This window comes from Symphalangus syndactylus, chromosome 3 (assembly GCF_028878055.3).
Source record: "Symphalangus syndactylus isolate Jambi chromosome 3, NHGRI_mSymSyn1-v2.1_pri, whole genome shotgun sequence".
Lineage (NCBI taxonomy): Eukaryota > Metazoa > Chordata > Mammalia > Primates > Hylobatidae > Symphalangus > Symphalangus syndactylus.
The window spans coordinates 106,650,663-106,930,784 of record NC_072425.2 but is presented as its reverse complement, the minus strand read 5'-3'; the positions used below and the strand labels follow the sequence as shown (position 1 = coordinate 106,930,784).

The 280,122-nt window shown below is 37.2% G+C and overlaps 1 protein-coding gene and 2 long non-coding RNA genes across 5 annotated transcripts; 1 reads left to right on the top strand and 2 right to left on the bottom strand.

Annotated features, from left to right (window-relative positions):
- Window positions 1–2,830: 2,830 nt before the first annotated feature.
- On the bottom strand, window positions 2,831–16,121 carry BET1 (Bet1 golgi vesicular membrane trafficking protein). The gene is made up of 4 exons (XM_055272682.2): window positions 15,533–16,121; window positions 10,510–10,634; window positions 5,823–5,879; window positions 2,831–3,976 (listed from the first exon to the last, which is right to left on the bottom strand). The coding sequence occupies exons 1-4, from the start codon at window positions 15,549–15,551 to the stop codon at window positions 3,821–3,823; spliced, it is 357 nt and encodes a 118-aa protein (XP_055128657.1). The 5' UTR covers window positions 15,552–16,121; the 3' UTR covers window positions 2,831–3,820.
- Window positions 16,122–39,970: 23,849 nt separating this feature from the next.
- Window positions 39,971–256,045, bottom strand: LOC129479487 (uncharacterized). 3 transcript variants are annotated; one of them, XR_008656696.2, is made up of 5 exons: window positions 255,269–255,806; window positions 254,211–254,298; window positions 237,998–238,119; window positions 105,745–105,871; window positions 39,971–40,011 (listed from the first exon to the last, which is right to left on the bottom strand). It is a non-coding gene; the product is annotated as an uncharacterized lncRNA (long non-coding RNA). The 3 variants fall into 3 exon arrangements; XR_010119642.1 differs by lacking the exons at window positions 39,971–40,011; window positions 105,745–105,871 and adding exons at window positions 127,500–127,574; window positions 130,171–130,215; XR_008656695.2 differs by lacking the exons at window positions 39,971–40,011; window positions 105,745–105,871; window positions 237,998–238,119 and adding an exon at window positions 244,933–245,680 and having other exon boundaries at window positions 255,269–256,045.
- Window positions 74,422–120,740, top strand: LOC134736009 (uncharacterized). Its single transcript, XR_010119644.1, has 4 exons — window positions 74,422–74,521; window positions 76,362–76,413; window positions 114,693–114,814; window positions 116,941–120,740. It is a non-coding gene; the product is annotated as an uncharacterized lncRNA (long non-coding RNA).
- Window positions 256,046–280,122: the final 24,077 nt, after the last annotated feature.

The window sequence follows — 280,122 nt, the reverse complement described above, 5'->3', positions numbered from 1 at the left end:
AAATGTAAATTGATGACCTGACAAGGTTTTTCATTATAAATATATTAATATCTGTTGTATATAGACATTTTTATGCTGTGTTTCATTTTCTCCTGCTCATTTCTAAATTAATTACAGACATTAGAGAAGCTATAAATACTAAAAGTCAGATTCAGTAATCACACCACAATCATCGATCTTTGAGAAAACATAGTAGAAACAATTCTTTACATAATTGTATAATTATAACCCATGTTGAAATTAGCAAAGTTAGTCAAAAGAAAACATGAAAGTTTTTCTTTTCTAAATGTCATAAAGACTTTGTAGAATACTTATATTTATAATGGATAATGTGGTTACATTTTGCATTGTACTTTAGCTACTAAAGTTATAAATGATTAAGCTTGAATGAATTTTGGAGTCTCACATCTAGTATATGCTTGTTTTTTTTTTGGTCAGAAGCATTTTATGTTTATTTCTTTCTCTTCATTTTGAAGATTAAGGAAAGATTACTTTAAGACTTGAACTTGGCACTTTGCGTATCTCTTTGGTTCATGCAATAGTCTTTCCAAGGCTTGTGAAAAATTCTTCTAAAAGGACAAGGTGAATTACTTGGCTAAGATATAGATGCCAATATATATACAAAGAGAACAAAGCTATATGAAATGTACGGAAGGATCCTGCTCTCCTGCTTGAACATTTAACTGAAAGGAAAAGAATGGAGAAAGCCAGAGTAACAATAACCATGTGCCTTTTTCATATATGATTCTTGCACAGGATTTCAAATACCAGAAGATGGAAGGTCAATAAATGTAGGAAGATTTTATCCATACAAGTTGAGAAAAAGTTAACATATGCAAAATATGTAAATGATCTTCTAACTGTCTATTGCCTTTGAAAGGTATCATTCTCAAGTTAATTCATCAGTTAATTTCATGTCATCTGAAGTTTCTCTACTAAAATTTAAGTAAGAGATTCTCATTTGGGAAACAAATAACTTCTAAATATTTCAGAAGAACACTTACCAACATAACCACAGAGTACTGAATTTAGCTTGTACCAACTCAAGAGAGCTAATTGTGCATGTATATTCACAACTCTTGTGTTTCAGTGCTGTCACAATAGTGCTTGGAATCGAGTGTGGTGGGAGATTTTACACCACAGAAATAAAAAATCAATATTTTTAAATATTTTATTTAATTATTCCTATCAGCCTATGAGCGTATTTCTATATTTTTATACACTTTTTATTCCTGCTTTACAAACAGAGAAACTGAGATGGAGAGGTCATCAGCCCAAAGTCATAGTGTGAATGGTGGAGCCAGGATTTATGCTCAGGCAGTGTAACTTCATAGCCTTTGGTCTTAGCCACGATGCTACTCTGCTTCCCAATAAATATTTAGTCAAAGTTTACTCATCAGTATAGAATGATGACATTATTTATTGACTGCATAAACCCAAATTATCAGGCACTTTTCCAACATTCTCTCAAAGAAGTAAATTCAATATATCTAACTTGAAATTTAGGAGCATTAAAAAATTAGGAAAACTATTTTATAGAACCAGAGCTTTTCATGGGGACAGGTGCTAGGGTTCTCTGCTCCAGAATTCTGATGCTTAAAATGTTGCACATTTGTTTTAGATGGAAAAAGATGGTGCTGGCAGAAGGATCCCTGGTTGGGCAGGGACATGCCAGTGTGTCCAGAGGAGTTCCCTGCCTGCCAAGAATCTCAGCAGACACAGTCATGTGAAGGAGCAAGACAAAATGCCAGGTAGAGACCTACTTTAAATAGTACTTAGAAATAAAAATCATAAGAAATGTTGATCCATGCAGTGATGAGAATCACTTTTGTACCACCCAAAATCCCTCTTCCTGAAATCTCTATCTGCTTGATGATACTGTCCACATTTAAAATTTTTAAATATTTTACAAAGTACTTTCATAAAATAGCCAAACGATCCTGAAATCCATCCTTCTCTTGCCATCATTGGTTTTCCTAAGGCTTTGATATCCTCTGCTTCCATTGTTGATTCTCCTGTTTTCGTTTTTAAGTCATTTTCTTTGGCCTTCTGCTCTTCCTGTTTTTCACAACTTTAATTATTGACAATGATTTCTGAGTCTCCTCTGAGCTCTGGTGTCACATACTTGACACAAAGTACAGTTAAAAACTTCTTGAATGAATGAGTCACTCTCCAATTGCCTGATGAAAATATCTACTTGGAGGTATTTCATCACCTTGAAGCCTGAAAACAACCTATTGTCTTGTCTTTAAAATAACTACCTTTTCTGAGAATTTCTATTAATGATAGTGAGAACCAACATTTATTGAGTGATTATCACATGCCAGGCACTTTACAATATATTATCTACTTCTCACAACTATCCTATGAAATAGATGGTGTAATGAAGAAATCAAGGACAAAAGCAGTGAGCAAGTTAAGGAATAGAGATATGAACCCAGGTCATCTAACTCAAACCAGTGCCTCTCCCATCACACGTCAGGCTTATCTGTTTAAGTCCCTTAACCACACTCAGTTCCGGTGGTTTTAACCTGTCAGGTAGAGGCCCAAATAATGATGAATGAAGCCAGAAAAAATAGGACCCAAACTGACAGGTTATTAGGGATGAACAAAAAGAATTGAAAACTCGGTAAAATCCAAGAAAATAGATTCATAACCAAAAATATAAAGAATTAAAGAGATTTTTGAAATAGAGTCAAGATTTGCTTATTTGTTTGAAGCAAGTTCCAACAATACAAATATTAACTTTGCTTGATTTGGGTTGGAATCTGAGTTGTCAGGACCATTTCTCAGATTCTATTAAGAACGTAAAAGAGACTTAAAGAAGTAACACAGTCGACTAATATATTTTATTTAAAAATTTACTTTTGAAGCCTATAAATGGATAAATTCCAAAATACAGAATATTTAACAATATTTAATATTTTCTACTCAACAATCTGCCTTTGTGTTTTTCTTTCCATAAACAAATACACTGGATTAAAGCAACAATACTCTTATCTTCAAGTTCAATGCCTGAGTTTCTTGCGTACTATTTCCATTTAGAGTTCAGTAATTACTTAACTTCACATTATTCTGTCACAAATGATAATCAAATGTCCTACCTATGTAGTAAAAATCATAAAACTATTATAAGCCAAGTCAAGAGAATTTATAAAGTTAATATGAAATAATAACTATACTGATACACATGTGCAATGATCCCTACCAGAAATATGCCAAAATAACAAGCTTTATTTAAAGAATGAAGTCTTTGGGCAGAAAGAAATGAGAAGTCATTATCATCAAAAATTACTAGGAAGATTGCAGGTAAAAAGAAATCACCCTACGATTTTAACTAAATAAAGGAGGAGAAAGGAGTATATCATTACAGTTGATAACAGTTAGGAAAATTCAATTACCATTCTACCACAAACTGGTTGACTACTTCAAGAGCTCAGAGTCAGGCTCTCCAGGCATTCTGTTACTCTCCCACTAAGTTTCCTTACATGGGACATAAACCTGCATTTATGATTACAACAAAATATTATAATGCTATTTAATCTGACAGTTGGCAAACAATAGAAAAACAAACTGGAAATTAGTGGAGCCACACCCTCTCGCTACCCCTGAAAATAGGGGGCTAAAATGAGTCATTAAGAAACAGTATTCAAAGACCACTGTATTAACTAATGTGATTTATAAAATAAGCAAAATTCAGCAATTTTCAATGGAAAATGCCACAGTATTTGAACACTAGGAATGTTTTGATGCTGATTTTTATCAAAGTGGTACTCCAAGCCATTAAGTTGGAACAAATTCCAATTCACAATTACATGCATCACCTCAGTTTAATAATCCAATAAATGATAAAAAAGACAAATAAAGAAAACAGCATCATATAGCACAGCAGCTTTGTTTGGCTCCCTCTGGATAAAATCTTCACTTTGCCCATAGTTTTACCTAGAAATCCAGTTGTGGAATCAAATTGTGAATCCTATCAGAGATAAAGGCAAATAAAATATAACAGTTAGATTCTACTAGTCTACATATGCATATCCAAGTAATTGAATAACTGTTACCACAGTACATTTGTAATGACAGTTTTGTGTTTAATCAATTCAGGAGCCTGTTGATAACCTTGAATTATCAGCCTGATTTCTCCATGCAAAATACAGTAATACTCTCAGTGAATAAAAAGCTCTTTCATTGTCCAATAAACACTTCTTTCAGCTCTACAGAGTAATTCAACAACTCAAAACTATTTAGGTGTTATTCCAATTATGGGGATTAAAAAACATTAACAATAAATGTAAGTACTTTGTGCATTATCGCACAGATTTTTTTCCCCACTTTTTATTGTGCCATTGCTCTCCAAGGTCAAATGGCTGACTGCTACCCAAGTAGAGAATTCATCCAAAATGTAATATGGTTAGCAGTTAAATGTACCTTTATTTACTTATTTATTTATTTAGAGATGGAGTCTCGCTCTGTTGCCCAGGCTGGAGTGCAGTGGTGCAATCTCAGCTCACTACAACCTCTGCCTCCCAGGTTCAAGTGATTCTGCTGCCTCAGCCTCCCAAGTAGCTGGGACCACAGGCACACGCCACCACGCCCAGCTAATTTTTTTGTATTTTTAGTAGAGATGGGGTTTCACCATGTTGGCCAGGCTGGTCTTGAACTACTGACCTCAGGTAATCCACCCACCTCATCCTCCCAAAATGTTGGGAGTATAGGCGTGAGCTACCGCGCCCGGCCTTGGACCTTTACTTTTAATATCCTTTTGTTTAGACAGCTGACTTTGAAGTAGAGTCTATTAAGTTAAGAGAATATCATATAGAGGTAGTAAAATGTGATAACGACTATAAATATGGATGGAGAAAAACTACCATATTAAAACATAGCTGGAAAATCCTAAAGGTGAGAGAGGCTTAGGTATGGACTAGAAATATTACACACACTTTCACAGAAATTTTAATATCCTGAGATGTAAAGGCCCTGGCATAATAATATCCCTTGTATAGCTCAGTGTCTATGTGGCTCATACACTTTAGATCTATGGTTCTTCACCATGGTTATGCATCAGAATCACTGGAGATGCTTTTTTCAAAATATTTACATCTAGATCCCTCCTCACAAAATGCTAAATCAGTATATTTAAAGACAGAATCAGGCATATACATTTTTAAAGAGGTCCCTAGCTGATTATAGTGTACAAGCTTAGCAAGAACATTGCTTTTGATGCCAAATTCATTTTTGAATAGCACAATTTTAAAAGCACATGGAACCAGAGAAGGTTCAGAGAAGCTTGACATTCAAGATAAACGTTAACAAATGGAAGGGGACCCTAACAAGAAAAGGTATATGTTGTTAGAACGAAAAGGCTCCGGGCTGTTCAAATCTATGAGCACTTTTTTCAGAAGTGATCCTTAGGAAATCAAGCAAAAGAGTAAGTATCCATTAAGTGAATGACATTTGGTTGGCTGGATATCAAGTGCCTTTTGATTGCTTGGTTAATAAATTACTAGTAGTCTCTACTATTGAGATTTCTAAGACTACTCAAAATAGTCATTTGTCTTGAGTTTTTAACAATCTTTCTAAAAACAGGATTAAAGATATATTGGCTTCCACTTGTTCCTCCCACTTACAGTGTGAGACGAGATGAAAAATGCAAAACCATGGCAAAAATAAACCTTATAGTTATTCCAAACACATTAGATACAAATGGATGGGAATCAAGGACTTAGGATCTCTGTATCTATTTCAAAATGAATAAAAGTTGAAATTCTATTATTTGCGAATATTAGATCAAATTTCTTAAAGTTAAAATCATAACCACTTACCATTTCAGCTAATAATTTATTCTGGGTTTTAACTTCATGGCCTATTTCAATGGAAAGCTATAAAGAAGAAGGTATACACAGGATTACTCACATAAAAGTATTCAAGTGTTATAAAGTAAAAATAATGTCATCCCAAGCATATACATTTTCTGAAATGAAACAGTCTTCTAGACACATAAACTCTCTTCTTCTGATACTTTTTCCACCAAGATCAATAAAAAATAAATTTGGAATTTCTACTCCTCCCAATTATGGACATTTCCTCTTTCCTCTTTATTTTAATTTCATCTTAATATTCAATTCCATCTTTTAATTTGGTATGTACTACTTCTCTCTGATTCTCTTAACCTTGCATGCTTTTATATCTTTATTATATTCCCACAAAAGCTACAAATTCCTACACATATCTGTATATTTCCTTCTTACATTTTATTTATTTATTTATTATATTTTATAAATTATATATATTTTTATTTATTTTTTAACTTATTTTAGGTTTGGGGGTACAGGTGAAGGTTTGTTATACAGGTAAACTCATGTCACATGGATTTGTTGTGCAGGTTATTTCATCAACCAAGAATTAAGCCTAGTACCCAACCTTATCACATTTTGAAAGATCTACAAGTACCCATACAACCAATTCAAATCTGGACAAAAGTATTTCATATTTTCCTAATGAAATGTTACATTACTTTAAATATGTCTAAATTGATTATTTCCTTACATTTTAAACGTTTTTGCTTTAAAATATGATAATAAATTAAAAATATATATATTAGTGTTACTTCCTGAAGCTCTGAAGAAAAGAGCCATAGCTTACAAAACACAATACTATAGGTAATTATGACAACTATTCAAACCAAAATCTATCTAATACTTTATAGGACAGATTCATCAAAGGCTTCACTTTCAATATATTTAAATAAATAGAATCATCTACTGAAAATCTTGGTAAACCACTGCAAATATTGTTCTTCATCTGTGTGAAAGCACATGGGATAATACTGATACAAAACCACACTAGAATTCTATAGATCAGAACATGAGCTTTCCTCCCAGATTTAACAATTCGGAGATAATAAAGTAACCATGAAGCTAGACTGCCCACATTACTCAACTTCTTTCTATCACTGTCATTCATGCCAAGGAAAAATATTTCTAGGACATCACAACTTTCTTCTAACAAGTAATCTAAATTATCTACATGGGGGGGGGGTTTAAAGGCATTTAATTCTGAAGTCCTTCCAAGTGTTGTATTTTAAAAATTAACATTATACAATATTACTTAGTTCATAAATCAACTTTAGTTTAATATGACTTTGAAAACAATCCTGTTTCAAAATCTAAAGGTCTCCAGACTGAATGTAATTCGATTTTCCAAAGACTATAATGAAATACCAATTAAGTTTTATCAACATGGGCTTCTACTGAATGCTTTATAAGTGAACGTCACATTCATTATAACGCAGTATCAATCACATATATTATTAAAATCATCTTTGTGTAATTCCTTTGTTCAATACAAATTTACTCAACACCACTGATAAGGAATTATGCTAAGTGCTATACAGAATACAAAGTAAGTACAATAAAAAACCTGCATTCTGGTAAATTCCTTTTACATACAAATAATGCCAATGCAACTCACTATGATTTGTGAATGAGTGCTACAGAAAAGGCACAAATGTGGGATAAGGATTCCCTATTTAATAAATGGTGCTGGGAAAACTGGCTAGCCATATGTAGAAAGCTGAAACTGGATCCCATCCTTACACCTTATAGAAAAATTAATTCAAGATGGATTAAAGACTTACATGTTAGATCTAAAACCATTAAAATCCTACAAGAAAACCTAGGCAATACCATTCAGGACATAGGCGTGGGCAAGGACTTCATGACTAAAACACCAAAAGCAATGGCAACAAAAGCCAAAATTCACAAATGGGATCTAATTAAACTAAAGAGCTTCTGCACAGCAAAAGAAACTACCATCAGAGTGAACAGGCAACCTACAAAATGGGAGAAAATTTTTGCAACCTACTCATCTGACAAAGGGCTAATATCCAGAATCTACAATGAACTCAAACAAATTTACAAGAAAAAACAAACAACCCCATCAAAAAGTGGGCGAAGGACATGAACAGACACTTCTCAAAGGAAGACATTTATGCAGCCAAAAAACACATGAAAAAATGCTCATCATCACTGGCCATCAGAGAAATGCAAATCAAAACCACAATGAGATACCATCTCAAACCAGTTAGAATGGCGATCATTAAAAAGTCAGGAAACAACAGGTTCTGGAGAGGATGTGGAGAAATAGGAACACTTTTACAGTGTTGGTGGGAGTGTAAACTAGTTCAACCATTGTGGAAGTCAGTGTGGCGATTCCTCAGGGATCTAGAACTAGAAATACCATTTGACCCAGCCATCTCATTACTGGGTATAGACCCAAAGGACTATAAATCATGCTGCTATAAAGACACATGCACATGTATGTTTATTGCGGCACTATTCACAATAGCAAAGACTTGGAACCAACCCACATGTCCAACAATGATAGACTGGATTAAGAAAATGTGGCACATATACACCATGGAATACTATGCAGCCATAAAAAATGATGAGTTCATGTCCTTTGTAGGGACATAGATGAAACTGGAAACCATCATTCTCAGTAAACTATCACAAGGACAAAAAACCAAACACCGCATGTTCTCATTCATAGGTGAGAATTGAACAATGAGAACTCATGGACATAGGAAGGGGAACATCACACTCCGGGGACTGTTGTGGGGTGGGGGGAGGGGGGAGAGATAGCATTAGGAGATATACCTAATGCTAAATGAGGAGTTAATGGGTGCAGCACACCAATATGGCACATGTATACATATGTAACAAACCTGCACATTGTGCACATGTACCCTAAAAGTATAGTAATAATAAAATTTAAAAAAAGAATGGGGAAAAATAAAAATAAATAAAAATAAATAAAAGAAAATGTGGTACATATATATGTAGAATACTATGCAGCCATGAAAAGAACAAGACCATGTTCTTCGCAGCAATATGGATGCAGCTGGAGGCCATAATCCTTTTTTCTTTTAAAAAATGGAACACAAGGACTTAGCCATAATCCTAAGCACATTAATGCAGGAACAGAAAACCAAATACCACATGCTCTCTCTTATAAGTGGGAGCTAAACTTTAGGTACTTTTGGACATAAAGATGGCAAGAATAGACACTGGAGACAACTAGATGGGGGAGGTAGGGAGGAGGGTAAGGGTTGAAAAATTGTTGCATACTATGCTTACTACCTAAGTGACAAGATCATGCATATCTCAGCATCATGCAATATACCCATGTAACAAATTTGCACATGTACTCCCTGAATCTAGAATAAAAGCTGAAATTATTAAAAAAAAAAGAAAAAGAAATGGCACAAATGGTCTTATGTTCATAAGAAGAAAAGTTACTTTTGGATGTGGTAATCAGGTAAAAATTTGGAGGGGGGATGCAATGAAGTGGGGCCCATGTGGATAAGCAGCACTTCAGTTGATCTAAGAAGGAAGTGGAGGCTTAAGGCAAAGGGATAGTGTGATATGGGGGTGGGAAAGTGACAGCATACACAGGACACAAAGTGTAATTTGTCTAGCAGGAAGCACATACAGATTCTGGAAGTGTGAGAGATAAGATCTCAAAAGCTAAGGCTAATTTTTGAAAGATCTATCTGATTTAATCAAGCTACGAAGCATGAACTTTATTAAATCGTGGAAAGACACTGAAGACTTCTGGGAGTGCAGGATGTAAGTTTTAAAACATTCTAAAAGAGGACTGTGGCAATGATTATATAGCTCAGATCATAATGTGCAAAAAAACAGGAACAAATAGGTTAAGAGGTTCTTCCAGTAGTTCACTAAGAAAACCAGGGGATAGGCCAGGTGCTGTGGCTCACACGTATAATCCCAGCACTTTGGGAGGCCAAGGCGGGCGGATCACCTGAGATAAGGAGTTCAAGACCAGCCTGGCCAACATGGTAAAACCCTGTCTCTACTAAAAATACAAAAATTAGCCAGGTGTGGTGGTGGGCGCCTGTAATCGCAGCTACTTGAGAGGCTGAGACAGGGGGATTGCTTCAACCCAAGAGGCAGAGGTTGCAGTGAGCCAAAACTGCAGCATTGCACTCCAGCCTGGGCAACAAGAGCAAAACTCCATCTCAAAAAGAAAAGAAAAGAAAACCAGGGGATAGTATTAGAAATAGAAAGGCAAAGATAGAAACATCAGAAAGACATTGTAAGACTCAGTGACTGAAATGAAGTACAAAGGTAGAAATAAGAAAGACCAAGATTTATAGCTTAGAGGACTGGATTAAAAAAAGCAGAAGAGCTACTTGGGGGTGGAAGATGGACAGCTCTGTTTTGAGACATTATAGCAGACAGCATACAGTATACAAAAAACAGCTGGAGATTTTTCTTAAGTATTAAAAAAAAAACTATCTTTTGATGTGCCACATTTTTTAACTTACTCAAAGCACAGTCTAAATTTTGAGTGTACTTTGACCTAACAAAACCACAGTATCTGAGTAAATGAATTCCTTAGGATGACGTCAATAAGAATATATAGTTTATAATTATATGTATAGAAATCTATGAATTAAAACACATATAATATTTGTTATATACTTACAGATTTTATAGCAGTTACTTTGCTTCTCAGACTTTCAGTGAGCCTCTCATTTTCTTCTTCACAGGCACTATACCCACTATTAGCATAGCCATAGTTTCCATAGTTGCCAGGAGGTACTCCTTCACCTGCAAGGATCAGAGTCACAAAGGTAGTTCTAGAGAAGTCACTTCTGAAACACTGATAGTTAGGAAAGAACTGAAAAAGACCCCTGGAGGACCTTGCAAACCACATGTGTCTCTAATATTCATACTCCAAATGAATTTAAAAAATAACCAAACAGAGACCAGACCAATTCTTTCCATTACCCTCTGTTAACCAAACAATATTCAGTTCAGTTCATTTTGATATACATTTCTGGATTGCTTATTGATTGTCCAGAAGATACAAAAATAGGTACTAATACACAAGAATATTCAGGATACATTCCCTGCTCAAGAGAAACATATATTTTAATAAAAGTTCTAAAAGCAGTAACATCATCTACCCATTGAAGAAGCATGGCTGTGAAGAGGAACGGAAAAGTGGTTAATACAGAAGGATGGGAGCTCATAGCAGCGAGGGTCCTTTACTGACATCTCTTTCTCTTAAATAGACAGTTGGACAGGAAAGAGCCAAAGCAGGGAGGGGGCAAACTGAAGCTCTAGGAAAGAGATGCAATAACTTATGCAGAATGTTAGCTGAGAGTCAAGAGGGAAATTCACTTATTCTTCAACATGTATTTGAAGAATTACCATGTATCAGATCCATTGTTCTTTCTAGGTGCTACTTTTATGGAACTCTAAGGGATAAGAATGTACACCTCCCTGTCTAATATAGTACTTCATAGTCATCAGGCTATCAAACAACAGATGGAGTGGGCCTTAGACAGTGAATACATATATAAATATGTTGGGCGATTAAGAGGAAACGGCATAGTTCAGGGTGTTAGTTAACTATACTTTTTTTTTTTTTTTGAGATGGAGTCTCACTCTGTCGCCCAGGCTGGAGTGCAGTGGCGCAATCTCGGCTCACTGCAAGCTCCGCCTCCCGGGTTCATGCCATTCTCCTGCCTCAGCCTCCTGAGTAGCTGGGACTACAGGCGCCTGCCACCACGCCCGGCTAATTTTTTTTTTTTTTTTTTTTTTTTTTTTTGTATTTTTTAGCAGAGACAGGGTTTCACCGTGTTAGCCAGGATGGTCTCTATCTCCTGACCTCATGATCTGCCCGCCTCGGCCCCTCAGAGTGCTGGGATTACAGGCGTGAACTCTTTTTTAACATAATTATTGCCATCAATTTTCTCAGTAAAGGGAGAAAACGGGCTATCTGCTGAAGAATGGGTGATCATTCAGAATATACTGTAAGGAAAATGATGGAGGAAAGGGACCGGGACTGCACAGGATTACTAAAGATAAAATAAACTTGTTTGAGGCAATATACTACGGTGGCTTCAATCGTCCCAGGTGTGTGGTTTTTTTCTACAGAAGAGTTCATTGGCCTGAGTTAGTCCAGGAGAAGCTGGATGGTTGGACTAATCTATAGTTGGAAGTTTATAATATTGGGGTTGCAGAAAAACAGAGCCCCAAGAGGTTGAGACTGCATGCCAAAAGAGCGGTTGAAGATCTGGATTATGGGGATTAGATTGGACAGATATTAAAGTAGATTCAACAGTGGCTTGAGAATGTGGGGAAAGGAATGATATCAAAACTAGAAGTCCCAGAGCCTGCTGGGCACGGTAGCTCGCACCTATAATCCCAGCTACTCGGGAAGCTGAGGGAGGCAGGATCACTTAAGGCCAGGAATTTGAGACCAGCCTGGGCAACATGGCAAGACCTCATCTATTAAAAACAAACAAAACTAGAGGTCTCCGTATGCCCAATGAGCAGATGCAGCAGCAGTGACAGGAGGTAACAGCACTGATCACTGAAGGACAGTCAAGGTGTGAATAGGAAGTTCTTTCAAGGCACAACACAAATTTCATTTTCCCTATGAAGCAAAACTCTCACTGATTTCTTACAGCTCTGATTGTATGTAACATTAATATTGCACTCTGTACAGTACTATAAGGGAAGAGACTAAGTTTGTTTGACTCAACACTGTATGTCCCCCCATAAATCTACAAACACATACACACTGTAAGTCACACTCAATGAACACATGATGTGAACTAATTAATGAAAAGAATCTGAGTTCACTGTTATTGAACTTTTAATGTGCATACCTTTGTCCAGAATGGAATCATATGCTTCTCTGAAGGCAAAGACAGTATCTCATGCTTCCATATCCTCTCTGTACCTAATGAGTACTTTATATGCAGCAGATACCTATGCAATCTTCACCACCACAAAAACCACAACAAAATATTGAAGAAGTATTTTCCAAACAGAAGAGAGTTGTACTATCTGAATTTTCCTGCTGACACACTATCCATGACACACTATCCATGAAGCTCTCCACATGTTTTATTATAAAAGAACTCAAGGAGTGGGCATATTTTTCCGCTCAGCCAAATATTAAAATCACCATTTAAAAATGCATTCTTACTCTATTAATCAATGATACTCTGTGCAAACTGTAGTTTAATAAGGGCCAAGATACTTAAAGAAAGAATAATGTCTTCTTATTTTGTATGGCTGAGGTTCTGAGTATATAACATTTACCCAATAAGTAATTACTGACTGGTTGAATTCAAACATTTGACAACTTCACCAAGGAATTTATTATAAATTAATTGCTATTTTTTCTTTCCTTTGTTTAGTTGCTTTTGCCTATCTTAATTTTAATTTTAGAGTTCTTCCATGCTGTTCCATTTATTCAAAGTGAAATTCTTGTATTTATTGTCCAGATATATATCAATGCACATTCCTATTAAAGAGTTGATCTTCCCTCAAACTATGACCCATCCCAAATACAATGAAAAAAGTAAAAACCAAATAAAATGCTAGAATTGCTATTCCAAACAAAGCCACTTCTCTTCTGGTGGTGTACTGCTATGAAAAGTTGTAAGAAAGTTAGTGACTACTGAAGATCATCCTCAGCCTTTGTTTATTTAGATAAACGCTACTTTTTTTGCATAGGTTCTATCAGTAAGCTAACAAAACCATTTAGAGATTCATGTGAAGTGTGGCAGCTTCTGCCTATGGATATGTATCAGATTCACTATGATCCCAAATTTAAAATTTCAGGTCAATATGCATTCATACTTTAAAAAAAAGAAAAGAAAAAATGTGTAACAAAAGCCCTTGTCACTTCACACCAATGTAAATTATAGCAATAGTAGTTACCTAGGTAATCACCTCTCCTCTCAATCACAGAAAAGCTTTTTTAAAAAAAAGAAAAAAGAAAGAAAAAAAGGAGAAGGTAGTGGGCTCTAAATTGGTGAGATTCTAATTTAACTGGCTGAGCTGAGGTCCAGGTAACAATACTTTAAAAACTTCCCAAGGGATTCTAATGTACAGTCAGGGCTGAGAACCATTACTCAAGTCACTTTCCTGCAATTTAACGTGGCACACTGCAGCAGGAAAATACTCAAAAGGGCCTAGAGGCCTACTGATGAAATACAAACTCTTTAGCCTCGAATGCAAAGATCTCCACAGTGTGATCCCGCATCCCCTACTTCACCCAAACTGGCTTAATCATAATCCCTTACTTCTTTTGAGTTCCTCCTTTCTGGAACTCACTTCCCCCACTCTCCATTATTCAAGGTCTACTTCAAATTCCTATGTCTCCACAAAATACACAAGGATCTTCCCCACAAAGTACACAGTGATCTGTCTCTGAAACCTCTGAGACCATCCCTTATATGTAGAACTTACCTGGTATTTGGATGTATAGCGACACTTTGTACTACAATTTATCTTTGCACATATTCCTACTCCCCACCTAGACTGGAAGCTTTGGGGATCACAAACAGGGCAACAAACAACTGTATACCTACAGCTTACTCAAGCACACAATAAATCTTTTTTTCTGTTATTAATGATGATGAACAAGAAAAACATTTAGACATATAAAACTAAACTTTCTCAAAATTATTTCTTTTTTTCTCTTCAATTTACCTGGCCCCATTTTCTATGATCCCAGTATTCATAAAAACTTCATTAAAAAAAAAAACAAAAAACTTTCTCATACTACAATTTATTGATCAATAAACAAGTCTATGGTTATTGGGAACTTTCACTGACTTTAAATATCTGACACTTTGGGGAATTTTTTTTTCTTTTTTCAAACTTATAATGACTGAGAAAGGTAACATCTTTTTTCAAATGTTTCATTTATTTTCTGAAGTATATTGCACTCTAATTTAGCGGGGTCTTCTTTTAAAAAAAAATCGTGTCCTAAGAGAAAGCTTCAGAACCAGAAAATGCCTTCTAGTAGCTGTGCGTTACTATAAGGGCCCACTAAAATTCCTTTTGTCTAACTTATTCTTGCTGATGAGCCAGTTTCCTAACCCCAAAGGTAAAGATCAAATGTTAAGTCGCCATACCGTACCACGTTCTACTGCCTTAACCGTGGCACAAGGTTCAGATTAAGAAATCGCCTTTGACCCAGAAGTTACAGTTCCAGGACCTTTAACAATAATGACACATACGTTTACCTTTGTAACTCACTGTTACCAGATTAACGACCATTACTAGCGTGCTTTGCGTGCAACCACCCACTTTTCAAATTCCGCTTCTGAAGAAACTAAGAACCAGGGCCAGTAGAGAAACAGAAACCAGAGTCGGGCTTTGGAAAACATAGCATTGTCCATAACCACGCTCGGTCAATAACACTAAAACACTCGACCACTGAGATGCCACCTGTACACACCCACCCCTAGTCCACTACTTTCTCTAGCCTACCATCCAAACTTGAATCTGACTCAAGGAAATTCCAAAGATCTGGGACAAATGGTGTGTTTCCACTCGACATGGACCCCAAAGATCCCCTCTAGACATCCTATTTTTTGGACCAAATGCCAGAAACAGAAGACAGGTTCGATTTCCTCCCGCGCCCCAGCGCTCCCGGTTCTAGGGCCCCGAACTTCGAACCTCAGCCCTCTTACCCAGGCCTGCACGCCTCATCCTGCCAGAGGAGAGAGAGAAAAGGCGGGCGCGGGGGTTTGGGTGAGTAGGAAACAGCTAGGGGTGACCCGTACCGCGTCTTCAGTACCAGGGCCCCGCAAAACACCAACTTCTTCCCCTAAAGCGCCACGACATCAGTGGAGTCTAAACACCGCGCCCGCTGATGGCGTCATCACGGCGCTCATTGGAGCCCTGGGAAGAAGGTTGAATGGTATTCTGGGAAATGTAGTTCACCGACGCTTAACGTGTTGCTGAAGGCGTGATGTGAAACCGGTCCCAGGAGCGGGCGGGGCGTCCGGAAAAGGGGGCGGCTTCGACTGCGGCTCTGATTCTGGGTTTCTGATCCAACGTTCCCGCTGTTCCGCTCGCGGCCCGTGGGTCGCTGCTTTCAGTTTGTTGACCACCAAGTTTAACACAGCAGATCTGCGCCTCCCGACCCACAAGAGGATGGTTGGGGTATCCTTCCTGATTCAGCCTCGAACCCCCTCTCACCTCCAGAGGCGATTCAGGGAAAGTTAGAGAAAACTTTGTCCAGGTTTCTCAGTTTACAAACAAGTAATCCGACACCCACAGAAGTAACCGATTTGTGCCTCGTAGTATCCAGTAAAGGAGAGAAAACCAGGTTCCTTTGAGTAGGACTCCTGCTCAGATGAGAGCAGACTAGGAAAGGCCGCGGGGTCTCGTCGGAGGCACTGAATAGTTAGTTCCCTGTTACTGCATCTGTTGTACTTCCTAGAAGGAACCAAGACTTTTAGTTGTTATGGGGACCAAAGGACCCCTAAACTCCCTCCCACTTTTTTTAACTTACGCAAAGGTTATTGAAATACTGCTTACACAAGGCAGTGTGCCAGTTAGGGGTTTAAAACTTGTTGGCGAGTTGGAGGTGTTACTGGTATCGAGGCTAATCCTAGAATTTCATTTTATCTCACAGGATTTATCGTGAGAATACGACGAAATCGTGGTTTTTGAAGGGAAAACAAAAAAACCTGATACACAGTAGGTGATCAAAATTCAGTGTGGCGATTCCTCAGGGATCTAGAACTACAAATGCCATTTGACCCAGCCATCCCATTACTGGGTATATACCCAAAGGACTATAAATCATGCTGCTATAAAGACACATGCACACATATGTTTATTGCGGCACTATTCACAATAGCAAAGACTTGGAACCAACCCACATGTCCAACAACGATAGACTGGATTAAGAAAATGTGGCACATATACACCATGGAATACTATGCAGCCATAAAAAATGATGAGTTCATGTCCTTTGTAGGGACATAGATGAAACTGGAAAACATTATTCTCAGTAAACTATCGCAAGGACAAAAAACCAAACACCGCATGTTCTCACTCATAGGTAGGAATTGAACAATGAGAACTCATGGACACAGGAAGGGGAACATCACACTCCGGGGACTGTTGTGGGGTGGGGGGAGGGGGAAGGGACAGCATTAGGAGATATACCTAATGCTAAATGATGAGTTAATGGGTGCAGCAAAACAACATGGCACATGGATACATATGTAACAAACCTGCACATTGTGCACATGTACCCTAAAACCTAAAGTATAATAAAAAATAAATAAATTAATTAATTAATTAATAAATTAATTCACTGCATGTCTGCGGTTTTGTTGTTTCTGCTGTATATATGGCAGTGGAAACGTCTCCACACTACAGATTTCCGAATATGTGATCTCTGATCATTTAGCGTTTCCTCATAGTTTCCCAGGACATTATTAACATTGACTATAATACTGGCATAAGTCTCTGCGTTAAGTTGCTTTTGTAAAAAACACATGAAAACAATTTTTAATAAGAGTTATTAAGCTGGGAAGGAAGCTTTATCCAATAGTGTTTTGATAGAAAAAAATCATTAAAATAAAACCGCCATTTTCTAAAAGCAATGAAATTAAATGAGCATAATATCAGGGACAATTATTACAAATAAAAGATGGAGATTCAATAAAAGAAATGATAGCTAGGTATCCCTCTATGAGTTAAAATCTGTGACAGTCCTTTGGTTAAAAAAATGCATGTTCTATATTTAAAACATGTTTAAAAATTGTCTTACAGAAGGCTTGCTGATAGAAATGTAGAAATCGTTATTTTTGAAAATATGGTAATATTTACCAGAACTAATCATTTAGATTACATAAAATATACTGCTTCCTTTACATGGTAGGAAGACATAAGAATGAAATGTAGTTAAAAGGAAAACATATATAATGAACTAAGAATATAACTGAAGTAAGGCAAAGCCAGTTCATATTGAAGTTGTTACCTAAAAAATCCAATTATTGTTTTTAGCTAGCATTGCTAGTATCGAATTAGGATAATGTTATCTGAAAAAAAATTGCACTCAAAAGAGGAGGCAGGAAAAATGAACTTAATGTGCAGAAAAAGAATTTTTAAATGTGACCATAGTTGACATTAGCGATCAGAGGGGATCATTTTCACTTTTCTCGTTGCGCTTTTTCCCTTTTAAATTAAAATCCTTAACTTTTCTTACTGATTGAAAGCAAATAAACTTCGCAGAGATGAATAGCATTTAGAACCTCTATTCTCATAGGATAGTCTCACAGAAAACATCTAATGTTTGTAGGTCTCTAGGAGATAAAGGACTAAAAATTACTTAAAATAATATTAAGTATTCCTTCTAGTAATTACAAAAGCAAGAATATAAGCAGGAAATGTCTGAATCGAGGTGCAAAATTGGAACTTTTCTTTCTCCTATCTGTCTGCTTCCTGCCTGCCCATTTGTCCTACCTCTTCCTGACCAAATTTCAAGTCCAATCCAAGGGAAAAGAGCATACCAAGCTCTCAAAACTGGTTCAATAAACATTAACACATTTTTCAATCATGAAGCAAATTCAGTATCTCGGGTATCATATTTGAACTGTCACAAAATGTAAACTAGAAACAAAAAGCTATTGATTCACAAACAAGCTATGGGACAAAGTTTGTTTCTAAGTTTGTTATTGGGTATTTAAAGCACATTTTCCCTGAAGACTGAAATGATGGTCAGGTTCCCAACTCAGCCCAGAAAACACATGGCTGTTAGCATTACTGGGCTGGCCAATCAAAGTCTGTGTAACCCATAGGACAGCAGAAATACCGTGTGTTTTCAAGAACAATAGAAGAAAAATAATGTTGTAATACTTGTGATAAAATAAAGCAATGCCATTAAAGAAGAAATAGAGTGTTTAAAAATTATTTTGGTTATTCATGTTTGAGAAAGAATGAGTTGTACTTAAAAGTTTTAAGAATGCGAAGAATATTTTCAAGGAGTTTGCAAGAAGTCACCAATTTGATCTTTCTTTTCCATAATTTGGGAATATTAGTAGCACTGATGGCAAGCTTCTCAGCCATAGTTAGTAAAAATTAGACACACAATTCCAACCTTAAAGTCCTCAGCAGAGCCAGACACATAATTTGTGGGGCTCAGGGCAAAGTGAAAATGTTGTGCCTCTAGTTCAGAAAATGGGAAAAGTTCAGTTAAAGGTATTAAGATATAAAACTTCTCTTTCTTCTGTTTTCTTCTGTAATCTCCTTACCATCCTTCCTCCCCTCCCTACACCAACTTGTCATGGTGTTTTTATTTGCTATTTAATATTCTTCTGAGTAAAGAAAAAAATAAATTATCAGCATTAATTTTACCCTTGATCTTTATATTGTGCAATGACAGTTTTAAATGCAAACATAAGAGCACGCTACTCGTGAAATCACTAAAATTACACATTTTGTATTTTGTATTTTGTACTTTGATATGGTTTGGATATTTGTCCCAACTAAACGTCATGTTGAAATGTAATCCCCAGTGTTGGAAGTAAGTCCTGGTGGGAAATGTTTGGATCATGGAGGCAGATCCCACATGAATAATTTAGCACCATCCCCTTGAGTGAGTTCACATGAGATCTGATGTCTAAAATATGTGGCACCACCTCCTGTCTCTCTTGGTCCCACTCTCACCAAGCAAACTGCCCTCTCCCGCTTCACCTTCTGCTATGAGTAAGAGCTCCCTGAGGCATTGCCAGAAGCTGAGCAGATGCTGGCACTATGCTTCCTGTACCACCTGCAGAAACTTGTCAATTAAACCTCTTTTCTTTATAAATTACCCAGTCTCAGGTATGTCTTTATAAAAATGCAAGAATGGTCTAAATAGATACCTCACACATGAATCTGTATTGCATTCTTACCATGGCAGAGCAGTCAAAACACTGCATCAAAACTAAGTCAACTGATTTTATTTCATGTCTTGACAGGCACATATTCTACCAACATTCTACCTTCAGCCTACTGATGAGTTAGGAGGGACTTGAAAGAGAGCAAGGGGTTGCCTTATCTATTCTTTTCCTTTTATGCCATCATTTTTAATACAATTGGCTAATACAACAATGTAAGATAAAAAAGCATGTGATAGGGTTCCTTGGTCATTTTCTTCTTTCTGTGGAAGAAGTTCTGGTTCAAGCAGAACACGTGACCTTTTGGGGCTGCCAGTGTCCATACTTATTCTGACACAAACTTAACACACCTTGTACTCTCTTTGAGTGTTTCTGAACTCCCATGCATCATGGGTCCACTGGCATTCTGTGTTCCTGGGTCACTGCAAATGTAATATTCAAATGAAGTGGCAAAGAACAAGGAAAATGCATGTTGTATATATCTCCTGCAATTGTGGGCACTCTCTCTTGTTCCATAAGACTTTATGTACAAAACTTAAGGCCAAAGGTAAAATTATTAAGAATTTCAAGACAGTGACCACAGAGCATTAAACCAAGTTTGGGGGCCTTCTGATTAAGGAACCTTATGCAACTGCAAAGGTTGCAGGCCCCTGAACCTGGCCCTGGTCCTCAGAAAGAAATTTTCAAAGGAAATAGGGCCATAATTGGTAGAGAAAAAGAAGGGAATGAGTGAATACAGAGGACATATATATCCACAGATAGAATTAAAGTGAAACATTTAAATTGAGCAGTGAAATTCACAGGGAAGCAAGAGAGTAGAGTATACAGGTATTGCCCCAAGGGAAAGGAAAGAAGAAAGGGAAGAGGTGGTAAGTTGCACACATCTCTCAAACCACTGACCAAGCCAGTTTCTGTCTGAAGTAAATTATTATTGTGGTTGATGAGCCATAGATGAGTAAAACTCTAGTGTGTATAAGCAGTAAGAAAAACTGTCCTCAAGGTGGGCATGATGCCAGCAAACATGAGTGATGGGGCATGACTTCAGGGATGAGGCTTTTTCTGTGTTTCATGGCAAGATGTTTCACACTTTCAGCAATTCTAATGTATTACTAAGTTCTCATTCTGGGAAAAGATTCCTTCCTTAATATCAGTTAATCAGTAGCTGTGATTTTTTTTTGTCTGAATATCCGGCCCCACAGCAGAACAGTACTATAAAGCTAAATTTTAAAATGAGTACTTTGCATAGGCTGCCCTTTTAATATTCCAATTTTGAAGACATCTTTGACATTTCTAAAACATAATTTTAGATTAAAGAAGATAGGTTTAATTTTCATTGCCTAGAATATGTCAGTGTTGTATATTTTAAAATTCTCTGCATTATCTATCATTCAAGACTAATTTAGTCAAGTTGATAGTCATTTTATTTTAATAGCATTTATTATTCAATAAGTATATTGAATTATCATAGTGATACATTTAAACCACAAAATGAAAAATGAAGTATACAACTTAGTTTTATTCCTACAGCACTGTTAGACACTTTGACAGACATGTTATTACTCCACTACTGACTTGTTTTTGTTCCCAGTGGTGATTAGTTGAGTTTATATCATAGACAAAACACTTCAATATGTTATTCAGATATTAAAATATGCTATCCATTTTTATGTAGTAGACATTCACTTCACCTAATTTTCCTGTTTTACTAGAGCTAATGATCTCATGACTTTTGATTTCTAGAATTAGGCCAAGACTGTGTCACAGATGTATGCAAGTCATCTCATTTCAATTTGCCTTGGCTATTGACACAGAAGCACTTCTTGGAGCCTAAATGATCCAGTTTTCTCACCTTGTCTGTTAACCACGATCCCACACTTAGTTGAAATGATCCAATTTTTTATCTTTAATACTTTGTTTTTTTTTTCTTATAGGTTGAATTTAACTGCTTTGGAATATCAGATAGCATTAAAATGATTTAGTTATTGTACCAAGAATCATTCTTATTTTACATCCCCATTCCAGGAGGATGGAATCTGGTATATCCTTTAAAACACATTTGTGCTTGAGTAAAGTTTTCCTATAACTAATTTGTACTGACTTCCTCTTCTTGATTTACTTTATGGTACATCTATATCAGGATATATAGATTGCATTGCTTTGCTCACTCATTATGGGCAGTAATTCTGAAATCAGATATATGCTTTAGATTTTAATGTAATGGAGCATTTTCTTAATTTAAAATTCTTCTCTAGCAAGGTTTTGCTTTTTTCTTTTCCACAGGGAAACCATTCCTGATGGCACAAAACTTGAGTCATAATTTATAATCTTTGCAGTTATGAAATAAATGCCATCTTTGTTTTATGGTTTACTCACCTGTAAAAGCTGTTTATTGCCAAATAGGAGACACTATGAATCGAATTTCTTCTCTTGCTGAAGTGCTTCCCCCACTAAAAACCTCTATTAATAGGGCCCCCCAAGATCAAAAAGGTAGTTTGATCACTGTTAGCAAGGAGTTATGTGGAAATAAGAATTGTTACAGGGAGAATTAGAAAACTGGTTTTATAGGAGCAGAGGGGAGAGAATTTGCCACTACTGCTCCGGCTGCTCAACCTTTATTAAAGTATTAATATGGCACTTTTGGGCACTTAGCTTGGATGCCTTATTCTAGGCCATTGTGAATTTTATGGCTCAGTTAGAAAACTTTGCAAACAGAAAAAAAAAAGTTTTTAAATAATATGTGACATTAATATTCGTGCTTATACAATCCTATGAAATCTGGGTTTGATTTCTTTTCTTTCCTTCCTTTTTTCTTCCAGGTGCCACCCACAGAATATTTATCTAGTGCCTTAACCCTGTACTATAAAGAATTAAAAAAAAAAAAAAAACGAGTTGGGATGATACTTTCTCTACCAGATCATGAATGTCCTCCCTTATCCCAAGTGAAGGACTTAAGTAGATGGGTCGTCAAGTATGTCATCATAGTACTCTAATAGTCTAATGGGTGAGGGTTAACTTTACTGATGAAACAAACAACCTGACAACACTCTAATGCTAGCGAAATAATGGAGTAGCTTGTCAGAGTATATTGAGACATCTCTTTATCCAGAAGGCCTTAAGACAACGTTAGTTCAATTTTGCTCAGTATTCTGTTTGACTTAAGAGGTACAGGCATGCCTCAGCAGATGTCACTCTCTATTAATGTCAACACTTGGCCCTTCTCCTTCATTGCAATGCCAGCTTAGTGAACTGCTAAGAAGATGGCACCACGATCATAATGCAATGAATAGATTTGGGAGAAATGAGACAGTGAGTAGCCACGTGTCATTTATCTGCAGCTGCTACTGACATCTTGTTTATCACTCTAGGCCTGCCTCCTTTTGTGTCCGGAATTGGTGGGTTCTTGATTTTACTAACTTCAAGAATTAAGCCATGGACCCTCGCAGTGAGAGCTACAGTTCTTACAGGCTGCATGTCCGGGTGATGTTCGGATGTGTTCGGAGTTTCTTCCTTCTGGTGTGTTCGTGGTCTACGCTGGCTTCAGGAGTGAAGCTGCAGACCTTGGCGGTGAGTGTTACAGCTTTTAAGGTGGCACGTCTGGAGTTGTTCGTTCCTCCCAGTGGGCTCGTGGTCTCCCTGGCTTCAGGAGTGAAGCTGCAGACCTTCCCCGTGAGTGTTACAGCTCATAAAAGCAGTGTGGACCCAAAGAGTGAGCAGCAACAAAATTTATTGCAAACAGCAAAAGACCACAGCTTCCACACTGTGGAACAGAACCCCAGCGGGTTGCCACCACAGGCTCAGGCAGCCTGCTTTTATTCCCTTATCTGGCCCCACCCACATCCTGCTGATTGGTCCATTTTACAGAGAGCCGATTGGTCCATTTTGACAGAGTGCTGATTGGTGTGTTTGCAATCCCTGAGCTAGACACAAAAGTTCTCCAAGTCTCCACTAGATTAGCTAGATACAGAGTGCTGATTGGTGCATCCACAAACCTTGAGCTAGACACAGAGCACTGATTGGTGCATTTACAAACCTTGAGCTAGACACAGAGTGCTGATTGGTGTATTCACAATCCCTTTGCTAGACATAAAGGTTCTCCAAGTCCCCACTAGACTCAGGAGCCCAGATGGCTTCACCTAGTGGATACTGCACTGGGGCCACAGGTGGAGCTGCCTGCCAGTCCTGCCGTGTGCCCGCACTCCTCAGCCCTTGGGTGGTTGATGGGAGAGGGCTGCAGAGCAGGGGGCGGTGCTCGTCGGGGAGGCTCCGCCTACGCAGGAGCTCATGGCAGCAGCGGGAGGCTCAGGCATGGTGGGCTGCAGGTCCCCATCCCTGCCCCACAGGGAGGCAGCTGAGGCCTGGCGAGAATTTGGGTGCAGCACCAGCAGGCTGGCACTGCTGGGGGACCCGGCGCACCCTCCACAGCTGCTGGCCCAGTTACTAAGCACCTCACTCCCTGAGGCCTGCGGCACCCAGGGGCCACTCCGAGCGTGGGACCGCTGAATCCACGCCCACCCGGAACTCGCGCTGGCCTACAAGCACAGTGCAGCCCCGGTTCCCGCCCACGCCTCTCCCTCCACACCTCCCTGCAAGCTGAGGGAGCCGGCTCTGGCCTCCGCCAGCCCAGAAAGCAGATCCCACAGTGCAGCGGCGGGCTGAAGGGCTCCTCAAGCGCGGCCAGAGTGGGCGCTGAGGCCGAGGAGGCGCCAAGAGCGAGGGCTGCCAGCACGCTGTCACCTCTCACTTTCTTCACGTCCAATTAACTTATTTCTACCATTTCTTTGGACATTCCTGTTTAGATATGTCACAATAATTTCAAACTCAATAATTTTCACTCCTAAACCAGCTTGCCTTCGTGGGTTTTCTTGTCCCTGTTAAAAATACCATTAAGGCCCAAAGCTTCTGGGTTTTTTTGGGTTTTTTCTACTTTGCCTATTACAACAACCCACCTGCAAAGCCCTACTGAGACTCCATTTGAAGTTATCATTTTTGTCCTCTTTCTTTCCATTCCAAAACTAACAGTAGTAATACAAATTTCAGATACCTCAAATCTTACCAGAGCTTCTTAACTTCCTTGTTCTCCGGTCCATTTTCCCCAAACACACCAGATTAAAATTTCAAGAACTCTAATCTCATCTCATTACTATTTAAAGGCATTTAATGAATTCTCCATGACCTGTGTGGGGAAGCATAAAGAGGTATGTTTCAGTTTCCCTAAAGATACCACAGAAGTGGTGGTTGTGTTGGGTACAGACTGTAGGCCGGCAGTTGGCCAGGGAGTGCCTCCTATAGGCCAAAGGAGGCACAAAAGGCAGCAGCAATTGGATTGGAAGCCCATGACTATAACTTTACATTTAATCAGGATCCTCTGGATAGGATCATGGTTCTATAGGGTGCAGTCAACCACTCTCTTCCACAAGCTTTCTCCAGTTTCTGTCCTAATAGGATCCTACACTCTTTAATTTAGACACATTAATCTACATGTTGTTTCTCGCACATTTCAGAGAGGATACCAGTAGGTTAGCAGTGGAAAAGAACAAAAAAGTTTCTTTCCTCTATTTTTTTCAACCATCATTATTCTTTCCCTTGCTGCAATTATTCACTTCACTTCTTCCTTTTTCTTCTCACTCTTCCTCTCACATCTCTCCATGTCTCATAATCTACAAAAAGCCCCTAAGTCTTTACCATGTAATCATTTCAATTAAAAAGTATCAAACCGCTGAACAGTGTTCTTAAATTTCTTTAGACTTTACCATAGATATTGTCCATAGCAATGACCTGAAAATATTAACATGTTATGAATGACTTCTCCTTTCTTCATTCTCAATATTTTTTAATTCACATATCCTTATTTAACTTTGTATTAAACAAGAAGTTTATCTTGATCTTCCAATTATAGTCATTGAAAGCCTCTCTTCTTCTTTGACTTCTACAGCACAAAGAAAGTATGCAATAAATATCTACTGATTGGCTGTTCACAAATCAAGTCTCCTCATTGTGAGTTGTTGATATTGTCACTCCTCCTTGAGCAAACACACGGTTGTCTTTTAATATATTTTTAATGAGGTAAGTACATGGAATTTACGTAGGGCTTAGAGAGGCAAATCTAGGGTCACTGAGCTTTCTTAGAGAGAGGGAGATAGATCTGTAACAAAAAGGCAACTATAGGGATGGAAAGAGTGGCATAGCTTAAGGATTAAAAAAAAGATAATGAATAGAAAGGTACAGATAAAAGAAATAAAAAAGAAGGGAAACAAACACAGAAAGGCTTTATCTAGGAGAAAGTGAAAGAAAGTGTGGAAGAATGGTTGGCGGTATGAGTTGTTAAATAAATCAAAATATTTTGTTTCCTGTCACAGGACCATTGTGTTTGGTCTTCTACTGGTTTATGGTGCATGATAGGAGTTTAGTATTCTTTGTTTCTGCCAGAATTTGAGAATGTCCTTAAGGCTAAGTTGTGGGAAAAGTAAGTTTGAGACAGCAGAGTTACTGTAGACCTCGATTTGGAACCTTGTAATAGTCTTGGCCTCCTCCACTCTCTGTAATGATACTGCTAGTCTCTAGACCTTAAGTGAACAGCCTAAACAGCCATTCCGCCATTCCTGTTTTTCATACCTTCTCACATTGGTGGTGCAAAGTGCTCCATTCTGAAATGTTCTAGAAGGACCATGCTCTAAGTTGTCTTTGTTCTACAACTTTTATTAATCAGCTAATCTCGAAATTATCCTTCCTTTTTTTTTTTTTTTTTTGGTGACTTCAAAACAAAATTTCTTTTTTTTTTCTTCTTCTTCTTTTTTTTTTTTTTTAGATGGAGTTTCACTCTTGTGGCCCAGGCTGGAGTGCAATGGCACGATCTCGGCTCACTGCAACCTCCGCCTCCCGGGTTCAAGCGATTCTCCTGTCTCAGCCCCCCCCCGGTAGCTGGGATTACGGGCACCCACCACCACACCCAGCTAATTTTGTATTTTTAGTAGAGATGGGGTTTCACTATGTTGGCCAGGGTGGTCTTGAACTGCTAACGTCAGGTGATACACCCGCCTCTGCCTCCCAAAGTGCTGGGATTACAGACGTGAGCCACTGCACCCTGCCCAAAACCAAATTTCTATTAACCGATGAACAGGTAAATAAAATGTGGTATTTCCATACAATGTCAACCTGCTGATAATGGAGATCTAATGCCAGTCTTATTTTACTATGCCAGAGATATCACTGAGAATTTTCCCTTTGATTTTAGAAACATGAGTATGACCTTTACTTGTCACACTTTCAAGGAACTGAGGACTAGATACCTGAATTTCTTCAGCACTCTCTTTAATTTCAGAGATGTTCTCCTCATTTCATGTGCCCCTGACTGGATTGTCAATCAAGTCACTCCATTTATGTCCTATCTACAGGAGATACCCATACATTTAGCACAGTGATTACTGTAAAGCATGAGCACATAACACAAGCAAGTCCAGAGATCTTCCATAAGAGTGCTGTATGGACACTGGGAAAGAGTTGATCTATTCCTTTTATCTCACAAGCTGTAAAGGTATAATCTGAAGACTGCTAGAAGACATTTTTCCTAACTCAAGAAGAAAAGGTATCCATAGTAGGATAGAGGCCAACACAGAGAAGCCTTGACACACAGAACTGATTATGATGGAGATAAAAACAGAGGTGGAGATGGAGATGGAAATAGAGAAATGAGATAGAGGATTATAATGATATTGTTTGGACTCTGAATCCAGCCATGCCTAACCTCAGATTTGTACTAAGTTATGTGTCAGTAAACTCCTATAGTTTTGTTTGTTTTGTTTTTGCTTCAATTGCCATTAAATTAGATTTTTAACATTTAAAACCAAAAGAGTGTTCAATATTCAATCAGGTTGAGGAAATTTTGCTGATAGTACTTGTTTCTAGGCGTTTATCTACCCTGTTAAGTGTAATTTCCTGATTGTTGGCAAAAAAAAAAATCTCTTTTATAGTTCATGGATAAAATAAACATGACATGGATGCATAAATGGTCATGGATAGTTTAATATATAAGAATGATGTAATAGGCTGAAATTTAAAGTTGGTACTTTTTTTTTTTTTTTTGAGAAGGAGTCTCGCTCTTTCACCCAGGCTGGAGTGCAGTGGCGCGATCTCGGCTCACTGCAGGCTCCGCCTCCTGGGGTTCACGCCATTCTCCTGCCTCAGCCTCCCGAGTAGCTGGGACTACAGGTGCCCGCCACCACACCTGGCTAATTTTTTGTATTTTTAGTAGAGACGGGGTTTCACCACGTTAGCCAGCATGGTCTTGATCTCCTGACCTCGTGATCCTCCCGCCTCGGCCTCCCAAAGTGCTGGGATTACAGGCGTGAGCCACCGTGCCCGGCGGTTCTTTAGAAGTAAAAGGCTGCTCCCATATCTAATGCATCAATTCTGACATCTAAAACAAAAACTCTTAAGTAATGCAATGCACTATTCATTAATTTGAAGGACATTTTTGCAGTCATCATTTGAAATATTTCTTAAGAACAAAGGATGAAAGATAAAATATGGAAGAAAATATTATTTTTTGTGTGTACAATCCACCATTTTCCTTCTTATGGAAAATTATTTACTGTGATTCTTTATTTCAAAAGAAATTATTACTTCCATTTCAAAAGGAATTATACATAAAGAAAAAAGTCACATGCTCCAAACCTAGTCAAACACATAATATAAACAATCAGTATAACTTGGGAAAGAGATGTATTTATTTTTGGATTAACTACATGGAATAATGTATTTCCTAGTATTTTTATTTGATATGCTCATTGATCACAATAATATTCTCCAGCTAAAAGTGACTGATAAACGTGCATACTTACTTTAAAATTAGAAATAACTTTTTTCTGAACTTTTTTTTTTTTTTTTTTGAGACAGAGTCTCACTCTGTCGCCCAGGCTGGAGTGCAGTGGCATGATCTCAGCTCACTGCAAGCTCCACCTCCCGGGTTCACGCCATTCTCCTGCCTCAGCCTCCCGAGTAGCTGGGACTACAGGCGCCCGCCACCACGCCAGGCTAATTCTTTGTATTTTTAGTAGAGATGGGGTGTTAGCCAGGATGGTCTTGATCTCCTGACCTCGTGATCCGCCCACCTCAGCCTCCCAAAGTGCTGGGATTACAGGCATGAGCCACCGCCCCCTGCCTGAACTCTTAAAATTAGCCATAATTGCCCTGTAAGGCTCAGGTTAAATTGTCTTTATCCCATAGAATTTATCTTTATCACTGTAAATAAGAGTAATCAATCTTCCTCTAAACTTCTAGCCACTTAAGACATATTCAAGAGGCATTTACTAAATGTCTCCTATAAGCTTATCATTCTGGTGGATACAAAGAAATATAAGCCATGGTTCCTACTGTTAAAGATTTTACAAACCTATTAGTGAGATTAGGAGTCCCCATATAAAGAAAGTTAAACATTATCCAAGAGATTAATGCAATTCTGTATTGCAAGGCGATTGATAACCTCCAAATTCCAAAGTAATAGTTCACATGCAGTGAAGTCTTAAAGCATGTATCCACAACTGAGCTTTATGCTTATTTACTCAAGGGTAACAATGAGTTGTAAAACCAGAATATAGTTGGATCATGCAAATTATACCTATTGGAATGTACTGGAAAGTTTCAGAAAAAAAAGAACATGAAAATCAACATAGTTTATAGTTTCTCAAAGTATGTAGTGGGAAACTAGAAATAAAGCAAGTGTGCATCGTTAATGAAAAAAGCTAAATTATGTCATATTCATGCTATTGAATATATAAACCCATTAAATAAAATATATGTTTATATGAGTTCATTTGGAGGGATTTCTACAATGTGTTTTAAGTAAGAAAAGAATGATGCCTAAATTTAAAAATTGCCAGCCATCAGAATCAGGACAATTTGGCTGTCAATTTAAGTCATTAAATTTTGGGACAGCTATATGAAAATGGTAGCTGATGTTTTTATTAGAAAAAACTATATTACTTATTATACCATTGTTTCAGAAAGATTTCTGTGAATATATTAATATAACTTTCAGAAAATACATAGATGAGTTAAATAACTGTCACAAGCAAAAAAAAATGTAGGAATTTATTTAGTGGTGAAAGGAGTCTCATCCCTCTTTCATATGATAATAAATCAGTTTGTATAAACCCATTATTGTAAAATACTACATATATAAAGAAAGTGCATATAACTCAGATATATGGCATAGCAAATTCTTATAAAGCAAACACCTGGGTAATAAAAACAGAATATTATCAACACCCCTTGTAGTGCTCTCATGTTAGAACTTTTACTTGTCCCTTTTAAATATAGCTTTATGATGGATTTTTCCTTCTTAAACATGATAGTTTTTTTCTTAAACGTGATAGTTTTGTTTGTATTCTGTGACTGATTTTTTTTGCTCAATGGTATGTTCTTAAAAATTCAACATTGGTATATATAGCTATATTTCATTATTTTTATTGCTGTATCACAGTTATGAATCTATTCTTTAATTATTAGACATCTGATTTGTTTCCAGTTTGGAATTGTTGCAAATAACTTGACTTTGAACAGTCTTGTCATTTTCACATTATATAGTTTCATGTATTTCCCTAGTGTATAAAATACAGGAGTGGAATTATTGGGTCATTGTATAGTTGTATTCTAAATGTATAAGATGATGCCAAACTCTTTATGAAATGAACAAATAATGGTACATCTTTAATTGATTTTGCACTCCTATTATTACTAATGAGATTGAACACATTTTCATGTTTTTGAGCCATTTGAATGTCCTCTTTTATTAAATGCCTGTTTAAGTTTTCTGCCCCCTTTTTATTGTATCTGTTGTTATTTATTATTTGTTTGTAGGAGGTCTTCATATATTCCCTTTCCAAGGCCTATGTTTGCCATATGCGTTGCAAATAACTCTTTCCACTCTTTGTATTACCTTATTTTGCTACTAAATAATGCCCTTTGACGAACAGAAATTCTATTATTTTATAGTTAGAATATTCTATATTCTGTTTGAGAAAAGTTTTTCCACCTTGAGGTCATAAAGATATTCTCCTGTAATTCTAAATAATTAGTTTTTTGTCCTTCACATTTATACCTATATTTTAACTGTAATTGGTTTTATGTAGGAGATGAAGTAGGAATCAAGTTGTATTTTTTTTTCAGTACGGATACCCAATATTTTCATTATCATTCTTACTGAAAATACTGTCCTTTCCCCCAATCCTGTGTGATGGTAATTTTCGCATAAAGCAAGTACCACATTATATGTGGCTTTTGTATGAACTCTCTACCTATTCCATTGGTCTATTCTTTTATACTTGCAGTAGCAATGCACTATCTTAAATAGCTTTATAATATAACTTAACACTCAGTAAAGGGAGTCTCCCTACCATATATCTCTTCTTAAAAAATATCTCAGCTCTTCTTGCCCCTTTGTATTTCCATATAACTTTTAGAAACAGGTGTCAAGTTTCACTTCAAAAATTTAGTATTTTGACTGGGATTGTATTGCATTAAAGCAGCAATAATATACTTAACAACATAGAGTTTTCCAATTCTTAAACACTATGTATCCATCCTAATTATGTTGAGATTGCTTACATACTGTTCTACAGTATTCTGTATAGAGATCTGGCAAAATTTTTACTACATGCATCCCTATGTATTGATATTTTTTATGTGATTGTAAATTATATCTTTCTTAAGTATTTCATTTTCCAACTGTTGATGTTACATAAAAATGAAATAAAAGATTATCCACTGATTAAAGTAAGTTGTCTCTAAAAAACAAACAGTTTTACAAACCACTGTTCAACAAAATAAAAGAGGACACAAACAAATGGAAGAACATTCCATGCTCATGGATAGGAAGAATCAATATCATGAAAATGGCCATACTGCCCAAGGTAATTTATAGATTCAATGCCATCCGCATCAAGCTACCAATGACTTTCTTCACAGAATTGGAAAAAACCACTTTAAAGTCCATATGGAACCAAAAAAGAGCCCGCATTGCCAAGAAAATCCTAAGCCGAAAGAACAAAGCTGGAGGCATCATGCTACCTGACTTCAAACTATACTACAAGGTTACAGTAACCAAAACAGCATGGTACTGGTACCAAAACAGAGATATAGACAAATAGAACAGAACAGAGCCCTGAGAAATAATACCACATATCTACAACCATCTGATCTTTGACAAGCCTGACAAAAACAAGAAATGGGGAAAGTATTCCCTATTTAATAGATGGTGCTGGGAAAACTGGCTAGCCATATGTGGAGGGCTGAAACTGGATCCCTTCCTTACACATTATACAAAAATTAATTCAAGATGGATTAAAGACTTAAACATTAGACCTAAAACTGTAAAAACACTAGAAGAAAACCTAGACAATACCATTCAGGACATAGGCATGGGCAAGGACTTCATGACTAAAACACCAAAAGCAATGGCAACAAAAGCCAAAATTCACAAATGGGATCTAATTAAACTAAAGAGCTTCTTTACAGCAAAAGAAACTATCATCAGAGTGAACAGGCAACCTACAGAATGGGAGAAAATTTTTACAATCTACCCATCTGACAAAGAGCTAATACCCAGAATCTACAAAGAACTTAAGCAGGTTTACAAGAAAAAATCAAACAACCCCATCAAAAAGTGGGTGGAGGATATGAACAGACAATTCTCAAAAGAAGACATTTATGCAGCCAAAAAACACATGAAAAAATGCTCATCATCACTGGCCATCAGAGAAATGCAAATTAAAACCACAGTGAGATACCATCTCACACCATTTAGAATGGCGGTCATTAAAAAGTCAGGAAACAACAGGTGCTGGAGAGGATGTGGAGAAATAGGAACACTTTTACACTGTTGGTGGGACTGTAAACTAGTTCAACCATTGTGAAAGTCAGTGTGGCGATTCCTCAGGGATCTTGAACTAGAAATACCATTTGACCCAGCAATCCCATTACTGGGTATATACCCAAAGGATTATAAATCATGCTGCTATAAAGACACATGCACACTATGTTTATTGCGGCACTATTCACAATAGCAAGGACTTGGAACCAACCCACATGTCCAACAGTGATAGACTGGATTAAGAAAATGTGGCACATATACATCGTGGAATACTATGCAGCCATAAAAAAGGATGAGTTCATGTCCTTTGTGGGGACATGGATGAAGCCAGAAACCATCATTCTGAGCAAACTTTTGCAAGGAAAGAAAACCAAACACCACGTGTTCTCACTCATAGGTGGGAATTGAACAATGAGAACACTTGGACACAGGGTGGGGAACATCACACACCGGGGCCTGTCGTGGGGTTAGGGGAGGGGGAGGGATAGCATTAGGAGAAATATCTAATGTAAATGATGAGTTAATGGGTGCAGCACACCCACATGGCACATGTATACATGCGTAACAAAACTGCACATTGTGCACATGTACCCTAGAAGTTAAAGTATAATAAAAAAAAGAGAGAGAGAAAAAAAATAAAGGGAGATAAATTATTCTAAAAAAAAAGTAAACAGTTTTATTTCTTCATTTATAATCCCTAGATCTTTTGTTTGTTTTCCTTTTTTTCCTTTATTTCACTGGCTATGACCTCCACTATAATGTTGAACAATGGTGATCTCATTTTCAAATTCAACGTGAAAGTTTTGACTATTAAAACATTAAGTATAACATTTTCTTTATTTTTTAATAAACACTGTCAGATTAAAAAAGTTTATATTTCTAGCTTGCCAAGTGGTTGTTGAATTTTATCACATTCTGTTCTGAAGCAAATGAGATAATCAACTTGTAAAATCTTCTTTTAATTTGCTGAATTACATTGATCTTCAAATGTTGAAACAACTCTGCATTCCCAGGTTAAACTTAACTTGTCAGAATCTAGTACAGTAGTGGTTTTTATATATTGTTGAATTTGATTTGAAAAATTGTTAAAGATTTATATATATTTATTAATGAGAGAAACTCATCTGTAATTTTCTTTTTCTGTAATAATGTCAGATGTTATAGTCAAGGTTAGGTGGCCTAATTCCTTATGTATATGGAAGAATTTACTGGTGAAGCTGTCTGATCCTCATGATTTTTCACCTATTTTAAAACATATTTGTTATGATTGTTTTAATGAGTAGGTTTAATATCTGAGTCACTTGTGAGCCTATTTATATTACCTTTTTTCATCTGTTTTCAGTCTTGGTTCTTAGCATCTCTGCTAACTCTTTATGGGATTGTAGAGTTTTTGTAATGCCAATTCATAAAATTTGAAAAGTTTTTGATTAAAAAAAAAAGCATAAAATCTCAGCTTTTGCAATCTCAGCACATACTATGTTGCATTGTCTGTTTTTTCCAATGCTTTTAAAGTTCAACATGAGATTTTCTTGAAATATGCATGGCCTGAAGCATCAAATATTTAGGTAAACAGGCAAAAGTAAAAATTAAAATAGGAACACATTAGTAAAAAGAGAATATCTATACATTTCAAAAGTAAAATACCCATAAAATTGAAATCCGTGCAGGTAAAATGAAATTATTTTGTAACTGATTTACCACACATTTGTGAACTGGTGCTGTTACAAAAAGAATAGAGTAGAATTAGCAAACTGTGCTTAAACTTTTAAAATTGAAATATGGCAGAAATACAGAATTAAAATTGTATTTATGTTCTCTGATGAGCCCAACTGTTCTTTTAGGAATATCTTATAAAGTATTTCAAATAACTACAAAATAAGAAAGCCCTTTCAGAAAAATCCTTAAACCAAAAGGATAGAACAAAAATACTTTCTCTCCAAATACCTCATGAGATCTATTCTACTTTTATATAAATTTTTTATGTTTATATAAATACCTTGTTATTTTAATCTGTATTTGACATGCATGGATACTTTCATTTCTCTGAGTGTATCGGGAGCAAGGGGGTCGCAACAGGATTCCGTGTTAGACCAGAGACTTGTTTTGATGCCACTAAGGAGACTAAATTTTAAATTGCGCTCTTATTTTCTACACACTCCCCACAATCCTGATATGGTTCAGCTGTGTCCCCACCCAAGTCTCATCTTCAATTGTAGTTCCAATAATCCCCACGTGTGGTGGGAGGGACCAGGTGGAGATAAATGAATCATGAGGGCGGTTCCCCCATCCTGTTCTCGTGATAGTGAGTAAGCTCTCATGAGATCTGATGGTTTTATAAGGGGCTTTCCTCTTCTCTGGGAACTCATTCTTCTCTCTCCTGCTACCACGTGAAGAAGGATGTATTTGCTTCCCCTTCTGCCATGTTTGTAAGTTTCCTGAGGCCTCCACAGCCATTCGGAACTGTGAGTCAATTAAACCTCTTTCCTATATAAATTACCCAGTCTCCAGTATATCTTTATTAGCAGCATGAGAATGAACTGATACATTTCCCCACCAGAATAATAGAAAGGGCTTATGCTCTTTCTGTTGCAAGCTTCATTTCCAGAATCTCACATTATATTTCTTAAAAATCCATTTTGCTCAAGTAATAAAATATACTTACTAAGACATACCTAGAATTTTTTTTTTCAGAACAACACCTTCTACAGACAAATTCTCTTTATTTGTTGGAAACATGAAAAGTTCTGGCTTCTATGACTCTTTTTCTCTATACATATTTTTCATAGAAAATCAAAATGAAAAGTATTTTCAGATTAACAAAAATAATTTTTAAAGTTAGAAATGTGATTTCAAAACAAGAAAGTTGGTACACCCCACAGAAGCTGCTTAACTCATGGAAGATTAAGCAAATCATATTCTGTGGGAGGGAAAAATGAAAAAAAAAAAAAAAAAGCCAACCTGACAATTCCAAGGCAGTTCACCAGCATTATTTCAAAGGAAAAGCAAAGTTAAAAAAATAAAGTAAAATCAAGATAAAGGGAGGAGAGGGGGAAAATATTGAATCATTCTGGGTTCCCTGTAAATAGTTTGTCTCTCTATTTATAAGCAGACACAGAGAGCTTTTAGTGGAATTGCCAGATACTAATTTTTTTAAGAGATTTAATATTATTCTGGGAGGGAGTTATATCCAGTTGTATAGTTCTATTTTTTATTTGCCCCTACTCCTAGAGCATAGCTCCTTCAGGTTCTGAACAGGAAGCATGGGACATTCTTCTTTGGTTGGCCATGAACTTAAATTCTGTTTTCCTGGTAACATCTAATTACAGTGTTCTCTGCTTAAAGGGTCAACCTTTTAGAAGCTACTTTCTGCTTGCTTTGTCAGACTTTCTCACCACACTTAAACCTGCTAGGAGTTAACAAATATATTGAGGGCAGATTACAAGCAGAAAATCAGGCTCACTTCTCTGCAGTCCTCTTTTTTTCTGGGATCTTGGTCCTTCAAGTCCTGAATGGTTGTTTTGGGAGCTCTGAACTCCAATTTCTGTCTCCCCAGCCCAAAGAGAAAAGTGCTGCAAGTTCTAGGCTGCTGCTTCATGTCCCTATTCAGCGAATCAGGAAATATTTTGAGAGGAGAAAGAATGATTAACTTCAAAAAACATAATAGTGTTGGCTTGCCAAAAACATCAGAAACAAGGTATGTCAGAAATGGTATCTCTACCTTAAATTTTGTTCATCATTTCTATAGTGTACAGTTGTAGATGGAAGTAACAGCTCAGCTGGGGACTAAATTTCCTTATCCCATTTGCCACGAGATGTGGCCATATGACTTGTTGCCAATGAAATATGAATGAAAGTAATTCATGCCACCTTCTAGGTCATGGCTTATAAAAGGCTAGTGTGTCTCTTCCATACTCCCTTCCTGCCCCTACCTGGGTGTGGACAATGATAAGGCCTGAGGGGAGAGTGAAGTCACAAGATCAAAGGCATCTGGGCCCTAAAACCTCTTCATCAAATCATGCTATTATAAATGTAGTGCTCTTGTTGTTATAGTAATGTACTAATACACAAGGCTCAAAAATTACAAATTGAAAATATAGTCAGAATATATGAATTATAATCTGAAAAGTTTCAAAATCAATTGATAAAAGAGGAATATTTTAATAATTATTAGGATAAAGGCAATTCTCAAAAGAATGTATTATTAAGGATGATGTTAAGAAAAGAATGGTGTTCAAAATAACTACTGATGTTCAAAGTAGCTACTGATTTAATATTACACATTAACAATGGTATATGATATATAACCTATGAGATTAGTAATAAAAAATTTTAATGGACATGTCCAGGGTTGATTGATGAGAGAAATGAACTGCTAATGGAACTCTAAGTCAATAAAACCTGTATGACAGTTTGGCAATATGTATCAGAATTTTAAGTAATTATATACTTTGAGGCAGAGTATACTTTTCCCAAGCGGATACTTTTCCCAAGAAGAGAATGAGTCCAAAAGGATGTAAACATCAGAATATTTATTTCATAATTTTTAAAGAACCCAAAACAAAAACATAATGAGAATAACCAGTGTACAAATTGTGTTCGTATCATAAAATTATGTTTATAACATTTTAAGTATTCTTTTTATGAATATTTATTCATATGTAAATATATACATTTAACTTATAAATACATGCAGTGTGTGTGTGTGTAGAAAGAGAGAGAGAGAGAGACACGCACACACACGCACACACAGAAGAATCAAGACAGATACTTACCAAATGGAAACAGTAATGATCAGTGATGATGGTATTCCTGCTTTCACGCTTATACCTCTTTGAACCAATTGATGTTTTTAAGAATTTTACAACAGGCCCGTATTAGCATTTTCATGGGGGAAAAGGGGAAAATAAAAATGGTTGTTTCTTCAAAATACGCAGATACAATTTGGTTGGAAAAATAGTTAGCAAGAGCAACTAATTCTCTGAAAGGATGGGGTACCCAAGACTCAACATTTTATCTTATCCACTTCCATTGGCTCATTCATTCAGTCATCAAAAATTGCATTTTGGGGACTCCCTATGTGCCAGGAACAATATCCTTAGGAATCCTGTTATATACCTAAACTTGAGACTCACTGAGGGGGATTCTGGCTATCGCGTGCCCAGAGGATATTCTTGAACAATTAGGGGACACTTCAAAAAGTGTAATAATGTGGCATGGAATCTAAATGTGTGCTCCTCAATCCACTTCCATCAGCAATGCAGTGAGTAGATGTACTATCCAGAACTTTCACCTGTGGTTTTCTCTTCTCTTTAACATCCACTACTACTGATAGTTTCATCAAATCATTTTAGTCTCTATAGCTATTTTAAAATGTGAAAAAAGGACTTAATGCATATTTTATCTTCTAGTCATTTTAACTTAAAGATTTTGAATTCACTTTCATGGCTTTACTGAAAATTAATTTGTTCAATCAGTCCCCATTGGAAGAGTTGAGAGAGAAAATGGAGATGGTTTCCCTATGGTGGTCACTTTTATGCTTTTTAGAGGCAGATAATTCTTTGATTAAAGCAATGGTCCCCTTTTCCCAAAAAAAAAATGAGTATGGAAAATGGACCTACCTGGAAACCTTTGCAAGTAACATCAGGAGTTCCAGGCTACCTAAGAACACCTTCGCTAGCACAGAGAATTGTGTTTAGACTCAGGGCAGCACTCCCTCATAGACACTTTCCAAGGGCAAAATAGACTAATTATCTTACGTACTAATGATGCTCATGGGTGTCTCTCAGGACATTTAGATGCCAGAAAGAAAAAAATTACTTCCATGTAACATTTGCTGATAATGATAAATTATCCTTTAAGAATTATCACATCAAATAGATAAAACTAGTTTGCCTGGGTAAGAAAAATAATGTGGAAGCCTTTATGTCTCCTACTAAAGCTTTCCATCTATTATTGTATCCTTCAGGAGCAGTGACCTTCCTTCTATTGACAGTTCTGGCAGAAATCTAGGAAACTTGAATATAACTTTAAGCATGCCCAGAAGTACATGAATTGTTATTACAAAGCAAAATAGTCACTTTAAAATTGAGGGTTGAATATGTATGCACATTACTTAGATGAAAAGTTTGGAGTATATTTGCTTTAATAATTCCAGAATTTTTTATTTTAAGTTCTGGGATACATGTGCTGAACGTGCAGGTTTGTCACATGGGTATACATGTGCCATGGTTATTTGCTGCACCTGTCAACCGGTCATCTAGGTTTTGGGCCTACATGCATTAGATATTTGTCCTAATGCTCTCCCTCCCCTTTCCCCTCACCTTCTCCCCCTCCACAGGCCCTTGTGTGTGATGTTCCCCTCCCTGTGTCCATGTGTTCTCATGTTCATTTCCCACTTATGAGTGAGAACATGCAGTTTTTGGTTTTCTGTTTCTGTGTTAGTTTGCTAAGAGTGATGGTTTCCAGTTTCATCCATGTCCCTAAAAAGGACATGAACTCATTCCTTTTTGTGGCTGCATAGTATTCCATGGTGTATATGTGCCACATTTTCTGTATCCAGTCTATCATTGATGGGCATTAAGGTTGGTTCCAAGTCTTTGCTATTGTTAATTGTGCTGGAATAAACATACCTGTGCGTATGTCTTTATAGTAGAATGATTTATAATCCTTTTGGTATATATCCAGTAATGGGCTTGCTGGGTCAAATGGTATTTCTGGTTCTACATCCTTAAGGAATCGCTACACTGTCTTCCACAATGGTTGAGCTAATTTACACTTCCACCAACAGTGTAAAAGCGTCCCTATTTCTTCTCATCCTCACCAGCATTTGTTGTTTCCAGACATTTTAATGATCGCCATTCTAACTGATGTGAGATGGTATCTCATTGTGGTTTTGATTTGCATTTCTCTAATGACCAGTGATGAGTTTTTTTTTCATGTTTGTTGGCTTCGTAAATGTCTTCTTTTGGGAAGTGTCTGTTCATATCCTTTGCCCACTTTTTGATGGTTTTTTTTATTTTGTCTTGTAAAATTGTTTAAGTTCCTTGTAGATTCTGGATATTAAACCATTGTCAGATGGATAGATTGCAAAAACTTTGGTGGCTTTTTTTCCCATTCATCTCTTCTGCCAAAATTATGACCTCATTTAATTTGTTTGTACATTTATTTCCTCTAGAGATCCCATCTCCAAATCACCATCCTCATCTTTTCTCAAACCTCAGGGAATACTGGCCTCTGTACGTCTTTTTAATTGCCTTGCTCTTGTCATTCCCTGGGTCTCTATGTATGTTGTTCATGGAACAGCACATGCTTGGAATATTCTTTCCCTTCTTTATACTCTGTTAAATTCATAACCTCTGTAGTAGGCAGAATACTCCAATGATGTTCACATCTTAGTCTCCAGAGCCTGTGGAAGTGTACATGGTAAAAGATAATTACGGTTGCAGATAGTATTACAGTTGCCAATCAACTCACCTTAAAATAGGCAAAGTAGGCTGGATTATACAGCTGGGCCCAATTTAATCAGAAGGGTCCTTACAAATAGAAGAGGGAGGTAGAAGAGGAGAGTCACAGGATGGTGTGACTATGGGAACAAGGCACAGAGAGAGATAATGTTGCTGGTGTTGAAGACAGAGGAAAAGGACCATGAGCCAAGGAATGAGGGCAGCTCCCAGAAGCTAGAAAAGACAGGGAAACAGATTCTCACCTAGAACCTCTAGGAAGGAAGGCAGTCCTGCTGACACCTTGATTTTAGTCCAGGCACGTCAATGTCAGAATTCAGTGCAGTGATCTTGATGTCAGAATTTGATGCTATGGAATTGTAAACTAAAACATTTGTGTTCTCAAGACCACTAAGTGTGTGCTCTTCACACAGCCACGATAGAAAACTATTACATCATCCTTCAGATTGCAAGTTAAAAATAACTTATTAATTTCTCCAGAAATCCATGTTTGGAGACCTTTCAGCACAATACTTACTTTAAAAACTTTAAAGTATGTAAAATAGCCATAACTAATATTTAACTTAGGTGTTTATGGCTGTTTTTCCCTGCTAGTCTGTAAACTCCAAGAGTATAGTTCTTGTCTGTCTGTGCTTTCCACAGTGTCAATAAATGTTTATTCAGGGATTGACTCTCCCCTTTCTTTTCCTTACATACATATGCTTCCAAAGGAAATCAGAGAAAATCGCCCAAACAAAATCCTCATAGGGCAAAAATCATCAGATTCCATATAGTAACCCATTTAATTCTCATAGTGCTTAGCTTTCCTAGGTCATTAATTCTCAAGTGTAACTCCCTGACCAACAGCATTAGTATCACCTGGGAACTACTAAATTAGGGGTGGATCCTAGGATTTGTATTTTAATAAGCTGTCTCTGTGGTCTGATGATGCACGCTGAAGTTCGAGAATTACTGCTTTAGTCCGGATTGTTGGGCCCCACGCACAGTATTTCTTAATTAGTAGGTGTGGAGTAGGGCCTAAGAATTTGCATTTCTAAAAATTCTAAGTGATTCTGATGCTGCTGTTCCTGGGACTTTACTTGGAGAATAACTGACCTAAACAACGTGTAGGCCAGGGGTCTTCTAGTGGAATTTTGTCAACAAAATCTCACAGCTTACAAGTTTTTTATGACTTAGCACTTTGTGGTTTATGTGTCATCCTAAACCCGAAGTCTATATTTATTTTTAGAGCAAGATTATTATGGCCCTTTATGAAATCCAGCTTACATCTGTATAACAGCAAATGGCAGTTAGATTGAGCAATCCAATTAATGTATCTAAGACTACCTAGTTTTTAATCGTACATATTTAAGATTGCATGATTTTCTGAAACAACAACAGTCTTTGCAAAAATGGATTAAAAGTGATTGTAAACCAGTTTGCTTTGCTCTACAACCTATTGTATGATCATTTTCCTAAAAAATGAATGTAAAATTCCCCAATGTTATTATATTTCTGACAAAGTGACAACAATTGCTTATAAAATATTTAATAGCGTGCTTTAAAAACTAGGAAATATAACATGCAGAACATAAATTACATTTTAAATAATGATTTGGTTTAATGCAAGATTGATGATGTATGGAGTTTATAAATCGTTTTGAAATCAGCCTTCACTCGACTGTTTCTGTAACTAAGAATGATTATGGCACCACTCTTGTGCAGGGAGGGTTCTCATGGAAAGTTAAGTTATTGTCTTAAATCAATATGCCCGGTGCTTGTGATGCTGATAAGGCAACATATTTCAACACACACAGTGACAAATGGTGGCCTCTTAAGCTGATTTCAAGGTGCGAATAGAATCTGCTTTTTATCCATTTGCCTTCTGTAGAGAACAAATCCTTACATTTCACAGTTGAGGGATACAACACTTGAAGTATCAATGACCTGGGACAGGTATCACATTGCTTTCCATTCTCTTATAATAGATTCCATTATTAAAAGAAGAAAAGGATGAGAGCCAAAGAGGGGAACACACCTCCAGGGGAAGCTGAAAGCCAGAAGACAGAAAGCAGATGGAGGGAGAATAAAAACATAAGGAGGCATGAAAATGCTGGGGAGTGAGAGGACTTAGTTGACAAATTTGAGCATTTTGAAACAACTAGCAGTTGGTTTATGGTGACTGTAATGAGGTAATTAAGAAGGGAAATTAAGAATAGGTTTATTTAAAACCATGTAAGTTAAAATGGGGCAATTATTAACGTGAGAAAATATAAACACAATAAAACATCTGTCTCTAATGAACAATATATTTAACAAGTTACATTAATGTATAATGTGATTTTCTATAACTGAAATGATGATATAATTAGACTGGGTAGGAAGAGACAGGGAAATGGTCATGTGCAATGAGGCTGCATCTACCATAACAGGAAGTACACAGTTAGTATCCAAAAATTACAAATTTAGAAATAGCAGCATAAACCATTTATTTAGAAATATGAAAATAAGTACAATGACATAACCAAGAACAACTACACAGCTAAACATATTAAAAGTGATTTCTTTGCAAAGCAGAAATAGTGTGGGAATGGGGCAGAGTTGAGATGCTTTTTATAATAACCCCTTTTAACTATGTTCACGTATTACTGATAAAATGAAACAGGTAACACCTAAAAAGAAAGACTATGGTGATTTTTTTGACAACTTAAAAAGTGATTTACAAATTTATTCCATTTTCATTTTGAAGAAGAATTTCATCTGTAATTTAAAATATATATATCATCGCAAGAAGACTCAATCAGATATCTTTAACATTTGGGTGTTGAGTTCTAGTTCTGCCTCACAGAGTTGCATGAGCTTGGGCAGGTCATCTCATCTTCTGTGAACTTTAGTCTCCCCATCTATAAGAGTTACTGTGAGAACTTAATGAGATTATATCTTAAACCACTTGGGAGGTGCTTGCCACATTATTTCTTACACGACTTCTCAGCAACATTAGCCCCAACTTTATTCTTTTATTCATGTTTATAGTGTCTGTTTTATCCAATCTTTGGCACTGGTTTCTATCACTATGACCACATCTTCTCAGTCTCTTTTGATGGTTTCTCCTCCTAGAAGCACTTTCCTAGAGACTCATCATTCTACAGCTTCACACCAGATGACTACAATTATTTTCCTGGTGTGAAGAGCCACAGCCAAACAACTCCACATTTGTATTTCCAGCACAGATCATGCCTGTGACTTCCAGACCTGTATGTCTAACTGCCTTTTTGACATCTTTTTTGGGATTATTCAGGTGTGCTTCAAACTCAACCTATCTAAACCCAAACTCATAATCTATTTCCCCCACATTTTTTCTTCCACTGTTTCTTAATTTCATGAATAGCATCTTCATCCTTCCAGTTGCACACCCAGAAATCTAAGAGTTCCTTGACATCTCCTGCATTGACAGTTAAATCCTGCTCACATCCAAAATGCAATCCATCAACATAGACTGTGGATTTTACATACTAAATATCTCTCAAATTGGCCTCTCCTCTCTTCCTCCACCACCACTACAAACATAGTCTAATTCATGCCATAATCATTTCACACCTACGCCATAAAAGCTTTTCAACTATTCTTCGCCTATCCATTCTCACATCCTATAATCCATTTTCCATACAGAATCCTGAACTGTTGGCCTTTTATCACTGTCCCTTCCTCTGGCATATTACGAATTTTCAATGCATTTTTTAAAATAAATGCCTACTTGCCTGAGGTCTATTTAAGTAATTTTGAATGTCAAATAAACTAATGTAAGCACTGTAAATGAAATACTGTAAATGAAATATTGTGAAGCAGGATTTACAATGTCTGGGAATATTGACTTTGATACCTTAGAAGTAAATTCCATTAAGTGTAAAAAGCTCTACCACCTTTTAAGGGAAAATAAATTAGATTCAAACAGATAGAAAAGCAGGGAGAAAGATAAGATGTTTGAATAGAAGAAGGTCAACGTTTTGACCCTTGCTATTTGTATCAGTGTGTTTGTTTTTTGCTTTCTGTGGCATCTGTTTTTTCCTCTATTTCTATGGATTTCTGGGATAGCTAGTGATTTAAGACATTTGATGTCAAGGTAAAAAATTATCCTCTGTGATAAAAGAGAGAACATGTTTATTAGTTTCACTCTGGGGAAGATTACAATTCAACCACACATTAATGAGTTAGCAAAATGGTCAGAATACATAGTGTAAGGACCAATTTGAAAGCATAAGAAAAGAGAGAGACGCCACATATGAGAGAGGTCAGGGGGTGAGAACTGGCCATGTGAGACAAGGGCAAGGAAGAATCTCAGAGCCTGGTTGTACCATGTGACTGCAAACCACTGCACCATGTGGGGGAAGAGTCTGGGGGACCTACTTGAAAGCAGAGTTGTGGGGACTGTGAAACAATTATTTTGTTATGCTTTACACTGAGCAGACCTGGAATATTCTACTTTTCAAGGAAAGCAGGATGTGGGAAATGTGTGTGGAAGTTTGAAGGAAAGCCACAAACATGAGTAAATGCTGAGAACATTAAATCTGTGTGGACTATTTTCATACAAAAATCCTGAGGAAGTGTAGAAAAAAGAAGACCAAGTCTCTTGTAGCTAAACCTCCCTTTTGGTCGAAATGTAGAATTTCGGTTAGATTTCACAAGGAATGTCTAAAATCACATCTAAAATCCCTAAAGAAGCATTGCTTCCAAGTCATAGTCTGGCAGATTATATGGGTTGGTTCAGGCCTGTGGCTTTGCTGAGGGATTTCATGGAAGGATTGAACACTGCAACCCCTCACTGTGAATGAAGAGCTTCTATTACAGGTATAAGGCAGTTGTTCAGCATGGCACCTGTATATGAAGGGTCAGGAAGTTGATAATACAGAATGTGAGATTATCATTGTTCATTTTGCTAGTACAATTTGAAAGGCATGGCTAAGAAACTTAGTGTTTTGGTTAGTCATTCTGTGGATCCAGAGAACTCAAGAAAATATATTAGTTACAGAAAAAAGTTTTGGCCAGAATCTGACTTTTTATGATATCTCTCTTCATGTTAGTATATTATAGGGTGGGCTAGAGGGTGGAAAAGCTGAGACTTCCTTTGCAGGGCTACACAGGGAGCTTCTGAGCAGAGACATGGGATAACATGAAATAGATGAGAGACGGCATGATGTGTAATGCATGGTTGGTTATTCTATGAGATGAGGCTCCTCATTTTTTTTAATTTTTAATCTCTACCTCAATAGTACTTTTCAATTTTTTACACTATGGCAGAATAAAATATGACTTCTTATTCAGATTTTGCAGCAATTCCTCTGTCTTCTCAGTTTTATTATTCTATTAAATTTCTGGTAAGTACAATCCAACCCATACCCCATCTGCAGGACATTGTGATCCGTGATGTTACAGTAGGAATTTGAGAAAGCTATGCTATAACGGAAGGCCATGCTGTCCCGTAGGATATGTGGGGCAGAGAGCAAGAAGTATGACCCATCCCTGGGACCCAGATACTATTCTATGCTTTTTGGACCCCCCGTTTTCTTTCTTAGTAAAAGAAATGTCACGAAAGCTTTTCTTACTAAACACATACTCATGTAGTATCTGTGAAATTAAAAGTTGACTAAGGTGTTAATTCATAGAGGTCTTCACAGTGCCCTAGATTTTGTTTGTTCCAGCTCATATTTCACATTTTGTCTTTCATTATACTTTGCAGAGGTTCTGTGTTATTCTTTTAGACATCTTGTAAGGAAGAGACTTACTGGATCTCTAATTACTATTTTGCGACCTAGAACTGCTACTTGAGAAGGAATGATCCTATATCATTCCTCTTGTAGCTTAAATGTAGTTTTCATTGACTTATAGCTTTTAAAAGTCTTCAGTGCAGGCTGTGTTCATTACAGACTTAACCTTTCTACCATTTTGTTTCCTGACCCTCAGATAGGTCATTTGGCTATAGTATTGCCAACCTACGGTTCTCCAGGACTGGTTCAACTGGAAGGCCAATTATTCTAATCCTTTTTCATGGCTCTGTGTGATGCTCCCCAAAGCTGTCCATTTGGCCAACAAGGAAAATCTACCTATACAACAGACACCCTTTAGTATATAAGTAGAACCATCGATATATTATTTAACATAGACACACAGTCTGTATTAGTCAGGGTTCTCTTGGTTACAATTCAAATGAATTTAAGCAAAAAAGTAATTTATTGGTTCACTTAACTGGGAAGCCCAGAAATGATGCCTTCAGGCATGACTGAATCTGCATTCATATTCTCTCTTTAACAGTATCTCTTACTCCCCATGTTGTTTGTCTGTCTCTTTTCTCTGCATGATGGTCTTCTTGCTGCTGGCAGCTTTTTCCATGTGGCCAGAGAAGATGGCCACTTGTAACCCCAACTATACAACGTCTTACCTTGACAACAAGCAGAAAGAAAGCAGCACTCTTCTCTGTAGCTCTGTATCAATCTGAGACAAGACTCTTATTGACATTACATGCAGCATGTGCTTATGTTTGCTCTATTCAGTATATTCAGGGGAATGGAGTACTGTGACTGACTAGGCCTAGGACATCTGCTCAGCCCAGTTACAGAGATAAAGAAGCAAAACTGATACCCCATCAAAAGCATATAGAATGGAGGAAGTATTTTCTTTAAAAAATCCAGAGGATAGGAGAAGGGAAGTGTGCTACATAATAGAAATTACAATTGCTAGTTTGGCACATAAGTTGTTTCCTGTTAGTAACTCTTCTGAGGTTGAATACTGCTGTGGTCTAAATGTTTTTGTCCTCCCAAAATTCGTATGTTGAAATGTAATCCCCAATGTGATGTGTTAGAGTGCAGGGCCTTTGAGAGGTGATTAAGTCATCGGAGAAGAACCCTCATGAACAATATTAGCGCCATTATGAAAGAGGCTGCAGAGAGCTAGCTAGCTCCTTTCATTATGGGTTATAATGGTTATAATGGAAAGGTTTTCATCTATGAAGAAGCAGGTCCTCTCTAGACACTGAATCAGCTGGTGCCTTGATCTTGGACTTCCCAGCCTCCAGAACTGTGAGAAATAAATTTCTGTTATTTATAAGCTACTCAGCCTAAGGTATTTTGTAATAGCAGCCCAAATGAACCAAGACAAATGCTAAAATCTCATAAGCTATCTGACAACAATTATCCTATTGTAGTTTGATTGGGGATATTTGGATGGCAGAGAAGAGAAAGTGTATCTGGACTATAAAATCAAAGTTGATGTCTTATCATTTAGCTTCAGTTTTCTGTCACGGGATATTTTTTTCTGACCTTCAAATTTCAAAAGTTACTACGCTGTTATACTGTTACCTGCCGTAAGATGATTATTAAATATCAAAGTGAGAGATTTTTGTTTTGTAAATTCATGCCTTCCAAATGTAATTTTAGATATTATACCAGGCAAAAGAATAAACTCCATCAAATAACATAAAATCTTAAAAAATTTTCATACATTTTATATGTTATGTTCTGATTAAAATTCATATTTCCTTTCATAAGAACTCAAGATAAACCCAGAGGAGAAAAATTCAGTGCATTAATATTCCATGAATACTGGGGATCAGTAAATCTAGCAATTTTCTTTCAACTACGTGCTAGGATTGGAATAATATCATGTAGAAAAGACAATTCTGGTTTATACTTATAACTCATGAAAATATGTACATTACAAGCTTGGCAAACTACATTTTCCAATTTATCAAAAATATGTTTTGAAATGAATTCAAAAGGGCATCAGTGGAAAAATAGAGGAAATACTCTTACCTTGTGAAAAACAGGAGATAAATGACAATTCTAAAATGTCATAGTGCCATATTACCAAAATCTCTTTCATGCCTTTTATTCACATGCCCCAATGAATTCATCTATATAAAGTTTCTTGGAAGCTGGAGATTTGAGGATCAGATATAATGTCATTCTAAAATAATCCAGGAGCTGGCTGAGTCTGCTTAAATTTTGTTTTATTTTAGTTTGTTTTTCAGAGAGGATGACTTAATTTTTTTTTTATTGCCTCCCTTTTAGGAGATAAAAACCAAGCATGCTTTTTGGAGCAGCAATAAGAAAATTAACCATATATCAGAAACATTAGGGTCTTAGATTTTCTGTTCCAATTCTTAGAACATGGCTGTGCAATGTAATAATTGTGATTTTAGTTCCTCACACTAATTACAATTTTTAGGTGTACGTTACATTGCAGTTCTAATTGATAGAATACTGGGTAGAACAGTTTTTAACCATACTAACTTTGGTCGTCACAGGAAGGGGAACATCACACACCAGGGCCTGTTGTGGGGTGGGGGGATAGCATTAGGAGATACACCTAATGTTAATGATGAGTTAATGGGTGCAGCACACCAACATGGCACATGTAGACATATGTAACTAACCTGCACATTGTGCACATGTACCCTAAAACTTAAAGTATTTAAAAAAGAGAGAGAAAAGGAAACAGGCAAACAAACTTCCTGAATGGTTATAGAAAGTGATATCTGAGTAATAAATGTCAGGTCAGGCTCTATTAGACCAAACAAATACATAAATTGGAGAATTATCTAAAAAATTCAAACTGGACTTTAATTATATAAATGGAATTTGGGGTTGGAATTTCTCAAATCAAAGTTGCACTCTAATCTGTACCACCTGACCTCATCAGATTGAGTTCATTCCACCCTGTGTTCTGTGGCCCTGACAGAAAGGGCACTCTGAGGGCACATATTCTCATTCAGTATTTCACACTCCATGATGATGGCCTCATCACTGTAAAAAGCTTAATGGTAGCTGCAAGAAAAGGCACCATAAAATGCATGCCAGCCCGTTGGGTTGCTAAATTTACTGAATTTGGAATATAGAAAAAGGTTCTTCCCACTTCCATATAGGGAAAAAAAAAAACAGAATTCCCAAATAAAAAAAGAAAAATAATAAGGTCAGGGAATATAAAAAGGGGAAAGTTCCTCCAGAATTATCTAAGACGAAAGCTGCCCTGACTGACTGAAGGATCCTGTGGTTGGGAAAGCGAGAATGGCATTCCACATGTTCAAGACCCAGCACAATAGTGATTGGTCTTCCATCAGTTGATAGAGATCTTGAGCCCAAGACATCAAATCTATTAGACCAGGAATTCTATACTTCTCAAATGACTGTCTGCCGTTCTTTTCCCTCCTGCTACTTTACCAAATTTTGCAGTCCTATGTCAAAGATTAAATTCCCTTGGATCAACATGGAATAATCAGCTAACATTTTTTCAAGCAATTACTAAGATCATCAACTTTTTTAAAAGCATCAATTTTGCAAGAAAATTTTGGAAAAAGTTAAGTAAGTACATAATATACAACATAATATATTGTGTGAATCTGTAAAGTTCAACCTTGAGGCTGGAAACATGGTTTCCATCTATAGGTGTGTTACTTCTGCTAAACCTCAGCATGCTCTGGAGTGCACCTTAATTCTCTGACCATAAGAGATATATTAATGAATAAATTGAGAAGCACTGGGAAAAAGACACCTAAAATCCTTCAGCTCTACTTTTACAGATAGTTACACACTTTTGTCTCTAATTCTCATAACAAAGGGGGCATTTCAGGTTTGAAAGACCCACTGGAAATCTATACTTGCATATCCTCACTTAGAAATAGATAAATCCTAATAATGCCTTATCTATCTGGCCAATTTCAGACATCCTTATTTGAGATATTTCACATACATACTAAGATAAGATAAAAGCAAAGTAGTTTTCAACAATAACTAGGGATGGCTTATTCTTCAGTAGTTTTGTTTTGAAAGGATTTTAAATTTACATAAGAATTGCAAAAATAGAGCAGAGAGTTCCCATATACTCTTTTTGTCTGATTTCCCTAATGTTAGCATTTTCATATTCATGGTACATTTATCAAAACTAAGAAATTAACATTGCTATAATACTATTAAATTACAGACTTCATTCAGATTTCCCAAGTTATTTCAACCTTTTTTCTGTTCCTGGATCTAACTGCATTCTTGCATTTTTACTTTCCTCTTATTCTCTTCAAATACTACAATAGATATAGCATTACTATTTTGAAGAGTTTTGCTCTTTCAAGATCATCAAAGGCAACTAATAGCTTCATAGTTTTTTTAAAAAAAATAGTGTTAAACTTCTGCATTAAATCTGCTGGCTGCTTTAAAGCAATAAGAAATGTACTGTGCGGAATTTTAAGCTTGAGCATCAGGAAAATGGGTTAAAAACTACAACCATTTCTAGACACCTACCATCTCCTTCCTTCTAGCAAAATCCTTTTCAGCTAGGAACTGATTTTCTGATAGGCTAGATTTGATTGATTTCAGAAAAGCTCAGATTTGTTAGGAATTTTCCGGCTTACTTACAGCTCAAACTCCCACTCTCTTATGGCACAGATAAATTTTGAGTTGCTTTGAGGCAAGGACCTGTTCTTACTCACTTTTGTATCCTGAACATTGCCTTAAACTTGATAAATATTTGTTGAATTAATGAACATATGAAATTTCCTAGAATCTTCAAGCTGGAGTAAATTTGAGAAAACTTGACACTTCCAGGTTAATTAGACTCTGGAGCCTTCACCTCTGACTGCCTTTGGGATGTTTTGGTGTAGATAGTGTCAAAGAGGTTGATAGGTGATGTGTTACAGACGACTTCATGGAAATGTCATGAACCTGTGTAGAATATTGCCAGAAAACTCGCCAACTTTTAAATATCTAATGTTTCTTTTCTAAGAGAACTAACAAAAGCCCTTTTCTTCTCATAAATACGCAATCAACAGATTATACAGAAATATGTCCATAGCACAATGACAACCATCAAAGGAAGTATTGGTCATATCCTGCTTGGGTATAAGCAATTTTCTAATAATAAAGCTATCATTCAAAGAGCAATAATTCTAGGGCTCTAAATACTGACATGTGAAGTGGACCAGGGCAGGAATGTGCTCAGTGATTACGCTACTGGTCTCAACATATTACTGTTTTGCCACAATTCAAATTTAAATCTCGATGGCCTGGGTTTTTTTGTCATCTTTCTGTCTGAGTTCTTGAACCCTTACTGATAGACTGGAATAAATGATAAAAGATCCTGAACTGCCTTCAGGATCTTTTCCCTCAGAATGAGATGCAAGTCAGGTATTTGTAGATGGTCTTCTGACATACAAAAGCATACTGAATTTGAGAAAGGGGTCTATTTTGGCTCAGGACATAAGTAACTCCATAGCAATTATTTCCATTATAGACAGTTGATTTATGGTAATGATTAACTCAAATAATCTCATTTTATTTAAAAATTCACTTGGAAACTGTGAAAAGTCAAACTTCAATTTAGCTAAAAACTGAATATGAGAAATTGGCTTCTACTATATAAAATTTTTGCTAAATATGGGGTTAATCAGATACCCATTTATGTCTCATTTCTCACCTGTCTTAGTGAAATGCACCTTAGTTTGACTCAGAAAGCACAATCAAGTCAGCCTGTTGCACTCTTTGCCTACTTGCATTTCATTTCTTTCTTGCTTCAACATTTATTAGATGCCTATTTGAGGAGGAGGAAGAGGAGGTTAAAACTATGAAGCATATGCAAATCAGCCACCTTTAAGTGCAGTAATTAAAGATGATAGTTTATATATATATTAATATAGTCACTGGCCCTGTTCTTTCAAGTGCTGTGAAATGCGTGGGTTGGATAGAGTTGAGACTTCCTCACATAGGTTCCAGCACCTTTCAGGCAACTGCTATTAGTAGGCAATTACTTGACGTTTCTGTTAATCAATCAGGTCAGGTTTAACTTGAAGTCGCTTGCTCTTATGCTGTGTCTCATAACAGTCGGCATTTGGTATCAATTGCTAAAACGTCTTGTCTTCCTCTGGCAGCAGTTGAAATTAATTTGGTGTTCTTCCTGCTGGCTTATCCTTGTGAAACATTATTTCTTCTTAGTTCTTGACATGTTGGTTGCTTGATGCATAACTTGCACTTAAAGACTTCCTCTAGCAGGGCAGCCACCCTAATCCCCATGAAGAAAATGGCGCAGCAGGCAACCCAGGCTGTCACAGCAGCAGACACTGAACCCAAACCCAGGTTGGCTGCTCCTTTGCCCCCTTTCTCCTTCTTTATCTGCATTTTCAGAGTGAGACTCTAAAGAGGCTTTTGTGCAAACTTCAACTTATATTAAGAGGATATACAGTGTGGTAGGAAAACGAGAGGCTTTGGATTTAGATAGCCCCCTTTTTACACTTTGATTCCACTCCTTACTTGTGTGACCCAGGACAAGCCATTTAATCTCTCGGTACCTAGTGACTTCATCTGTAAAACAAGAAACTCATTTCAACCCCATATATACATACATACATATGTATTACCCATCATATGCCAGACACGTAGTAAGTTAGTAAGTGCTTCAAAAATTCCTACTTGGAAGGAAATGTCCTTTCTACAGCCTTAACCCAAAATGAATGGTTGTGATTTTTTGGAGGTAAGTCTTTTTAAAGCTCCCCTGACTCAAATAGCCTAGCTGAGTGAAGGGACAGCCTTCTCAGGCTGTGGGCCTGTCACAAGCAATGATTTATGGCTTGTGACAGCAGGCGCTCATGTTTGAAACCACAGCTTGCTGAGGCTAGAGTGGGTTTCTGAGGCTTTTGTGTAATGGGCTTTGTTTCATGCTAATAAACACAAAAAGTTCTTCTCTATAAACATGTTCCTTATGGACCCCGGAGGCTATAGTGCTGATGAGTTTATTTTTTTAATGAAAAATAAGATGAACTGCAACCACCCAATTAGACTCAGTCGGATCACTAGAAGCTTTCAGTCCTGGACACAATAGAAGAAGTTTTAAGGGGCTCATGCAGGAGAAACCATAATGAGAAAAACATGGAATTTGCTTTTATTCTTAGAAGCAGCTTTGTCTTCTCTCTAGGCTCAGAGCTGTGCTGCTGGGACTGAACTCATTTCCCAACAAACTATTTTTGTTTCTCACTTGTTATGTGAATAACCTCAGAAATGCAGGCATCTTAGTCCCTGCAAGTGCAAAGGGTTTGCCGACACAATGAGTAGCTGTGGACAATTTCCAACTCTCACCCAGAAGCCTGTACCTATTGGAAGAGACTCACCAAATCCTCGGATGGTTCTGATCCAGGAGCCTCCCTAGGGGAATGTTAACAAAGAGGATGAAACTCAAGAAGTAATTCTCTAGGTACTGCTTTTACCCATGGGCTATTGCCCAGACACTGCCACGTGTGCATTTTTTAAGATTATTTGTGGATGATGAGATCATGGGCAGCTGATGAAGAAAAACATCAGAATAAAAGTTCTAAAGCATAGTAAGCCTCCCACCTGCGGAGCCACCCTGATGTGCAGATATATTCTAAAGTTTGAGTCCAAGCTGTTCTGGATCAATGCCATTAAGACTATGGCTGCATCTCTTCACTGAGCTAGCCAGCTCTGAGATACCACAGCAGAGTTCTGATTACATACATCCCTTCCTTGTCTTCCTCTAATTTTTTTTCCTCTGTTGATGCCCCCATTGTTGGCATATCTCATCAAGGTTTGTTTTTCTTTAGGTCTTTATTAAAAATAAGAGAGAAAGATGTATTTGCCTACTCTTAAAGTGGATCTTAAAGCAGATGTGTTTGTTCCATCAACTCATCCTCCATTCACAGTAGCATATTCAGTACAGATACATTTATTAAACACTAATACCAGCCATATCCTGTATCATGCACTAGTATTCAATAGTGAGCAAAACAGACAGAAACTTAAAACCATAACCAAAAAATCAAACAAATATAACACTATAAACTTTAATCAGTGGCACAGAGGAGAAGTACAAGCTACAACAAGAACTTGTAGCTGGGGAGCTGATAAAGGCTGATGAGTCACAGAAGCTTTCCTGAAGGATGTTTTTTTTGGATCAAGACCTGATGAATAAGTAAAAGCAAAAGCAAGATAATTCTGGGCCACAGAAGCAGCAGGTGCAAAGGTCCTGAACCAAAAGGAATTTGGCATATTGGTGGAACTGAAAGCAAGAGAGTGGCCAGAAAGCCAAAGATGAGTGGAAGATGACAAAGGCAGGGATGGGAAGCAGTGGCCACATCAAGTAGGACCAAAGACATTGGGTTTTTAATCTACAAACCAATGAAACACATTTAATGTTTAATAAAAAGAGATATATGATCAGATTTGTTTATAAAATATTAAAATAACTGCAGCATGTAGAAATGATTAAAGACAGGGTGTGGTGGTTTTAAAGTATGATCACAAATTCTTTTATATTCTTTGTTTCAATAGTTGGAGTATAATTCTTCTTCTCTTGAGTGTGGATGGGTTCAGTGATTTACTCCTAATAAAAACAGACAATGCAGCCTCTACCACATTCTCTTTAATCATTTGTTCTGAAGGAAGCTAGCTGCCCTGTGATGAGAAACTAAAAACTTCTAGCAAGAAGCTTGGAACTCCAACAGCCATGTGATCCAACTAGGGAGCAAATCCTCTAGCCACAGTCAAGCCTTCAGATGATGGTAGCCTCTGCCAACATCTTGACAGATTCCAAGTTAGAACAAACCAGCTTAATGGCTCCTTGCCTCCCGATGCTCAGAAACTTTGTGAGAATATAATTATTTGTTATTTTAAGCAGCTAAATGTTGGGATGATTTGTTGCGCAGCAATAGATAATAAATATAGAAGGTAAAAACAGATATTAGTAGGATGTTTCCACAGCAGCCCAAACAGATAACGATGCCTTAACCTAAAGTGATTGCTACTCAAGTACATCTTCACTTCATCTTTCTAAGGACACACTATGGGTATCAGATATGACCACTGGAAAGCAGTAGAGATAGCTTTGAATCCAGGGTTTGCTATTTAATTATTGATGATCTTGTAACACCTCTCTATAGCAAGGGTTGTTTTATTCAAGTGATGGAGCCACTAATATTACTTCCCTCTTAGATTACATGAGAGATGCATGTAAAGTCCATAGTAAAGGTGTTAGAGCATAGTAACTGCCAGTTTTTATTATTATTATTATTTAGTGTATATCCATATAGATGATAATTTCTCTCTCTGAATCCTGTTCTTTGCTATGAGAATAATCGCCATTAAACACTACAGTATCACTTTCCTTATCAAATTACATTCGCGGATTCCCATTACTTTCAAAATACACTTGCAATTTTGGGGCCATACATTAGGGGTTTCTACCTTGAAGTGTCACCTTGCTACCTATGTGAACCTCTGCTCCCTGCAAATTCTTCTTCTCCTTAATTTCTTTTTTCATGGCTTGTGATGTTTGGTTGAGTCACTTAATTTCTGTTATCCTTAGTTTTTGCACCAATATATTGTACATATTAATAAATTCCTACTCCTTCCCACTGTGCAGGGAAAGCATAAAAAAAGTTCAGTTGTTCATTGTGACAAACTCACCCTATTTACAAGAAGCCTGAGCCATGTACGTTGCACCTCCTGCATACACATACATAAAAATCAAAGATCCACCAAAGAGCATTACTCTGGAGGTTTTACTAACTTTGAGGAGGCACTTCAGGCCTCAGGCCTCAGGTCTCAACTGGTTTTAACTCACTTTCAGCATACTGAGCCCATCTTCCTCATCTCTAGTTTCCCAACAGAAGTTTGAGATGTTGATTAATCACTGCTGATTCATTCTCAGTCATGTTACATTGCTTAATTAACTTCAGGCAGCCTCTTGCCATCCTCAGAACAATCCAAAGCCCTATTGCTCTACATTTAGATACAGAGGATGAAGAAGAAGATTCCTTCATAGGCCCAGGCAATAGCACGTCTACTGACAGCTACTGAGACGACCTCGAATCTCCAAACTAGTCTGACCTCACTAACCAGAGGAGCTGGAGAAATGCAGATGTTTGACCCACTTTAAATGCATCTGTCATTTTAAATAGTGCATATTTTTGGTGACTTCTCATTTGTATAGCCCACAGATTGGCTCAAAAGTAGGAATGCATAATTTTTTACTCTCTATGTTCCCAACCGAGATTATTACTCCTGGTAGAATGCCCTTCAGAGACCAGTGGTAGTACTTGAAAATTGTTTATGGGTCTCTTCCTCCCCTCTTCAAGCCTCCTTTAAAACAGAGAGAAGCTGCCCAATAGAGAGACTCTTTAATTTGCCAAGGACCAACCCAACCCAAAGTGTCTTGATCTTTTAATTTTTCTTGTTTGAAGTAGCATCAACACAAAGTCATTTTTATTAATCTAAAGTATGGCAGTGATTTTGCAATACAGTATATAATGAGGATTTTGTAGAAATCTTTGCAACTTTTTTAAATGTTCATGTTTCCAGTAGCCACACCCTAGATTTCTCAGCATGATTTTGCATATAAAACATAACTACCATTACCAAGAGAGTAATTTAATAATTTCATTGCTCTTTTGCATGATCTATAGCCTTCTTATATCTACCCAAATATGTTTTCCAAGTTTCCTATATAATATTTTAGATATAGTTGATATTTAAGTGGCCCCGAACAAAGATCTTATTTATCAACAAACTGAGATGCAGTCTCAGTTCCAACACTTAGAAATATTTTTAAATTTTTTATTGAATGAGACAAACAGAAAAGTACACAAATCTTAAGTATACATCTCCTTTGAATCATTATAAAATTAACATACCCACATTCAATTAATTGGTTATTTCTTTGTGAATCATCGAAAAAGCACCCAATATTAGCTTTCCCTGAAAAGGGTAGCTATATAAATTTTAAAATGCTAATCATGCCATTATGTATTACTTTTCTTCTTAATTGGATTTTTAATTTCCTTATTAATACACTATAATCTAGTCATTATTATTACTGATATAGATGTTTAATTTTAGCATGCATATGTGCATGTTTGGGGGTGCTGTATGTGCACATTTGTGTTAGGGCCAGGATGGGACTGATTTAATTTGGCCTGTAGAATCACCAACTCTATTAAATAAGATATTTTTAGATATTTATGATGAAAAAACTCAAAATATTAGGCCTTTGTTCTTAGTCCTTGACATAGTATCTGAAAAATTTAATTCCTTCAGAACTTATATATTGAATAGACAGATTCTAGTTTTGAATATAAAAAGTTACAGCTGGAAGGAACCTAAAAGACCTCATTTTACATGTGAAGAAACTAAGTCTATGTATTTGAGTGAGTAGCCCAAGGTCACACACTAATTAGAGGCTCACCCAGGACTTTCCCATGCCCTACTTGATTATTCTTAACAACTCATGCAACCCAGATGTGCTATTATGACTGCTGTTTCTGCAACAAACAGTAAGGATCAGCACTAGTGTGTTACAGAGAGCAGTCAAAAGAAAAAAAGATAAAAGACATAATGCCCACTAACAAGAGAACATCTCAGAAATTTCCCCTCTTCCAGCAAACCAATACTGACACCACTTTTAGGAACCTGACTGGGTTGCCCTTTATCTAAGTATATGTTGTAGGGAAAATGCCAGAAGAAATACTACAAAAACAAGGCAAAGAACTGTTGTTTTGACTGTATTTTGAAAAATAGCTTGAAAACTATCTTGGTGTGATATACAATATGATAATTTTGAATTCAGGTTGAAACAAAATTGGTTTTCTTTCTTGGTTATCAGTGGGGGGCAGAAAACTCTGATTGTAGGTACTGTTTATGCACTGGACATAGGTGTAATGTGTGATCACAGGTCATTTGTTTCTAACCTCAGTTTAGAAACTCCAAGGCTTGGTCTCCACGAGGGAAATACATAACCGGGATATTCTGCCCCACTCCATATGAGGTTCCACCCATCTGGTTATGATGTTTACATAGATATACACTTGTACACACAGTTTCCTGGAAGGAACAGGAAAGTAATGGATTCTTTCAGATCAGTTCTCATGTGCACAAGCATACAACCAATTGGGAGGATTTAAAGTTAGGTAATAATTAAAAGCTGAAGTAGGTGTCTCTGGAAGCAACTAACCAAGTCTGAGTCATCAGCACCATGATGGAAGTGCCACGTGTTACCATATTCCTGAGCAATTTCCTCATTTAAGGGCTTCAACAGTACAAGTCAGGGTCATTTGCTAAAATAATATTTGTATTTCCTGACAAATAAATTCTACCAGTGATGTTTCTAAAAACATCTTCTTATTCATATCTAAATGGCTATCTTGCATTTGTGCCTTTATTTTGAGATGCCTAAGATTGTTTTCAGAAGTAGGTGAAATAAAGAAGAGGGGAGAAAGATTTCTGTATAAATTGCTAAGGTGAGGGGATAATCCCTTCTATTATTGGGTGGATAAGTGTGTACATGAGTTAGGCAATGTGAAAATTTTGTCTCAGTGATTTAAATCTGGTTGGGGAGAGGGTAGAGATCAAGAATCTTTTATGGAAGTTCTTAATTTCTAGTTGGCACATTAGACATTATTTTCTCAAAGAAATTACAGTGATATATCCTAAAAGTAGTCTATTAAATCTAAGTTAACTTTTTGGTAAAATAAGCTAGTCAAGGTCAATGTTGTTTATATAGGACAACGGATTCTGAATTTCTAAAAACTCAATTACATGGAAGCTTTTGGGAATAATGATCACCTAGGCTTATTTTGGTCTGTTAGTTTTTCTTTTGTAATAATCATTCTCTGTGATGATTGAAGTCAGTTGACTGTTCTCAAATAAGATTTTAATTAAATTGATAAATCCACAGGAAAATCTATGAAATGTTTATAAAGTTGCCCCTGAAATTTTTTTCTTTCAAAAGTCTGGAAATTAATGGTAATTAAAAATATAACTATCAAAATTTGACTTGTGTTGCTCAAAGACCATGTGAGCAAATTTATGGTTTCAGACATAATGAATAGCTAGTATTGTACTTACTTTCCCACCTTAAACTTTAAAACCTACAGAAAACATATAAAATCACTATTTGCAGTTATGAGACTGGAGCCCAGGCAGAGCTACAATCCTTAAGAGAAAGGGGGTACAGAAGGTGACCCTCACATTCACTAAGGTTTTGTTTTTTGTTTTTTTTTCTGGAAACAATTTCTGGGCTGTGGTGCAGGAAAATGGAACCCATGCAGACAGTGACAGATAAAAATGCCATGACCTTTTTGTAATTTTGACACATATTTTTATAAAACGATATGCTCTTCATTAAAAAAATAAAGTTCTACTTGGAAATTGAGGCCTGACAACTCACAAGCAAACTAAAACATTTGCTTTTTCTCTGTTGGAATAATATCTTACTACACGTTTTAGAAGAAAAAAATCTTTTCCTCTTCCACTTTTTTACCTTTGACTTCAGGTAATTCTAACGCTAATTTCCAGGTGGATACGTTATAGTATATACCTTTTATTGTCTAATAAAATCAAACTTTTCCTAATTTCAGTCTCCATGGAGAACGAATTGCTTTGGGCTTCAAATCAAGTTAACTGAAGGGGCAACATCTGAGAGTAACAGCAGACAAAGTACATTCAAAGATAGCTGAATGAACTAACCAGTTGAATGGGATGCTGAGCATGTCGACCAAAGTGAAGACTTTAGGTTGACGCAACTGAGGTGGCATTGTTTTTCTCTTTACTCATTGGCTCAAAGTTTCAGCTCCAATTTGAGGTCACTTTTAGACTGGGATTATAAATTTTCACTACATGTTAAAATGTAGTCAATCAGCAGCACAAGATGCAAGCTTCACCCCTGGATGACACACATCCCTAATCTACTAGAGGTCATCAATGCCAAGGGGCAGCCATGTTCATCTTCTGGGCTGCCATCTTACTTGAAGTTTGGAAGAAATAAGATTCCTTTTAGCTTCTGTCCCACACAGACATACTGTGAAGATGCAAAAGGATACATGAACTTAAAGATAAAATCAGAAACTTAAGAAAGGGAGCCCCTTTGGTGCATATTTCTGACATCCCACGGGGTCTGTGTTTATTCTTCCCTGACACTGGAGAGAAATAGTTTGAGAAGGAAGAGCACATGCTGTCACATCAGCCTGGGATTCAGACTCATCTCAGCCTCTCATTGACAGTGTCACTTGGGGGAAGTTGCCTAAACTCTCTGAGATTTACTCATATTTAAAAGGAGGAAACTAATATTTACCTCAAATATTGCCATAAATTAAAAAAGTGTGGTGGCAAAAACCTTCCTCTCCATGCCTGGCTAGATGTTACCCTCTCTTCATTGTTCCTATCACCCAAAATTCTGTCATAATCACTTAGACATAAGTTTAAAAAAGGAGGAGGAATAGGAGATACGCTCTCAGGTTTGCTGCTCAAGAGCTAACTTTTCCTCTAGTTCTTTCACAATGATGCTGTCATACAGGCTGGGAAGAAGTCTACACTGACAACACAGAGTACATCTCATATGTGGCTCTTGCCTGATGTACCAGACCTGGAAAGTGCCTTAGATTGCTTCTGTTTTCTCTGCTGGGTGAAGCTGAGTAAAAAGTGTTAAATAAAAGTGCTATCCCAAAGTGCTAACTTGAGTAACTCTACAAAGAGTAGGGCAGGAGGGTGCATGAGGGGTCCAGTCAGGGGCTCCCAGGCGTTGTGGTGGAGTAAAGCATTAAGGGACAAATAGGATGACTGCAGAAGAATCTCTGGAAATATGTGGAGACAACTGGGGCCAGGGACTTCATTGCTATCTTGTCATCTGTGTCTGTCTGGTATCTGAGGGTAATTGTAGCGTGGAAGTGAAACAGGACAAAATGGTGGTGACAGGGAAGTGATCTCAAGAGCAGTGGTAATGGAAACTTCTTCCACTCAGGTGCTTCATAGATAAGGGCTTTTTGCAAGCTGGGAGTTTGTAATGTGGGGACTACTTAAAGAGCAATTTTTCAATGATATTTAAATTATTTGAAATTAATTTAAATTATTTGTGCAAATATGAAATTTAAATTATTTGTGCAAATATGAAATTCTTCTATTAATGATTTTGTCCTGAGTGCCAAGCAAACCAAGAACACCAAAACAAGGCAAGACTCTAAAATTATCATTTATCTATTCCTCATTCTTTCAGCAATACTTAATATGTCCCAGGCACTGAGAATATAAAATGAAAAGCCCAGTGTCTGCCCCCAGGAATATGTATTCTGCTTAATACAGTATAAGGCATAGTCATTCACTTTTTAAAAGTATGTTTGAATAGGCAATGTTTGACTTTCTGTGCCTGGATTATTTCACTTAATATAATGAGGACATAGAGAGTAGAAGGATGGTGAGCAGAGGCTAGGAAGAGTAGTCGAGGGCTGAGGGGAGAAGAGGGCATCATTAATGGGTACAATAAAATAGAGAGCAAGAATGAATAAGACATACTATTTGATCTCACAACATGGTGACTATAGTCAATAATAATTGTACATTTTAAAATAAAAGAGTATAATTTGGATTGTTTGTAACACAAAGGATAAATGCTTGAGGGGGTGAATACCCCATTCTTCATGATGTGATTATTTCACCTCGAATGCGTGTATCAAAACATCTCATGTGCCCCACAAATGTATACACCTACTATGTACTCACAAAAAATTAAAAATAAGAAAGAATATGTGAAATTTATGTTCTAAGTATTCTTTCTCATTAATGTAAAAGCATATGTCACCCATTATTTTTCATCTTCTGATTTCTCAAAGCCCGAGGACATCTCTGGCAGTATTTTTAAGAAATTAATAATAATAATAAATATTTGGCTCAATTCTAAACTTATAGAACAAGAATTTCTGCTTTTGAGGCCCAGAAATTTGCTTTTTCAGCAGACTCCCAATGTGATCTTTTGTAATTAAAATTGAGAACTATAGCTGACTTTCTCTTTCTTAACATTGCCCCTTATCGTAAGATAGACACTGAGAACTTCAAAAGCAGAAACAGAAAAGATCACATCTGCCATGAAATTTCCAAATACAGTCTTTCCTAAGTATGTGTTGATGCATAAACTGATTTGTTTTGACTGATTTTATCTGTGAGGCCAATCCACAAAACAGTCATGTCAATCAAAAAGCCATTTCCTTTTGTTTGCGTTTTAACATTCACCAGCCTGGGGCTTGTCACAGACAAAGGTTACCTGATTACATTACCATGGCAGGCAGGTGGGTGACTTCTGTAGGAGCCACACTGGAGACATCCATCAAAGGAGAACTTTTCACTGGGCAGGTCAGTACTTAATGAAAGTGTCAATGGCTTTCACAGACAAGTTTATCTGGACTCCGCTTAACTCTCTTGATAATAAACATCACATCTTCTCTCAATAAATAGTCTTCCTTAATTTCTAAGTAGGCAAAGGTAATCAGGTCTAAGAGGACCAAGCACATTTTTTGAGGGGTGGGAAGGGAGAGATACAGAAGCTTTGTTCCCTGGCATTTGAAAGGAGGAACAGGGAGGCTGGCAAGCACTGGGGCTTCCTATGTGGCTCCCAGAACTATGCAGGTGCAGATTCGACTCTCTTGCTTACCATGCCACCTGGGGCATTCAGTGTAGCCAAGCCACAATTTCCTCATTCTGAAATTGAGGAAGTAAAAATAACTAACATTTATTGAGTGCCTGTCATGTGTTAGGTCCCCTCCTACTGAGTCCTCCCAATACCTCTGCAATGGAGAGGACAGTATGCCCGTTTAACAGACGATGAAATTGGGGGACAGAGAACCACTTCAGAAAGATTTTGACAGCACTAACTATGATAATGTTTGCAGTGCTTAACACAGACCTTAATACTTATAAATGCTGAAGACTCCTATTATGAATTTATTAAATTAGCCTTATTTTTCCTTTTTAAGCCCTTTCCAATAATCATTTCAAAATTCACAGCCTCTTTGGTGTGGGCCCTTGGGCCAGCTAATTCATTAAGATACATTGTCTGGGCACAGTGGCTCATACCTGTAATCCCAGCACTTTGGGAGGCCAAGGCAGGTGGATTATTTGAGGCCAGGAGTTCAAGACCAGCCTCGGCAACATGATGAAACCCCATCTCTACTACAAATACAAAAATTAGCCAGGCACGGTGGCACACGCCTGTAATCCCAGCTACTCGGGAGGCTGAAGCATGAGAATTACTTGAACCTGGGAGGGTGAGGTTGCAGTGAGCCAAGATCTTGCCATTGCCCTCCAGCCTGGACAACACAGCGAGACTCTATCTCAAAAAAAAAAAGTGCATTGTCCAAATGCAAACTGGGCTCACTCTTCATACTTCAAAGGAAGAATGCATGGAGCTTCTAAAGTTAGTTCCAGGAGGTAGAACCTATTATCTCCACAGTATATGACTCTCATTACACTGGGCAGGACCAGAAAGCACCACAACCAAGAAGAAGTTTTTTTCTGAAAACAGTACTAATCAGTCATTTTGACTACTTCCAAGGGACACATAGTGGGTGCTTTGGTTGGTTTTGAGGTGCTTTGGGTAACTGATCCAAATATGAGTTCCATTGGTTGGTTGCTCCCAGAGAGGTAGAGCAAGAAGCGGTGTGGCATAGGAAAAGAGCCAAAGCTCTTTTAGGTGCTTGGGAGAGGAAACAGAGCTGGAACTGAATCCTGATCTCTTTCCCTCCACTGAAGAGTTGAGTGATCCTGGGAAAGCTACTTCAAGTGTTGAAGCTAGAAGTACTGCATATGGTTATTTTGGAAAACAAGAGGACCTATAGAAAGGTTCCAGCACACTGTCTGCCACACAACAGTTGCTCAGTAAATAAAAATGAATTATGATGATAGTTTTATTATTAAGACTAGCTACCAATGAACATTGTAAACACCCTAGATAGGATAGTGTAATCCTACGACTCAGTGGCCAGCAGGGAGAGAGGTTATAAAGGTATGAACTCTGGTCCGGCTACTGTGTAAGTGAGTAGCATATAGAGCCAACTGGTTTGGGTGACCATAATCATTTATTTTTTCTTTCATTGAACCAAAAAGTGTTGAGGCTTTTGGAAAGTACAAAGCAGGGGCTGCCTCTAAAGACAACCCTATTCCAGTTTTCTTTGAAAGCTTGGGCCCACAGATGTAGTTCCTATTAGGGGAGACTGTTTCTCTGGGCACCTACACAGAGAAAGAAATCCTTCTGAGTGAGAAGAGGATGGAAACTGTGATCCCCAAAATCCTGAAACCTGTTCTCAGCCTCCTGAAATCTCCTAAGGGTATTGGCAAGACCTCAATAAGCATACCTGCCTGGTATTTCTAGAGGAGACAGACTGTAGGAACAAAGGACCCTAATCTCAGCAATGGTATTGCATCCCAAGTCTGCCATAAAATAGTAAAATTGCCAGACCTAAATGAGCCCTGTTGGCTTACACAGTGGATTTCTCAGTGGTAACCAGTGTGAACTGAAAACCTAAGATGACTTTCTGATACCCCCAAGCTTTGTAGACTTAACTTTCCCCTACAATCAAGGACCCACTTAAAACAGTGGGGAGGGGAGGCTCCATGATAGCCAATGATTGGATTCCTTGACAACTTGATGGGATGTGGAATGAACAAAAGATATATAATAATATTCTTTGCACACCGAAGTCTAGAGTAAGACTTATATTTGCAACATATGTTAACCAGACAGTCATTGAAATTGCTTGTTGAATCAGACATTTAAGATAAATCAAAAGCTGCACTATTTGGGATTCCCTCTACCTTCCTGAGAAGCCCCACTGGGTCTCATCTAAGGGCAAGGAGTTTTGTGCTTCAACCATAAATCTAAGAAATGGAACTCAGTTTGTATCTCTAGCACAGTGCTTCTCACACTTGAGCATGCATCAGAGTCACCTGGAGGCTTTGTGAAAGCACAGATTGCTGGGGTTTACTCCCGGCGTTTTTCTGGTCTAGTGAGTCTAGTGTTGCCAGAAAATTTGCGTTTCTGATTAGTTTCCAGGTGATGCTGATGCTGTTGGTACAGGAATTCCACTTTGATAACAAGAGCTGTAGAAGACAATTTTACAGAGACTTGGTATGAATTTTCATTCAATCTAATTTTTAGTGAAAATTTCTTACCCATGTGGCATGAATTTACATTCTTGTTTCAGAACTTTTGTCCCCTATACCCACCCTCCACATTCTCCTCTAAGCACAATTGTGCAAGCGGGTTTCAATAAAGTTCTCTTTTTATCACCCAATATTCACAATAGAAGTTGTGACATCACTAGATAACAATTTGGCACTTTTGTTTCACTTTTTAATGCTAAATGTTTTTTATTTGTGTTTTTCTATTTTTACTGTTAAAGAGAACACTGAACTTGTCTCTCTAGTAGCCGTTAAGTATTATACAGTGAACTTGAGAGTTCTGCATTACTGATCAGGTTAAGAAAGCAGAGATTGGAATCTCTGAGATACATATTCCAATCATTTTATTTTCTTCAAATACAACCTACCGAAGTGTCTTATCTGAGTCGACTTTAGAAAGCTATTCTGTGTGACAAATTGTATCCAATTTCTTTCTTGTGCCTTGTAGATACTCTTTCATGGGCTGATAAACAGAGTATAAAATCTGTTTCAGAATAGTACAGTGGTTAAAAGCATGGGCTTTGCTGACAGAGATACCTCTGTTCAAATTTCAGCCCTGTCCCTTCATAAATTAAGGGTAACTTCAGACAAGTTAATTTTTCCTTTATGAGTCTCAGTTTCTTCACCCGAATAACAGAGATAATGCCTTCCTTTAAGTTGTTGCAAGGGCTGATTTAGAAGACATGAGTAATAATAAGCATTATAAAAGAAGTATTACTGTTTCTTAAAGATTATCTTTTTTTCTAAAAGTTTTAGCACTCTCTGCAACCTCTTAATTTTTATAGTGGAAAATAAAAGCATCCATGGAAAGTTAGAGAAAATTTTCATACACTCAACATTAGGAGAAAGTGCTGTTATTGAAACAGGATTTTCACTTTTTACAATAAAGTAGGTGTGTTTGCTTAGTGTTTACTCTTATTTCAGTGGTGTTTGTTTGAACCAGCATTAGCTAACAGAATTCACATAGTTCAAATAAATATCAGTGGACTGGAAAGGACTTTTCTTCAGCCAAGTAGGTCATGCTGGAATGCTAGGTTAACATCAATACACAAAAACCAATTTGGATAACATCTCTTGCTACTAACACAAAATATTCATGATATAAAAGTATTTGCAACTTAGATGAGGCAAACATGGAGATTATATATGTATATACACACACATACACATACAAACACCATATATATTCACTATATTATAGTGAAATTATTTGTAACAATTTTTATCTGCTTTTATCTTTTAAATGCAGTTCATAATGTTATACATACCCTCAGATCTTAGTTTCATATTCACGTGAACCCAAATGAATTTGTTCAGATGGGGTATTGAAAACAAAAGGAAGTGATTCTGGTTAACAACATAAAACCAGGTGTGTGTATGTGTTTGGAGGAGCAAAAAACAAAAACGAAGTTGATTGGCAAGGGTATGGGGAAGTCACCAAACTAAAAAAGGTAGGTGACCAGAACAGGAGGGAACAAGAAGTGGAATTGCTCAGGCATCCTGACCAGCAGTCGGACTATTCCCAGAGCTCCAATTGCTTTTCCATCTGTGAATCATTCTGCTAAAGAAGGAAGAGTCTAGCCATCTGGTCTAGAGTAGGTCAAGTGCTCACCTTTTGTTAAGGAGGTGAACTTTGATTGAAAGCTCCACGTAAGCCACTGCATATAATGTCTGGTAGTGGGTGGAAGAGAGCAGGAGTGGAAAATGACTTCTCAAAAGCTCAAAGAGAAAAAGCCTGCTGTTACCACACACAGAGAGAATGTATGCTTTAAAAAAAAAAAAAAAGTGTAACCTACTGGTAAAAATAGCATATACATGTATTTGAACTAGTTCATTTCACTTGGAAAAAAAGATGCCATTGTCTTAGAACAAGAGCAAAGAACATCTTTAAAATACAACCCCAGTCCTCATATTATCCAAGTTCATAGGCCACCATGCTATGCACATTGAGTTAGCTAAAAGTTAATATTTAATGCAAATATTCAAGATGGCAAGATAAAACTCATTAAATGGAATAATATTCATTCAAAAGGTTAATTATTCATACTCAATGCAATGGCTATTTTGGTGTCTACTTTTAATAGCTGCAGCAGCAATAAAAACTTTGGCAATATTGTTAATTTATTAAAGGCTATAGCTAGTAAATATTTAATACAGCCCCAAATATTTTAATATTCTTTCCATTTGTATTTTACCTAATAGTTTTTTCTGATATAATCAATTTAATATTTTAATCCTTAATATTTTAATTGATCTTCAATTTGGAGAGATAGAACAGGAATTTAAGTTAAATATAAAATTATCTCTACAAGCAAAAGAAAAAGTTAAAAATATGTAACCCCCTCAGGATATGGAAAATTACTCTATTCTAAAACATATGCCATAAATTTTATATTAAATGAACACTGAATCACAGATGTTTCTTCTTTCAAATTTTTAATATTCACCAATTATGTCTCTCCTTAATATCTTTTGACATTAAACTTAATTGACCCTGGTTCTGTCAATTAGAAGTACTTGTATTATTTATGGGTTTTATATGAATTGTCTTTATCAGGTCTTTAGAGCTTCAGGCCACTTGCTTATTCATCATCTTCCTTATCAAATCTGCAGTTTAAAATATTGGGATTTTTGAAATAATTTTTAATATAATAAAACATCTATTCTTGCGGGATGTTGATAATGGGGGAGACTATGCATATAGGGGGCAGGGGACATATGAGACATCTTTGCACCTTTCTCAATTTTGCTGTGTTTTTACTTATATGTATGTATTTACATGTATTGTAAAGACCATTGATACTATGAAGAAACTGCATCAACTAATGGGCAAAATAACCAGCTAGCATCATGACAGGATCAAATTCACAAATAACAATATTACCCTTAAATGTAAACAGGCTAAATGCCCCAAAAAAGACGCAGACTGGCACATTTGACAGACTCAAGACCCATCGGTGTGCTGTATTCAGGAGACCCATCTCACATGCAAAGAAAGACACACATAGGCTCAAAATAAAGGGATAGAGGAAGATTTGCCAAGCAAATGGAAAGCAAAGAAAAGCAGGGGTTCCAATCTTAGTCTCTGATAAAAAAGACTTTAAGCCAACAAAGATCAAGAAAAGACAAATAAGGGCATTACCTAATGGTAAAGGGATCAATGCAACAAGAAGAGCTAACTATCCTAAATATATGTAGGCACCCAATACGGGAGTGCCATTTATGGCCACAGAGCTGGATCAACTCTCTGAGGAAAAGAGGAGAAGAAAGTAGATGAAGAAAAGTTGAGGACTCAGAAGCAATCTCCCTGAAGTAATTTAACAACTAGAAGCTTAACAGAAGAAGAAGGGTCACACAGACAAATGGGCAAAACATGCTGAGTCATGTTTACATAAAAACTCAGAGAGGTGTGGGATCTTGGTGACTCACAGAAGAAAGGAAAGAGTGGTCAACTAAGGAGACCAGAAAGAAATAATCATCAACCAACATTTAAAGAAAAAAAAAAAAACTCCACAGAGTTTCAGCAAGCTGAACACATTGGCTTTGGCAAGTGCCCTTGATGACACTGATAATAGCTATTGTAGTGAAATGGTAATGATAACGGCCAAAAACCTGGTTGAAATAAGCTGAGAAAAATAGCAAATACACCCTTCACAGGAGTTTTCAGTGAAGGAAGCAGAGAAATAAGGTGATAGCTAACAGAGATTTTCTTCAAAATCAGTAAAATATTCAGTGAGCTTGAATATACTTCAAAAACAAAAAGACTCCTAGAAATGTCCTAGTGATATCACCCTAACTCTGTATCAGCTATCCAAGGCTGCATAACAAATTACTCTAAAACTAACTTGTATAAAACAAGCATTTATTATGCTATTAGATTTTCAGAAATTTAGATGGGCACAGTGAGGAGAATGTGTCTACACTCTACAGCAGTTATTGGCAAACTTGTACAGGCCCAGATAGCAAGTATTCTTAGGCTTTGCAGGGCCAATGGTCACTGTCAAATTATTCAAATAGTCGATTATAGCACACCACCATAGACCACGCATACAAGAAAAGAGCATGGCTGTGTTCCAGTAAAACTTTATTTACAAAAATAGGCAGTGAACCGGATTTGGCCTGCAGGCTGCAGTTTGCAAACTCCAGCTGGAGTTGCTGGAATGTCTGAGGCCTCATCTGGGAGACGTGAACACTGGGGAGACATGACAGCTAGAGGCTGGAATTCTGCAGCTCCTCAGGTATTTCTTTCTATTTCAATGGGATCTCTCCACATGATCACTCATGCACAGCAGCTTCGAGTTAGTCACCCTTTTAAAATGGTAGCTGAGGTCTTGAAAGTGAATTACCCAAGAGGAAATGACAAAATCTTCATGGCCTTTTGTAACCTACGTTTTGAAATCATTTGGCATCACATGTACCATATTCTATTTGTTGAAATCATCACAAATGTCCACCCAGATGCAAGGGGAGGGATAGGAAGAAAAGTTTGCCTCTTTCTTGGGGGGAAATGTTAAACAATTTATGAACATGTTCTAAAGCTACCATACTCTCTAAGAAATGAGCAAAAAGTCAAGAGACCATTTGTTGCAGTAAGGGATTTTTAAGTTTTATAAGAATTTGAGTGATTCCAAAAGTTTGGTCGAAAAAGAAAATAGTAGTCACACAATAATTTTTAAAAGTGTTTTGGGATGGTGCTGAAGAGAGAGAATGGCTCCTTATAAAATTCAATTATGACTGTGCTTAATTGCATTCAGACTGTTTTACTAAAAAGAAACATATTTGATATTTTGTGTTTTTGGTTTGTCTGACGAACATAAAAATGATTATCTGATTCTTAGAAATACTGTATAAATAAATGTCTTTGAGCATCTAGGTATGCTGAAGAATGGCCCCCAAAAATGTTCATATCCTGGAACCTGTGGATGTTATGTTAGTCTGGGTTCTCCAGAAAACAAGAACAAAGAGCAGATACAATCCACCGCCCACCCCCCCACCCCCCACCCCCCGCCACACACACACCACATATAGAAAGAGATTTTTTAGAAGGAATTGGTTTCCACGGTTATGGAGCCATGGAGCCCTGCACTCTGTGTTTGGCAAGCTAGAAAGCTAGGAATGCTGATGGTATTGTTCCAGTCCAAATGCAAAGGCCTGAGAGAGGAGAGTCAATGGTGTAAGTTCCAATCTGAGTCTGAAGGTAGGAAAAGACCAATGTCCCAGCTTGAAGACAGTCAGGCAAAGAGAGTGAATTCTCCCTTACTGCACCTTTTATTCTATTCAGGCTCTCAAGGGATTGGTTGAGACCCACCCACACTGGAGAGGGCAGTCTGCTTTACTTGGTCTACCAATTCATATGTTATTCTCATCTTGAGAAACCCTCATAGACATACCCAGGATAATGTTTAGCCAGATATCTTGGCAATCCATGGCCCAGTCAAGTTGACACAAAAACTAACCATTACAATTGCCTTATATGGCAAAAGAGACTTCGAAGTTCTGCTTAAGTTAAGGATCTTGATGGGGTGTTAGCCTGAATTAGCCAGGTGGGCCCTAAAAGTAATCACAAGTTTCCTTAAAACATGGAGGCAGAAGAAGATTTTACCACAGAAGAGGAAGGAGGGGATGTGACTATAAAAGCAAGATATATATTAAACAATAAAAGAGTGGTGAAAACAGAAGATTTAACAAGAAGGAAAAGGCATAAAGAAGTAGGGCTGAAGTAGAAAAGTCCCAAGGGAACAGAGAATGGAATCTCTTCAGGGAGACTAAGGAATGTATCTCAACGTCCACTGAAGGCGGGAAGGAGAAAATGTCTTCTCTCAGCACTTGAGTCAAGACCCCATCACCAGAAGGCAGGATAAGGTTTGGCATTCATTCGTTCAACCTTGAAGGCCCACCATAACCCCAGCACATGCTACTCCTGGATACACATGAGCAAGCAATGGGCTGCCTCCATCCTCCAGTGCACAGTGAAGTAGAGTTGGTCCCAGCAAGTACACATGGAGGGTCGAGTCCTCTAAGGCATCCTCACTAATTGAAAATTGTTTCCATTTCTTTTTAAATAAGTGTAATGTTAGATGTCAAACTCCTAACTTTAATGCTTTAAAGATATTTTTACATGGGAAGCCAATAAAAACCTAAAAACCAAAGGAGAAAATATTCAGGTTCATACTACTTAGTATCCACTTTACTGAATTTTTGTTTACATCACATCTACACCAACTGTCTTCTGGAAGCAGTATAGCAGAATGCTCAAGAGCATGGAGTTTAGAGCAGAAATACCTGGATTTGAATCCTAGATTTGCCATGAATTGTATTTGTGACTTTGGGCAAAAATTACTAAATCTCTGTATGCCTCACCTCTGTCATCTACAAAATAGAGATGATAATAGTATTTTCCCCATCAAGTTTTCATGAAAATTGGATGAGTTAATAATTGTTAAGCACTAACACTGTCAGCCCATAGTAAGGGCTATATAAGTGTTTGTTGAGTAAAAGTATTAAACACTTCTTTAAGACCCGGGAGTTCTTAAGAAAGCACATTCATACTCTGTAAATTGCGTAACTTTTTCAGGTGACAACATTTTCCTGCATGATATTTTCCTTGCTCACTTTCCAAGGGTCCCCATGACAAATTTCCACCTACCAGTCAACAAATGCAGCCAGAGCTCCATCAGTGAAAGCCCAGTGAACCCATATGTTGCAAATGAGTGTCAGTAATGACAGCAGCAGTAAGGGTTTCACAATCTGTGCGTGAGAAGAAAGTTCACAAATGCAATCGGAAATGAGGTACTCCTTCTTCCACTTCTAAATCACTTAAAACCCTTTCAGACTAAAATAAGTACTAGGGATGTGATTCACAGCTATCACCTCAGGATGGAGAAGTGAAAAACTTACTGGCTTTGCCAGTTTGACTGTCAGAGAGAGCTGCATTCAAATTCTGACCCCAATCCTTGCTATCTGCATAACAGACATGTTAATTAAACTTTCTTAATCTGACAGAGAAAACGTTGCCACTTTGGCTGGTTTTAAGTATATAATTTAGCAAATCATACTTATCTTTGACTAAGTAGCAGACTGTAGGTTGGGTATTTAGAAATTAGAGCACCTACGGATCAGGTACGCCCATTTATATTTTTAGTGGGGAAAGACATGCAGTGGGATCCCAAGCCTGTCTTTTGTGAGCCTTTATTGAGTAAGCTTTCTGCCTTTTCCTTTCTAAAACCTTTTAGAAATTAAGAACATCCAGGCACTTCCTTTGGCAAGTCTGACACATACACAAGGGAGAGGACTTAAATAGTTTCCATACTCTTCAATGAAAGTGGATGTGTAACATATAAAAGAATGGGCCGGGCGTGGTGGCTCACGCCTGTAATCACAGCACTTTGGGAAGCCGAAACAGGTGGATCACGAGGTTAGGAGTTTGAGACCAGCCTGGCCAGCATAGTGAGACCCCGTCTCTACTAAAAATACAAAAATTAGCCGGGCACAATGGTGGGCACCTGTAATCCCAGCAACTCGGGAGGCTGAGGCAGGAGAATTGCTTTAACCTGGGAGATGGAGGTTGCAGTGTGCTGGGACTGCACCACTGCACTCCAGCCTGGGTAACAGAGCAAGACTCCATCTCCGGGGGGGCGGGGGGGAAAGAATCGTGGCTAGTCAAAGAGTCCTTTCCAGTAACAAGGTCTCAGGCACCCATCTCAGAAGATTTATTACATGCTGCCCCCACCATTGACCCCAAAGGAGAGACTGACTCTGCAAACAGCTCAAATCATAGTCATCCTCTTCATTTCCTGTGTGTCCTTCCCACTCCTCTCACTAACACGTAATACCATATCAGTCAGTGGTTAGGATGCTGGGTTAATTTTACTCCCAAGGAAAGTGATGCCTGAGAGAAAGAGCCATTTGTTTGTCTTTTTAATTTCAGCTTCTTCCTAAATAAGACAGCCTTTTAGAAAGACTTTCGCAGTGTCAGGTTAGTTACCTAAATCTTAGGTAACTTTAGGTTAGTTATCTAAAGTCACTTTGTGACTTCATCCTGATACAAAGGAACAAGGAAGAGAGTTGGATTAGGATAACTCACTATGGTACATCTTATTTTTTATTTAGTTTACATATTTTGTGTTTTTAGACTAATTTTGCAGGTAGAGTGGGGCATAACTCATCATATTTTTTTCCTCACAAGCTGGATTAATTATTTTAGTAACATGAGCTGTATTAAAGTGGTCATAGAAGTCAGGTTAGGGCAAGCACTATTATTTATGTTTTACAGATGGGGTAACACATAGAAAAGGCACGGAGAAGTTAAGTGATTTGCCTATGATCACAAAGCCTGTTAGCAGCAAACCCAGAACAAGAACCTAAGATTTACGACTGCCAGTTCCAGCTGTTTTTCTTTGTCATGCATCCTCAGCAATCACCATAATCAAAATCTGTTTGGAGGTAACTGGGTATGACAAATTATTGTTCCTTTTGTTGGGTGAATTCAGTTTGACCTGGACATTAAATTTGCACAAGTCTCACTGTCTCATTTAGTTATGTCTGCTCTTTTATTTTTTAAACTATGCTTATGACTTTCAGACTATTGATTTGTATAAAGGATGATAACATTGATCAACCAAACAGGAAGTAATCCAGTGAATCTGAGACAGTGGTGGAATTCAGAAGGAAGGCCAGGTAAGCCCTTCAAATATGCGAAAAGAAAATGAGAGAGCTGAAGGGAGACCAAGCAATTTGATTTGCTCTTGGTTTACTCTGGAGGAAAAGGAATCCTTCTGAATTCTGAATTCCCAGAGCCAAGCCACTATATTCTTCCATTTCTTCTGAATGTCTTCCAGGGAAAGTGTGTCCTTGTCAGCACCACAATGACACTTTCCATCCTGTGACAGAAACTAAGTCTTGAAAGACAACATTGTTACACTGTTTGGGGAGATCATGCCTAGTGGTTGTTTCGTTTTGAAGTCAGTGGGGATGGTGAGGAGGGGTTTAGTGAAGGAGTAAATGTGAATGATAATGTCATAAATCCCCCTATGATTCTGATTATGAGAACTCTCCTCAGAGAATCTGAATTCCCTAGAGAACTTTGTCCAGGATCTCCCAATTCTTTTGAGACCTCATCCAAAAATGGTTACTTGGATAAAGAGAACTCAGGAACTGCATGCCACTCTTCATTTAACTCTGCATGCAGCTATGTTCACATTCTGCTAACTCTGGCTGATGTTCAAAAACTCAGCCCAATGATAAGGGTTTTAAAAGTGTATGATTTTCACTATTGATATAGATCTTGTGGAATAATCATTTCATAAACAGCCAGATCTTAACTAGTAGCAGACTACTCTAGTGTCTGCTACTAGTCAGACACACTCTAGTTTGTGGTTGGTGAAGCCAGAGAATGATGTCATTTCCTAAGAAACAGTCAAGAAGAGAGAAAGCAATTGAAAGGTGAGGAGCAGAGAACTATGAAGATGATTCAGGAAGAGGCACATGGAGACCAGAGGTATAACAGACGTTCTGGGCAGTGAACGAAGACATCTAATACAAGGAAAAGGGGGCCAGGGACTGAGGAGGAAGGAGTAGTTTAGATTTGATCTTATTTGCACCCACAGACCAGTTGCTAAGTGTCCAACTTTCTCAGGGATTAGATTTAACGAGATAGAAAGTTAGTTTTTGAAATCTTATTTATTGGCTAAATTATGTCCAGTTTAATTATGTAATGAAGATGATGAGTATTTGTAACTCATTTATTTGAGTATATATTTTATAGATAACAATGTACCCGAGTGTAATAGAAAGTACCTTACAGTATAAACTGTAGTGATTTGAATGTCTTGTCTGAGAAGGATGTGGAAAAAGGTCCCATATCTCTCAATAGTAGTACCCAAGTCAGCCTAAAAAGAAACAGAACATTGTAAATCTCTTGGTTCCTAGTAACAGAAGAGATTTTAAACACAGAGTCACCTAACTGAGTGGAATATTTTTAATTTAGTATCAGCACCCTTTCCTAAAGATGCTATAAATTAAGAACTCTCTGATGTTTTTTAAGCCATGAGTGTTAAAGAGTAATCTGTTACAAATCAAGTGCAGTCCCACTCTTGATAACATCGTGTTTTTAGACTACTTTTGCAGGTAGAGTGGGGCATAACTCACCATAGTTTTTTCCTCACAAGCTGGATTAATTATTTTAAAAATAGCAAAGATCATGAAAAATAGCCCAGCCAAATATTCATTTCTTTGCTTAATGTCTCATTGCTTGGCAATTTTCTTCACTGTCATTTTCAATGGAAAAATACCTGAAATTCATCTACTGAAATTCAACTGAACAGAGTGGTTTAAAAAGAATCAATAGACATGCTAATAATAAGGAAAGCATTCAAATGCAATATAGCATATGTTTCTAATTACCACTTCATCAAGTCCCAGTTACAAATTAAGTCTCTTTTATTTCAATTAACAGTCTAATGGTGCTTCAGAGAGATAAAGAATGTTTTAAAAAGAAACCAAACCTCTAATTAAGAGCACCCAATTTTCTCTCCAAGGAAACATGATAAAGGTTTTAAGCTATGAGAAAAGTCTGGGATAGGTGATTTGGGAACTGTACTGTCCATCACAGCTAAGAGATGTAGATGATGTTTTTGGTTTTTGGGTTTTGTGCTCCCCTTCCTGGGACCTTCTCAGCCATTCTACTGCCCACTTCTCTTCTGATATCCTATCATGGGAGAGAAGTCACCCAGCTGGCCATGCATCTATACAACAAATATTTACTAAGCACTTGCTTTGTACCAGCATTTAAGTACTTGGTCATGAGGATTCAGTGGGATATAAGATCTAGTCCCTTCTCTCACAAAGATTGTTGTTTAGTGAGATAGACAGACATATAAGCTAATAGTTCTAGTGTAATGTGTCTACAACAATAACAGAATGAAAACACCTATAATAAAGATTGATAAGTTAATTTACTCTAATGTGCTACCTCATTTTACCCAGAAGTTTTTAAATGAACAGAAGAATATATGTGTGTGCATATATATATATATATATGTATATATATATATATATATGTATATATATATGTATATATATATACATATATATATATACATATATATCTTTCTTTCTCTCTGTGTCTCTTCTATGTACGGGTGAAATTTCTGGTATTTGTGATTAGGATGATGAGATGTCTGATACCCACAGAGGTGACCACAAACTCTATCCATAAAGCTGAGCTTGTTATAAATTTTAATTTTATAATTAAAATTATATTATCAGGGCTGGATAAATTCATAGAATGTTAAGAGTTCAAGGAATTTCACAGTGTATCTTATGGATTCATTTTACAGATGAGGACCCTAAGACCTAGCGAAACTAAGTCATTTGCTCAAGAAGACAAAGGTAATCATTAGAAATCAACATGAGATTTCAGCTCTCCTGATCCTTAGTACAACATGTGAAAGAAGATATGTTGTCTTTACTCACAGTGGAGGCATTTTTCTGTCTGTGTTTAATTTGGCCTCCCTATGGATTCAGGACCCATAACTCTTATTCTCACTCATCTGCTATGCTGCTGATAAGGACTTCGAAGTCAATAGCTGTAACTGCTAAATGAAGTTAATACTCTGGAAAAAAAAAAAAAAAAAAAACAGAAGGAACAGAAACCAAAAGATTGAAAGCCATTTGGAAATTTCTTGAGTGGTGTCTGGCAGGTCTTTTATGAAGCTTATCATAAACCAGGGGAAAAAAAAAAAAAAAAAAACGCCTGCTGACTGTGTTATCTGTAGTGCCTATTGCCTATTTTGGCTGATTCATTGATGGTGTAATGTAACAGATAACAGAATGAAAGGAAATGGTTTGGTTTCTATAGAGGAAAAAGAATGGTTTGTATAAGGAAACCATTAGTTTCCTGAGATTGCTATACCAAATTATCAAAACTTGGTGTCTTAAAACAATAGAAATTTTTTCTCCCACAGTTCTGGAGGCCAGAAACTCAAAATCAATATTTGGCGGCTGAAATCAAAGTGTTGGCAGCACTCTCTGGAGGCTCTCGGACAGAATCTGTCCCTTGTGTCTAACAGATTCTGGTGGCTGCTGGCATCCCTTGACTTGTGGTCGTATCATTCCCATCTCCTCCTCCATAGTCATATCGCTTTCTCCTCTTCTCTGGCATTTGCATCCCTTTTATAAGACACGTAGGACTGCATTTAGGGCTCACCAGGATAATGCAGGATAATCTTCCTATTTCAGGATCCTTTGCCACATCTTCAAAGTCCTTTTTGGCCAATAACGTAATATTCACAGGCTCCAGGTTTTAGGATGTGGTTATTGGTGTTGGGGTGGGGGACGGATTTGGAGGTGAACAACCAGCCTGCTACTGGCAGGTGACTCGTTATCCATCATTCTTAAGTCAGAAACGATGACCCAAAATCTCTTTTTGCTTTTGCTTCACTCATTTTGCATTTAATTACTGGCTCTGCTTCTTCAGACACTGTTATTACATTTTCGTTTTTGCCACATCTCTCAAAAATGTCTTATTATTTTCACGGCCTGTCATTTAGTTATGTTTTCTTCTAAGTGTTTGGCTGTCTTGGTCAGTGCTCTAAAGGAATTAAAATCACTTGGTCAGTGCTCTGAAGTAATTGGTCATTGCTCTGAAGTAATTAAAATCACTGTGAAGCTGAATGAAAAATCAGAAGAAGACCTATGTTTTGCTTGTTAGGAGAACTGTGTATCCTTTATGTCTATTTTTGGAGTTGGTGGTAATTTCTGGTCAAGGAATCAAATGTTCTTATTCCTAACCATATAGTCAGATAAGATGGCTAAGGTGCTTTCATAATCACCATTGATTCACTGTCAGATGGGCCCGTGCTCTGTGACAACTTTTCAATATTATAGACTTTACCAAATAAAAAGGTATCTCTTCATTCTGTGCACAGAAAGAGAAAATGATGGATGAGTATATTAGCCAGAACCCTGTGGCAGAAAAATAAGCATGAGTGTGCCCTTTCATGCCTCCTGAGAACTCCTGTGCTAGACAGAGCCTGTTCAAGATGTCTTTTCTGACTTTCTGATTCCAGTTGACATCTAAGCACATAAGGCAACTTTGTAATGGGGCCAGAGAGCACCACACATTGTTATGTATGAAATGCTCTGTTTAGCAAACAAGCCATGCAGCAACAAGAACTAGTGTGGTCAAGGATGGTGGACTAAAAACCACTGTGAGAGCAGAGATGTAGCCACCTCTGAGAATGGTTTTCTAAGCAGGATGACTTGGTTCCGTCCTTACAGGCATCGTCTGGTCCAGTTCAGCACAGAGCTAGCTGCAAGTGACAACCTAAGAGAAAAGTCAGCGAGAACAGAGACCCATCTCTTTGTTGACTGCCTTAATCCCTAGAGCTGTGTTCTTCAATTTGCTATTATTTGCGACAATTTTTCTGCCTAATAAGCAAGTTCTACCCTGCCTAGGAGAGAAACTTTTAGTAAATTCATCTTCATTCACTACCATTCAGCTCATGCTTTAAAAACTTAGATAATGCGTCTGAAATACTTAACTCCTGGTCAAATGGAGCTGCTATTTCATTCAGTATAATCAAAGAATAGCCAAGGACTTTAGTTAATATTTCTTCAGATGATAGAGAATAAACAAATTATTTTGGATATATCTACCATGCCCTCCAAACATGATTGTTGATATCTTTTCTATATAAATTACTTTCCTACATAAATGGTACTTAGCTTTTTCTTGAAAGATATTCTCTTCTCTCCAGCTCAAAGATAAACCTCTTTCCCTCAAATCATAAGTAATTCATACTTAATAATCTTTCATACGAATTTTTAAAATTACAAATGGTAAGGTACCACTATTTTTTATTTTGTAACACCACAAACCATCAAATCTGAAGAGAAGAAAGGTTGAGTATGATCTCTGAAAAATGAACTCTAGTAGTGTGTATAGCAAAAATCATCTTAGAATGAATAGAAGCCCTGAATAACTGAATGACCACCAGGCTTATCTGCATCCACATTCTACTTGGTTAACTGTTAAATAATATCTAACTTGTTGCATTGTGAAAACAACGTGTCTGTAAACTAAAAAATAGATGTTATTATCCACCTGGTTTAGTTATAATGGAGAAATGTCCTTCAGTTGCATGATGCTCTTCCTATGAATGAGGAAACCAGATCAACATTTCCGTTCAAGTTCTAGCTCGCCTATAACATTTCTTAGCTCCTTTTGCAAACCAAAAGTGGCAGCAGTTGTAACTGAATTAGTCTAACTGCTCAGACACATGTATTTCTGTTTGGTTGCTCTGGTCTGTTCTTGAAGGCCAAGTGCTGTGATCATTTATCGTCATCAGAATTGGCTGTCATAACTCAGTGTTCCCCGGACCTGCAGCGGGCAGAGCACCAGCACAACCTGTAGAAAGCAGCTCCAAGGTCAGCACCCTCTCATAAACCTACCCAGCCAGGAACATCTTCCAGGCCCTCCACTCTCAGGAATTTCAAGGAGAAAACAAAATGCTGAGGACTGGGAATGAGGGGCTTCAGCCTTGCACAATCTCTACATTTTGCTTTACTCCCAAGAGGGACGAATGAAGAATGTTGTTATTGATGCTATGACCACTTCTCTCCCATATTGTGCCCAGTAAACATGGCCTTACTCATTATTGAAATACTAGCATTCTTCTATAATGGTTCATACATAGCTGCTGCCCAGAGCACTGAATAACATATACTACCAGGTGTCAAACCCAGACTTCCCCAGTCTCTCCTTAATTTCCAGCAATAAAAAGATTAGCATGGCACAGCAGGTCTTCAGACCCTTTCTGATTTTGAATAGTGATTTGAACACCTCTCCTAGCTGTGTCCCCTTTGGGTTTAAGAATAAGATAGAAGATATATTGCTTTCCATTTTAAAATGTTTAACTTCTATTCAAGAATAAATATTGATGAAGGGCGTCTAGGTACTAGTGATTTTTCCTGATGTCCATTTTGTGAACTTCACAGAAGACTTTGATTTCACCTTAAACCAAAGAAAATATTCACAGATATCTTATAAATCGACTATTTTTCATGATTATAATAACCTGTCATCATGACAAGCCATGTTCATTAACAAAAGAAATCATAAGGGCAGCTTCTATTGGGCACTTAACTCCTTCATCCATGAAATTATACTTTATGTGAATTTATTTTTGGAAAGTTCAGGTAGTTTAAATTTTAAATATATGGACTAGAAAGAAATTGAGACCTTAAAAACCATTTTACAGGAAAAATGTTTCGCCTGTCCTCATATTTCCCTTTTTTTTTTAACAGTGTTAGATTTCTGCAGAACTAATACTCTTTAATACTCTTGTCACACTTCAGAGGACACTATGTGAATTCTCAGATGCCACACAATTTCCAGGTATATTGTGAGGCCTCTGATAAGATTTATATACTGTTGACACATACTCAATATATGGATAAATAAATCTCCAGTAAAATACAAAATAAATAGGATTTCTATCCACAAACAACAAGGTTGCAAGCACAAAAGTGAAATCTGCACAGACAGAAAAAGAGCTCTGTCATGTTGAGTATTTGTTGACCTCACAGTGAATCATAGATTTTCTTTTTGTTCTAAGATTGGAAAAACACCAGGAAAAGAAACATTTTGGAAAACTATAGAAAACAACTGGATCCAAGCTCAAGTCCTCAGAGATAACATCCTGTACTTAAAATCTTTAAGTTGTTATAGAGGGGAGTATGTGTATGTGTGTGTGTGTATGTGTGTGTGTGTGTGAGAGAGAGAGAGAGAGAGAGAGAGAAAGGAGGAGGAGGAGGAGATGGGAGTGGAAGGTAAACAGCAGCAGAAAGAAAACATGTGCACTCATGTTTTCTTCAGATGCTTCTTCAGATGAGTCCATCAGGAGGAGGAGGAGGAGATGGAGATGATGATGGGAGGGGAAGGTAAACAGTGGCAGAAAGAAAACATGTGCACTCAGTGATGCTTCTTCAGATGAGTCCATCTTCCTAAGTGTTGGTGGGAACACTGATCATAGATTTAAAAAAACAGTTTGTGTTTCCACTTGCACTTTCATCAAGAAGTTACAAAACATCTTGGAATATTTGCATTTCTTTCTATTTGACTGCTCAGGATGTGTCTTCATGACGTAAGTCATTTTCAGCCATGTTTACCGGATGTTCCTCTTCTCACAGAGAACACCATTCTTTTGCTTTACAGTTAACACAGTGTTTTCCCACCTCCTATTGCATATGCTCCCACCCCCTATTGCATACTGCTCATAGTAACCAGCAGATCTGTTTGGGCTGATGATGAAATTGCCAGGAGGCACAGGTGGCTTTTGGGCTCTGATCCTAATGGGACTGTGGAGCTCATCCTGGAGCTCAAGGCTAGAGCAAGACACAGCGGAAAAACATTCGAGGGTTTTGATAACCACAGCATCCTGGGTTGATTGGCCTGTTACTATAGTAGGAGCCTGCTGATTCAGACACATAACATCACTGTCCAAAGCCTCTCGAAGTGGGATATGACATCAAGTTTTTGCTTGAGAGCTAGGGCATGGCTATCATAGTAGAATTAAGGAATAGATACATTTATTACCTCAAAGTGCCATTCCAGAGGGACCCAGAAATGTTATTATAAAATTGAGTTATGCCATAGGCTGTTCCCAAATACTCTATGCATCCAAGGCTTAGTTACCTCCATTATAAGCAGTGTGACTGCTCTCCTCACAGAGGACTATAAAAATTAAAGAATCATCAAGAATTTGCAAACACAAGCTCATGACAAACATCTAGCAGTTATGTTAGACATAAATGATCTTTTTCTGGTAGACAAATGGAAAAGAAGTATACTTTATTGGATTCTTATGACTACAGGTTGTGATTGTCTGGCTTCCATTCACTGAATCACAAATTCTCACAACTGGCAGTAGGTGCCTCAGAGAGCATCTGGTTCAAATATCTTACATGGTGGATGAGAAAATGGAGGTTCCAATATATTAACTTACTTGCCTGGGGTAATACAGCTTGTTTATGGCAGTGTCAGGACTAGATGCCCAGGTTTTATGATGCCATAACTAGTTTCTTTCCCAGAAGTCCAGATGAACCTATAACCTAAAATTGGTATCTAGGAGAAGGATGGTAAAGATGTCACTCTGAGTCCTGACTGATTGGTAGGAAACCCTAGGTGACTGGCAGAAAATCCTGATGCATGTGTTAAGAAGGATTTTGGAGTCATACTCAGGCTTATCAGAAAAGGGTACTCAGGGTCAAGTACAATTTCTATAAGGGGAAAAAGAACAAAGGAAGAGAGGCCAGGTTTCACAGGTTCCTGATCTTAGAGCATACAATTATTTTACAGCCACGATCTGATGTGTTTGAACAATAGATTATAGTAGTAGGAATTGATTTTGTAAGATTCATGAGACAGTACCAAAAAATAAGTAAATTTACATATGGTGATCAAATATTGCCAAGTCAATAAGCTCCTTCTATTTGCATAGGCTGGGAACCAAAAGTAGAAGACAGACACTTATTTCTCAGTAACCCATACTGTAGCAATGGGACAATTATTTAGCCATCCCTATGTGATCATGGTCATTTTATAGGAGCATACTGCTTTAACTTTTTGAAGTGCTTTTGAAATGGGAAAGGTTCCCTTGTCCCCCTCACAGGGTGTGTGACAGGGGGAATGGCTCGCTTCTTCAGTGCCCCATTGCTCAAACCTCTAGGGGAGCCATATAGATGCCAGCTTGTGGGGTTCCAACCCCAGGGCAGTGTCTAGGGGTGGATGTTTACAGCTGCTGAAGTCCCACTGAGTGTGTGCTACTGTGTGCTCTTTTAGTTTTGCCATCTATAGGTGGCTTTTTGTTAACCAGCTCAATTAGACCCTCTACCTTGTCACAAAGACAGAGGGCTTTCTGTATCCCGAGCTCTTGCCTTGGTGTACCGGAAGAATCAAATCACACCTCGGCCTGGAGAATGAGTACAAAATTTTATTGAGTGGAGGTATCTCTGAGTAGATGGGGGAAGCCAGACGGGGATGGAGCGGGAAGGTTTTCCTCTGGAGTCAGGACACTGAGCGGCCTGGGTTCTCCTCCAACTGTCCCTGCCCAACTCTGCCTCCTCTGCCAGGTCGATGGCCTGCAGACCTGCTGGTGCCTGTGGGTACATTCCTCTCGGCATCCAGCCACCCGTGTGTTCCTCCCCTGTTGCGCTCCTCTCAAAGTGTGTCTGCCTGTTAGGGTCTCAGGATTTTTATAGGCACAGGATGGGGGCATGGCAGGCCACGGTGGTCTTGGGAGATGCAATATTTGGGCAGGAAAATAAAAATGCCTGTCCTCACCTAGGTCCGTGGGCACAGGCCCGGGGTGGAGTCCTAGCCAGGGACCACACCCTTCTCTCCTTCTGTATCACTCTCAATGCTTTTTCTTATTTGATATCTAGAGAGCAAAGAAATACACTACCAAGTGCGAAATTTCATGGCACCCACTGTAGGTTAAAAAAAAAAAAAAAAAAAAAAAACCCCAGCCCTTGAAGGAGAGAAATGGAGGAAGGGAATTTTGTTTAATTAGAAACTCTCTAGAAGTAAAGGCAATAAATACATAGTACTTCAAAAGATCTATTAATGAATGTTTCATTCAGATATTCAGATGGAAACTTCTCTATCAATAAGAAGTGACTAAATGGAATAGATAAGTTTTTGTTCACATTTCATTTTTCAAGAAAACCTGCTTTGAGATTCTCTTCATAATTCATGATTAGTTGCTCGGCAGTCCAAGCTATGGAGTGGTACAATGGCTTTAGAGTTGACAGCGGGCCTAAATGAGAAACCAAAGTTCAAATCAAGACGTCTAAGTATTATCTGAATCATTACAAACGTCTGCAATTAATTCTCTGCACTGCTGATGTCTGTCTTTCATCTAGTGAACAGAGAAAAAGGAAATTCAATAGGATCTACTCTTTATGTCAATTGGATGAGAAAATTTCCCACTGCCTGAAAAGCATGCTGATACTAAAATGTACCACAGAATACATTTCATTAAGAGTTATTATCACTGTGATCACAATGACCAAGAACTCCACAAAGAATTAACGTCATTTGGCCGATACCTCCTCAAATGGGTCCACTGGATTCATGTTTTTCAAGGTATTGTTCCCAAGCATCTCTAGCAGAATGACCTGAAGTGCTTTTCCTGCTGAAAATGACAAAATTAAATTCACTGAATCGAACATCTGAAGGTGGTTTCCGGGAATTTAATATACTCCTAGGTGATTCATATGTTCACTGAAGTCTGAGAACCATTATACTAATTTCTCCATGAATCAAACTGATATAGTTTGAGATGCCAAAGATACAAGCCGGGATTCTTGTCTTTAATAATATGGTAAATCAGAAAAAAAAAAAGGCCCAGTTTTCTGTGTGTTTCAAGCATATGGATGGGAGGATGGACATCAGCTAACAGAACTAGAGATGTCATTTTTTTCTTTCCCAAGACCATCTCTTCAGGTGAGAAGAAGCTGGTCTTTACCCTGCAGCAAGTCACGATTAGCAAATTATGGTCTCTTACAACACCTGAAATCACAACTTTCTCTCTTTTCTTTGAACTCCTGGCTTCTAAACTATTTATTTATTTATTTATTGACAGAATCTTATTCTGTAGTGATCATAGCTCACTGCAGCCTCAAACTCCTGGACTCAAGCAATCCTTCTGCCTTAGCCTCTTGAATAGCTGGGACTACAGGTGCACATCATCATGCTTGGGTAATTTTTTAAAAAATTTTTTGGGCCAGGTGGCATAGCTCATACCTGTAATTCCAGCACTTTGGGAGGCCAAGGTGGGTGGATCACTTGAGCCTAGATGAGTTTGAGACCAACACAGCAAAACCCTGTCTCTGCAAAAACTGAAGTAAAATTTTCAAAATTGCTTTAGCTTGGGAGGTGGAGGCTGCAGTAAGCCATGATCGCACTACTATACTCCAGCCTGCGTGATGGAGCAAGACCCCCTCTCAAAAAAATAAAAATTTTTTTACGGAGTCTTGCTCTGTTACCCAGGCTGGTAAACTTTCTTGAAACAATAGATATAGATAGATTAGATGATAGATAGATAGATATAGATAGATAGATAGATAGATAGATAGATAGATAGATGATAGATAGATGATAGATAGACAGACAGACAGATAGATACCGCACGAACACCAGCAATAATAAAACTTACTTAGCAACCCAAAAGCTTTTCATTAGCTTTGTTTTACGGGGTTCATTTAAATTGCCCACAATGTTAAAAGGGAAGCAGTCACATCCTGAATACCCTCAATTGTAGAGTGGCTGCTTTCCTCAATTCTTTCTTCATTCTTCATTTTCATTGCTTTACTTTCACTTTTTATGAACTCCTGTGCTCCTGAATACAATGGATCTCTCTAAAATCTCTTGGTCTCTTAGAAAATATCTCCTTCCCCTCTCATTAAAAAAAAAAAAAAAAATCAGAAGTCTTGATTTTGTCTTGCTGACAAAAAATAAGCAATCTCTGCTCTTGATTCCACCAGCTATGGGTACATGGTTGGCTACTGTCAGACCCACTAAATCGTAACATCAAGCAAGCCCAGGAGAAAGCAATTGTAAGTTAGAAGTGGTACCTACTGAATTAGGCATGAGCTGGGCCAGAGGACACAGCATGCTTGTATCTCACCAGGAAGTAGCCCAGATCCCCAAAGTTCACCAGTATTGCACCCACACTTTTTTCCCCTCAGCTTACATAGAGCTTTAGCCACATAAAGGATTCTTTTCTTTTCTTTTCCTTTCTTTTCTTGTTTTCTTTCTTTTTTTTTTTTTTTTTTTTTTTTTTTTTTTTTTTTTGAGACTGAGTCTTGGTGTGTCACCCAGGCTGGAGTGCAGTGGCACAATCTCTGCTCACTGTAACCTTCGCCTCCTGGGTTCAATTGAGTCTCCTGCCTCAGTCTCCCACGTAGCTGGGATTACAAGCGTGCACCACCACACCCAGCTAATTTTTGTATCTTTACTACAGATGGGGTTTCACTGTGTTGGCCAGGCTGATCTCGAACTCCTGACCTGAGGTGATCCTGAGTGCTGAGATTACAGGCATAAGCCACCACACCCAGTCCACATAAAGGATTATTTATGACCACAAAAAATAGGATAAATCTTCAGTTTGGTTCATAGATGGGTCAGCTCAATATCTTTGTGAAAGATGACAATAAACTGCTGTTACACTACTGCTTCACTCATATGACACTTACAACCATGGTGAAAGGAAATCCTACCTAGGGGCAAAACTTTGAGTGGTACACCTGGTCATCCACTTTATGTAGAAAGAAAAATGACCCATGATAAGAATATGTGTGGACTGAAGAGCAGTGGCAAATGGCTTGCCTGATTGGTCAGGGCCCAGGAGAGAGATTAGAGGACTGTAGAGACAAGGCAGTCTGGAGGAGAGGCCAGCAGACAGACTTATGGGATTAGGCACCAAGCGTGAAGGTCTGTGTATTGAATGATAATGCCTATTACAGGGCATCCTACATCGAGGAAACACTAAAAACAAAGTAGACAGAGTACTCGGGCTGACAAAGCCAGGCTGCCACTGGCTACCCCAGGGCTGACACAAAGAGCACATGAACAGAGTAGTTATGGTGGCAGACACAGAGGCTATGCATACGTCCGACAGCATGAATGCATATTCACCAAGGCATGTGTAGCTACTGCTGAATGCCCAACCTGCCAATAACAGAGACCAACACTGAATTCCCAATATAGTACCATGCTTTGAAGAGAACTATTAGCTATTGATAGCAAATTGATTACACTGGACCCTTTTCATCTAGGAAAGAGATTGGTTCATCTTACCTGTAATCGATTAATAATATTGATATGAGATTGTCTTTTCTGCTTGTATGGCCTCAGGCAGTACTATCACTATATAAGATTCTGAATAACATGGCTTCGAACCAAGAAGCTCACTTTGTAGCAAGGAGATGTACTTGTTACGGTTCTCCACAGAAACAGAATCAATAGGATATGTGTGTGTGTGTGTGTGTGTGTGTGTGTGTGTGTGTGTGTGTGTGTGTGATTTATTATAACGAATTGGTTCATGCAATTATGATGACTAGCAAGTCCAAAATCTGCAGAGCCAGTGTCTAGCTTGAGTCCAAAGGCCAAAAGCTTCTGTAGAACCAGGAAGAGCTGATGTTCCAGTTTGAAGACTATCAGGCAGGGGAATTATCTCTTACTCAGGGGAGGGACATCCTTTTGTTCTCTTCATGCTTTCAACTGACTGGATAAGGCCCATCTACATAAGGGAGGGCAATATGCTTTACTCAGTCTACCAATTTAAATGTTAATCTCATCGAAAACACCTTCACAGAAACACCCAGAATAAAGTTTGACCAAACATCTAGGTACCCGGTGGCCCATTTAAGTTGACATATAAAATTAACAATCACAGAGGGTGTAGCAGTCATAGCAGTGGGCATGTGGTTATGCAAGTCACCTGCACACAGAAACTGCCAGTTGGATAGAGTAACAGATGGCCTTTTTAACAGCATAGATGAGGCACCAGCTTGAAACTGATACTCTGAGGTATACCTCAAATCAATGAAGTTTATATGGTGCTGTGTTTCCAATAGGTAAACTATGTGGGTGCAGAAACAAGTGGTAGAAGAGAGTGGCTCTGCTTCTACATACCCACTTGAAGAGGTTATGCTTCCCATATCTGCAATTCTGGGCATTTTTGGTTTAAAGGTCCTGATTCCTATAGGGGTAATGTGTCCACCAGGGACACAGGAATTTCTTTTTTTTTTTTTTTTATTATACTTTAGGTTTTCGGGTACATGTGCACAATGTGCAGGTTTGTTACATATGTATCCATGTGCCATGTTGATTTCCTGCACCCATTAACTCGTCATTTAGCATTAGGTGTATCTCCTCATGCTGTCCCTCCCCCCTCCCACCACCCCACAACAGTCCCCGGAGTGTGATGTTCCCCTTCCTGTGTCCATGAGTTCTCATTGTTCAATTCCCACCTATGAGTGAGAACATGTGGTGTTTGGTTTTTTGTCCTTGCGATAGTTTACTGAGAATGATGTTTTCCAGTTTCATCCATGTCCCTACAAACGACGTGAACTCATCATTTTTTATGGCTGCATAGTATTCCATGGTGTATATGTGCCTCATTTTCCTAATCCAGTCTATCGTTGTTGGACATTTGGGTTGGTTCCAAGTCTTTGCTATTGTGAATAGTGCCGCAATAAACATACGTGTGCATGTGTCTTTATAGCAGCATGATTTATAGTCCTTTGGGTATATACCCAGTAATGGGATGGCTGGGTCAAATGGTATTTCTAGTTCTAGATCCCTGAGGAATCGCCACACTGACTTCCACAATGGTTGAACTAGTTTACAGTCCCACCAACAGTGTAAAAGTGTTCCTATTTCTCCACATCCTCTCCAGCACCTGTTGTTTCCTGCTTTTTAAATGATGGCCATTCTAACTGGTGTGAGATGGTATCTCACTGTTGTTTTGATTTGCATTTCTCTGATGGCCAGTGATGATGAACATTTCTTCATGTGTTTTTTGGCTGCATAAATGTCTTCTTTTGAGAAGTGTCTGTTCATGTCCTTTGCCCACTTTTTAATGCGGTTGTTTGTTTTTTTCTTGTAAATTTGTTTGAGTTCATTGTAGATTCTGGATATTAGCCCTTTGTCAGATGAGTAGGTTGCAAAAATTTTCTCCCATTCTGTAGGTTGCCTGTTTACTCTGATGGTAGTTTCTTTTGCTGTGCAGAAGCTCTTTAGTTTAATTAGATCCCATTTGTCAATTTTGGCTTTTGTTGCCATTGCTTTTGGTGTTTTAGACATGAAGTCCTTGCCCACGCCTATGTCCAGAATGGTATTGCCTAGGTTTTCTTGTAGGATTTTAATGGTTTTAGGTCTAACATTTAAGTCTTTAATCCATCTTGAATTAATTTTTGTATAAGGTGTAAGGAAGGGATCCAGTTTCAGCTTTCTACATATGGCTAGTCAGTTTTCCCAGCACCATTTATTAAATAGGGAATCCTTTCCCCATTTCTTGTTTTTGTCAGGTTTGTCAAAGATCAGATAGTTGTAGCTATGCGGCATCATTTCTGAGGGCTCTGTTCTGTTCCATTGATCTATGTCTGTGTTGTGGTACCAGTACCATGCTGTTTTGGTTACTGTAGCCTTGTAGTATAGTTTGAAGTCAGGTAGCGTGATGCCTCCAGCTTTGTTCTTTTGGCTTAGGATTGACTTGGCGATGCGGGCTCTTTTTTGGTTCCATATGAACTTTAAAGTAGTTTTTTCCAATTCTGTGAAGAAAGTCATTGGTAGCTTGATGGGGATGGCATTGAATCTATAAATTACCGTGGGCAGTATGGCCATTTTCACCATATTGATTCTTCCAATCCATGAGCATGGAATGTTCTTCCGTTTGTTTGTATCCTCTTTTATTTCATTGAGCAGTGGTTTGTAGTTCTCCTTGGAGAGGTCCTTCACATCCCTTGTAAGTTGGACTCCTAGGTATTTTTTTCTCTTTGAAGCAATTGTGAATGGGAGTTCACTCATGATTTGGCTCTCTGTTTGTCTGTGATTGGTGTAGAAGAATGCTTGTGATTTTTGTACATTGATTTTGTATCCTGAGACTTTGCTGAAGTTGCTAATCAGCTTAAGGAGATTTTGGGCTGAGACAATGGGGTTTTCTAGATATACAATCATGTCATCTGCAAACAGGGACAGTTTGACTTCCTCTTTTCCTAATTGGATACCCTTTATTTCCTTCTCCTGCCTGATTGCTCTGGCCAGAACTTCCAGCACTATGTTGAATAGGATTGGTGAGAGAGGGCATCCCTGTCTTGTGCCAGTTTTCAGAGGGAATGCTTCCAGTTTTTGCCCATTCAGTATGATATTGGCTGTGGATTTGTCATAGATAGCTCATATTATTTTGAGATACGTCCCATCAATACCTAATTTATTGAGAGTTTTTAGCATGAAGGGTTGTTGAATTTTGTCAAAGGCCTTTTCTGCATCTATTGAGATATTCATGTGGTTTTTGTCTTTGGTTCTGTTTATGTGCTGGATTACATTTATTGATTTGTGTATGTTGAACCAGCCTTGCATCCCAGGGATGAAGCCCACTTGATTATGGTGGATAAGCTTTTTGATGTGCTGCTGGATTCGGTTTGCCAGTATGAGTTGTGGCTGCCATCTGGTCATTTCAGACTTCTTTTTACTTTTATGATAGAGTCTCGCTCTGTCACCAGGCTGGATCTTGCAGTGGCGAGATCTTGGCTCACTGCAACCTCCGCCTCTCAGGTTCAAGCAATTCTCCCGCCTCAGCCTCTGGATTATCTGGGACTACAGGCACGTGCAACCATGCCCGGCTAATTTTTGTATTTTTAGTAGAGACAGGGTTTCACCATGTTGGCCAGGATGGTCTTGGTCTCTTGACCTCATAATCCACCTGCCTCAGCCTCCCAAAGTGCTGGGATTACAGGCATGAGCCACCGTGCCAGGCCCTATTTCAGACTTCTTATACCAAAAGATTGGCAAGCTACAGAAGGAATTACTATCCTGGCAGAAGTAATTGACCCTAGTGATCAGGCAGAAGCAGGTCTTCCATTGGGACAGGAAGCCTTACATGGAGGCAGGGAAGAATACATTTGACCACCTGGCAATCCATTGGGACATCTCTTGGTACTACCCTGTCCAAATTGGCAGTAAATTGATAAGTGCAACAGCCATCATCTGAAAAGGCACAGTGGCCAGGGGATCAGACGCTTTATGGATAAGTGTCTGAGTTGCCCCAATATTTAAGCCATCTAAACCAGAAAAGGTGGTAACTAAGGGTGAGTTGGTGGAGGCGAGAAGTGATGAATGTCAGTTGAGCTCCTTACGCTAAGTACAGAAACAGGGATAGAGCTTATCTTAGTAATACTCTTATTTTAAATTTTCCCAGGGAAAGGGACTAACTAGAATCCTGAAGCAGCTCTCTTTGATGGGGTAAACCTTTTTTATATGAGTAAGTGGATTTGAGCAGCCCAAGGGGTTGACTATAGTGGATGCTGTGGTTTGAGGACCATATTCTCCCTTTAAGAATGGGATATCTATTTCCCTATGTCAGGACTGTAGCCTACTGTCAGCTCATAGCTGAATTGCTTTCCAGAAATTTCCCTTGCCAAGAGTTCTCTCTCATTCAAATATATGTTCCCCTCTCCCCAAGAACAGCCCTCCTCCAATGACTGCTCACCTGAGGGGAAAGGAAGTACAAAGGCCTGGGGCCCTTACCTTAATTCAGGACAAATCTGAAAGGCAATCACAGCTTCATAGCTGAGACCATAGTTGTGACTATATCACAGTTTAGTTTCTCCCTCTGCTTAATTTTGCTTCCTTCCAGTAAACTTTCTGTTCACAAATAACTGTCCCAGAATCTGTTTCCAAGGAACTTAACCTAAGACAAAAGGACATATTAGTGACCATCCAAAGAGGCCCTAATTTACTTTCACATAAAGTCATTTAAAAGCAAAAAAAAAAAAAATCCACTTCAATTATGGCACAACTTACTATGGTACATCTTTTCAGATATATGTGGGCCTCCCTGGCAGCATAAGCTGATGAAATAAATGAAACAGCTCTGTCAGTACCTGTAATTCACAGAGTTCTTGATGCAAATGTCATTTAAAATAACCAGCCTCTAAGTGGATTCCGCATGATTCAGATATTTAAGTTTTCTCTCTAGGCCATTCTGAACTAAGAATTATCTTAGGTTCATCCAAAAGATGGATTTGGGAACTGTTGCTGGGTTCATTTTATGGGTCCAAAGTAGAGCAAGTTCCGTTGTCAGAGCATTTAGAAATACGGATATGGTTTGCTTCTTTTCTACCTCATTACCAAAATATATAGGATTATTTGTAGCTTCAAAAAGCGAGATAGGTAAATCCCACTGTGTTCTAAGTTTAACAGGTATCTCAAACTGTTTTTCACATTGACTTGAAATATTAAGTCACAAAGCCTCAAGACAAATGTAAGCTGAATCTTGCTGACTCTTTTTAAAATGTCCAGATACTGCTATTTTTTAAAATGTCCCGAACAACTGGTGATATTTCAAGAGGAGAAAATTGGAAATATTTTTTTTCTTTAGGCAGAAGCGAATTATTTCAAGCTCCAAGTGGTTCCAAAGTCCATTGAGCTCCAGAGGCTGGGTTTCCTGAGATTTCTAGCGGGCACAGTACTTGGCATAATAAACTTCTTCTCCTGCTCCATTCCCTCCACCTCAAATAGCCACGTGCCCTCTAACCAGCCCTGGAGACAGACCTCAGTGTTGAATGATGGATAATGGTCATTTTCACCAATTCGCTTTAAGAACTATGTTTAGTTTCCAAATACTAAAGGAACAGGAACCGCTCCCTTAGGAGAACAGTGAAAATAAAATCAAAACAGTTTAAATTTCGAAGTTCAAATTCATAATTCTATGCTGCAGTCTAGTTTCCTCCCCACAGGAAATGTGGTATTACATACAGTACAAAGGGCTGCACTCACGTGGAAGGGTTAGTCCCAGGCTGTCAGAGCTGAGAATGACCTTGGAGATTACCCATTTCTATGCCTTTCATTTATAGATGAGACAAAAGGCTCCAGGGAAGTGATAGCAGAATGGAGAGGAAAAGAGACACAAAGTTAGACACATAAAGTTCTTAATTTTGTTCTTAGTTACTTTGTGACCAGCCTAGATATTAAGAGCATTCCCTTATCCAGAGATTTCTTTAATTTCTTTCACTTGAGGTCTGCCTCTCAGCCACAGTTCCACTCCACTCTGCCTGCCCTCAACCTTGTCACCCCTCTTAGCAAGCTGACCTCATTGTTAAGGCTTCATATGTTAAAGAATATCTCTCAGAGAAGCTACCACATGTGTTACGGTCTTTTATGTAAGCCTCTTTTAGGTAACATGGATGAGAGTAAGGCCTGGCTGATGCTGATGGGGCATCATGCAGAAGCAGAAAGCTGTGTCACCTCTTTGTTAATCTTGTATGCAGGGCCCAGCAACCAATGCCCTCCTTCTCTTGAACAGGACGGAAAGGTCCTGTCTTTGTTTTCTTACCTAAACCAGCCCTAGAGACAGACCTCAGTGTCTCAAACACTGTGATGCCTTGGTTTACTTACTCTAACATGTCATGCACTATGTCATGGCCTTCCAAAGGCTTCCTAAGATTTCAGTCTCTATTTCAATCCCCATCCCCTCTCTTTCTCTACTTTTTCAACTATACTCTTTTTTTCCATGACAAAGGTCATGTTTCTTTTCTTAATTCAGTAAAGTTTTATACAAAATTCTCTTGTAATCCTACATCTATCTATATATAATATATATGTTATTTTATGTAATGCCTGGTCTATGATAATGTAAAGTCAATAAATGATAGCAATTATTTTTAATTATCAAAATAAATTGTTAGAGATTCAAGTTAGCACACAAAATGGAAATACATTGACAATCTAAAAACTATGCTAAAACATAAACTCAAGACTTTATTCCTCTTCCTGTTCTATCAAAATTGTGCCAAGTAAAAAAATAAAAATTGTTCTTTTTATTTCCACATTTTCTGCTGAAATACCTCTTATGGGTAAACAGTTTGGAAGAGAAGAGCTGAAGTCCAGAAAACTGATACATTAGATAATTAGGCAGTGAATAATTGAGAGGCAACTGAAATGAGTATGAATTTTTAAAATAGCATCACAGGCTAAGATCATCTCTCTCAATCAGATAACATTGTTAATTAAGACATCTGATTTCCACTAAAGTTTGAAAAATCTGCAGGCAGATGTTCTCATTCATTTTATAGATGATAAACCTGAGGCTCAACGAGACTGTATGATTTGTCCAAAGTAAAAAAACAAAACAAAACAAAAGCATGTTGATAACACGGCAAGATAGTAACAGGGTAGGAATTCACATTTTTTTCAGTATTTTTTTTGAGCTAAATTATATCTGTGAAGAAGTGAGCAGATTTTAAGTGTACAGCTCAATAGGCTTTCACAAATTGAACATTCACATATATACCACCTAGATCAAGATGTAGAATATTAAGAGCAGCCAGAAGTTCCCTAATAAGGTGTATATAAAAGAAGCCAGATCTTTTGACTCTGGGCTCAATCTATAGAGGTCCTTAGCATGATTGGACTTTTTTTCCTGATATACACAGCAATGGAATGACAAGATCAGAGTGACAAGATCAGAGCAATGGAATGACAAGATCAGAGAAAAAACAGACTGAAAATCTTTATATGCTATTGGTGTGAAGCAGTATTGTACTATAAGTGCTATGGAAGACCACTCAACAGAGGTCCTGGAAACCTATTTAAAATACTGATCTGTTGTTTATTAGATGTGTCATCTTCCACAAGGCTTAGTGCCTTTTCAATTTTTATTCCCTTTCCACATTGCTCCTCCCCCTTTTTTTTGTCCTGAGTAACTAACTCCTACCCATCTTTCAGGACTGAGCTTAATCCTCATGTCAGTGAAAGCCTTTCTAACATCCCCAATTCAGATTCCATTTTGCCATTACTTGTCTCACAGAAACTGGCACTTCTCCTTAAAAAAATTGCTTATCTAATTTTTCCATTTATAAGTGATTATTTTGTAAGTATTGTTTGTTGATAATAATATCTGCATTCTCAGCTGGTAAGTTCTGCAAGGGTAGAGTCATGTCTGTTTTGCTTGCTACACCTGTTTGGGGTTGCTGAGACTACCCTCAAGTTTGATAATTTGCTAAGAGGACTCCTAGGACTCAGCAGATATTTGTGCTTACAGTTGTGATTGTTGGAGTGAAAGGATACTGTGCACAATCAGCAAAGGGAAATAGCACATGGGTGACGCTCAGGGAAATCGAGCGTCAACTTCCAAGCATCCTTTCCCAGTGGGAGTCACACAGAATGCACTTAATCTCTCCAGCAATGAGTTGTGACATGTAAAACGTTGCCAACCAGAGAAACTCAGAGACCCATTGCCCAGTGTTTATACTGGGGCTAATCACATAGGGACCCTCTGCCAAGCACTTACCTAAATCCCAGACTCCCAGAAGGAAAGCAGGTGTTGAGCACACACCATATTGTCTATATAAATAGTTTTGGCACCATGAGCCACTCTTACTGGTTCTGGGAATGGAAGGAACCGTCCTAAAATTTCTGTTCACAGATGCGAGGACACCAATTCCATGAATGGTTCTCAAAATAAGGATTTAGTTTGGGAAACTATCAGGAGATATTGGTTAACAGGCTTAAATAATTTGCTGGTCTTTCTTTAATTGCAGGAGTTTCAGACATTTCAGTTTATATAAATCTCCAAGGTGGTAAGGGAAGGTAGAATATGCAGTGTTTCCTAGAATATGTTTTTACCCTCTCATTTTAAGAGATTAGTGTTCTGGGAGAACATGTTGACAAATGTTGCTCTAATTCCAGCCCCTTTTTTCAGACCAGTCACCTTCCCACCTCAGCATGTTGTGCTGTCAAGGTTTAGGATAGAACAGTTCAATGAACACATTTCAGGTTGCATAGAACATGTTAGAACTACAATTGCTTAGTCTATTAATTCTTTTACTTCCTTCTAAGCCACTTGCAGTCATGATCATAACCCCATAACACATAGCAGTGACCTGAATCACAGATAATGGGAGAGTAGAGGGGTTAAGCATATATTTTCACTGATAGCAAGAGACTATTTATTCAATATCCCACCTTATATGACCCAATTTCTGTTTCTTGGCAGAATTTTGCAAAGGCAATTCAGTTTTGCAAAGGTAACTTAATTGAAACTCATTAGCATGTTACTGACCATACAGCACAAATAGTGTAGAACAGAAGTAATTAACCACCGTTCCAGTTGAAAACCTACATTCAGCTCCTTTTCTATTTTCTTCATGGATTCTGGGGTTGAGACTACTGAGGTGAAAGCTGTGTCAAGGAGGTCATAAATAAAACCATTGCTTTGGATAATTAATATATAGTACTATGATTTTTTTCGAGTCAAAACTATTAATTTTTGACAAAATACTACGTATATTCATACAGAAACTCATTTGGAATAATGGTTTTTATATAAACACTAGAGGAACACCTTATTTTTCTTCCTGGGTTTAATTGAACAATTTTAATACAAAGCAAATTAAGTAAAATAGGATCCAAGCTTCTCTGCAAAGTAATAGTTTACTAAGTTTAGCTAGATGTGTGCTTAATGAAAAACCATAATTTTTTCCACGGTTGGAGGAACTGAGACAATGGTTGTTTGTCAAATAATTCAGACCATATATTTAGACTCCTCAGCCACCTATGAAGGTATTGGTAAATTAGCTGGCATCAAGTCTCAACTATGGGCAATTAATGGAAACAATTACAGCCTCAAAGAGTGACAAATTTTCTTCTAATTCTAAAGACAGGGACCAAGGCTTTATATTTTCATAATGAGAATTTTTAAAACTATCCCAAAAATGATGCTTGGCTTCTGCAGTTGAATAGAGAATGTCCTATGATCATTAGGTCTGATCTGTTCTAGAGACAGAGCTATTAGCAACTCCCAGCCAGGAAGTGCAGATAACTCAGCGGACGGCTCCCTCCACATCAGAGGAAAAACATCTCAGAGTGCCTTTGCTGCACCATCATTCTATGCCAAGGAAATACTGCTTGAGGGTTAATAATAAACTTCTATTCCTTGGTAGAAATATAATAAACTCAGTGCAGTAATACAAATGAGATAAATCAAAATAAAGTCCTTGAATTCCAGTACTTTGTGGTTTTCTGTCCTTTGTGCAGCATCACAGGGGTGTATCGATTTATTTCAAGGGTGTTAAATTCTATCATTCACTGCCACCATCTCATAAGAAAAAGCAACACTCTTAAGGCAACAAAATTGAAAGGCATCACAACAAGCTATTTAGCAAAGGTCTGGAATGTCCTCAAGAAAGTCAATGTCGAGTGTACAGTGTTTCCTCAAGGAGGTGGAGCTATTCCTCATGGCACCGTCTGCAGAGGGTTTGCTGAAAAATCATACAGAGACCCAGCAGCTGTGCCATACATCACATATCAGAGTCTTAGGAAAAGGAGATGCACTTTGGAATGAAGATGCTGGGATTAATGCATAGTTAAGAGGCATTTGGACTTTATCATTTTACTGACCAGTAGTAGCTGGTCATTTTTTTAAAATGGGGTCTGTTATAGAGGCAAATTTTTTAAGTAAAGATGTTTAAAAATACAGTCATTTAGTATTACTATTTCATGTGGAAAATTTAAAAAAGCATTTAATAGCAACAAAAAGGAAAAACGTAGTTCCCAAACAAAACACCATATTTAAATTTAAAAAGAAAAGTAAGAGCTTTGTGAAAAATGTATCCTATTGCCCTATTGCTTTTCTAGATAGAGTGGTGAAAATTTTATCAAGGGTCAAGACCACTCAGTGGACATGGATAAGAACAACCGATGTGCGTGATATTACTTAATGTTGTCCTTTTCCCCTAGTAGATACCTTTACGGTAGGATTTGAGAATCTTTGATTTTGAAAAGATTACTACTTCAGCTGCCTGCTACTGTTCACAGAGCAAATGATGGTTGAACTCCTGGCAGGCGAAATTTCATTTATTTGTTCTGAAAATATTTAATGATGTCATTTTATCTCTTAAGATCCAAATCAAATAGAAAATGTAAAACAATAAACACAAGGTGTCAGGTGTCTGGCTTATACAATCCTTTTAAGAAATGGTCCACAAACAGTGCATCCAAATTAGCTGGTGATACTTTTAAAAACAATGAAGGTTATGGAGCCACACCCAAGATCTGTATAAATCGGAAACATTAGGAGTAAAGCCTAGGAATCTACATTTGTAATATGCTCTACAAGTGATTCTTATACACACCAAACTTTGAAAATAACTTTTTTGGATGACCCCAGATAGACAAGATCATATCCTGTTCTGGGGGCCAAATTCAGTCATTTTTAGCTGCATTTTGAAGGATGGGTAGGACTTGAGGATTAGAATTGGAAGGAAGGGGCGTTCTTTTTGGAAATAATGACATGAATGGAAACATAGAGGCAGGAGAACAAATTGTATTTAGCGAATGGTGAGAAGACCAGTGTTGGAGACAAGCTATAATGTAGGGGAAGAGCAAAAAGAAAAATGAAGAAGCACATAGGAGTGACATTGTGATTGACTGTCCCACTAGAAAGCATCTGCTTCCCATACAACAAATAAATAGAAGGTCCTCCGAGTATAGGTGACCTAAGCAAATATAGTAAACGTTACAGGTTCAAAGATGGTGGAGAGGTGAGAATGGGAGGTTCTGTAGAGCAGGCACTCCTCTATTTTCAATTATCTGTTTACTTATTAATATTCAGCTTTAATCCAAAAATTTAGGAACAAGCTCTGACAATCTAATTTCATTAACAGAATTAATAAATGAGCTTTGTTGATGTGTCTGCATTGTAATATCCTCAGATAAAGCAGTGCAAATCAACTGCTGTGGTGGATAAAGATAAGCACACAAAGACTGTGATGTAGTTTCCCTCCCCTTTTATAATTAACTTTTGAATCTGTCATGCTTTTCAAGGTCTAAAATAAAATAGTAGGCAGTGAAAGTTTGATCATCAATTGCATTTAATAACACCAATGGATATTAGATCTTACTGTTCTATTTAATATTTTACTTACTTTTTATTTAAACTTCAGATTCTATCGGATTCTATATTTTCATGCTGTTTCATTCTTAAACTGCTTTCATTCCCAATTCCGGGATATTTGTAGATTCTTACTATTTGAGTGCATGAGTTAAACCTTCCATCTACTGGCTCACTAGGAGGCCTGTCCACCATGAGACCAGTCCAGTGCTGAGCCACAAGCTGCAGCAACTGTCATGGTGGAAGAACCCTATGGCCACATTTTGATGTTTTTTTCTTCTTGGCCACTTCGTTCATCAGATATTATTCTACAGCTGCCAAAGTCCACACTGCCACCACTGTTCATGGCACACAACTCTAGACCAGTTTGAAATTAGGTGTTCATGATCAAATTCTGACCTGATCACAGGTCATGGGCCTAGTGTGGAAGAATAATTCAATGTCATGTGGTACAGAACATGGCCAGCTATATAAGCAATCACCTATAAATAACTCTTGAACCCCTTTGGAAAGGAGTTGTGGTCATGACAGATTACATCACTAACCTTTCCACTACAGCATACTATTCAGTACAGGGACCTTTTGACACAGGCAACCAGTTTATAAAACCAACATACAATGTGCTTAAAAAGATATTCAATTCATCCATCCTCAAATGATGAAGGCTTGATTCTGGAAGCTTGACCATGAGTGACTGAACTCTGTTGTAGAGAAGTAGCACCTTTCTGATCTGAGTCATAAATAGTGGCATAGGATATGATTTCAAGTTCAAATTTTGCAGCATTGAATTCAAACTTATCAATAAAATATATAAACTCTTCAAGATGAAAAATCTGTGTGAAGTTCAACCAGTAGACCATAGCGAACACAAATTGAATATCCAAGCCTGAATGCAAAAGTGATTTCATAGCTCCAGAGCTTTATCCTGCAAACCAATAATAACAATAATAAAAACTATGCAGCTGGAGTGGTCAGGTCCTCTTCATCACTGCCAGGGATTCCTAGATGGTCAAATTGCAATGCTGGGTTCTCATAACCACTGCCACTAAGAGTGGAGCTGGAGGCATAAGCAAAGGACAGACCAGTGTCTCCAACTTTCTTATACCTGGGCACTGAGCCTCCACAGCACCCATAAACAACCCAGTAGCCCCATGGGATAGGGCCAATGCCACAGCCCACAGGCTATGTGCTTTTTATGTTTTCTGTTTGCAATCACACTGCAAATTACAGAGTCTTTGTTAATGTTGTCATGACTGAAACACTGATGAATGATTTGAAGCCATTTCCCAAGAAGCATGAAGAAGCTTGTCATTCTGGCTTAACACCCAAACTTGTTTGCAAAAACTACTTTAACCTTCTAGTTTTCTCTAGATTTTCTCTGTCCAGAACCCAACAATCAACTGCAGCAATCTCTCTCTATGTCTCCCAACATATTTTTGTAATATTCCCCCACAAGGCATGTAACTTCTCCATTTCCACCCTCTTATTTTAGGGAAATGTGAGTTTAGAGAGTTGATAGAAGCCTCTCCAAAAGAGTGGTTTCTTCTTTGGTTCTGGTATATTTTCTTGTCCAAGAATGTCCTTGCCAGGCAGATCATTTCTCCCCCTTTCTCTATACAGAAGGAAGGCTAAATGGCTCGAGAGAAGGGTCATAGCATTTAAAGTCTGGCAGATGGTTGTGAGTGGTATGACTGGGGAAATGTTATTCAACTTCATTGTACTTCAGTTTTCTCTGTAAGACTAAAAATGGGGATGAGAAATAGCTAATGTAGTGTTTGCCATGGAGCAGGTATTCCAGTGATGGATATATATTGATTAATATATATCAGTAATGAGGAGTTAATATATTGAATATATATATATATAGTCTAGTGATCGGTCTATCTGGTTAAAGCCATGCCATTGGATACCTCTTCTTGGATTCCTATGATAAACTAGATAGATAGGTAGATAGATGATAGATAGATAGATGATAGATAGATAGATAGATAGATAGATAGATAGATAGATAGATAGATGATAGAGTAGATAGATGGGTTCAAGAAAGAAAAAGTTATTTTTAGAACAGATGGGAAACACCTGGAAGTCACTGAACCCCTGCCTTCCATGGGTCTATAAAATAAGCCATCTTAAGCCAGCTGCGGGATGGATAGAGCCATTGATTTGATCTGGCCCCTGAAGCTACCCAGAAATCAGAGTTGAGCTAAAAGAGATACTGAAGAGTTAGCAAACATTCCTTCTCCATCTTAAAATTTGACTGACTGTGGTCTGGCCAGCTAGAACCCAGCTGGAAAATGGAAATATCTCCTAGTAGATGAGGGAAATATTCTGCTTCTCCCTGCAATGACATATATTATAGATGATATATAGGCATCATATATATTATACCCCACCACACACGTTTACACATAGTTGAACAATAGTCGGAGTTTTTGTCATTTCTTTGCCAAACTATCTTCAAAGTGCCTTAGAAACTGAAAAATCACTGAAATGTAGTATTGGGAATCTGAACAGCTAGATTCTAACAGTAGCATACTGGTAAACCTACTCTCTTGAAAAAAAGAAAAAATGGTTTGTAGTGTTTGCTGATTTCTGTGGTATAAATATTCCCACAGTGGCTGATTTCAAGCTATCAACCTGACATCATCAAACACAGAATTGGGAAGAGAAGAGCATAGCTCGCTCTTGTGAGCTGGTACAAGTCAATTCTAACACAGTAGTGGTTCTAAAATAAGATATGTGTTTTGTGAACCAAACCTTACTGTCTGGGTTTCTGTTTTCTCATACGTACATCAAAGAAGTTAAACAAATGTGCCACATATACACCATGGAATACTATGCAGCCATAAAAAATGATGAGTTCGTGTCCTTTGTAGGGACATGGATGAAACTGGAAAACATCATTCTCAGTAAACTATCGCAAGGACAAAAAACCAAACACCGCATGTTCTCACTCATAGGTGGGAATTGAACAATGAGAACTCATGGACACAGGAAGGGGAACATCACACTCCAGGGACTGTTGTGGGGTGCGGGGAGGGGGGAGGGACAGCAGTAGGAGATATACCTAATGCTAAATGACGAGTTAATGGGTGCAGGAAATCAACATGGCACATGGATACATATGTAACAAACCTGCACATTGTGCACATGTACCCTAAAACCTAAAGTATAATAAAAAAAAAAAGAAAAAAAAAAGAAATTAAACAAGACTAAAGTTTTTCAATTTGGATGTTAATAATAATTATACACATATATATATAAAAATATATTACACATGTATATGCACACAAATGTGTGTATGTGTGTGTATATACACACATATATATTCACATATGTTCTTTGCTCAGAGAAACTTGAGAAACTGTAGATTAAAGAAAATTAAGTAGATTTCTTTATAGCGGGACCTCTTAGAGACTTTAATACAGTGATTATGTAAGAGGAAGCTATAGTATTTAGCTTTTCCTAAACATTTTTTTATGCCATAGCTGTTAACAACAACCAGACCTCTGTGTTTGATATTTTTGCAGCTTTGAAATCCAATTTAAAAAAAAAACAGAAAGAAAGAGGCCTCAGAAAGTTACCACCCTCTTCCCCATGCACACTTTCCAACTCCATTCCTTGCTTTTAAGTTAGGGGAGCTAACTTTTGTTGCGTACCTACTAAGTGCTGCATCTGAAACTCAGCTATACCAAGGTTTTCTACCCTGAAAGATAGAAATTATCTCCTAACCAATTTCTATATTAGAAATCTGAGCTTCACTAGATAATTTAGCCAAAGCCATAGTTTGTTTAGAGTGAAGGAGGCAGCGAACACTGCCAGTCAAAAAGTACCTCTCCCAGGGAGCCTATTTAGAAACAAAAGTGAAATCTAATTCACATTCACATAACCGCAATCGATCCTGTAGGTGGAGAGCGATTTTAGCAATAGTGACACCTTGTGGCTTTATCTGCCATGGCTTATTAGCCAGGAAGGCTTAAAGAGATTCCTTTCCAGACAAGTCACCCACTGAGAGCAGTGGAACCAAAGTGAAAAGAGTGCTGAGAATTTTGCAGGGTTATCATTTTGTTTTTTTCTGAAATAACCTGAGATAAAAGCAGCAGAGCTGTCTTTTGTTCCTCCTTTTCTCTTATCCTTAGTTCTTTTCTTGGATTCCTATGATAAACTAAGAAGCAAGTAAGTATACATTTATATCCTACTCCACCTATATCCAAAACAAAATAGTCCATTTTAAATGCAAAGGTGACTCTTTATTATACAAAACACTAATGGCCTTAATTTCCATGGGACTTGCAGTTTCTGGGAGGCTCTCTGTATATTGTTTTCTTGTGTTTTCAGAGAGGCTTCAGATGCTACCTAATAAGATGAAAAAACATATTTTTCTAAAGCAGCCAAAGTGCTTTTAGGTTCTTAGAAGATAACAGGACTGCTGTCAAGTCATTTGAAGAGACATCTGGAAGGCAATTTTACAAAGATGAGGGAAAATAGGAAAGCCAAAACTGGACAATAGAGTAGAGAAAGAGGAAGTTAAAAAAAAAAAAAAAAAAGGACTTTTACCAGCCTTTTATTATAAGACCAAGGACATACACAGGATTCTCAGATTTCACAAGAAGCCAGCCGGGCGCTGTGGCTCACGCCTGTAATCCCAGCACTTTAGGAGGCCGAGGTGGGAGGATCACGAGGTGAGGAGATCGAGACCACCGTGAAACCCCGTTTCTACTAAAAATACAAAAAATGAGTTGGGCATAGTGGCGGGCGCCTGTAGTCCCAGCTACTCATGAGGCTGAGGCAGGAGAATGGCGTGAACCCGGCAGGCGGAGCTTGCAGTGAGCCGAGATTGCTCCACTGCGCTCCAGCCTGGGCGACAGAGCGAGACTCCATCTCAAAAGAAAAAAAAAAAAAAGAAGGCAAAACATTGTTTAAAACTTTCATTTGGAATTCTGGAGTGGAGAATTAAGGATGCATGTGAACTTGTTGTAGATTTTCAGGGGTTCAGGCAGTGAGGAGAGAAAAGGTTTAAATTATGCAAAGGCACCATGACTCAGAAGGCAAAATAAAGAAGTGGAAAATGAATGTTTGTGACTTCCGTTTATGTCATGCTGCAGGCACATCAACTCTCTGAGCTTCTGTTATGCTACCCACAGAAAAGAGATAAATACCTAGAGGGAGGCAGGACAGTCACACGAAAGACCAACTCTAAAGCCCTTTGTTTAGCTTGGTGACCTGGTAACTGCACCTGTGCCCTGTCTCCTTGGTTGACGGGGGATAAAGATGGTGATGGGAGCTCAGAACAAGGGAAAAAGAAAATAGGACCTAAGGGAGATGTAGAAAGTTTCGGAATGAAAGAATGGGATTAAGGGAAGGAAGCAAAAAAGCAAGGAGGGTTTGTGAGTACTGTCAGAAAGAGACTAACGAAACTATTTTCTCCAAGTAAGTCTTGCTTCCAATTATCTGTAGAGAAATCTGTCCTCAACATCCCTGGATGAAGGGGCCAGGGGCAGTGAGCAGAGGAAGTTGAGCAGGGATTCCATGTTTCTGAACTGTTTCTCATATTCTTTTTTTCCACTAGAATATTCTTCCAACTCTCATCTCTGATTCAAAACCTTAACTTTTCTCTCTAGTAGCACCTCACATGACTAGTAAGCCCCTTCAAAGGGGTATGCACACCATTAGATACCCCTTCTCAATAACGGCTTGGCAAACACTGCAGAGCACCCACTGTGCACCAGACACACCAGCAGTACCTGGATGCAGAGGATGAAGTCACAATCCCCTCAGGCCTCCAATTAGCAGCTCACTCAAGAATGCTCTGAATCTCCTTCCCATTCTACATCATTGCATCTCTCTTGCTGTGCTTACTATTGTTATTGCAAACAATTGCTTTCTTCCCAAGACGGGTCCTAAACTACACGGGGGTAGAGACAATGTTTCCATCTTTGCATCTCTCTCTGTACTGTCCCAAAGCCATTGCACACAGCAGATGCCTCCTGAATAAATGATCACGTATTTGAGTTGAATGCCTGACTGACTGTGAGGTTAGGACTTGCTGTTGCTTCCATTCCCAAAGTGCTACGCTCCAACCTAGTGAGATAGAGGTAGTGATTTTCTGATTGGCTTCTGGCTAGGGAAGGCTAAGGTTCAGCCAGCAAAGAGATTTAGCAGGAGGGCCAGCCAAAAGAGTGCACCAGGGAAATGGAGGTCTGTGGGTAGATAACATCAGATTGTTTAGGAGGCAAGAAAGAAAGCAAAGTGGACCCAACCATCTCACCACAAGTGTCCCGCCTGCCCTCGAGCTAGATCTGAACATTCCTTTATTCTTCCTATTCTTTCTGTCTCCAAACCTATTCCTCATGCCCTAGCCCCTCTGGGTAGCTCTTCTTGGTAGAGTTACAACAGCTGCTATTCTAAGTACAGGAAGCTGTCTTGTAAACAGTAATTTGTTCATATCAAATGTGTAGGACTAGAAACAAGGTAATACATGATAACTTTAATTAACACATTCTCAGATAAGACAGCCCTATTTTGAAACAACAAAAAGAAAAAAAAATCTTCATAATTCATCCTGAGGAAATAAAGCTCCTTATAACAAAACAATCAAGTTATCTATCAGAAGCTGCCAGGACACTGCCCCTCAATCAGCAGGAATGGGTGACCAAATGCCCTGTGTGGATGGACAGCAGCAGCCAGACCGGCTAATCAGTAGATCCCCCACATCGCCTCACAATGCAACGTCTACTCACTGATGCTTCTCTGACCTCAATTCCCAATCTGGTCTCCTCACTTCTCTTTTCTGTCATTAGAAAAATCCAAGCCAATAAAGATATTTCATTTTCTTTTTTTAAAAGAAAGGCATTTCAGAGACTGATAGTAGAGAGACAGCAAACAGCAAAAGACCCTGATCTCCTGCTACACTTTCTGCTGTGCTTCTCTGAGCTATGAAGGCCAAACTCATTTAGTCGCTTTCAGGCAGGCCATTTCCCTCAGGATAGCGAATCTGGTATAAACGGGTCTGGAAGGCCAGTGTTCAGTGATCTCCAAGTACCTGAAGCAGTCCGAGTCGCCTCCAGTGGTCATCTCCGCCCTGTGCTGACTTGTCCAGCTGTTTCCTCCATGACTGAGTGCAGATGCATTGTTCCCTTTCCCCATTCCAAGGTTCTTAGAGGCATTGCCTGTGGTTGACAGAACATTTTGTACCATTTTAATTGGTATTTAAGGATATTTTCAAGCTAGAGTTACATAGTTTTCCCTTTCTTTGCAGATGTCCTATAAGGCTATTTGTATGCATCTTATTCATTTTTTGTTTGTAAATTATTAATATGAATGATAAATGCCCACTTTAGAAAAATGTGAATCCTAAAAAATAATATAAACTGGTAATAAAACTCCCAAAATCTCACCATTAATTACTAAGCTACTAATGTTTCTGTAATCCTACTTTGAGGCATCCATTCTGTCTCCCTTTCTCTCTCTTCCTGAATATAGCAAAATGGACCAATCTATTCAATCTCTATCTCATACGGATTTTCTCAACTGCATTGTATGGAGACAGAGGAATACAGAATTGAGCACCAGGAAAGTTTTAGGTCCCTTTTATTCCTAAGGCCTCCACCATGAACTGGGTTTATGGAGAAGCCACTCCTCAACACAAGTACCATTTAGGAACTTCTTTCCCTATTTAGGTCACCTTCCTACTGGCCTCTTGATATCAATATACAAGTTGTCAGAAAACAAAACTACCATGGCAGAAGAAAGTGACAGGTGCATAAAGTACCAAAATATCTCAAAGTTTATCAAAAATCCTGCCTCAAGTATGGAAAGTGCAATCCATTTTCCTTCCCAGGGAATATGTGGCAAAAGGATTTTCTTCTCAAATATTCATTTTAAGATAAGATAAGGAGCAGGGAGACAGAGATCTATATGCATTTGATTTGGGATGGTTTCTTTGAAGGTTATTTTGGTGGAATTGTGACTTTAAAACTATGACGTCCTTTTATCAGAGCACAATGAATGAATGTAAATGGCAGGTAGTCATTGGCAGAGAAAAATTTCCAATTGTCAGAAAAGGAAAAAATGTGCAGAGATACACCAGAAGAGCAAGTTGGGTAATAGTGGAGATGCTTCTCTTCTGGTTATCTCTAAAAGGAAGTTCGGTATAGTAAGGATTTGAATTTGTTCAGCCCTTTTTTATCAGAGTTTTTCACATTATCAAGGAGGAAAAGTGATAGAATAAGTCCTCTCCTGGCAGCCTTCCTATCCTGTGGCTTATTAGTGTGTATGTTTCACTAGTAGGGCACAGAATAAAGATTCTAGGGAGGGGACACAGGAATAAAGTGAAGGAAATATGCTTTCGGCATGTCTGCCTAGGGTTGAAGCCAGCTTCCCTGTATACTTTTTGAGTGACTTCACCAAGTTGACTGGTCTGGTCTCATCTGTATAAAGATAATAAAATGAATTCTTACCTTATAGGGACACTATAAAGATAAAGCAATGTACTAAATATCTTGAACTGAGTGTGTACTAAAAATTTAGTTATATTCTAGAAGCTTTGCCAAAAAGTGAAGGCAGAAACTTAGGTGGTTTGACCTCTCCCCGATCTTCTTCAGCCCAAGGTATTGCTTTTAAGGCCAAGAACTCTCATGTATTTAGCAGGTACAAATTTTGGTCCACAAACTTGAGTGTGCATGAACTCTTCACCTTGTATCATCCTTCAGAGCAGTAGGAGTTTTTTTATCAGTTCTGACAGGTTCTTTCCCCTTGGTTATGGCAGAATCGCAAAGATTTCTGTGGTATCTGGAGGGGATGAGCTGCTGATGTCCAGTATATCCCGGCTGCTACTGATTCCTGATGGCTGTTGCCTACTCTGGTCCTTTTGAAGTTCCCTGACTTGCTGTGTCCCTACCCATGTACGTAAGAGAATCTTAAGCGAATGCTCTGAACCAAGGTGCCAAGATCTCCCTCCTGAGAGGTCCCTTGGCTCAGAGGAATGAGCCGTGTCTCGTACCCTTTGCCCCCTCAAAACCCCTCAAAGGCTTTCTCTCTCATCACCCTCCTAGCAAAATCTCAACTGATAAAACTTTTCCAACAATGTGCTTTGGGATTCTTCTGTCTTTCATCCTACTCAAATTCTGGCTGCAAGGACTACACGAACCACAAAGCCTGGTAACTTGCTTCAAAAAAAAAAATGAAGGCAGGAAAATCTTAGGGCTAACAAGAACAAAGTAATATTTCAATTAATTATTCTGCCACAGACACAGGATACCATCAGTTTTCTTTAACGCCAGGGTAGTCAAATGGAAATTTTTTTCCTGCTGCATTCAGCCTTGAAAAAATATATTTTAAGAAATGCAGTATGAGAATTACTTGTAAGTGTAATTATTTAGCCACATTTCTGCCTTATGGGGCTCTTCTATCCATGAAATCCCCACATTCAGGGGCCATTCTTGGCCTCTGCTCACTCCTCCCTCAGCCACAAGTGCATTTGCCTCCACCTTCTAAGAGCTGTTTCTTAGCTCTCAACACCTGGAACAAATGCTTTCTCCTCCATGAAGTCCTTTGTGATTCTTCACACCCTCCTCTTTAATTCTAATGAATCACTTCTTTCTCTCACAGCACCATATTTATACCACTACTCAACAATTACTTCTTCTGCATTTTGGACTGGTATTTTCTGTTTCTGCTTTCACAGGATGATAAGCATCTTGAAAACAAGTTAGGGTACTGACAAATAACTTATTCCTAAAAAGAATTTGAGTCAATTTTAATTAAAGTAACGATGTAAGAGAGAGACTAGGTTGCAATGAAAGTCTAGTAAGTTTCTTTATGTTTAAAGGAGAGAACACACGGGATTTTTTGTTTGTTTGCTTTGTTTATGTTTTCAGGGGGTTTTTGTATAAGACAATCATTCTTAATTCTTGTTGCATATTAGTATAAACTACATGATTTTTTTTTTTAAGTAGCAGTGCCCAGGCCCCACCCTCAGAATTCTGATATAGCTGCTCTGAGGTGGGGTTCAGGCATTGAAATTTTTTAAAAGCTTCCTATGTGATCCCAATGTAAAGCCAAGGCTGAGAAACTTTAGTATAGAGATGAACTCCGTTGTCCTGCAATTTATGAAGGGTTTTTAATTGACGTTTCTTATTCTCCTGTCTCCTCAATTTCCTAATTTATTTATCATCCTTTTGTGTTACATATATTTTTGTGAACCACCTCAGATTCTTTTGAGAGTAGGCAGAGTTTAAATAAGCCACTAAAACGGTGAGCCAGCAATTCCCAATAATCTCTTCCCAGTATACTAAGATGTTCCCATCAAGTCTATAAAACTTATTTTAATAAGTTTTTATTCTATAAAACATATTTTTAAAGAACATTTATTGCATCCTCTCCCCACAACTCATACCTCAAATGCTTCCTTTAGCTAAAGAAAACAGCAAAAGAGATTTTATTTTTTTTAAAAAGACATATATCAAAACTTCAAAAACTTTGGGTATCTTATAAAACTTGCTTAGGTTTCCCAATGTTCTATTAGTCTAAAATTCTGAATGTAGAGCTGATTAAGAAAAAATAGTTCCTTAAGAAAAAAGAGATTTTTACATCAGGATTGGATTATTGAAATAATAGAGCCACAATTCTTTTAGGACCTGAAATTGTGAGATTGAACCAAATAAAACTGAATCATGTGTTTTCAACTATATATTTGGTCAGAACTCTCTTTAGTGTAGCCAAGTCCTTTGTTCATAATTAAATATTATGATAGAATCTACTATAGTTTTATCTTAGTTGAATATGAGCAGTTCTATTAAGCAATTTGGGCACTGAAATTTTTCTAAAATAAGTAGAAAAATTACATAAAATCTTCCATAATTGATCTGATTTAATTCCATAGTACCAAAATTTACCACAATAATTGTATCAGGTCATAGATGAAGAGACTGCCTTTTAATCATTTCAAAACAATAGTAAATATCCAAGATCAATATCCTGACATAGCAAAAGCAAAAACTGCTTTCACTGAAATTTCGAAGGGCACAAATACTCCACTTATTCCAGCTTATTTATAGAAATTTATTCTCTTCTCTACTTAGGTTTCACAGAACTTCTAATACCTGATTTTTTGGCTTCCTTCTGGTTTCACCCTAAAAACCTACCAGAAAATAAATCTTTTATAAATTTAACAAATTATGTTTTTCAGGACAAAAAAATATAATGAGAAAAAAGGGAACCATTTTCCCACCAAATAGCTCTGAGGGATGTAGGAGCCAACTCGCTCATATTTCAGGCATGCTGGCAAATTATTAGGTTACATGAGCTGTTACAGTATCTTCGTGTTATGGTCTCTCCATTAATAAAATAGAAATGAGAGCATCTCCTACTTTCCTCTAGCCAAGACGGAAGTTATGAGATATTAAATTCTATTCTTTCTGTGAAGAGAAAAGGAAGAGCTGTCTATACCCATTAATCTATACAGTAGGAACTTCACAAATACCTAAATTATATATGTTAGAAATTAATAGAGATTTTTAAAGCTCATTAAAAGCTTCCTGAAGTATGGGCCAATTTTTTACATATGTAAGACATTATTTGTTAAATTAAAGTAGCAAACTCAAAGATGAATTCATTTTCCCTCCTGCGTTCTATCTCATAACCTCTGGGATAAAACACATTTTTATTTCCCTGAATTGCTTTTTTTTTTTCTTAATTGGCCTCTCTGGGTAATTCCACGGGATAAAACAGAAAATAGTCTTTGGGATTAGTAACACTGAACAGGTGCAAAATGTACCATTGAAAAGCTAGTTAAACCTCAAAGGTGGCTGCTCCAACTATAATTTCAATGAGAGACACACAGCCTCATCAGTGCCCATATGTTGGCCAACTGGGGATGCTCTTATCAGAGCAATCGTTATAAATGTAACAAGCCTGTTTCAATGCTACCCACAGCATGAGGCTGCTTTCTATTTTGCATTGTAATAGATTATACAGCTTCAATTTTCAATGGACATGCCCTAACATATTGGGTCTCTCAGGAGACATAGCAGCAGCATTGACAAGGAGGGGCAGAGGGCTAAGCAACACCATGCAATATTTAAAATGGTTTTTTTTTTGACAACTAGCAAACTGTGATTACCAAATAGGATGATTCACCACTTCCTGCTGTCAGATATAATAGCATCTTCTATTGTAGAAACCTGTTACAGAATGACCAACTAAATATCTTCTGAAAGATATGTGTGTTCACATATTGATCATAAGATACAATGTTTAACTTGTTATATATGAAAAAATATTACCGTATAGCTTTTCTTTTTAAAGAGTGGAATAGGGTAAGGGAGAATGTGGAACCAAGGGAACAAGGCCAGCACTGTACCACAGATCACACTAATACCTGCTGAGGTTATGTCACCTTTGTCAGAATGGTCTCCAGGTAGTTACTGAACTAAGTGAGAAACTACAGTGATCAACAATTCGAGTTTGTCCTGGGACTCAGGACTTTCAGTGCTAAGATTGAGAAAGCCCCAGGCAAAGCAAGGCCATTTGGCAAACCTCCTGGAAACTTGTTTTTCACTTACCATCAGTGCACACTTTGATCTGAAATAGCATAAAGCCATGTATTAACTACCCAAACACTGACAACTTTGCTGGGACACACGTGATGGTATTTAAAAGAAGACAGAATAACGATAGACTTTCCAAGATTACCTACACACACACACACACTTATGTATATTTTGGTAGATGGAGTCTGGCTCTGTTACCAAGGCTGGAGCACAGTGGTGCGATCTTGGCTTACTGCAACCTTCCACCTCCCAGGTTCAAGCGATTCTCCTGCCTCAGCCTCCTGAGTAACTGAGACTACAGGCACGCACTGCCATGCCCGGCTAATTTCTGTATTTTTAGTAGAGACAGGGATTTCGCCATGTTGGCCAGGCTGGTCTTGAACTCCTGACCTCAGGTGATCCACCCGCCTCGGCCTCCCAAAGTTCTGGGATTACAGGCATGTGCCATCACACCCAGCCCCTAACCATTACACCTCGGCAAATAATTTCTTGACCGTTTTCTAAATGTTTGTATGAGAATTGGGCACTACGATCTTCAAGATGACTGGGAGGTCTTGCCAATATGATCTCATACCAGACGGAAGGAAAATCAAAACTGTATTGGGTTGGGTTTTACTAATCTCAGTCTTGATGGAATTGTTGATGTTACAATCTTAGCAGAATGTAAGACTAGATATCACAGATTTGAAAATTGTGCTGCATTGGACTAGGGTATTCCAATAGGATTTTCCTTTTGAGGCCATGAGGCAAGGTTACCCATTGTGAGTATCCAGTATCCTGAAGGAAGGGGGGATTCCCAGGGTCAGTCACCCTGAAAAGCAGCAGCTCCAGACAGAAAAGGAAGCAGGCAGGGAAACAGGTTGTGAGGCACCCTAAGGGCAGACATGATCTGAGTGAGACCACATTTAGCACTAATCCAGGATGCTCACCTTCTAAACCCCCAGAATCTTTAGTAAAATTTGTAAAACACCTACAGGTTAGTCTAAGCCAGACTACACAAAGTTAGGGGAAGGGGCTAGCACTGTTTCCACACTTGGAATCAAGGGTTAAAACAGTGTTTCTCAACTTTTTTTTTGTTACCAACCCTCTAAGAAGCCTTGTTAGGCAATTTTCCCCTAATTGCCTCCCTTTATGAAATTTTAATATTGCAGATAGACCGTATATCTCTGTTTACATATCCATATGCACTTCTGTGCTTTATACATAAAAAGAGTAAGATATTGTCACTCCCCAAGAACCAATTTTCACCCCTGTGGATTTGCTGTCACCCCTATTGAGAATGCATGGGTTGGGGGAAAGGATAATTGCTCCAGAGACATTGCATTCTAAGAATATCAAGAGGTGACCTGCAGTGGAACAACTAACAACTCACTGGGCAGAGTAGAAAACAGAAGACTGATAAAACCCCAGAAGACAGCCCTGAGTTGTAAAGTACTTAAGCATTCCCAGGCAGAACTTGGTGAGAGACTGCATTCCCTGTAGTCAAACTTGATGACAGTTCTAAGTTATCAATAATATGGTTATTAAAAGTAATGTATTTTCATTTTGTCTTTACAGGCTGGTAAGCCTGGGGAACATTTGGCTTACAAATGTAGATGGGATATATTTTTGGCAAAAATGGATGAAACTGGGACTCAAAGCTCTCAATGAAAATGAAACATCATATAAACTCAACTGTACCAACAAAAAGGCATATATGTAGAAAGGAATGAAATAATGGCATTCACAGCAACCTGGGTGGAATTGGAGATCATTATTCTAAGTAAAGTAACTCAGGAGTTGAAAACCAAACATCATGTGTTCATACTCATAAGTGGGAGCTAAGCTATGAGTATGCAAAGGTATAAGAGTTATACAATGAACTTTGGAAACTCAGGGAAAAGGGTGGGAGGGAAGTGAGGGATAAAAGACTACAAATTCAGTACAGTGTATACTGCTTAAGTGATGGGTGCACCAAAATCTCAGAAATCACCACAAAAGAACTTATTCATGTAATCAAACACCACCTGTTCCTCCCAAAACCTATGGAAATAAAGAGCAAAACAAAACCAAAAAAAGGCATATATGATGAAATGTAAACAGAACATAGTGATTAAGTGATTAATTAGTACTTCTGAAAACAAAGCAAAAGTTGTCATAATTGACCAAGAGCAATCCTGTAGAGTGTTTCCAGTGCTGGGCTTGACTAATGTCATGGTAAAGATAGTCAGAAATAATAATATAAGAGTCAAAATGCCACAGCTAACATTTGTGTATTACAAACTCTATCCACCTTCAGTCTTTTGCATCAGAAATTGTGTTGTCTGCTCCGTGGGAAATAGCCTGTTGCATAGTGGGAAATGAATTGTGCTGAGGAGATCTGAGTTCTCTTTCCAGCTGTGCGACTCTGGGCTCCTGGTTCTTCACTTGCTAGCTGTCAATTTGCTAATCTGTAAAGTGAGGGGACTAAAATAGATGGTCTCTAATATACTCTCCCACTTCTAACATTATTTAAAGATAGGAAATTACATACTTTGCTTTCCTTTCTTAAGCAGCTAATATTTGATGAGCCTTTAAGTAGTTACTAAGCATCTCCCACTTTCCACATTGTAGTAAGTACTGAGTCAGGGTTGGATTAACATAATTTATTCAATGTTATCTCCTTTTTCTACTAAAAAATATCACAATTTATTGTATTCAAAATAAAAGGTAAGACCTTAAAAGCAAGTAACCCAGAGAGAAGCATGCAGTAGTGTAAATTTACACTAAAAAATATCAGATTTTTTCCTACTAGTAGGGTTGGCAAAGAGAAAGCTAAAAGACCAGGAGGCTCAGGACACCTAATCTGGAAGAAGGACGTGTGAGTAAGAGAGCAACTCCCTGGGAAGCCAAGGCTGTTACTGATGGTACCCTTAACACACTTGGATATATCCTGAGCACCCCAATAGGCTAGTGTGACTTAATGCTTTGGCATGGGTTTTATGATATCAAATTACCTAAAGATAGAGTCAAACCCTTAGCCACTGTCTCAGTATGAAAAAAAAATGACAGGAATTGGCTTCAATTGTTTAAAACATGGGGCACCGAGTCTATGATTGACATGACCTTCAGGAAAATAAAATACATCCACAAGTTTTGTCACTTCAAGCTTTGCTTGTTCTTAAATAACACTAGTGAAAAATTTCTTATCTAACACTAGTGAAAGTTATGTAGTTAGAGGAAAAACATTTTCTATTGGAAACCGGAAGTTCCAAGTAATAGAGATATTATTTTTTGATTTTGAGTATTTTTATTGGTAAATAACACCACTGGTCAGATTTGAGTTAAAAACAAAAACAAAAACTTGATTTATTTGGTTACAATAAAAGCAGCAAAAAAGTACTATAACTACTATCCTGCTTTTGTATAACTCTAGCAAATGTAACTGAAGAAAATATTTTCACTTTATTTTTTCTCTAAGGAATGAAGTCTGCAGCCCACCATTACAGCCCATGTTCTGAAACAACCTGCCACTGAGCTCTGTGACCTCCAGCCACACAGAGCTGCTTGCTGGTCCCTCCATCTATGGCCTATGTTCACATGGTACAGTACGCACCTCTTTGCACTTTATGCTGCCACTAGTCACTTAACTGTCTGTTCTCCCTTTGGACTGTGAACTCCCAAAGGCAGAAGCCATAATTATTCATCTTAGTCTTCCTAGCATCTGGCACAACATCTGCATAATATATGTGCTTGATTAGTGTTAATTGAATGAAAGTAAACTACTTTTATTTTCAGTGGCCTTCTAATTATGTAAAGCAGTATAATTCTAATGAATGCTAGTCCTAAATGTAACATAACAGTGTATCTCTGTGTTTTAGACATTTTTAAAAAAGAAGTGAATTTTAGTGAAGTACGTATTTTCTAATTATGTAAACATAAAATGTCTTCAAATTACTCCAATTTTCTCATGCTCTCTTTTATGTGAGAATGTAGGAAAATGGGGCCTCCTGTTATTATCTGTCCTGTTTGGTTTTAATTAGCGTTGTTAACATATAATAAAACATCTAAACATAGGAATATCTAGATGACTATAGCATTCATTTTTTATTCCCATATTTGGAGGCACATAGATGTAGTCACTTGGTACTTAAATATTTCTTTACAAAATATCAACAGACAGGAAAAAAATGTAAATAGAAATGCTAGTAATTTTAATCAGAGCTAGCTCTAAAAATCCAAGATTAACTCCATCTCAAATACCATAAATAAATACTTATTTTTCTAGACCAATGCTTATCTGGAGCCAGCATCAAACGCAGAGCTATGACAAATGTCTTAGGACATTTTCCTGAGTAATAAATAAAAAATATATATAATGAAGGACAAATACTAACCCTATGATTCCTCTCTTCTGCCCTTCACTTGACCAGTTCTATGTAATATGTTATCTTCTGTAATATCCATGCACAGATTACACATGCTATTGAGAGGTGACAGGGTGCTGGCAGCCCTTGCTCACTCTGGGCACCTCCTCAGGCCACGGCACCACTCTGGCTGCGCTTGAGGAGCCCTTCAGCCCGCTGCTGCACTTGGGAGCCCCTCTCTGGGCTGGCCTAGGCCAGAGCTGGCTCCCTCTGCTTATGGGGAGGTGCGGAGCCAGAGGCACAGTCAGGAATCGGGGCTGTGCATGTGCTCACAGCCCAGTGTGAGTTCCGGGTGGGCATGGGCTTGGTGGGCCCCACACTCAGAGTGGCCAGCTGGCGCCACCGGCCTGGGCAGTGAGGGGCTTAGCACTTGGGCCAGCAGCTGCAGAGGGGCTGCTGGGTCCCCCAGCACTGCCAGCCCACCCGCTCCACACTCGAATTCTCATGGGGCCTCAGCTGCCCCCTGCAATGGGCTCCCGCCAGGCCCCAGCCTCCCTGACGGGTGCCACTCCCTGCTCCACCAGCACCCAGTCCCGTCCACCGCCCAATGGCTGAGGAGTGTGGGCACGTGGCACGGGACTGTTGGGCAGCTCCGCCCGTGGCCCCGGCACAGAATCCACTAGGCGAAGCCAGCTGGGCTCCTCAGTCAGGTGGAGACTCGGAGATCTTTTATATCTAGCTGGAAGATTGTATATGCATCAATCAGCACTCTGTGTCTAGCTCAAGGTTTGTAAATGCACCAATCAGTGCTCTGTGTCTAGCTAATCTAGTGGGGACTTGGAGAACTTTTGTGTCTAGCTAAACGATTGTAAACACACCAATCAGCCCTCTGTGTCTAGCCCAGGGATTGTGAATACACCAATCAACACCCTGTGTCTAGCTCAAGGTTTGTAAACACACCAATCAGCACCCTGTGTCTAGCTGAAGGTTTGTAAATGCACCAATCAGTTCTCTGTTCTAGTTAATCTAGTGGGCACATGGAGAACTTTTACGTATAGCTAGAGGATTGTAAATACACCAATCAGCACTCTGTGTCTAGCTCAGGGATTGTAAACGCACCAATCAGCACCCTGTCAAAATGGACCAATCAGCTCTCTGTAAAACGGACCAATCAGCTCTCTGTAAAATGGACCAATCAGCTCTCTGTAAAATGGGCCAATCAGCAGATTGTGGGTGGGGTCAGATACGGGAATAAAAGCAGGCTGGAGCCAGCGGTGGCAACCCCCTTGAGTCCCTTTCCACATGGTGGGCGGTTTATTCTTTTGCTCTTTGCAATAAATATTGTTGCTGCTAATGCTTTAGGTCTGCACTGCTTTTGTGAGCTGTAACACTCAGCACGAAAGTCTGCAGCTTCATTCTTGAGGCCAGCGAGACCACGAGCCTACCGGGAGGAATGAGTTGAATGAGCAACTCCAGACGTGATGCCTTAAAAGGTGTAGCACCGTGAAGGTCTGCAGCTTCATTCCTGAAGCCAGCGAGACCACGAACCCACCAGAAGGAAAAAACTCTGACCACGTCCAAACATCAGAAGGAACAAACTCCGAACACACCATCTTTAAAAATTGTAACACTCGCCGCGAGGGTCCGCGGCTTCATTCTTCAAGTCAGTGAGACCAAGAACCCACCAATTCTGGACGTGCCATCATGTACTAAAGAACTATGATACATTTTTGAAGTATTGTTGATAATCCTAGCTAAATTTTTAGACAAGAAAACAAGCTCAGGATGGCAAGCAATTTCACAGATCTCAAAAACGTCATGTTGAAGTGAAAAACTATTATTTTGGAATCTGTTGATTATTATATAAAGTCTCAGTCCATTTCTGAATATTAATGAATTTTTAATAGTTATAATTGTCTTTGTTCCAATATGTTTATAATTTACATCTCTACTTGTATTAATGCTCATAGTAGTTTACAATTAAAATATTGATGTGAGACTGTTAACTATAAAGTGAGTGAGGAGAGATAATCATGTAATTCAGTGGTTCTCAACTTGGAGCAATTTTGCTATCCAGGGGACATTTGACAATGTCTAAAGACGTTTTTGGTTGTCACAGCTGGAGTTAAGGGAGCTGGATGGGTGAATTGTTACTGGTGTATAGTGGATAGAGGCCAGGGTTGCTTGTAAATGTCCTACAATGCACAGGACAGCCATTCCTCCTACTTCAACGAAGAATAATGATGTAGAAAAAGGAACAATAATTCAACCAGAAACCAGGTGTAATTAACATTACTAAACATTAAAATTATCTTTTGGTTTATTGCCTGGCAAATCACAATAAATAGAAGATACCTAATAATAATTTTGCAAAGATTATTGAAGTTTTCTGTTTGTTTTGTTATGTTTTGGGATCCTCTGCAAAACCAAAAACTCAAAAGTAGTTTGTCAGTTGTGACAATACTAGGGAGCCAAACTAAGATATTTTAAGAGTAGAACTTAGAAGGGTATAGTGATAGTTCTCAAACTTTAATGTAAACAAGATTCTCCCAGGAAGCTTGCTTAAGATACAGTTCTAGGAATTCTTGTTAAGAGATTACTATTTAATAGACATCAGCTCAATTGATCACATTTTGAGAAATATTAATTTAGTAGGACAAATGATTAAGTAAGCCTTGCATCAGCATTTCTCAAACCTGGACCATCAGAATTACCTGGGGAATGTCTCCAGAATAGAATGTATATAACTATTCCCAGACATTCCCAGAAATTGTGATTCAACAGGTCTTGACATGGGGCCCACACAACCATGTATACTTTAAATCCCCCAGTTGATTATATTGATGAACCAGGGTTTAGATTAGCTACCATAGATTATTACTATAAAATATCATTTGTCCTAAATTCATTTTTGCTGGAAGCTAGATGAAAGTCTTTTCAAAGCTGGATTTTCTGGACAGGTTTTGGGCTAAGTGTAGGGCAGATTTTATGTTTAGGTTTTAGCCCCAATTACCCAGCTTACTAGCTACGTAATCCTGAGTACTTGACATCAGCTCTCTGAGTTTCTTCTTTGGTTAAATGAGAATACTGCCCACTATGCAAAGGAATTTTACAGGTTGGTTAGAAAGTGCCTGGCATAGTGTAAACACTCAATTAACAATTGTAAACTTTAAAGCGAGATAGATATCTATACACTTATAGCTTGTCAGCTATTCCAGAATCAATATTAATACTATGCATAAAAATTAAAGAGCTTAGAATTATATCCTTGCCTAGAGAGTTATGCCCCTCTATTAAATAAGCTGGCTATCAGAAGCACTCCACAGAAATACTCCAATATATTTACAAGTCAATTTGTATACTTCAACTTCAGCAGACACTGTGGAGAAATAAGCAACAGGTAGGCTCTAAAATGGCCTTTATCCCTACCTCTTGGTCATCACAACCTTTTTATTATCTCCTCCCCTTGAGTGTTGGCTGAACTTATTGACTCACGTCATATGAATAGACTATGAAACAAGTGATAGGATGTCACCTCTGCAATTGGGTTACAAAAAGATTGTGGCTTCTGTCTCTAGTGCCCTCTCTTGCTCCCTCACTCACTTGCTCCAACAAAAGATAGCTGTCCTGTGGAGAGGCCCATGTGGCAAGGAACTGATGCCCCTGACCAAAAGGCAAAGAGAATCTGAGGCCTGCTAATAGCCACATGAGTGAACCTGTAAGTAGATCATCCCCTAAGTTAGCCATTAGATGAAGGCAAACCACACTGACCATTTGATTGCAGGCTTATGAATCTGAGGTGAGGCACTTAGCTAAGCTGTGCTTGAGTCCTGGCCCACAGAAATTGAGAAACAATGTTTGTTGTTTTAAGTTGCTAAGTATTAGGAAAATTTGTTACATAGCAATAAATAACCAAAACAAATGACATCAACATTCTGCTTATAAATTCAAGGATGTGATAAACATTTGAAAAAAGAAAGGTCACTATGAAAGAGAATGTATTTCAAAATATACTTGGATAAAGTCAAGGAACCATCATGGTAATTCATATCATTTGGCATATAAACTTTATTATTCACAAGCAAAAGGGCCTGTACTGTATTCAGCAGGTCTAGGCACAGCTGCAGATATAGCTAACATGGAAGTTTTCTGCAACAATGCTTGTGAGTGGCCACAACACAAGAAAAGGGTTGGTTCTAAAAGTGGCATATAATTGGTTAAAATCACAGTGATTTCTTAGGAAGTGAATGGCCAAGTTGACATTAATATGAAAGTTTTGAGACCTTGTGATCACAGAAATTCTGAGGTCACGTAGTTTCAACAAATATCCTAAATCACAGAGGAACTGGCAATTTAAATAGGAAATTAGTTCACAACATTCAGAAATGGCTTCTATGAAATCCTTGACTAGGAATTCCTTTCACTATCCTAGAATTGGTTTTGTTAAGACCATAAAGACATGTGTCACTTATCAGGCCAGTTAGCATACTCTTTCAAATTGGGTCCTTTCCTTGGAAAAGCATACATTTTCCAGTGGTAATTTGACCCATATGGGCTACCATCCCCGAAAGTAAATTTGCACTTGCTTACAAGAATTTTAACTAGGCTATCCTTGAGAATGCCTCATTACCTTTATAGCAATAACCAACTGAAAGGATGATGGAGGCTGACCAAAAAGATCTGGCTGATTTGCTCCTGGGACTTTATCTTCCACAGAGAGGCCAATGTCAAGTGCTCAACTATAATTTCAAAATTAGACAAAGTCTTAAAAGACAGCAGGCACATACTCTGAACACTGCAGGACCACATGGATCATTTTACCCAATTTTAACATAAAATGTCTTTTTTTTTTAAACTACAGGTGGTTTCTTCCAGAAAGTAGGAGTAGAGGTTTAAAAAAGTCAGATTAATCAATCTACCCTTATGTGTTTCCCGACTCCATTATATAATTTCTATTTCCATTTCAATATTACCTCACTTCTCTAAGTGTTTGTTTTTCAACTATAAAATTGGATAACTAACAATATCTACTTTGTGTCATTGTAAACAATAAATGAAATAACCTAATGTATTTATTATAATTTTTCTAACAGAGAAACTGCTCTATAAATGCATGTTATGATAATAAAAGTAATAATTACTCTATGTCATCTCAGATCAAATAATATGTGGAGTTTAGTGTCCTTTCCTTTTTGACCAATTGTGATATTGTTGTCAGAACATTGATGGAAAATCATTTGAAACCTAGAACTTCATGAGCTAAAGGATCATTCAACTGAGAAGGTGATGAAAGGCTTATTAGACATACAAAGACACTCAAAGTTAACATTGAAAGTCTCTTTCTGAAAGATATACTAGGTGATATACTCCAGTTAGAGAAAAATGAATTCAGGAGAAGAAGAGGAATGAAACGATGACATGCAAAAGCTAGTAAAACTTAATTCTAAATAAGTATTAGTTTTTAATCAGTGTGCTTAACAAGTGGATTCCCTGTCTCTTTTATTGTAATTTGATTATCTCATGCATGAAGATCAAAGATACAAGCCAATATAATTCATGAAGAAAAATTGAGTATTGATATTTTGGGGGATGTTTGAAACACAAAAACATAAAAAGGAAAGTTAACCAGAACCCCTGCCAATGATAGCCTTTAATATTTGTGACCATCTTTTTATGTTTTGTGTATTATTTTAAATAACTGGGATTTATTTCATACATTCTATGTAAAAATGAATTTCAGTAGCCTCTTGGGAAAAAAATAATCCAAAGAATATCTGGCATGAGAGGTAGGAGGAAGAGATGAAGGAAAGGAGAAGGAAATAAAAGCATATCAATCTCCTGTTGAGAAAGATGACTTAGGTGCTGGTTAAATATTGACATTGAATATAAAGTACAAATTAAATTTTGTGTTCTTAAAAGTTAGATTTTCTACTATAAGAAAGATAGTAATCATCTATGATATAACTACACAAAAGATAGAGGCTTAAAAAGTAAAGATCATATGTGTAACATTAAACCAATAAAGTTAAAATGAAATGCACGATATACTGAGAAAGTTTAAATGATAAAAACTGTCACAACATAAGTAGAATACCTGAGTAGACCATAATCAATCAAATATATTTAATATATTGTGATTTCAAATATATTGAAATCACAACTTAAAACTATGTCCTGGCCCTCAAAACTTACTAAGACTTAATTATTTCACAAATGATATGTACCAAACCTTCAAGGAACATGGAATTCCCAACTTATACAAATCATTACAGAGTATAGGAAAACATAGCAAGCTACTAAATTTGTGTTATAATTCACATAAAACACTGGAGTCATATATAGCTAATGATAGCACATAATCATCTCAGATAGCAAACTATAAGATAAAATCATTTATGTATAAACATTGATAGCTTGTCTAGAGACTTGCATAATTAATTATAATATAATAAGAAAGCCAATTATAATACAATAAGTATAATAAGAAAAAATATGTCATTTCTGATAAATACAAAACTGACAAAATAGCTAGAAATATAACCAGTTAATTTTTTTAATCCATGGGAAAATATAGAATGTTACTGAAGAACCTTTAAAAACCCTTTAACCCTTTAATATGTGAAAAGATATTCCATATTTATAGATGCATAAACTCAGTATTTTGGCTGTCAATTCTTATCATATTAATATATCAATTCAATGAATTCCAGACAAAATCCCAATACAATTTTTCATGGGAGTTGAAAACATAATTCCAAAATTCACATATAGGAGTAAATGCATAATGATAGACAAGACAATATTTAAAAATAATATAAGATGGCTTTTCCCTGTTTGATATTAAAGTATATCATAAGGTATTGTGATTGAAACTGTGTGGAATTGGCTAAAGCATAAACAAATACATCAGAGGGATTAAAAAGATAATTCAGAAATTGACCCATACATATTTGGGAAATTAGACCATGATAGATGTAGCATTTCATATTAATGTTGAAATGACAGATTATTCAATAAGTACTTCTCAGATGATTGCTTAGTTATTTCAAAAAAAAGCAGTTATATTATTCCATAGCAATTATAATATTAAGTTCTGAATGGATTAAAAATACCTAAATATAAAAGACAATATAATAAAATAATGGAAGAAGGTATAAATAATTATGTTTATGTCTTTGAAACAGGAAAGATCCTGGGACAAGACACTAAAAATTGATAAATTTGGCTGTATCAAGTGTTAGGATTTCTGATTGATAAAATACAATACTAATCAAATAAATAGATGTGGACATTCTAGGAGAAAATAGTTGCAAGGTAATGACAAAAGATTTTCATCGATAATATATAAAGAATTCCTACAAATCAACAAGGAAAGGACAAATAGTGCAATAAAAAATTAGCAAAAGAAAGGAATGATCAATTCATAGAAGAGAAAATACATATGGCCAAGGCAGGTACAGAAATGTATTCAACTTCACTAATATTCGGGGAAGGAAAAATTCAAACAACATATTTGTCTACCAGATTGTCAAAATATTAAAACATTTAATGCTATCAATTGTTTGTGAGGGTGTAAGGAATGTGATAGTCTCATATGGTTTAAAATTTAAAATGTGCGTAGCACATTTCTAGTAGCAATTGAGCATGTACCCTAAAAAGGTACTGTGCCTGGGAATAAGGTGGCTTGAGTAAAAATGCTTGTTGCAAAAGATGGAAACAACCTATTTCTTAGGATTACCAGTATTATATCAATATAAGTATAAAGTATCAACTATTCATATATCAATATTAAGCATTCAGTATTAGGAAGCAGTTAAAAAGGAGGATTTGGACTAACAGTTAAATGTGTAAAAACCCTTCACTGAGTTTTAAATGCATGTTTTAGAATGGTATATATATCAATACAATTTATATTTTGCAAAATCACTGAGCAACAGTATTTATTTTTCATAGATACCTGTGTCTATGAGTACTTAAAATGGTCTGATGCAAGGAGAAGCAAACTATGGCTTGCCTGGTTTTGTGAGGTCTGCGTCCTAAGAATGGTTTTTACAATGTCAGTGTCCTAAGAATGGTTTTTACAATGTCAAATGGTTGGGGGAATAATCAGAGGAAGAGAATATTTTGAAGCACATGTATAAAATTCCAATTTTGTTGTGCATAAATAAAGTTTTACTAGAATACATCCACAATCATTTGTTTACATTTTGCTGATGGCTGCTTTCAGTCTCCAACGGAGGAGTTGACTAGTAGGTAACAGAGACTATAAATATACTTGTAAATATTTAATTAATTAATTAAATTAGAATTTCATTAACACTACATATATGCCTAAAATATTTACTCTCTGGCCCCTTACAGAAAATGTTTGCTGAACCTGAGGGACAAGCACAAATTATAGCAGCCAAAGAGAGCTTTACCTTAGCAGTCGGTTTTAAAATAGAATGAATTCAGCCTTGGTGACAAAGCAAGACCCTATGCAGAAGAAGAAGAGGAAAGAAGAAGAAGAAAAGGAGAAGAAGAAGATGAAGAAGAATAAGAGGAAGAGGAGGAGAAGGAGGAAGAGGAGGAGGAGGAGTAAGAAGAAGGAGGAGGAGGAGCAGGAGGAGGAGGAGGGGGAGGAGCAGGAGGAGGAGGAGGGGGAGGAGCAGGAGGAGGAGGAGGGGGAGGAGCAGGAGGAGGAGGAGGGGGAGGAGCAGGAGGAGGAGGAGAATGATGTTTTCTCATTTATTGGTTGGATTTCTGAAATAAACCAGTCTTTAAAAAGAGGGAAATCACTCAGATAAGCTGAAAATGTATAGGCCCAACGAAACTTTATTTGTGGCTTGATTCAAGTTATATTATCAACAAGATCACATCTGGGCTCCACTTCCCTGGGCTTTTTCTTTCTCCACTAACAGGTCTACATTTTTTCACAAGAGAACTGCCAACAATTCCTAGGGCCTTGGCTCCTCCATTTGAATCCAGACAAAGAAGCTAGCATCTTCATCCCAATAATCGTACCCAGCACATTCCAAGTTGGGGAAAGACACAGATAGATTGGTAGGGAGGGGTATTTTCTCATTACCCTTGTTTAGAATTGCCAGCAGGTGGTGATTTAAAAAACAAAACAAAACAAAAACAAAAATGTGTAGTTTCATTATTGCTTTTAAATTCTCCGCAAACAAAGCACTTCTTTGTTGTCTGCACCTGGGCTGACCTCTGCTGGCCTGTCTTTGGTGAGCCACTGATCCTAGAAGAAGCTTGAGACTCACTCTAGAGTACTGAGTAGTTAGGATCCCACAGGTCAACCAATGATTGAGGTGGGAAGATAGCAACACACCATCTTAGGCTTTGACCCCTGTAAGGCACCTGGACCGTGAAGCTAAAGCAGTCTTTTGTTACCAGAATAGGCAGCGAATACTCCTGCGGATTTCTACTTATGTAATTAAACACTCATATTAAAAATAAAGAAAAGCATGTGCTTGAGTTTCAGATAACTCTGGATTTAAATCCTATTACTTATTAGGGGTGTTTTCTTTGGTAAGTTCCCCTATGCCTTCATTTTTTCTCTTTTAATAAGTTTGACATCAGAGAGTCATTTTAAAGATTAAATGAGATTAGTAATATAGTCTAGTACTTAGTAAATAATAGGTGCTTAATAAATGTTACCTAGTGTTATTTGTTATTGTGCTAGAAGTATGGCATAAAGCCAACAACATGGAAAGCTTCTGGTAATTATTAGATAATGCTAGTTAAAAGGAACGAGTAATGAAGGACAGGCTGTTCTGTGGTTCAGTGTTCGCTTTTCTTTCTCTGCTGGGTTTTTTTTCTTTTTCTTTTTTTCCCAGCACAGGTCATTTTGTGGGGCAATGGTTTCGATGTTGCTAGCCTATAATAATTTGTCTGCAATAAAGTCTTGTTTCCCTTAAAGCTGCTTATCTCCTGTGAGAGAAACTGACTACATTGATGGCCCACATAATGGTCTCTCAAATGGCCCTTTGAAAACGTGACTTTGAAACTCTCCCCATCAAGAGATGGAGTCAATTTCCCCACCTCTTTTTTTTTTTTTTTTTTTTTTTTTTTTTGAGGAGTCTCACTCTGTCGCCCAGTCTGGAGTGCAGTGGCGCGATCTCGGCTCACTGCAAGCTCCGCCTCCCAGGTTCACACCATTCTCCTGCCTCAGCCTCCTGAGTAGCTGGGACCACAGGCGCCCGCCGCCACGCCCAGCTAATTTTTTGTATTTTTAGTAGAGACGGGGTTTCACCGTGTTAGCCAGGATGGTCTCCATCTCCTGACCTTGTGATCCACCCGCCTCAGGCGCCCAAAGTGCTGGGATTACAGGCGTGAGCCATCGTGCCCGGCCTCCCCACCTCTTGAATATAGGATGCCATTCTGATCTGTTTGACCAACAGAATATGGGGAAAGCCACAGCACACCAATTCCAAACCTAGGTTTTTAAGACAGCTCACTTACCTCCACTGTCTCAACCCACTGCATTTGCCATTAAGAACAAGCCTGGGCTAGTCCGCTGCACAGTGAAGGACAATGTGGAGAAGAGCTGAAGCACCCCAGTCTCCAAGTGGGCTGGTGCCCGATTTTGCTAGAGAGCCCTACCTACATAGGCAGAGCTGCTACTCGACCTACAGCTGACCAGAAATACAGGAGTCCAGCTGAAACTAGAAGAATGCTCTTGATGCCACAGACATCTGAGCAATAAACAGTTTGCTATGCAAACCAATTCACCTTATCTATGTGCTTTTTCTTAAAATAACATGTTTAGTTTTCACATTTCTCTCTTATAAGTCCTTAGTTAACAAGAAGTATTTGATTTCAGTGAGTATAGAAAAAGTCTAACACAAAGCAGGTGAATAAATAGTCATCTCTAATTTTTGATAAAACTAGGCTCACCACTTTGGACCTATTTTTGGTTGGCCTTTTTGTATTCCTTAGAAAAGGTTTGTGCCTTTCTCTTGTGTGTTTTTTGTTGTTATTTTTGTTGTTCAGGGAGAATAGAAATGTACAAATAGCCAGACAAAATATGTATAATTTTTTTCTAATGTCAACCGTCAAAAAAACAAAAAGACAGAAAATAAATAACGCTTTTACTTACTCTTGTTCCTTTAGGAATTATTTTGTTTTCCACCTGGGATGTTCTCGACAATTTCAATTGGAATTGGTTTTAGTTCTATTCTCAGAACTGTTAACTCTTAGACCAGTATGTGACTGAGCATCTTCCACTTTAATTGATCTAATTTGCACGCATAATTTTGATGGAATTATTCATTGTAAAGTGCACCTTTGGGCCTTACAAAAGCCCCCCTTTTTTTTCTGTGAATCCATTGCATTAATTTACCTGCAAATTCCTCCTTTCTCTAGGCGCTTCCCTTGGTTATGTAAATACTTTTATACAGATTTCCCATTACAAACTGTTTGGAAACACTGTGTTCTCTCATTTCTTTCCTGTTTAGATTGGGAATAGGTCTTGGAAACTTCAAAGTTGCAATTTTTAATGATTTTTTTCTGATAAATTGGAGATTTTTGTCATATCTCTGATTCATTAATAACATAAATGTAATAAACACTAAAATGATGATTACAGCATCCTAGTCCTGAAGATTCTAGTTTCATTTCCAACACAATTTAATCATAGTTTCCAGGGTGCATTAGTAATAAGATACAAGGTTTTAAATATCATTTAACGATTATTTATTCTACAATCCACTAATTGGAGTAGCAATTGAAGAGTGTCAATATAGGAAACAGTCGTGATGGCAATAAATTTCTTTATTCTAATTCTGTATGGCATCAGTATCCTGAGGTCACTAGTAGTGTTTCTAAGATGCTTGAATTGAGACCTAACAGCCTCTCAAATAGGCTAAGGTTTGTGGAGATCATCAAACGTATTCAACCACTCAGTCAATATAGCTCATTATACTATTGCATTATTCTTTAATTATTTGTTCCCATGCTTCTGTTCCTCCTAGACTGTGTGCTCCCAGAGGTCATGGATCTGCCTGAAATACAATAGATATTTAATTAATGTTTGAGAGAGGGAGAGAGGGAAGGAGAAAGAGGGAGGGAGGGAGAGAGGGAGGAGGAAGAAAGGAAGGAAGAAGAAAGGAAGGAAAGAAGGAAGGAAGGAAGGAAGGAAGGAAGGAAGGAAGGAAGGAAGGAAGGAAGGAAGGAAGGAAGGATTTAGCACATATGCATGTATATAATTGTGACTATAAGACTTACAAAACAGAGTAATCACACTGCAGATATTGCAGCTAGACTCAAGTACATAAGCAGATATATATTCAGTGCGGACCAGTCTTTGCTTTAGCACATCAAAGCAGCCAATCTGAGTTTTGTGCTGAGTCTTATAGGCTGACCCAGGCAAGAAGAAAGTAACGGGGTGGGAGAGAGGAGAGAAAACTTGTTGCTTTTAGCTGATACCAGCTACCTAGTAATATTAGCCTTACTCAGACCTCAGTCTACCTTTTTGACCCTTGAGGTTTAACTCCTTTCTCCTTTTCTCCTGGCTGGTAGGGAAAGAACGGTGAAGTTAATTCAATTGTTTCCTTCCTTCCTTCCTTCCTTCCTTCCTTCCTTCCTTCCTTCCTTCCTTTTTTTCCTGCCTTCATTCCTATCTTCTTTCCTCTCTCCCTCATCTTTTTCCTTTCTTCCTTCCTACCTTTTTCTACAAAGACAAAACATCTTGAAAAAGGCTCAGGATATATAGTTCTACCATGAATGTTAAATATATTACTACATGGTCAAAAATCTGGTAATTTTGTTCATATTACAGAATTACCCTGATTTTATATACAACTAATCAGACTTAAAGATTTACAACTGATTGATTCCAACAATTTCTTATCTAAGAAAACAACATCATGAGGCATTAGCTACACTTATTACAATGCACCTGTACTGAATAAATAGGAAACTGTAAATTGTTGAATTGACCTCATAGTGCCTTCTGATCTATATCAGATTATATCTTGAAATATTAAGATTCTGGCTGACAATGTGGTATGACTCCTATAGGCTGAATTGAATACAGATGAGCTTTATTAAGGAGCTGAATGATTTACAGCAAATAAACAGCATCATAAATATTGGTGCTTATTCCTGAGATAGATGTAATCTTCAGGAAGAGATTAAGCCAATGTATGTATTAGGAAGATGGTAGATTGAAGTATTGCTGGGTAGTGGCTATATTTAACTTAATGCTATAACATCATACTCTAAAATAAGGACAAATATATAAAAGAAAATCTTCATGACTCTAATCTTTACTGGTCTGAACATAACCTGCATGTTAAAATGTGTTATCTTACTGTCAGTCATAAGGAAAACTCAAGATAATTCTTCCCATATGGTGCTGTGTGTTTAATTCTCTTTAACACAGCCACCTGAGTATGTACAAAGTCAGTGATGGAAACAGAAGCTATTTACTTCGATGGCATTAGTCTTGAATCATTTATCACTGCCAATACTCAACAAAACTGCTGGGTCCAGATCCTGTTGATACATCATTGCATTCTGAACCTGTCATCTTATTTCTTGTATGCAATAAAAATGAATTCAGTATCATGACTTTTATACCAACTTTCTTCTTTTTTGGTAAATGGTCATCCTTAATTTTGATTATGTAGAAGGATGATTGCAATGAGCTTGAGGCAATTGTTTTTCTTCCACCCCAAACTTTTTATCACCCATATGCCTTTGCTGCCCTTCAGCCCTGCTCCTTCATCTGAGTACCTCAAAAATGCCAGAAGAGCATCTTCACTTTCTCAGATGTCAGCTTGCTTCCATCTTCATTCACACCCCAGACTGCCTCCCCTACCTCCTCTAGTAATCTAGCCAGAGTCTCGGTCTACCTTGACCACCTTCATCTATAACAATTACAACATAGATCCGATGGGAATAAGGCCAGTGGTCATACTCCCATGGTTTATTATTGGAATGAATGATTTACATAGTGTTGTCTCAGATTATAATGCTAGTCCTAACCAAACATGTCATGAAAACTTGGTTTTGTCAACCTGTTTTTGATTTTTTTATTCCTATACTCTGTTGTCCTCTCCTCTTTTCTTCTATTTTTGACATATAAAACGGAGAAATACTCCATTAAAAGAGTAATTTTTAATCCCCTCTTTCTTTAGCATCAAGTTGTTTCTCCAATTTAACATTCATAATTCTCTTAGCACTTAATTGTCCCTACAAGCCTGCCAGCAGTGAAAAAGCAGGTAATTAAGAAGGGTGAAAATTTAAGCCACAGAAAATATGCAAAAGGATTCTATTTCTGATAAGTAGGAGTCAGTGGGGTAGTTACTGTTGCCTGTAATTTAGTAATATAAGATGTCTATTTAAGTCATTAATTCTGACACAATATCCTGAATTTGAGGGAATGTTTTATTTTTGTTGAAGGTTAAAAATGCTGCCTAGTGGCATGCTAGGGCCTATAAGTTGTATATTGGATTTAAGCTATAATTTATTCCTTTAGGAGCTAACAAAATTTTAAAAATAGGAGTCTGCTGCAACTGCTGCACATTTTAAACACATGCTAATGGAAGCTGATGGTTACTAACTATCACAGAAAAATTTACTGCGTTTACCTACTTGTGAGAGTGCTGAGGGCAGCAAGCTGAGAATAAACTCTTAAGTCTGAAAGAAAGAGAAATAATTACTTGTTTGCCTCAAAAGTATATGAAATAAATAGGCATGGAGTTATTATACTGTGTGTAAGTAATTTGGTTTTCTGATTGGCAGGTGTATGATGAAGAAAGAATTAAAATCCAAGGGAGAACAGAAGACAAGTATACAGAAAAATTCTATTTCCCCAGGCTCACTACAGTGTGTTGTAAGGAAAGATGGATCCAGCTGCCAGCAACAATCATGAAAATGAAAATCATCAAACAAGTGGGACTAAGGAAATGGCCTTCTCTCATAGACGCAAGGCTCTTAGATAATATGGGATGACTCAGGTAATGATTATGATGAATGCTCACTCCACACCAGGCACTACTAACTCACGCCATCCTCACAATAATTCTATTGAATGAGTTTATACTCACATTTGTTTATTGTGCAGAAATTGAGGTATATAGAATTGATCTAGGCCACTTGGAACTAGTATTTGAACCAGTCATTCTTAAGTCCAGGCCCATACTCTTCAATATTTGATACATTACATCTATAGAAAGTAGTAACAAAAGTAACACACACACACACACACACACACAACTTTACATAAACAGGTAAATGAACTGCATTTTCTCATTGAAATTAATATTCCTGACCTTAATCAACCACTTTATTTGGAGTGATTTTCAAAATCCAGATTCAATTTTTCACAATTAAGCATATCCTCAAAGAAGTTATGTAATCACTGAAGGAAATTCTGAAGGAGCAGTTCCAAAGGCGTTTTAAACATTTGTAGATATAACAGGTACCCCAACATGACAACTTTAGAGACAAATGTGCTGAGTTGAGTGTTTATACCTAATATATTGGTTTTTTAATTAGCTATATTATCTTAGAGTCATAATTTTTAGAGAAATTGTATTTACAAACACCAATGAAAAGTTATACAACATATTTAAAAGTAAACTCTAAATGTACTAAAATTGTAAGCATGAAAAGAGAAAGCTAAAAGAAAAAATATAGGTTAAAAGCTAATAGAATAAAACCTTTGAAATCTTTGTTTAGAGAATCATTGCTTTTAAAAGATTAAATTAAAAAAACACAAACATATGAAGGCTGAGAATTGATAAGATGAATTATATCAAAATTAATTAAATAGTACATGGACATCCTTAGATAATGTGGACAGACAAGTGACAGACTAGCAAAAGATATCTGCAATGCCTAAAACTTTCAAGGATTTCATATCTAGGATATTTAAGGAAGTCCTGCAAATCTAATAAAACACAAACAATCTAAAGAAAAAAGTATATAAAAAGGACATAAATAGGCCTTTGAAAGTAGGGGAAATCCAGATGGTTATCACATATTTGAAGAGATTTTTTTCTTTTCTTTTTTGAGAGGGAGTCTAGCTCTGTCGCCCAGGCTGGAGTACAGTGGTGCGATCTCAGTTCACTGCAACCTCCACCTCCCGGGTTCACATCATTCTCCTGCCTCAGCCTCCTGAGTAGCTGGGACCACAGGCACCCACCATCACGCCCAGCTAATTTTTGTATTTTTAGTAGAGACAGGGTTTCACCGTGTTAGCCAGGATGGTCTCGATCTCCTGACCTCATGATCCGCCTGCCTTGGCCTCCCAAGATGCTGGGATTACAGGCGTGAGCCACCATGCCCGGCATGAAGAGATTTTTTTGTAAGAAATTCAAAATGAAATAAGCTACGACATCACATTAAGAAAACTTAGAAAATGTGATAATATGACCAATGCTGTAGACAAGGATAAGAGGAAGAAAGAGCCCTTGTCCAGACCTATTGGAAGGATAAACTAGCACAGCCATTCTGGAAAGCAGTCCAGGTGTGCTTATCTCTATCAATCAGCCATGGGTGCATTGTAATTCACTACAGAACCCCAGGGGCCTACAACAGTAGACACTTATTCCTCATGCCACTGTGTGTCTGTGGGAGCAGTTTGCTGATCTCCATCAGGCTCTTTTTAATCTGCTGCTGCCAGTCAGCTCATTAAGGCTGGACAGGGCTTGGAGACTGCATCAAGCTGCAGGTTTGTCTAGTCTGGGCTCCTCACTATTGGTTGAGTTGATGTCTTCCCCAGATGTTTCTCATCCTTCTTGACTAGCAGGCCAGCTGTAGCATGTTCTCATCATGGCAATGGCAAGGGCACAAAAGGGCAAGTGGAAACATGGGAAGGGTCTTCAAACCTAGGCTTGGAACTGGCACACTGTTTCTTCTGCCTACACTCTATTGGCAAAGCAAGTTATGTGATGGGAAGCACACCCCACTTTAAGTAAGCAGAACTTTCAAGTTACTTGAAAAAGGGTGTGGACACAGGGAAAAGTGAATAATTGGAGTGATTTTTCCATTTATCATAATTTCTTATGACTTAACCACCCCATTTCTTCATATATACTTGAGAGAAACTCCCCCACATGTCTACAAGGAAATAAGTATAAAAATACTGATTGCAGCACTGTTTGTAATAGTAAAGGTGGGGCAGCTCAAGAGAGGCTTACAAAAAAAATGAACACTGATACTAAATATGGTATCTAATATGATACTAAAATATGATATCTGCCAGCAATAGAATACAATGCAGCAGTCAGAACTAATTCATTAGATATTCATATAGCATTATGAATAGATCTTCATAACTAAATGTTGATTTTGAAAAGCAATAAAGAGTATGAAAGCCATTGTACAATGTCAGGTATATATCACCATCCTAACACTGTATATTTTTCAAAGGTACACATACCTGTCAAAGGCCCTTCATTAAATAAATAAGAATGGTTTCCAAAGAGCAAGCAAAAAATAGGATTGGGGATAGGAAATTAAGGCAGAAGAATAAAATAATAAAAACAGGAGCTTTGCAATACAGTGAGAATTTAATCATATGAATTTTTGCCCCTGTGATTTTTAAACATAAAAATTTTTATAACAAACCCTAAAGAAAGAAGGGACTAAAATGAGCAAATTACATTCAGAACACTTTGTAAGGCAACAAACTTTTAAGCACAGCTTTGGAGTCACAGAGACTGGTTTGAGAAAAGATGAACTAGGAAAGAACACATCATGGCCAAGGCTTAGAAGCAGGGACAGGAGAAGGATGTGTAAGAATTATATAGGGCTTATTGTGACTGAAATTTAATGAAAGCCTGACAGGGTGTGACAATAGATGAAAGAATAAGGCAGAGTCTCTTGTAGTCTCTGATTGGGGCTTTTATTAGGATCTTTCTATAGTTTGGGAGTCCTTTAAGTCTTGCTGGAGACATTTGAACAGAGTGTAAAATGAGTTCTGTGGAAGAGGAGCTGTTGAATGCCCATGTGTTGATCCACTGTCCTTCAGAAATCACACTGATCACAGTTTCTGTGACACTTTATTGATCTGAGAAACTAATATAAGTTTACTGAGAGTATTAGGAATTATTCTTCCTCTAAAGTACAAAACAAACAAATGCCAAAAACTAAAGAAGAAAAGGAAAGAAAGAACAAACGAATGAAAGAGAAGAGAGAGAAAGAGAAAGAAAGAAAGAACAAACGAATGAAAGAGAAGAGAGAGAAAGAGAAAGAAAGAAAGAAGAAAGAAAGAAAGAAAGAAAGAAAGAAAGAAAGAAAGAAAGAAAGAAAGAAAAAGAAAGAAAAAAAGAAAGCAATAAAAACAACTTTTGTTGGTGTTGCAGCTCATACTGAGAGAAATTACTGAAGGGGAAGGAATTGGAAATGGACTATACATGGTTTTCTGTTTTATCATCTCAGTGCCACTTATCACAGCCTCTGAAATTATTAACTCCTTTCTTTAACATCTTAAACACCTTTTATTTAAATCAAAAACTCTCTTTATTAGAAGAGCTGATTTATCCTGGTTAAAAAAAACACATATTTTAATCACTGTTGAAGAAACTGTAAATTTTCAGGGCAAATTACAAAGGGCAATTTGACAGTGTATATGGTTTTAAAATGTTAATATTTTAATGCAATAATTTAACCCTCAGGAATTTTTCTAATTCGAATTTCTAAAGGAATAATCAAATATGCACAAAAACACTCACCATAATGTGACTGTAACAGCAAAACATGAGAAATAGCTAAATGAGTAATAACAAAGCATTAAAGAAATTATGGCAATTTTCTTTAATAGAATGTCATTTAGTCACAAAAGCACATGCTTAAAAATATTTAGTAACATGGGAGAAACACTACAAATATGTGAGGAAGCAAGTTATACAAATATACCAATATTGGGAAATGTATTGAAATATAAACAGTTTTTATCACTGAGTGTGAAACTACATCAAAATAACTTCTGTTTCTTTCTCTTCCAATTTATCCTAAGTGATCATGTGCTGCTATTATAAAACAAAATAAATAATATATGTACTATATATAGTATTATAGAACTATAATACCATAATGAATAAATAAGTTAAATGTTGTTGAAACTAGCAATTTAAATAACTCATAATCACTCCTTTTATCTGTTAAAATGTATGTTTCGATTGCTCTAAGCAATCTTCAAGAATGGAAAATTTTGATATACATTCAACCATATTTTGGAAATTCTCCAGCAGTGTTTGAGGTACACATCCTACCTGGATATAGGGGATTTGATGAACAGAAACTAGGCAAATTAATAGAGGATTTCACACCCTGAGAGAATTAAAGGATATTGAAAAGGCAACAAAAGCTATGTTTCTGCAAAACAAAGTCAAGTACCTTGTTCAAAAGGGCGTTTACTCTAATTCATACACCAAGCCTCAGGATGGATTCACATTCTCAAGAATTCACTGCTCCCAGTATCTAGGGCACTTTCCAAGCACCAGGGGTGCCATGGTGGTGTGTGTAATAATAGATAGCGAAACGAAGATGCAGCTCACTCTGGAAATTATGAGGGGAATTCAGCAAAATAAATAAAGGCTATGAAGGTAATGGCCATAACCTATTAAATGCTGGTCACCTTCTGTTTTTTCTTCCTATCTCTCCCCTGAGGTTCTTAACAAAGTACTCCCAACAACAGGTAATATTACATTCAGCTATGTAACCACCTGCAGAATTTCTGATTAGCAGGGATCACAGTATATTTTCATTTGCAAGAACCAATGCTTTAATCCTCAACACAGAAAATGAGCCACACACTATGACAGACCCAGAACACAGAGTGTCAACTTTTCTTGCTTATAAATAAATAGCGGGGAAATCTAGCTTGATTTCAAAGGATCGTGCTTTGAGGCTCAACATTGCAACTGGACCATGAAGGTGCTGAGAAGAATGAACTCTGAATTCTTTCCCTCGCTTTCAAGAGTGTTTCCCGGGTGAAATGTGTGGATTCCTGGTTGCTCAAAGAGTGTATGAATGAAAGAGAAAGTATTCCCCATTGTTTGCTCCATCAGAACCATGGGCTTGCCTCTCCCAGGACTAGGATTAATCACTGTGCCCCTTTATAAGAAGCATGCTTCAGGAAATGAGCAGAGCATGAAATGGAGTAGCTGGAAAATGATCTAACCTCAAGGTACCAACAGATAAAATAAATATTCTCTGTCCCCAAACAAAAGGAACAATATTTTCCCTCACTCTTTCTTGGCCATTACCAGTCAGAAATCATGGGACTGGGGTTGGATTGCTTCGTGATCTGTTGAAAGAAACTAAATATAAAATCATTCCACATTACGGGAACACTTGAGTTGCATTTTCATACAACTTTCCCAAATTGCAAGACTTCTGCCATGGAAGAAACACTTACTAATTTACCAAGGCCTCAGAGGCCTGGAATGCATAATGGCCCATTCAAATCAGAAGTCAACATTTAGATTGGTAGTTCAAGTAAGTGCCAACTCAGACTAGAAGGCATAATATTTTCCATCATAAAGGCCATAAAAAGTCATATACATTGCTCATAAATACGAGATGGATCAAGATTGACTCTGAAGTCTAAAAGCTATGATCTCTTGCAATTTGTTTTTCACTTTTAGTAAATAAAAATACAATGTATACTAGGTGAACAGAGTATACATCCTCTAAAATGCCATCTTTATTTTTTTCAACATTGTCTTGGCATACTTTTATAGTTCAGTTGGAACATCATCCAGTGTACAGAAACTGAAATGGATTAAAGTTTGACAAATAGGAAGCTAGAGGGGGAATAAAAGAATCGCCCTGAACAAGAAAAATAATCAAAGACACAGAGGGTGGGAAAAGGATCTGTTTTCTATCTCCAGTGGAATCAGATAAAGAGAAAAGAGTTTAACTGGCAAAAGAAAAGTTCAATTTAGACATCTTGAAGATCTTCCTGTTCTGTCAGCTGCCAATAATATCCAACTTTTAATAAGAGCTAAATGCTTTAGATGCAACACAGGTATGAATTTCACCATCACAAATTTGTGTCAGCAGAAAATGTGATTTTCTTTGTTGCCGTAATTGTCAGATCTCTGATCCGAGCTCCCAACCTACTTCAGGCAAGCAACTTAATAGTGTCATTTCTGATTACTTTTCATTCTAATGCAGTGATTTGTTGGTCAGTTCACGCCTAGAGGGTCAGAAATCCTGTGGTTCAGTCTTCCTTTCAGGGTTTCTCTCTCTCTCCTGCCATCCAAAAGCCTACAGGGACAAGAGCAGATGAAGTATCTCACATACTCTGCACCTTTCCTTTGGTCCAGACAACACCTCCGCTCCTTCCTCTGGGTCCTGGCTTGGTCTTCAGCCTCCTAGAATTTCTCCCTATCCACCTACAGTCCTCCCCTGAGCTCTCCACCCCACGGCCCATCTACAATGTCCCCTGATCCAGAAAACAGCTGAAACACTGCTGAACTTTGAACATTCACTAACTTTTCTGAGTTCATGCCTTTTTTATTTCCAGCTATTTCCTACATCTAATATTTATTCAAACTCCATCCATTCCTCAAAGCCTCAAATACTTTCCTCTGATCCCTTTAATCACAAGGAACTTTTCTGAATTCACAGTGTCTCTCTCCCACAGCCTTTGTCAGTTTCTGTGGGTGCAAACATCCAGCAGGCATATGACTGTGCAGGTAGAATCCCTGCTGACTGCTGGCATCCATATCTTTAGTACTGTATTTGTCCCAGTTGCCTCTTGGCTTTATCCCACTGGTTGTTTTACATTTTTAGTACCACCTCTGCCTTCTGCCCTAGGTTATAAGGATATAACCTTATATATAAGATAGATGCCTATCTCTCCTACTGTAAACTCCTTGAAGAAAGGCCAGTGCTTCTATTCGGTAGCTTTTTCAGTGCCCTGCACATAGTAGACAGTCAAAAATGTTATTAAATGAAGCTTCTGGTAAAACTAGGCAAAGGCCACAGCATTTCTAATGGTATGAGAATGAAATAGACAGGTTGTATCTTCATCGTGGGCATAGAAATACAACTATACTACAAGGCTACAGTAACCAAAACAGCCTGGTACTGGTACCACAACAGAGACATAGATCAATGGAACAGAACAGAGCCCTCAGAAATAACGCTGCATATCTACAACTATCTGATCTTTGACAAACCTGACAAAAACAAGAAATGGGGAAAGGATTCCCTATTTAATAAATGGTGCTGGGAAAACTGGCTAGCCATATGTAGAAAGCTGCAACTGGATCCCTTCCTTACACCTTATACAAAAATTAATTAGAGATAGATTAAAGACTTACATGTTAGACCTAAAATCATAAAAACCCTAGAAGAAAACCTAGGCAATACCATTCAGGACATACGTGTGGGCAAGGACTTCATGTCTAAAACACCAAAAGCAATGGCAACAAAAGCCAAAATTGACGAATGGGATCTAATTAAACTAAAGAGCTTCTGCACAGCAAAAGAAACTACCATCAGAGTGAACAGGCAATCTACAGAATGGGAGAAAATTTTTGCAACCTACTCATCTGACAAAGGGCTAATATCCAGAATCTACAATGAACTCAAACAAATTTACAAGAAAAAAACAAACAATCCCATCAAAAAGTGGGCAAAGGACATGAACAGACACTTCTCAAAAGAAGACATTTATGCAGCCAAAAAACACATCAAAAAATGCTCATCATCACTGGCCATCAGAGAAATGCAAATCAAAACCACAATGAGATACCATCTCACACCAGTTAGAATGGCCATCATTAAAAAGTCAGGAAACAACAGGTGCTGGAGAGGATGTGGAGAAATAGGAACACTTTTACACTGTTGGTGGGACTGTAAACTAGTTCAACCATTGTGGAAGTCAGTGTGGCGATTCCTCAGGGATCTAGAACTAGAAATACCATTTGACCCAGCCATCCCATTACTGGGTATATATCCAAAGGACTATAAATCATGCTGCTATAAAGACACATGCACACGTATGTTTATTGCGGCACTATTCACAATAGCAAAGACTTGGAACCAACCCAAATGTCCAACAACGATAGATTGGATTAGGAAAATGAGGCACATATACACCATGGAATACTATGCAGCCATAAAAAATGATGAGTTCACGTCGTTTGTAGGGACATGGATGAAACTGGAAAACATCATTCTCAGTAAACTATCGCAAGGACAAAAAACCAAACACCGCATGTTCTCACTCATAGGTGGGAATTGAACAATGAGAACTCATGGACACAGGAAGGGGAACATCACACTCCGGGGACTGTTGTGGGGTGGGGGGAGGGGGGAGGGACAGCATTAGGAGATATACCTAATGCTAAATGACAAGTTAATGGGTGCAGCAAAACAACATGGCACATGGATACATATGTAACAATCCTGCACATTGTGCACATGTACCCTAAAACCTAAATAAAAAAAAAAAAAAAAAAAGAAATACAACTGACTTGCAAGCATAACTCTGTTCTGTCTACTCCCTAATGCCCGCTCAAAGTCTCATAATTTTTAATTTGAAAAGAGAACCAGTGGGGTATTGTGGCTTTAATTTGTGGGGAAAAAGGAAAATAAAATTATTCAAATTTCGCTCTTCTGCCACTGACAGTTAATAATATCACTGTCATCATGCAGTGCATATTTAAAAGACAGTTGAGCGATTCTATTCATCTTTTCCCCGATTTAACAATCCATTTTAATTTCTGTTCCCTCTCAGGAGGATTCTAACTCAGCAGCCACTTTGCCACTTTTGTGCTCCTCTGCTGCCCTGATATAAAAGTAGAAATAATAAATACAGTATAAAAATAATGTAATTCACAAGGACCAAATCTGAAGAACTTCATAAAATCCGTTGCACAGCATGGTTATACAAAGAATTGACCTTTGTTTCAGAACCATTCCATGAAAACAAAATAAATGAAAAAATGAGCCACTCTCACCTTATTGTAGATACTGAAAAACCAAATTTTTATCCGTGTAGAAGACTGAGCTCGTGAAAATAGAGAACAGCAAAGTTTTTGAGATGTGGAAGTTGGTTGGTGGGCTTTTCTCCCCTCCTAGCTAAGAGACTGGTGCTTACACACTAGCTTCTCAGGTCATGGATTCAGTATCCTGTCTTCACAAAGTAACAAATATTTGAAGTACTCATGAGATCATTGGCAGACTGCTGAAACCATGAATGTTAAACTCACAAATGCCAGATGACTGCTGTTCAGGCAGTCACCAATTTAACACTTAACTTTGGGGTTATCCATGTTTAAGTGGCTGTTCTGCTACTATCACCTGCATTCAAAGCTCCTAAAAGAGCTGCAACCCCCATGTCATCCTCAGTCTCCTGGATACTTAGGGCTCAGAGGAGTTTAGGGTTTGATAAGGTTCAGAAAGCTCAGTGTCTGGAAGAGACTGGATTCTGGATTCAAGTTTGTAGCCATGATTCTCGGAATACGGGCCACAATCCCTGTGCATTGGAATCTCCTGGGTGCCTAATGAAAATGCAGATTCTTGTTAACAACACCTGACCTACTGAACTAGACTCTCTGGTGGGTCAACTCAGGAATCAGCATTTTTAACTCACTACTCATGAATCATTTTAATTTTTTTAAAAAATACCGCATTAGAGATATCATGTAAATTTCAGATTACCTGAGATGCCTTACAATCCCAGAAAAATTAGCTTTCAGCATAAATAGTTCTACTGACAATTTCAGTCAAAAAACCAAGGCACTATTCCCAAGTAGTGCCTCAACCTGCGTAAAAGCTCATGACATTTTAAATCTGCAGAAAAATATTGAATTGAGTTAGATACACTAAAATTAAATTTCCAATGATCTCAATACAATTCGCTGATGTTTTTAAAGAATATTTGAATGACTCCTTTGTTTCCCAAAAATCCCAAGCAAGAAGCCCATTCAGCTATTGTTAAACTAGAAGCCCCCAAACCAGAGTAACCCAGGTGACAATTCAGTCATGATGAGGTCTGAGAAGGGGTTGGCTATCTCTGACTCTGACAGAACAATATTATTCAAGTAACTTTTATACAATTCACACGTCTGTAGTGACCATTCCAGACTTATTTTCAGAAGCCATGCATGGCAATTGCAATACAAAAATATACTCCCATCCAAAACTAAATAGAAGAAAGAGGCTACTGTTTTATTTAGAGCTGAAGGGTTCTATTTTAGAGAAGAATTGAATTTTTTTGTTTTTCAAATGGCACATTATAAACATCACTTAGAGCATTTCCTTATTCAGTTTTGGGCAACTAATAGTTTCTTCAAGTTAGTTAGGTGATTGCTAGCAATTAATTAGTAGGGTTAACATTGTTTTTATTGATCAGCCTGGCAGTAGTGATTGACAACATTAATATAATTGCTTTACTTCTCAGAAAACCTTTGTGTGAGAACCTAATAGTACTGAGGAAACAGTTGTGAGATAAAGAAAAATAGATTGTATGCTTTAGAGTAGGCCAATTGCGTTAACATGCTGCCAGGGCTTTGATAACTGAATTAACAGCTAAGGCTCCCTTTCCTTAAGTAGCTAAGAGCTTATTTTTCTGTTCTTCCCCTATACCTAGCCTGACCATGAATCTTCACAGACACCAGAAGAGAAGTGGTTTTGTGAATTTAGGTACAACCCCTACCTCACTGTTTCAATTATACTCATGATCAGCCCATAAGGAAATCGTTTATAACCAAATTTGAAAATCCAAAGTTCAGTGGATAAGTTTAACATCTTTTGTGAGAAATCAGAGACCAAAAGGAAAGGGAGGACAGCCTACTCTGCTTTCTACCTCTCTAAAGTTCCAAGGAAATTGCATCTGTTCTCCTCTATTTGTCAGATGTGGAACTAATACTGGTGATGTCCCAGAACAATTCTGGGTCTGCCTACAGTGTTATTCCCAAAGATATCCCAAAGAGCTCTAGGAAATAAAGATAAAGCCTAAGGATCAGATACATCTTGAGACTGATAAGGAGTTCCAGAAGTTTCTCTCCTTCAGTACTTTATTGTAGTGGACCTATGCCTGCAAAATGACTTGTCCTTTGTTGTACCTAACCTATTCCTTCTAAATGACTAAGTTAACTCTTTAATAATTACCAAAGCTGGTGAAGTTTTTAAAACTAGCTTTTCTTCTAGTTCAAATAACAAGGGAAAAAGTACAAGTTTTGTTTGAATATTTGCTCAAGATGATTTATAACTATTCTAATGTTCAAATAAATATTTCAAGCTACTTATAACAAACATATAATTGCAGATCACTTTCCAGTAAGGATAAGCATCATCACTTACTGAGTTCCAGATAATTTTCAAGGTAGATTGAATATATTATCATCAATTCTTACAACAACTTGGGAAATTGTAGCCCAGTTTAATGGATGAGGAAACTAATCGATAGGATAAATTACTAGTACAAGATCACGCTGGTAATAAGAGGCAAAACTCAGATCTCTCTTGTTCCAAATCCTGTGTCCTTTGTGCTACAGCAGACTTCCTCTTTGCAGAATTCCCCAGATTCCATTTAATCTTCCTGCTCAAAGGTGTCATTGTTCCCTTTACTATGATAACTGTTAGGGATTTGGGGTTGCTGCTGGTGGTAGTGCTATCAAACAGAAAAGTAGTAAGGTGGTGAAGATCACAGATACCATGTCAGCCTCTCTGGGTCTGAATCTTGGCTCCACCCTTTGCTGACTGAGTGTCCTTATGTATGTAACTCAACTTAGTGCCTTTATTTCCCCCACTTTAAAATGGAAATAATAATAGCACTACCTCAAATGGCTGTTGCAAGAATTAAATGAATGAATTCAGTGCTTCTCAAACATCAGTATGCATCCGAATGGCCTGGGAATCTGGTAAACCTGTGGATCCTGACTCCAAGAGCTAGAGTGGAGCCTGAGATTCTGCATGCAGGATACTTAGGACAGTGGCTGACATGGAATGAGTTTTCAATAAATGTCATGTATGATCATTTAATGATCAGATAAGGGAAGGTCTGTTGGAGAAAATATTAATTTCACACATTCAAATAAATTTTTGAGATAACGATGATTTAAAAGATCCTGTGCTGTGCAAGCCAGCCCACCATGCCAGACCTTCTACAGGGTTTTACCTTTGCATGACTGAGGAGTCAAGTACAGGTCACTTTTTTTTACTGGAAATGGTATAATTTTCAAAATGCAGTTAGAAGGAATGTGGCTAACAGTGATGTAGCCCCCTAAAGAGCATTTTTTTAATTGAACAAATATTTATGGAGTATGTGTCAGGTATCAAACCAGGCACTGGGAATACTTGGCCATGCCATCATTTTAAGCTTTTCCTCCATAGAAAATGTAGCATATATCCCCTAAGACTAATTGGAAACTAACTAGTTGCAAAGTGAGTGTTACAGGGAATATCAGTCTTTCCCCCTAAATCTGTGTTCCTTTTCACTTATCTATCATTTTCTATTTATATCCCCACTTTCAATCTGTTTAAGTACAGCCCTCCTCTGGACAATTCTTGAGCATATTCACTGTCTTATCCACCGCACACATTTTACAGTATTGAGTTCATATATAATATACAGCTTTTAGCATTGTGTACTGGAAAAAATAATTAACAATTAACTATAATTTATTTACATGTTCTACATTGTTTTCAAAATTTTCCTACACTGCTACAAAAGAAAATTTTTCTTGTCCATGTAACCTACATATTTGTGAGGAGGACTTGTAGACACAATAATCTAAATTCAACCTTTAAAAAAGAGGACTATTTTATAACCATATTTAATTCTATGATATAAAGGCGGCGTCAGAATCTCAGCTGAAAGCAAAATCCCAGGACGCTTGGCTTGACAGATGCCTTTTTTATGAAACATATCTATATTAACATAATTTGCACACTTGTACATGTCTATCTTATATCAGCTTAATCCTTATGGACATCATTCTCATATTATCCCTTAGGAGGTAGTAATAATGGTTTCACATGTTAGAAAACAACTTGCTAACAGCATTCCTAGGATTTTCCATTTTGCCGTAAAGCTACAGATTTTTGGCATTTGTTCTGCTAAATGCTCAAAAGAATAAAACAGAAAGCAGTTGTTCCTAATTAAACCTATTTGAGTCACAGATCCCTTTGAGCATCTGATGAGTTTATGGATCCTTTCTCCAGAAAAATAACCACATGCACATACTTGGAGATTCCAGGTATAATTTCAGTAGTTTTATAGACTCCCCAAAGTACATCCACCCAATGACCTTAGGTTGAGAGCACCTATTGTAAGAGCTCTCCAGCCTGTCTATAAACATCAGCGTACATTACAGCAGAACCCTTTCCTCTGAGCCATTTACATTGAGAAGGTGGGAAGCAGTTAGGCACCCAGGTACTTTTGAATGAAGATGGAGTCTCATGTTACCTATCAAACACAAGCCCCAAAGCCATAATTGACATAAGAACCTAACTTATATGATCTGACATCATGGTGCTGTGACCCATGGAACAGTTCTCAAGGAAAAAAACATAAGAGTGAGCCGGGCGCAGTGGCTCATGCCTGTAATCCCAGCACTTTGGGAGGCCGAGGTGGGCGGATCACCTGAAGTTGGGAGTTCGAGACCAGCCTGAGCAACGTGGAGAAACCCTGTCTCTACTAAAAATACAAAATTAGCCAGGCATAGTGGCATATGCCTGTAATCCAGCTACTCAGGAGGCTGAAGCAGGAGAATTGCTTGAACCTAGGAGGCGGAGGTTGCGGTGAGCAGAGGTCGCACCATGGCACTCCAGCCTGGGCAACGAGAGTGAAACTCCATCTCAAAAAAAAAAAAAAAAAAAAAACAAAAACAAACATTAGAGTGAATAGTCAATGCTTATCAGGCTTCTACAAGGAAAGGCTCTGGGCACATGAGGATTTATTTATGCATGCGCATAGGCTTATGGAGGTGACTTCCACCTTGATGCCACTAGCACATTCCTCTTCAGAGATGGAGATGTATGTACAGCTGTGATGGTAGATGATAGAAAAACACCTGTTTGTTATTACAGAAAGGATTCTGACTCAGAGCCAGGAAAGTCAGTTGTCTAATCCCAATTGCCATTAAATACGTGATCTTAAGCAAGTCATTTTATTTCCCTTGGCCTAAGTTTATTAATCTGTTAAAATTGTGCAATGGCATGTGACTTTCATACCTCAGAGTCTTCTCTGAGTATAAAATCAAATAACTTGTGGAAGGTATTTTGGAAAAAAACATATCTACAAATTCGCACAAAAGCACTATACATTATGAACATTTTCAAAAATACCATCAAAGATGTTGGAAGACCCTTTTCAAGTCTTACTATTGACTCGTTTTGCTATTACTACTCTTATCATTACTACCCCAATAGTATAGAGGCAGGAAATTTTCTTTATTTGCTTTGATGTTCCAATTTTTTTTTTTAAACAAGAGCAACTGATGGAACTCCTCTTACATGTATGTGGAGCCATAAAGTCATTGCAAGGAAGTCCCTGTGTTTTTAATCTCAATAATTCACTTTCTTACTAAAGCCCTAAAAGGCTTTCCAAATAGGCTAAACTAATTTAGAGAGAGTCTGAAGAAAATGTTGAATGTATAATTCATTCTGATTAACAAATAATCTTTAACCATAGTTAAAGAAAATTTCCTCTTTGATGAGAACCTTTGATTACTAAGAGTTTCAATCTTTGAATGCAAGTTTATCACTCTTTTTAGAAAAAGAAATATAGCAGAAACTTTTGCTTTTACTTCAAAGTAATACTACACTAATGGACAAATAAGTTTTACATTGTTCATTATCATGTATTTTTATTGGACCTTAATGGATGTAGAAAATTCTGATTGTGTTACCTTAATCTAACGAAAGACTCTTAAAAGGTAATGACTGTCACAGACCCTGTTTCTCCAATTGGGTCTTCTCTGATAATTCATCTAGTTGGAATTCTCTGTAATTATATAGCATGTAGATTCTCTTCTCAATGTACTCATTGTTTTTATGTCAATTGCCAGAATTCTTCAGGGCAGAAGAAGCTGGGCCTTTATTTCCCTCTACTGCTTCCTTGGCAATTGTTTGAAGAGTACTATGAAGTCTCTTTTTTAATTCCTCTCACTTTGAGGTAAGCCTTTATAAAGGCAGTCGTAATGTGGAAAGCGGAGACTTGTGCTGAGAATGACATTGTTTCATAAAAATGTCAGTGATTATTAATTCATAGAAGATTTGTGAGGCAAGTGGAAAGACCTGATATGCCTCATTTCCTTGACCATATTCATTTTTACCCTGGAATACACATTTTGCTAATTACTATTTAAAATTGCATTTGCCTTTTACTCAGTCACAATCATATTCATTTTAATTAGTTCAAGTTTGTGGGATGTAAAAATGTTTTCCTATTCATCAAGATGTTACTAGAATAATACTGTACAGTGTCTTGGGCATTCCTGAGAAGGAAGAGTTCTGCATAACAGATTACAGGACACTATCCCAAGTACATGTACCTAAGGAGTACAAAAATATATAGCCCAAGAAAAATACTTATTTCCAAGCCACTTATCACCAAGAATTCAGCAATTCCAAGGAGTAATTACATTAACCTACACTGCTCTCTAAATTTGCTCAAGTAAACTCGAGGAACACAGAGTGCTGTTTTAATACAGTACTGCATTAACCCCAAAGACTTCAACTGAAGTTGTGTTTCTTTCCAGTACCAGATTTTTACAACTTGCTTTCAAATGCTTGGAATGTTCTCTGAGACTCCCATGTGCATCCAAAGGTCAAGGAATTGACATTTCAATATCAGCAACATGACTTCGGAAGCTAGCAGAAAGATAAACACAGTGAGTCACTTGTTCAATTTTGACAAGTAATATGGCTCATGCAATCTGAGGCATCCCAAGTGAAAACAACAGATGTTAGTATCTGCTTTGGGTAAGAGACCCCAGTAGGTCATAGCCAGTATAAAGAATGAGCATCTTAAACTCCCTAAAATAGAGCTATCAGGCTAAAAGGATCTAAATCCAGAAATTATAGCCACCCTCAGAATTCATATCACAAACTCTGAAAATGAACAAAATTAAATGCGCCAGTCTTTGGAGACATTTTGTGAGCGACAGATATTTTTGTGCCGTTAAGTGCTGCAATTGAGTTTTAAGTAGATTTGGACCAAGAATGGAGCTGAAGAATTTTTAATGAAGGCTTTAACAGGGTTTACATTTATAATGATGAAATTTTTTTCCCAACCCTTCCTGAAATGTTCATTTAATACACATACATCCACTCAAATACATCTTTCTAAAACAAGACTTCTGAAATAAATTCTGATGAATTTTAAGCTTTCTTAGAGCAAAGACTTTGACTTGTTTATCTGGTTTGATGGGTTACCCAGAGTAGGTGCTCAATTCCTATTTGTTGAATAAATTACGCTTTCAATGTCATTTTCTTTAAAAAAAGAATAAAAAAAAAGAGTCCCAACCCCATGCCTATCCTATTCATATCAAAACGCTCCTTCAGTCCTGTTTTCCACCACTCTCCCGCACTGTTCTGGGACTTATTTCCCTATGGCATTCTTACTACAAGGATTGCACTCCCTCTGTCCCTCTGTCTTCTCTGTCCTATTCACCATCAAGTTCCAATTCAAGTCCCAACTTGTCAATAAATTCTTTTCCTACTGCTTGGCCCACAAAGCTGTTTGTATGGTTGTTTCACCCTCAGAGTCCAGCAGTTCTCATGCAGCTCTTCTCTAGTTGTCAAACCTGTGTTCAGTTTGTGATACAATCAGAGGGTGGCTCCTTCAGAGAAAGTAAGGATCATGCCTCCGCTCCTATTCCCTGCAGGTTCCAGTCTAAAGAATGAATACAGGGGCTGGGCCAGGCATGGTGGCTCATGCCTGTAATCCCAGCACTTTGGAAAGCCGAGGCGGGTGGATCACCTGAGGTCAGGAGTTCGAGACCAGCCTGGCCAACATGGCAAAACCTTGTCTCTAGTAAAAAATACAAAAATTAGCCAGGAGTGGTGGCATGTGCCTGTAGTCCCCAGCTACTTCAGAGGCTGAGACAGAAGGATCGCTTGAACCTGGGAGGTGGAGGTTGCAGTGAGCCGAGATCGCGCCACTGCACTCCAACCTGGGTGACAGAGTGAGATCCCGTCTCAAAATAAATAAATAAATGTATATATATTAAAAAATAATGAATATAGGATATGATGGGCTCCTAAAGCCTCAGCTAAGAGATTCTCATGGAGTCAGAACAGCCCAGTTAACTTGAGGATTTAGTTCACTGCTATTAATAAATATGGCTTAGTTTTAAGCTCAGATCATGAGAGCTATGCCAGACCCTTTCAAAATGGGCTAGGTGTGTGATTTTCTTGTAGAATTATTGCAAAATTTCAATAATACAGTTGGCCCTCCCTATCCGTGGGTTCGATATCTGTGGATTTAACCAACGGCAGATCAAACATATTCAGAAAACAAAATGGATGGTTGCATCTGTACTGAGCATGTATCGACTTTTTAAACTTGTCATTATTCCCTAAACAATACAGTAAAACAACTGTTTAGTATTTACATTGTATTAAGTTTTATAAGTAAGCTACAGATGATTTAAAGTATATAGGAGAATGTGCGTAGTTACATGCAAATGTTATACTATTTCATATAAGCACTTAAGCATTTGTGGATTTTGTATGGAAGGGGTGGTCCTGGAATCACTTCCCTACAGATACCAAGGGATGACTATTTATGACCCCAGACCCACAAAACTCAGTTTTTTGAGTAATACAAGTTCTGCATTGATATCGGTCTCTCTCTTTCATCTTAATTCAGATGTGCCAATCTTTGTATTGCGAGAGTGAGTTCAGACTGATGTGTAAATATATAATTTATAATTACCGGGAACTCTGTGCAATTCTTTTTAGAGAATGAGTTTTGCATTGTTGAGATCCCCATATTTTATTTCAAATTGTCCTCTGGAGTACCTGTGACCACAATATCGTAGCATGAAGAAGCAAGAATTACCTTATTCCTAGTTCTATTTTCCCACAGACTCACTAAACCAAAATTTACACAGAGTTTAAAAAGTGATCCAATTTCCCTAAAACTCAGAAGTTTCTGATAACAACATCTGTGAAAGACAGTCAACTAAGGAAAATAGATCACCATCCTTACAGCAGGGTAAGGGCTGATAATTTATAAACACTGGATCGAAAGGGCCGAGATCGCACCACTGCACTCCAGCCTGGGTGACAGAGCAAGACTCCGTCTCCAAAAAAAAAAAAAAAAAAAAAAAAAAGCAAAGGAGAACCAGAAAGAAAGAAAGAAAGAGTGAGAGAAAAAAGGAAAAGGAAATAAAAGTCATCAAGAATCATGTATGATCTGAAATAGAAACTAGCTCTAACGTGACACTTATATAGAAGTCTACATGAAAGCTTCACATCTCTTCAGCTAATACAGAATGGGATCCAGTCTTCACTACAAACGTGTTACAAAGCTCAAACTTGCCCAAAATGTTTCAAATACTTATTCATTCAAGATATATTTGTTTGAGCTACTACTATGTGTCTGGCACTCTTTAAAATGTCCATATACCAGTGAACAAGACAAAGTCTGTATTCTCAGGATATTTGTGTGTTCGTAAATGGCCAGGATCTAATTTATCAGACAAAATAGTAGTATGCATTAATTGAACAACTACTAAGTTCCAGGCACTTTGTATGTCATATCTGATTTAATCTTCAAAATAACTCTAGGAGGTAGAAATAGTATTGTCCCTTTTTATAGTTGAAGAAACTGAAGTTAAGAGAGAGCTAAATAACTTCCGTAGGGTCACACATCGAATAAGAATTTGAGCTTGGATTTGCACCCACATTTCCCTGACTGCTAAGCAGGACAGTCCAAACAGGCTTTAAATACTAGAGCACTAACAAAGTGGTCAAAAATATATTACACCTCATAGATGTTCTGTGTTGTAGTAAACACTTGAAATTGGGAAAGATTTGATTCTTGAAATATTAAATTAATTTTACATTATGAGATTTATTTCGTGTAGAGCTATTAGGATAGCAAATTGCAGGATAATTTTTTTTCATATTAAACCCTTTACCTGTTAAACTTAATGTACCTTATGCAGCCTCCTGCAGTATCCTCAATTGTCTGTAAGAATGACATTTTGCTTGCCTACAAAATATAATTTTAAAACATTTCCCAAAATCTTCAAATGAAAAAGCATTTTACTGACTGACAAAGACAGCTCAGTATTTTCTTTCCTTTGAGCTCTCTGGCTTCTCTTTGGTTTGGTTCTCACCTTCCAGCTTTCCAAAGCATCTGAACCTTGGTCCAGGGAACCCACTGGCTCTGACAAGTGAGACTCTCGGCGGTGCTAGGGTTCACCACCAAGCTGGCAACTGTGGACGTCGTCATTTCAGAAGCTTCCAGAAATAAGTGTGGTTCTGCAGAATGCTGGGATTCTTTTACATGAACAAGGGCTTTGCTGCCTCAGAAGTGTTAATGAGAATTTCACAAGGGGGTGAGGGAGGCCAAACTGCAGCTCTTTTTAACTCTCAGCTCCTGGGACCTATTTAAAGTTCCTAGAAACCCTGTGGGAAAATGTAAGACACAGCAAGCCAGACAACAAGACCTGGTGTAGACCGCAGCATACAGAAAGTTGTACTCAGCATAAAGAAAACAATAAACATTGTCTCTGCCCCTGAGGACTTTATATTCTAAAGTATGAAGGGAAATCATTTTGAAATACTCAAGTCAGTCAATAAACCATACACCTAATTACAGCTAGGCAACTACAGGAGAAATCTATAGTAACTGGCATTCTTCCTCTGCAAAGAGCATTTTCTTTCCAGAAGCAGTACAACACGGTGCTTGGAAAACAGCCTCTGGAAGCAGACTGCCTAGGTTAAAATTCTGACCCTGAAACTTTCCAGTCATATGACCTCAGCTGGGTCATATGAACTTTTGTGTCATGGTTGTCTTACGCGCAAGATGAGGAAAATAACAGTATTTCCCTCACAGCACTGTTGTGAGCATTAAATGAGTTAACATATATAAAGTACTTGTAATAAGTATTAAGTCAGTTAATAAATATAAAGTGCTTGTAACAAAGTTTGACTAACGGCAAGTGGTATAGAAAGTGCTGCTTCTGTCTGGTAGTATATTGTTTGTCTTTAAGACAGTTCTGAAGATTGAGTGAGTCATTTCCCTAGTCTAGTAGCAACGATAATAATTTTTCACCAACCTTATGAAGTAGCAACAATTTTAAACCTCATTTGAATATGAAGAAAATAAAACTTAGCAAGGTTTAAATAATTTCTCTAAGATTTAATTGCAGATCTGTTCGACTCTTCTGGAATTCATTTTCTATATGATCTCTTGCTTTGTCCCCTCAACCATGAAAGAAGATTAGGAAGAATGTTCTAGCATTTGAAATGGGACCCGAACTAAAAGAAAGTTGCTAAGTGAGCAGAGAAAGAAGTTAAGCAGATCTCTAAATTTCAAAAGCAAAGGCAATTGACGTACAGGTCTTAGCAGCAGAATTTTGTTGCCTCTAAAATTTCTTCAAGCATCTGAAGAACCACACATTGGAAGTTCACTCAGAATATGTTTTCCGTTCCTAAAGTCCCCTTCACTGATATTTATGACAAGAGAAGGCAAGATGAATTTGAAAGGCAGAGGTTCTGAGGCCAGAGTTACTAAGATCTGATGTGTTTATCACAAAAATCTAAAAGCTGAAGGAGTTATCAGAAGTCAGTTGAGATAGGTAAGAGGGAGAAAAGAGATCTATGTCCTGGGACAGACACCTTCAGCTGCCTAAAAGCAGCAGACAGCTCTTAAAATTGATGCCTGCATCCTTCATCCTCAGCGCAATCTTGTCTTAAAATATCTAGATTGTGAAAAGAGCTAGTACTGCTCCAAGAAGCATCAAGAAAGTGCTGAAGTTTTATTCAGTCCTTGGGGGCAGACTGAAAAACTAATAAGTTTATTAAAATTGCCTATGTATCATGCTATGAAAACTTCTACAAGGATGCACAGATGGGCTACAATTTGGACAACTTTGTTGCTGCACATTAAAGGCCTTTGATTTTAATATCCAATAATGAATAAAACTACTGGTGGGTGTCCTCCTGAGTCATAATGTAATCAGAGGAGAATGGCTCAGTCTGCCTCTCATTTCTTTTCACTATCGAATATTTGCTCTCAGCCAGACATACCTAAGCTGAGAACACAACAATGAATCATTGTATATGTGGTAAAGGAGACCAAAGGGATTTTGTCAGAAGGAAAGCAAGAACTAATTAGAGTCAAATAAAAGTGTGGCTTTGAAGTTATGGAAATTACTGGACTTTCTAGAAGCAATCAACCCTAGTATCCACAGTCTCCCAAATAAGCCAAAACTTTTCTGCAATAAAATGTAGTTTATTGAGAACTGTCATCTTTGTTCCCTACCTAATGGCCCAGCCCCACCCTGATCTCAGATCACTGTAAAGGCAGAACTTAACACTAGGTTTTAGCAACACCTAACTTCCCGGGTGCCTGAGTGCTAACTACTGATTACCTATGCTGACTAATGAATTAAAGCTTCTCTTCGTCTGAAGACCTAACTGGTGAGTAGGATTTATACGTGCCTTGTTGCCTGTACCTTTCTCACTTGGTACACTTCATTGCTTAGCTGAGTTAATTTGAAGTCAAATTCAGGTTACCTTATGTTCCTTCTTGTCCCCAAGTAAAACCATTGTGCGGCCACAATTTTTCACCCTTTCCTCTACCCACATTCTTTTCAATGTGATTTTGCAGCTCCTCCCTTCAATTAGTAGAGTCTATTTCTCTACCCTATGACTTGATGTGAATACCCTTTTGACCTCTTTTTGATATGTGGAAGAAGTAAATGTGTAAATGCCAGGCTAGTCCTGGCCATGGACACTTTGGCTTTCTACCTTAATCATGAGAACAAGAACAGACTATTATGCTAGAAGATGACAGACTACATGGAGCAGAGCTGAGTATGCTTAGTTGTCCCATTCAAGGTCTCAGAGAAGGTCTGTCCCATATCAGCAAAGCTGATCTGACGTTGGCATGCTAGAGTGCCACTGACTGGGAGAACGACTAGCCATCCCAGTAACTCTTGGGGAAAAAATGATTACTGTTTTAAGCAACTAGATTTGGGGATGATTTGTAACATGGTGCTATCTAATAAATACAACCACCATGTTTTCTACCCAGTTCTCAGTTCTGACATGCATTCTGACATAGCCCCTACCTGAATGTAAGCTGTAATCGTCAGCTCCTGGCATGGTCTGACACTCAGTACATCTCATAACATAATTACTAAATAAATAATATAATTGAATTCATATTAGTGAGCATTTGGATTGCTTTCTAATTTGAAATCAGATTTAAGTTTTTCTTTTTCTCTTCTGGGTTGTGTCTCTTTTGTATTCTAAATTTGATGTCTTCTCTATCTCTTTTTCACTTTCATTTAGACAGAAATGAACAATAAATTTGAGATATTAATAAACTTTATACATTCCTTTGGTAGAAGAATTTGGACAGTAGAAGGAACCATACAAAGAGAAAGGCAAATAATCCCAAAGCAAGTGCGAATGGAAAGTCTGCCTTGATCTTGCAAATATAATGAAATTCTAAATCAAAGCACAAAAACATTCTTAGAGGTATTATTGCATAATTTTTATATTTTTATGTGGTTTCCAGTAGATGTTACCTGTCCTACATTTTATACATTGTCATATTTTTTTAAATTTTTCTTGAAACTTCATTCAGAAGTCTAGGCACTAAAGGTAACTGAATCTTTCTGATTTGGTGATTTAGTTCTTCTGCTTAGTAGAATTCAGAATATCACTGAATTTTCTTCTGTCTTCTAGCACTTTGAGATTTTCAGCCAAAGGAACTGCTTTTCTAAATAATTAGCAGCAGCATTGATTTACAAAAGTGGACAGACATTGCTCGTTGGGGCATAATGTTTTCAGGAGCAAGCATTCTACAAACGTGAGGGACTTAGGGCAGATAACCACTAATTTTTTTTTTTTTTTGCATAATTCTCTTTATGGATAAAACTCATCAAATTTTATCAATGTTAGCTTTATGCAGCAAAGCAATGAGTGCTTTTAGATTACTATTTGCCCTTCTGTACATCTGAAGCAATAAGTACAATGTTGACATCAGAAAGCTGTTATATTCTATCGAGATGGTAGAGATGCTGTTTACTTGACACAGTTGAGGACTCTACTTGTTTCCCCTTTCTATGGAGACAGGTGAATTTATCGTCATAACCAGCAGTTCGGGAAGGGCTGTATAAAAAGGAAATAGCCTATGTTCTCCTAATTAGCACATTAGATAGCAGTCATTTAATGCTTGGCACTTGATTGTGCTCCTTGTCTCTTGCAGTAAGCGAACATTTCCCATCATGGACTGGCTGTTGATGCAAAGATGCTGTGAAAGCCTTGTTCTTGTCTCCTTCTTTCTCTGCCTCATTAACTGGTTCATTTAAATTGTGGCATCTTCATAAAGTCTAACATTTCAATATCAAATGTTCCATTATTAAATTAGTCATTAAAAAATAGGAAAGGGAGGGTTGATCATCACATAATATGTCTCATTTATTTCAATACTTACAGTGATTCCACTTCATTATTTGGTGGTATGCTGGGGCCCATGTACCCCTGCATCCTTACCATCTATTGAAACAACTATACTTTTTAATTCATTTGTGTATTCAACATGCTCTTACTGAGCTCTTTCAATGTTCAAGGCCCTGAAGAGAGACTTTGATGGAAATAAAGAGAAGTTTTGATCCCTCCTTAAAAAGAGCCTGTATCTCCTTCCCTAGGAGAGATCAACTTTAAGAAAATCTTAATAAAGAAAGGTAACACACTAACGTAAAGGATAAAAGACTTGAATAAATATCTGGAAGATTAGGAGTAGACACAGGAAAGGAAAAGTGTATTAGATTCACCATTGCTTGGCTTCAACAACTTGTTAAGTTCTGTATTTGTGTTTTGTGTAGTTTTCTCTAGATTTATTATATCTGCAATTAAAATATCAATAAAGTAGAAGTATATTGATAATGCTGCAAAGGGAGAGACATGGAAGACAAAATGAATGGATGTTCTTAGAAAACTAAGGAGAGTTAATTTTTAGGATGACAATTAAACTGGTATCTCATTTCAGTATAAATTAGACTCATACAAAGAGTAGAAGATACTCAAGTATGATTTTATTCTTTTCCCCAGAGAATTAAAATCTGACCTCTGTCTAGTGTCATTAATTAGCTTTCTCTCATCTTCCTTTCTAAATGTAGTCTATCTACACTAACTTTTTTTACATCAATCAAGTTAACAGATATGAAATGTTAGATCAATTTAAATATGCCAGTTTGTTTTACATGAGAATAAGTACATTTCTATTCTGTGTAATTGATTTTTGTTCATCTAAATCCAAATATTCACAATATCCATAAAGCTTTTATCTGCATAATTCTAATCTATCAAGATTATTTTTTAAAATCTTGATTCTGTGTCAATTATTCATTCTTTCTATAAAGGTATTTTTATCACCACTTATTAAATCATTCAATAAATATTAACTGATTCCTTACTATGTGTTAGATGGATATAGCAATAAATGAGACAAACTTTCCTGGCTTCATGAAACTTAATTTATAAGGGAGAGGAGACAGATAATAAAAAGTAGATAGAGAAGTAGATAGTATGTCAAATGGTGATAAGAACCATGTGGACAAATAAAGTAGGATATAAGGGATAGGAAGCAGAGACCTCTAGGCCCTGAGACCAGTCTCAGATTTTGTAAGGCAGGGCAATGAGGTCAGTAGGAGTAGCAGAGTGACAGTGAGAGGTAGGAAATGAATATGAAGATATAGAGAGGAATCATGCCCTGTGGAGCCTTTTGGACCTGGAAAGACTTTGGCTTTGACTCTGTAAATGGTGGGAAGTCATTAGAAAATTTGAGTCAAATCGTGACATAACAGCCTACCTTTTAAAAGATCACTCTGGTTGCTGCGTTGAGAATAGATTGAAGAGGTACAAGAGTGGAAGTAATCAGATCTGTTGATTATTTCAGCAATCCAGGCCAAAGCTGGTATTAGCTTTGACCAGGTGGTAGCAGTGGAAGTGGTGAGAGAAGTGGTCAGATTCTGAATATATTTTGAAGGTAGAATCATATAACTTGCTAACTGATTGGACATGAGATATGAGAGAAAAAGAATTCTAAGTTGACTCCATGGTTTGAGGCCTGGGCAACCAGAAGGATGGAGTTAGCATTTACTGAGATGGGCAAGGCTGCAGGAAGGAAAGTTCAGGATGGGAATCAGCAGCTGGGTAATGAACATGTTATATTTGAGATGTCTAACAGACATACACGTGAGGATGTTGAGTAGACAGTGGAATAAATGAGTCAAAGGAGAGTTAGGAGACGTTCAGGGTAGAAATAGAAATTGGAAAGTCATAAGCATATTGGCGGTTTTAAAACCAAGACACTGGAAAGAAGCACACAGGAACAAGTGTAGATAAAAAAGAGATGCTATCCCAGTTCAAAGCCCTGGAGAACACAAATGTTGAAAGATCCACGAGCTGAAAAAGAATCATTCAAAAAGACTAAAAAGGAGTAGCCAGTATAGTTGGAGGATATGAGTCTCGATCTTCTATACTTGAGCAGAGCAACTTCCTATACAAGTTGTTTTAATAAAATATTTAATTAGATGTACTTAAAATATAGAGAATAAACAATGAAAATTCATATAACCCTTTGTGCTTTATTGAATCTTTACTTTGTTTTATACATACAACATTGCAGCTAAAGTAAGAACCTCTGTATACCCTTCTAATTCCATTTCTCTCCATCCCCCTTTCTCTCAGAGGTCATCACTCTTTTAAGTTTATGTTTATTATTCTCATTCACGTTTTTCATTTTTTCAAATTTAAATATGTGTAAATACTTAATTTTTGTACTATATACGTATGTAAACATTATATATATATATATATATATATATATATATATATATATATTTTTTTTTTTTTATAGAAAAAGTCTCACTCTGTCGCCAGGCTGGTGTGCGGTGGCGTGGTCTCAGCTCACTGCAACCTCCAACTCCCAGCTTCAAGCAATTCTCCTGTTTCAGCCTCCCATGTAGCTGGGACTACAGGTGCACACCACCACACCCAGCTAATTTTTGTATTTTCAGTAGAGACAGGGTTTTACCATGTTGGCCAGGATGGTCTGAATCTCTTGAGCTCGTGATCTGCCTGCCTCAGCCTTCCAAAGTTCTGGGATTACAGGTGTGAGCCACCGCGCCTGGCCAGTATTATTTTTAATGTGTTATTTTCCAGGTTTTTACATTTTACGCACAAGCCGTATATTGCCTTTCATACTTTTGGGGTTTTATTTGCCTAGTAGTATATTTTTGATATAATGTGATGTCATTTTAGATAGCTTTTATAATGCTGCACCACATTCCATTATACAAATGTACCACAGAACAGTTTTCCGAACTTTTTATGCTGGACAGTGTGACTGTCTCCAAGTTTTACTGCTTCCAACAATGATGCTGCAAACATTCATGTACTGTCTTTATGTACCAATGTGTGTAGCTTTCTCTAGCATGCAATCCACAAGTGGAATTGCTGGTCTTAGGACACATGCATCTTTCGTCTTATTAAATATCCCTAAATTGCTCTAAAATACGGTTGTGCCAATTTACACTGCTACCAGCAGTGTTGGATAATTCTTTTTGCTGGACTCGCAATTTTTAAATCTGATTGGACAAAAATTTTGGTCCCTTTTAAATCTAATGGTACCAAAGTGAGCTCTCATTGTTGTTTTAATATTTATTTTCCTGATTACGTATGAAGTTAATTCAACTTCTCCAACATCTATTGGCATTTTGGGTTTCTTCTTCTGTGGAGGACCTGATCATGTCTTCACCCATTTTGTGATTTTTGTTTGCTAATGTTTTGCAAATGGGAAAATTCACATTAAATCTTTCTTTTTTCTTGAAAAAGAAAATCTGGCAGTAGTCAGCAACATTTTCACAAGGCAAGAATTGACAGAAACTCTTGAGCTAGAGCATACAATTTTCAGTTTGTCACAGTCCTGGCCACTGCTTATCGCATGACAACTAGCCAGATAACTTTTTTATTTATCTACCTGATCCCTAAACGAATTTGAATGGAGAATCCTTTTCTTAGCACCACCTGAACCCAGAATTCATCTGGGTTTCTCTCGAGAGTATTGCTTAACAAAGGCTAAACATTTGCTTAAATTGTTTAAATGGCACACACGGGGATGTTATCCTAAAAAAAAAAATAAACCAAACATTAAAAACTTAGTTTATTTTATGGACATATCTCTGATTCAGGTAATTACGAGGCATGAAAATCCAAATTTCTTAACATAAGGGGGTGATTATTCTACCTTTTGCCACTAACTACTTCTGCGAATAGACTTTAAAATTTACCAAAACTTGCGATAGAATTTCCTTTACAAAGCAAGCTTTCCTAATGCACTTAAAAGATGTATTATTATTCAGCCAACATATATTTAACAACCTGCTCTTACAACCCACTTTCTAAAAATATCTACTGCATAAAGGAAGTTACATGAATATTTTGTACAACATTTTCAGCTGATTAAAAAAATTAGTATGTTTATTAGTACCTGCCTCACTGGAAAATTAGAGTGATGGGAACCCTGGCAGAATAATTGAAAACCTAGAAACAAGACGGAGAGGGAAAGTGTGAGAGGTTTTGAGTGAAGATATTCTGGGGGCATTTCTTCACTGATGAGGATCTGGGATGCAAGGCTGATCCAAAGGAAGTGAATTATTTCCCCAGGGTACTATGTCTGCTCTTTTCGTAGCTGCTACCACATAAATATTAATGTCTGTTTCGGATAGCGTAGCCTCAACAACTATGCTCACTTCAGGCATGGATAATGCAGAAAAACAAGAATATAATACATTATTAATTTCCTAATGTTCTTTAAACAAATAAACTTTAAAATGAAACTACCTAAACTGATTAATTCCTACTTTGATTGATGTTATATTATTATTACACAAAGTATGAAAACAAATTAACCTCCTAAGTTCAAATCAAACACTCTTATTACTAATGTTTTTATTCCTTCCACAAATATTTATTGAGCACCTACTATGTGCCAGGAACTATAAGTAAGTCCATCAAAAATCTCTGCTTTATAGACTGTACTATGCTCAATCTAGCCCATGCTTTATATAGCTCCCATCATGAAAGTGTACCCAGACCTATTTTTAGCTTATCACTTTCCTAGCTCATCCCCATTCCTCTTGGAGGCTTAATGTTCTGTCTTTTGTGCTCTATCATCACGTGGCCAGTTCCAAGAAGTGGCAGAATTAGCAGGCGGGAAAAGGGTGGTGAGATGCCACTCACCACCTAAAAGTGATGCCATTTCACAAAGATACACAAATAAAGGTAATATGTTGACATTGTACTTGCTAATAATATGATGAAAAGACATTAGAGGAAGCAGTATGCAAAAAGAGATCAGCAAATTTGATTAAAATGAGAATGACAGACTCATGGAGCAGGAAATGAATTTGGTCAAAGAGTGGTAACTTCTTCTTTGCTAGATCATTTCTAATCCAGCCTGTCTCTGACCTAGAGACCCAGATCTAGGCAACTACACTTATTGATCAAAAGGAGAACCCTTATTAAATGTACCTGCACTTACAAAGGTTCAGGTATTGGATGGTCGGGTTCTAAGCATTCCATTTACCTTTGAGAAACATGATTTTAGACATTTTCTCATTTCTATACATATCATAGATTTATCTAGAAACCCTACAGCATTCCTGGACATTTTAACAACCTATTATTTGTATCTCTACAGCAAAGTTTTTTGTTCACTTTTCAAAACAAATTTCTCTACTGAGTCATCTAACTTTGTTTAACGTTTAAACAACTCAGAAGATTTTCTTTTTGTTGGAAGACAAATATTTTTATGCACAACTATTTTGTACTGAGCATTATATTATGGTGCATAGAATATTTGGTATTGTTACAACTCTGAAGTTTTGTCAATGCCTGATTCACCAAAGTAAGGTTGTATAAAATATAAAAATGTCAAAACTGGCAAAAGAAATCAAGGCCTGTTTGAAGTTTCCAGAATCTTCCAACATTCTGGAATTGAGAATTATTTACTATTATGTCTCAAATAAACAATAGACTAGTGTTAGTTCCCACAAGACAGACAAACTTCTTTATATCCTATTAGTCCCTTAGATTATGGGATTTCATACCCTGGGTTGAGAGATTTCACTTTGGTGATTTTACACAAACTCTGCCTCTGCTCCAGAACCTGGATATGGTCTATTCAAATGCCGGTAACCCCACAGAACCTGTCACAATACTCCCCTTAGAACCTGAGACACTTCTTCTTGGGTCTAGCTTCCTATACCAGACTTTTTCTTTTCTTGGGGTAGATTCCTCTACAGACAGGGTCTCCCCTCCCTACTCCCATCAACACCACTATTTTCCTTCAGCAGAAGATTCCTCAGCTTCAAGGTACTTTAGTCAATGTAAATAGCTACTGGTGATGGGGGCCCAATGGTTTCACATACCCGGTCTTTACTTGAGCCCTGCAGGAATATGCCATTGTGACAAGGACATTACCTTTCTCGGTTATAGAGTGAAGGTCCATATTTTGATTTTTTGTATCAGATTGGAGATTTTCCAACATCCTTAACTTTATTTGTCTTGACATTGGATTATTAATTCTTATATATTTTATCTCTTTATTCCAATATGTATCATTTTATGATTCTGATAGGGTTGTGATGGCCATGTCAAGTAGAATTAACCACCACTCCATGGCAGATGGTTGTAGAGAACATAGAAAAGACAGAAAGTTAAAAAAAATCCCAAACCTCTTGCTACCTCCTCAAAAAATATTAGTTATGCACAAGTTAGAAGCTTTCATTTGAATATGGATGATTTCCTCATCTGTGCCTCTACAATCCCTTTCACTCTTAAGATTTTCCTCTGTGGTCTGAAACCAAAATCACTTTGGTCTGCAATAATAAGTTAGTCTTGCTGCTTTTCCAATTTATAAAATGACATTTATCTTCTGAATGGCTCCCCTTGAACAGTAGTTTCCAGACTTTTCAGCTCACATCCCTATTTTTGGTTTGATGTAATCTCGTAGCTTTACAAAAAGTGCTGAATGCCACATAAATATTTAAAGAAAATAAAGAGAACTTTTGAGAATTTGAGGCGTAATTGTTTTTGTGTAGCTAAAAAACAAGGTTAAAGATCACTGGCACAGTGTACAGAAAAGCACAGGAGTTGAATGCAGACACCTCCCAATTTTAGGATGTCACTGTCTGGATGTAGACTCTCCCAAAATGAACTGGGTTATGGTAACATTATCTTCAGTTTGGAAACACAAAGCCTGCAGGCTTACACTGATATCTTCCATTAAATAAGGAGTGGTCATTCTTTTAATTGTTATATTATTCATCAGTATCGTGCTCAATAACACTCACACTTCAGGAATGAAAAAGAAACTCAGCTATGATTTTTTTTAAAAACGTCTCTGCCTTCTGTTACATTTTCTATGTTCTTCAAAAAATTTGGTATTTTTCAAAATAAAGAGGAGTATCGGTTGTAGCATCCTCATTAGGGAGATATATCTGTTTACAATAAGTTTTTTTCAACAAATATAGGAAGTGTATTAAAAATGCAAAATATGATCTCAGTATTTGCCTCTCATAGAAACTGATAAATAGCATCATCTATAATGCACAAGGGTTAGTAACTTTTTTCATATTTCCATTTTCTCATTACTTTCTCAAACTCAGGTAATTAGTTTGGCAAACTGAAATTTATCAAAGGTTTCAGGAGGTGATTTCTTGGTGTTTGAGTCATTGGTTTAATCAACATTAAGTAAACTACAGAAAGGGAAAAAGAAGGGGTTGGTTAACACGAATATAAACAACCATATATGTAAGCTCAAGTCCCCTCCTTTTTCCTTAATCTTTATCAAGCCTTAGATAGTTACTACGTTTCTTTTTCCACGTAGCTTCATTTATTGGTTTGAATCACTTTTGTTTTACCTTTAATTATAGAATAATTCTTGAATTATTTGAATATTTGGGAAATATTAATATAAGAACTTATAGAAAAATATTAACATCTTGTGATTCTCTCACTTCCCAGAGATAAATAGATTTTGGTTTAACTCTTTATTTCGCTCTCTCTCTTTCTCTTTCTCTCTGTTGGATTTTGTTTTGCTTTGTTTTCAAAACAAAATCTGGGCTCTTTAATAATGTATTACCACAAAATTACCCTGTAATGTATTAATAAAAAGTTGATTTTTGTGTGTGTTATCCGGCACATTGTTCTTCTTTTTTGAATTTTAAAATTTGACTTTGCTGAGGGGAATTTCATTTTCTCTCATCTGAAATTACAAACACATCTTCTGTGCCTGGGTTAAGCGTGAAATTAAGGTAATTAAAGATGAGTAATGCTAAAAGTTCCCTGAGCAAAATCAAAGTAAAAAAAAAAAATTAGGCTGTCGTGACTGAAGCAACATTACTCATAAATCCTCTGGGATTTGTTCTTTTGTGTTTATTTTTTTCCCCCGTTTTCCTTTTCAGTGCAGGATTAGATCAGAACTTGAGACCAGAAACTGGTCAGAAAGAATTCTAAATGGGAGAATTACCGCAATGCAAATTTCTTCATTTCTCTAAATATTTGCTTGTTTTTCTAACATATTTATTGCACACCATGGTGTGCCTTTTGATAATACTAAAATGACAGTGCATCATGTATAGGCAGGTAGTTGCTAATTTATAAATTCCTAACTTACTATCAATGCCCTCAGCCAAAAACCACCAGGAACACACATGTAGTTGAACAAGTTGGGTTTACTATTTTTTGCAGTGAGGGAGAACACACAACATGGGAACCTGTGGGGTGTCTCAGAGAGAAGGTATTAGAAAGACGGTTTCACAGGATTTGAGATTGGGCTGGGTGATTTGGGAAAGGGCCTAAGAAAGTAGAATTTGGTCTACATTGGATGTTCTTAGAAAAGAAGGGCAATTCTATGTTTGAGTATGTTGTGGGTGGAACAATAACTATGTTTTTGTCTGTGCTTCGGCAGAACAGTAAAGCGGCTTTGCTCTGTTCCATTTTATCATTGTCTCAGTGTAAACTTGTCTGAGGTTAGAAATTGTTTATGTCCAAGGAAAATAAAATGGCCTGGCTCTGAATGTCAGGCCAGTTAATAGTAACACTGAGGTTGACCTGTGAATATTAGAACAGTTTCAGATGTCAGGAGCTGCGTGTGTGTGTGTGTGCGTGTACACACGCTACTCCCATCAGGGTCTTTCCTCCCTACTGGGCGTGGGCCCCACCCCCAGAGCTGATCTCCTTCACCTTGTTTTGCTTGGGGCTGCTACTTTCCATCCCTGCCTCTGCTGGGCCTGCCTTGACAGGGGCTCTTTTCCTCCACTGTTGCCCGTACTCAAGAAGCAGTAAAACCAAGCCCCCTTCACTGTGTCTGAATCAGGTGGGGAGAGAGGTATACTATCCACATTTGAGTCTGGAAGTCCCCTGCTCCTCCCCCTCCCTCATCCTCCATAGCTTATCAATTTCCAGTCATCATTCATTCTACCCGCTTGTTTCCATTCACTTCTCTCCAGTTCTACTGCCCATACCTCAGGCCACACTGTCCACTTTCCCTGGGAGTATTAGCCACCTGGTCTCGCTGCTGTCACCCCTGGCCCCTACAACCCCTCCTCTACACTGCTTCCAGAGGGATCTTTCACGAATACAAATCTCAGAGTATCTCTGAACACTGTTAATTCTTCATGGTGTTCATAATAAAGACCAATCTCATTATAAATCTTGCCATGATCGGCCCTGCACCTATCTCCCCAGCTCTTAGCTTTCTTTCATTTTACTCTCAACATTCCAGCTACAGGGGGAATGCAATCTTTATGCATATTTCCTCTCACGTCTTCCTTCTACTTGGAACCCATTCTTCTCCCTTCTTCCCTCCAAGCTTCAGTCTACATCGGTCCCTTAAAACCTCAGCCTAATCCTACCTTATATTAAAAAGCTCCAGCTTGAGAAAACTCCCATAGCACATCATATATAGCACATTGTATTTCCTCTTTATAATACTGACTTCCATTTATTGCAGTCAATGTCTTGTGTTTCCAAAAGACTGTGTTCCATGAAGAGACAGGGCTTATCTCTGTGGTTCACAGCTATGCCCCAGTGCCTGGCATGTAGTGGGTGCTCATCAAAATATTTATTGAGTATATGAATGTGTTAATTAATTCAATTTTACATATGAATAAAATGTCACAATAAATACTATTAGCTTTTATATCACTGTTAGTACTACAGATTATTTTAAATTTGATAAATCAGATCAGATAGTGTTCTGTGGGAAGGTGGAACCTGAATTCTGGACCAAAAACTCATACTTCTCTGTAACACACTCCACTTATAACAGGTGGGCTGTCCATGATTTCTGATGCATTCTTGTAATAAATGCTATTTTATATTGTACCACTTATTTTTTATATTTTTTGCTTCCTGTCTCTTCAAATAGATTACCAGGGCCTTAAAGGCTGGGAACCTAACTCTCATTTATTTGTAGTTTTCCACAATCCAAGCACTTTCTGACACATACCAGGACTGGGATAAATTTGGTCTATTAGATTTCTGTACTTAATAAATTGGGCATGTTTTAAATAAGATAATTAGTTTCCATGAAAAGGATAAATGACATCTGCCTCCTCTTTGTTTTTATGAATTATTGCTCTTTCATTATTCATTTGGTCACTCAGTGTTTATAAGACCCTTGCTATCTGTCTGATTCTATATTAAGTATTTGGTATACAACATGAATGAAACACAGATGCCTTCTTTTGAAGAGTTCATAAGGAAATAGATACTAGTAATGTGAGATAAATCCTGTAGTATAACCACAGGAAAAGCACTACTTCTGAGTAAGGGAGTATATGCGGTACATCTTAAAGGGTGGGAAGTGAACTTGCTTGGGTTATTGTTTTCAACAGCACAGAGACATACAAGAGCAGGGCAGATGACTAGTACTCAGGGTATAGGCAGGATAATAGCAGAGGATACATCTGGAAAGGTAGGTTGCATCTACGCTTGGATTACAAGCTATATTGAGTCAAGACTTCATCCTGTTGTGTAGTGTGTAGATGCCATAATACCCAATCCCCCTTCAAACATAAATGACCTACATCCCCAGTCTCTAGGAGTGCTGCCAGCAGAAAGTCAGTAGCCTTCAGCCTTCAATTGTGAGCCACCTAAGAAGCTTGCCTCTGCTGGAGAGAGCTATCACGTCTAAGGCCATGCCTCCTCCTTCCCATGGTAGTCTATGTTCAATGACTGATTGAAACGGGTGGATAAGGTCTGATTCCTTATCCCCAACTCAGGACAACACAGAAGGGTTATCTCAACCTCAGAACTCACCTTAGGGTCAACTGAAGCCCCATAAGAAAGATTCTCAGTTTTACTTCTCCCTCTGCTCTGTTCTGCCATTATTTTCTTCCCCCCTCCTACTTCCCAACAAAATTCTTGCACAGTAACATCAGTTTCCAAGTCTGCTTGCTGAGGACCCCTTACTGGGGAACCCACCCTGCAACAGGTGGTATTGGGGAGTTATCAAGGGGACTTAAGCAAGAAGTGACATAATCAAACAAATATTTCTTCAATATGGGCTTTCCTGAACATGTGAAAATAATTAGGCTTTAAACAAAAATGCATATCAATTAATTTATTTCATCAGGGATTATTCCTATAGGGCTGAAAAAGCTGGTATGGCAGCTGCAAAGACATGCAGTGTTTATATTTTTGATAATGGATCATTTTTCTTCATTATTGACAGCATATTCATCTTTTAGGATTTTTTAAAACATTAGAATTCATTAAATTTTGTCTCAAAGCCAAGGAATTACAAAGTAAAATCTTTATTTTCAAAACTTGATAATCAGAAACTTATCCTGATTAAGAAGTACAATATATTCCTGGTTTTTAGAACATCATATAGGTATAAAATGGATAAACAAGAAATTTTCCAAAACATTTATATTAGTTTTTAATATCCTTTGACTCTACTATGGCAACATTAATGTTTATTTTCTACAGGATGGGATACTTTTTTTCCACCATCAGATGATTGAAAAATGTACCTTTTAAATCTATCTTTCAAATGCTCAAATCCCAAAGACAGATTAGGTACACCAGTGGAGTATTGTATCAAATAAAGGCTGCAGTTGACGTTTTGTCAATTTTCAATTTTTTCTTCCACATCTATTGAGTATTTTCAGATTGCCTTTACATCATTTATTCAATCTGCAGTTATTGAGAAACTATTACAAGGGACGCATCAAGAGTAGTCATAAACACTCATATCATTAGCAGACATGAGCTGGCACATGAACACTACACTGGATGCACACTTGCACATCCCTTTAGTGACCAAGGCTTTGTCAAACTTTTCACATCTGACTACTTCTTCCCTTCAAATGATATTCCTTCCTGAAGTCCTCTTGGTTCCTCATTCAAACAGGCTTACATGGGTCTATTCCATAGTTTGCTCAAACCTGCTAATGAAAGCCCCTGGCTTTTCCTTCTCACATGTTACTGGGAGTGCCTCACATGAATTTCCACAATTCCAAATGTCATAAGGTTAGTCACCATGTTGAGGTTCCTGTTTCTTTCCTCTTCAGCTCTGGCATCCTAATGTTGAGCACCACCTCTTTTACTTCTATAGGATTTGTCTACACCCTGCAAGTACAACAATTTCCTCCAGGTACCACTGCACCCTAAAGAGTATGCAGGGAATATTCTCTCCTAACAGTCTCTACAGACTCTCCTCAACCCCAAATGGAAGCACCGTAGCCCTGCAGTTGCCAAATCTCTACAATGTTTATTTCAAGAAGAGGAAAAACTCTCCCCCTGTTTTGTTAATTATGGGTGTTCCCATTTTTACTCCTTCGGACAGCTGTCCTCATATCATTAGATGATATGAGCTGGGACAAAGACACCACACTGAGTACAGAGTGACCCTTCCCTTTAGTGACTAAGGCTTTGTCAACCTTTTCACATCTGACTCCTTCTTCCCCTGGAATGATTTTTCTTCCTGGAGTCCTCATTCACACAGGCTTACATGGGTCTATTCCATAGTTTGCTCAATATTTCTGGACCCTGTGGAGGTCACAATTTAGACCAGAGACACTACAAACAATAAGTGAATGTGCAATGTCTGCCTTAAGAGATTTTAGAATTTCTGTAATTGCTAGCACATCTCAAGATGACCTAAAGTCATCAAAAATTTGTAAATGGCAAAGAGAAGGGAATAAATTGTTGTTATTTCCAACTATTTTACTCTTCTTTCTCTCAAAAGATAAAGAATTCTAGTTTTCCATAAAACTCCTGAAAGAAAATATAGGAATAAATCTCCATAACATTGGGTTAGGCAATCAATTCTACAATATGACAAAAAAATGCATAAATGACAAAAGAGGAAACAGATAAATGGGACGTTATCAAATTAAAAGCTTTTGTGCTGCAGATGATACCGTCAAGAAAGTGAAACGTCAGCCCATAGAATGGGAGAAAGTATTTGTAAATCATATACCTGATATGGAGCTTATATCTAGAATATATAAAGACCTTTTACACCGCAGTTATTAAAAGATAACCAGATTAAAAATGAGCAAAGGATTTGAACTAACCTTTCTCCAGAGAAAGTATACAAAAGATTGATAAGCACATGAAAAAGCTCAACATTATTGGTTATTAGGAAAATGAACATCAAAGGCACGAGATACCACTTCATGTCTATAAGATGGCTATAATGAAAAAGATAATAATAAGTGCCGACAAGCATGTAGAGAAATTGGAACCCTCATATGCAGCTGGTAGGAATGTAAAACTGTGCAGTTGCTTTGTAAAGTAGTTTAGCAGTTTCCCAGAATGCTAAACATAGAGTTACTATATGACCCAGCAATTTCACTGCTAGGTATATATGCAATATAAATACGAATATATGTCTACATAAGAATTTGTACTTTAAGGTTCATAGCAGCACTATTCTTAATAGCTAAAAAGTGGAAACAACTCAAAAGTCAGTCAACTGTTGAATGGGTAAGTATAATTTGGATTAGCCATATAGCAACTTAACATTTGATAGTAAAAATAATTGAAATACTGATACATGCCACAACATAGATGAACATGAAAACATTCTGCTAAATGAAAGAAACCAGTCACAAAAGACCACATATTGTGGGATTTCATTTAGATAAAATGTCTAGAATAGGCAAATCTATGAAGACTGAAAGTAGATTAGTGGTCATGTAGGACTTGGGTAGAACTGGGGTGAGAGAATAGGGAGTGGCTGCTAATGAATATAGGGATTCTTTTTGGGGAAACAAAAATGTTCTCAAATTAGATTGCAAGTGATGACTGTAAAAATGTATGAATATATATACCAAAAACTTTAAATTTTAAAATGTAAATGGTTGAATTGTATGCTTTGTGAATATCTCAATAAAGCTGATAAAATTATTTTTAAAATTCTAGCTTTTGTTAGTGTAGTTTTTAAAAAGAATAACTAATTTAATACTGTTCAAATTTTGAGAATTATCTCATTACCTCACATAAACAAGACTTAAACATCTGTATGGAAAAGGGGGGCTTCCTGAGGAGCTATTTAGTACTTCAGAGTCTTTTTGACAACAGATTAAGGTGAATATTAAAATGGCTATCACTTTAAAAGTGGAAACAGAATTTGTGACACTTTAAGCCAGGCAGGAGCATTTAAAAATTGTTATTGTAGAAAAAAATTGTTATTTTTCAAAAGAAAAAAATTCCCTATTCATCATTCCATAAATCATCATTTAATATGAAGGACAATAAAATACACTCATTAATTGCCTGAATAAATTTGCATTTTAGAGTAATTTAATTTTCACTAATGTAATTTGGATGACTCAAGTGAAACATAAAGGAGTTAACTGAACAGATTGATTATTTCAGGTATAAATTTTACAGAAATCAACATCTATTACTAAATATAACACATATTTTTATTTCTAAAACAAATTTTGAGTACTTTAAAATGAAAATCATGTTGCAAAAATCATAAAGTTCCAACATATTGGAATGATTCAATTTCAATAAGACTTTCTTTCCTTTCTTTATAATCACAAGTTTAACTTGGGCCTGCCTCCAGAACTTTGTTTATAAAGCCATTCTATTTCATTCAGGATTGTTTCTTTATACATTGACAATTTACTGAAGAGAATTAAGCAAGACATGTAGGATACGTTAGAGAAAAAAAAAAAAAAAAAAAAAAAAACAGAAAAAGTCTAAATTATATTTGAATAGTCTGCTCTCTGGATGTCCAATTCCAGACAATGAGGACCACTTGATTTTCAAAGACATACAAGGAAGATGTCTAGACCCTCTCTTTATCACCACTTCCATCAGCTAACAACCCATATTGCAGGAAGTTTGACATAAATGCTTGTGGTGACAGATGATTAACACCATGTTTTACTTCCAAAAAAAAAAGAGACTGATGTTATCAACTTGTCTTTTCTTGAAGGACTAAGAGTTAAAGACCTAGGAGAGAGAGAAGTCAAGGTCTAAAAGAAGTCAAGTTCTTTACAGAAAAGCAACAGAATGCAAAGAAACATTTTATTTGGCTTGAATTTGAAAGTGGTCTTAAAAGAGGTTAGAATGCCTAGAATACGATAATGCTTTAAAAACAAACTTGGAACAGCACAACCCTGTTTGGAACAATTGGACTAATATTGCCATGAGCTGACTGGCATCTTAACAACAAGTGGAGTTTGCAAAGCCTATGCTACTCGTAGATTTCTAGACAAGTCTATGTTACATTGTACCACCTGAATATATAGTCAAAACACAGCTCACTTATTTTCAGCACATACAGAAACAATTATAAATTCTAGACCAAAGTGACAAAAAATTAAATTATATACCCAAGAATTGTATCTTCCAGTGACTGCTAAGCTTAAAATGTGTAGGACTATTAAGGTATTGTTTGGAAGATGGGGGAAGGGTCTATAAAACATATGCATATGTATGCAACATGTATGTCTTTTGTCCTCAACTTTTGGAGAATAATTTTTGCAATGTAAGATGTATTGTGTTTTCCTTTTGATCTATATGATTTCAACATTAGGCTATGTATAAAAATTAATAGTGAGATCATTTATAAGGCTTCATGCTATTTTAATTCAATCATAACAGCTGAACTTATGAATATCTGGAGGTAAACAAGGCTCCCTTTTTTTCTGTTTAATTTACTATCAAAGCCAACAATTTTAAAAAAAGTTAGCAAAATTTGTTAACATAATTAAAATATATAGCAAAATTATTGAAAAATACTTCTATTTCATCAGCTAAACATTTTATAAATACTAAAATTTAAAGTTAGCTGAAAACTTGCTAACAGTTGAAACTTGCTAACATAGTTGAAATGCATTATAAGTATTACTGAAAAATACTTCTATTTTATCATCTAATTTTTTAAATATTTATGACTCTATGAATTAACCAAAAGTTTTCAGAATGCAGAAAAAAATGCTAATAATCACTGTCCTTTGATTTACAAAGTACAGAAAATTTGCAAGAATTGAGTGGATCAGACATTTCAAAACTGATTGTAAAATGTTTATCTAATATTAGTAATATTCCAATGTATGTCTGACTTCCAAGGCTACTCAACATATGCTGCAATGATGCTATTTGACACAATAACCTTTTTATTCATAACAAGTCCTGTATATATTTCAGATACAGCATATATAACATCTTTCTTATTCTAGTCATGTTGAACATGTAGCATTAAAAAAAATTAAAAATCACTTTACATTTTAAAATGTGACTAACATTGTTACAACAATGTTGACCAGTAGATAGTGATAAAAAAGTCTTTTCAAAGTGTGTTCACGTTTGCATTTTAAATAAAATATAACTAGCATTATTTGACGTGCCTGTACTTTTCGAATTGAAAGATATATTTGTGAGAAAATGATGCTTCACATTTTCACTAATTTATTAATGATTATCTAAATTGATATTTATTATTCATTTAATATTAATATTTATAACACTTTATAATGTTTAGTATTAACATTAATTTATTAATAAATTCATTTAATTTGCTTTATTGCAGCATTTTAATGACCATCATTTCTGCAGTCTCCAATGGTGCATAATTTATATCATTCTGAATTTTGTAAGGACACTTTGTAAGAAGCATGTGTGAAGTTTTGTTCATTGTGTGGCCAGATTTATTTTTGTGGTACCCATATTTGTACACAATTCTGAGAGATCATTTTTAAACTAGACAGACAATTTTCATATATTTTATGTTGATTTCTAGAAATCCAGGAAGTTTAACCAGATTTCAGCACTTACTTCCTAAGAAAAAAAAATTACTAACATTTATTAGTAAGTTTACCAATTACCACAAATTTAATTTCTTAAAACACCTATGGCTTGTCCGGGTGGAGCCAAGATGGCCGAATAGGAACAGCTCCCGTCTCCAGCTCCCAGCCCCAGCGACACAGAAGACGGGTGATTTCTGCAATTCTGCTTGAGGTACCGGTTTCATCTCACTAGGGAGTGCCTAACAGTGGGTGCAGGACAGTCGGTGAAGCGCACTGTGCACGAGCCGAAGCAGGGCGAGGCATTGCCTCACTCGGGAAGCGCAAGGGGTCAGGGAGTTCCCTTTCCTAGTCAAAGAAAGGGGAAACAGACGGCACCTGGAATATCGGGTCAGTCCCATCCTAATACTGCGCTTTTCCAAAGGGCCTGGAAAACGGCACACTAGGAGATTGTGTCCCACACCTGGCTCGGAGGGTCCTATGCCTACGGATTCTCGCTGATTGCTAGCACAGCAGTCTGAGATCAAGCTGCAAGGCGGCAGCGAGGCTGGGGGAGGGGCTCCCGCCATTGCCCAGGCTTGCTTAGGTAAACAAAGCAGCCAGGAAGCTCGAACTGGGTGGAGCCCACCACAGCTCAAGGAGGCCTGCCTGCCTCTGTAGGCTCCAACTCTGGGGGCAGGGCACAAACAAACAAAAACTCAGCAAGAACCTCCACAGACTTAAATGTCCCTGTCTGACTGACAGCTTTGAAGAGAGTAGTGGTTCCCCCAGCACGCAGCTGGAGATCTGAGAATGGACAGACTGCCTCCTAAAGTGGGTCCCTCACCCCTGAGCAGCCTAACTGGGAGGCACCCCCCCAGTAGGGACAGACTGACACCTCATCCAACCGGGTACTCCTCTGAGACAAAACTTTCAGAGGAACTATCAGACAGCTGAATTTGTGGTCTCACGAAAATCCGCTGCTCTGCAGCCACCGCTGCTGACACCCAGCCAAACAGGGTCTGGAGTGGACCTCTAGTAAACTCCAACAGACCTGCAGCTGAGGGTCCTGTCTGGTAGAAGGAAAACTAACAAACGGAAAGGACATCCACACGAAAAACCCATCTGTACATCACCATCATCAAAGACAAAAAGTAGATAAAACCAAAAAGATGGGGAAAAAACAGAGCACAAAAACTGGAAACTCTAAAAAACAGAGCACCTCTCGTCCTACAAAGGAACGCAGTTCCTCACCAGCAACGGAACAAAGCTGGATGGAGGATGACTTTGATGAGTTGAGAGAAGAAGGCTTCAGACGATCAAACTACTCTGAGCTATGAGAGGAAATTCAAAACAATAGCAAAGAAGTTAAACACTTTGAAAAAAAATTAGAAGAATGGATAACTAGAATAACCAACGGAGAGAAGGGCTTAAAGGAGCTGATGGAGCTGAAAGCCAAGTTTCGAGAACTACGCAAAGATTGCAGAAGCCTCAGTAGCAGATGCGATCAACTGGAAGAAAGGGTATCGCTGATGGAAGATGAAATGAATGAAATGAAGAGAGAAGGGAAGTTTAGAGAAAAAAGAATAAAAAGAAATGAACAAAGCCTCCAAGAAATTTGGGACAATGTGAAAAGACCAAACCTACGTCTGATTGGTGTACCTGAAAATGATGGGGAGAATGGAACCAAGTTGGAAAACACTCTGCAAGATATTATCCAGGAGAACTTCCCCAATCTAGCAAGGCAGGCCAGCATTCAGATTCAGGAAATACAGAGAACGCCACAAAGATACTCCTCGAGAAGGGCAACTCCAAGACACATAATTGTCAGATTCACCAAAGTTGAAATGAAGGAAAAAATGTTAAGGGCAGCCAGAGAGAAAGGTCGGGTTACCCACAAAGGGAAGCCCATCAGACTAACAGCTGATCTCTCAGCAGAAACTCTACAAGCCAGAAGAGAGTGGGGGCCGATATTCAACATTCTTAAAGAAAAGAATTTTCAACCCAGAATTTCCTATCCCGCCAAACTAAGCTTCATAAGTGAAGGAGAAATAAAATACTTTACAGACAAGCAAACGCTGAATGATTTTGTCACCACCAGGCCTGCCCTAAAAGAGCTCCTGAAGGAAGCACTAAACATGGAAAGGAACAACCGGTACCAGCCACTGCAAAAACATGCCAAATTGTAAAGACCATCGAGGCTAGGAAGAAACTATAGCAACTAACGAGCAAAATAACCAACTAACATCATAATGACAGGATCAGATTCACACATAACAATATTAACGTTAAATGTAAATGGGCTAAATGCTCCAATCAAAAGACACAGACTGGCAAACTGGATAAGGAGTCAGGACCCATCAGTGTGCTGTATTCAGGAAACCCATCTCACGTGCAGAGACACACATAGACTCAAAATAAAGGGATGGAGGAAGATCTATCAAGCACCTGGAAATCAAAAAAAGGCAGGGGTTGCAATCCTAGTCTCTGATAAAATAGACTTTAAACCAACAAAGATCAAAAGAGACAAAGAAGGCCATTACATAATGGTAAAGGGATCAATTCAACAAGAAGAGCTAACTATCCTAAATATATATGCACCCAACACAGGAGCACCCAGATTCATAAAGCAAGTCCTCAGTGACCTACAAAGGGACTTAAACTCCCACACAATAATAATGGGAGATTTTAACACCCCACTGTCAGCATTAGACAGATCAACAAGACAGAAAATTAACAAGGATATCCAGGAATTGAACTCAGCTCTACATAAAGTGGACCTAATAGACATCTGCAGAACTCTCCACCCCAAGTCAACAGAATATACATTTTTTTCAGCACCACACCACACCTATTCCAAAATTGACCACATAGTTGGAAGTAAAGCTCTCCTCAGCAAATGTAAAAGAACAGAAATTATAACAAACTGTCTCTCAGACCACAGTGCAATCAAACTAGAACTCAGGATTAAGAAACTCACTCAAAACCGCTCAACTACATGGAAACTGAACAACCTGCTCCTGAATGACTATTGGGTACATAATGAAATGAAGGCAGAAATAAAGATGTTCTTTGAAACCAACGAGAACAAAGACACAACATACCAGAATCTCTGGGACACATTCAAAGCAGTGTGTAGAGGGAAATTTATAGCACTAAATGCCCACAAGAGAAAGCAGAAAAGATCCAAAATTGACACCCTAATATCACAATTAAAAGAACTAGAAAAGCAAGAGCAAACACATTCAAAAGCTAGCAGAAGGCTAGAAATAACTAAAATCAGAGCAGAACTGAAGGAAATAGAGACACAAAAAACCCTTCAAAAAATTAATGAATCCAGGAGCTGGTTTTTTGAAAAGATCAACAAAATTGATGGACCGCTAGCGAGACTAATAAAGAAGAAAAGAGAGAAGAATCAAATAGATGCAATAAAAAACGAAAAAGGGGATATCACCACCGATCCCACAGAAATACAATCTACCATCAGAGAATACTACAAACACCTCTATGCAAATAAACTAGAAAATCTAGAAGAAATGGGTAAATTCCTCGACAAATACACCCTCCCAAGACTAAACCAGGAAGAAGTTGAATCTCTGAATAGACCAATAACAGGCTCTGAAATTGTGGCAATAATCAATAGCTTACCAACCAAAAAGAGTCCAGGACCTGATGGATTCACAGCTGAATTCTACCAGAGGTACAAGGAGGAACTGGTACCATTCCTTCTGAAACTATTCCAATCGATAGAAAAAGAGGGAATCCTCCCTAACACATTTTACGAAGCCAGCATCGTCCTGATACCAAAACCTGGCAGAGACTTAACCAAAAAACAGAATTTCAGACCAATATCCTTGATGAACATTGATGCAAAAATCCTCAATAAAATACTGGCAAACCGAATCCAGCAGCACATCAAAAAGCTTATCCACCATGATCAAGTGGGCTTCAGCCCTGGGATGCAAGGCTGGTTCAACATACGCAAATCAATAAATGTAATCCAGCATATAAACAGAACCAAAGACAAAAACCGCATGATTATCTCAATAGATGCAGAAAAGGCCTTTGACAAAATTCAACAACCCTTCATGCTAAAAACTCTCAATAAATTAGGTATTGATGGGACGTATCTCAAAATAATAAGAGCTATCTATGACAAACCCACAGCCAATATCATACTGAATGGGCAAAAACTGGAAGCATTCCCTCTGAAAACTGGCACAAGACAGGGGTGCCCTCTCTCACCGCTCCTATTCAACATAGTGCTGGAAGTTCTGGCCAGAGCAATCAGGCAGGAGAAGGAAATAAAGGGTATTCAATTAGGAAAAGAGGAAGTCAAATTGTCCCTGTTTGCAGATGACATGATTGTATATCTAGAAAACCCCATTGTCTCAGCCCAAAATCTCCTTAAGCTGATTAGCAACTTCAGCAAAGTCTCAGGATACAAAATTAATGTACAAAAATCACAAGCATTCTTGTACACCAATAACAGACAAACAGAGAGCCAAATCATGAGTGAACTCCCATTCACAATTGCTTCAAAGAGAATAAAATACCTAGGAATCCAACTTACAAGGGATGTGAAAGACCTCTTCAAGGAGAACTACAAACCACTGCTCAATGAAATAAAAGAGGATACAAACAAATGGAAGAACGTTCCATGCTCATGGGTTGGAAGAATCAATATCATGAAAATGGCCATACTGCCCAAGGTAATTTATAGATTCAATGCCATCCCCATCAAGCTACCAATGACTTTCTTCACAGAATTGGAAAAAACTACTTTCAAGTTCATATGGAACCAAAAAAGAGCCCATGTCACCAAGTCAATCCTAAGCCAAAAGAACAAAGCTGGAGGCATCATGCTACCTGACTTTAAACTCTACTACAAGGCTACAGTAACCAAAACAGCATGGTACTGGTACCACAACAGAGACATAGATCAATGGAACAGAACAGAGCCCTCAGAAATGATGCCACATAGCTACAACTATCTGATCTTTGACAAACCTGACAAAAACAAGCAATGGGGAAAGGATTCCCTATTTAATAAATGGTGCTGGGAAAACTGGCTAGCCATATGTAGAAAGCTGCAACTGGATCCCTTCCTTATACCTTATACAAAAATTAATTCAAGATGGATTAAAGACTTATATGTTAGACCTAAAACCATTAAAATCCTACAAGAAAACCTAGGCAATACCATTCAGGACATAGGCGTGGGCAAGGACTTCATGTCTAAAACACCAAAAGCAATGGCAACAAAAGCCAAAATCGACAAATGGGATCTCATTAAACTGAAGAGCTTCTGCACAGCAAAAGAAACTATCATCAGAGTGAACAGGCAACCTACAGAATGGGAGAAAATTTTTGCAACCTACTCATCTGACAAAGGGCTAATATCCAGAATCTACAATGAACTCAAACAAATTTACAAGAAAAAAACAAACAACCCCATCAAAAAGTGGGCAGAGGACATGAACAGACACTTCTCAAAAGAAGACATTTATGCAGCCAAAAAACACATGAAGAAATGCTCATCATCACTGGCCATCAGAGAAATGCAAATCAAAACCACAGTGAGATACCATCTCACACCAGTTAGAATGGCCATCATTAAAAAAATCAGGAAACAACAGGTGCTGGAGAGGATGTGGAGAATTAGGAACACTTTTACACTGTTGGTGGGACTGTAAACTAGTTCAACCATTGTGGAAGTCAGTGTGGCGATTCCTCAGCGATCTCGAACTAGAAATACCATTTGACCCAGCCATCCCATTACTGGGTATATACCCAAAGGACTATAAATCATGCTGCTATAAAGACACATGCACACGTATGTTTATCGCGGCACTATTCACAATAGCAAAGAGTTGGAACCAACCCAAATGTCCAACAACGATAGACTGGATTAAGAAAATGTGGCACATATACACCATGGAATACCATGCAGCCATAAAAAATGATGAGTTCGTGTCCTTTGTAGGGACATGGATGAAACTGGAAAACATCATTCTCAGTAAACTATCGCAAGGACAAAAGCCAAAACACCGCATGTTCTCACTCATAGGTGGGAATTGAACAATGAGAACTCATGGACACAGGAAGGGGAACATCACACTCCGGGGACTGTTGTGGGGTGGGGGGAGGGGGGAGGGACAGCATTAGGAGATACACCTAATGCTAAATGACGAGTTAATGGGTGCAGGAAATCAACATGGCACATGGATACATATGTAACAAACCTGCACATTGTGCACATGTACCCTAAAACCCTAAAGTATAATTAAAAAAAAAAAAAAAAAAAAAAAACCACCTATTTATTATGTTTCAGAGTATTCTGGGTAGGAATTCCAGAGCATGGATCAGCTGAGTCATCTGCTCAGAATCTCACATGGGGAAAATCCAGGTGTCATCAAAGCTGTGTTCCTTTCTGCAGATTCCTGGGATAAATCTACTTCTCAGCCCATTTAGGTTGTTAGCCAGGTTCATTTGCTTGCTATTATAGGACTGACTTTTCCATTTCCTTCTTGACTGTCAGCCAGAGGTCAATCTTTGATCCTGCAGGCTGCTCTCATTTCTTCTCAAATTTTCCGTGTGTTACTCTCCAGCAATGGCAGGTTGAGTCCCCCTCACATTTTAAATTGCTCTCACTTCTGCTACTACATCTATCTGACCTCAGACAGAGAAAGTCCTTTGCTTCTAAGGGCTCATGTGACAAGATTGGGCCCCTCCAGATAATCCAAACTAATCTCTATATTTAAGGTCCATGACTTTAATTACATCTGCAAAGTCTCTTTTGCCATATATGCAACATATTTACACATTCTGGGAATTGGGATGTGGATATCTTTGAGGGGCTATGAATCTGCCTACCAAAAGATTACATAAATTCATATAAGGTGCTTAGAAAATGGTTGGTGAAAAATGGTTCTTTTTTTACTGTAGTAACAGTTCATATATAAGAGTTCATATATACAGTGCACCATGACATCATCTGTATCCAACATTTTGTTCAAATCCATCATTAGCCTCAGTATGATTGATTGTGATGTATTATTATCCTATAACCTTTTAAAAAATACATTGTTTTGCCACACTGTCATTTTTGTGGTATCAAATTAAAGTGATATTTTAAAATATATTTAAAAGCTAAAGTCAATTTATGATATATCTTTCTATTGTGAACTATCACTTTAGAAGTAAAGTTTTGAATTTGAGTATTCAACAGAATTTGGCCCATTTTGATCACTTTGACATTAGGAAGTTAACAGCAACTAGGCAATCTTATCAATGCAGTCAAAGAAAAACTCACTTTAGGTACCAGCTTGATCAAAAACTCAAATACAGACATGTTTGTAAGTCTGCGGCAGTTCTTGTTTACAGGAAAGTCAGCTGGATGTTCTCAAGTAGGACTCCACTAATCTTTTCAAATGATTTCAAAATTACAGTATAAAATATCTCATAGGAAATTTGTATATCTTTGATAATACATGGAGAAATATTTAAGCTTGAGCAAAGTTTTTTGTAGAAATGTAATATTACAGTTGCTTTTGTGAAATCTTGTACTCTGGCTTAAGCTCTTTGAAGAAAAAAAAAATCTGATTTTTCTACATTTTGCAGTCTCTTCATTCTACAAGATACTTGCCATATCAAGTTTGTGAAATGAAATTTAACATGTTATTTAACACAGCAAAATAAAAGAAAAAATAGCTAAGCTTTAATATCCATAAATATGTTAGGATTTTCATTTTTGCTTACATATGAAGTATGATTACTTCTACAATTCCTCAGAGTAAAAATAAAAATGAAATAAACAAGTATTTATCTGAGGTATTATTTCCCTGTCTCATCAAAAGATTAAAATCTGTATATCTAGAGTGTTACATACTTTCCACGTGTTTTTTCAAACATTTAATCTTCTGTTTATTGCTCTAGAAGAATCTGTCATTATTTTGATATGGCAGATGAAGAGACCTAAAAGCTACTTAGCAGGCTAAAAGCTAGTGGCAGAGCAAGTAGACAAAACAAAACAAAAAATATACACACAAAAAGCCCTCGTGATCAATATCGTCTTCATGAACTTTTAGATTGGAAGCTCTCAAATCCTTTAAGTAACAAGGTGGTTGATAAATAAATACATACCTTATTAAATACAATGGCAAATTGATTTGTTTTGCTAATAACTTCTAGGGCTGAGAAGAACTAAGGCTCCCCTGATTCTGACTCAGAAATCTGTATTAAATTGAAAAGTTCAAATAGAAAAACAAAACTTCAACAAAGGCAGGGACAAAGGTGGGAGAAAACAAAAAGGAAACATTAAAAGAGAGAAACAAAAAGTAAATAAATAAATAAAACTGCTCAGAACATTCCTCTGGAGCCATTTATAATTCCTAGGTATACTTCAGTATTTAAATTACTTGTCTCTTAATTATCTGGGCTGCAACTTATCACCTGGTCACATGTTTTAAGCAGAACACAAACTAGACAAGAACAAAGTAGTGATCAATGGGAATTAGTTCCATGATGTACTATTGATTGCATATAAAAAAGAAGGATTTAGGGTTTATCACATTGTTGAAAAGTGTTTGTTTTCTCCCACAGATGTAGCCATTAGTTAGGAGCATAGCATATGGCTGGAGGGTAATTAAGAAGCTGATGCCTCATAGAATGAGGATAAATAAACTAGAGGATGCAACCACATTACATCCCTCTGCCCCTACTTGTCTTTGTAATAGAACTTTGGCCCATGTGTAGTGATCCTATTTAATGACATGGAGCACTCTGAGAAAAAGCAAGTTTAGGAAAGAGAAAAGAAATCCAGAGTACAGTTTGACATGTTAACTTTAAGGTATCCACTAGACATTCATATGTAGGTATTAAATAAACAGATGTTCAAAAATATTTCAGTAAAGAAGGCTAGGGCTACAGATAGAAATTTGGAGGTGAAGCATGAAATTGATAACTAAAACTGTCACCAGAAAGGGGTCTCAATCCAGATCCCAAGAGAAGGTTCTTGGATTTCATTCAAGAAAGAATTCAGGGTGAGCCCAAAGAGTAAAGTGAAAGCAAGTTTATTAAGAAAGTAAAGGAATAAAAGTGTGGCTACTCCATAGGCAGAGCAGCCCCTCAGGCTGTTGACTATTTTTATGGTTATTTCTTGATCATATGATAAACAAAAGGTGGATGATTCATGAGTTTTCTGGGAAAGAGACAGGCAATTCCAAGAACTAAGGGTTGCTCCCATTTTTAGACTATATAGGATAACTTCCAGAAGTTGTCATTAAATCTGTAAACTGTCATGGCACTGGTGGGAATGTCTTTTAGCATGCTAACGATTTATAATTAGCATAGAATGAGCAGTGAGGATGACCAGAGGTCACTTTTGTCACCATCTTGGTTTTGGTGGATTTTGGCTGGCTTCTTTACCGCATCCTGTTTTATCAGCAGGGTCTTTACAACCTGTATCTTGTGATACCAATCCTCCTGACCTATCTCATCCTGTGACTAAGAATGCCTAACTTCCTGGGGATGCAGCCCAGTAGGTCTCAGCCTTATTTTACCCAACCTCTTTTCAAGATGGAGTCACTCTCATTCGAATGTCTTTGACAAAACCATTGAGAAAGAATGAGATCACCCTGGGAGTAAGCCTAGAAAATAAAAGACAATTGAGCCCTATGGTTCTCTAGCATTAAGGACCAGGAAGAGGAGAAAAAACAAAATAGGAGACTGATAAGAAGCAGCAATTAAAGTAAGAATAAAAAAGATAGTGATGCCCTGCAGGATCAGTGCAAAGTTGTTTCGAAAAGGAGGGAAGGATCAATAGTGTCAAGTGACAGTGAAGGGCCAAGTTAAATGAGGACTGAAAAGTGACCACAATGTTTGATAACACAGAGGTCACTGGTGACTTGAAAGAGAGTTTTAAGGGAATGATGGGGACTGTAGTAGAATAGAGAATGTTAAATATGAAAATGGATATAGGCAGAAACATTGCTCTTTGAAGTTTTTTGTCGTAAAGAGGAACAGAGAAATGTGGTGGCAGCTGAGGGCAAATCTGCTGTCAAAAAACAGAAGAGTTTTTTTGTTTTGGTTTTGATTTTGGTTTTTTATTTTGTTTTTTAGTGGAGCCGTTATAGCATTTGTGTATGCTGCATTGGGAGAGAAAAGTTGATTGTGCAGAGAGAGGGATAGCCATTTTAAGGGCAAAGCTCTCAAGCATGGTCCACGTGGAGGAATTAGCTTTAAATAAAAGCCAGGATTCATTGTGTATTGTAAGACAGCCGTTATTGATAAGAACAAGAACAAGATCTTAATCATTAGCGTTGGTAGCAACTGTAGTCCTTTTCAAAAGGAGAAAGGGAAACACTCACTCCCAGCTTTAAGTTTTGACCCTGAAGATGTAGCTCCCACTTTAGAATGACAGCATGTTTTCTCCCTGAGGATATTACACTGTCAGAGGGGCTTGGTCCAGGTGCTTTGATTTCTTTTCCCCTCCAACTTTCAGAATCCAGCTATTATGTCAGACTCCTTTTTTCCTTGTTATAATTTTTTTCTTTGGGGCCCAGTTACTGAAATCATTCATGTTTTTCTTGTCAAAACATTATTTGACCCATGTAAATTAGTCTTTGCAAATACATAATGCAAGATATTACTAGTTTTACGTAAATATCAATTACAGCCCTGCTTGGAAAACCACTATGCTCATTCTATGAGACAATAAAAACAGTCAAAAACGTGGAAGCCTTAGGAAACAATAGGAGAGCCTCGTGGTCAACAATGGAATTTGTCCTCCTTGTGTAACCTTGCAGAACACTGATTGATGTGGCGATTACAGCTTTCATATATATATATATATATATATTTTTTTTTTTTTTTTTTTTTTTTGAGACAGTCTCGCTCTGTCTCCCAGGCTGGAGTGCAGTCACGTGGTCTCAGCTCACTGCAACCTCTGCCTCCCAAGTTCAAGCGATTCTCCTGCTTCAGCCTCCCGAGTAGCTGGGACTACAGGCACCCACCACCACGCCTGGCTAATTTTTGTATTTTTAGTAGAGACGGGGTTTCACTATATTGGCCAGGATTGTCTCGAAATTCTGACCTTGTGATACACCCACCGAGGCTTCCCAAAGTGCTGGGATTACAGGCATGAGCCACCATACCCCTAATTTTTAAAGTATCCTCTTGCATATAGCAATATTCTGCTGTTTGACCAAGGGCTCAGTTTTGATGGGAAGTATATGGAATGGTGAGAAAACTAGAAATACCTTAATTAGATAGATAATCTTCTGAATAATGAGTGACAGAAGCTAAAATTCAATTACTGTCACAAACAGGAGGCTAAATCCAATGGACAACCAATACGGGAAGGAAAGCAAAAGTTACGGCAAGGAAAGGCGTTTCAGCTCAAGTCTGCTAAGAATTTTTTGTCTCAGTCAGGACTGGGTTACAGGGACAAAGGTTGATAATATATGATCTTGATTTATTGTTAGTATTGCTGGTAGAGTCTTATAAGGCCACTGACTAGGGATGTCAAGAAGATAAGCAAATTAGCAACTGATCCAAAGTTAGAAATAAATTTTGATTATTGAAATGTGTAATTGATATTAGGATGATTTTCAATATAATCCTCCATCAAGAAATCGGTAATCAAATAAAATTGAAGTCACAGCTAAAAAGGTCAGAATTAACTATTTTTTTCTTTTTGAGGCAATAATCTTAGGCCTTTATAGTTCATAGAGACACCAGAATCTGGAATATATACTTCAATTAATATCAATTTATGAGACACTTTGCCTAAGGGGAAAACAGGTACCTGCTGAAAGGGTATCTTTTTTCTTTTCCTTTCACCAGGAAAGTTTCAGCTAGCTTGAGAAAGAGAAGATCCAGAAGTCCACACTGCTTCTATAATTCACATGGTGACATTTAACTATCAGGTATTATTTCTAAACTATTAACTTTCATGAAAGCTATTTAGACGATGATGTCGATGGCTAATAATACTGGCTTCAAAAATATCACTGGGTAAAGGAGAGAATCATCATGGCAGTTTCTGCAGTCTTTACATTTTTTTTTTAAAGAAAAAATTGCAGCAACAGTTTAGTGTTGTCTCATTTTCTCTCACTTAGAAGTATTCTTTTCTTTTTTCAAGATGAAACACCTTCAAGGATTGCCCCCTGAGGGTATTGTAAAAGGATTTGCAAACTTCAAATTAGAATGTTCGCTGCAGGTGGCTTCAGTACCATGTCCTTGGTGACTTATACACAGTGTCCAGCACACAGTAGGTACTCAAGAAGCAGATGATGAATGAGTTATAGTAGTTGGAGCAGGAGTTTTATCTCGATTGAGAGTTGATTGTTAGCAATGCATCTATTAGGAAGGAAAGGCCAAAAGTAAAATCAAACAGAATAGTCCTCTTATTGCATTAATTTTTTGGCTCTCTAGTTTCTTTCACAGTTTCTGCTTATAATGCTGCTCTGAACAGGTTCTAAAATCCCTAAGCCAAGCCAGTTATTAATTCCCTGAAAAAATTCAATTTTATTTTTTTTTAAAGCAAAAATTTCTCTAAATCTTATTAATGGTTTTTCACCTAATGAAACTGACAATGTAAACTTAGGAATTTTTAAAGGTATTAACTAGAGATACTTTTAAGAATACTTATGGATTTTATGAACCATAAAAAGGAGTTGTTATACTCTAACATTTTTTGTTCATTTTTCAAATATCAGTCCATTAAGACACTTTATTTCTCTGACCTGATTTTCCCTGAGGCAACATATACATATATTTGTTTATGTAAAGGATCAATAGAAAGGTGATTCTCAGAAAGAAAATCATTAAATTATTCTGGAAGTAGACAGGCCTCTGCACAATAATGAATGAAGTAATCTTATTTCTTATTAATAGTTCCATAGAAATGATTTTAATTTTTGAATGTGCCTGTATCTCCAGGTCTAAGTTAAAATGCTCACCTTTCTGTTGAAATGCTCACCTCACTGTCTCTCAAAGCACAAAACAGAGTTTGGGTTTCTGTGCACGTTCACAAAGGAGCCCTAGAATATTCATTCAGGAGAGCAAATTTCTCTGCCCCTGCAAGAATAACAAACCCAAACTTCCAGAAGGGGTCAAGTCCAGAGGGCTGCACAAAGGCAACAAAACCATCCTTAATACTTTCTGTGTAATACAGAGCCAATTTCAAGGCATTGCCAATCAGCAGTCAGAAGTCAGCCAGAAATAACCAATCTCCATCATAAAAATAAGGTCCTCCAGAGGCTGACTGAGTGGTCTCTGTTTAACCAGGACATCATTTTTCTTCTTCTTTTTTTTTTTTATCAGTCTTTAACAGTAATTCAAAATTTGAAGCAATACTGCCTAGCACTCTTATAGCAACTTTAATTTTTTTTAATATTTTGATACTTATCATCTAAATGTTGTCTTAAAAACATCTGTAAGAGATATTTTGTATATAAGGTTGCTGATACAGAGAATAATGAAATGATCATTCTAAAATCCCATAGAAATTGAATGTCAGAGTCACATTCAAGTTTCACAACTCTCTGTGTATAGTTTAGTGCTGCCCTTTTGCAAGGAAAGAATTTAGAATTCTCGTCTCTGCCCTCATGACAGAGACATTTAGAAAACACAGACTCACTAATTATCTACATCCTAAAGCAAAATTTTAGTTAATCTTCACCATTTATTTTCATGAGGAAACTTAGTCGAGTTATTATGAAAATTATTTCAAAGAACAGAATCTGTTGGCAATGATGGACTCTAATGAGCAAATATTAAGCTGCTACATTAGTTTCCCAAAATTAGTGCCCTTTATATTGCTTCCTTAAATGTAACCATTTCTGCCAGAATAATTAGATATTATTAGTCCTTGAAATCAAAAGCCATGGGGAACCAATTACATAAAGTTGAATGAATATCTTAACTTTGTTGTGTGGCAGGCCATGGCCAGCCTTGTTTACAAAAGGCCCCTAAGTAAACATAAGTGTAAGACACCTGGACCCTACAGACACAAAGAAGGAAGTGTGTAATGTGGCTGAGAATGGCTAGCCATCACAGAGCTCATTTCCTCTACCTTCTGTTACTCACTAATGCTGCAGGTGGCTACGTGACTTAATTCTAATCAATAGAATATAGAAACAGAAATGATAGGCACCAATTTCAGGCCTGTTTCACAAAAACTCCTCCAAGCCCTTTCCTCTTTGGCCAGCTTGAGACAACAGGCATGGTGGCCTTGGAACCCACGTGCTGAAGATGACAGAGCCATAGAATAGAACAAGCCCAGAACCTTGCTTGATTCACCACATGAACGAAATTTGTCTACCAATTAGGAACAACAATTTTGGAAGTTGCAATGACTGAATTTCTGTCCTTCTTGAGCTAAAAGGACAGAAAGAGTTAGCGTTTGTGACCGCAGGTGGTATTAATTTAACCAATGTCTAAAGTATAACCCCAGCTTATGCACAAAAAAAGAGGACTTTGCATTAGAATGGTTCCACACAATTTCAGGACTTGAAGGTATATGGACAGCTTGAGTTATGATTTTGCTAAGAAATGGAATGTCTTCCATGGAATCATGATAAAATGGGTGTTAGTGTGGCCCTTTCAGGAGGTGTGAAGCTTAATGCCTGGCTCTGTCCTAGTCCCTTAGACTAGAAATATTCCTCTCCCTGAGAAGAGCATGAACCATCTCCACCGCCCTGGTTTTATCTTCACAGGAATGAAAGGAGGATATAGGGAGGCCATGATCGCTAGATGTATCCATTATTGATATTCTTCTCATATCCCTTTGATAATTGATAAAGCATGTGAGTAGGACTACTTGCCGTCGTCTATAAACGGAATCCCAGACTTCTCTGATTATTTATATGTGCAATCACTATAAACTTACTGGATGAAATATAGAAAGATAGTAGGCAGAACGTATTGGATGATATGCAAAAGGAAACTTTACTTTTATTTTCATTGAACCTTTAAAAGCATGCCATGAGTCTTCTTTGTCCTCTGTTGGGAGCAGGCCCCCCAAAATCTGGCCATAAACTGGCCCCAGAACTGGCCATAAACAAAATCTCTGCAGCACTGTAACATGTTCATGATGATCTAACGCCCAAGCTGGAAGGTTGTGGGTTTACGGGAATGAGGGCAAGGGACACCTGGCCCTCCCAGGGTGGAAAAACCACTTAAAGGCATTCTTAAGCCACAAACAATAGCATGAGTGATCTGTGCCTTAAGGACATGCTCCTGCTGCGGTTAACTAGCCCAACCTATTCCTTTAATTCGGCCCATCCCTTCGTTTCCCATAAGGGATATTTTAGTTAATCGACTATCTATAGAAACAATGCTAATGACTGGCTTGCTGTTAATAAATATGTGGGTAAATCTCTTTTCAGGGCTTTCAGCTCTGAAGGCTGTGAGACCCCTGATTTCCCACTTTACACCTCCATATTTCTGTGTGTGTGTCTTTAATTCCTCTAGCGCCGCTGGGTTAGGGTCTCCCTGACTAGGCTGGTCCCGGCAGTCCTCTGCCCCTGGATGAAATTTGGGGAATGTCCTACCATTTTTCTGAGCACCTTCATGTAAAATAGGCTCAATTCATAACTACAGTGACTAATCCACTGCTGTAATTAAAACTTTAAAATTCTTTCAAAGATTCACCTTTGGTCCTCCCTAATTCTTCTGTAGGCAAGCCATATTCATGGAAGAGTGGAGTATTTCTCTTTCCCTTACTTGTAAAACTGGTTACAATTATTTAGACTTGAAGGAATAACAGATCTGTAAATATTATTATGGGAATATAATATCTGTTATCAATATCAGATTATTAGAATAATCCAAAGGTATAAAATTAACATGACTTACAAGTGAAAGTGTCTATACACTTAAAATTAAATCTAAGTTTTCCTCTCATAATGGTTATAATCATACCTTAACTATTGTTCATTAGAAAACATTGGACATCAGCCAGATAATAACTTTAAATTCTTAACCTTATATCCTAATTCCTTCAACAATGCTGGTGCTTCATTTAAGAAACAAATAATACATTTTTTTTTTTACTGAATTGTAATTCAGAATGAGACTGTATTACCTCAGGCAACCATATGAGATGCTATTAAAAATGTAATTTATTCTACCACATAAAAAATAACTAAAAATGCTCTAAATCACAGAAGTGGTGTAAGCAATGAACTGAAATATATTTCAAATTTATTAAATTCCAAAATATGTTCATTCTACTTCTATGAACAATGTAGCACTCAAAAAAGCCAATGCCACTTTTTAAAATCTAAATTTTGTTATAAGAAAACATTTTGAAAAGCATTAATAATTGTTGAAGCTGGGTGAGGAACAAATGGATATTCATTATATATTCTCTCAATGTTTATGTATGCTTTAAAGTTTACATAATACACATTTTGTTATGGTAACTATTGTTTGAATAAAAAGAAACTTATATTTGAGCCAATTAATTTTACTACCCATTGGAAAACAGAGTGATTCTTTAAGTGGGACAGAAATATAGTTGTCAAGCGAAGGGGCACACCAGGTATTATTCCAGAGCTTTTTTTTGCTTTTTTTTTTTTTGAGACGGAGTCTTGCTCTGTTGCCCAGGCTGGAGTGCAGTGGCACAGTCTCGGCTCACTGCAAGTTCCGCTTCCCAGGTTCATGCCATTCTCCTGCCTCAGCCTCTCCGAGTAGCTGGGGCTACAGGCACCCGCCACCACGCCTGGCTAATTTTTTGTATTTTTAGTAGAGACGGGGTTTCACCGTGGTCTCGATCTCCTGACCTCGTGATCCGCCCGCCTCGGCCTCCCAAAGTGCTGGGATTACAAGCGTGAGCCACCGCGCCTGGCCACACCAGGTATTATTCCAATACCAGGTTCAGGTGTGGCAAAAGAACCAGAAATATCTGAAGTTAACACATCAGACAACTTCAAGCAGACAATCTGCAGCACAATAAAATAGCCAAAGGTACAACTGATCCACTGTGCCAACCTGAATTTCAATGGATATTTGTATTTCAACCACTTCACAATGTGTAACCACATATATATTGTATACGTATATAAACACCTACATAACCATGTATAACCACAATCCTGACTTTTGTAATAAGTGCCTTGTTTCTTAGTAGTGTTACCATATATAGATACATCCCTAAATGACATATTACTTAGTTTTGTTTACTTCTGAACTTTATGTAAATGGAATAATATTATATGTACACTTTGTTGACCTGTTTATTTTATTTAAAAAAAATACTTAAGAGATTCATTCATGTTGATGATATACTTACCTGCAGTTCATTTATTTTTGTTGGTATTCTTTGGTATAACAATATCAACAAGGTATTGTTGATTATTTATCAATAATCTACTTTTGATGAATTTTGTAGTCATGCTTATTTTCTAGTTATTACAAACAAAACAACCTTATTAATTTTATGAGTATAAATTAATCTAGGGTAAATCTGAGATTGGAATTGCTGAGTGATAGGGTACCTGTTCTATATTTTTAGGTATTGTCAAACTTGTTCCCAAAGTTTTTGGTACCAATTGCCATTAACAATGTAGACAATTCCCATGGCTTTTCATCCTCACTAATACTTTCATTTCTTCATTTTTTGGCCAGTTATGCAGGCATATTTTTAGTTTTAAATGTAGCAATGCCTATGATGGTAAATACTAGAAAAAGAGAAAAATGATGTAATTCTCTGACCTCAAGTTTATCTCTAGCCTTAAGAGTTCCACCCATTTTTCAGATTCTTGCCAATAATAACCTTAAATGATAAAAACAAGGGATATTCCTTGAGAGTGCAAGGCAGTCACTTCTAAAGTAAAGCAGAAATAATTAGCTGCTTGGAAAGACTAAAATTAAGGGAGACAGACCTTTTAAATGAAAAACAATTAACACTGACATTTAAGTTTTACTACTTACACAGAGTATCTTTCATTTGCCCATTTAGACCCAACTTATCCTTCCCTATCATATATTAATAAGACATCCACAGGACCCATTGCCTCTGGCTTCTGGTTGGATTCAGCTACTGGAGAGCTCCAACAGAAAGTAGGAAGAAGAAAACTACATCTTGCGGGAAACTAAAACCCGGCCTGTGTTCTGGAGGTGCCACTCCTCTCAAGGCATCCTCTACAGGATTCTCTCATTTTGGGTTCCAGTAACCTCTTAATCCCCTCATTCCTTCAGGCCTAGGGATAGTAATGATTTTGTCATTTCAAACTCTAGGGTAATGGAGCTTCCCTTACACTCTCGATAACTTTAGTTTATTAGGCTTTCTTGAGTTATTCTAATTTGCAGATGGCATCTGTTTCCTGTTGGGACACTGACTGATATACAACTCTAGTGATCTCAAACTTTAGTGTGTATTAAAGTCACCTGGCAGACTTGTTAAAGCAGAGACTGCTGAATAACACCTCTGTAGTTTCTGAGTCAATAGGTCTGGATTGGGACCTGAGAATTTATGCCTGTAACAATTTTCCAGTTGATTCTCAGAGACTGCACTTTATGAATCACTCTACTACTACTCTATCATGTCTCAGGCTCAATGGGACTTAGCCATCATTGGTCTAGGAGAAAGACCAGTAGCTACTATAGTCCTGAGTTCCTTTGAGGAAAAAGTATTGGTGAGTGTGAGAATATGCCAGAAGCCCTTGAACCTTAAGATCAGGGGAGAAGATTATAAAGCATCTTAGTTGTTAACAGGAATAATCTGTCTCTGGTTTCAGTAAGTAGAAGAACATACAAAGGCTATTTCTTTGATTTAACTTTTTTCTTCCTTAAAATACATGAAATCTAGTTTAGTTGGAAAATTTTTATATACAATTTTTCTTTGGAAGCATGAACAGTAGTATGTTAAACTACATAGCTTGAGAAATATTATTAATTTTCTTCTCTAAATGGCAAGTAGAATAAGGAGGACGTAAAAAGAAAATGTCCAGGTTTTTAAAAAGGCTATATAGATCTCTTTAATCGATTATAAAATAGTGGGAGGGAGCCAATATTCCAATATTAATTGAGCACCTACTACTTGCCAGTCTCTTATAAAACTCCTTTTATCCTCTCATAGAAATCAAAGTAATAGATAGATGAGGACACAGAGAAAAACATGAGAAGTTAAATAGCTTGTCCAATTTTCACAGTTCATGATAAAGTTAGTATTGGAACTGAATGCCTATCTCCAATGGCTACAATTTCCCCACTAAGCCACACTGGTCCCAAAATAGAACACAAAGATTGTCATGGATGCTATACTGCCCTCAGGACTGAGCGTGGCCCGCTGACAGCTCTCAGCCCTCAGTCACTGCCCTTGGCTGGAGAGGACTGCTTTGCTAGGCTACTTCTACTCACTAAAGAGTTTATTGAGGTTGCGTAAAGTTCTGCACCCACTGGCAGACTACAGCCCAACTATTCCCTCTGCCTATTTCTGCTTCCCTTCCATGATGGCTAATCCAGAGAACATTCCCTAATAAATTGTCTGTATGCTAATTTCCATCTCAGCGACTGTTTCTCAGAAAATCTAGCCTGTGGCAAAGATAGCCTCTTTTGGTCATTTAAATTGATAAGAAAACAAGGAATGGCTCATAGAATCATACATTTTCTTATATTGTAAGATGATCAATAATTCGAATGCTCAGAGTTCCATTTAAAAATGTGAACAGTGATTTAACTGGAAAGGTCAATAGCTCCTACACTCTCTTGAATATTGATGGATTTCTAACATAAAAAACAAACACAGAAAAATTTGGGACAAACTGGGATCCTTAAGAATACATGAAAATGCATTTTCTTGCCTTATCTCTCTTGTTCTCCCCTCTCACTTCCACCTTCCTCCTCCCTCTCTAATGCTATTCTCTTCTTTTTTCTCTCTCTCTCTCCACATCTTGAATCTGTCCCTCTCTTTCTAATCCTCTTTTTCTATAGTGATGTGCCTTGCGTTTCAGAGAAGGTAGTTTATTCTCCCCTATATCAGCTTTTAAATGGAGTCGCAGCATTTACCACAGTCACTTTGATTGAGGTTCTCTTCTTGCTCCAGCTTATTAAATTCTGAAAACAATCATTCTCTTTATGTTGGGGTGGCAGCAACATTATTAGCTTTTCGTCCCCTGAGATTCCTAATCTGTTTTCCCAACTCTCTTAGACAACCTTACAAACCCAAGGAAGTGTTGTAAATTCCAAAGTTGCACTTGAGGAAAATTAATTTGAATCCATGTTTGTAAGTGCTTACTTCTCTAACATGATTGGGACCAATAGTTTTTCAGTTAATCAAAAACCCAGTTTATAGTTAGGACATACATCTTAAACATTTCAACTTAAAACTATGAATGTATGTTTATTTGCCACTACATATGTTCATCTTTTGTTGGGGAGCTAAGGTCTTTTTATTAAGTGAAGATCACATGATCAGAGTTCTACATCATCTTTCTTGAACAAAACCTGTAATGTTTCATCTTCAGTTTCCAGTTTCACTTTCTTTAATGTGGAGCAAAAATGTAATGACACTTGTGAAGCAACCTGAATAAGGAAATTCCCCTATGAACACACCACTTGTACAGTGTTCTTATCCAGAGCTAATATGACAAGAACTATTTTAAACAACCCATTTCTTTTTGGTATTTCCAAAGCATGCCACTTAGAGTCCATAGAAACAAGATCTCTTTAAACTTGTATGTTATTGGTTTGTTTATATCTAATTACATACCATAATTTCAATATTAGTTGAAATTTTGTGCAATTACATAATTATGTACATATTATATACAATTAGTACAGTTGGCACTAACAGGTTTGACAACAAGCAAAACTAACTCTTTTTTAGTAAGCATACAACCCAACCGGAAGCCACAGAAGAATGTGGGCTGGCCGAAGAGTAGCCACTTAGCCATGAGCACCAAGTACGCCACAGACATCCATCTGTATGATTACAGAGAGAATGGAAAGTGAGAGTTAATCTAGCAAGGTGGCTAATTCAAAGTTGGTCAAAAGAGCTCCTGCTCAATTTCCAAGCCCAAAGGGATGACTGAATTATTCTCAAGTTGTTAGTGTTCCCTGGCAATTAATTCATTTACTTTCTTAAAAAGTGATTTAATTTTTATATTTTCCATCCAACACCCTTTCTCCAATCTACCTGACAGTAGTACTACTGCTTCTAAAATATTGTGGAAGAATCATGTTTTATGTGATCATCACCATATTATATATTTTCATGAATGAATACTTAAAGAATTAAGTAGCGACACAACTTTGGGGAGCAGGAGGAGGGCGCAAGGTTTTTGGAGTGGCTTTGAGTTTCTGGACTGAGATTTTTAAATATTTCTTTCTCCAACTCATCAGCACAATTTAAAAAGTCACTGGATCCACAACAGCAACAAAAATTAAGCCAGAGTATGTAAGTGTATTTGTGTGGTAGTGAGGGGATATGTTATGTTTGTGGGGCCAAATCTAGAAGAAAAATGCAATCATTATACATAAAAAACAATCTCTGAATCCTTTCAATAAATGCCAGTGCATCCGAGTGGCTTGTTGGTCTTTGATATACCTCTCTTCACTTACCAGGAATTAGAGATGAACTCATAAACTAATTGTAGCTCACACAAGATTGCTCTATCACTAAATACAATTTTACCACAATCAAGTACCATAATTTTAGAAAATATTATTTTTTCTCAAGAAATCAAGATAGCCAGTTTCAAAACAATAAACACTAATCAAAATTTTTGATTTGGAATTAAGAATGAAAATATTTAAAAAGTTTTTGAAATGAAAATGAAAATATTTAAAGTACATTTTTGAAGTATTAATATAATTCTTCTCTGAAAGTAGAACTATACAGTAGCTATGAGACATGAATGTTGTCTTCAACTTATTCTGTCTTTTTACAGTGAAATAATAATAGAATCTCAATGTAAAGGTGTATTTGATATTATTTATCATTTGTAAGTAAAGGAGGAGGCTCAGAGAGGTGAAGTAACTCAGCAAAGGTTATGCATCAATGATAAACCAGAATTAAAACTCAAGTTTCTTAACATAGAATCCATATTTTACCAACAACTTGTATCCCTACTTATTACCACAACACAATATATCCATCAATACATTCTACTGAAAAATAAAAACCCTTAGAAGGTCTTGGTTTTAGATTTTTTTAAAATTTATAGCTAAATTATATTATATTTGACATCAATAAATGATTATAATGCTAAAAGAAGAAATAATTCTAGCTTCTCAGAGCTGAAGAAAGTAAAAAGAATTCTAATGTATATATTAGTCAGTGCATTCTAGGTTTTTCTGTGCTAACAAACATCCTCATAATGTCAGTGGATTAATATAACAAATATTAGTGCCAATTTTACACATAGTGGAGGCTGGTGGAAGCTTCACCATCTTGTAGCTGCACAATCTGCATGAATATGTGGGATCAGATGTTGTAAATAAAAATGTCTCACTCGGAGGATAAAAGACTGGAAATTGCACATAGGCTTTCAAAGTCTCACTTAGAAAGTGTCATGTTGTAATGCCTAGGTTTTCTTCTAGAGTTTTTATGGTTTTAGTTCTAACATTTAAGTCTTTAATCCATCTTGAATTAATTTTTGTATAAGGTGTAAGGAAGGGATCCAGTTTCAGCTTTCTACATATGGCTAGCCAGTTTTCCCAGCACCATTTATTAAATAGGGAATCCTTTCCCCATTTCTTGTTTTTGTCAGGTTTGTCAAAGATCAGATAGTTGTAGATATGCAGCGTTATTTCTGAGGGCTCCGTTCTGTTCCATTGATCTATATCTCTGTTTTGGTACCAGTACCATGCTGTTTTGGTTACTGTAGCCTTGTAGTATAGTTTGAAGTCAGGTAGCGTGATGCCTCCAGCTTTGTTCTTTTGGCTTAGGATTGACTTGGTGACACGGGCTCTTTTTTGGTTCCATATGAACTTTAAAGTAGTTTTTTCCAATTCTGTGAAGAAAGTCATTGGTAGCTTGATGTGGATGGCATTGAATCTATAAATTACCTTGGGCAGTATGGCCATTTGCACAATATTGATTCTTCCAAACCATGAGCATGGAATGTTCTTCCATTTGTTTGTATTCTCTTTTATTTCATTGAGCAGTGGTTTGTAGTTCTCCTTGAAGAGGTCCTTCACGTCCCTTGTAAGTTGGATTCCTAGGTATTTTATTCTCTTTGAAGCAATTGTGAATGGGAGTTCACTCATGATTTGGCTCTCTGTTTGTCTGTGATTGGTGTATAAGAATGCTTGTGATTTTTGTACATTGATTTTGTATCCTGAGACTTTGCTGAAGTTGCTAATCAGCTTAAGGAGATTTTGGGCTGAGACAATGGGGTTTTCTAGATATACAATCATGTCATCTGCAAACAGGGACAATTTGACTTCCTCTTTTCCTAATTGAATACCCTTTATTTCCTTCTCCTGCCTAATTGCCTTGGCCAGAACTTCCAACACTATGTTGAATAGGAGTGGTGAGAGAGGGCATCCCTGTCTTGTGCCAGTTTTCAAAGGGAATGCTTCCAGTTTTTGCCCATTCAGTATGATATTGACTGTGGGTTTGTCATAGATAGCTCTTATTATTTTGAGATACATCCCATCAATACCTAATTTATTGAGAGTTTTTAGCATGAAGGGTTGTTGAATTTTGTCAAAGGCCTTTTCTGCATGGGCAAGGACTTCACGTCTAAAACACCAAAAGCAATGGCAACAAAAGCCAAAATTGACAAATGGGATCTAATTAAACTAAAGAGCTTCTGCACAGCAAAAGAAACTACCATCAGAGTCAACAGGCAACCTACAAAATGGGAGAAAATTTTTGCAACCTACTCATCTGAAAAAGGGTTAATATCCAGAATCTACAATGAACTCAAACAAATTTACAAGAAAAAAAACAAACAACCCCATCAAAAAGTGGGCAAAGGGCATGAACAGACACTTCTCAAAAGAAGACATTTAGGCAGCCAAAAAACACATCAAAAAATGCTCATCATCACTGGCCATCAGAGAAATGCAAATCAAAACCACAATGAGATACCATCTCACACCAGTTAGAATGGCCATCATTAAAAAGTCAGGAAACAACAGGTGCTGGAGAGGATGTGGAGAAATAGGAACACTTTTACACTGTTGGTAGGACTGTAAACTAGTTCAACCATTGTGGAAGTCAGTGTGGCGATTCCTCAGGGATCTAGAACTAGAAATACCATTTGACCCAGCCATCTCATTACTAGGTAAATACCCAAAGGACTATAAATCATGCTGCTATAAAGACACATGCACATGTATGTTTATTGCGGCACTATTCACAATAGCAAAGACTTGGAACCAACCCAAATGTCCACCAATGATAGACTGGATTAATAAAATGTGGCACATATACACCATGGAATACTATGCAGCCATAAAAAATGATGAGTTCATGTCCTTTGTAGGGACATGGATGAAACTGGAAATCATCATTCTCAGTTTTTGTCCTATCACAAGGACAAAAAACCAAACACCGCATGTTCTCACTCATAGGTGGGAATTGAACAATGAAAACACATGGACACAGGAAGGGGAACATCACACTCCGGGGACTGTTGTGGGATGGGGGGAGGGGGGAGAGATAGCATGAGGAGATATACCTAATGCTAAATGACGAGTTAATGGGTGCAGCACACCAACCTGGCACATGTATACATATGTAACAAACCTGAACATTGTGCACATGTACCCTAAAACTTAAAGTATAATAATAATAAAATAAAATAATTAAAAAAATTTTAAAAATATAAAAAAGAAAGTGCCATGTTGTGAGAGAGTCAGGAAGCATAAAGGAACAAGTGAAATATTTGATGAGCATTAATGTCTCTATCTCATTTTTAACTTCTTACGCATCTTCTACTTACAGAGTATAAGATGGTATTGCACAGATTCTGTTTTAACTAAGTCTTTTCCTAGTGTTTCAACCATATTCATGAGTTCATGAATATGGTCTTTTGACCCCGGTTACATTGCCTGCATTTTCCCGTGTTTTATGTATAATACACACCAAATACGAGTTCATCCATTTCTCTATTATCTGAAGACATTCTTAGTATTAAAAATTTGAAACATCTGATTAATTTTTATATTGATTACATGTTGAAATGATATTTTGGATATGTTGGGTTACATAAAGTACATTATTTTAATTAATTTTATCCCTTTACATTTTTCAATGTGACTCTTTAGAACTGTGAAGGTCTGAGTTTTTAATCCTACTTTCAGGCTAACAAGTTAACCTGCCACATTTTCATGGATGCTGACAGAAGACATGATTCTCCTGGGTCAGAAATAAAGGAATATATTACCCATGCTACCGCCAACAACATGAGCTTCGTATTTGGAAACAATCAGTTCCCATTGTTCCTCCAAGTCCTTTGGGAGCATTGCAGAGCAGCCCAAGTGGGCTGTGTATGTGCAGTTTGTTCATTTAACAGCTGAGGGAATTAAAATCTTTTATGATGAGCTAGAAGCAAACCTACCTGACTTCTGCAGTGGAGAGAGACCTTACTATACCGGACAACAAACATCTACCCTTTCTTCCAGAGTGACACACTATATCTTCCAAAGTTCTTTTTTATACAAACATCCTTAAAAGACAGGCAAGAACAAAAGGACAATTACTGCCTTGCCCATAAGAAACATGAGATATGATGGATAATTATCTCCCAGGAGAGGCTACTAGAAAATTAAAAATTACATACGTGGCTTGCATTATGTTGCTTTTGGACAGAAGTGTTCTTAGTCTTCCTTCCAATTTTATGAGCTGCTTAAACTAAAAAAGTACCTTTGCAGTTATGTAAATAGCAATCCCTCACCCTGTCTTAAAGTCAGACCCTGTGGTATCCTTTTACCTGATTAAAGCAATTATGGTTTTAAAACATTGTCTCCTATGTGATTTACTAAACCTCAAATGTGATAGGTGAATTTGTTAATGAATCACAGAAATATTAGTAAAAAATTACTAATTTGTGGAATTTTGTCTCCTTATGTTATTCACTAGCACAGTAGTAGAGAGAGGTAAGCAACATCTTAATATTTAGCATATCTCCTCCCTTTTCTCAGTTTCCAGATTATCCCAAAATATAAAGTTAAGACAGAGCTTACAAGAATCCAAGGGAGAGAGAGAGGAGTCGCAATTTCTCCAAATACATGACTTTCAAGTAAGGCAAACTGACAACATAGTAAAAATAATCTCTCCCCAAATACAACCCACAGGAAAGCTCTAGAGAACATGCATGTATTGTCTGAAATTATGCACTGCTAAAGGAAATAGATTAAACTCGATGAAAGCAAAGAAAAGCAGGCTGTACATACAGAATTGCTCTGGAGATTTCCTGTTTGTTGGGTACTATAGCAGTTCCGCCATCCGTCCCTGGAGAGAGCAAATTCACAGAACCTGAAGGGGAGACTAAAAAGGGCTCTTTTTGACCTTGGATAGTATTTCATCCCTTAAAGACTTAAGAAAGACTTGACATTTGGGAAAAAGTCGTCAACAGTGAGGGGGCACTCATGCCGCTACCACAGGTAAAAGAATGAGGTTAATAAGCTTGTCTCATGACTGTCAGGTTCTGTCACAACTGTCCCTAGTCTTGAAAATATAGCCATAGCAGATTGCAATAAGTACATTGATATGGTTTGGCTCTGTGTTGCCACCCAAATGTCATGTCAAATTATAACCCCATAATCCCCAGGTGCTGAGGGCAGGACCTTGTGGGAGGTGATTGGATCATGGGAGCAGTTTCCCCCATGCCATTCTCGTGATAGTGAGTTCTCACGAGATCTGATGGTTTTATAAGTGTTTGACAGTTTTTCCTATACACACTCTCTCTCACCTGCTGCCATGTAAGACATGCCTGCTTCTCCTTCTGCCATGATTGTAAATTTCCTGAGGCCTCCCAGCCATATGGAACTGTGAGTCAATTAAACTTCTTTCCTTTATAAATTGCCCAGTCTTGGGTATTTATAGCAGTGTGACAACCAACTAATATGTACATTTATAAAATTCTACAAGATACATTTAAGGAAACAATTGAAGTTAATTTTACTTATTCCTTTCATAGTTTTTGTGGATGTTGGAATTGTCTGAGGATTTGAGCAGGGCATTTGAGCCCTTAGCCAGGACTGTTATTCGATCCCATGAGAGCAGACCTAGCACTGTGAGAAACACATTTCCTCCTTTTAATAATGTATCTGATTTTTAAAAAGGGAAAAACAAAAAGTATTTTTTTACATAGTTAGAAGAGGAAAAGAGACATATTGGCAGGAAGTAAGCAATACAATATAGTTTTTTTTAACACCTGTTGTAGTTATTTATATGATAATCAAATTTACCAAATACCAAATTATATGATGACTAATTTAGTAAGGCCCAAATTACAGTGTCCAGTATGATAGGTATATTTGCAAATATGGCGATAATAAGACAGCTATATGAAATTTGGAACATGCCTGAGCAAATAACATTAACAAAGAACAAAACTTTATCATCCAAGCTTAGAGCAAATAACTTTCAGATATTTTCTAGAAAATTTATTTAGCATGTCTGCAAATTTTATATTGATCTACCAAACTTTTCAGAATCAGCATTCAAGAATTCTGTATTTTGGTACATAATTTCAGTCCTCTCAATAATTGACTCTTAGGCTCATATAATAGCAAGAGTTCTTGTATGACTGAACTGATTATAGCTCTGTTCATTACTAGCTTTTTGAAAATCTTAGGCAAACCTCTTAACCACTCTGCTTCAGTTTCTTTCCTTTGTGAAATGAACAATAATAATTCCTATCCATAAAGTTAGGGTGAGGATAAAACAAAATCTACAAAACTATTTGAAAAAGAATTAAGAGAAAAGAAACAAAGTATTATTTTCACACAGAAACCATTTGTTAAGGTGAGGATTAAGACTCACTCAAAGCCATCTCAGCCCATGGTGTGGTGCAGCTGGGAACATGACTGCATAAATACATCACCCATTACCATTTCTTTTTCTTCCTTTCTCTCAACAAAATACAGCTGGCTTTTCTGGCTTCTTCCATAGCTTCTTTGGTAATCCACATATTCCAAGTCCTTTTACTGACACACTGACACATTCTTCTCCTAACATTCTTTTCAGAGACACCCTTGTTTATCCTTTAAGTTTTCTTCCACTTGATATAACCATGTCTTCCTGGTCTCTGATGCTGATCACACACTCTGATAAGTAAAATGACAAGAATACCTTCCAAAAATTTAAAAAATGGGGTTCACTGTTAACTTATTTCACATTGAGAAAAGTTATTCTGATGTTTTCAAAATTGCTTAGTTCTATTTCAAAATTCAAAACCAGCATAATTTTAGGTTAGCTGAATAGGGCATCTGGATCTGTAGGCATATTTATTTTTGAGCAGGGTTAAGGGCTTGATAACAGAGAAGGCAGAGTTCCTTTCTCAAATCTTAAGCAATAAATCTTCCACAATAATTTATGATAAGAACCTTAACAAGGGCAGTGACCACAGGAAGAAAAAGAAGATATGACAGGCAAAAAAGTCCTATGGAAAATGGAGTCAACAATACTGATTGCAACCATAAAAATCGTGGACTCCATTTTCCACAGGACTTATTTTGCCTGCCATATCTTCTCTTTCTTCCTGTAGTCACTGCCCTTGTTAAGGTTCTTATCATAAATTATTGTGGAGGATTTATTAGAGGACGGGAAAGCCAGATGTTTCCTAGATAAATAATTCAATAGTGATGTTGTCAACCATGTAGAGAATGCTGACCCCTCAGCATCTAAGCTAGTAAACCATGGTTGTCCTTCAGATACCATTCTCTCTCTAGAACCTCCATACATTTGTATTTGCTAGGCCCTTTTGTAGTATGTATTACTTTTCTCTCTCCTTTTCTCCTTAGAAATCTTTTTCATAGTGATGTCAGAAGTTTTCATCTCTTTTGGGAGACCTTTTTGAACCATCCAGCAGCTACAGATTCCCTTCTGTTGCTTCTTGACCTGCTGCTTCTCATACTCCTGTTGTAGTACCTGTACTTTGTATTATAATTGTTTATAAGTTCATCTCCTGGTCCTGAAGGACAGGGCTGTGCTTTGCACATCTTAATGCCCTCAGCACAGCAAACAATTCCAGGCATATATTATAGATTCTATAGATTCTATAAATGTATACCAAAAACATGAATGGTAGGATAATGAGTTAGGCTTGTTTTCTTGAGCATGAATGGAGAGATACTAATTATGTCATTTAAAACATGAATCAGGAACACAAGGGGAAAGGATATTGAGACAGGCACATAGACATGAATGTGGGATTGATTTAGGTCACTGAGAAAGAATGGGTGTCAGAAAAAAATAAAGATGAATACAGTCATCTTACAGAAGCCAAGAGGAGAAAATGTGCCAGATGGAGGAAGTTGTTAATAGTGTCAAGCAAAGCTGCTTCCTTCTTTATAAAATGTGAAATATAACACTTAATATACAGGAATATGTTGAGAACTAGATGGGATAATATATGGAAAATCCTTAAAGCAATGCCAGGAACGAAATGGTTATGAATAATCATTTCAAAATAAAATACAATAATAATTGAAATGACAAAACTAGATTTGGCAATTAGAAATAAGTATATGGTAATGACCACCATAGGAACAGCCTCATTAGAAAGGAAGGGGCAGAAGCTTAATTTCTGTGGGGTGAGCAATAAAAATGGAATGGAAAAATAAAACAGCAAGTGGATACTTTCCACTTAAAAACTACATTGATGAAGGATAGGAGAGAGCCTGGGAGCTTCTGGAGCAGACAATATTGTGTAAGAAATGTTAGGTTGTAGAAAATGAGACTTTTGAGCACATATATAGCAGAAGAGAATGAACCAATAGAGAGAAAGAAATATTAGATCAGGGGAGGACAGAAAAGAAGGAGGTATGGAGGGGTCTACACAGCTTGGCCTTCATGGAAAATTAAGGGAGGTTATGGGGATTCTCCCTTTTCTACAGGATGGGAGATGAGGTTTCCTGATAAACGAAGGGCTTAGGGGTAGTTCAGAAGTTTAAGAGAAGTCATGAATGTGTTGAGTAGTCATGAGAATGAGAACAGAAGCTGGTAAGTGAGAATGGAAGAAAAAGAGAGAAATTATTAAACTGCATTTGTGACTGTCAGTCCTTGCCTGCCTTGGTTTACCCATATGATCATAAAAACTGCCTGCTACCCACAAGTTTAGTCCTTCATCACTGAGAGTTCTTTTTTTCCTTACTGGGGAATAGAGGTGAGTCCAGAGATGAGCTGTTGTTGCCCAGAGCCAAAATCAGCAATGGGCAGAATGCTGGGCACTGAAAGAATTAATCCATTGCTGCCCACAGAAATGAGCCAAGTGGAAACATTTCCAGTGGATCAAACAAAAACAAGGTTAACATTACCTGGATTCAAAGCATGGAATTAAAAAAAACTTTAAGGTCATTTTAATTTAAATGTTATAACCTGGTATCTTGAATATGAAGTTCCAGGCCTCCAGAAGGTGATACAAGAAATCAACCTGAAGGCATCAAAAAATCATTTCTAACCATAATTACAGGAAAGTAACTTTCATGTCTTTTGCTGCTTTCAAGTCATTTTAGTTTTCAGCAAAAGCTCTGCCACCAGAGTTAAGGTCCTCAGCTCTTCTGCCTCCTTTCCATAATAACTTTCTCATGCTCCCACTACACCCCATCCAACCAACTTCAACCAGGGAAGATTAAGGAAGAGTCTTTCTCTAAGTCTCTCTCTGTCTCTCTCTTTTTTTTTTTTTGCTTGTTTTTTCAAGTTTCCAATGTCAGTAGTACCTAACTAATTAAATTCAATATAAGGTTTTCGAAAAATTCTTAAGAATTGATGAAATAAGGTAGGTTTATAAGGAGACTGTGACCTGTGCAAGCAGTAATCTCCCTATCCAGACATCCAAAGGGCCCAGGATTCCTTCTCAGGTGCATCCAGACATTGGTTCACCACCACAGGCCCAGGAACTTAGCCCACTTCCGTCTCCTTTCTGGGGGACCAGTACCCTCTCTATGGCTTGGATTTCTGGGCCATCCCCCCATAACTGGATATAAAACAGGTCACATTCTTTTCAACTCTTCCCACCTTCATCTCTTCTACCCACTTTCCTCATCCTTTCTTTGCTCCCACTAAAGACTCGCACCAGATATACTTACATGTAAGTGTCATACTGCTTAACATTAAGAGGCAAATAGACAGGAGGTGATCAACATAATGAACCAGGGGGTGACACATTTTAAGGTGTCTCACAAAGTTCTTACAATGTGTGTCCCTGCTCTGTAATTCATGACTCATGGGTTGAGGTAGTAACTGGAAGAATTTGGGCTACAGCTCTGTGCTTTGGCTCTCTCAAGCCTATGTAGATGCCTAAAATCACCCAACTAGAGTGCAGAGCAAGGCCTTGATCTCAGGTCTGCCAGGCCCCAAAGCCCACTCTCCCCTTCCCATGTCTCCTCCTCTCATGTAAGACTGTAAGGCAATATTTTAGCCAAGAGTATTCTTATAGAGGCAGAAACCCCGAGAAAAGAAAAGATGTCATTCAGTTGGAGGCAGGTAGAGTTCCGAGTAGCTACTTGAAATCAGGGCAGATCATTTAGAGAGCTAATCTTTCTCACCAGTTAATAGTCGTTGCTATTTATCTTTCAGGGTTTTGTAGAGATCCAGTGAGATAGTGGATGCAAGGTGATTAGCATACTGCCTTATCCCTTTCTGGACTGCCCCATTTGTGCAGGTTTGTTATTGGTTTCAGACCTGTCCAAGGACAATCAATCAATCAATCAATAAAAGATGTTTCTCTAGTATTTGTTTCCCAGAATTTTAGTGATGGAAAAGAGAGAGCAAGATTTAAATCCCTGGTTCATAGGCAATAAACTATAAAAATTGTTAATTGATTACATTGACTCAGGACTTATTTATTTGGGCATCTTTATTGATATTTGAGAGGATACCAAAAAGAAAAAAAGTTTTTCTATACACTTAAAGAAAGTTCCCTGGCAAAAGAAATGTGCATAATCTTTAGGAAAGGCTGCATGTCATGAAAACAGGTGTTTAATCATAATTCTTACTGGCAAGCATCTAAAATTAAATCATGCAGAGTTAGTAATGTTAAAAACCATAATATTCTTCAATTATTATAATAATATGTTACCTTAAGCAAATGTGCTACAAGTTCCAAAGCACTTCAATTTACATTAGTTCACCTTAAATGCAGGTATAGTTCTTGCCCCAACATCATTTCCAGTTGGCTCCTAAATTGGCTTATTTATGCTACTTAGCCCTTGGAATTAATCAACCATTCTGTCTTGAATTTACCTAAACAAATAGAGCATTCCTGATGTAATTAGTCCAGATAGTATGGAGTAATATGGGATTAACATGAAAAATACATATTTTCCTAGGAAATGTCAGACTTTTCAGAATACACCTTCCACCTCTCCTCATTTAGCATTTTATAATATATTCTACAGGCCAGGTATGATGGCTCATGCCTGTAATCCCAGCACTTTGGGAGGCTGAGGCAGGCCGATCACTTGAGGTCAGGAGTTCCAAACCAGCCTGGCCAATGTGGTGAAACCCCGTCTCTACTAAAAATAGAAAAATGAGCCAGGCATAGTGGCTTATGCCTGTAACCCCAGCTACTCAGGAGGCTGAGGAAAGAGAATCACTTGAATCCAGGAGGCAGAGTTTGCAGTAACCTGAGATCGTGCAGCTGCACTCCAGCCTGGGTGACAGAGTGAGACTCTGTCTCAAAAAAATATATAGTAATAAATGCTACAATTCCTAATTAGATAAAAGTTCTACACAACATCTGTGCTCACAGACTTAGAATTTTTGAAGGCAGGGTAAGAATTTGCTGTGATATTGCTAACTCCACTTGCTAGAATAGGAATCCTCTAACAGGGACTTTATAGACAACGAACTGTAAGGGATATTGGCTCTGCTGAACCAGCTTACCACTGACTGTGACTGCCTCTTTCAGCATGGAGCTGATGGAACAGACTCCTCTCTGTGAGTCACAGTTGAGCTGAGCTGGACACGGATCCTATGACCAACCTGTAACATGAGTTCAGCTTCTTTTCCCCTTACCCAAGAACAGTCAGTATGATGCTGCAGCTCTCTTACTCTCCATCATTAATGCTCTGTATATATTCACAAAATACACACATGGAATCTGTGTCACACACATTTTTCCGGTATGAGGAAAAATGACTGGATGTGAGGAAGACAGTTGGAGTGGGAATGGGGAACCAAGGTTTCCTGCTTCCTGTTGAATCTGAGCTCTTCTTTGAATTGTACCGGTGTACGGAATATTTTAAATCCATTTTGTCAGAAAGTATTCACTCTGTACTCAGAAGGAATATCTCAGAATGCCACTATCTAACAGCGTTATACCCGGTCTTACAAGGGTGAAGTCTAGACAATCATACATTATAATTTAAAGGATTTAAATAATCACTTAAAATAATGTTTCACAAATGGCCAACATGAGTGTTAAATTTACTAGCAAACTAGACATCTTATTTTTTAAATTACCTTAACATTTAAAATTCTGAATAGCTTATACAAAAGACACTTAGACTACTGGATAATGTTGCTAATTGTGTCTCTTGTCCTGTTGCAATAGCTGGATTCTTACAAATACTATGTGTCTAAGTTATGAGCACATTACAAACATGCATACACACATGTGAATGTGCACATACACAGTTTTTCGTAATGGCATTTCCCTCAGCCATTAGTTTGTCATATGGACCAAAGTATTCAATTTTACATGAAGTGGGATCTATAGGTAACTATTCAGAAATTTTCTCATCAGTCCCTAGTATAATCTCCTTAAACAACATAAAAGATTACACCTAGGCCAGGCGCGGTGGCTCACGCTTGTAATCCCAGCACTTTGGGAGGTCGAGGCGGGCGGATCACGAGGTCAGGAGATCGAGACCACGGTGAAACCCCGTCTCTACTAAAAATACAAAAAAAAATTAGCCGGGCGTGGTGGCGGGCGCCTGTAGTCCCAGCTACTCGGAGAGGCTGAGGCAGGAGAATGGCGTGAACCCGGGAGGCGGAGCTTGCAGTGAGCCGAGATTGTGCCACTGCACTCCAGCCTGGGCGACAGAGCGAGACTCCGTCTCAAAAAAAAAAAAAAAAAAAAAAAAGATTACACCTAAAATACATTTATTTTTAGAATAACTATTTACCTCTAGACCGTTCAGATGTAGCCATTAACAATGTTTTTCTATCTCCCCTATTTAAACTTACTTGATAATGGAGTGTCATACTATAGTGTTGTTTTTAATTTTTTTTAATTAAAGCAAGAACTCTATTGTAGAGAGTTTTCTAAAAACACTTAAAGTCAATAAGCTGATACATCTTTTCCCAGGATCTACTCTGAAAATGTATAACAAACAGGAAAGTCAGCCTGAGAGACATAAACGAGTCACCAGCCTCACCCAGTGACCCTTGACAGGGCCAAGAATGGACCTCCGGCTCTGGGGTCCAGTCCTGCTCACCACTTGGTGCTGCCGCCCTCTGCCCGTTTGTTTCTGATAAAGTTTAAGACACTTCCTGTCTAAACCACATGTGGTTATAGTTCTATGATCCCCATAGTAACACTGAAAAAGAAAAGAAAGTGAGTAGACTGTGCTAAAAGTCAACCAGGATGTTAGAAATTCCTCTCCACTGACTAATCATCTTTCTGCTATTGAACCTTCCTGTCATTAAGAAATCCTATTTGCGTCACACCATAAGTGAAATTCCAGACAGTGAGGCCTTTCATAATGAAACAAAAAAACTTAGCAGGGACAGAAGGCATTAATGTGAAAGTCTGCTGTTTATCAGTGTAATTCTGGAGTTGTGATTTTTTTGGTCAAATTCCCTAGCACCTAAATAGGCAATTTGAGAATAGCATTTGTTCTCACCAAACTACTATTTGCACACACAATCTTTGTACAAGGTATTTTTTAAAACTGTCTAAATCTAAGTTTGTTGAATAAAATATTGTTTGAAGTTGATAGAATTTCAGCTGAAGGCTGATTATTATTTTGTTACATTGGAAACTTTTTTCGTAACAGTTTTATTGTGATAAAGTTCATATACCATAAAATGTATACATTTAATGTGTACAATTCAATTGTTTTAGTATATTCACAGAATTGTGCAACTGTTACCACAATCAGTTTCAGCAAATTCTAATTACCCAAAAAGAAAACCTTGTACCCTATCACTCCACAATTGCCTCACAACAATCAACAACCTCCCCTGCCTCCACTCTAAACAATCACTCATCTACTTTCTGTCTCTAAAAAGTTGCCATTCTGGACATTTCATGTAAATAGACTAGTATAATACATGGTCTTTTCTGACTATATTATTTCCCTTTTGAAAATTTTTAAACGCTTTTATTTTAGGTTCAGAGTCCATGTGCAGTTTTGTTATATGGGTAAAATTGTGCCACGGGAGTTTGTGGTACAGATTATTTCATTACCCAGGTACTAAGCCTAGTACCCAATAGTAATTTTTTTTCTGTTCATCTCCTTCTTCTGATCCTGCACCCTCTGGTATGTCCCAGTGTCTCTTGTTCCATTCTTTGTGGTCTCATCATTTAGCTGCCACTTATAAGTGAGAACATGTGATATTTGGTTTTTGTTCCCATAGTAGTTTGCTAAGGATAATGGCCTCCAGCTCCATTTATGTCCCTGCAGAGGACATGATCTCCTTCTTTCTTACGGCTTGAGAGTATTCCATGGTGTATATGTACCACATTTTCTTTATCCAGTCTACCAGTGGTGGCATTTAGGTTGATTCCATGTGTTTGCTATTGTGAATAGTGCTGCAATGAACATACTTATGCATGTGGATCTTTATGACAGAATGATTTCTATTCCTTTGGATATATTCCCAGTAATGGGATAGCTGGATCAATTGGTAGTTCTGTTTTCAGCTTTTCAAGGAATTGCCACACTGTTTTCCATAATGGTTGAACTAATTTACACTCCCTTTTCTCGACAACCTCTCCAGCATCTGTTATTTTTTATTTTTAATAATAGCCATTCTGACTGGTGTGAGATTCTATCTCATGGTTTTGATTTGCATTCTCTAGTGATCAGTGATAATTGAGCTTTTTTCATATGCTTGTTAGCCTTCTGTGTCTTCTTTTGAAAAGTGTCTGTTCATGTCCTTTGCCCGCTTTCTAATGGGGTTGATGTTTTTCTTGTAAATTTGTTTAATTTCCCTATTGATGCTGGACATTAGGCTTGTCAGATGCATAGTTTGCAGGTATTTTCTTCCATTCTGTAGATTGACTGTTTACTCAGTTGATAGTTTCTTTTGCTGTGCAGAAGCTCTTTAGTTTAACTAGATCCCATTTATCAATTTTTACTTTTGTTGCAATTGCTTTTGGTGTCTTCGTCATGAAATCTATGTCCATTGCAGACTTATTTCTATGCTTTCTATTCTGTTCCATTGGTCTGTGTGTCTGTGTTTGTACCTGTACCATGCAGTTTTGGTTACCATAGCCCTGTAGTATAGATTGAAGTCAGGTAGCGTGATGCCTCTGATTTGTTCTTTTTTATTAGTTGCCATTCCGGACATTTGCCTTGGCTATTCTGGCTCTTTTTTTGGTTCTATATGAATTTAAAAATATTTTTTCTAGTTCTGTGAAGAATGTCATTGGTAGTTTTATAGGAGTACCACTGAACCTGTAATTTGCTTTGGATAGTATGGCCATTTTAATGACATTGATTCTTCTGATCCATGAGCATGAAATGTTTTTCTATTTGTTTGTGTCATCTCTGATTTATTTGATCATTGTTTTGTATTTCTTATTGTAGAGATCTTTCACCTTCCTGGTTAACTGTATTCCTAGGTACTGGCAGTTGGGAATGGGATTGCATTCCTGATTTGGCTTTCTGTTTGACTGTTAGTGTGTAGGAATGCTCGTGATTTTTTTACATTGATTTTGCATCCCAAAACTTTGCTGAAGTTGTTTATAAACTCAAGGAGCTTTTGGGCAGAGATTATGGGGTATTCTAGGTACAGGCTCATATCATCTGCAAACAGGGATAGTTTGACGTCCTCTCTTCCTATATGGATGGCTTTCCTGTCTTGCCTGATTGCTCTGGCCAGGACTTCCAATAATATGTTGCATAGGAATGGTGAGGGAGGGCATCCTTGTCTTGTGCCAATTTTCAAGGAGAATGCTTCCAGCTTTAGCCCATTCAGTGTGATGTTAGCTGTGGTTTTGTCATAGACAGCTCTTATTATTTTGAGGTATGTTCCTTCTGTACCCAGTTTGTTGAGAGTTTTTAACATGGAGAGATGTTGAATTTTATCAAAACCCTTTCCAGCATCTATTGAAGTGATCATGTGGTTTTTGTCTTTAGTTTTGCTTAGATGATGAATCATGTTTATTGATTTGTATATGTTGAACCAGCTTTGCATCCCAGAGGTAAAGCCTATTTGATCATGATAGATTCACTTTTTGATGTGCTGCTGGATTTAGTTTGCTAGTATTTTGTTGATAATTTTTGCATCAATGTTTACCAAGGATACTAGCCTGAAGTTTTCATTTTTTGTTGTGTCTCTGCCAGGTTTTGGTAACATGATGATGCTAGCCTCATATATTTAGTTGTGGAGGACTCCCTCCTCAATTTTTTGTAATAGTTTCAGTAGAAATGGTACCAGCTCTTTTTTGTACGTCTGGTAGAATTTGACTGTGAATCCTTCTGGTCCTGGGCCTTTTTTGTTGGCAGACTATTTATTACTGATTCTATTTCAGAACTCATTATTGGTCTGTTCAGGGATTCAATTTCTCCCTGGTTCAGTCTTGGGAGAGTGTATGTTTCCAGGAGTTTGTTCATTTCTTCTAGATTTTTTGGTTTGTGTGCATAGAATTGTTCATTACATTCTCTGATGGTTATTTGTAGTTCTGTGGGGTCAGTGGTAATATCCTCTTTGTCATTTCTAATTGTGTTTATTTTTATCCCTTCTCTTTTCTTTTTTCTTTTTTTTTCAAAAATCCAACTCTTGGATTTATTGATCTTTTGAATGGTTCTTCATGTCTCAGTCTCCTTCAGTTCAGCTGATTTTGGTTATTTCTTGTCTTCTGTTAGCTTTGGGGTTGATTTGTTTTTGATTCTGTAGTTCTTTTAGTTGTGATGTTAGGTTGTTAAATTGATATCTTTCTAACTTTTTGATGTGGGCATTTAGTGCTATAAATTTCCCTCTTAACACTGCCTTAGCTGTGTCCCAGAGATTCTGGTATGTTGTGTCTTTATTCTCATTAGTTTCAAAGAACTTTGTGATTTCTGCCTTAATTTCATTACTTACCCAAAAACCATTCAGGAGCAGGTTGTTTAATTTCCATTTAATTGCATGGTTTTGGGCAATTTTCTTAATCTTGATTTCCAGTTTTATTGTGCTATCATCTGAGAGAGTGATTGTAATGATTTTGGGTCTTCTACATTTGCTGAGATTATTTTATGTCCAACTGTGTGGTCGATTTTAGAGTATGTGTCATGTGGTAATGAGAAGAATGTATATTCTGTTGTTTTTGAGTGGAAAGTTCTGTAGATGTCTATCAGGTCCATTTGGTTCAGTGCTGAATTCAGGTCCTGAATATCTTTGTTAATATTCTGCTTCAATGATCTGTCTAATATTGTCAATAAGGTGTTAAAGTCTCCCACTATTATTGTGTGGGAGTCTAAGTCTCTTTGAAGGTCTCTAAAAACTTGCTTTATGAATCTGGGTATTCCTGTGTTGGGTGCATATATATTTAGGATAGTTAGGTCTTCTTGTTGAATTGAGCCCTTTATCATTATGTAGGCCCTTCTTTGTCTTTTTTTATCTTTGTTAGTTTAAAATCTATTTTATCTGAAATTAGGATCGCAACCCACGCTTTTTTCTGTTTTCCATTTGCTTTTTCTCCATTCATTTATTTTGAGCCTATGGGTGTCACTGCATGTGAGATGGGTCTCTTAAAGGCCATTAGTTCTTGCTGCTTTATCCAGCTTGTCACTCTTTGCCTTTTAATTGGGGCATTTATCCTGTATTCAAGGTTAGTATTGATGTGTGTGAATATGATCCTGTTATGGTGTTGTTAGCTGGTTCTTATGCAGGCTTGTTCGTGTGGTTGCTTTATAGTGTCACTGGTCTGTGTATTTAAGTTTGTTTTTGTAGTGGCTGGTAATGGTCTTTCCTTTTCATATTTAGGGCTTCTTTCAGGAGCTCTTAGATGGCAGGTCTGGTGGTAATGAATTCTCTCAGCATTTGTTCTTCTAAAAAGGATCTTTTTTCTTTATCACTTATGAAGCTTAGTTTGGCTGGATATGAAATTCTTGGGTGGAATTTCTTTTCTTTAATAATGTTGAATATAGGCCCCCAATCTCTTCTGGCTTTTATAGTTTCTGCTGAGCCATCTGCTGTTAGTCTGATGAGCTTCCCTTTGTAGGTGACCTGTCCTTTCTCTGTAGCTGCTTTTAACAATTTCTCTTTCATTTCATCCTGGGAGAATCTGATGATTATGTGTCTTGGGGATGATCTTCTTGTGAAGCATTTTGCAAGGATTCTCTGCGTTTCCTGAATTTGAATGTTGACCTCTCTTGTTACATCGAAGTTCTCATGGATGATATTTTGAAATATATTTTCCAAGTTTCTTTCATTCTCCTCATCTCTTTTAGGGATGCCAATGAGTCATAGATTAAGTCTCTTTACATAATCCCATATTTCACAAGAGTTTTGTTTTAGGATGCCAATGAGTCATAGATTAAGTCTCTTTACATAATCCCATATTTCATAGAGGTTTTCTTTCCTTTTTATTCTTTTTTATTTATTCTTTTCTGACGGTCATATTTCAGAAAGTTAGTCTTCAGGCTCTGAGGTTCTTTCCTCAGCTTGGTCTACTCTGTTGTTAATGCTTGTGATCGCATTATGAAATTATTGTAGTGTATTTTTCAGCTCTATAAGTCAGTTACATTCTTTTCTATACTGGCTATTTTGTCTGTCAGCTCCTGTATCTTTTTATTGTGACTCTTAGCTTTCTTAGATTTATTTTTAACATTCTCCTGGATCTCAATGATCTTTGTTCTTATCCATGTTCTGGATTTTATTTGTGTCATTCCAACCATCTCAGCCTGGTTAAGAACTCTTGCTGGAGAGCTAGTGCTGTCATTTGGAGGAAAGAAGACATTCTGGGCTTTTGAGTTGTCAGAGATGTTGCACTGGCATTGCTTCTTTCCTCATCTTTGTGGCTAACGTTCCTTCAGTCTTTTAAGTTGCTGTCCTTTAGATGAGTTTTTTTTTTCCTTTATTCTGTTTGATGACCTTGGAAGTTTGATTGTGGTACAAGTTGGGTTTAGTTGACTGGCTTCATTTCTCCTTCATTTCTCGAGGATTTTAGGGGGCCAAGGCTCAGCTCAGCACTCCTGGATTGCATGTTCTAACTCTAGGGGACTGATATTTGGCCCCTGTTTTGCTCTCTGGCTCCTTAAGGGTAGGAACCTGCTGTGCTAGAAGGATCAAAGTGCTCCCAGACTGCTGGTCACAACACTCTGAAGGGTGATGATGCCAGCCAAAGTACATTGTAGGGTGGTGACAGTGGGGTACATCCTTGTTTGCACATGCCAAGAGCAACTGCAGCATGGCAAGGTGCATGCTCATCAGCTGTGGTAGGGTGCTAGCAGTTGCCAGGGTGCTGGCCTCCATGCAGGTTTTCACAACAGCAGCTGGCATTGATAACATAGCCTCCACAGACTACCAGGATTGGATGAGACCTTAATGGCCATTTCCTACTCAATGTGATACCATAGAAAAAATAATCTATTGGGGGATTATAAAGAATGGTAGGTTTGTGAGTGTGAGCACAGAGCAGTCACTCTGGGTCCTACTTTCATCACACATGACGTACTGGATCTGAATTGGATAAGAAACTTCCTTTAGATCTTTTATTCTCTTCTACATATTCCTTACAAGGAAAGCTCTATGAAGCATTAAGGCATATTCTAATTTCCCAAAGAAAATAAAAGTTCTTTGAGAACTTTGAGAATCCTTTGAATCACAGACCCTTCATTTAGAAAAAGTCTTTCAAGAAGCATTAAATACCTACAAAGTGTCAAATTTTGTATAAGATCTTGAGACAGAAAAGTAAATGAATTCTAGTTCTTTTCCTCAAGAGTATCCAAACCATTTATCATGAATCCATCATTATAAGTGACAGGTGTCTATACAGAGGTAATAATGCTAAGAGGGGATCTCATTTATTGATCATTTACTATGCACTAGGAATTGTGCTAAGTGCCTTATACATTTGATAATTTAAGTCTCATAACAGTATAAGGTAGACATTTATTATTATTCTCAGGGGTCAGGTAACTTGTCAAAGATCAAAGAGGTGGTCTGGTTCTAATTTCAGAGGAAACAAAATAGGAAAAATACAATTATATCTGTGGGATGGTGGGGGTAGCCTTTTAATACATTTAGTCTTTTACTCTCCTAAGACCTCCTGGAGGAACTACACTGGAAGTATATAATCAGGATAGGTATATGATAATGGTATTCTACTATTGTGTAAAAGTTCCATGGCAGGGAACAGAAAACACTTAAGCTGCCATAAGTAGAAAAGAGTTTAATACAGGCAACCTAATATAGAAAATTCAAAAATAAATTAGTACAAGAAATTAGGTATTTAGAAAATTGCTACAAGAACTATAGGAGCAGGCTCTGGGCTGGGCCTCCAGGAATGACTATAACAACCACACAGCTGAACTGGCCTGCCAAAGGAAAGTGACTTCTGGGAATTTAGCCAACTCCTGACTCAAGGATCACCCTTGCCTTTACTGTGATTTCAGACCAGAAGCCCACCACTGCCACTATGGGCTGCAGAGTCATGCAAATTCTGCCAGATTTGCACATGAAAAATCAATGTCTTACACCCTGTGGCTCAGCTTACTCCTCAGTTAGCTCAGTTCTGAATGCAAGTGTCATTTGAGAGTTTCTGATGGGCAAGGCATAAAGCACATCTAGAATCCTAGGATGAAACCCATCTGGAATTTTTTTTCATCCTCTGCCTTGGAAGGAGATTAAAACAGATGTTTAAAAAGTCAATCCAGCATATCCACTATAACAAAGAATTCCTGGGCAAACACCACAGTATTTCAAGCTAACATTTTGAAAGTCCTTGTGGTTTCCTCGACCTTTCCAGTAGGATCTTCCCACATTTCAAAAAGCGTTTATTTTTAAACATGTGCCTCAACATAATTTCAATTTTTTGTTCTTGCAGAAGGCAAGAAATAACTAAGATCAGAGCAGAACTGAAGGAGATAGAGACACAAAAAACCCTTCAAAAAATCAATGAGTCCAGGAGCTGGTTTTTTGAAAAGATCAACAAAATTGATAGACTGCTAGCAAGACTAATAAGGAAAAAGAGAGAGAAGAATCAAATAGACGCAATAAAAAATGAGAAAGGGGATATCACCACCAATCCCACAGAAATACAACCTACCATCAGAGAATACTATAAATACCTCTATGCAAATAAACTAGAAAATCCAGAAGAAACGGATAAATTCCTGGACACATATACCCTCCCAAGACTAAACCAGGAAGAAGTTGAATCCCTGAATAGACCAATAACAGGCTCTGAAGTTAAGGCAATAATTAATTAGCCTACCAACCACAAAAAGTCCAGGACCAGATGGATTCACAGCTGAATTCTACCAGAGGTACAAAGAGGAGCTGGTACCATTCCCTCTGAAACTATTCCAATCAATAGAAAAAGAGGGAATCCTCCCAAACTCATTTTATGAAGCCAGCATCATCCTGATACCAAAGCCAGGCGGAGACACAACAAAAAGATTTTAGACCAATAGCCCTGATGAACATTGATGCAAAAATCCTCAATAAAATACTGGTAAACAGAATCCAGCAGCACATCAAAAAGCTTATCCACCATGATCAAGTTGGCTTCATCCCTGGGATGCAAGGCTGCTTCAACATATGCAAATCAATAACATCATCCATCATATAAACAGAAACAAAGACAAAAACCACATGATTATCTCAATAGATGCAGAAAAGGCCTTTGACAAAATTCAACAGCTCTTCATGCTGAAAACTCTCAATAAACTAGGTATTGATGGGATGTATCTCAAAAATACTAAGAGTTACTTATGATGAATCCACGGCCAATATCATACTGAATGGGCAAACTGGAAGCATTCCCTTTGAAAATTGGCACAAGACAGGGATGCCCTCTCTCACCACTCCTATTCAACATAGTGTTGGAATTTCTGGCCAGGACAATCAGGCAGGAGAAAGAAATAAACGGTATTCAATTAGGAAAAGAAGAAGTCAAATTGTCCCTGTTTGCAGATGACATGATTGTATATTTAGAAAACCCCATCGTCTCAGTCCAATATCTCCTCAAACTGGTAAGCAACTTCAGCAAAGTCTCAGGATACAAAATCAATGTGCAAAAATCACAAGCATTCCCATACACCAATAACAGACAAACAGAGAGCCAAATCATGAGTGAATTCCCATTCACAATTGCTTCAAAGAGAATGAAATACCTAGGAATCCAACTTACAAGGGATGTGAAGGAACTCTTCAAGGAGAACTACAAATCACTGCTCAATGAAATAAAAGAGGACACAAACAAATGGAAGAACACTCCATGTGCATGGATAGGAAGAATCACTATCATGAAAATGGCCATACTGCCCAAGGTAATTTATAGATTCAATGCCATCCCCATCAAGCTACCAATGACTTTCTTCACAGAATTGGAAAAAACTAAAGTTCATATGGAACCAAAAAAGAGCCTGCATTGCCAAGACAATCCTAAGCCAAAAGAACAAAGCTGGAGGCATCATTCTACCTGACTGCAAACTATACTGCAAGGCTACAGTAACAAAAACAGCATGGTACTGGTACCACAACAGAGATATAAACCAATGAAACAGAACAGAGCCCTCAGAAATAATACCACACATCTACAACCATCTGGTCTTTGACAAATCTGACAAAAACAAGAAATGGGGAAAGGATTCCCTATTTAATAAATGGTGCTGGGAAAACTGCCTAGCCATATGTAGAGGGCTGAAACTGGATCCCTTCCTTACACACTATATAAAAATTAATTCAAGATGGATTAAAGACTTACATGTTAGACCTAAAACCATAAAAACACTAAAAGAAAACCTAGGCAATACCATTCAGGACATAGGCATGGGCAAGGACTTCATGACTAAAACACCAAAAGCAATAGTAACAAAAGCCAAAATTGACAAATGGGATCTAATTAAACTAAAAAGCTTCTGCACAGCAAAAGAAACTATCATCAGAGTGAATAGACAACCTACAGAATGGGAGAAAATTTTTACAATCTGACAAAGGGCTAATATCCAGAATCTACAAAGAACTTAAACAAATTTACAAGAAAAAATCAAACAATCCCATCAAAAAGTGGGCAAAGGATATGAACAGACACTTCTCAAAAGAAGACATTTATGCAGCCAACAGACACACGAAAAAATGTTCATCATCACTGGCCATCAGAGAAATGCAAATCAAAACCACAATGAGATACCAACTCCTGACTCAAGGATCACCCTTGCCTTTGCTGTGATTTCAGACCAGAAGCCCACCACTGCCACTATGGGCTGCAGAGTCATGCAAATTCTGCCAGATTTGCACATGAAAAATGAATGTCTTACACCCTGTGACTCAGCTTACTCTTCAGTTAGCCCAGTTCTGAAAGCAAGTGTCATTTGAGAATTTCTGATGGGCAAGACATAAATCACATCTAGAGTCCTAGGATGAAACCCATCTGGAATTTTTTTTCATCCTCTGCCTTGGAATTATATATCCACTATATATAGTATATACCTTTGGGTATATACCCAGTAATGGGATGGCTAGGTCAAATGGTATTTCTAGTTCTAGATCCTTGAGGAATTGCCACATTTTCTTCCACAATGGTTGAACTAGTTTACAGTCCCACCAACAGTGTAAAAGTGTTCCTATTTCTCCACAACCTCTCCAGCATCTGTTGTTTCCTGACTTTTTAATGATTGCCATTCTAACTGGTGTGACATGGTATCTCATTGTAATAATCCTCACATGTCAGGGGCAGGACCAGGTGAAAATAATTAAATCTTGGGGGCAGCTTCCCCACACTGTTCTAATGATAGTGAGTTCTCACGAGATTTAATGGTTTTATAAGGGACTTCCTCCCTGCACTCATTCTTTCTCACGCTGCCCTGTGAAGAGGTAACTTCTGCCATGATTGCAAGTTTCCTGAGGCCTCCCCAGACATGTGGACCTGCGAGTTAATTAAACCTCTTTTCTTTATAAATTACCCAGTCTTGGGTATTTCTTCATGAGAACAAAATAATACACTGTGATTTTCTAATTCTATTATTTCCTTTGTGACTATTAGCTGAATTTTTAAAAGAACTTTCCCTCATCCCTGACTTAATGATGGTTCAATTTAAGATTTTTCAACTTTACCATAGTCCAAGGTGATACACATTCAGCAGAAACTGTAGTTCAAGTATCTATACACGTTCTGTTCTTTAACTTTCATTAGTCAATAAATTAAATGATATATTCAACTATTAATCAAAGAAGTTGTAAAGCCCTATAATCTTAGCTATTACAAAATAGTCTTTGTGTTAGATGATTTAGCCCAATTGTAGGCTAGCGTGTTTCAAGCATGTTTAAGATAGGCTAACTTAAACTATGATGCTTCTTTAGTATGTTAGGTGTACTAAATGCATTTTTGACTTATGACGTTTTCAACTTACATGGGTTTATTGGGACATAATCCCATTCCAAGTAGAGAAGCATTTGATTGGTTACACTGAAACAAATTTTTTAAAAGAAAGGCTGGATTCATTATTTCCTTTTGTCACTTTTTGAGAATAATGAGTCAGTTTCCAACAAGACTCTAATGGTGAACATCAAGGGTGTGTGTGGTTTCTATATCATTCTGAATCTGTGGATTTCCATATACTTAATGTGTTTTAGTGTATTGCAGTCATTATTCTGTGCACAAATTACCTATCTTGGCCTAGGGGAAGCCTCTTCAAATTGACTCTGTCTTTTTTATATGAACCCAATCGTTTTTGAGAAGTGTCTCACCTTACTGCACATCTAAAGATCCTAGGCAAGCTCTGTACATTTCTTACCTCTAACCTAGATTCGCTCACTATTTTCAAGGAGCTTTGGGGGGGTGTGTGTGAAATATCATTTAAAGATCAGAATCTGGCCACTGAAGATACTCAATCCTCCTGAATTGTCATTGCTGTTAGGGCATTTTAGGGGACACAGCTAAGGAGCTATGCATTTTTGGAAAGAATAAAGAAAATGTTGACATTTTCAATTTGAGCTAAGATTATAGGGCTTTACAACTTCTTTGATTTTAGACTTGTATTTCTTTTTCACTGAAAATAATGGTTCCTAACGATATTAACACAATTACTTATTTGCTTGGTTCTATAATATGCTTCAATTAAAACACGTTCAAAATAACAAAACTATCATTACAACTGACAATATAGTTTATTTTATTTTACAATTCATTTTGTCCTTAGGTTCTATCCTACTAAGGACTTGTTGTCAAAATACTATGTATTGAAGTTACTTGAAATAATTGTTCTCTATATGGTTATGCAAATACTTTGGCATAGAGTTACATTTATTTGTTAAATTTCTTCTGATTTTTAAAATTAGAATTTTTTTAATACAAAACATTTACATGGTTAGAAAGCCATATAAAGCCAGGTATATTGGGGAAAAAAGTCTAAATTCCATTCTATCTTCTCAATGCTGTTTTTTCGTACATCTATCTATATGTTAGGTTTTGGTTTGATCTATTAATTGCTTTACTTTGAAAATATCAATAATGTGTGTCTTTGTAAGTTTGTGTGTGTGTGTATCCTCCATACAGAAGACCGCATACTCTATACACTATTTTGAACCATTTACTTTTCACTTAATGGTATACCTAAATGTCATTTTACATAAATATGCTGTAATTTTCTCATTTATTTTTATGGCTGCATAGTATATTTTTATATGAATGTCCCATATTTCATTTAACTGATCACTTATTGTTCAAAAAATAATGCCATGATAAATAGCCTTATCGATATGCCCTTTTGTATTTTTCTAATTTATCTTTTAGATATGTTTCTAAAAGTGGGAATCCTGAGATAAAGATAAAATGGATTTATAATTTTCATAGATATGCCAAATTCCTTTTCATAGGGGTCATATAATTATGCATCAGCAGCAGCAATGTATGATTGTATCCCTTTATTTTTAATAGTAAACATTTAAAAAGCAAAAAAGCAAAAGCCTACTAAATATTTTATGTCTTCAATTTCAGACTGATTTTAAAAATCCATAATTTTTTGTATGTTGTGTTTTTATTTTTGCTCATTTCAAGGTATTTTAGGATTTCCTCTTTGATTTCTTCTTTAACTTTAGTTTTTCAGGTATGTGTTATTTAATTTTCATGTATTGGTGGATTTTCCAATTTTCCTTCTATTATTGTTTTCTAGTTTCATAGCACTGTGGTAGAAAGGATACTTGATATAATTCAATCTTTTTGAATTTGTTAAGACTTGTTTCATAACTTAATACATGATATATACTGGAGAATGTTCCACCTACACGTGGGAAGATTGTGTACTCTGCTGCTGTTGGATGGAATGTTATGTATATGTCTGTTAGGTCCATTTAGTCTATGGTGTTATTCCGATGCGCCCTTTCCTTGTTGTTTTTCCTGTCTGGATGATCTATCCACTATTGAGAGTAAGGTTACTTGAAAATTTTAAATCCATTAAGACCTATTTGATGACTTCGAATATAGTACAAGTTGGTAATTATTTTGTGCACCTTTGAAAATGTGTATTCTGTTATTATTGAATGATGTTTTCTATAAATGTCAATTAGGGCAAGTTGGTGGATGGTGTTGTTTAAATTTTCTATATCCTCACTGATTTTCTGTCTACTTGTTCTATTGCTTGTTGAGAAAAAATGTATTAAATTATCCAACTATGATTGTAGATTTTTCTATTTCTCTTTGCAGATCTATCAGTTTCTCTTTCGTAGATTTTTGAAGCTCTGTTACTAGGTGTGTGAATGTTGAGAATTACTATGTCCTCTGTTGAATGTATTGAGCATTCAAAGTATCCGAAGAGAAGATAGAATTTTCTGTTTCATACACAAATATACTGTCAACCATTTTATATACAAAACAGTTTTCTGTGATTCCACTTACATAAGTATATGCCTCTGCTGTTTAGTAGCTATATCACTTTGTGTGAGGTTTTAAACATCTTTAAGCCTCAGTTTCTTATTTTTTAAAACAGGAATAGTATGTTCTTCAAGTTGCTATGAAGATTAAGTGAAATTATATAGTAAAATTACTGACAATAGTATTAAAATCATAATACATACTCCATAGCAGCAACTGAATTTGTTATTGTTGGCATTATTATATGCTTGGAAAACAGCCATTAATAGAAATTAGAAGAACTGTGTCTGATTTTGCCTGAACTGGCAATTGAGTATACAATTTTGGAAGACTTACTTCATTCAAGACAAAGATGAAGATGAAGAAGAAGAGGAGGAGGAAACTAAATAACATAATGAACCAATGTAATATATTGAACTTAGATCTTGATTCAAACAGATCAACTCTAAGCAGACATTTTTGAGAAAATTGAGAAAATTTAAACAGTCTGGTTATTAAATAATATTAATAGCTTATTCTAGTTATTTTATATTTAAGTATTTGTTGAGGATACATAAATTCCAAAGTATTTGTGAAGTGTCTGTATTGTTTTGGGTTTGTTTCAACATACCCCACACCCAAATAAAAGTGCAAAGTCTCCCAAATAAAAGCACAGGGTGAGACAGATTAAACAAAATTAACAAAATGTTAGTTTGTTGAAACTGGGTGTTTCTGCTAATGGTTCATGAATTCTCTCTCTACTCTTGTATGTTTAAAACTTTTGTAATAAATTTAAACTAAAAGAAGAAATACAGCAACAGTAAACATTATTGTCCATAAATCGTTGTGATTGTGTATGTTTATTCACTTAGGATAATTGCTTAGATGTGTAATTGCATATTTCAAGTTTTGACATCTGTTTCTAATTTGTGTTCTGGAAAAATGTGTCAGTTTATACTCCCTTCAACAATACATAAGAAAGCCAGTTTCCATTCGCTTGCCAATCTGAGTTTGATGAGTTTTTAAATTTGCCAACCAGAAAGGCAGCAATATCTTATTGCATGTTTGCTTGAATTTGTTAAGGCTGAAACATAGATAGATAGATAGACAGACAGATGTATTTACATACTCACATGTACATACCCATATACTATACATACCAAAATAAATGGTTAGCAAGTTATATAAAATATATAAATATATTTTATTATATAATATATAATATATAATATATTTTATTATATAATATATATTATATATAATAAATATATATAATAAATATTTTATATATATATATATATATACACTCATCAAACTCAGATTGGCAAGCGAATGGAAACTGGCTTTCGTATGTATTGTTGGAGGGAGTATAAACTGACACGTTTTTCCAGAACGCAAATTAGAAACAGATGTCATATATATATAATTTGCTGACCATTTATTTTTCTTCTTTGGTTAATTGATTTGATATCTTTTGTCTATTTTTTCAGTAATAATCTATTTTTCTTTATAATTTTAATAATTCTTTATATACTAGAAACATAAGCTCTATCATTAATTGCAGGTATTTAATTTTTATTAGCCTCGTGTATGGTGTTTTTTGCAGTGTAAAAGTTTCCAACTTTTATGTAGTCAACATTTAAAATGTTTACTTATTTATCTTTCTGGCTTTTATTTCAGGCTAAGAAAGGTCTTTACCATGTCAAGATTATAAAAGTATCTCTTTCTATCTTTTTCTGGTTCTGTAATAATTTTGACAATTATATACCTAGAAAATTACTTATCATTTCCATGTTTTGGTGTTTATTACCATAGAATAATGGAATTTATTTTTACTTTTGTTTTATGGATTGTCTTCCCGGTTGATACTAATGTTATATATGGTTCTTTTTTATAAAATTAATTGTTTTAGTTTGCTAGGGCTATTATAACAAAATACTACAGACTGACTGTAGTATTTTGCCTGTAGTTTAAGCCTACTACAGGCTTAAACAACAGAAATATATTTTCTCACAATTCTGGGGGTTAGAAATCTGAAATCAAGGTGTTGGCAGGGTTGGGTTTTTCTGAGACCTCTCTCTTTGGCTTATAGATGCCCATCTTCTCCTTGTGTAATCACATGGCCTTCTGTACATGTCTATGTCCTAAGTTCCTCTTAAAAAGATGCTAGTCATAGTGGATCATGACTTACTGTAATCAAGTTACCTGTTTAAAGACCCTATCTCCAAAAACTGTCACATTTTGAGGTAGTGGGAGTTACGACTTCAACATATGAATTTTAGGGAAATGCAATTCAGCCCATAACATTAAGTTAGCTTGAGAGTTATATATTGTATTATACTGGAGTTTTTCCCTAAGTAGTAAGCTCTTGGCTTTCTCTAACCATTTTTTGATTTGGTTTTTTGTTTTTTGAATTTTTTTCTATTTACCTTTAATGTATCTAGAATTCTTCACTACAATAAACTAATGTTTTTAGACACATGTCATTTTTCTTAAGCCTCAAATTCAATGTTTTTAGTATATTAGCACTTATATTTCCTTTCTAGTATATTGAATTTGCATGGTATATATTTTCCAATCTTTTTACTTTTAGATTTTTAAGATCACTGTTTCAGGCGGGTTTCTTGTACACTACATAGTTTGTTTTCTTAAACCCAAACTCCCAGTGTCCTTCTTTTTATTAAAGAGTTATCCCATTTATATTTGTTGTTATGACAAATATGTTTGGTTATACTTTTGTCATCTCATAAATTTTTAGATTTTTATTAGATTATTTTCTTTGTGTTCTTATCTTTTATCACATAATTGCTATGTTGTCATTGTTGTTTTTTAGCCCTACCTAAGCAATTTTGGAAGATATTTAAATAGTTTTTAGCTCTATTTGTAGTTACTTTTTATTGAGCTAAAAACAATCTCTCAACTTTCTATACTGGAAATATCCTTCTTCACAGTACCCTTGTCATTGTTTAACTCTCCCTGTTTCTGTCTTCCACTGACCATAATCAAAGGCCTGAATTATATGCTTATTCTATTATTATTATAGTTTTTTGAACCATGCACTGGAATTTTTCTTTTAAGATCTTATATATGATAGCAAATGACCATTCAAGAACATTTGGATATCTTTTGCCATTTTATTTTTTTCCATCCTTAAAATAAAGACTTTTTTGCTCACAAGAAAGATTCAAGTTTCTTATTATTCCAAGGTGGTTATGATTGTCTTGAAATGAATAATAATCATCATGGATCTGTCCCTACCTAGATATAAGGGTTATATTAAAAAGGGATATATTCTGTGAGGTTGCTACATGGACAAATATTTTTTATCAGTCATCTGCAATATGATGAATATGGCTCCTAATATCATTTATCTTAAGACATTTCCTTCAGCAGATCCAGTTACTGTTTATTTACTGAGCAGAAGTGATGCTTTGGCTCAATACTCATACAGCTTTTGATTTCTGTACACACCTCTCACTTTCTAATCAGACTACTAATTTCCTGGCTCAATTCTCAGTCAGAATCCAACTTTCTTTTTTTTTTTTTTTTTTTTTTTTTTTTATTATACTTTAGGGTTTTAGGGTACATGTGCACAATGTGCAGGTTTGTTACATATGTATCCATGTGCCATGTTGATTTCCTGCACCCATTAACTCGTCATTTAGCATTAGGTGTATCTCCTAATGCTGTCCCTCCCCCTTCCCCCCACCCCACAACAGTCCCCGGAGCGTGATGTTCCCCTTCCTGTGTCCATGAGTTCTCATTGTTCAATTCCCACCTATGAGTGAGAACATGCGGTGTTTGGTTTTTTGTCCTTGCGATAGTTTACTGAGAATGATGTTTTCCAGTTTCATCCATGTCCCTACAAAGGACACGAACTCATCATTTTTTATGGCTGCATAGTATTCCATGGTGTATATGTGCCACATTTTCTTAATCCAGTCTATCGTTGTTGGACATTTGGGTTGGTTCCAACTCTTTGCTATTGTGAATAGTGCCGCAATAAACATACGTGTGCATGTGTCTTTATAGCAGCATGATTTATAGTCCTTTGGGTATATACCCAGTAATGGGATGGCTGGGTCAAATGGTATTTCTAGTTCTAGATCCCTGAGGAATCGCCACACTGACTTCCACAATGGTTGAACTAGTTTACAGTCCCACCAACAGTGTAAAAGTGTTCCTATTTCTCCACATCCTCTCCAGCACATGTTGTTTCCTGATTTTTTAATGATGGCCATTCTAACTGGTGTGAGATGGTATCTCACTGTGGTTTTGATTTGCATTTCCCTCAGAAATGATGCCGCATAGCTACAACTATCTGATCTTTGACAAACCTGACAAAAACAAGAAATGAGGAAAGGATTCCCTATTTAATAAATGGTGCTGGGAAAACTGGCTAGCCATATGTAGAAAGCTGCAACTGGATCCCTTCCTTACACCTTATACAAAAATTAATTCAAGATGGATTAAAGACTTATATGTTAGACCTAAAACCATTAAAATCCTACAAGAAAACCTAGGCAATACCATTCAGGACATAGGCGTGGGCAAGGACTTCATGTCTAAAACACCAAAAGCAATGGCAACAGAAGCCAAAATCGACAAATGGGATCTCATTAAACTAAAGAGCTTCTGCACAGCAAAAGAAACTACCATCAGAGTGAACAGGCAACCTACACAATGGGAGAAAATTTTTGCAACCTACTCATCTGACAAAGGGCTAATATCCAGAATCTACAATGAACTCAAACAAATTTACAAGAAAAAAACAAACAACCCCATCAAAAAGTGGGCAGAGGACATGAACAGACAGTTCTCAAAAGAAGACATTTATGCAGCCAAAAAACACATGAAGAAATGCTCCTCATCACTGGCCATCAGAATCTAACTTTCAATAAGAATATGTGTTGTTGGACAGTAGGGCTATAATCCCTTAAGCAGCATCAGCAACTGTCCTCTAAGCTCCCAAAGGCAGAAGGAGAATGGAATATGGCAGAATTTGAGATTTAAATGTCAGCTTTTTAATCAAAAATAAGTTGACTAAGTAAGCAGTCTTTGAGAAAGTGTTCATTTGACAAAATAGACATATTCCATCTTCTCTCTCATTTATTCTATGACTTAGAAAAGACATTTCTAATACAAGCCATTCTTTAGGCTATGCATCCAGATAAATAGATATCAGAAAGGACCCTGAGATAAATAGATATCAGAGCTGGCTCCCTTTTTGCTTTACCAAGCTTTTATTTCCCACAGGCACATCAACAATGTGAGCTAAATGGTATCATTACACAATTCACCTCTCAGTGCTGAAGACAGGGCTGAGTTTAGCAACCTTGAATGATAGGCTGGAAAGATATACAAAGAGGACTTGAGAGCTGATAAATAGACTCAACTCTTCTATTTTTTAGATGGATTAACTCAAAACAAATCGGACTAATCTGAGACTTCACTTGAGAGCTGTATTAGTTTAGTTCTAAGTTAAAGCTGCCACTGAATAATGCTTAAATATCTTGTGGTCAACCCTTTAGGGTATGCCTCATTCAAATGTGCTGCCTCCATGATTTTTGTGCACTGTGATTAAATTGTGAATTTGTTCTCTTTGACCTCTAGAAACTTTGGGAATTGTCTAAAAAGATTTTTGTTAAAATCAAGATTACATTAATAATAATTTATTATTAAATAATTAATCATCAAGAGACATTACTCTATGTAGATTAATTCCATGGAAAGAAGTAATGAGCTGTAAATACACAGAGGAAAAGCAAGATTATAGAAAGAAATACTAAATGTAGTAAATGCAAAAGAAAAAATGTGAGTACAGAAAATCCTCTGTGGAAAGGAAAGCTTGCACTGTGAGGGAAGACAAAAGGCAAAGGACTGAAGCACTTCTCCAAACTACTATAAACACTTTTAGAACATCAGTGGAAACATACTCCAATTCTTGACTGATATTTGAAAGCTCCTAATTCAGGAAGGCAAATTTTTTTTTCTGAGAAATTTCTCCAGGGCTTGAAATTGCTCAATAAGAACATCTGTACATCCATTCTTGAAGTTTTGATTTCAAAAGTTAATATCTAGTCACCATATTGTGTAACTGTGAGGCAAGGAAAGAATTAGCCTGTAATGCTAATTACTTTCCTCCGATACTAGTACAACATTAATCTGGCAACTGGAATTCTCTTAAAATTGGAAACTTTAAATTTTAAATTTCCAATTTAAAATTGGAAACCCCCATATGTTTCTTGCAATTAAAATATTTCATATCATTTTGCTAATATTACTATGGAGTTATCAAAGTGATATCATTGTCAATGTTGCTCATTCCAAAGTGGAGTTACCAAACTAAGCTTTCTAGAATCTTGCCAATATATTTGTGTGAAAACAGCTTTCCAAGGTGGGATTCCCTGAGTAGGATATATATAAGGAAGGAATTATGGTGAATGAGATGGGAAAAAGAAATACTTCAAATGTGATCAGTATGATGTAAAATACTTTGTGCCAAGAAGAATTTGATACTAGAAAAGTCAGAATACTTGGGATTGAGAGCACCTCTGCTGTTTGTTTCTACAGAAATGGGAAATTTATTGGACCTCTCCAAATATCATCTTCTCTTTTTGTAAATGGATTAGCATTACTTATCTCACAGGGTTATTATGAAGATTAGGTAAAATAATGTAGTTTAAAATGTTTTATAAGCTGTAGAGCAGATGTTGTTATTGTTGCCACTGTGTTGTTATTTATATATACTTTATCAATAGTCCTCATCCAGGGCTATACATAAACATCCATTGTGAAATATCTTCATAAATGCACATGCCTGGATTCAGTTTAAGTGTTGAAGATGGGCTCAGTTATACCTATTTTGAAAAGCTATCCTGGCAATTTTGATCTTTGCTACGAACAATGGTGTTTATATTATGTTCTCAAGCCTCAGAATTTCTGGTCCCTAATGTTTACTACTACTGAGAACCAGAAGACCACAGGAAGGCATTCTTTCTCCTTCGGTCCCAGAACTCAATCAATGGTATTTCATATCACCTAAGTTTCCAGTGAATTGCAGAAATAAGGAATTTACTGTATGTAATGAGAATTTTAAAGTTGGGGAACTTACAATTCAATAGCTTAAAGAATGTCAGGATTTTGCTCTCCTTCAAATCTCTAGCTTAACACCCATTTCAATTCTGTTACCTACCTAAGTTCTCAGAAAACCCAATCTTACAGTTTCTTTCTTTGGCAATGGTCTATCCTAGAATATTTGTCATCTTTTTCTCCATGTTTCTGTTGGAAGCATGGAAGCATCAGGTATGGGGTTCTATTTGCTGGTTACCCCACGTGTCCACATTTCTCAAAAAGAGTTGAAAGTTGCCCCTAAACACCTCTACACACACACATACACACACACACACACACACACAATTGCCAACAAATTCATTCACCTTCATGTATCTCTAGGGTCCACATACAATATACCAGGCACTAAGCTCCACTCAGGCAATACGCATAATCAAATTTTTGCTGTTGAGGACTCCCTGTTGAGTAGAACCACCAGACAGAAAATATAAATGCCAGCAGTTGCAATTTTAGGTAGACATGCAATAAAAAGAAGATGAAAAGTATCTTTATCTTAATTTAAGGCAGGGATTCAATAGTGTACAAACCATAAACAAAACCTCACACCAAAAGCTTTGGTGATTAGTATCAGTGGTATCAACTGAGCACTCTAACCCCTTTCAGGATTTATCTCTGTTTATTTTAATACCATTTACTATTCTTTCCAGAAAGTAAATTTCCCAATTGGTATGATACTTCCCTACCAACCCCATTTGTGCCATTTATTCATATAGTAATCATTTGCCTGGCTAACTCCTATCTATCCAAGCTCACCTCAAGAGTCCCTTCTCCTCAAAGTCTTCCGTAATCCACCACTGTTCCCTAAATTTAGGCAAAGCCCCCTCTCCTTTGCTCCTCCTTGCTAAACACATAGTATGCTAGGGAAAACTGCCTCCCAGATGAAGTTTTCAAGGTGCCTACTTAATTCACAAACATGGAAAAAATCTTAATTACTTTAACTTATATTTCCAGAACACTTTTTGCTTCCCTTCTGAAGAATTATCAAAGTTTCATATTTCTCGTTGTTTGTCCCAGTTTTTAAGCACTTCAATCTTACAATTTATCTTTTAAACTGGCTCAGAGTTTACAAACTAATATGAGATACCACATACTTCCATATGGAGAAACACATGAATCAATATGTATTTCAGACCCAAAACATTCTTTTGCTGCAAAATGACGAAGAAGAGACCTTAAAGATATGGAAATGTGAGTGTGTGTATGTGTGTGTGCATGTCACCTATAAAAGCACAACAAAAAATTTGTCCCTTTTTCAAAATTGTAACACCAAATCATGAAGTCTGAATCAGTGATTCCAATCTCAAATATGGGCTCATCATTTTAAAGGGTGACAAAAATATAATAAGATTATTTTAACATAAATATGTATATCAATATGTAATATTTGGAAATATTTTATTATATAAAATTATTTGGTTGATGCAAAAAGCAAGCAGATAAGTAAATGCCATATCCCCACTTTTTGTAATAATCACTATAAACACTTCAAACATTTCTAGACTCCTCCCTCTAAGCCTATAACAGACACACAGACACAAATCACAAATGCTTTTACTTAAGTGGCATAACATTAATTTGATAATCCACTTTTTTCATTTAACAATATATTGTAGATATATTTCCATCTATATCATAGATATAATATTTACATATATAATAGTGGCATAATATTCTTTTGACTATATTTAGATCTTCAGAATAACAATGATATAATACACTGAAATAAGAGGACATCGGAACTAGAGGGTAATCCCAGACCTTTCCATGTCAGAAAATGTGTGCATTGAGCCATCTGGAAAGCCAAGCCAAGATTCTGCCAGGTCATAGTTGTTCATGCCTTGGCTGTGGAGGCCTCAAGAAAAGTAAAACAGATGCAGGATTGCCCTGCTCAACTCTAAACTCCATTTTATTCATCTGGCCTCTTCATCATTCCTGCTTTGATTTAATCACCCATCCCCAGCATTTATTTATGTATGTATTTAACAAGTGTCATTTTAAATTAACATGTAATAATTGTATGGGTATTATGATCTTTTGATACATATACACATTGTGTAATAATCAAATCGGAGTAATCAGCATATTTGTCACCCCAAACATTTGTCATTTCTTTGTGGAAAGAATATTCAAAATCCCCTCTTCTAGCTATTTTAAAGCATACATACGTTATTGTTGACTATAGACAGTCTACTGTGCAATAGAACACCAGAACTTATTCCTCCTATCTAATGGTAACTTTGTAGTCATTGACCAATCTCTCCTCATCCCCACTACCTGCTGCTCTCCCCAGCCTCTAGTACCACTATTCTATTCTGTACTTCTATGAGATCAATGTTTTTAGATTCCATATATGTGTGAGATCATGCTGTATTTGTCTTTCTGTGCCTGGCTAATTTCACTTAACATAATGTCCTCCGGGTTCATCCATACTTTTGCAAATGACAGAATTTTTTTTCCTTTTTTATGGCTGAATAGTGTTCCATCGTGTATAGGTACCATTTTTTTTAATCCATTCATTCACTGATGGACACTTACATTGTAACTTATATTGATACCACATGGTCTTTAACTTCGGTTTTGGTTTTGCACACACAACAGATAATCATAAATTCAGCCCAAATGAGTGGGTACCGTAACATATTTTAAAGGCTCCACCAGAGGAAGAGATAATGAAAACATGACCAATTAACCCAGTCATACTAAATAGCGAATAAAGACAACAATGGAGTCAGAGGAAAAAGAAGACATATACATATACACAATGAACAAGCTCAAATAAATATTACACCAAAGTCAATAAAAATTGAAAGTTTTTATCTAACAACGTCACATATAAATATTCACCACAATTAATAGGAAGGCTTGTGTGTGTGTGTGTGTTGTTTTGATTTGAGACAGAGTCTCACTCTTGTCGTGCAGGCTGGGGTGCAATGGTGTGATCTTGGCTCACTGCAACCTCTGCCTCCTGGGTTCAAGTGATTTTCCTGCCTCAGCTTCGTGAGTAGCTGGGACTACAGGCGCGCGCAACCACGCCTGGCTAATTTTTGTATTTTTAGTAGAGATGGTGTTTCACTATGTTGGCCAGGCTGATCTAGAACTCCTGACCTCAGGGGATCCACCCACCTCGGCCTCCCAAAGTGCTGGGATTACAGGCATGAGCCACCATGCCCAACCAATAGGAAGTATTTTTAAAAAGGAATGAAAGAGGCCTTTCAGATCCTGTGCTGCGTTTGAAATCTGAAGTTCTGAGTCTGTCAACAGTCAGGAAAAGCATGTAGAATTTGTAGTTTCTGGTCCCATAATGAACTTTCCACTGTGAGAAAACTACCCCCATCCCCAACCCCAGCCACTGGGCCTAGGATTCACCCTCATCATGGGTTCTTTTGAGATTAAAGCCTTTTAAACTTTCAAAATAGAAGACCTCTAGTCTCAATCCTCCACATACCATAATCTCCATAATACTGTGCACTTTCTTGTCCCTGATCCAGCCCCTCTTGCTTTATCCCATCCTTCATACCCTCCCATTAGAACTTCTCTAATTATTATTCCAGAATTACCTAATTCTTCTATATCTTTGACCTTCTTTCTGAATGCTCTGTCTACCTTCTGCTGTATCTAAAACCTGGCTCTCAGCTTAGAAGGCTCTCAAGTTCTCGAGGGATAACTAACTTCAAATGATCTTCTCATATCACACATACTCTTAATCTAGGAACTAGAATTGGCATTCTTGCTCTCCATTGCTACTTTCAGATTGTTATTACCTTATTTTTTTATGAGGAAAAGGAAAGGAAAGAATAAAATGAGAAAAGAAAAAATACTCCTTTGAGGCTTACACCGTTCAATCGCATCAAACTCTCCATCTCTTAAATATCTCCATCTTCCAAAGTCAGGATCACTGTCTGTAGGTCACTAGGGGAATTGAGTCCTGGCTTGTAATCTTCTCCACCACTTCCAAGATGCCATCCCTGTGTGTCATCCAAGTCCTCTCCAATTACCTGGCCCAATGTTTTGACCTCTTAGATTCTCAGTCTCTGCATCTCCAATGAGCACAATCTTACTTCGGACTTCTCTATGTCCAAAGCAATAATTGAAATGTATTTATTCTAAACTTTGACCACTAACTCTCCTCCTTACAGCTTGGTATTTTTAATTGCTTCTGTTATAACAAGTCTCTGACTTTGTCATTGTCTCCAGGCTAATATTCCCTGTATTTCCTCCCAATATATCTCCCTCTTTCTTCTTTATTTTGCTCCTGAGATCATTTAGAGTACATGTTCCATTGTTTCAATGTTCTTGACAATGCTATAAATTTCATTGCCTTTCTGATTTATCCATTACTGCCTTCTAAGGAAACCTCAAAACTGAATGTGTGTAACTATCTGCTTTTATGATGCCTGCCTCTCAGCAGCTGAGTGCAGCCAGGCAAAATCACACAATAGGCCAGATTGGCTCCATTGTAAACCCATAATCACCAGCCTCAAGTGGTGCCTTCAGCATTGCCTAATAATTTCATCAACTTTCTCTGGCTCATTCACTCTCACACTCACCTCAATGACTATGTTAAAAGTTTTCCACTCTCTTCAAACCACTCTCTTCATCTCTCAAACCCAGCAAATCGCCTTTTCATAAAGATATAGGAATTTTACAAGGAAAATAGAAACCATCAGATGGAATTTACATCACGTCCTTGATATCAAACCAACACACATCTACATTTTCAATTATCTTAGTTCCTCTCACCTCTGAGAAAAATAAAAAAGCCGTTTCTTTTCCTAGCTAAATATACATTCTCCATTCCTTGTGCTCTGGCTCAATGTTTTCCCAAATGGTTAAGAACCTTGTACTGCTGACTAGTTTTCCTCTCTTCCATATATACATCTCTCTCCCTCAGTTGGACTTTGTTATTCGTTTTACACAACCTAAGTTCTTGATATGAAAATCAAAAAATCCTCATCAATTATTTATTCTTCTCCAACTACTACCCTAATCTCTTCTTTCCTTCGTGGTCAGACTTCCTAAGTTGTATGAACTTTGTTTTAGTTCTTCACTGCTCATTCACTGCTTCACAGCTTAATCCAGTCTAATACATGGCCACATGACTACCCTGAAACAATTCTCAAGAAAGCAACAGATGTCCAAAATAATACTTAACTCAACTACCATTTCCCAGTTCTCACCTCATTTGATTTTTTTCAACAAGATCTGACACCACTGACCACTGTTTCCTTCATGAAATACTATGATCTCTTGATCAATGAAAAGAGGAGAAGGCCTAAGAATAAAACTCAAGAAGCTTCATTATCTAATAGCCCAGATGACAAAGATGGCTTTTTGAATATAGCTGATTAATCCTAGACCTTATTGTCTTTTCAGCCACTGAAACTCACATCCTGGTAAATTCAGCTACATCCACAGCCTCCATATCTAGTACTCACATGACTCAAACTTGTACCTCAAGCCCATGTTTCCTCTGAGCTCAGAGTACCATATTTGACTACCTACACATCTCCTCTAGGATATTTCAAAGACCTTTCAATACATGTTCAAAACCAAACACAAAATATTCCCCCAAACATGGTGATTTTCCATTATTTTTAAATTCAAGACATGGTACCACTGTCCATGCAGCTCCTTAAACCAGAGGCCTATGTATTCTTATTGACATATCACTTTCCTTCCACCTTCATTCCAAATTCCTATCAAGTTCTGTTCATCTCATGTCCTAAACATCCCTCAGCATTGTCCACTTTTCTTAGTCTACACCATCACCACTCTAGGTTAAGCTACCAAAAACTCTTTTGGATTAGTACAGTGGTCTTCTACCTATTGAACTCCATTTACCCCGACTCCAATCTGTTCTTCATGCTAAAACTAGAGTGATCTTTTCAAATTATAGAGTTGATAATATTACCCCCCTTCCATGCATTCTACTTGAGTTTCTCAATGTCTCCCCATTTACTCTGAAAATCAAGATGAAAATATGTGACTTGACCTAAGAGGCCTCACATGGCCTGCCTCCTACTTCTCTGGTTGTATTTCATACTCAGCTAAGCTTTTAAACACATGATTTCTCCATCTTCATTCTCATCTATCCTCTCCTTACCTAGTTAATGTCTATTGCTGTGGTCTGAATGTTACTGTCCCCCCAAAATTCACCTGTTTAAACCTAGTACCCAATATGATAGCATTAAGAGATGGGGTCTTTGGGAAGTAGCTACGTCATGAGGGTTCCATCATGATGAATGGGATTAGTGTCTCTTATGAAGGAAGCTCCAGTGGGCACCTTGGCCCCCTTTCACCACAAGACACAGCAAGAAGGCACCATCTTGAAGCAAAGAGCAAGCCCATGCCAGACACTGAATCTGAATCTGTGGGTGCCTTGATCTAAGACTTTTCAGCTTCCGGAACCATGAGAAATAACTTTTTGTTGTTGTTTACAAGTCATTCAGTCTAAGGTATTTTGTTATAGCAGTCCAAGTGGACTAAGACACCTATATCTCTTTCTTTCAGTTCTCAACTCGAGTGACATGTTCTCAGCGAAGCTTTCCCTAATCTTCTCAGCAGTTTAAATCCCTTCATTATCTGTCTTGGCCCTCTCCACAGTTGCATTTATACATTTGTTTGTGCAATGATGTGATGAATGTCTCCCCCTCCATGCTAGATCACAAGGACATAAGGGGAAAGACAGATCTGTTTTTTCTCACAGTTTTATCACTGCACCTAGAAGAGTTTTTAGGTAAATAGCAATCAGTCAGTAAACATTGGTAGAATCTGTGAATTGCCTGAAGAAAACGGAAATTATCCTAACTCTAGTACAGCATTGTTTTATCACAGAGAAGTATTTTAGATGGCTCCCAGAGTCAGTCCTACGTCCTACGATTCTATGCCATATGAGCCTATTCCTCCTTAGAAGCATGCATTTCCCCTCTCTACACTTTTGCATCTGAGACATATTATCGATAAGTTAGATAATGAGGAAGGAAAAGAGCAATAGAAGACATGCCCTTGACTGTTCTGTTAAAAATAAAAAGTTAAATTTTGTTGTGTACCTAACTCAATGCCATCTACTCAAACTGTATTCTGAGGCATAACAAGGGACACTAGAGGCTGTGGATCTAAATTGGGCTATAGACAAGTTGTTCCTCAGTACTGGGCAACAATCTCATGAATATCCATGCATGGCATAGCTTCATCTATTATTCTAGGAAACAATAACTTGAAACAACTTGAGTACTGTTTGTTCGTATGATATGGTGTGGGACTCTCAGCTTTAACTGTTTATCCAACGTATTTGCAAACTCATATTGTGTGAATTTAAACTTTGCCAATCATCCCTCCTACTTCACTTGATTATTGACAGGTATGGTCTGCTTTAGTCTATTAAACACATTATATTGGATGACATTTCGAAGGAGTAAATGTGCACTTTCTCTAAGCACACACAATAGATTATAGTCCCAGTAGCTTTCTAGGCACAAATGTTGACTATAGTAATTGAACCATGACCCTATCTGTGAATTTGATTATACAGCCTTTGTGCACTTTGGCACTAAGCAGCCAAAAAAGGCAAACTGTGAAAACCATAACACTCCAGTCTTGGAAACAGTGATTTCTAGAAAAAATTTCATAGGAGGCCAGGCACAGTGGGTCGTGCCTGTAATCCCAGCACTTTGGGAGGCTGAGGTGACGGGCAGATCATCTGACCTCGGGAGATCGAGACTAGCCTGGAAAACATGGAGAAACCCCATCTCTACTAAAAATACAAAAAATTAGCTGGGCATGGTGGCAGGCTCCTATAATCCCAGCTACTCAGGAGGCTGAGGCAGTAGAATCACTTGAACCTAGGAGGCAGAGGTTGCAGTGAGCCAAGATCACACCACTGTACTCCAGCCTGGGCAACAGAGCCTTCTCCAAAAAAAAAAAAAAAAAAAAAAAAAAGGCAGGTGCAATGGCTCATGTCTGTAATCCCAGCACTTTGGGAGACCAAGGCAAGAGGATCGCTTGAGTCTAAGAGTTTGAGCTCAGCCTGGACAACATACTGAGACCCCACCTTGTAAAAAAATAAAATAACACAAATAAACAGTTGAAACCTAAGTAACAATGGGTATGAAATGATGAACTAGCCTAACCACAGGCTGCTACAAATAGAGGTGGTGTGTGAGACAGGGCTGCATGTAGCAGTCTAGGTTTTATGCTTCTGTGCCATGGTGGTTCCTTTGTCATTTCAAATCCTAGCTACCAGCTAATCTTTACATGAAAGAAAAGTGCCCAGTCAGTGTAAATTGGTACAATCTCCCTGGGAATAAATTCAGCAGTTTGCATCTTCCCTAAAATATTCTTATTCTGTAACTCAGAATTTCCATTTCTAGGAATTTAATCCTAAGGAAGTATTGCAGGAGAAATATAGAGGTCTAAGTTCAGAAAGTCTGGTTAAAACATTATTTTCAACAGCAAAGAAAATAATTGGAACAAATAGAGAACGGTTAAAAAAATTATGAAAATTCCTATGATAAAGTAAATATAAAATACCAGAGCCACTTATTTAAAACCCAATGATTTGAAGAATAATTAACAACCTAGGGAAATATTCTATGATATTAAATCAAAAAAAGTTATAAAATTATAATTCTAGTATTAGCTCAATTAAATATATCATAGAGTCCATAAGCACATAAGATAACAGAAATGAAAATTCTCAAGATAGTAAGCATTTATTTGTGAGCAGTGACATCATGGATCATGCTTCTTTTCTTCAATACGCTTTAGTATATTTTCAAAATACAATAAACAGTTATACTTACTTCCACAAACAGTATTGCTGTCCGATAGTATTACTTTTTAAATAAGCAAAACAAATTAAATTTGAAAAAAATATTTCCACCATTCCAACATCTCAGAATTAGCTGAGAAATAACATGTAGTCCAAGACAAAGCCCAAGGCTATAGCAATGGGGATGCCGCCAGAAAGACAGTAAGGACCTTGAATCTAGCAAAGAACTGTGCTCACTCACTAGACTTGTTTATTGAAAACTTAACAAGTGCCAAAGATTGTGCTAGCTGCTCAAACTAAACAAACTGGTGCATATCCATGGAAGTACAATTTCACCGCCTGATAGAAGATGGTGAGGCAGATGAGTTAGGGAGAAAAACAGTAGATAAATTAGAAAGAAGACAGGAATGAGGACAATATGTTCTTTGGCCTTATCTGTTTATGTCTTCATGAATTCTTATTGAGAAATGACTGGAAGTCGCTATCAGAGTTCCACTGTTTATTATTTGTAGTCATGCTGTCCGCTAAATGTGTATCACTTGTATAGAGTCTATTGTTCAGTGCTATTTCAGCCAATCTCATTTAGTTATCTTGATGAAGTTCATAATAGAAGAACTCTTGGATCTTATTATAGATGGAATTCAAGCACCTGATTTCAATCATCACTGTAGTTACGATTCTAGTGCCTAAAATGAGCAAACCAGATAAACTGCCCTTCTTTGTTACTAAATAGCAAGTCCCTTCTGGGTGTGCCAAATATAGCAGCAATTGCATGCTGTAACAAAAGCATTTTAAAATCTATCTACTGCTTTTTTTTCTTTTTTAATCTGCTTACTGTTTAAATGCTGGATGAAGTTATGGCAGTGTTCCCTAGAGGAAATTGAGCTTGACAACCTTTTTAAAATCCCTAGAAAGTGCTCTTTCTAACTGCACTTTGGAAACTGAAAATATATTTATCTTTCCAAACTTAAAGAATATTAAAGTTAATAACCACATTTTTCCTAGAAAAAATTTCTAAGCAGGTACATCTTAAGTATTCTCACACCACACACATACACACACACACACACACACACACGCATGCACACATGGTAACTATGTGAGGTGATGGATATTTTAAATAGGTTTATTGCAGAAATCATTTTACAATATATACGTATATCAAATAATCACATTGTACACTTTATATACAATTTTTGTCAATTATGCATCAATAAAGCTGGGGAATAAAAGAAAAATTAACCATTTCCTATAGAGCATGAAGTTATTAATGAAAATTGCCATCACCTGTTGAGTTTGCTCTTGTACCAAAGTCTAAATACGTATATAACTGGCAGGTTAATTACTTACTAAGCACACCACAGCAGTGCTGTTAGCTATAGGGAATAGTAATTTCACTGACTACAACCTAGTCCTAATGAGAGGAACTTTTGCCATTTCAAATGAAATGTGTGCCATGGGGGTAGTCCATGGGCTGTAGTATTTTAGACACACAGGAGCGTCAGAGATTTCAAGGAATTGAAGGAAATTCTGAGACACAATTTGGGAAGAGATGTCATTCTGAGTTCTTTATATTCTATAAGCCCATCTCCAACTTTCGGTATGATCTATACTGAGTTCTTAGTCCCTTCTTTGGAAAGTGCAACACAAAACAGTGTGACTGTTCCAAAGCTTCAAGGTTGGATTACCTTCTAAGTCTGGATGTACAGCTGCTGATCAGTAGATCATTTTGTCTCTTGATTCCTTCTGTAGGCAATTGACTATTTATGACCAGTCTGTAATGAAACAGCTCTCCCTCCCTATTTTTAAAATGAAAGTGCTACCAGAATATAACAGGGACCATATTAGCTTCAGTGGATAGTCTAACTTTTAAAAATTGTGGAGATATTTATATAGTAGCATCTTCTACATGCTGTGGGTGGGAGGAGTGATTGTCATGATGGGGTGATAAGGGAAAGAGTTAAAGGCCTTTCGTAATCACTAGTTGCTCAAGATAATAAAAGCTTGAGTAGACCTTAACTCCCCTCCTTTTTTGGTGGGGGTGGTTGTAGACACTGAGTTTTACCTACCCCTACTGACTTCTTCAAGGGGTGGGAGTTATCACCCAATTTTACAATCTTTCCTAGGTCAGAAATGAATTGCCCTGTTAACCTCCTACTATCTTTTACAGGATGGATGCAATAATTAAATCCCTCTTTTCACTAAAAACACTAAACAGCAAGCCACACTTAAAAGAAAAACTTCTCACTGGAAAATTTTAAGAATTAAATTGTTCATTGGTTATAAGATGTAAAATGTGTCTTCTGAGAAATATCACAATAAACTTTATATGACTAACTCTAGGGCCATAGCTGGAGATGGTATTTTTTCATTCTACTTGTGGTCAGGAGAGAAGAACATCATTAATGGGATGGCAAGTGTTAGAAACTTTAGCCCTAAGAAGGAGCATTTTCTACAAACACCTGGTTTAGATGGTATCTGGCTGGCCCTCCACTAGGAAGTTGGGTGGAGTAAGCAATAGTTTATTTGATAGGAGACAGAGGGACTAAAAATGGCTTTTCCCATTAGGACAATAGGGTATCTAAAATTCCCATCACTAGTCGTTCCTGTGAGTAAAATGTTTTGTATCTTACATTATATTTAGTTTTCAATTATTTGTTTCCCACTGCATGGTTTTGTTTTCATTATACTTCAAATAATTTTTATCATGATTATTAAGCCATCAGAAGATTCAAATTATAAATTCATTACTGATGACATAGGTGACTTACACTTTTGTGGTCTTCCTTTTAATACAGGGCTGATTAAAAGCATGTATTTTGCAGCCCGTCAGGCTGGGTTTGAATCATAGCTTCACCCCTAATTGGGTGATCCTGGGCCTCACATTCCTCATCTGTAAAATAAGAATTTAAAAAAAAAAAAAGCTACATAGAATATTGTTCAAAGATATTAAACAAAATCATTCACTTAAAAACATAATTTGTCATAATATGTATGTATTAAATATGTCACACAGAGAAAAATATTTAAAAATTGATGCATTCTTGCTTCTCTACAATTTGCAGAAATATATTTTAAAAGTGCTTGTACAGTAAAAGAAACTATCATCAGAGTGAACAGGCAACCTACAGAATGGGAGAAAATCTTTGCAATCTACCATCTGACAAAGGGCTAATATCCAGAATCTACAAAGAACTTAAATTTACAAGAAAAAAACAAACAATCCCATCAAAAAGTGGGCAAAGGATATGAACAGACATTCTCAAAAGAAGACATTTATGCAGCCAACAGACACATGAAAAACTACTCATCATCACTGGTCATCAGAGAAATGCAAATCAAAAACACAATGAGATACCATCTCACGCTAGTTAGAATGGCAATCATCAAAAAGTCAGGAAACAACAGATGCTGGAGAGGATGTGGAGAAACAGGAATGCTTTTACACTGTTGATGGGAGCGTAAATTCGTTCAACCATTGTGGAAGACAGTATGGCAATTCCTCAAGGATCTAGAACTAGAAATATCATTTGACCCAGCAATCCCATTACTGGGTATATACCCAAAGGATTATAAATCATGCTACTATAAAGACACATGCACACGTATATTTATTGTGGCACTATTAACAATAGCAAAGACTTGGAACCAACCCAAATGTCCACCAATGATAGACTGGATTAAGAAAATGTGGCACATATACACCATGGAACACTATGCAGCCATAAAAAAGGATGAGTTCATGTCCTTTATAGGGACATGGATGAAGCTGGAAACCATTCTAAGCAAACTATCACAAGGACACAAAACCAAACACCGCATGTTCTCACTCATAGTTGGGAGTTGAACAACGAGAACACATGGACACAGGGCGGGGAACATCACACACTTGGGCCTGTCAGAGGATGGCGGGCTGGGGGAAGGATAGCATTAGGAGAAATACCTAATGTAAATGATGAGTTGATGGGTGCAGCAAACCAACATGGCACACGTATACCTATGTAACAAACCTGCACGTTGTGCACATGTACCCTAGAACTTAAAGTATAATAATAATTGTAAAAATCCTATACTCTGTATAAGTACTCAGTTGTTTAACAAAATAAACAGAAATTCTGTTTCATAATTTACATTTTTAACTTAACATATTGACTCTCCATATTTATGTTTTGTAGCTATCGAGTGTGCTATTGTAAAATAATAATAATAATAAAAGTGCTTATAGCTTGGAATTTTTTACATATTCAAGATAAAGAACAGAAAATATCTACAAATTGTTTTCAGTTGATTCTTTGTCCCATGCCTTCTAGGGAGGGCACATCCCATCCAGTCAACAAGTTATATCATTTCTCAGCTCCTCAGTTTTCTCATCTATTAAATGAGATGTGTGGACTAAATATGAAGTTTTCAAAATTTTCAGTTATTCTAGTTGATGAGATACCTTTCATTCAAACGCAAATTTCTCAGGAGCTCAACTATTAAAAATGCATAAAATTGAAGCTACTCTATTTAAAGTGGGCTTGGGTAGGGAGTAAAACTTTACCTACCTCACTAGATCAGAATAAAATACAAGTTACTTGGTTAATATCTTATGATTCTACATAGAAACTTGTTTTTCAAAATCCATGTAAGCAAAAATGGAAGCCTTTGCTGATAATTAAAGTGATAAAAAGGAAATTTTAATAGTATTATTTGTTTACTGGCTTCATTTCACTGGTTATTTTGAAGCTAGGTTTTTTAAAAATTGGCTTAAGTTTCCCATTGCAAAACTTTTCTACAAAACCATATTTCATAAAAAAAAAAAAAAAAAAAAAAGTGTGGTATTGTGAGAGTAAGAATTTTTTTTTTTTTTGAGACGGAGTCTCGCTCTGTCACCCAGGCTGGAGTGCAGTGGCGCAATCTCGGCTCACTGCAGGCTCCGCCCCCCGGGGTTCACACCATTCTCCTGCCTCAGCCTCCCGAGTAGCTGGGACTACAGGTGTCCGCCACCTCGCCCGGCTAATTTTTTGTATTTTTAGTAGAGATGGGGTTTCACCGTGTTAGCAAGGATGGTCTCGATCTCCTCACCTCATGATCCGCCCACCTTGGCCTCCCAAAGTGCTGGGATTACAGGCGTGAGCCACGGCGCCCGGCCGAGAGTAAGAATTTTTAAGTGCTGAACTGAGGAGGAGATAAAAATAATAGCTAATGAATACTGAGGACCTAGTTATGTACCAGTTCAATAGTTCTAAGCATTTTATATGGTTTAGCCCATTTAATTCCCATGACAATCACATGAAATCAAATAGCCATTTATAATATACTATTTTAAAGATGAAAAATACCAAAATCTTCAAGCAATTTGATCAAGGTCATATAGTTTAGTAAGCAAAGCCTCTGGGATTTGAACTTGGAGAGTCTGGAGCTCTGCTGATGTGGCCCTTAAATATTTCAAGGATTATATGATATTTTAATAAATAAAGAAAACTCCATAGAAGCATAAAGTAATAATGTAAAATCATGTAGATATAAATAAAGTGCATTAAAATCTCTAGAGGCTAGAGAATATATTAGCTGATGATTAGGAAGTTAAAAAATATTAGTTCTTCTTTCATGGTGACTAGTATTTACTTCTAATTTTCACCAGTTTATTAATTTTTTAAAATAAACAAAATATTTAACTGTACTTATTTTTTTTTTACAAAGCAGACTATTGCAAATTACAGAGAATATTTTGACCTTTTTGAAGAAAACCTACATACAGTGTTAGATGTAATCTTAATAATGCTTTATTTTCTACAATAAGTCTGTAAATAAGTTCAAGATCATCTGCTGTGTGATCCCTTCTCTTGCAGAAAAGGAGAAAAAAAAAATGATAGTAGTCGCTGCAAGGTAAAGGTTTATCAATGTCCCTTTAGGAGGGCTACTCTACTTTCCTTTGAGAATGTCCCCATCTTGTGGAATCTCCTATGCCCTGAGGGCACGTTATGGGCAATTCTCCTCTGCATTTCATCCAGGGGGCTGGAGATTCCTCAGATAAGTGTAATGCCTGATGATCTGGGCAAAAATCCAATTCCGAAGAGGTGTCTACACATTTTGAGTACATATGCCCCAAAGCGTGCCAGTGAGAGTCCTAGAGTTGTTCAAATGGCTCCAGATTCTTTTTGAAGTCTCATCTCCTGTGTGTTCTGATTACTTCGGCTTACCAGCAGGATGATTGTTTTGCTAAATTAATGCACAAGAGATATGAAGGAGATGAATGCTCTTGCTGTTGAGAGGCAGCAGGAAGGCTGGCTGCTGAGGCAGATGCTGTCTGTTTAAACACCTCCCGCTCACAGCCTAAGTGCCCAAACCCTGTGGAAGAACGCCTGATTCAGGAATCAAGGTTGTCAAAGGAGATCACATTACCCACTTTGGCAGCTTTTCTCTCTCTCCAACTCAATGCTATTTTGTGGTTTGCAGTGGGTGTTCTTTACCATGGCATTAAATTCACAACACAAGAGGCGTAATAGTCAGGCTCCTGCTTTGAAAGAGATGAGGTTATCTATGGAATAATTAGCCCATATCTGAAAAGAGGAGAGATAAATCAAAACCTTCGGAGTGACGAGTTGTTTTCAATTGGTCAATTCACATTGTTTATAATATGAAGACAACCCATCCATTAAGCATCCACCATTTTAACGTTTAAGAATAAGGACAGTTGATATTCTTGTTTAGAATTTCTAGTGCACATGGACGAACGTTGCACCAGGTCAATTTTTTTTTTAAAGTAGCTTAAGACAAGAGCCATGAAATCAATTTTGTGAGAAGAAAAATCATCTGTTTTAAAAAATGAAAAAGAACAAAGAATTAAAACATTCTCAATCTGTATTTTATTTTATGGTCCACAAGAGATATTTATTTGATATAATAATAGTGTTCCATCCAACAACTAGAACAAAAAGAATAAAAATTTGAATATATACATAAAAACTCAAGATATTTAATGTGACAAGTATATATATTTAAAATAATGCTCTTAAAATTCCTTAGTTATTGAAAACAATATAAAAACAAAAAGATGTTCATGGAAACAGAATGCGTGAAACCAAATATCAAAGTTTGAGCAAATTAATATGTGAGGCAACTTAGCTAACAATGCATGATTTTGTTTACAATCTACTAAAAATATCTTTATATCAACTGATTGGCAAAATAGGTTTAATAAACTCAGACACCTACTGATAGAGCATTACTTTCTTTTGAGCTGGTAGTGACCACAGAAATGTCAGATCATTTCTCTGAATAAAGCATTTTATTCAAGTAACACAAAACTTCCAGACACATTTTCATAATATATGTAATCATTTCTTCACGTGATCTTTATAGATAATTTGAATTTTCTGGTGTAGTTACGTGGATATATTGTATAGTAGTGAAGTCTGAGCTTTTAGTGTAACCATCACCTGGATAATGTATGTTGTACCCATTAGGTAATTTTTCTTCCCTCAGGATCCTCCCTCCTCCCACCCTTGAGAGTATCCAATGTCTGTTACTCCACAACCTGTCCATGTGTACACATATTTAGCTCCCAACTGTGAGAACATGCGATATTTCACTGTTTCTGAGTTATTTCACTTACGTATTATGTAATATATAACACACTTCATACATGTAACATACATGGAAGGTGTGAAACAAAGTAAAATCATGATCCCCTACCCCATTTACCTCAATATTACCTACCCTATATACCAAGGTACCTGTGCAGTCCTCTAGTACTTCTCTTACCTCCTTATCACCAATTATTCTGAAATATGTTTCTCTTTTTAAATTTATTTTTAATTCACAAATAAAAATTGTCTATATTTATCATATACAAAACAATGTTTTGAAGTATGTGTACATTGCAGAATGGCTAAATCCAGCTAACAGATACATAACAATGCATGTGTTTCTCATTCTTAATGTTAATATTCAGGTCCACAATCCATTATTAAAAACCCTCAGGACCAGATGTATTTCAGATTCAGATTGTTTTTATCAATTTCAGAAAGATTATATAGGGCATATCTTATATATTATGATTATTCCCAACAGAGTCTAGAGAGAATTCAGTAGTCAAACTCAGCAATATATCCCAGGGCACAATGGGTGAACATTTACATCTGCTATAAATAAACACTATGAATAGCCTTATGTTGTCTATTTTTGCCACCAAACAAGGTTGCAGATAAAAACAAACTTTCACATTTCATGGCCTTATGGATTTTGGAATTCCAGCTAAAGAGCTTAGATCTGCTGTTCAGCTTATCAAACTTTTCTCATTTAGTCTTTTTTGTATTTTATTTAAGAAACCTCTCTACTCTGAAATAATAAAGGTATTCATTTAAATTTTGTCTTACTTGTAAAGTTTTACCTTTCCTAATATATTTAATTTATCCAGAAATCATTTTTGTATATAAGAATGAATTCTATTTTCTTTTCTCCTCTATGGATAAATAACTATCACTGTAAAAGTTATAAAACTCCATCTCAGTTATATATCTTATTTCTGTATATGAAGAGGTCTATTTCTCGACTCACTGTTGCACTGATCAATTTTTACCTTTGCACTAAGACCGCACTATTTTAATTAGCTTAGCTTGATAGCAGGCCTGGTAGCTGGTAGGGCTTATTCTCTTAACCTTATTTTTATTCATCAAGAGTACCCTGGCTCTTCTTGACCCCTTGATCTTCTATTCAAATATTATCATAAACTAGTCAGGTTCCTCAAAAACCCCTTTTGGGAGTAGAATTGGATTTTCCCTGAAACTCTCATTTAATTTAAAGAAAACTGACATCTTAGCAATATTGATTTTTCTTAACTGTGAATATGGGCACCTCTCTGCATTTATTTTTTTAATGTATTTCAATAAAATTTTATAATTTTCTCTATACTGGCATTGCACATATTTTGTTACACTTATTCCTGAGTACATTATCATTTTTGTTTATACTGAAAATGGTGGGTTTAAACTTTTGCTTTCTATGTATTGCTGGTGTTTAGAAATACAAATGACTTTGTTTTTGATCTCATATCTAGTCACTTTCCTAATAAACCTACTTTTATTCTAAGAAACTATCTCTATATTCTTTGGATTTTCCATATAAACAATACTATTTGTAGATAACAGTTTTGTTTCTTCTCTTCCAAAACATATTCATTTATTTTACTTATATTTCATTGACTAGAAACTTCAGTGTAATATTGAAAAGAGCAATAGAAGGAATTATTGCCTTATTCTTAATTTTTAAATGAATATTTCCAAAATTTATCATTAAGAATGGTGTTTGCTGTGAAGTTTTGATAAATACTTATATTGCTAAGTTAGAAAGGTAGTAATCATGAATGGAAGTTTAATTATACGAAATGATTTTCTGCTTTCAGTGAGATGAGCAAATGATATTTTTCCTTTATAAATGTGGGGAAACATATTCATTGATTTTATTATGTTAAAATACCTTTACATTTCTGGGATAAATGCAACTTGATCATAATGTATTATCATTTTTATACACTGCTAGATTTGGTTTGTTAGTACTGTGTTTTTCATTTTGGCATTGATGTCTGTGAATAAGATCAGACCATAATTTTTTTTCACATGTAGTCCTTAACTGTGTTTTGGTATTAGAATATAAGTTGTGTAGAATTTCCTCTTTGTCCATTACCTAAAAAATTTGTATGAGGTTAGAATGATCTGTTTTGCTTAAAAATTTAAAGAATTCATTGATAAAATTTAGCTTACTATTTTTAATATGGGGAGGTTTAAAATTACTAATCTGAATTTCCATTTCTTATTGAGTCAGTTTTAATAGGTTTTAATTTTTCTACAAATCTATACATTTTCTCTGTTTCACATTTTTTGTTAAAAATTATGCATAATATTATTTTACTTTGGCTTTGTCTTTGTGACTTAGTAAATTCTGCCACAGGATTATATGTATTACTTGTCTCTTCTTTCTTTCTTCTCTTCATTGTATGTTTTCTATTTCATTAATTTATCCTATTTATTATCTTTTATTCTATTTTCCTTGAATTTATTTTACTAATTCTTTGTGTAAAATCTTAAGTTGAATGACCAGCAAATTAATTTTCAGACTTTTTGTATTTTAAGCATTAAAGGACACACACATACCCCTTCAAAAGATTCAATATTCTTGGTTTTATTTTATGTTAATTTTATTATTAGTCAGCTCTAAATATTTGTTATCCATTACCAAATGGATGAAGACTGTGAAATTCATTGCTTAATTTATTTCTATCTTAATAATACTGAGATCTGTATAACATTCTTTGAAATAAATAAAACTCTAGTATTTAAAGCTTCAGATATAGTAGAAAATAATGTGTATCCTCTGATTGTTGGAAATACAGTTCTATGTGTGCCCATGAAATCAAGCTTGTTGATAGGTTGTTCAAATTCTTCATATTATTATATTGTTCTTCTGATGTTCTAAAAATAAAAATATAGGGAGTTTGTGAAACTGTTAATTTTTTCTAGTGGTCAATTTCTCCTGCAGTTCTGTCATATTTTGCTTCATATATTTTGGTGTTTAGCTAGACCCATACAGGTTTAGTACAGTTATTCTTCTGGTGAATTGAAACTCTCACTGTTTATAAATATTTATTTTATCTTTAAAAATGCTGTGTTTTAAGTTTTATTTTATTCAATTTAATACAGCTACCACAGCATGCTCGCTTGCTCGCTTGCTTTGCTTACCTTGCTGCTTTTTCTATGTTTAAATTCACCAAACTGAGCAATGGAATCATTCCAGCTCCCCAGGAACCCCATGGTGTTCCCTACCAATCACTACCCCCTGTACCATTCCAGAAGGTTAACATTCACAACTTCTTTATTTTGTTTTGTATGTTCCCGGTTATCTCTTTTTCCATTCTTTTGTGATCAGTCTCCCTAAGTTTCTGTATTTCCCTTCAATCCAGTCTGACAATTTCTATCTTTAACTTTTAGCAGTTATAGTTAAATTGCTATTATTAGGGGATTTATTACATTTATATTTATTTATGGTATAAATAACTGGTGAATTTAATCACATTTATTGTTCTTTGCATAAGATTATTGTTTATAAATATTTATGTCTTTAACCTCATATCATGGAAGCAGTCTTAGGACTGGCCATAGGACTTGCTTTAGAAAATAATATTTTAGCAGATGTAACACAGCATAAGGACTGAATTATGCTTGTATGTGTCTCTGCTGTAGCCATTAGAAAAATATCCCTAGGTTAGCCAGCTGGTCCTACAAGGAGGATAAAAGATATGTGGAGCAGATCCAAACCACCTTAGCTCAGCAGACCCCTCAGCAAACCCAAAGATTCATAAACACAGATGCTTATTGTGTTAATCCACTGAGTTGTAGAATGATTTGTTACTAATTTTGTGGCAATAACTAAATGATACTTCCTTATTAATATATGTTTGTTTTTACTCTTTTGACTTGTGTGCTTCTTAGCTGTCTCACTATTGTTTCCTTTTCCCTTATGGAAGAAGAAATAATTGAATTCTCTGTCAGTTTATCTGTTTTTGTCTCATTGCAATTCTTCCGTTTGTTTAGAAACTGTAAGTTCTATTTCTATTTTTGAAAGACACCCTTAAAATTTTACCATGCATATTAAACAAAGCCTAAAGTCAATCATTTTTCCTAAAAACACAAGAGCTTCACAATAATTTCATTTCAATCACTACTTCCCAATATACATACTATTGTTTTCTAGTAGGTTAGTTGTATATTTTTAACTCCCAAATTGGGTATTATTTAAATTAATATCTTATACAGGTTATTTTTGTCTAGATTTCTTAAAATAGCTCTGCTTTCTTTGCTTGCCACTTTTTCTTGCAGATCTTCCATCTTTTTTAAAAAATATATATATATAGCCTTTATAAATGAAGGTCTTTTAATCATAAATTCTGCCAGTTTTTATTTACATTAAGTATCTTTATTTCATTCTTGTTCTTAAAATCTAATTTTGAAGAGTACATAGTTTTTCCCAACATATTGAATATATTATTCTACTGTATTTTGGCATCTATTATTGAGGTTGAAAAGTCTGCTGTTAGACTATTTGCTACTCCTTTGTGGGTAATAAGTATTCCCTCTCTCTCTGGTTATTATCCAGAACTTTTCTTTGTCACTAAAAGTTTGCTAAAACTTTACACAACATGAATTTATTTTTTATTCTGCTTGGGATATATTCTGATTCCCACATGGGTGGACTTCTGTATTTTATCAAGTCTGAAATTTTTTTTGGCCATTGTGCCTTTAGGTATTTCCTCAAATAAATGCACATTAGTTCTTTTATTCTATAATGTCTCCCATGACTTTGAAACTTTCTTTCATATTTTTTATCTTCTCCTTCTATGCTACTTTTAGTGGAGCTTCTTTAGGTCTGTATTTCAATTCAGTCATTTTCTCTTTATGGCATTAACTCTGTGGTTAACATATCCATTACGCTTTTAATTTTGACTTGTTTTATATTTAGAGATTCTATGTGGATGATTTTCAAATATGCCTAGCCATTTTGACATATTCTTGTTTCAGTATTTTATTTTAAATTTGCTTTTTAAAATTTTTATATAGGTATTTATATTCCACATATGCAAATTCTGATATTTGAAGTCCTAGTTGACAGTTATCTGTTGTTTGCTGTCCTTTCAACTTTCACTCACAGTGGCTAGTTTCCTCGGGTATTTTTACTACAAACTTATTTTGTTGAACTTACTCTATAGAAATCCTAAGATTCTAAAATAGGAATACTGATCTCCAGGGATAGGTATGACAGCCAGAAGGTACCACTGAGCTAGGATACTTTATCCCACTCTGAGCATCTTGAATTAATATGAGAATCTCAAGTTCATCTCTTTCACCTTTCTGCTAACCCAGGGCTTATTCTCTACTCCAAAAACTGATAAGAGATTTTTGACTGGAACAATCCTAACTTTTACCTCTGGGTTTTCTGTTTCATATTTTGTTTTAATTTTTAATTGACATTTCAAGTTTTTTGATTTGCCACAGAGATTTCCCTTACACCTTAAGAAGAGCAGCAATCCACTAAAAATTCTGTTTGTATAATTATTGCAGGATCAACGCATTTAAATGGTTGAGAGTTCAACTACATAGTAACCAATATTGCCCCCAAATATTTTCACGACGTACTCTTTTTAAGGATTCAAAACAACTTCATGGAGGATGGTGTAATATTATCATCAGTATCAAATAAGAAAGCTGAATCTTAAGTGAGTTATTACTCTAAAGATACAGAACGCCAAAAGTAAACATTTGTCAAAGCTGAAAACTTGATGACAAAATAAAACAAATTTATCCTGGAGCTCTGACCCAAAGAATCTTTCAATGTAATGTGACATTCTTATTATATCAATATTTTGTTTATATGAAACAAACTTTATTACAATAATATTTTATATATTTTTTAATTTGTATATCTACAAGCCTTAAAAATTAAAGGTTTCCTAACTTGCCATTTACAATTTTCTCAAATTTTGCAAAGTTTGACCAAATGCATCAACAGGCATTAGGATTTATGAAAGTTTAACTTTAAAAATTATTTTTAACTATAACTTCACAGAGACTGAGATAACAAAAAGATGATTTTTTTTTCTGAGTAAGCCAATGCTCAAGAGTGAATAATTTTGAAGCCAAATAGGGATTTCAGTTTCTATATGGAGCCTTAACCATAACTTCCCTGGGGAATTTTCCAAGACCGCAAAATAATACCTTAAAATAAATACTTGAAAATCCATAGCACTAATTCATGTGAGCCTAAGCATCGTTAAGCCTTAGATGACATATTCCATCTTGCAGACAGTGATATAGAAACACAGAAGCATTAAGTGACTTTGGTGATGCCACAGAAGGTCAACCAAAGCTGAGTCAGTAACAATATATCTTGGAAGTATCTAAAAGGAGAATCAGTTCTAGGGGATTTTCAGGTTTAGAAGATTCTGAAATATCTTAGGAGGGTGGTTCTCCACAAAAACCATCACCAGGGAACTTGATAGAAATGCAAATTCTCAGGTTCCTCTCAGACCAACTGGAACAGAAACTCAAAATGGTACTGTGTTTTGACAAACCCTTCAGGTGATCTAGTACACCCAAAAGTTTGCGAGCTACTGCTATAGGCAACGTAGATAAGACATGATCTTCTTTCCATCTCCCTGGACCAGTTGCGAGCTGCAATAACTATCAGAGAGGAGATGAGAAGCAGGAATCACAGACTGCAGTGTCCACAGATGCTACCAGTATGATTCATTATGGAGATTCTTTATAGAACTAGTCCTAGACCTTGCCAGCCTGCCATTATTCATAAAATAAGTAATTTGCTACTAATAATAAAACAATGACTTTACTATTGACATTTATGTAAACAGCAATGAGTTGAAGGATTTCCTTACAATAATGTCACATCGGTCATATACATTATGGCATATTTCCCTAAATTCCAAAGAAATACATTAAGTTATAGCTGGAGTGCTAACCACTTAAAAACATTATCAGGTTGTCTTTTACATGCTGTAGCCAATAGTGAGAAACTATTAACAAAGCATGTGCTAATAGTTTTGGAAATGAGAGATGGCTTTAGTACCGTACTTTTCCCAAATTCAGCATACATCTATAGAATTGTCTTATGTGAATACAATTGTATGTACTCAGCTAACAACCTCCCACAATCTTCTATTGCGAAGTAATCTGAGTGGACAGTGCAAAGCAACAAGAGGTAGGGAAGCAAGCAGGCAAGTAGTAAGCTGGAAGAAACCAAATTACACTCTATTTAGCAAGAGGAATAGAGAGCAGGGACATAGGGGAAAAAAAAACTGATACAGCCACACAGACTGCGCCAGAAAATGCATGTGACATTAACAAGTTTAGCTGCATTTCAGAAATTGGGCAGTATCATCTTAGGTGGTACAACCTCATAGGCAAGTATAGTCAAGGAAGAGAAATGACATTGACAAACACTGGGAGGGTAAGTCAGGAATCAGGAATATAGGGGAACATACATGAGCACAGAATCACTCCCAGCGCAGCATTACTAGGGCCTGAAAGATTGTTTAAGCTTAATTATGCAAGAAAATTTGGGGTTTCCTGGCCAGAGATCAAATGCCAAAATAGTAAAAATTCAAAGATGTCAATGTTCAAAAAGAAAATTCGTCCAAACCAGTATGTGAAATAAGATTCTATGGAAGGTATTGTGGAAGAAAAGAGATATCAGCAGAGGACCCAGCTGAATGCTATCAAAAAGAACTTTTTGTAGGGGAAAGGAGAGAAATGAGAGTGATTACAAGCAAAAGAATTAAGTTTCTGTTATACACTCTCACATCTCTTTTTTGACTTCTCATTCCCATCTACAAAGATGGTTCTTGTAACCGTCAGCCTCTCCCAGATTGTACATTTGCTATAAAGTACATAATCAAAATCTGAGAGGAGGCTCCTGATTCCTGAAATTTGCATGTCGAAGTAATAACTTTCAAATATAACAGGGAGATGTCTGCTTTTGGCCATGAGTAATTGGTTTTAGACTTACCCTCCCATCACAAACAACTATAAAACTAGTCACTTTTATCAGATATCAGATAACAGTCAATGTAAGGGATGATCTTGGGCCTTCCTGCTTGTGAGAAGTCCCCTGGCCTCAGTAAAGAGTACTAGAACCCAGCTAAAGAGCACTGGTCTCCATTGCTCAGGAGCTAAGGAGACAGAAATAAAAGTTCAGGGTTGCTGAGTTGGCTTTAATTTGCAAGGCAAAGTATTAGAGAAGAGGAAGCTGCACAGAGGACAGAAACAGCAGAAGTTTCCATGAGTTTCTCCATAGGCTGATGGCTGAGAACTAGGATGTCTTGCACAGTGAGAACTACTAAGAAGCAAAGCAGAAAATGGCTGCAGTGGGGCTGAAAGCTGAGCAAAAATATTGGAGGCTATGCAGTTCTAGATGCTGCTGGAATTCTGGCCCTGCAACAGTAAATGGACCTCATTCAGCATTTCAGGCATTCACATGGCTCTCAGAAAGACTGTGCCCTATAGGAAGAGTCATATCCTCGGACACTAAGGGCAGAACAGAAATAGACCCACCCTAATAGAGCATAAAAAACAAAGCCTGAGAGTGTTAATAAGATATACCTGTAATTTGGCTATCTGCCACAACAAAACAATAATCTCTTAAGGAAAATAACATTATCCAGACTCTTTACTACATAAAATCTACAGTGTCCAACATATAATAAAAATTACTAGATATGTAAAGAAGCAGATAATTTAACACGTAAGAGTTTACAGCAGTCAATACAAAGAGACCTAAAAATGATCCAGATGTTAGAAATAGCAAAGACTTTTAAAAAACAATTATAAATATGTTTAGAGGACTTGAGGGATGAACATGAGAATGCAGACAGAATCTCAGAAGAAAGGAAGAGGACACTTTAGACCTGAAATGTACAATTTCTGAAATAAAAGACTTACTGAATGTGCTGAATAGCAGATTGTACACAACAAAAAGGATCAGTGAACTCGATGTTAGGTCAACAAAAATTCTCCAGACTGTAGAACACATGGAAAAAAAGATGGAAAAAATTACCTGTGATTTGCAGTACATATGAACTGATCTCAGAAGGGGAGAATACAGAGCAGCACAAAAAGTATTTGAAGAAATAATGCAAACATTTTCCCAAATTTGAGAAATATGTCAGCTTCAGGGAGCTCAAAAAATCCTTACACAGGATAAGTACAAAGAAAATCATTCCTAAGCATATCAAACTGCTGAGGAACAAAGACATTGAATTTAACATACAGATAAAGAATGATGAGAAAGAGTATCTTAGGGAGAAAAAGTGAGATTGACTGGGACTAAAGTGAAATGATGCATCAGAATTCCAGAAACTGTCATTGGGCTTAACATACATTTCATATCCTCACACATGAAAAAAATCATAAAATCCCCTGTGGTGACTGGGTTTACAGACTGAGGTCACCCATAATTGCTTCCTTTTTTATGAAATTTGGTACCAGAGTGTTACACATTTGAAACTAGTGTCTAAATATTCCAACCCAAAGAGCAAATCATGTTCTACACCAATATTCCCAGAGCATATCAAACTAGTTTAATAACCTCAATCCCTATCACCATGTCACAATATAACTAAAAACTCTCAAGGACAGGAATTTGGGAATTTAAAGGGCCACTCTTGTAGTTTTCCTCCTTGTGGCTGGAGCTATACATCAGATTAACTGCCTTGAGCTGGAAGGAGATTCCCAAATAGTACAAAAAAAGGAGGCCAGAGATTCCTTGTGGTGCTAATGAGGAAACCCATTATAGCTGCTAGTGATGGAACTTGTCCTTGTGAATCAGGTCTTAGGGGTGGGATAATACTGCTGCAGTAAATGATATTGACATTGATACAGAGTCCTGCCAACGTACGGCAATTCTTCCTGGTGCCCTCTATTTCTTTCTTTCTTTCATTTTTTTTAGACAGAGTCTTCCTCTGTTGCCCAGGCTGGAGTGCTGTGGCGTGATCTCGGCTCACTGCAACCTCCGCCTCCCAGGTTCAAGAGATTCCCCTGCCTCAGCCTCTGGAATAGCTGGGACTACAGGCGCATGCCACCATACCTGGCTAATTTTTGTATTGTTAGTAGAGACGGGGTTTCACTATGTTGGCCAGGCTGGTCTCAAACTCCTGACCTCATGATCCGCCTGCCTTGGCCTCCCAAAGTGCTGGGATGGTGCCCTCTATTTCAACAAAGGGGATCTCACTTCACTGAATTGGGCTCCAATGTTTTCATCTTTTAATTTGATTCTACAGCTACCTCTCCACAGTGTAAGGCTGGTGAAGCACAAATGCCAGTGTTTGTAGCAGTGCCACAGGAAGCCTTTTTGTACCGAGGCAAAAGGAAAAATGTACACCTATATAGACATGTATCAGCATATCTTTTCATATTTTGAACCAAGGGGAACATAGTAATAAAATTCATACAATCAAAAAAATATAAGAATATCTAAAGCCCCACATTGCCCAGTCCATTGGCACACTATTGTTAACCCTCAGCTGTGGGCTGATGGAAGTGACTGGCCCCTTCACATATTAATGTAAGGCCATAAAGCAAGCAAATAACAGCCCGTCTTTAGTTAGAAGTTTGATAAGTTCACCATATATTTTCTACATATATTTTGATTTTTTAAATATTGCTTTAAAATATTATTAATTTTGATTACTGAGTTTTGGTGTCCTCTTAGATTTTGCACTTTGGAAAAATACCTCACTTACCTCACCCTAATCCCATCCCTGGAGATTGTTGTCTCAGAGACCAAGTGCTTGCATCTCTGCCTAATAACCCACTGTAGCCCTTGATTCCAATGGTAGATAGAATAACGGTCCCACAAAGATATCCACACTCTAATATTAGAACCTATGAATTTGAATACTTTATGTAACTAAAAAAAAGACTCTGCAGATGTGATTAAGGTGAAGGACCTAAGATGGGGAGATTATCTTAGAGTATTCAGGTGGACCCAATCTAGTCAAATGAGTCCTTTAAGGAAGAGAGCTCTGTCTAGCTGCAGGGAACCAGAAAGATAGTAGAAGAACTCAATTTGCCTTTGTAGGCTTTAAAGATGGAAGTAGGGGGCTTTGCCTCAAGAAGTGCAGGAGGCCTTGAGAATCTGTAAAAGGGAGATAAATCTCCAGAAAGGAACACAGCCCTATGCCTTGATTTTAGCCTAGTAAGAACCACATTGAACTTCTGCCCTACGGAGCTGTAACATAATAATTCTGTGGACTTTTAAGCCATTAAATGTGTGGTACTTTGTTACAGCAGCAGTGGAAAACAGATACACCCCTTCTCTCTATATGAATTGCTCATCTCTGTCTCTGGGACTCAGGACCACCTGGATTTGTTCCCCAACAGGTTTTTATGTATCGAAATAGCTAATCTCAAGGAAAAGAACTTGGCATGTTGGTACCTTTTTAATTCCCAAAAGAGGTTCACTTCAAATTTTCCAAACCCTTCTTCCTCCAGAAACCTTCAAATTCCTCACATCAATAGCTTCCCTGCAAGGAAAACAACACCACAAAAAATATTCACATTTTGGAGATCCTGCTATATAGCATTTTCTCTAACAGAAACATTCTCAGAGTTTCTTTGAATTATATTCCTTTAAGTTAATTACTAGATAGGTTTATGAGTTATTTAGTGAACTGGAATGCTATAGAAGGCACACAGTGGGCAAGGAATGGGGGCAGTGGGCATAGGATTCATGTGTGACTCACATTAATTCCCAGAGATAAGGTTCGTTTTATGACTGCATCCCCATATGAACAACCTGGTCTTTTCCTTTAAAATTAAAATATTACCTTTCTTACAGAATCAGTTTAAACCCTGACACTTCATCTCACAGACAAGATCAACTTAGAGACTGCTCAGAAACACACCTGAAGTGGTCAGGCTTGGGTGGACTCAATAGAGAATGGTTAGAGAAGGGAGAAAAGACAAAGGAATTAAGAGAGTTGACACAGCAGGAGACGGGGTGGACGGCAGGAGGCAGGTTACATCATTAACTTAGAACATCACTCCTACAGCTCAACCCTTCACGCCTAAAAGATCTGAATTAAAAAGTGGGCTCTGCAAAATCAGACTGCTCATATAGTCTTTTAACCTAAAAGGAGGGGGAAACTTTAAAAGTCCAAATGTTATCTATTGCCATATTAATATTAAGTTCATTCATGAATCGCTCAGGTCACTGTTACAATGATTCTTACTAAACTTTAAAACATAAAATGTGTTAAATCAAACTAAAATTTTGCCTCCATACTCACATACTTGAGTTCTTAACATATGAGCTACAACCTACGTTAGTACATAGACAAACTGGAAACCTAACTTCAGAGTATGCTTTTGTAACAATAGCTGAGTCTCAGCCAATCACAGAAGTCGTATTGAACCACTCACAGGCAGCCAACCATGCAAACCTTGTTCAAATAAGGCAAACCCAGAGCTTTAACCAACCCAGCGTTTCTATACCTCACTTCTGTTTTCTGTACATCACTCTCCTTTTTCTGTCCATAAATCTTATCTGGCCATGCCACAGCCCTGGAGTCTCTCCAAATCTGTTTTAATTCTTAGGGCAGCCCAAATCATAAACTGTTTCCTTTTCCTTGCTTATGTGTCCGGAATTGGTGGGTTCTTGGTCTCACTGACTTCAAGAATGAAGCCGCAGACCCTGGCGGTGAGTGTTACAGTTCTAAAGGCGGTGTTCAGAGTTTTTTCCTTCTGATGTTCGGATGTGTTCAGAGTTTCTTCCTTCTGGTGGGTTCGTGGTCTCGCTGGCTCAGGAGTGAAGCTGCAGACCTTCGCACTGAGTGTTACAGCTCTTAACGCAGCACGTCTGGAGTTGTTCGTTCCGCCCGGTGGGCTCGTGGTCTCGCTGGCTTCAGGAGTGAAGCTGCAGACCTTCGCGGTGAGTGTTACAGCTCATAAAAGCAGTGTGGACCCAAAGAGTGAGCAGCAGCAAGGTTTATTGCAAAGAGCGAAAGAACAAAGCTCCCACAGGGTAAAAGGGGACCCGAGCGGGTTGTCACTGCTGGCTCGGGCAGCCTGCTTTTATTCTCTTATCTGGCCCCACCCACGTCCTGCTGATTGGTAGAGCCCAGTGGTCTGTTTTGACAGGGCGCTGATTGGTGTGTTTACCATCCCTGAGCTAGACATAAAGGTTCTCCACGTCTCCACCTGACTCAGGAGCCCAGCTGGCTTCACCCAGTGGATCCCGCACGGGGGCTACATCTGGAGCTGCCTGCCAGTCCCGCGCCGCGTGCTCGAACTCCTCAGCCCTTGGGTGGTCGATGGGACTGGGTGCCGTGGAGCAGGGGGCGGCGCTCGTTGGGGAGGCTCGGGCCGCACAGGAGCCCATGGGGGGGGTGGGAGGCTCAGGCATGGTGGACTGCAGGTCCCGAGCCCTGCCCCCGCGGGAAGGCAGCTAAGGCCCGGCGAGAAATCAAGCCCAGTGCCAGTGGGCTGGCACTGCTGGGGGACCCAGTACACCCTCCGCAGCCGCTGGCCCGGGTGCTAAGTTCCTCACTGCCCGGGGCGGGCAGGGCCGGCCGGCTGCTCCGAGTGCGGGGCCCGCCAAGCCCACACCCACCCAGAACTCCAGCTGGCCCGCAAGCGCCGTGCGCAGCCCGGGTTCCCGCTCACGCCTCTCCCTCCACACCTCCCTGCAAGCTGAGGGAGATGGCTCCCACCTTGGCCCACCGAGAAAGGGGCTCCCACAGTGCAGCGGTGGGCTGAAGGGTTCCTCAAGTGCCGCCAAAGTGGGAGCCCAGGCAGAGGAGGTGCCGAGAGCAAGTGAGGGCTGTGAGGACTGCCAGCAAGCTGTCACCTCTCACTTAGATAAACTGTTAAATTCAATTTGTCTAAAGTTTTTATTTTAACCAATGCCTCCACAAAATCAATATTCCGTCTGCATGTCTAGGTAGAAAATCGAAAGAACAGAAATAGTTTTAACCAGAAATCATTTGATTTTTAAAAAGGTCTAATAAACATGGCCATAGAACAGTATTTATAAATTATAAGGGATGGTTTTACATAACAGAAAATTATATAATGTTGGCTTGATGCAAGCAATTTAGCAGATTGGTTCAGATTTGTCATCTGCACTTTCTAGTTTTAGTGATTCTCAAATGTATATTCTCATATCCGCATGCAAATAAATATTAAGGGTCATCAACAGCTTCTTTGTAATCTACAGTATTTTTTCTTTAGCTTAAGAACAGGGTCTGAAGATTTAGCAAAATCCTAACTATTAACTAACTGATACCATATCAATATCTCACAGCTCTTTTACTCAAGTGACAATCTTTTCATTTCAGTTCAATACCTAGAGTCTGAAATAATATCTACGAAAACCCAGAAGTGGTGTGTCCAAAAATTAAACAATACTTTTTAAAAGCTCTCAGGTTAAAGGGAAATTAATTCATTGCACTTTTTATGGAGTTTGAATCCACATTCCCAAGAAAGGGCAGGGATTCCTTTGGAGTCCTCAGCAAATACATTTCTTCCAGCCTCTGGCTATAGAGAGCAGTTGTGATTCCCAAGGCAACTCAGTATTGCCAAGAAAAACCTGTGCCTCTCACAAACATACGAGCCCTCACTCGCAACTCAATAATAAATAAGCAACTTTGCCTTGGCTGGGAGAAAACAAGGCTAATATAGGTGGAATTGAATATCAGAAACAAAAGCTATAAATCTTCATTGTTCTTATTCAAATTATTCAACAATTGATCTTCTTCCACACACTTAATAGAAAAACTATGTTGATAAGGTATAAAACAAAAACTGTTTAAACTTAATACAATCTTACCAAACATATAAACTCCTATTACCAGGTATTTTTTCACACTCAATGTGTCACACTCCCCCAAGTTTGTTTGAAGAAACTATGTGGCAACAAAGCACTTTTTTTTCTTTTGACAAATCAATAAAAACAATATAACCCAACAATTATAATGTACATGTATATGTTGGATATAAAAGGTTCATGCATATTTTTATTGGCTTTTTTCTTGTCTTTGTCTTTTTTTTAATTCATTCTATTTCTTTTAAATTCTATTAACAGGACTGGAGCTCCATTCAACTGGAACCTTGGACCTGGGGTTCCATTTAATTGGGCACCAGCTCTGCACCAAAACACATATGGAACAAATTATTCTACCTTTTAAATCACAGCAATGTATAAATCTGGAAGAAAATGCTGCGTTTGCTGACCTAGGAATCCCTTCCCAGAGTTTTTAAAAAAAAAAAAAAAAAAAAAAAGCTGCTTTTAAAAAAATTATTATTGAAAAAATGATCTAATATGTCTTCAGAATTTTTGAAAACTTATTTCCATGGAATGACAGCTCAATCACATATGGAGATTTCATTAAACTGGTTTAACAAGAATTCCTGTTCAGAAGAGTTTAGTACTGAGCAAGCTGGTCACCAACCTCAAGAGTCTTACATTTTAAAGATACAATAAAATATATTCAAACATATATTCTCTTTTCTGAAATGTGTTGGTAGTATATTAATACAACCAGTTATATCTCTAGGATGCCAAGTAATGTCAAGAAAAAATTGCTCTGGACAAAGTTAAATGAGCAAGGAAGACTTTATTCAAGCTATTTTAATAGGGGACAGAGACAATTGTCAAGAAGACAATAACTCTTCTCGGAAGTCTAAAATGTAGCAAAGCTGAGGGGAACTTTAAGCCTGTCTTGGTCGATAAACAAGAAAAGGGAAACCCTAACACTGAAAAACTTACTTTTGAGCAATATTTTAATAAAAGAAAAGCACACAACTTCCTTAAAAGGAAGGGGAAGCTGTCTGAGGCTGAGGTGGTGCTCTGCCAGGAGCAAGCTGACAAGTCTCACCCAAGTGCTGGCAAACAGAGCTTGGGGGCCGGAGCAGGAGCCTGAGCTGGGAGGAGGCTGGCCATTCATTCCAGGAAACTAGTGGGTGGAGGGCCTTGATGCCTGTGATTAAGAGTGTCAATTTGGCTTGAGAGGTAATTGGGCATTGGCACAGGACTCAGAAAGGGGAAATAATGCAATCAAAGAGAGGCCTGAGGAAGATGATTGTGACACCTGTGAGAGAATTAAGGCTACAGAGGCTGAGGCGGGAAGACCAATAAGGAGGTCATTATCCTGCTGCCTGGACTGTTAGAGTGCTCCATCTCTGCACTAATCCCCACTCTGTCCCTTTTTCTTCAGTGAAGCACTTCTCCTGTCTCTCTCCTTAATTATCTTTTCACAATACAGTCCCTATGACCACCTTTTAAAAAATCAAACTGTCCTTATTTCTTTGAAATCTCTCCAGAAAGTACACTTGAACCATAAGATTTAAGATGTAATTAAATCATCAGATCTTCGAGGCAGAAGATGTGAAGCGATAATTAAGACAGTTTCCTAAGTTTGCCTGATCATAAGACCCAAGTAGGGATGTTTAAAACATGTGTTTAATTTTTTTTTTTGAGACAGAGTTTTGCTCTTTGTTGTCCAGGCTGGAGTGCAATGGCATGATCTCAGCTCATTGCAACCTCTGCCTCCTGGGTTCAAGCGATTCTCCTGCCTCAGCCTCCCGAGTAGATGGGATTACAGGCATGTGCCACCACGCCCAGCTAATTTTGTATTTTTAGTAGAGTTGGGGTTCAAGACCATGTTGGTCAGGCTGGTCTTGAACTCCTGACCTCAGATGATCCGCCTGCCTCAGCCTCCCAAAGTGCTGAGGTTACAGGCATGAGCCCCCGCGCCCGGCCTGGGGTTTCCTTTAAGCATAACTTCCTAGGTTCCATTTCACACTCACTGAAACAGTATTGTCCACTGGAAGGGTATAGCAACTTGTCTTTTCAGGAGAGTACCCCAAATGATAGCTATGATCTGACAGTTAGGCAATGAGTTACGAGGGACAGTTAGTAGCTGGCAATGTCATGAGACTTCACGAACGAGATGAGTTTTTAATGAGTTGATTTTAAACTACTTTGCTCTCCATTTTGGTTCCTGATGGCACTAGTATATCAGGCTAATGGTGAGTGCCTAATGAATGATGTTGCCTGGAAAACTGGTAAAACCAGATTAAAGTATGCTCCTTCCAACTACTGGCTTAGTTAAATGAATGTAATTAGAGAAGAGGAATCCGCAGAATTGTGAGAAAACTACACAAAACAATCACATTGGGGGATGAGCCAGAAGCTGACTGTGAAAATTAGGCTCTAGATACACAGTCACTCAAGTGCTTTTTCAAAACTGGACTTCCATATCTCTTTGGCCCTATCCCAATATGGAAGGACTATAGTAGATAAACATCTGAATGAGAAAATGAATATTATGCCATACTGATTCTACCAGGTTTATACAGCTGTGGACCAAGTGAGTCAACAGTGATGTGCCTTTAAAAATTGAACAAACGTGAAACAAAGTGTCTTCAGGAAATAAGATTCAACCTGCAGGTTTAACTAGCCACATTTTCCCCATGAAAAAGAGCCATTAAAATATGTATCTGGAACCTTCGTGGAAGCGAGTCAAAGGAATTTGAAGGAAAAGCTGAAGCAATCACATGGAGTCATGCATGAAACCATGGGACCACCTAGTGTCATCTGAACTTTTCCACTAAAGGGCTTATCATCACCCAGTTTCCTCTTGCCTATGGTTTACGACTAGTGACTGAGCAGAGGGCTGGGTAGGAAAAAAAACATCTATTTCTATTTGGGATTTGGAGTTTGGGTGGAAGTAGAACAAGATAACAACTGTCACCAGGACCTGTTATCTTCTGGTAAACTCTGAAAGGACCTGGTGCTCATCTGACTGTTCATAGATCCTTTTTATCAAGACTGTTATTCAGCTAATCCAGATGTCCTGCTGAAATTGATTATTTTTTTCAACCTAGTATCTTCTTTTCGTCAAAACCCTTACCTAATTTTCAAACAGAACCAAAATAATAACCAGTCTCTGCAAAACTTTTTGTGTCAAAAGTTCTTATTTCTCTAAGCACTTGGGGGAATTATTTATGCAAGGCTCATGTACCGATCTACATGCCCTAGGCTAACAACAGCTAGAGAGCCTTTAGGATATTTAATTTGCTTTTCAAATGCAATGAAAATAAAGATTTTTTTAACAGATTTTCTTCTTTCGTTGAAAGTATTATTCTGAAAAGAAGACAAAGGAAACTTATAGGTAGAAAAAGCAAATAGTACAGAAAAAAAGAAATGCTAGAGAAGACAGGGTTTCAGTACTACAGTCCAGTTAAGACAGTTTGAATATGGACACACCAGAAAGAGAAAGAAACAATAGAATTAGCAAGAATGGTGAAAGAAGAAAAAAATGTGTCTTTTGCATAATATGCTAATTTATCACAATAACTTCTGATCCCTTGTAAGGATTCCATGTCCTCTTTCTTCAATGCCTTGATGCTAATAAATCCTAAATACTAACCTAGAAGACTGACTTTATTCAAACCTTTCCTTTTGCTAGTATAATTCTCTATTAAAGAAAATGTAATGTTTGATTATATTTTTAATAAGCCATTATATACCTTGATTTTGAAACATAAAAATGTCACAAGCAAAATTAAAAGGCAAGTAACAAACTTGAAAAAGTATCTTTTAAATTAATAAATACAGATATCCTTAATATAGAAAGAGTTGACACAAATTGCTAAGAAATGCTATTAAGATTCTGGTCAAAATACGGACATGAGCAGATAATACTCAGAAGAAAACTACCAGTGGCCTGTTCAATCTCATAGTAATTTGCAAATTAAAAAATGAAATACAATTCTTTAGTGATAATGTTCAAGACTGGTCATAATATTCAAGGTGCAGAGATAGGCTTTCTATTTCATACCTAGTAAAAGTTTAAATAAGTATAACTTTTGTGAAAAGTTATTTGTAATATGCCCTGAAATGTAGAGCTTTCAGCTTAGTAGTTAAACTACTACTAGAATATTATTAAGGACAATAAGGGATATGAAATAATACACTCACAAGTGTAGTTATTAAAGAATTATTTGTAATAATGAAAAACAGAAATAATCTATTTTTCATGAGGAAAGTTTTTAAAATGAGTTTGTAGAGGATTTAATAAAATGAGGAAATACATGATATTGTTTACATAAGTAAATACAATTTTAAATATATGCCCCCATATGGTTATGAATCTAATTATGTGTTTTAAACTGTACTTACCAGGGTCTGTTTCCTTGTGAATATGTACTTTGGAAATCGCCAAGTGTTGGAATATTTCAATGGCATTTAATTTTCCCCCAAATTCAGTTTTTACAGTGCCTGGAACTTATTACGCTGATGTCTGCATAATGTGTGTCTTTGTTTTTGTATTTTTTTTAACTCATTTAATCACAGGGCCAAGTCACTGCCAGATTCCCTGATCTATTTTTAATTGGCCTAAAACTTTGATTTTCAAATAAACAAGCATTACTTTATCATACCCTTTGAGACAGCCAGGTGGGAGGGGGCCTCGGAAAACCTCCAACCAGCCTGGGCACTGGGGTAGAGCCTCGGGAAGTTCACACCATTTTCAGCCAGGAGGAGTCAGGCCTCTCCTCTGTCTATGTGGAACTGGGATTCGAACAGCCAGGCAGAAAGCGCTCTACCAGGACTCTGGCCTAGCAAGAAACCCTGTTTCTCCTTTTTCTTCCTTTTCACCCAATAAAACCCTGTCTTACTCACCATTCAAATTCTCTGCGAGCCTGAATTTTCGTCAGTGTGGGATAAAGAACCCCATCTTTAATTGAACTAAGGAGAAGTCCTTCAACACCTTCACAATCCCTTCATCTTCCTAGCACCAGATGCTGGTTTTCTTTTCAGGATGACTTTTACAAATAAACTGAAGTGTTTGTTACTTCATAAGAGTAAGAGATTTAGAGAAAAAAATAGAAAAAAACTTCTCTCACATGCAGCAAACTTTAAATTATTCCAGAAAAGTGAAATCCTGAGTCTTAAATCAAATGCAGAAGGTCTTCTGAATAGAAATATTCATCAAAAGGGGCTGGGAGGTGCAAATTATGCAGTGGTTATCTGTGTCAAAGGAGTACTAAAGATTTAATTATTTATACATTTTTTTAACTTTGATTAACATATGTTGTATTTATAATTATAATGTAATTAAATTAATTATAATCATAAACCAACCTTTGTTTCTGATTCTAGAGGCAGTAGAGCTTAATGGTCAGAGCACTCATTCTAAAGCCCAGTGGGCTGGTTCATATCCTGCCTCCGTTGTGTTCTTGAACAAGTTATTTATCCTCTCTGTACCTCAATTTTCTCATCTGTAAAATAGAGATAATCACATTACCTACCTCATTGGGTTGTTGTGACAATTACGTGAGTAAGTTATGTGAAGCACACAGAACAGTGCTTGCCAAATAACACTGTATAACCAAGTGTGCGCTATAATTATTTTGTCCTAAACAAATGTGTTCTGGAATGTTCTAAAAACTAAATGATCTAACATTTTAAAGTTAGAACTAATTTTGGAAGATAGAGGTTTTCAAGGATTGGTTAAAACTTGTACTACTGTCATTTACGTGGATTTTACATTGTGCTAGAGACTACCCTAATCATTTTATGGACATTTGTTCATTTAATTCTCACAGAAAATTTTGAGTTATATTTTATCACCATCATTTTATAGACAAGGAAACTGGATAAACAGAGGTTTAGAAATCTGCCTAACTAGGTCACAGAAGATGGAAGAAGAACACCAGAATTCAAACCCTGGTCTTCCTGCCCCCAAGATTAATGTTCCTAATTATTCTGGGCAATTAAGATTTGTGATAAGTGTACTAAACTAGTCCTAGCTATAACTAAAATGTGTATTCTTCAAAATTTTGTCTGAATATTAGTAATTAGAGATCAATTGATATTCATGCTTTGTTATTTCAGTAAAGAGGTCATCTATTATAATCACTGAATGTGAGTCATGCCTATGAAAAATCTAGTTGTTTACACAATACTGCATAATCCTATCACCACTATTTCCACGGCAACTTTTACCAAAAGGCAATGCCAGGAGAAAATAAACAGTGTCTCATGGCTTAGTTTCACAAGCTTAAACCTATAAAATCGTGAGAGGATATAAAAATTCCAATGATAGAGTTGCTGCTGCAGATGTGCAAGTTTGTTGTTGTTCCTCCTATATTCTGATGTAACATTTGAAGTAAGTACAGACAATAAACTTGGTTCAGTGTCTTGAATACTTACGCAGTCTGACTCTAGTAAACTGAATGTCTATTGAGTGAGCCCACTGAAAAGTGTTCAAGATGAAAAATATTTGAGGGCCTGTTTCTTATTCTGGCAACTGACGAATGGGAAGCTCCACTCCCCATCCCCAATTATGTGTGGATTGATGGGGCTTCAGAATTAAGACATAGAGAAGGAAAAGTCGCCATATACTACTTTAAAGGGTTAATGAGCAGTCCGGGAAAAGATGCTCACCTTAGATGTCAGCAGCACCTCTCAAGGATGTGCCCTGTATTCTAACGAAGATGTTCTTGGAAAACTCTTTACTAAGAAAAGAGCTAGCAAAGAATTGACAAAGCCTTGAAATTATCTTGTCCCTCCTACAAATCGCAAGCTCTTCATTAAAGACATCAGAACACATTCTAACAAGGACTTTTCAGCTTAGAGTGGTTGTTCTGCCATTCTGCCACTCTCCATGTTAAGGCCATTCCAGGGAGGGTAGATTCTATGATTAAGGTGATTAAGGTAATCAGCCAGGCTGACTCAGACACTCAATCTAGCTGCTGCCAGTGGACCTGCTGGTAATCACCAGAAGAGTATGCGTTGGAGGAGAATTTCTCTCTACAAGTACTCTTGTGTTTGTTAAAGTTGAAACTAAGTTGGACAAAGAACTGTGCTTGAAAGTTTCCAGCTCTATAAATTGTAACTTCCATAAAATGTATCCCTGACTAACAGTCCCCTGACCACATACCAGGGGTTATGCTTCTGGAGTCTATATCCCTTTCTAATAAACTGCTCTGGATGCAATGAACCCTGAATTAATTGTTGTAACAGGTTGATGGATAAGGTAACAAAAAAAACTCCATCTTTAACTAATGAAGGTTACTTAAATCTTATTTTTCTATCACCAAGGCCACCATCTTGGTGATAAGACTCTAGGGTCGATTAAAGCTACCACCCCTTGAATTTTTTTTTTTTTTTTGGTACCAAGTACTGTGCTATTCACTAGCCATATTGAAAAGGTCCCTCTTGCTCAAAATTGTTAGTTCTTGTACTCTGCTCTTTTCCTGTCTACCCAGACATTCCCACCTGTGGGAATCCTACAGGTTTGATTTTTAAGTTTTAGAGCTGGAAAAAACCTGAGAAATAATTTGATAATTAGTATTTAGGTATTATATAATTTACAGGTCAAAGTTCTTGTTTCATAGATATTATTGCTTAGGATAAGGATTGAAGTTTAAAATGAGAGTTGGTTCAAAGAAAAATCTGCCAGGGCTACTAAGATATGACAAAATTGTGAAGGTGGCAGTTGAATGAATGAGGCTTGAGAAACTGGAGGTTTGATTTTAAAAATAAAAATGGGGAAGAATGAGTAGAGCTTCCAGAAGGCCACAAGTGTTATCCTGGAACATTTATTTCCTAACAAGGATTATGAAAAAGTGATGAACACTTAGACAAAGAAGGGATTCAGAGGGGTTGGGGCAGAGGAATGCACACAGGGAGAGTAGCCTAAATAAGCTGCGCGGGCCAGGCAGCATGAGGGCAAGGAGTCAAAAAGGCCAAGTGCAGGCATGTCAGGCACTGAGGAAAGCACACACAAAGAGAGACAGTGCACCTCTCCAGCTGGGAAAGTCCAGAGTCTCAGGAAATCATCATATTTATTTACAGAGTTTGAGTAGTCATGTGTATAGTGAATTTCCAGCAACAACACATTTCAAAAACTCTTGAAACTGTAATCTTCCTCTCTATTTTCACTGGCTGCAGTAGAAATTTTATTAGAGAAGATTTGGGTGGAAAAGTAGAAGCAGTCACAATAAAAGATTATTTAATCTTCTAAGTAAATTTTCAAGCCTACTGAACCTTGAGTTATTCCGATAAGATGTTCTCATCTTGCCAACACAAGTTGGGAAGCTACAGGTGCTGATGGTGCTGCTCCAGTGATCTTTCAAGCAATCACAAGTGTTCATTACAAGGTCAGCATGGTGATAGGAGAGGCTGGAACTCATTCGTTTTATTTCACTTTCCAAATCTAACATCCCTGGTAGAATATTCAGTACTTTTTTAGCCAGATTCAAGAGTCCAAAGAGCCCAAGGATCAAACTGATAATGTATACCTAGAGGCAGAAACAGCATCTTCACACAGCAGAAGAGAGCCAAAGTGGCAGAGGGAGAGGCATCATCCTGGGGAAACAGCCAAATGCCAAAAGCAAGGTAGTCCATGCAGAAGACGCTGGCAGAGCTGTTTTGAGTGCTGAGAGGACTCCCTGAGAATTTTAGAAATACTTGGGTGGATTATGGGAGGAGAGAAAGTGAAATGTGAGGTATAGCAGTTGTAAAGAAGGAGGGAGATGGCCAGTGAAATCTGGTTATATATGCTAATATGACCTCACTTGTCACCAAAGACTATACATTCTTGAGTTGCTTAAGTTGCACTTGACATACATATCTGCTGTTAATCTCACACAAACCCTATGCAAATATTATTGCCTGGGAGATACTGTTGCTGTTTCACACTGGAGAATCTGGATATTCAGAGGGAGTATATTATTTTATTTGGTCCACTCCAAAGATCTTCCTCACAGATCCAAGTGATTCTGAAGCCCATATCCTGTCCACTGGATTGCACTGCTACTTAAGAAGATGAGCTAGAACTTTCAGTTTCAGGAAGAATATGGAAAGTAAGTTAGCCAGCACAGTACGTAAAAAACCTTTGGTGTTGGGCTTAGGGAGCACTGAGATTGCCTTTTACCTAGAATTGGTTCTGCTTTCTGTGTGCAAGCACACGAAGGCCCCTCTAGGTCTGAGGATTGGTATGAAAGGGCAAACATTCAAAGAACTGGAAGATCTTAATGCCTGCTTCTCCCCTCTGATACTTCCAGGAAATCCTCATCCCTACAAATCTACATAAGCTGAGCTCCTTCAAAGTTGATAGTACCTATTTTAAAGGGACATCAAGCAAGTAGAAGGGCATTCTGTAATATAATCCAAGGGCTTCCCAAAGTTCCAACTTATATCTGTCTAGAAATATTTCCAGACTTGATTAAGGAAAGGTGTAACCTTGACACCAGAAGGAAACCATTCCTCTTGAGGTAACTTTCTCTTTAAAAAAATAAAATAAAGGATTTTGGCTACCAACCACCCATTTCCCCTCTCTAACATTCCCAGACCCCAGATCTCTTTGGGGAATTACTTTCACCCACTATGGAAACCAAAGAGCCCCCTCCTGCCAAAACTTGATCTCACCATCATACTGCCATTCCTTGCAGCCAAAGAGTAGGCATGTGACCCAAGCTTGGCTATTGAACTTGAGTTGTTTAAGGATGAAAGAAATAGAGTCCATTCTTCCCAGCTGCAGTGCCTGGAAAGGACTCTCGAGCAGTTCTAATCACTGGGATCTTTCAAAAACTACCTTGTACCTTTTCAATGAATTCCATTTTTCACTTATGTTGAAGTTTCTCCAATTTGTAACTATAATGGGTTGAATTATGACCTTCCCCTAAATTCTTATGTTGATATTGTAGACCTCAGAATGTGACTTATTTGAAAATAGAATTGTTGCGGATATCATGATTTAAGTTAAGAGGAAGTCATACTACAATAGAGTGAGCCTGTAATCCAGTATGTCTGGGATCTTTATGATCAAAGGAATTTTGGGCACAGACACACACAGAACAGCACGTGAAAATGAAGGCAGAGATTGAAGTGATGCTCCTACAAGCCACAGAATGCCAAAGACTGCCCCCAAACCACTAGAAGCTAGGAGAGGGGCAGGGAACAGATTCTCCCTCACAGCCCGTAGATGGGAACCAACCCCGCTGACACCTTAATCTTTAAACTTTTAACCTCCAGAACTGTGATACAAATTTCTGTTGTTTAAAACATGCAGTTTGTGAAGCTTTGTTACAGCAGCCCTAGCTAATTAACACAGCAACCAAAACACCCAATCTTACTTTTTTTTTAAGAGTGGATCCTCTTGGTGAGCTTAAGGGAGCAAATTCTCATAAAGTGATTGTGGTAAGAAAGGTCTGAGCAGCCTGAGGAGAGGAGGAAATCTGTACAGAAAGTTCACAAGCTGGCTTCTCAATATAGAGTATTAGTCTGTTCTCATACGGCTATGAAGAAATACCCGAGACTGGGTAATTTATCAAGGAAAGAAGCTTGATTGACTCACAGTTCCACATGGCTGGGGAGGCCTCAGGAAACTTACAATCATGGTAGATGGCAAAGGAGAAGCAGGCACATTCTTCACAGCACGGCAGGATGGAGTAGGTGCAAGCAGGGGAAATGCCAGATGCTTATAAAACCATCAGATCTCGTGAGAACTCAGTCACTATCACGAGAACAGCATGGGGGAAATTGCCCCCATGATCCAATTACCTCCACCTGGCCCCACCCTTGACACCTGGGGCTTATGGGGATTACAGTTTGAGGTGAGATTTAGGTGGGAACACAGCTAATCCATATTAGTATATCTGAATACTCCACAATTTTGCCTAAGTCTTCCTTAGGTTCACACACACACAAAAAATTGATTAGACCAAGAAGATGATTTTTCAGGTAGCAGACCAAGAAAAGGCTGGGATAAACAATACATAGTTTGGGCAGTTTGAGACTAAGAGAAAGTGTGTGATTCATGGTCATTAGAATAAACTCTGCTGTAAGCACCAATTTTTTTTTTTTTTTGACTCTGCTTGTTGTCTAAAAAATGATTGATTATATTCACTATTCTCTAGTTGATACCTTGATGTAATGTTAGCATCTGGTCTGAGTCAGAAGTTAATATGGTGTGGGCAGAGGGCCCAGTTTTGATCTCTTTAAGGTAACTAATTTGATCTTTTTAGTGCCCAAGGATTAAATGGTCTCTAATTACCTCTTATTTTTTCAGCAAATATCTATTAAGTATGTAATCTGGGCCAGAAGAGTGCCGTGAGTAAGACAGGCAGGTTTTCGCCCCCACACTGGAGGGAGCAGCAAATGTTACAGGAACTAATGGTCAGGTGTATCGTGGGAAGCAACATTTAATCTGCTAAATAAAGGTCAAGTGAGAACTAGCAGGTCCAAAGCAAGCGGGAGGTAAAGGGGACAGTGTTCGAGGAAAGAGCATTCCTAGCAGAGTAGAAGATACTATGAGATCTTAGAAATCAAAGAGAACACTTTGGCAAGGCAGAAGCATTGAAAGAAGCTCATTATGGTCAAGAGATGAGGCTAGAAAGACCAAGAAAGCAGAATTAAAGAGTCTGAATTATCCTGAAGGTAACATGCAGAACTATCAAAGAGTTTTAATCTGCGAAGTGAGATGGCCAGATTCGCCCCCTTAAGATCATTCTAGTGGCTGTTTGGAGAATGGCTGGGGGAAAACCAGGCTAGACACACAGAAAGCAGTTAAAAATCTATTGGCATGGTAACAGAGATGAAGATAGATCAAACTAGGATAGTGGCCATGTAAAAGGAGAGAATATCATGTCTGGAAGAGGGGAAATGCCATGTCTTCTGACTGGGGAGGCTGCCTTTCCTTACCAGTTGGGCCAAGACTAACATTCTTGCTTGTTGTCTGTGGTTCAGTGAAAATGTGTGGCAGGTCCAACATGCCCCATGGCAGAAGAGCAGTGAGCCCCCAACAGATTTCCCAGGCAGGATCCATACCCTTCAGATTTGGATGAGAACCCTGTGACTTCTGGCAGATGCCCGACAGATTGCCCATGATCCGTACCTTTCACTGCTTGTGACACAGCAGGTCTTGCAAGACTACAGCACCTCATCTCATCTACTTATTCCAGACAACTCTGGGAACCAAGAAAAGTTGGATTGGGAACAACTAGGGTGTGTGCCTCAGCCCCAGCCATCCCTTTACCTGGAAGGTTTGTCACCTCTCTCTTAAATTGCCTTTTCCTTTTCAGTAGTACAGGGGCATGTGGCAAGTCCACTGTCTAAGCAGATATCCAACTGGAAAACAAAATGTATGTGGCATGTAGCCATATTCAGTAACACAAACTCCCCAGAATGGAACTCTTTTTCTCTCCCCCAAAGTCCTCTCCTATTGATTGGGAGGGAAAGGACTGTATTTGCAGGGCTTACTTTCTGCAGAAAGTTATTTGGTCCTAGCAACTATTAGTTCACTGCATTTAGAATTCTAGATACCTAGCACTTTTCCACCACAGATTTGGGACTTACAACTCAGAGAAAAAAATAAAATCCTGCTCCACTTCTTATTACAGTAACCTAAACATTTTTATCCTCAAATTCTTTGGGGCACCTGAATATGGGAAAACAAAATTTTAGCAGAATATTTTTTAAATGGAAGAATGAGTTAACAATCCACATTTGGAAGCATTTGACTGAGCCATGTATTCTTAAGTATTGAAATGCTTATTGGTATGGACTTGGTAAGAAGGCACTGTTTTAGGTACTGTATTTACAGATTCAGTGATTATTACAGGTACTATATAGATTCTTTTAAAATATGTATTTAGAGCTTTCTTGGTAAGATTGACAAAGCAGCAGCAAAATTAATTGAAAGAATTTTTTTAAAACAATTTCTAATGTCATTTAGGGTACAATCAGGCAGAAAAAAAAATGTTTGGTTGCTGTTTCAACCCCCAAATCATCAATCTTAGTATTTTTTAATTGAGTTGCTTGTAAGACTAAGTCAGCCTGTAGAAAAACAAATTTTAAAGCAATTTTCTAGCTGTTCCACACATGATGGCCTTAAATTCACTGAACTTTAAGTTCCAAAACTTTCCACCAGTCAAAGGTAGTTTTTCATTTGTGTGGACACTGAATTCTTAATACAATCAAGGCTGATGCTTCTGGCTGTCTTTCTGAGGTCACCATCCTTACGTGGCTGATTAAATTCCACTCCTGAGAATGGATGCTGAACACATTTCCAGTGACAGCAATTACTTTAAACTCCTTAAAGCCTTCAAAATAGAGAATGTTTAATTTAGAGCTCTTAGTAAAAATAATTAGCAACTAAGACTCAAGGAAATTACATTTAAATCTCTCCTGTAGAATCCTTAAAAACTTAAACACCAATTCAAATTTCCTACATGACAAAAGAGTAGATTGCTCATTGTACCACCTTTTCTTCTACCTTTTTCTTTATATATATATATATATATATATATATATATATATATATGTATTTTATTATACTTTAAGTTCTAGGGTACACGTGCACAACGTGCAGGTTTGTTACATATGTATACATGTGCCATGTTGGTGTGCTGCACCCATTAACTCATTTACATTAGGTATTTCTCCTAATGCTATCCCTCCCCCTCCCCCCACCCCACAACAGGCCCCGGGGTGTGATGTTCCCCTTCCTGTGTCCATGTGTTCTCATTGTTCAATTCCCACTTATGAGTGAGAACATGTGGTGTTTGGTTTTTTGTCCTTGCTTCCTCTACCTTTTTCATATAACCCTAACATAACTTTAATAGAGGCACAAGGCTTAGGGTAGTTAGGATCCCGTAGTTACAGGATTGCTGAAGTGATGAAGGATCACACCTGCTGGGGAATTTCCTTTGGCAGTTTGACAGATATCCCCTCTTCAATTTCAGCCTAAGATTAGAATGCCATCCCTATCACAGATCCAAGGATTTTAAAATATCCTTTCTAATTACAGAAAAAACATCTAGACTCCTTCTGTGTCCAAGCAACTGCTTCATTAACTGAAATGTAAGAGGTGACTCTGGGAGCTGTCCTCATGGAGTGGTGCAGTGCTTGCTTGTCTTTGCTTTTGCACCATATCCCTCTCCACACCCTTTCTCCCTATTCAGGATCCATATTTCCAAGCACACAGTACCCTATGTATCTTTCTAAATGGCGAGGACCCCACTAAGGCAGTGCTTTCCTCTTTCTAACCCCTTCCTACCTCACCTTCTGACCAAAACACACCTTTCCTATTTCACATAATCGTTCAAGAAGCATGCTGCTAATCTGACCTGCTTATTTTAAAATCCATTTCTGCCAAGACATTAATGAACAATAATGGCGTATCTTTCTCAGAAAACATTGGCTTTCAAATTTCAGCCTTCATTACCTTAATCCAAAAACAGTGACACTCTGGCAAAGACAGAGGAAGAGATATTGTGAGACTGAGGAGCCCTTTGGCTCCTCCTCAATCCAGATATTTCAGTTGCACTTAGTTTTATGACTGACTTCACCTACACACTTTATAAAATTACAAAACCTGAGATCTGGAAAGGATTCAGGGATAAGTCAGCATTTCCATTTTAAAGATAAAGGAACTGCAACACTGAAGAGTTCAGAAAACAGTCATGCCATTAGTAAATAGAGAGAGAAGCCAGGACTCCTGGCTCTAATAACTCTTATTCTCTTACCTCACCAACTCACTGTTAATGAACTTTTCAAAAAAACGTATGTGTACTACTAATTTTTTTTATCTGTGATTCCTCACTGGCTGGAGAGATGAGGTTGGAGGGAGCATATATAAGCATCTCCAAATAACCCATTCAATTTAAAGAAACATAATTAATATTAAAATATATTTCAAATTGGGGAAATGAAAATCCCATTGTTTTGATAACAAGAACCACAAGTAGTAAATTGCAACAAAACACCGGCAGATAACAATTCCTTCCTATGCATATCAGTAATTCTCAAAGAGGGCAGACATTGGAGACTGGAGACGTATTCAAACCTCCACAGGAAGAATGAGGTTCTTAGCTTCATCTGAAACATACAAAACATCTTGGCCATTTAACTTTTTAAAGTTTTGGTTGCAATTATAACATTTCAAACAAATAGAAAAATACAGAAATAATACCCCCCTTACATATCCGCCATATTCAAAACCTACTATGTCATTGTTTTACCACATTTGCTTAATATGCCTCTTTGTTGTTTTAATTTTTACAAGAAACAAAAAGTACAGGCACAGGTAAATCTCCACCAGAAACATGCTTTCCTTCCCCTCTTTGAGTGACAAGCACCCTGATCGAGTATGAATTATCTTTGCCTTTTAAGCTATTCTATTTTATCACTTAACGCATGTGTCCATAAATAATGTATGTTATTGGTTGCTGTGTTTTTACATTTTATACAAATGATACAATTATTGCATGTATCTTTTTACAACTTGCTTTTTTCATTAAACATACTCTGTGAGATTTATTCATACTGATATACGTAGATTTAGTGAATTCATTTTAACTGCTGTACAACACTCATTGTATAAATAAACCCAGCTTGTCTCTCCAGTTCCCTACCAAGAAGCAGTTAACAGTGTCTTCACTTTTTTTATTTTTGTAAACAGTGCTGCAGTGAAAATCCCAGTGGATGACCCCTTGTGCACATGTGTGAGAGTTTTTCTAAGAAGTGTAACTAGAAATAGAATTTTAGAACTTTAGGATGCATGCATTTCCATCATTACTAATTGATGAAATATTGTTTTCCAAAGTGGTTGTACCAATTTATCCTCTGCTAGCTTTACCTGCGTTCTGTTTACTTACATTTTTACCATTATTTGATGATAATAGACTTATTGTCTTTCTTATCTCTTGGGATGAAATGGTATTTTGTAGTATTCTAATATATATTCTCTATGTATCAGTGCAGTTGAATATCTTTTCATATATTTATGAAATCTTCTAGTTTCCCCTTCTGCAAATTGCTTTTTCATATCCTTTTCTCATTTTTAAATGGGTTGTTTTCTGTTCCTTACTGATATATGAAAGCTTTTATGTATTCTGAATACCATTCCTTTGCCAATTATATAGATAGAAAATATCTTCTTTCTGTGTAGATTGCTTTTTTGCTCCATTTATGGAATATTTTGTCATGCACTGGTTTTTAATTTAATGAAGCCAAATTTATCACTATTTCTTTAATAGTTGTCTGTTGTTTAAGAAATATCTCTTACCTGAAGTCATAAAATATGGTTCTTTATCTTTTCTTGAAAATGTCAAAGGTTTACTTTTTACATTTAGTGTTTAATCTAGCTGCAGTTTATTTTCGTGTATGGTATGAAAGAGAAATCTAGCATTCTTTTCTCTGTGGATAGCCGGTTGTTGTAGCACTGCTTACTGATGAGTGGATTTATAAGGCCACTCTACACAAAGTTCTCATAGGGAGATGAGTCTGTTCCTAGGCTCCAGATTCTTCTCCATTGATCTATTTCTCTCCCCATATCAATAACACCATCTCATTTAATATGACTGTAAAATAAGTTTTACCCAGAGTGGGATGAATCTCTTCTTTTTCTTCTCCTTCTCCTCCTACACCTCATTTTCTATTTCTTTCTATGAAAATATTTTAAACCATTCTCAACCATCTTTACTTTTGTATAACACTTTGCATTTTCTTATGAAGTCCATAAAATTAAATTTACTTCATAAATTAATTGGAGAATTGTCACCCTCCAATACTAAGTAAATGTTAGTACATTTACTAAATTTTAGGGAGGGTGTAAAGATATAGTAATGATTTTGTATGTTGCTCTTGCATCCAGGAATTTAGCTTAACTATTGCTGGTATGAACAGTTTATAAATTTTCTTATTAATACATTTTTCCATGTAGACAATTATATCATCAATAATAATGATTATTTTATTTTTTCCTTTCTGATCTTTTCACATTAAAATTTTTTAATTAACTGATTTGTCTTACTGCACTTACTAAAATCTCCAGTACAATATTTAAATGAAATGGTAATTGCAGTCATCATTAACAAGAGACTTAGATGAAGTTTCTAATGTTTCTCTACTAGGTGTAATATTTGTGAGAGTTTTGGGTTGACATTCTATATCAGGTTAACGAAGTTTTCTCATTTTTCAATTTTACTATAAACTTACAGATTTCTTTGTTTTTTTACCCTGAGTGAGTACTAAACTTTATCAAGTAATTTTTCTGAATCTGTTGAGATAATTGATTTGCATCTTCAATCTGTTTATATGGTAAACAAAATTAATAAATGTTGGTCTAATGTTGAATCATTTTGTCATTTCTAAAATGAACCCCATTTGGTCATGCTATATATTTTAATAAATTGTTGGGCTTGTTTTGTTAATATTTTATTTATGATTGATTTTGCATCATTTTCATAAATGAAATCAGCTAGCAGTTTTCCTCTGTGATACTACAGTTCTGACAAATTGTTCCTTTGTGGTACTAGAGCTCTGAAAACCTCAGTTTCACATTTTTATCAACCTCATGGAACAAGTTGTGGAGCATTTCTTTTTTTCCATTATCTAGAGGAGTTTATATTAAAAAGAAATTACCTATTTCTCAAATTTGTAGCACTTGCTTGTTTAGCCCTTGGAGTCTGATAAATTTCATCTGGATTTACTTTTAACTGCTGAATAAATTTCTTTAACAATTACAAAGTTCCTTAGTCATTTTGGTAAATTTGGCAATTTTTCTATAATTTTATTTTTTTAACTAAAGCTTTCATGTTTACCACCAAAGTAGCTTCTGGATACACCCACACACACACACACAGAGACACACACAGCAGTTGTCTTTTTTTATTCCTAATATAATTTATCTACATCTAATTTCTTTCTTTTTTCGTTAGTCTTACTCAAATTGTTCCTATTTTATCTTTCCAAAAAAATCAGTGTTTGGCTTTATTGACACTCAATATTGTTTCCTTTTTTTCTATTTCTTTAACTTTTATTCATTTCCTTTATATTCTCTTCTTTTTACTTTCTTTGGACAAATTGCATATTAATTTCTAGGCTTGGGATTTCCCAAACAAGCAGGAATTGTGAAGTCAAAAAACTCCAAACTCAGTGAGGTAATGGCTCGTGATTTCCAGGAGAGACGCCAAACGGCTTCATTTTTCAGAGCTTCTACTTTTCCTTCTCATCACCCCAAGCTGCCTGATTGGATTTTTTAATGATACCTTTTAACTTACACTGAAAATGCCTAAGGTCTTGGCTCTAGCCACAGTCTGTTTTACCTTTCTTTACTTGCCTCGACCCAAAGCCTGCTTCCCTGGCTCCATCTAGGTTGTAAAAACCTAAGCACCTGGCTTCCTAAGACAAAATTCTGCACCTAGGCAGGGTTAGCTTCCCTCCATTGCCGTTCAGGTTTTCAGTTCTCGCCTCAGGTATTAGACATAGGGAGAATTCTATTTCTTTCACAGGGGTTCAGATATCCAGTAATGTTGTTGTTGTTGTTGTTGTTAAATGTTTTCCTGTTTCCTAGGTGTTTCTAGCAAGAGGATGTTTTCATTACACTAGCTAATCATTTTGTTGAAACAGGAAGTTTTCCATTTAGATTTTAAGACACATGATTCAATATTTAGATAATTTATACTTCCGCTCTCCTGTTAGATTATAGTAATAATTGCTACCATCTACAGAACATGCAACATAGGTGTAAAGTGCTTCATATATGTTGTATTTAGCTCTCATGACAACTATTTTATAGATGAAGAAGCTGAAGATCGAGGATCAGGGTGATGAGAGAGTGTTAAATAATTTTGGCCAAGATCATGCTGTTATTCATCATCAGAGCTACGTTGCAACTCACATCAGTCTAACCCCAAAACAGATGTGACTGATTCCCCAAACCCTGTCTTTTGGCATTTCTGCCTTTCAACATCTTCTCTTGTCTTCCCTGTACAAAACAGCTAGGTCCAGGAATGTCAGTAAATCCCTGAATGGCAAGAAAACCTCTGTGGACTTGTACCTTAAAATACCTCTAGGCACTCTGTTCACCCACTAAAAGTTAACAAATATGTTTTGAAAATGATGATTTATAATTATAAATATGACTTAATGAGAGAATTAAGGAAGGAGAAACATGGATTTCAGCAACATTGGTTGGGCCATTTTGGAAGGTGAATGCCAAGCATGCAAATTTATTTCAACCTTCCCTGAGGACTGAGTGCAAAGCAGCTGGCTGGTGCTTTTAAGTCTCTCACAGTTTGGCACAGTGGTTCCTAATGCTGACAGAGCTCCTGTGTCACCAGGATCTGCAAAGCATGGTAGGCCAAATGAAAGAGGAAGTTTGCAATTAATTAAAAAATAAATGAAAACAAAAATCTTCCCCCAGTGGCTTGCTTCTCATCTTGGTTGTAATCCATAGTCAACATGTGGAGGCCGCGTGGGGCATTTACCAAATGGAAAAGGTGGACTGTGTCGAAGAGACCACAGACAGCCGCACTAGACCACACTAATAATTCTTTTAAATCCTCTGGTTCCACCTCGTCAAGAGACAGCAGCATTTTAAATCTGACTGACCCATATAAATTACCTTTCTACTCATCCAGCTGTGAAATTAACAGTCTAGGAAGACAGGTCCTGTCAGACTTACTGTGCTGAGCTGCTGAGAAGTTCAGAATAAATAGGGGTGGGGAAAGGAGACCTGGTGCCTGTGAGAAAACAAGGAGGCTGAGCTTGGATTAGCACAGCAGGCTCTGATGTAGACGCCTGCTGTTACTGAGCCTGTGACCAGCATGGAAAGGGTGTTTACCAAGAAGGCACAAGTTGAGTGACACCATCTCTTGGGCTGAAAAGCAAAGTGCTGTGGGCCTGGGACCGATAGCAAAGGTGGCTGGGACAAACAGCAAGCCTCTCTAACAGTTAAGCCACTGGAATTTGATAAAGAGGCCCACAGATACTTTCCATTTGCAATGTTACCTGAACTCACTAGTATCCTGGAGCAGGGTATTTAAACTTTCATGGTCTTTGTTTCCTAAAATTTTAAATAATACTGTTACTAGATATTGAAGAAGAAGAAGCCAATTCATAATGAAGCTACATTAGTAAATCACTAAATCATCATGTAATTTTGTATTGTTTGAAAACGTAGTTTAGAAGGAGTAGAACCAACCTCGTTCCATTAAGCTCCAGTAATTTCTTCCACAGCCTCACCCATCCCTATATGACAAGGTCAATATTTCTTTCCTCTATCCCTACGTGGTTTACAAGCCTGACATTAAGGAGAATTTGGACTTATCTTTTGTTCTGCAGCAGAGAAAGACAGTTTTATCAGGAAATTCTTATATAACAGGAAACGAAAGACAACAGGGTGGGAAATTCACCCAGCCATTCTCCACATGCATGCACACACCCATATACACAACAGATGCACACAGAAATACAGGCTAACGTCAAAGTAGCAGCACCTATGCACTCTGTGGGCTGCACCCTGCATGAGTTGGCCAAATGCTTTCATTAAAGTGTGCAGGCAAGTACAGCTGTCATTTCATTGCATGCGGGTATACCAGAGAAGCACAAGCAAGAATATTGATTAGCTATTGCTACCAAGAATTTTATTAATATAATTGGTATGAAGGATTATGTTGGTAACCTTACATTTATTAACTCATGTTTTCCTCAAAAACATTTGGGATAGGTTTTATATCACTATGACTGTGAATAGATGAGACACTTTGGCTTAGAGACATTATGTAATGTCAAATATCACAGCTTACAAGGCAAAAACAAAATTTGAACCAAGGCCTGGCTCTAAAATGTCACAACGACTGTCAACTTCATAGTCCACTGAAACTCAGAAGGAAGAAAGAAGACTAACACTGAAACAAGTTTTTAAAATGATAAAACATTATAGTTGCCCCTCTTCTCCCTTTCCCAAAGTCCCTACTTTTAAAAGACAAAATAATAAAAAGAAACACATTCTAGAAAGGCTTGTTCTTCTCAGACTACTAAACTGAGAGATCATACACCTCTTTTACATACAGGAAACCTGACGTTCAAGAAACTACTTGAAAATGGTCTCAGTCTTTAATGGCAGAGCCAGGACTAGAAATAAGCAATGTGAATTCCCAGAACAGTGTTCTTAATTTTACACCAAAAAAAAGAGAATTCATTTTCAAGATCAGGAAATCATTTTTTCTCATTTTTCACTAGTCTTAGTGATTCTCAATCCAGAAAACCCTGGAAAGATTTGGAGAAGGGCAAAGGTTTCTTTTCCTTGCATCCTCAGTGTATGAATTTACAGCAAATGCTTTCCTTCACTATGAAGGAGAAAATCAAGACTGTTAAGTAAAAAGGTTTTTCACTTTTCTTCAATGGGAGAAGGCAGTATTTCAACATCAATATTTTTTTTCTTTATCCTTGCCATTCTGACAAGGAAAGTTTTGAATGAAATCTGTGTTATTAATTTTACTTCAATTTAACTTCCCTAGCGAGCTAGTCTGTAGCTTTTCTATTTTGGTAATTTGAGTTTTAGTAGTTATGTTGTACTCATATTCTCTATTTCATGAAGTTAGAACTAGAAGAAATACATTTGAGACAGGAAGAAGTCTCCAAAGAAGAAATTCATAATCTTCAAGCTAGAGATTTGATTTGCATGAAAGTTAAACTAAAAATAATATTTTAAAAAAACAAGTAAAATAAATAGGAATGACTAGAGCAATCTTCCTATGTGGTTACACATGAATACATAGGCAAAAATTCATATTAGGAATTTAATCCTTCTTTGAAAATATAATTGAAATTGAAATTCGAAACTCTATTTGAGTTTCTCACCAAAAGACTTTTAAAATGAATTTTAAAAAGTAATTTTCTAGGCTATTTCTCTCCGTTCCAAACCCATCTTTCTTTACTCAGCTGCGGGAAGCTGTGGTTGGAGATCGGCACAATGCATCTCTCCTCTGCCAGATGACTTCCTCTTAGCCATAGGAGGCACTAGAGAAAGGAAAGTTACTCTTTTTCCTGTTGGGTCCAGCCACTTTAGGCAATCTCAGAACCAAGGTCTTCTCCTTTTCCCTAGGGATAAAATCACCAGGCAGGCAGCTCCCCACACTCAAGGAATGAGCCCCAGCTTAACAGAGGCGCTCCTCCAAGCTGCTATGGTGCCAAAACCAGCAACCGCCATCCCCTTCCCTGCATTACAGGGCTCCTTGAGCTTCTGAGGTGTAGCCACAGCTTCTGCACCAAAAACAATTAGTTACAATAAAGGAAAGGAAAAAAAATTATACGTTTCACCATCTTGTCACTCCTTTTTTCTCCCATCTTTTAAAATCCTTCTCTAACTGTTGTTGTTTCCTGGAGGCAGTTGAGAATATGTGCCCATGATGAGATTTTTATTTCAATTTTGAGAAGCATTTCTACTCCCTCAAAACCTCTTGGGAAGTTTCTGTTTTCATATTCAGTCAGAAACCAATGGGACAAAGAAGAAAACCAAACGCAATGCAAAAAGAGTTAAAAGTTT

Excerpts from the sequence above, each read along its gene's own strand:
- BET1 (XM_055272682.2), bottom strand. Across the intron at positions 5,880-10,509 it reads AAGTAACTGCTATAAAATCT|CTTTCCATTGAAATAGGCCA; the intron begins GTAAGTATATAA and ends TCTTCTTTATAG. Across the intron at positions 3,977-5,822 it reads ATAAATTATTAGCTGAAATG|GATTCACAATTTGATTCCAC; the intron begins GTAAGTGGTTAT and ends TATCTCTGATAG.